The sequence below is a fragment of the Pagrus major genome, chromosome 11, assembly GCF_040436345.1.
Source record: "Pagrus major chromosome 11, Pma_NU_1.0".
Classification (NCBI taxonomy): domain Eukaryota; kingdom Metazoa; phylum Chordata; class Actinopteri; order Spariformes; family Sparidae; genus Pagrus; species Pagrus major.
The window spans coordinates 15746810-16032234 of record NC_133225.1 but is presented as its reverse complement, the minus strand read 5'-3'; the positions used below and the strand labels follow the sequence as shown (position 1 = coordinate 16032234).

The 285425-nt window shown below is 40.6% G+C and overlaps 12 protein-coding genes, 1 long non-coding RNA gene and 9 other non-coding genes across 30 annotated transcripts in view; all 22 read left to right on the top strand.

Annotated features, from left to right (window-relative positions):
* cacna1ea (calcium channel, voltage-dependent, R type, alpha 1E subunit a) overlaps positions 1-89205 on the top strand; it is a 98049-nt gene extending 8844 nt beyond the window's left edge. The window contains exons 2-48 of the mRNA XM_073475992.1: positions 17520-17786; positions 27730-27835; positions 28000-28139; positions 48416-48519; positions 49960-50118; positions 51910-52100; positions 55584-55687; positions 58216-58331; positions 58564-58617; positions 59863-59904; positions 61118-61213; positions 61420-61629; positions 62676-62788; positions 63008-63120; positions 64275-64406; positions 64518-64623; positions 64756-64873; positions 65594-65661; positions 65805-65896; positions 69983-70876; positions 71254-71489; positions 71997-72108; positions 72349-72478; positions 73239-73298; positions 74044-74150; positions 74354-74365; positions 74579-74675; positions 75742-75902; positions 76346-76483; positions 77098-77299; positions 78005-78169; positions 78890-79000; positions 79080-79160; positions 79270-79455; positions 79582-79673; positions 80620-80782; positions 80990-81117; positions 83678-83774; positions 85406-85511; positions 85705-85812; positions 85971-86071; positions 86309-86415; positions 86631-86799; positions 87070-87198; positions 87437-87584; positions 88216-88397; positions 88681-89205. Coding sequence (XP_073332093.1) covers positions 17520-17786; positions 27730-27835; positions 28000-28139; positions 48416-48519; positions 49960-50118; positions 51910-52100; positions 55584-55687; positions 58216-58331; positions 58564-58617; positions 59863-59904; positions 61118-61213; positions 61420-61629; positions 62676-62788; positions 63008-63120; positions 64275-64406; positions 64518-64623; positions 64756-64873; positions 65594-65661; positions 65805-65896; positions 69983-70876; positions 71254-71489; positions 71997-72108; positions 72349-72478; positions 73239-73298; positions 74044-74150; positions 74354-74365; positions 74579-74675; positions 75742-75902; positions 76346-76483; positions 77098-77299; positions 78005-78169; positions 78890-79000; positions 79080-79160; positions 79270-79455; positions 79582-79673; positions 80620-80782; positions 80990-81117; positions 83678-83774; positions 85406-85511; positions 85705-85812; positions 85971-86071; positions 86309-86415; positions 86631-86799; positions 87070-87198; positions 87437-87584; positions 88216-88397; positions 88681-89205 — 7078 coding nt within the window. The remainder of the gene's footprint in view (positions 1-17519; positions 17787-27729; positions 27836-27999; positions 28140-48415; positions 48520-49959; positions 50119-51909; positions 52101-55583; positions 55688-58215; positions 58332-58563; positions 58618-59862; positions 59905-61117; positions 61214-61419; positions 61630-62675; positions 62789-63007; positions 63121-64274; positions 64407-64517; positions 64624-64755; positions 64874-65593; positions 65662-65804; positions 65897-69982; positions 70877-71253; positions 71490-71996; positions 72109-72348; positions 72479-73238; positions 73299-74043; positions 74151-74353; positions 74366-74578; positions 74676-75741; positions 75903-76345; positions 76484-77097; positions 77300-78004; positions 78170-78889; positions 79001-79079; positions 79161-79269; positions 79456-79581; positions 79674-80619; positions 80783-80989; positions 81118-83677; positions 83775-85405; positions 85512-85704; positions 85813-85970; positions 86072-86308; positions 86416-86630; positions 86800-87069; positions 87199-87436; positions 87585-88215; positions 88398-88680) is intronic.
* Positions 89206-94307: 5102 nt separating this feature from the next.
* On the top strand, positions 94308-107627 carry LOC141005028 (uncharacterized). Of its 2 annotated transcripts, none has more exons than XM_073476760.1 (13): positions 94308-94370; positions 95835-95936; positions 97361-98566; positions 99244-99297; positions 101350-101469; positions 105214-105252; positions 105438-105491; positions 105619-105672; positions 106212-106319; positions 106933-106986; positions 107145-107198; positions 107290-107334; positions 107529-107627. In XM_073476760.1, the coding sequence occupies exons 1-13, from the start codon at positions 94332-94334 to the stop codon at positions 107622-107624; spliced, it is 2025 nt and encodes a 674-aa protein (XP_073332861.1). In that variant the 5' UTR covers positions 94308-94331; the 3' UTR covers positions 107625-107627. The 2 variants fall into 2 exon arrangements, with proteins under 2 accessions (XP_073332861.1, XP_073332862.1); XM_073476761.1 differs by having other exon boundaries at positions 106933-106978; positions 107529-107571.
* A 36-nt stretch (positions 107628-107663) lies between these two features.
* On the top strand, positions 107664-115721 carry LOC141004786 (uncharacterized). The gene is made up of 28 exons (XM_073476445.1): positions 107664-107752; positions 107832-107885; positions 107967-108011; positions 108114-108167; positions 108263-108307; positions 108418-108471; positions 108573-108617; positions 108899-108952; positions 109037-109144; positions 109228-109281; positions 109397-109450; positions 109786-109830; positions 109924-109977; positions 110933-110977; positions 111102-111155; positions 111307-111360; positions 111458-111511; positions 111632-111685; positions 111834-111887; positions 112057-112101; positions 112205-112249; positions 112384-112491; positions 113987-114040; positions 114210-114263; positions 114441-114494; positions 114653-114760; positions 114973-115026; positions 115578-115721. Exons 2-28 carry the CDS (start codon positions 107838-107840, stop codon positions 115719-115721), a joined length of 1641 nt encoding a protein of 546 aa, XP_073332546.1. The 5' UTR covers positions 107664-107752; positions 107832-107837.
* A 460-nt stretch (positions 115722-116181) lies between these two features.
* On the top strand, positions 116182-122129 carry LOC141005070 (uncharacterized). Its single transcript, XM_073476819.1, has 22 exons — positions 116182-116238; positions 116349-116402; positions 116526-116579; positions 116776-116883; positions 116968-117021; positions 117660-117713; positions 117914-117967; positions 118053-118106; positions 118232-118285; positions 118454-118507; positions 118603-118656; positions 119129-119182; positions 119278-119331; positions 119409-119462; positions 119546-119563; positions 119985-120047; positions 120221-120406; positions 120532-120667; positions 120775-120881; positions 120975-121055; positions 121157-121363; positions 121589-122129. Exons 2-22 carry the CDS (start codon positions 116400-116402, stop codon positions 121736-121738), a joined length of 1653 nt encoding a protein of 550 aa, XP_073332920.1. The 5' UTR covers positions 116182-116238; positions 116349-116399; the 3' UTR covers positions 121739-122129.
* A 2023-nt stretch (positions 122130-124152) lies between these two features.
* Positions 124153-131856, top strand: soat1 (sterol O-acyltransferase 1). Of its 2 annotated transcripts, XM_073476750.1 has the most exons (17): positions 124154-124237; positions 124341-124394; positions 124681-124820; positions 125958-126016; positions 126918-127066; positions 127149-127208; positions 127385-127492; positions 127646-127931; positions 128533-128611; positions 128750-128834; positions 128919-128964; positions 129057-129186; positions 129302-129399; positions 129483-129581; positions 129762-129897; positions 130090-130235; positions 130317-131856. In XM_073476750.1, the coding sequence occupies exons 3-17, from the start codon at positions 124682-124684 to the stop codon at positions 130392-130394; spliced, it is 1698 nt and encodes a 565-aa protein (XP_073332851.1). In that variant the 5' UTR covers positions 124154-124237; positions 124341-124394; position 124681; the 3' UTR covers positions 130395-131856. The 2 variants fall into 2 exon arrangements, with proteins under 2 accessions (XP_073332852.1, XP_073332851.1); XM_073476751.1 differs by lacking the exon at positions 124341-124394 and having other exon boundaries at positions 124153-124237.
* A 1295-nt stretch (positions 131857-133151) lies between these two features.
* On the top strand, positions 133152-161143 carry abl2 (c-abl oncogene 2, non-receptor tyrosine kinase). 2 transcript variants are annotated; one of them, XM_073476779.1, is made up of 11 exons: positions 133152-133764; positions 147304-147465; positions 150981-151276; positions 151369-151641; positions 151902-151986; positions 152122-152299; positions 152396-152580; positions 152678-152830; positions 153048-153137; positions 153391-153573; positions 155664-161143. In XM_073476779.1, exons 1-11 carry the CDS (start codon positions 133548-133550, stop codon positions 157484-157486), a joined length of 3645 nt encoding a protein of 1214 aa, XP_073332880.1. In that variant the 5' UTR covers positions 133152-133547; the 3' UTR covers positions 157487-161143. The 2 variants fall into 2 exon arrangements, with proteins under 2 accessions (XP_073332880.1, XP_073332879.1); XM_073476778.1 differs by having other exon boundaries at positions 147301-147465.
* A 2363-nt stretch (positions 161144-163506) lies between these two features.
* osbpl9 (oxysterol binding protein-like 9) lies at positions 163507-197113 on the top strand. 3 transcript variants are annotated; one of them, XM_073475908.1, is made up of 24 exons: positions 163507-163617; positions 165343-165393; positions 168808-168886; positions 176480-176556; positions 181667-181762; positions 182594-182641; positions 184336-184365; positions 184458-184508; positions 185080-185118; positions 188772-188865; positions 189718-189822; positions 190471-190630; positions 190880-190992; positions 191484-191602; positions 191778-191863; positions 191972-192152; positions 193550-193634; positions 193876-193986; positions 194090-194153; positions 194247-194387; positions 194486-194564; positions 194796-194887; positions 194997-195132; positions 195492-197113. In XM_073475908.1, the coding sequence occupies exons 1-24, from the start codon at positions 163507-163509 to the stop codon at positions 195564-195566; spliced, it is 2223 nt and encodes a 740-aa protein (XP_073332009.1). In that variant the 3' UTR covers positions 195567-197113. The 3 variants fall into 3 exon arrangements, with proteins under 3 accessions (XP_073332009.1, XP_073332011.1, XP_073332010.1); XM_073475910.1 differs by lacking the exons at positions 163507-163617; positions 165343-165393; positions 168808-168886; positions 176480-176556 and adding an exon at positions 178019-178130; XM_073475909.1 differs by lacking the exons at positions 163507-163617; positions 165343-165393; positions 168808-168886; positions 176480-176556 and adding an exon at positions 179532-179802.
* A 1709-nt stretch (positions 197114-198822) lies between these two features.
* Positions 198823-198904, top strand: LOC141005467 (small nucleolar RNA SNORD74). Its single transcript, XR_012179859.1, has one exon. It is a non-coding gene; the product is annotated as a small nucleolar RNA SNORD74 (small nucleolar RNA).
* A 144-nt stretch (positions 198905-199048) lies between these two features.
* LOC141005385 (uncharacterized) lies at positions 199049-202534 on the top strand. Of its 2 annotated transcripts, none has more exons than XR_012179855.1 (13): positions 199049-199115; positions 199320-199364; positions 199549-199595; positions 200110-200156; positions 200350-200400; positions 200601-200638; positions 200827-200861; positions 201048-201090; positions 201269-201317; positions 201646-201694; positions 201874-201902; positions 202153-202214; positions 202393-202534. It is a non-coding gene; the product is annotated as an uncharacterized lncRNA (long non-coding RNA). The 2 variants fall into 2 exon arrangements; XR_012179854.1 differs by having other exon boundaries at positions 200824-200861.
* Positions 199153-199220, top strand: LOC141005474 (small nucleolar RNA SNORD75). Its single transcript, XR_012179866.1, has one exon. It is a non-coding gene; the product is annotated as a small nucleolar RNA SNORD75 (small nucleolar RNA).
* Positions 199414-199479, top strand: LOC141005473 (small nucleolar RNA SNORD75). The gene has a single exon (XR_012179865.1). It is a non-coding gene; the product is annotated as a small nucleolar RNA SNORD75 (small nucleolar RNA).
* On the top strand, positions 200198-200280 carry LOC141005476 (small nucleolar RNA SNORD79). The gene has a single exon (XR_012179867.1). It is a non-coding gene; the product is annotated as a small nucleolar RNA SNORD79 (small nucleolar RNA).
* Positions 200450-200530, top strand: LOC141005470 (small nucleolar RNA snR60/Z15/Z230/Z193/J17). The gene has a single exon (XR_012179862.1). It is a non-coding gene; the product is annotated as a small nucleolar RNA snR60/Z15/Z230/Z193/J17 (small nucleolar RNA).
* LOC141005469 (small nucleolar RNA snR60/Z15/Z230/Z193/J17) lies at positions 200679-200759 on the top strand. The gene has a single exon (XR_012179861.1). It is a non-coding gene; the product is annotated as a small nucleolar RNA snR60/Z15/Z230/Z193/J17 (small nucleolar RNA).
* LOC141005468 (small nucleolar RNA snR60/Z15/Z230/Z193/J17) lies at positions 200899-200979 on the top strand. Its single transcript, XR_012179860.1, has one exon. It is a non-coding gene; the product is annotated as a small nucleolar RNA snR60/Z15/Z230/Z193/J17 (small nucleolar RNA).
* LOC141005472 (small nucleolar RNA SNORD78) lies at positions 201740-201806 on the top strand. The gene has a single exon (XR_012179864.1). It is a non-coding gene; the product is annotated as a small nucleolar RNA SNORD78 (small nucleolar RNA).
* LOC141005479 (small nucleolar RNA SNORD47) lies at positions 201999-202072 on the top strand. Its single transcript, XR_012179870.1, has one exon. It is a non-coding gene; the product is annotated as a small nucleolar RNA SNORD47 (small nucleolar RNA).
* Positions 202535-202904: 370 nt separating the features above from the next.
* On the top strand, positions 202905-208251 carry tor3a (torsin family 3, member A). The gene is made up of 6 exons (XM_073476890.1): positions 202905-203278; positions 203439-203561; positions 204777-205042; positions 205890-206065; positions 206792-206916; positions 207022-208251. The coding sequence occupies exons 1-6, from the start codon at positions 202930-202932 to the stop codon at positions 207267-207269; spliced, it is 1287 nt and encodes a 428-aa protein (XP_073332991.1). The 5' UTR covers positions 202905-202929; the 3' UTR covers positions 207270-208251.
* Positions 208252-209526: 1275 nt separating this feature from the next.
* Positions 209527-215501, top strand: calr (calreticulin). The gene is made up of 9 exons (XM_073477006.1): positions 209527-209805; positions 210371-210472; positions 211331-211534; positions 211861-211955; positions 212210-212419; positions 212532-212645; positions 213452-213595; positions 213885-213977; positions 214118-215501. The coding sequence occupies exons 1-9, from the start codon at positions 209712-209714 to the stop codon at positions 214355-214357; spliced, it is 1296 nt and encodes a 431-aa protein (XP_073333107.1). The 5' UTR covers positions 209527-209711; the 3' UTR covers positions 214358-215501.
* A 2112-nt stretch (positions 215502-217613) lies between these two features.
* On the top strand, positions 217614-244046 carry eps15 (epidermal growth factor receptor pathway substrate 15). 3 transcript variants are annotated; one of them, XM_073475961.1, is made up of 25 exons: positions 217614-217687; positions 220897-220938; positions 221668-221757; positions 221859-221906; positions 222002-222097; positions 222302-222364; positions 222759-222884; positions 223453-223512; positions 223872-224102; positions 224352-224497; positions 225506-225662; positions 227016-227098; positions 230507-230579; positions 232093-232254; positions 232389-232586; positions 232791-233213; positions 233444-233524; positions 233749-233914; positions 234162-234206; positions 234366-234763; positions 235187-235256; positions 235387-235457; positions 236496-236631; positions 236825-237018; positions 241611-244046. In XM_073475961.1, the coding sequence occupies exons 1-25, from the start codon at positions 217634-217636 to the stop codon at positions 241749-241751; spliced, it is 3354 nt and encodes a 1117-aa protein (XP_073332062.1). In that variant the 5' UTR covers positions 217614-217633; the 3' UTR covers positions 241752-244046. The 3 variants fall into 3 exon arrangements, with proteins under 3 accessions (XP_073332062.1, XP_073332061.1, XP_073332060.1); XM_073475960.1 differs by having other exon boundaries at positions 217628-217687; positions 241608-244046; XM_073475959.1 differs by having other exon boundaries at positions 217628-217687; positions 241605-244046.
* Positions 244047-255646: 11600 nt separating this feature from the next.
* On the top strand, positions 255647-270368 carry ttc39a (tetratricopeptide repeat domain 39A). Its single transcript, XM_073476747.1, has 17 exons — positions 255647-255726; positions 261917-262048; positions 262645-262685; positions 263069-263136; positions 263252-263316; positions 263421-263520; positions 264661-264726; positions 265932-266040; positions 266129-266196; positions 266282-266341; positions 267198-267359; positions 267747-267838; positions 268099-268219; positions 269232-269343; positions 269441-269555; positions 269772-269888; positions 270135-270368. Exons 1-17 carry the CDS (start codon positions 255662-255664, stop codon positions 270247-270249), a joined length of 1608 nt encoding a protein of 535 aa, XP_073332848.1. The 5' UTR covers positions 255647-255661; the 3' UTR covers positions 270250-270368.
* A 2422-nt stretch (positions 270369-272790) lies between these two features.
* rnf11b (ring finger protein 11b) overlaps positions 272791-285425 on the top strand; it is a 19361-nt gene continuing 6726 nt past the window's right edge. The window contains exon 1 of the mRNA XM_073476397.1: positions 272791-273348. Coding sequence (XP_073332498.1) covers positions 273226-273348 — 123 coding nt within the window. The 5' untranslated portion in view covers positions 272791-273225. The remainder of the gene's footprint in view (positions 273349-285425) is intronic.

Below are 285425 nucleotides of genomic sequence, written 5' to 3'. Positions count from 1 at the left end.
ATCCACGGTACTCAGAATGATCTGAACATTTGATTAAGAAATACATCATTTATGCACCCTGAAGCATCTTCTATCAGCCTCTGTCGAAATAGAAAATGAATTCATGTTGGATAATTACTTTAACTTGATTTACTTGCTCTCTGTCTTATTTCTTTGCTGGAGAGATACATTTTCTTTTTCTTAGCAGCTGGTTAGTCATTCAGTTTCAGCTAGAAAAAACAGCACTTCGTGTTGACCTCCCCCACTGCTCTGTGATATGAAACCATTAAGAAGAGGAAGCAATGTGACCTGTCAACCTGTTCCACCAGCGTGTGCGCATGCACACTGACAAATTAAGGGTTTTCATGTAATGATGTTTGAAAAGAGAAGTGACACCTTTAACCCTCTACCCCTTTTAAAACTAGGAACAGGCTATCAGCCAACATGAGGGAGGAAGTGATTCACGTTCCAAAAGTACCAGGTGGAAGAATTTGTTTGGGCTGAGGAATATATCAATATTATATCGTTATCGCAGTATGATCGTCTTAGATTTTGGATAGCGTTATATGTGATACAAAATACGCGTTGTCTTTTCCTGGTTTTAAAGGCTGCATTACAGTGAAGGGATGTTATTTTCCAGATTTTTCTGCTTGTTTTAATACTGCCCTTTAACCATAACTGATTCACAGTGGGGCATCCATGGATCTGTCTTGGCTCTGACCTGTTGAGGGATGTTTCAGGACCTCTGGAGGTGTCCTGTGGTGGTATTCAGCAGACAGTTTGAGTTCTGTGGGTTGCAAGGTGGGGCTTCCATGGATCTGACTTATTCTGGCACACCACACGGATGATCCATTGGATTGGGATCTGGGGAATTTGCAGGCCAGGTCGATGCCTTCAGCTCTTTGTCACATTCCTTAGGCAAATCCTGAGCAGTTTTTTTGCAGAGTGGCAGGGCCCGTTGTCACTGTCATCAGGGAGTGCCGTGAGGGGTTGTTCTTGGTCTGCAATGGTGTTTGGGTGGTGCATGTCAAGTGGTTTCCATATAAGTGCCAGGACCCAGGCTTTCCCACCAGCACATTGCATTGCAACAAGATGATCTCAACTGTCAGTGGTTTTAGTTTGGTTAAAGTGGATTTTAAATCTGAGTGAGATCTGGAGAAAATATATAGAAAATAATTACATTGTGTTAGTTAAATCAAGCATTTCTGAACTGCTTTAGAGGAGACTCTAAAATGTTTATGTATATTCGTGTATTGTGAAATAACCTACAAATATTGCAGTCATTTACAGGCCATATCACCCAGCCCTATGTCACCCGCCGGCCTGCGTTGTAGTTTTTGCGATGTGTCGTATACAGTTGGCACTAGATGGCCCTTGTCAGTGACCTTTTGGCCAACTGAGTAAGTAGAAGCGACGGTGGAACCAATAGCTGAGAAAAATCACTCTGATTGGCTGTTGAGCTAAGAAAATCAGTGCACAAGAAGAGACACAGAAAAAGAAATGGAAAGGGATTTCTCTCATTTAGTGTGGTTTCGCCTTATTTTTCGCCTCCGCCACTTTGCCAGCGCCATTTGCAACTTTATATTAGAAATATTATTGACTAGAAGTGGCGACACTAGCGAGAGTAGTGTGAAAATGTGAGGCAAACACTGCTTTATCATAACAACGCTTTGTATATCTGCAGTCCTGAGTCTTCCTTTTTCCCTTTTGAATGAGGAATACAGACTACTGCAGCCTGGTGGTGTAGCAAAAGCAGAAGATATAAGCTAGTTGGCCATCAGCTTGTCTTTGTGATGTGTTCAACCGCAACTTTTTGGCCGAGACACAGTCGTTGGAGGCTTCAGCCTTTGTCTCCACTAGTTCTTTGATGTCAGTCTGGTCTGTCAGGGCCCTTACAATAGAAATCCAATCAAATCATCTCTTCCAGAAATATTTCTTTCTATTCAAACAAACCCCAACAAATTATTAAAATACAGTTGTTTCTTTGAAAAAGTTCTAAAAAAACTTTATGGAAGGATTTAGTTTGCATATAAAAAACCTTCTTTCCCTTGGCCTATGAGCTGTTTTGTACAAAGCTTTAATAGTGTTCGATGGGAGGTAGTGTGTTAATGTGTTGTGTGCAGACTTGCTGAAACTAAACCAGCTGTCACATGCTTGTTTGGACATTAAAGTCCTGACACCCTGATGAAGATCAATGTGCGCCTTGTCATAGACCTTGAATTCACTCCCGTCTGTTTATTCAAAGCTTCAGATTTAAATATCAAAGATGATTGAGCTGTGCTTTGAGAGTTCAATGCTGTTAGCATATTGGAGCAAATAATACCTTTGTAGTGCAACAGGATTTCTTTCAGCTGCTGATGCTTTCAAGCCAAATGGGCTTAGCAGGGAGACTAAGCTATTGCTAAATTGCCTTCTTTGGCCCCTGTTTTAGGATTACACTTCAGTGATGGGTTGTGTAGTATGTGGTCAGCATCAGGATCGACACATTAGCTGCTGTTTGAGAGCAGGATGCAGACAGACAATCCAGAGACACGTCCCGGAGTGTGTGTGTGTGTGTGAGGTATCCATCACATCCATTTCTCCCCCAAATCCAGAGGGAGGCCAAATGTTGCAGCTGCGTGACTTATTTTGCTCTAGGAGGGAGAGTAGGTCTGACAAATGGGAAGAAGGATGCTGGGTAAGCAAACTGAGCCATCATCAATATCCAACATAGCGGCTGCAAACTGCGACTCCAGCAGCATGTCTGTGACCCCTAGTGGAGCTGCGGAGAACTTCCTGCTGCACAGACAGTCTCATGCATGCATTCATGAGACAAATGGATTGCGTTTAGCCTGTGAAGGAATCGTTTGTTTATGTCATGATGTCATTTCAAATTGAGATGTTGAAAAAGGAAGATTTCCAGGAGAAGAATTAAAAATGATTTCATTGAGAATTATTCATGCAGAGCAACAATGAGAACAAGAAAATGACACGTCACATATTTAAAGTTTTAAAGCTCTTTGTAGGCTGAAACACTGATAAAAAAAGAAGCGGTGGCTGAGGCTGCAGACACACAGAGAACTGATTAATCATTCCTCCATCTCATTCATCTGCAGCCAAAGTTTGATTTGATCCTGTGTGTGTTAAATTAACATTGTTTAGCCCGCCAGAGGGCATTCATAATCCACAGTCTTAGTGATTCACTGCAGCCCCAGTCGGGTTTGTCTGCACAGTATGTTTTCCAGATCAGAGAAGCTGCCACTTTAGAAGCCATTAGATGATGATGTGGGGAAACAGTGTCATGTGGAGTGAAAAATCAAGCAGAACAAACCTGCAGCTGCTCGAACAGTCTTAGTAATAACCTTGGATTGGGTCCTTGGAATTTAATTTAATTTTAGTTTAGAGTTCTGGGCTTTTTTTCAATGGCTCTATGCAAATATAACCTCTGTGTTACCTGATATTCATTCAGGTATTTGATTGGATCGGAGTTGTGGAGTATGGATGGGCGTTTAGGGGAAATTTGAAGGTCTCTCTGACTTTTTGACTCTCCTCTCCTCTCCTCTCCTCTCCTCTCCTCTCCTCTCCTCTCCTCTCCTCTCCTCTCCTCTCCTCTCCTTTTCCTGGTTCCCCACCATCTGTAGGGCTTTGCACACCTCTGAGGTAAATTTACAGCCGTCTGTTGACAGTATTGATCTGTTGGGGCTGCCAGTCTGATTATTAACTCTCTTTTCATTCACTCTAATTTTGAGCCCGATAGATATATGGACTAATGGATGGTGTAATTTAAAAACTGAATGGCTGCAGCAACCAAGCAGTCGGTGAGAAATCCTTATTCATGGCTTTTTTTGATTAGCCCTGCTGCTTCCATTCCACTGTATATTATGATGGATTTCCATCCTCAAGATTTAATGTTGTTTTTTTTTCTTTTTGTTTTGCACCTTGTTTTTGAAAAATTTGGTCTCTAAACCCCTGCCCATTAATACTGAGTAATAGAAACTTCTCCTGAATCAACTAAATGTGTTCTTTTCATTGAGCAAGAAAACATTTTACAAGCTACTTTTAAGCTCTTTTCATAAAATTTTTCAATATTGTGCCTTCAGCATGAATGCTTGTCTTGTCCAAGGTGGCTGAATAAAAGTAAATTGCTTTCACAAATTTCATATCCATGGAAAAGCTGCTTGCATAACCTTAATAATTTATGTACTAAACCACAAAGTCTTCTCTTATCTGTACCTTATATATACCTTTTATTCACATAGTGAGTCATTCACCTAGACACAGACACACTCTAACACTGTAAAATCTGATAAAGTGAATTTACTTTTAAAAATCGAGGAAACCAATTACCTCAAAATCACCAAGTAAAGTAGACTAATAATTTTAAGCTGTTAAACCTTTTTTTAAGCTCGTACAATTTAAATTTAATAATCTACTTAGTTGGTAATTCTGAGGTAATCAGAGTTAAGTGCAGTCAGCTTTACTGATTTACAGTGAAGGTCTATTTGACAAATCTGAGACAAAAATCTTTTTTTAAAGTTACTTTTACTTAAATGATCCAAACAGAACACTGGAATTGAGTTTTCTGCCCCAGTAAATAATGTAGTACCTCTATATGTCACTAGATGGAGATAATTGCTTAGTAATTCAGTTTACCACAACTCTTGACTTCATTAAAAGGAAGGGTTCTGAGGTGTTAGACAGATTTTAGAATAAATAATGTGAGAGCAATGTTAGTACACATGTAAATTCATTCTAGACTGAATCACAAAGCTGATATTCACCTCTTATTAAATATCAATGTCATCTACCGGTAATAGAGGCTCTTTGTTGACGCATTTAAACAACCTGACATCCAATTTAATCTTTTCACAACTGATTCCTCCATTAACTGTTCAATTATGTCTGTCATTAATTTATTAATCATTTTAAGACTCAATGCTTTCTGGGTTTTCTGTATCCCTGGTGTGATGGTATTACTTTACCCCAATAAACAGGTCATAAAAGATACAATCAAAAATGGATACAAGTTTTACCCCAATGATGTTTAAAATCTCTCTCAGATTACAGGTTTTTGTCTTTTTTTACTAGAAGGACATTAAACACCAACAAACTCAATTATTTATGTTTGCTTAAGCTTTAAAACGTTTATTTTCATCAGTAATATTTGTAAACACAGGAGTATATTTCCAAATATGATCAGTTGAGAAACACAAAATGTTTATTTTTCATCTCAAAGTCAAACTCTGCAGTTATACTTGTATATTATCACTGGTGGACAAAAGAAACGCTGTTAAAGTGCCCTCTTGAATACCCCTCCAATGGACTAAACATGGTGAAATGTCCTCTTTTCACTATAAGTATGTCACGACTTCCTGCGCGCTGGTGCCCCGCTGCACACAGCTGGTGCCCTTTTTATTTTTTGTGCCCCTGCCCCTCGAACATCTTGAGACTGTGCTTTTATGAACAGTAAATGCTGTTTCAGATGTTTTTCCACCCCACAGTTATTATTAGGCATGACTATGCTCATGTTAACATGGACAGCTCGTTGCCAAAGACTGCAATGCAGTGTTTTTATCTGCTGCTCAACTTCATTGGGCTTCAAAATCCTCATAAATCCTGTATGAATGAAATTCTCAAAATCATTTGGTCAGTGTGAGGCTAATCCTCTGCAAGTCAATACACAGCAGATTAAGTACATGAAGAAGAAACACACAGCTGTCTGCAAATAATGCCGCAAAGCCCTAAAACACCCCTCTTTTCTAAACGAAGTCACTTAACTTAATCGAGCCTCTCAGACAGCTATAGAAAGCTGTCAGCATTTGTTTCCAGAGCCCAACTGTTGCCTCGACCACTCTTAACTTGCAATATGTCAGAAAACCAGGTTAACATGCTTGTGGACGGGATCGTTTGTCTGGAGACAACGACCATAACTCAGGTCCCTGCGGGGAACAATGATTTATAGGTTATTCCGTCTGAAAATCGAGGGTTACGGCGACAGATTCACAGGGCTGAGAATAGGGGGCATGTCAGTTCAGTTGCTAGGAAACAAGTAGGAGGGAGACAACAGAGGAAATCTGGGTTGGGTAGAGAGAGGGAGGGTGAGACAGCTGGAGAGATAGAAGAGGGTGAGACGGAGAGACAGAGGGAGAGACAGGCAGAGAAATTGTGCCGCAGGGTAAATATGTTTCATCATGTTTCCTTCGGGCACTGATCAAGAAAAGACAGCAACAGTGCTATTTCCATGATGTGTTATTACAGAGAGATGACTATTGATTCTGCCACGTGTAATTATTCCTGCCTCTGTGATCAAAAACTCTTTCCCAGACGTTCAAATGCCGCTTCTCATACAGCTCGCCATTAGCACACACCCAGACACACGTACACAAACGTCCTCTCATGTTCCAACCATTACCATCTCAATGAAGCTAAATATAGTCCAATCCCCAAGGCCCCTTCATCTTGCCACATCAATAGGTCTGGCTTCGTCGTCTGTCTGTCCTTCCGTGTTTGCCTCCAGCTTTTCTGTGTCATGTTGAATCCCGAGGTCTGGCCGATGGCACACTGACCCAGCACAGCGGTTATTTTGGGGGAACTTTTGGAGATAAACAAGCTGATTAATGAGAGCGCGACACTTGAAACCATGTTAAGCAGGTGCTGTTGTAGGTGATAATATAAAAAAATAATACATTTTAAAGTAAAGGTGTGTTAAAATTCATTAATCAAATGCAGTTGTTGTTGCAAATTTTCAACTGTGCTTGAAGATCATTTCTATTGGAATCACGGAAAGTTGTCCCTGGTTTTCAAAAATATTCTGTTATTTTCCACCATGTTTCCACTCTTGTTAATTTGTTTGTCAGACAGCAGATGGCGGGAACAGATTGTTTCTGTGCGGATGCATTTCTATGTTTTCCACCAGACTATGATTAGTTTATGTATAGCCATATGATGTGCAAAATCAGACTTGATCACAGTCCAAGCAGGATGATATCTTCGCTACAATCTGTCTCTAAAGAGCAGGTTGTAAATTTACACAGGTATTAGGGAAGGATGTGGCAGGGAAGAAAAAAATTTAATCAACTGGTATTCTTCAGAGAGCTGCGATGAGAGAGAGAGCTCATAATAAATAAACACAGCAGCATCTGTAAGAACCAAACAAAGAGCAGGCAGGGAGTCACGGCTCTGTGGTCATTTATCCTCAACTTGAAGCTGCACCTGAGCTGCTGCCTCTCTATGGCGGCGATGAATGCATGCTGTTACGCCCCTGGTCTAGGGGATGAACATGTATTATGTATTTTTAAAAGCTCAAAATCTAGCGAATGTCAGCTTGAAATTTAACTTCTAAAACCACCGCCACCCAGGTTTGATGAAATGGTTCAAGTTTGCAATTTCTCGTCTTCGCTGCGACCTTCCTTGTCAATACACCTGTGGGATTTGCAGCTATCTCTTGCAAACTGTGTGAAGTGAAGCAGGTAAATCCTTTGTTTATTTTGCACAATTCTGCTCAAATGTATGACACATAAAGAAGAGAGATGCACATGACTGATTACACACAACTTCTGCCCAAGTTACCAGAGCCGCCAACTGTAGCTGCCACTGGGTGGTTAGCTCAGTTAGCCATGGAGCTAGTGGTCCGGACTGGGAGCTTGGCGCTGCGAGGGAATGTTGGTGTTTACAGCACAGGAGCTTTGGACCATGACGGTCCAGGGCTAGCTGGTTAGCATACTAACTTTAGTAAATATCTCTGCAACAATACATAGACATCATAATGTCAAAACTGTTATTTCCTCACTGTCTGCTGATAATTTTAGCTAATTTTTGAACGTTTTCAACTAAAATTCTTACATACTGCACCTTTAAAGATATAGCAATAATATCATTATCGTAACTTAGGTAAAATCTGATATTGTGAAAAGTAGTATAAATCCAAATGTAAGTGTGCTGGATGTTGGGTCACTCAGAAGCTGTGATAATAAATCCAGTACCTCCTTGTTTTGTGACAGTGTGCAACAGATGTGGAAAGGTTTGCACTTTGAAAAAACATTCAACTGACTGTTTTTAAGTTCCAGCTTCACAGAAAACACATGGATGCAATGTTTGCCCATTTGATGTTATTTATAGTGTTGTGTCCTCAGTGTGTGTATACGTGTGTGCTCGTGTAAAAAGGGCCTCTTGATATTTTTATGCTGTATAAGAGAGTTTTTACAGTGCTGGAAGGTTGTGATTACGTGGATGTCTTGTTGCTACAGAGACTAATCTGATAATGACAGGCAGAAAACAATTGTATGTTCATTAAGCTTGGAAGGAAACTTTCAAACTAAATTGCACTCCTCAAATGCAAAACCAATCAAAGCCTTCATGCTTCTGGAGAACCATACAGCGAACTACACTACCCACAATCCTTTGGTGCAAAGATTCTACTTTGGCATTTAATGTGTTCAAACCTCTGTAAGGTGCACTATGTAGTTTTGGGGAAGAAATTTTAATCAGAGGAGAAAGATCATCTTCATTGAATGGTTTTCCATGCTTAAACAAACTAAATAAACAAACTCTTTGTTTTCGTCACTGAATAAACAAACTGAGCTTAAAGGACAACACAATTTCATACTGTTTGACTTTTTCAAACTGCTCTGGGGACCTTATTTTCCTCTGAGAACAGCTGGTTTATGTTATGGAAAAAATAAATTTGTTTGTATTATTACCTCATTAATATTGTAAATATTGAAATTTTGAGTTTGAATTTCTTCTCCTACATAGTGCCTCTTTAATTAATCCAAATATAGACTTAAAGGTACATCTAATGGAAGAAAGCAGTTGGCGTGAACTCTTCAGCAGTGCTGACGTCATGATCGTACTGCCTGTTTGTGTGTTTTCTGCTCTTTTATACTCGTACATTTAAAGCCCCTCCCACGGCTGTCAACAAGTGCGTTGCGCACACTGATGAAAATGTGTTGACAGGTCTTACTCAGACAGACACACAGATTCCTTATCTGACGTCTCTCTGTCTGTCCGTGTGTAAATAATGTGTCTTCTCCCGTATGTGTTACTCCCTGCTCTATAGCTGCCAGCACTTACTCTCCTATAATTACACTTCATGTCATTTTTATTTTATGATTAATTTTTCCTTTTTCTTTTCACATTTCTGCTCATCTCCCCGACTTGGATTCAAACTAACGAGCTCCACAAATGGAACCAAAAGACAGAAACAGCCGAAAGCAAGTTTATCATTTTGAATTTGTTTCATTCATGACTGATAGACAGGATCCAGACTGCACAAGAGATTACACTGTGCCACCCAAGAACTGACAATAATATTTCTTAAAATGTGTTAAACATTTTTTTAAAATGTCTTTGTCCCTTTATCCTTCACTGAATGCCTTTTGTCTTGAGTGTTTTTTAATGCTCTAGTCCAAATATAAGTCCTGCACTGCTCATTTCAGGATTTGTACAACGTTTTCAAAGTTTGGGAAAATGTTCATTTTCGCATTTATGTTTTCAGTGTTAGGAATATGCTTGATTTACAGTATAACGCCTAAGAAATCCTTGATTTTCAACAATAATCTGGTGTTTCATCAACATCATCGCTCATGTAAACCAAAAATCTTTTAACATTTTAAATAAAAAGTTGATTTTTGAGTCTCATTCCCAACTCGTCAAAAACTGACTTTTTGGGGTGGCAGTCGACCAATCCTTCATCTCAAAGCGTCAGTTTTAACGATTTGGGAAACCCAGAGTGTCATTATTTGGCGAGTTGGGAATGAGACTCAAAAATCAACTTTTCTTACAAATAGCACCTTGAAAGTAGCAATTTAGATGTGATGATAAAGGCTTCAATAGTGGTCATTTCTGGATTAGGTATCTTGAAAGTTCTCGAAAAATTGCATGAATTTTACTCTTAGAAAGCTGAACAAACCCTGTATTTTACACAGTGTATTTGGTCCTGTTGTTCTTGTTGAGTTGGCACATGTCAGGAAGCTACAATTGTACTACTAATGTCTTAAAATCTGCTATTTTTAGCAGACCACATCACACTAAGCTGCACAATGCCTTATACATGTGTCAGCTTCTCACTCCTGCAAATCCACATTTGACTGGGTTGCAAAATCAAGATTGATAATACAAAGAAACAGTGGCAGACTCACCATGTTTGAGGGGCAGGGGTGAAAAAAATAAAAGGGGACCAGCTGTATGCAGTGGGGCACCAGCACACAGAAAATCCTGACATGTTTATTGTGAAGAGGGGGCACTTCACCACGTTTTGTCCACTGGAAGGGCACCCCCCAAAATCAGCAGCTGGTAAACATTGTTAATTATAGTCTTGTAAAGGAAACAGGCAATAAATTGGTCATCCTGGCAGGGTTATTATCAGAAACTAAAACTGAAACCAAAATGAAAAAAAAGCCGTGAAAGCATTAGTTTTAAACAGAAACTAAATAATAATATTTTTTGGGAAAAAACAAACAAACAAAAAACTACACTGATGCATTATTGCCCGATTACAAAACTAATTAAAATAAACATTTACATTCATTTCAGTTTTAATAACAATAATATAACAATAATTTAGCAATAAGGTATCAGGTTCATTTATTGTCATTTTGCAACACAAAGCACAATGCAGTGAAAGTTGTAGCTCCTGTATGCTACACATACATAAACATATACAAGTATCACTTTTGTAAATGTATTTTGTATTTATATGTATACAGACACAATATACCCGGCCATAATAAAAACAAACTAAACTAAACCTTTCTGAAAAACAGAAACTAATTCAACTAGCAAACACACTCTGTAAGCTAATTAAAAATAAACTATGAAGCCTAAAAGTAAAAACAGACAAACAGAACTGGTTGTGTCCGTTGTGGATGTAATATAACTTAGTTTCTTGGTTTGTGTGGACAGAAATGGGGTAAACTCTGCGCTGTAGCCTGAAAATAGTTCTCACAGAAAAAGTGGGATGAATTCAAAGCGTGGGAGCTTGGTGGAAAGATGTTGGCAGGAGAAAATGGAAACTGTTCAAATGGTCACATACGATGACCGAACAAGTAAACACATGTGTGCTGTGAATTCACATGTGGGTTTTTATATGTGACTTCTTCCCCCTCAGGGTGAGTAGCTATTTTAGTTACAGGACTATTAAGCGAAGAGTGTGATAATGACCAGGTTTCGGATACAAGCCTGCCAGGTATCTCTTCACACTTTCTATTTTTGAACTGAAATCTTTGTTCTCACCTCAGTCCTGTGGCACTGAGGCTCATTACCAGAGCAGGAACTGTCAACCTGCTGTCGTGACAGGTAACATTGTTAACCCTGCGTACCTCGGCAAGATTTGTGCATGCTAGACATCTTCTACAGCTGAGATGTCCACAACGTCAAATTAAAAGTCAGTTCGCCAACAACATTTACCTTATGTAACATTATGTTATCATGGCTGAGTGTTTTGTGTTTTTCACTATGTAGTCTTTTGTTTTAATAAAGTCAGCCCACAACCCAGTCAGAAAGTTTTATGGGACTTTTTTAGGGTCCTGATAAACATTCAAAAGTCCTATAAAACTTCCCGTTGCCTGTATGGCAAAGATGTTTTATCTTTCTGCATTTTTCCACAGTTCTTTTTGAATTAATTTATTTTGGAGGATCTGTATTTTGAAGAAGTTTTTTTTCAAATGGAAATCTAAATTTGAGCCATTCAGTCCAATAAAATTTGGGAAGTCTAGAAGAGCCACACGATTAAATTATTTTATCTCTATTCTATTAGACAGCTCAGTCGGCAGAAGTGTCAAAGTGCGCATGCTTTATGGGCCTCTCAACAGGGACGATACGGGTATTTTCATACCCTGTTACCCCTGTACCCCAAGTTTTTTTGGCTTCAAAGCGCCACTGAGCAGCTTTTATAGGAAAGAAAGGGGCTCCGCCTCCAATGCTGTGTCCAGATTTAATGTAACGTCCTCGGGTATGACAGGGTCAAGGGTCAGTAAGCACATCAGCAACAGCAGGGTCAACAATGGCAGAAAATTTCAAAGACAAGCTAAAGTGTGCCATCTAGTTGTATCCTTTTGTAACACACATAGTATATAGGCAAGTATGAACAACTAAGTTCACGGTGCAGCCGGTTGTCTATGTGAACGCTTGGTTAAAAAGCGAGTATATCTCTGGCCTTAGAGGCCCCATGTGCAGGATTTAGTGAGGAGCTATTGAGATGTAATATACCCATAATTATGAATCATTGTAGCCCAGAACAGACAGAGCAAACTCTTTTGCTCTAGCGAGGGATGTTTTTAACGTTTCACTAAATCCTACACACTGGACTTTTAATGTGAAGTGTTTCGATTAGAATAGACTCTTATACTGAATCGAATACTGACACACTTTTTACCTCCAGTTAGAATTATGTCATTTCAAATATAATCAGCAGATTTTCACATGAACTTTCTTATACATCACCCTTTATAAAGGGCTTTAAGCTGTAACTAATGACCTTATTAATGGTTAATAAATCACTTGCTAATGCTTTATTGATTGGTAATAAGCACCTGGTGAAAAAATTTTGGGGTGCAAGTTTGTGAGATATCCTCCGTCAGCATGACATCACTTTATCTTTCATAAAACTTCTTAGTTCGAACGTGCTTCTCATTGACTGTTTGACCGCTTTGTGCAAAAGATCTACAGAGAATCTGGACTTAATGATATTTATAACTGCAGACTTGAATTGAGAATTCAACGAGCATTTATTGAAGTACTAACTAATTTGTTACCAGATAGAAAGAGACAAACACTAGACAAAGGGATGTGTATCATATATTATTCTTTAAGTGGCCTTTAACTACTCTATAAAGCACTAATAAATAGCTTATTAACTATTGATACAGCCATTAGTTTCTAGGTCTTTATAGTGGGTACCATATTAGAAAGAGGAACCAACTAACCTTAGGGCCAGTGGGTTATTTTTGGTGTGACCACTCACACCATGATGAAACTGGAGTGATTGATTGATCCAAGCCGCCGAACAAATTAAGTCATGTTTCAGTCGGGTTCACTTTAATAAAATAACTAGTTTTACTTCAAAAGGTGCTCACAGCCTCATCTACAACAAAAAAGCTCTAATGGCTCGCTCTCTGCCTTTTTCCGGTAAAGAACCATCATCCCTCCACCCTAATCATCCCCGCTAACACCTAATTACCATAAATCACCCCTCACCTCCGAGCCAAGAAAGCTGTGGCTGCTGCGCACTCTCACCCCGGCAGAAAACAATGTAATGATATCACTTGCTTACCGCTGCTCAGAGGAAGTGGCAGAAGTAACCTTTCTGTCACACTCAGCTGAGACTGAAATAACAAAAGGCAAGTCAAACGTGATTCTTTTGTCTTGTAACCGGAGGAGACTGTTTCAGGAAAATTTGTACGTCCCTTCTCGGCATTTTTAATGAGGAGACGTCAGAAATCTGTCTGTTATGTGTTCTATTTTTAATGCTCATAATGTGTTGAAGCGCTAATGAGTTGGAGGCCACACACCATTGATCACTGCCTTCGTCATACCGCCTAAACTAAATACCCATCAGTGTCAGCGTCGTGCTTAACTCTCTCCTGTGGTTCATCTTGTCTCTGACTTATTCTTCCATTCTTCGATACATGCTTGATCTTTTGAAACAGTTTTTATTCTTGAGTGGAGCCTCTGTGTCTCAGTTAAAAGATAAAACTACATGTTTGTTAGTTAGTCCATCTGTCGAGACTTGCCAACTTGCCTGCTCCATCTGTGGCTCTTAGCTTCAAGCCCACTGGTTCTTACTGAAGATGCGAACCTTTACAAACAGCTCACAAAGCATGTAGTTTATTTTTTCTAAAAAAGGCGAGGCAATCTCTCAATTTCTTTTTCAGCAAACATTACTCAAATAAAGGTAAGAAGTGCATTTGATCGACTATTTTCAGACCTGGATTAATACACATTTAATGGTTTAATGTTTACAGCAGCAGGGCGATGAGCAGTATGTGTGATTGACTCAAAATAAAGACAGTGCCCAGGATAAAGGGACATGTTATCCACTGAAAGATGGTCCATCACTTTTGTTTAGACCAAGTGTAAACCCACCAAGACGTCACCCATTGGTTTTCGGACTACTGTTATGAAGCCTCAAGGGTTGGACAGAGGTGAGGAGAGTTTGACGTTACGGCCATCACCATCTTGGTTCTTTGGAGCCAGGGGTGACCATATTTGGTCAAGATGGTGAAGCTGGGGAGGACACTGACTAGATCTGACTAAGAACCCGAGGACACGCTGTGGTTTTGACTCATCAATCACAAGGTAGTCACGCCCTAAAGCATACCCTTCTTTATCGTCTATTCTACTCTAAATGGGACCATAATTTACTAAGTGAACATCATGCTGGTTTTGTAGTGGACGAAGAATAAATGGAACATAAAAGTGATATCTCTGGTTCAAAGGTGTTACAGGAGTGGAATTCTAGACCGGTGGACTGCTTTCCAAAACCTGGTGCCTAAATTACCCACAATGCAACTGAGCCACTGAGTGACATCGCTGGAGGCAATTTATCAGATTACATGCAGCTTCCTCTGGAACCACTAAAAACGTTATACTACTTTTTTTCACATATGCAGTGACACTCCTCAAGACCTTTGAACACTCTTTAATGTGTAAAATTAGTGGAGTAACCCTTTAAAGCTAGAGTTTCTGACCACCTGTAGCGCTAGATTAACAGTTATTGGCGGTAACGCGCAAAAGAACTAGTGATGCACAATAAATATCGGCCTGATAAATGATTGGGTGTAATATTGGGAAATGCATATTATCTGATAAATATCGGTATCAATTATAGCCAGTGTTGGGGAAACTTGTTACAAAATAATCCGTTAGACTACTCTGATTACTTTTTTGTTGTAACAAGTAACGTAACGTGTTAGTTCTGCAATGCAAGTAATCTGTTTTTTAGTTACTTTTTCATAAAAGTAATCCATTCTTGAAAATAATTGTTGTCTGTTCCTTTCCTTTCGTCGCTACAAGAATAAAAGAAGTATTTGCTTGTTTGTGTTTCCTGCTGCTCAGCAGGTGTCCAGCGGTAGGTAAACCTACAGTTGCGTCACCTGACAGCATTTACTTCGTGGAAATATTCCCATTGCAAGCTGTGCCTGGAGGATAAGTGCTTGCTGTATTGTTTTCATTGAAACAGCTGTGCCTCATACTGTATGCCTCTGCTCAGTTCACTGTCAGATTGTTAGCAAAATAAAGAGGTGTAACTGTTATATTGTGTCGGTCATTCCTATTATTAGGCTGCACAGTGACTGTAAAGAAGGCTACAAAATGACGGTAGAGTCAATACATTCAAAGGTACATGTACAGCAACAAGTCGCAAAGGGGTTTTACGGTAATTTTTGGTAACGTACAAGTACTCTAACAGGTCACTTTTCTCAGCGTTACTTTTTAATGACAGTAATCTTGAAACGTAACAAGTTACTTTTAAAACTAACGTTACCCAACACTGATTATAGTCGATAAATGGAGCCAGTCATATGAAGCCAAATTCCTTTCATTGGCTTAACAAACACAGCGTTCAACGCAGTACGGTGGCAACAAGCTCCTCCAAAGTTGGTTTGCAATCCATCAATAAACACGAAGAAGAAGAAGATGAAGAAGAACGCTGCTGTTGGGCTCATGACATTGAACACCTGCTGCGTAGGCTAGGAAGCTAGACAGGGCAACAACATGACTGTAATTTGCAACACATGAGCCACAAAGGTTTTGAGAGGAGGGGAAAAGTCTATGAGTTTTAACAAATCTCATCTGAGCTACATAATATTGAATCAGCCTCACTACATCTGAGCCTTTCCTACCCTCGTGTGTGCATTAACTACAGGTTCAGAACTTAAAAAATAAATAAATACAAAATGTGATATCGTTGGTCATCTTATCTGTATCAGCCATGAGAAGCAGGTAATTATCGGTCATCATTATCGGCTGAAAAAAAAAATCCATATCGTGCATCCCTAAAAGAACTGTGCTAACAAAGGCAGGGAGAGAAAGACAAACATGTAAACATTACGCAATTTAAAAAATGTAAGAAAAATAAACAACTGCTTTGCGAATATTTTATGAGGACAAGAGGCGGTCAACATGTTTGTTAAAGCTAAAAACTGAATATAACAGTTGTTTGTTTTCAAGGAAACTCCACAGGGCCCCTTTAATTATTGCTTCATCTATAATGTCTCATACCTGACAGCTGTAACATCTCACTGCTCTCCTCTTTCCCCTCCTTCACCGTGAAAACCCGCACATCCTCATGAGAGTAGCTGATCACTTCCAGCCAGCACGCAGCAGCTCGACTCCCCCTCACTATCAAAGCCTTCAATAGTGGGTTCTGAACCCTGCAATTAGCCGGAGACGCTCGCTGCTGTCCTCCACAGTGTCTTGGTGTTTTACAACAGGTGTTTACTTCCCTCCAGATCTGATGCGTGACCAGCATTCAGTCTGCCGGCCCCGAGGCGTGACCACGCAGGGTGAGCAGCACAAGTCAAAGCCAGTAACCCAGCGTGGCCCCATCTGCAAATGGTCGTTGATCAGTCACATGAAAAAACCTCAGTGTATTTGATGAAAAGCGTAAAATCAGGCTGGAACAACAGGTTTATATGCCGCCAAATGTTCAATATAATTAATTTAAATAATCTAACTGTGTGTTTTTATTGCACCGTGGATGTTTTCTTCATTTGCTGTTAACACGACCTGCGCGTAATAATCTCCAGGGTTGCACAGAGGTGATGAGAGGTGTGTCTGGTCTTCTCTCCTCCTGCTCTCTCAGGAAAGGGAGACACTTCCTCCACCATCATCACCATCATCACCACCACCACCATCATCCCACTGCAGACCAGACGGACTGAGGGTTTTCTTCCCCTCCCTAGCTGTAACAGGCAGTTGACAGCTTGTGTTTGTTCGCCTTGTTTCGGGGAAAATGTCGTGGAAAATAACCAAAGTTTTTTTTTTGTTTTTTTCCCCGCCGCTCGTCCTCTTACGCATGCAGCAGGATAGTGCTCACCAGAGAGGAGAAGAGAGGAGACACGCGTGATGTGCTCTGAATTACTCAGAGGACTAGTTTATTTTTAAAAAAATAAATAAATCCACGGATCAACCTGCTCCTCTGCCTCTCGCTCTGGGGACTGAGTGAGGATGGCTGGAGAAGACGTGACCTGTTGCAGCTTGTCTTGAAGCTCTTATAGTGTTCGGATGGATAAAACGCAGCAAAATGAATCAGTTGTTACAGCTTCGGATTGTTAAATGAGGCGGGATTGATTTACTTTTTGGATACGTGTCCTTTTTGATTACGCAGAGCGCACTCGAAAGAAGGGAATCGACGTGCTCTGCTTAATGTTTTGAACAGATTTCGCTCAGATTTTGAAGTTGACGGGGGTGTTTTCGCGACTAAAACAGATGATGGACTAAAACTGGTCCGGATCTCGCCACTCCGCTGCGGTCACACGGAGCGCAGCACCGCGCCCTGCTTTCCAGGAGACTATAACCTCCTTTCCTGCCTCCTGTCTCACACTGTCCTCCCCATTCAACAGGATGGCCCGCTTTGGAGACGACGTCCCGGGCTTGTTGGGCTCCGGGGATGGAGGGTCCGAGCGCAACAGGAACCGCGATGGAGCGGCCGTGTCCACAGGTGGCATCTCCCCAGCCTTCAAGCAGACCAAAGCGCAGCGTGCCCGCACCATGGCCTTGTACAACCCCATCCCAGTCAGGGAGAACTGCTTCACCGTCAACAGGTCCCTCTTCATCTTCGGCGAGGACAACGTGGTCAGGAAGTACGCCAAGAAAATCATTGAGTGGCCATATCCTTTTCTGCTTCATGGTGCGAGTGAAGCGGGTGGTGTGTGAAATGTGCAGGAGGTCATGCTGGGGTGAATTACAGAGGTGGGTAAACTGTGCTCACTGTGTTTAACTCTTGAAAATGGACCAAAAATCTCTTGCATAAGCCATTTGTGGTCCCCAATTTGAATATGAATGTCTCATATCTCCACAAGTGTACACAAATACACATGAAACCCTCAAACAAGCAAATTATCTCTAGTGTTTGTGCCTGTGCTACAGAGTCAGCACCATGGACAGCACACAGAGCAAAATGATTGATTCAACCAACAAACACACAGAGAGAGAGAGGGAGGGAGAGAGAGAGGGAGAGAGAGAGAGAGGGAGGGAGAGAGAGAAGGAGAGAGGGAGAGAGAGAGAATCTGAGTCTGAGAATTGCATGTTTAATAAATTACTTTTTGGTTCATTAATTGATCAACTAATTTAAATACAATACTGCACAACAGGAAATTATGAATCTATAAGTAGGACATGAAGAACACACCAACTCCGTCTTTTTAAAAAATGTACCAGATCCTTAGTCTCCTTATTTTATTGAGCAATAATCCAAAAGTGGATGAAATAAGCCGATACATCAGTGTGACTCAGGTTATGACAACAGCTATATCTAGACCAAAACTACTGCAGAGGGGGAGGAGGTGTCAGTGGAAAGTGGATTAGAGGAACACACAGGAGTTTCTCCTCTATGTGCTTATGGTTGTGAATCTTTTCTGTCAACGAGAACCTATGAAGCTGTCATTGTCATATGTCAAACTCAACTAAAGCTGCGTCAAATAATCGATTAGTTGATGACGGAAAATGATTTGCAGCTTTTTTGATAAAAGATTACTGGTTTTGGTCATTTTTTAAGCAGAACTGTCAAACATCCTCTGTGAGGATTTGCCTCATTTGACTGTAAACTGTTTATTTTGGGCTTCTGGGAGTGTTGATCTGACAAAACAAGACACCTGCAAAGCAAAACAAACTCTTATTAAGTATATATGCCAAATTTTTTGTCAAAAATAGCCTGTTACATATAATGTAGGTAACATTGTAGTGAGATAAATGGGTCTTGTTTCAGACAGTTTCCACTTATTCCATTTGCAGCCTTTTTTATCAGCAAGAAACACCTTGTGTTCATTGTTTTTTATTTATTTTTGAAGCAGCATTTTTTCCAGTTCGAAGATATTTCTTCTGTCCTATTTTTATGATTTAATGTTGTGTTCTTGGCTAACTCAACCACTTATCACAACCATTTAAAATGCATCTGCTCCTATCTGCCTGAACACTTCTATTAAATCAGGTGGAGGCATTATCCTAATGTGTATTACATAACACTTTTATTAACTCTCAGTAGTACGATTACATTAATGATTATTTGGCAGCTTTATCAAACCTAATGACTCACTCTTCTATTACTGAAAGGGGAGAGACTTTATTATTTCCTCCCCCTGTTGCTGCGGAGGACGACCACACGCAGATGTCCATCGGTGGCGTGTTTGTGCTGCTGCTGCTGTTGTGCGGCTCACCAGGTGTCCATGCCAGGTGTGGCCTCTTCTCTGCTATTGTTCTGCTCCATTCAGCAGCTTCCTGACTGACTGACTGGCCCACTGCTGATTTAAAAAAAAAACCCCAGCAAATAGAATGAGTCCGCTTCCATTGTTGATCGCTGTGTATTTGTTGTGTCCTCTGGGTTTGCCCCTCCATTGAGGTGATTAAAAATAGAAACGGGATGAATTTCAATCAACAGCTGAGGGAAAAGGGTTGAAGCGTGCGTATGTGTTGGTTGTCTTACGACAGATACGTCAGCCATCCAGTAGTTGGGTCATTACATTAACCATACTACAACTGCACTATATTCTGTGGCTTTACGTCACAATACTGTGTGTGCTGTAGTGACCATAAGGAAACGAGTCAGACTGAATAACCTGCAGGTTAATGTGCTGTTATGGAGGGAGTGTCTCATTACAGATAATGAGCTCTACTGTATCTGATTAACAGACATTAACAGGAATTATATGTAATGATGTCTGATCGCTGTGTCGTGTACTATTACAGCCAGTCGTCACTCACTCGGTTATTCTGTATTAGACTGTTTGCTAATATGGTTTTGAAGGGAGTGATGCTGAGCTGAGTGTTGCTGTGTTCTGGTCAATATCCACTGAGGCTGTGATGAGTGGCTCTCTCTAATATACAGTGTGTGAGGTATGATGGTAGTGTGAAGATTCATGCACAGTGAATACAGAAGTGATAAAACCTACTTTACATACAGTACAATGATGATACACACACACGTTTTTATTTTTTTACTTGAGAGGACCCTGATTAAGAGACTGCAATATCGAGCCCCTTTCCTCACATTAATCTCCAGTGTTTGAAGAAGTCTTCACAAATTTACTTGAGTAAATGTAGCAATAGTACCCTGCATACAAAATTATACTCAGACCTGCATTAACTGACTTTTTTGGCCACTTGGGGGTTGATGAAACAAGTTTTGGATTAAAAAAATTGACATATTTTAAGTTCATATGGTGAACCTGTTAGCAAACAGTTGCTTATTTACACATTCAGCAGTGACGGAGAACATTACTGTTCATTTGCAGTTGTGTTTCAGACCACATAGCAAATGTAAGTCCAATCACCCTGTTTTTGGTTTCTACCAGCTCCTGAAAGAAATGTCTGGCTCTTTAGCTGCTAAATGCTCTTCTGTGTTCACCAGCTAGTCTCTAACTGTGTCAGCGCCTCGTGTCAGGACCATCGGTTAGTGTCTGTGGCCCTTGTTGTTGCAATGTGCTGTGTGGCACTAGTTGTCGGCCTTGTTGGCAGCTTTTTGGCCAGATCAGCATGCAGAGCCAGTGCACAAGAGGAGAAACGTAAAAAGTAAAGGAAAGCCCTTTGATGGCTGTAGTTTTGATACAGTATATGATTTCACCCATTTAACGCTGGGGCGAGTGTAGCTCAGGAGGTACAGCGGGTCGTCCAGTAATCGGAACGCCGCTGGCTCGAATCCCAAATTGCTCCTGATGAGCAGCTGGCACATTACATTGCAGCCTCTGCCATCAGTGCATGAATGTGTGTGTGAATGTGAGTAGACTGGAAAAGCGCAGTTTCTCCTTATTTTTCACCTCCGCCTCTTCATCAGGGGCATATGCAACTCTTTATCAGGAATATTCTTGATTCGAAGTAGCTATTTTAGCAAGAGTGGTGGTATGGAGAGGTATCTCCTCTCACACATTCGTCTGTCTGCTGCAGTCTTCACTGTGTGTATAAGTGCAGCTTTGTCGCCAAGCCACAGGTGACGTGAGGCGACGCAACAATCTACCATCTATCATTGCCACTAGTTCTTTGATGTTGGTTTGGTGCGTCTGGACCCTTATTGTGTTGAGCAGGTAGTGTACAGGGAGTTTCTAGAGCTTCCAGCTTTGAGAGCGGTGAGAACCAAAACAGTGAAGTTGTGGGCTAAAACATGCTATAAAGCTCAGCAAAGCTGAGCTGCGAAACAACTGCCCTTATTTGGTCACAAAATGTCACTAATTAACATGTTTTTTTGGTGTTTTTTTAAAAAAACAATAAGTTATGATTTTACAAGGAGGTTATATGCTGCTCTAATTCTTGGCCAGTAGCAGCGACTCCCTCCAGGCTAGTTATTAATATGAGGTTTCCTGGCTAAGCTGTGCATTTTTTTCCCACCGTACAATGGAGAATTGACTTTAAGGACCAGTTTGAAAACTCATTCTTTGTACTTTTTTAACCTCAGCCCTTTCCTGCACTTCACATAAACTGAATCTATTGTCTAATTCTTTAAGTCCTAACCCTTAAACAGTTCTTTGAAGAAGTGAAAACCACCCTTAAACATCCTCACTCCACAAAACTCCTCGCTGTCTTTGTCTAAAACGCATATTGGTCCTCACAGAAATTGCTATACGGGACCACAGACACACAGACACACACACATACACACACACACACACACACACACACACACACACACACACAATCTCCGCAGGACATCTCGTAAAAGGTCAGCCTTGTGTTTGGAGCACAACTTGCCGCTGTCACCTCACCGTAAGAGGCTCTTTTTTTCTCTGAGTGCTCAATTAACAGCAGATGATCAATTCAGGAATCATTCAGAGGTCTGAGCAGCACAGAGGGCTTTGTGTTGGCTCATTTCTTTGAGTTCATATTCTCTCTTTTAGCTCACAGGAGTGAGAGTTAGTGTGTGTGTGAGTCTACAGTACCTGGCTGAGGTCTCAGTCGATGGAAGGCTGATGGAGGCCTGGCAGGGAAGAGGCAGGGCTAATTAAGCACGCGGACTAAGTGTAGTGCAGCAGGCCTGGTGAGGACCAGCAGCTGCTCCTCCTGTCTGATCCCCACTGGGACCCCCCGCAGTGGGAAGTTTCCCATTGAGAAGGTACACCTCTAAATAATAGATTGATTGGTTTAATAGAGTTTGTTTCATCAGGGCACACAGAGATAACCACATGCCTGCTACTTTTTAAGCATGCAACAGTAAGACAGGTACTTTAGATATTGGACGGGAAATGTCACAGATTGTGTTTTTTACCTCGTTCTCTCTCAGAGGTGTAACCAGGACATAAAATTCACAAATGGTAATTTCATTAAGGCACATTTTAGGCTGTAAATTCTTTGTGTATGGCTCTGGAGTCAGCTTATACATCATTCATTTCCCTCTAACTACATTGCATCCTTGTGTGAAAAATTGAAATTAGAGGGGAAATGACCCTGGTGTCCCCTTGTGCAGTTATGGTACTATCCTCATTTATTCTCCATTAAATGCTTGCTTTTTTTTACTTCTTAAATGAGAGCACATTTTCAGAGCGAAGCTGAAGAAAATTACACCAGTAATTGTGGATGTGACTTTTGATTATTATGCACCGATCTCAAATCTGCTTACAGAAAGTTGATACAACCAATCCTCACAAACATCACAATCACATGAGGTGTGTTCCAGCCTCCTCCTCTGGTTTCTTCAGGGCCTCTGGTATTATGACTGTATATCCACCGGCCCTCTATATCTCCTGACAGAGGTGTATATAAGAGCAGCCTGTGGCTCTCAGTTGACAGGATTTACTCACAAGGCTGACTGAACTATGGCCGCATTTATCCCCAGGATTGATCGGCTGGCTCAAGCAGGCCACTGAGGTGTGGAGGTGATGTGAAATTAAAGGAATATTGAACTGTGTTTGATGCAGCCGTCTGTTAAATCCATTCAGTTGACAACATCTTTTATCTTGTGCATATTTAATGACGTCTTGAAATCTCGATTCTTTAATGAATTGATGTTGTTGTGTATCAGTTTTTTGCTTTGACTCCACATGGAGATTAAACTCCTGGCTTTGCTCTGTGTTTGTGTATTTAACGCCACTCTTTGCCTTTGACACACGCTCACTCACTCACTCACTCACTCACACACACACACACACACACACACACACACACAAACACACACACACACACACACACACACACACACACACACACACACACACAGCTGATAATTCACAGATTTCCAATAAGCCAGCCTCAGATGCCTGTGATTCATTTTGATTTTCACCTCCGTGTAATGATAATCACAGGGGCTCGGATCCAATCTGGGCTTGAGCGTGTTCACAGATGCACAGGGCATCACACTCCGTCTCCATGTCTATTTTTACACGCATGTTTGAAGAATCGAGGCAGAGCGCCAGCGTCACTGTGACTCACAGGACTGCTGACGAGACGCCTCACTGCTAAAGCTGGTAGACAATCCGTGATCAGCGTCACACACCAGAACGACACAGAGGAGTTTTGTGGTTATGGACACTTGTTGAGTGTGTAACTTATGCTGAGCTCAGTGTTGGTTTTTAGTCTTTTACACAGAGAGAATTTATTGAAATGTCAGGGGAAGTCAGGAAGCAACAGTTATATCAGGCATAACCTGGAGGCTGACAATTCCGCGATTGCAGAGTACACAAGTGCATCGAAAAGGCTGCAGTGGCCAAAATCAGTCATATCAATAGATATAATTGCTGTGTATAAAAGAAGGGGGTTTCTCTACAGAGTTCTTTAGCATCTTTCAGCTCATTGTTTTGGTTTCTGACACTGCAATTTTGCTGTTCTGATTCACACTCACGGGTCTCATTGCGTCACTCTTGGCCGAACAACAGTACAACACCTACCCAGCACAAACGGCAGACAGACACAAGCCAGGGTTTCATCGAAATGTATTACAAATGTTAAACAAATTTTGAGAAACTCAGCAAAAGAACGAGCGAATTTATGCACGTCTTTATCCACTATTATATTAAAGGACGTATTGGTCAGAAAAGTAGATTTGAGTCTCAGTCCTAACTCGTCAAAAACTGACGCTTTGGGATGACAGCCGAATCGTCCTACAATTAGAAAGCGTCATTTTTCGACGAGTTGGGAATCCATCCATCCATCCATTATCTGAAACCGTTTATCCTTTTCAGGGTCATGGGAGGGCTGGAGCCGATCCCAGCTGACATTGGGTGATGGCAGGTACCCTGGATAGTCGCCAGTTCATCACAGGGCTGACATATAGGGACAAACAACCATTGACGCTCGCATTCACACCTACAGACAATTTAGAGTAGCCAACTAACCTAACTAACAAAGATAAGTCGGGAATGAGACTCAAAAATCTACTTTTCTTACAAATACAGCTGGAGGAGCTAATTCTTCAGTGAGGTGCCATTAAACCCTACAGAGAAGGGAGCGCAATCTGATGATGTAATTAAATGAGCGCCTGTCAAACCTCATGGTCAACAATTATACAGAAAGCACAAATGGTTTGTTTATTTCATGTATTATTTTGAGGAGTCTTTTCATCACTACATAGGAATCTGATGTTTTGGTCTGCCTTCAATTTTTGCATCTCTTCAGTGTTCAAGTCAGATGTTTCATTTACGTCATGAATTATTCAATAAGTCTGTTTCCATGGTACTTCTTTGAATTTTGTTTTTATGGATACACCAACTTTTCCATCTCTGCCAAGCTCAAAAACTTTATTATGGAAATTTCTGTTTTTCCATTCAAGTGCTTTTATGCTCAAACTAAAAAAACTAAAAACTAAAAACAAACTAAAAACTAAAGCGCCAAATTTTCTCAGAAGCTAACGAACACCAAAAACCAGCTAAAATGAGAGTGAATATTTGACTTACATTCGAGAGGTTGCCAGAAACACGACTGCAAATGAATGATAATGTTGCTCCTTATTTGCTGGATGTGTAATATGTAACTGGTTGCCAGATGTTCACCAAATCATCATAAAGAGCGATTAAGTAAACTGGAACTCTATATAGACAATATACAGGTCAACATTGTTCCAACGCCCAGTGAAAATACAAAATAACAACATTTTGTAATATATTTATATCATGAAAATGGTTTAAAAGAATAATAAAGAAGGAAATCTATAAAGTACATGAATGTTTCACTTTTACTTCTTTTAATATTACTTCAAGAAATGACACATTCATCACATCTAAATGTCCACTTTTCACAATAATGATAAGATCCGTCCTGTGGTCATTAAAACTAGTCTGACATACAGAGCAAAGCTGTAGTCTGTGTGTGTGTGTGGTGTGTGTGTGGTGTGTGACAGAGATAGTTGTGCCATCTTGTAGCATTGACTTTTGGCTGGAATAGAAGCCTGTTGCCGTGGATACCTCTGTCTTTCTGTCTTCATTTCTCTCTTTCCTCCGCTTTCTTACCTACCTCTCTCTCTTTCCCCCTCCCCTCGTCTCCCCCCTCGCCCTGTTTGTTGTGTGTGTTTGAGGGAGGCAGGGTGTGGCGACTGGCTGCTGCTGAGGACTCTCTGTGAGCCTAACGTGATGCGAGTTATTGGAGAGAAGTGAATCAAAACATACATTTCACTCCCTAAAAGAAATCAAGCTTGGAAACAACCCCTCAGCAATTAAACCACTTTTTGCTCTTTGTTGTCAGGCTCATTATCTTCTGTCTGCTGCTTGGATTTGTTTTTCTAAAACCTCTCAGCGATTTACTTGAAATCACTGAGTCAATCTGTAAACGCAGCCTTGGTTTAAGTAAGAATGGGCTAGTGGGAGTACGATTGCCTGTTTATTTAGCTTCCCATCACTCACTTGTCCCTGAGTAACCCCGCTGGGTGCAGCTGCCAGCGCAACATCGATGTCAGTCTTACATGGTCTCATTGCTTCCTCCTCACCTACCGGTTTCACAAGCTTCTGACTCCCTATATAACCGTCATCTTCTCCTCCGCTGATCATCCTCCTTATCACTTTCTCCTGTGTCATTCTTGCCTGTTATCTCTGCCTCCTTCCTCCTTCCGTTCTCCCTCCCTGTCTTCACTCTGCAGATTTAAGCTCCCTGCCTTCCTACCTCTTCTGCACATAACCAGGAGAAAGGGGGACTGCCCACGCAGAGTATTAGATAAAGAGCACATTGCTGGCTGAGCTCAACCCCAGAGCGGCTTGAACCGACAACCAGTGCAGGTCCCATGGAACAGGCAGCGAAGCTTGTAAAAGTGACCCTGTTTATAGGATCACATCTCAGACCCAACCACTCAATCCTCCTCGATAAACCTTCTGTTGCCTCGGTGTGTTTGTGTCGCTCTCTGCTGACCTCAGATAAGGTACAGCCTGTATCTGGTTACGTCTCTGGCCCTGGGGCCTCTAACATGCCTGGTTAATTCTGTTTCATGCAGAGGGGAATCAGTGTTAGCCTGTCTGTCTTCGCTTACATGACATTGTAATTGCAGCGCCGCTGGGATTGATTTATTCAATTAAATCAATAATTTTTCCTGAATTGTTTCTAGTCATAGTGTATAGACCTTTCCATGCTCTGTAAAGACATAAGAGAAAGGTTTTTAGTGTCATGTCTTACACTACACACATTTCCTGGACTACTATTGTGCTCTGATGAATAGATGACATGACACATTCAACTGTGACCTAGAAACCTGTTTTCAGAGGTTTGACTTTCTGTGGACAATCCATGTGTCACTTACATACATTAATTAAAAGATGAGCCAGCCACTATTTAGTGATTTTGTTAGTGTTGTTATACAGGGTGTCTGCAGGTCTATAAAAAGTAATTAAAAAAATGTCAAAAAATTGCCAAAGATAAGTGACAAAAATTACATTGCAGCCACTACAGATTTGATCTACTGGACCCATTCCAAAACTGTTGATGAAAATGAATCATTTACACACTAAAACATGTAAACAAAGGTTCTAGGGTTAAAAATACCAGAATTTCCCTTTAAAAGTCCCTAAATAGACCTAAATTTGAATTAGTGATTGCCACAAAACTTTTCATCTACTTTAATTTTTCCATCTTTTGATTTATTTTTGTCAGAATGAGTCCACATTTCTGATTTTCTTAATACTGTCTCTTTACTTCAAACTTGCACTCACCTGTTAGCAGAATGCAAATTAATTTACCTCACCCTAATAACCATATCTCTACCTGAAACCTACCTCTGGATGTATCCAGAGCTTGATGTAGCTTATTCCTCTGCGTAGAGACCTTCATTATTATCAAAAACTATTTCAACACATCATGCACAGGGTGACATTTACCTTCATTACCATGAGCATGAGCACAGTAGTTTATTTTGAGCTGATCCCACTTACATCCTGCTGCAGTTAATACTCAGTAAAGCGCACCAAATCGGCAGCTTAAATTAGTGTCTAAAAATGCAATTTTCTCCTTTTTGCATAATGTTTGTAAAAACCTGGATGTTGCCTGGATGTTTTGGAAAATAATGAAGTACTTAGAACATGCTCAGGGGCTTGGGCTGTGTGGTTTTGATCTTTTCAAGGTAGTAAGTCAAGTATATAACCAGTCTTATCTTTTGAATTAAGATACTTTACCAGTTAATCAACATTGTCAGTCGTAAGTTCCTTAACTTCAGCCCTCCACTCCGTTTGAGTACATGATCCTCACCACCATCATCGCCAACTGTATCGTCTTGGCTCTGGAGCAGCACCTTCCTGGAGAGGACAAAACTCCCATGTCTAAGAGGCTGGTGAGATATTTACACATCAGCACATGCAACAATACTTTGCACTTTTCTGTCACCTTGATGTAATTACACAATGAGTCTAAGCTGCCTCTGATGGAGCCTACAGCTCCTCAGAAAACCCAGACCTGACATGTAAGCTAATTATCGCTCTTGCTTTGCACTCGCAGGAGAAGACAGAGCCGTACTTCATCGGGATGTTCTGTTTCGAAGCTGGGATAAAGATCATCGCCCTCGGCTTTGTGTTTCATAAAGGCTCTTACCTGAGGAACGGATGGAACGTCATGGACTTCATTGTGGTCCTCAGTGGGTGAGTCGAAAAGTGTGTGTGTGTGTGTGTGTGTGTGTGTGTGTGTGTGTGCGTGTGGTTGTGTATGGATGGTTATGACTTAAAGGAGATTCTGTGAGATTTCAAACACCAGTGTTTTATGTGCTTCTACGGCTCCCAGTTGTTTCTAGCTGGTTTGGTGGCTCAAGTTTGATAGACGCGTTGTTTCTTTGTTGCCTGTTGGTCTTTATTGAATATTAATATGTCGTCACTTCAGACTTTCCAGACAAATTAAATGTTCTTGGTCCATTTTGTTATGATGAAGAAATGCTGTCTGTCGGATGGCATCTCCAGTCTCCTTATACACATAAACACTTGTCATTGGCCTTCTGTTCTTGTAGTTGATTGAGATTATTTTCATTTCAGAACACGGTTCATGCATGTCTCCAGATGTTGCACACTGCACCCATATCTACTGTCCTTGTTTAAACTCTTCGTGTGTTCACTATCTGTGCTTCATTTCCTGCTGAGGGGATTTGTGTATAAATAGCCCACAGCACAGGACTGTATGGCAATAGTGGTCGAAACTATCAGAAACTGTTACCCACTCCGCCCAGAAAGACTTTTAGTCTGGTAAATCATAAAGAAACTCTTACATGATACTTTTGCTTATCAGTCCTTTGTACTGGTTTCATCAGATATTTCACCCAGTGTCCGTCCATCCTTCTCAATTTTATTCTGCCTTTTATTAATTAAGTTACTGGAAAAGGTCAAACTAGTGAACCTGTGTCCAAAATCTCTCCATTTTAATTTCTCACTATGTAAACGCTCAATAGTTGAGAGTATAATGACTAGAAAATTACAATTTCAGACATTAATAACTTGCAATTATTGGCTAGAAACAACCTGTTTTTACCTGAGCAACATGTTGGATGAAGCTGAAGTCATATTACGAGCGGCTGTGGACTGCTGTGTTACAACTTGTAAACCGGCACCTCGCTCATCAATAAAATGGCAGTTAAAGTCCATCTGTCTCGTGTCACATTAAAGGGCATTTTACAGCAGACACCTTCTCAGCAGAGGCAGGTGCATCAGAGCGGAGAGAGGAAATGTTGTTGGTTTTAAAGGAGGAGCTTGATGAGACGGCAGATTAACCTCAACACCTCCCTCCTTCTCACACACACATGCCGTCACACACACACAAATGAAATATTAATCAATTCACAGAAGTACAAAGGGCGGCAGACAGGGTTCTTAGAGAATTCTACATGATTCTGGCTGTTCAATTATTGATGAGCCGAACTCAGGCTCCTTAACAATACTCCACGCAGTGCTGGAGAGAGGGAGGATGGACGAGAGAAGAGGAGAAGAGGGGGATTGTTGAGGAAGCAGTTCAGAAAGCTTCCTGCCCCTCGAGCCTGTTGATGAGTTGACGTATGGTTGAGGACGGTCACCCCCACGACGTGTTGCTATACGACCAAAATTAGAAGCTTAATTAAAACACAGCGAGACCGACACATGCTAATGGTTCTAATCTCACCTGCTTGAATGAGGACAGGAAATGAACAAGGCTTTCCAGCTCTGTAATAGGACTTTACCTTTGTGTGAGCTCTTTGATTACAGACATGCAGCAAGAACCGATGTTCTGGCTTCTCCTGGTACAGAGGTCCGCATCATTTCATGAAACTCAAACGTAAAAATTTGCTCTCTGATTTGCTGAACTATTATTTAGCGGTTAGACAACTTTCTAAGCGTTCGAAGGAAAACAAAACAACAGTGGCCCTCTGTCGTCCTTTATGTGCTGCACCCAGTTGTGATTTAGGGAGGAGACGTGCTCGATCTGGACGAAATAGCCTTCCAGGTCTCGTTTTATTAATATTCGGCATGATGAAGTGCGCTGCAGATAGATCCCTCTCTAAATTATCATTCTGGCCACAGCAAAGATAAATTAATGAAAATGTTCCTGCTCCCTCTCTCTCTGTCTCTGTCTCTGAAACACACTCACCTACAGGCCATCACTGGAGGTTTGCAACCTTATTAGAGACTGAATGAAGATTATGATATCTGCTGATACTATTAGCTGAGTCACCGGTGCTGTCTATCAGTGAGTAATTAGGAGGTTTCTGCAGACTGGAGGAGACTGTGTTACAAATATGCAACAGACACAGACCTCCCAACATGTTACTCACACACAGTATGCATGCAAACATTATCATAAGTGTAAGGTATATTATTAGCATTATTAACAAAAAAAGCAATAAATGTTTGTATAAAGGTAGGAGCACTTCCTGGACTCAAATTGAGTTTGTAAGATGCACTCTTTGGAGAAACCATCAAGGCACTCTCTTTTTAAACAACAAGAAGGCCTTTAGTGTCACGGTATGGTTATGTTAGACCTTAAAACCAACTGTGATGGCATCAAGCCTCCCTCTCCGGCAGTAAATATATTTGCTTTTCTATTTGAATTCTTATCCATCATCTTATCCGTCCATCTGTTTTCATTTTGTCTTGTGAAGCATTTTATAACCATGTAAGTGTAAGCTGTAAAAAAAAATCAATTTCATCCATGTAAGTTCAAGGAAACATTATGGGTGCATTTAAAATTGCCATGGGGGACATTCAGATGAAAGTGTGAGTGAGAAAAAAGACTAAATCCAAGGACCCGAACCAAAGTTGCAGCAAGAACATCCAAAAAATCCTGTTGGAAAGTCAAGTTAAGTCAATTCTATATATTTTGTATGCATTTATTATAGGTGAGAGGAGAGAGATGACAGCGATTGAGGAGAGAGAGATGGGGAATGATATGAAACAAAGGTGGTGGTAAAAGAGTCTGTAGTACAGAGTAGGGGTCGGTGGCTTTTTCAGGGCCGATACTGATACTGATTATTAGAAATCAAGGAGACTGAAAACCGATATTTGGGACCGACATTCAATTGCAGTAAAAATGAAACTCTTTGTGTCAAAAATGTTTAACAACCAGAGATTAAATAAACCCAAGTATAATTTACTCAAGTATTGTTTTTAAGTACAATTTTGAGGTTTCCTACAGAATGTCATCCTTAGATAGGGAGGACCTCCCCTCAAAAACAACCCTTTAGCGGGAGAAAGGCAAGAAACCTTAGAGGATGGATCCCTCTACCACAATGGACAGAAGCTGTATTCAAATTATATTGTACAGACAAAGGTGAGTGATAAAGTATCAATAGAACAGAAGTGACATATTTTCAACAGAGAAAAACTGTAGCTCAACTTTTCTTTCATCGCGCAGCTGATTTCTGTTATGTCGCACACAAGGTCTAACTTATTTTATTGTGCAGTGTGATTAGGGTAGTCACTTTAGTGGCTGGAGGGTAGCGTCTGGTTACCATGTAGACAACTGAAACCTTTTGCTGAAGCATAAATTGAAAGCATGAGACATTAAGTGCACAGAGGACCATGAAAACTTTAAATCCACATGATGAAAATGAAAATAAACTTTGTTTCAAATAAAATTGTTTCATGTTTGGAGATTATTTATGTGGTGGTGGGAGCAGGCACTGAGGGATTCTGGTTACGTATGCAGGTGCAACTTGTCCCTTCAGGCGTGGTATGCAGCACGTTGTCAAAATTAATGGAATGCTTAAAAAGTGCAACTACACTGAGTCACCAGCTTATTAGTTATACCTGTGTAATCCAATGCAATACAGCACAATCGCCTTGCAGTAAATCCTGTCATCTGTGAAGCTTATAATGTTCAGTTTTGTTGACATTTTGTCAGAAAAGTGTTGACTGCCCTGAGCTGACTCAGACATTACAGTGTGAGTCAGGCAGGAACTCTACTTTAACTGCATTGCATATTTAATAAATCACACTATATTTTCTAAAAATAGCACAGAATTTACATGCACAGAAATGAAAACAACAACGCAAACAACATAGACACAGGTACTATAAATATACAGCATAAATATGCTGCTTTACATGGTAATCACTCATATCTTAGTTATTGTAGCAGAGAGTTAAGGAGATATTTATCGTGTTTGCCTTTACATAATCAATCAAAGGGTTGTCAAGTTTTATGGAATTTGTAAATGGAGCCTCATAAAGTGAATTTGAGCTTCTCCAGTTTAAGGTGATACATGACATCCTTTATTAATGTTGTGTTAGTGGGAGGTTGTGACTCTTTTCAGTCCAGTCATGTAAGTCTGCCTGCCAGAGGGGTTATGAAGTTCACACACAAGTGAAGAACATCTTCAGTTGTTCAGGAAGCGCTGCAACTCTGTTTTGATTTGAAGCTCCAGAAATGTCAAAACATCACCCTACTTTCCATCAGCACGAGGAAGAGTAGATAGTAGAGGTGTGAAACTTCACCAGCCACATGTTTTGATTTGACTATGACACGTTTTTTACATGACTGCACATGGTTACTTTTTCATCATTTACAAGCAGTTACATAAAGTTCCCTCTTTACCGCTTTGAAGTCAGCCTACAACATGGCAGACAGGGCACTTACTGAACGTGGCAGCCATCACAAACATGACTCTGCTGCACACACTTCTCTTAGAGTTGGAAGGCAAAGTTGATAGCAACTCCTCAACTCTTGGTTGATTAGCTGGGCTCGTTGTATTCTTCATGGCTGCAGACGTTAGCTCCAGATGGAAATGGCTAACTTGGTTAGAAATTGGTGTGAGGCGGAGTTACACACCGTCTGTTTCTCGTCCAGTATGGGCTTTCTAGTGCCCCCGAACGTAAGCAATGTTAGCTTAACATCTGCCTAATATTCAAAGCATTAGAAGAAAAAGATGTCCCAGTACCCCAAATACTGCCAACACTAGATCAGGTTCTGCCATGTGTCCCAGAATATCAGACATAAATTTAAATACAGAGTTCCAAAAACTGGATAATTTTGGGCACGGCCAGAACGTTTCCCCCATCGAGGCAGGAAGTATTGCAGAAATGTTTTGCCCATGGACTCAAAACACACGACTGTTAGCTGAGTCCACAAAGCATGTGAACCCCTCCACAGTGGATACTCCTGACTCACTCAATATTAAGTGTGAACATGTATAATTATGGAACCATTTGCTAACAGTGTCGACGCTGGAGGCAATGATTAGCTCAGCGAGCTGCCTTGGTGTTTCAAGATGGCCTGTATTACACAGAGAGAGTGAGTGGGAGGTTGGTATGAAAAACCAGATGGCACTTGCTGTTTCCTTAAAGGCTGTTATCGTGTAGCTGAGGACTGATGTGACTGAAATTCAAATAGAGGGGCTTTCTCAGGCCGTCACACATGCTGCACCAACCAGCTACCAAGGCCAAAGTTGTGAAGGAAAGTCCAGAGGAGGCGAAAACATGACAGGAGAGAAGCAAAGTAGAGAATAGAGAAGAGATAAAGCTGGAGGAAATAAGAAGGATTGCCTCTAAGCGTAATCGTACGTACTAATTGGCACCTTGGCAGTCTCATTCGCTGGCAAGCCCTCCATTAGACTGGCAACAGTTGGCAGAGGGCGACGCCCACCAAGGGATTGTGTCACCACGATGTGCCAGACACTTCACGGGGGACATGGAGAGAGAGGGGGAGAGATGGGGTTAGCTCAGAGGGAGTTAATGCGAGTAGTGAAGAGGAGGCTGGGAAAAAAGAGCATTTCAACCTTTTCTTTCAGAGACCTTCAACAACACAGACATGTCTGAAAAATCTGTTGTTCCTCTAGATGTTGGAGGACTTACTTGACGTATCAAGTAAAGTAGGAAAAAGTGAGACTTTAATGTCTCCTTCAGAGAAGCTTGTGATTGGAAAAGGCAAAGAAAACAGAGAGGAGAGAGATGGATGCTGAGAGGATTAGATGACACAACAAGGCTTCAATCTCGCTGGTACATTACGGTACCGAATCTCCAGAGGACTTTGAGTAATTTGAGAGGTTTGTTTGTCATGAAGTCGTTAACGTAAAGCTAAAGACGAAGAGTCTTTTCTTCTGAGTGTGCAAGGTTTAAGAAAGGCCTCAAGTGTTCACTCCTCATTTTGCTGCAATTAAACTGTTTGTTGAACACGTTAAACTTGCAGACCATGAGAATATATTTTTATCTGATTACAATTTTCTATTTTTAAAGCATTTTATTACAAAGTAATTGGTAGAGTGAGGACAGGAAGAGGAGAGAGAGGGATGGGAGATAGTCTGGAACAAAGGCTCCCGTGGACGTTGAGGACACCCCAAGTGACTAGTTTTTAAAAATTAAATCAGATAATCCACTCAATGGAACAGCAAAAATCTATTCTCTCCCTATATTAATGCTTTTTCAACAAAACATCTTTTGCTGTGTTGGAATCAATTAAAAGCGACAGTTTCATTTTGTGAAGTCTGTTTTTTAACCTTTTGTTTATGCCTTGTCATGTGGCTAAGATGAGATAGAGTTGGTGGAGTTGTCTCCAACATTCTTATTAATGAACAGAGAGGCAGTGTCCTCTTGTGAACAGATAGATGCTGCAGCCATCCGTCTTTATTCCTCACTGGGTGTCAAAACTGGACCATTCCAACTCTCGCTAACATGAGAGCTTCACATCGATCAGACCACTCCTCATATCAGCCAGCAAGACAAATTCAAAAAGAATTTGATTTTCATAGCATTCATGAGTACCCTACATACTCAGTCTCCTCGTCTTCTCTTGTCCTGTACCCCTGGGCTTTACACACCTGGACTGCTTGTGTCCGTTTTTTCACACAGAAAACACATTTTATGCAGCATTTTTTTTATTTTTTATTCTTTTTCCTGAACATGGTTGATTTTTCTGAGCTTCTGCACCATAAATAAAGGCCTCAACCAATCATGTTGTGTGGAGTGGTCGTCACCTCTTAACTGTTTGTTCTCTTGATTATTGGAGGCCCGTCTCTGTGTTCACTTCTAAAACAACCTCAGAGCCACAAGAAAAAGTGACCGAAAAACAACCTCAACCACAGAGAGGGGTCACCGCCTGCTTTTAGTTTGTAAGCAAATTATCCTGCATATACTATAAAACTGATGTAATGTATTTTGACGTTTGGTCCTCTATTTTACCAACCTAAACGTCTGTAGGCTGTTTGTAGATTGTACACCTCCACTATGATAAAGGCTTTTTAATATTTATGTATTTTGGGATCCCTTGATCTCCTCTGGTTTGTGATTTTTACATAAAGGTTGCATTTTGTTTCAAAAAACCTCAGAAACACATACATCACTCAAATCCATCCTTCCTCAACGCTGACTGTTCCTCGGGTTCCACCTGACAAAATGTTTTCTGTTTATTCGTTGCAGCATTAATATTTGCCATTATGAACAGTTTGAATCCAAAATATTTACAGCCGAGTATTTTTGCAATCACATGTTGTTTATTCATCACATCCCCAGTGGGTAAAGGCCTTTTCTTTTCCCTTTGTTTCCTTGCCTTTTTTTCCTTGTCCTTTTCATTTCTTTTCCTCTCCTTATCTTTCCTCCGGCTACGTTGTGCCAGTGTCGCCAAACATGAGCTGCACTATTTGTACCATATTATTATCTCAGAGAAATTATCAGTGTGTGAACATAATGTCACTGTACCTGACTCACTGAAAGCTGAAGCCACAATCTGTCTGATGTGCGTGTGTGTCTGCGTGTGCATGCGCGTGTGTGTGCATGTGTGTGTGTGTGTGTGTGTGTGTGTGTGTGTGTGCATTCATGTGTATGAACCAAATGTGCCACTACTGCATGTCTTTTAGCCAACAGCACCTTCTGTCTGTTTGGCAGTCATACACCTGGTAGAACTGTCACACGCACACACACACACACACACACACACACACACACACACACACACACACACACACACACACACACACAGGCAGATACTTTAAAACACACATGCAGATACACAGACAGACCTGTCCTCTCCAATCTTATTTCCCATCTGTCGTCTGATCGATTGATGATTTCAGACACAGCCGGGGTGGATATGTCCCCCTGAGCTGTTACCGTGGTGACTGAGGATCCCGCCCCAGGTCAGGCTGTCACTGGCTCCAGTCCTGCTGCTTTTCCGGTCAATGTCACTACAATTAGACAAGAACACGATAGATTTTCTCATATTGCGGTGGGGGAATGTGCTCATACACTTCCTTTTTGTGTGTGTGTGCGTGTGCGTGTTTGTCAGAAAAAGCCATCACTTCCCTTTCACTTTTCAACAAGCCCTTTGTCTCACAAATCAAACCAAATGAAACATGAATATGTGCGTAAATCAGAAGAAGAAAGAGAGTGTGTAGCGAGTGACATCCTCGGAGTAAAAGTGGTGTTTTAGCTGTGATCCTCAATTAAGTCAGTGAATAATGATGATGGTGTCGAAGGAAATGACAGTCTAACAAGCTCACTCTCTGTCCCTGCATGCCCTCCCTCTCGTTCTCTGTCTACATCTTTCTGAAGAGGCTGAGTGGGCCGTGAAACATAGACGATGTCGAGGGCCTTTATGCAGTCTGGTCTGGTTTCTGATCAGAGAAGATGAGGTGCTACACTGAGATGAAAGAGCTCCTGATGTCAGCTTCAACTCACGTCACATTAAATTCAATTGAGTTACGAGTGAAAGTTACCAAAACCAATAGAGAGTAGAGCTGAAATTCTCTTGAACATTTCTCAATTATAAACTTTTTCTTTTAATGTAATTTTTATGTGCCTATAAACACTTTGAGTTGCCTTGTGTCTGAATTGTGCTATACAAATAAACTTGCCTAGCTTTGCTTTGCCTAAATTTCCATTATCATGATAATCCTGAATATCCTTATCACTAAAAAGGATGTTGAATAAAGACGCGTGTCCTGTCTGTGATGCAACAAAATCATTTGTTTCAGAACAAAATGTAAGGTAAAGTGATTCCAGTATGTTTTAGTGACATTTTAAATCAGTTGATAATTATCGGGATAACATTGTTAAATGCAATTATTTTTGGCTAGGGTAATTGACGTGAAATTTTCTTATCGTCCCATGCCTAGTTTGGACTTTTTTTTCATTTTAGAAGATGTGCAAACCGTAACGCAACCGTTTAAATCGAGCATGGTGCTGAAATGAAGTTTACTGTAACACTTGAAAAACACACTTGATGAAAAACATAACAGGCAAAAAACAGAATTAATTTCTTTTAAATTAAACAAGTTCCCTGTGAATTCAAACACTACAGAAACACTTGAATTCATCCTAAACTGAAGCAGGCCTCTATTTATCATGTAACAACTACTTAAGTCTCGTAGCCCAACACAGAACATGTTGCACATTTACAAATGCATAATGCAAAGGTTGAAACTTTTCATCTTGTTTTTGATTTAAGGTAATTGCTTTTTACTGGGATGCAATATTTACACGTCAGTCAGTTTTTGTTTTAACCAGCACCAGATTTCTTCTGAGAAGCGTCAGAATCAACCATCAGCGTTGTTGGAGAAAAGGAAGCTTGTGCCCTGTAGCAGCCACAGTTTCTCTGTAAACGGTCCATAAGGGAGTCTCAAGCAAAGCTAATTTAGAGAGATTGTTTTTGGACTTTTGTGTCGGCAGCTAACACTCATGTGCGTCTCCTCTCTGTACCTGGTTACAGGCCAAGGATGTTGAGAATTATTGGAGCGGCTCTGACAAGCAGCTAGATTGAATGGATGAGTGTCCAGAGGGGAGGGATGTTAAGTGCACCTGAGAGAGAAATTCAAGAGACAGCAGACCCAGTGTGCAGTGCTTCATGGTCCAGTCTGCTGTTATCAGTGGCAGAAAATAAAGGCAAATTAAAGGCAAAAAGTAATCTATTGTGGGTTTTTTATTTTGGACTAGTGCAGTCAGCGAGATCACTGCACAAAGTAGTCAAACAGCAAATCTCACCTATAGCTTCAGGCCTTGTCCACACATGCACGTAATGTTTCTTAAAATAAAGCTTTTCCTATGGGTTTTAACCTTTTGTACACATGTAAACAGTGTGTTAGGTCACTGAAAAGGTCGTTTTCAGTATTATCGTCTTAAAAAAGGAGATTTTTGGAACCAATGACACACGCACATTCACTTCTTTATCTAGTCTTATCAGTGTCATTGGCAAATGTGAACTCCGATCATATTGTGCATTGACGGGATGGATGTTATATTGTCTATATTTAGAAAGACACGAACTGACATTGAAAAAACAATGACAGACAAGAGGTACAAAAAAACGGATGTTTTAATAAAAATAGCATCATCCTGGAAGATTCTGTAAATAACAGTCACGTTTCCCTGCTTCATCATTTTTGTCCTCTAAAATGAAATGAAAGTAAAAGTAAAAATTGTTTATAGTACTTTCTGCAACTAAGCAACCAATAGAGTATACAACCTGCTTCCTGTTTACACTGGCACACACATGCCAAGCGTACATGAATGATAATGTAATATCCATTTTCAGTATGGACAGATATTGGTTTAGAAACATCAGGTCGTACTACTGTTTTTTACTATATACCTTTAAATGTTACAGTTACGCCTGAAGATGACAACACAAATACACAAGTTTACCGATTTCACATATCTTTGCAATGCAAATCAACAGCCAGTTTTCTACCTGGAAGTTACTGTTGTTGTTCCTGCAACATCACAGTGATTCAGTCTATAGGCCTCAATCTACTCCTACACTCCGAGGTAAAATGGCACTGATAATAAATTATGCAGAAACTATTATGCTGAACTACACAGATGGAGCATGTTTACCTTTAGAGACCCTGACCTATAGAAAACCCCCTTGGAGCTCTGGCTGGGGTGGAAATGACATCATTAGAGGATCTTCCTGCCAATCAGCCGTAGAGTGGTGCCAGCAAACTTACATTTGTGATCAGTGATTATCCCTCGTTTGCATCAGGTATTGTAGATAATAAAGATGATAATATAGTCAGAGGCAGACGTTGAATAAAGCACAGGGTTGTCAGAGAAGGTGTCAGTGTCACCACAGAGTCAGCGCTGAAGCAGCTTCTTGAGCAGTGCTGCTGTCAGAGTTGTATCGATGCCAACAAGCAGCGTGTTGCTTTTGTTTTCATTGTCTGCATGAGACAGAGGAGAGATCCAAACAAAATATGCATTTACATTAAATTCTATTCATTTAAAGATGATATTGTTGATACATGTGATAATGACACAGATTTTCTCTAGATGTTTAGAACAAAACCTCAATAACTATAAATGTACCTTCTGTTGATAATGATTATTACTAAAGTGTTACCAAGGATCAGGATACTTCCTCCATCGCTGCCTGCTGAGATTCAAAATCCTCTCAACACCAAAAACAGCTGAATCCAAATCCTTTATTTTCTGTTCACCTTGCTTGGCTATTTATTTCATTATATGTTTCATATTTTTCTCAACCTTTGGCTTTGTGAATCAGCGGTGTTCTTGCCTTGCCTGTGATAAGGTCTATTAAGATAAATGAACTGTGGGGGAAGTTTAGTTGTATTATTACTTAACACTCTGATGTTCAATTTTATCTGGTCTTCTGTATGCTGTTTGTGAACTTTTGTGACCTAAAGAGTTTGTGCGCCAACTACTCATCTCTGCACAGTATTAAATTAACATTTCACAGTCACTCACCCTCTATCTTTATCTTTCCCTCCCTCCCTCTCCCTTTCAACAGATGGCTAATAAATCATTTACTCAAATTAATTACTCATTCTGCCAAAGAGCAAACATTTAGCTAACTGACACAAACCAACATGCACGCTGATACACAACTGATTCACATAAAGCCAGGCCAGTGTCTCAGGCTGTTGATATAAGGAAAAGTAACATTTGATCTTGCATAACAACTTGAACGTCTAGGGTGTGAACGTAGGGGGTTCGGTGTGTGTGTGTGTGTGTGTGTGTGTGTGTGTGTGTGTGTGTGTGTGTGTGTGTGTGTGTGTGTGTGTGTGTGTGTGTGTGTGTTTCAGGGAGAGTAAAAAGGATGAGGGGGGAGTTAAAAATGAGAGAGAGCACACTGTAGGAGGCAGAGAGGCTTATATTAACTAAACCATCCAGAGCAGCACTGTAGGAGTTGCTCCACACAATTCCTTATGCTGTCAAGACAATCTGCTGTACACACACACCACCCACTGTACTGTGGGCCACCACAGCAGTTATACTAATTCATCGTCCTGCAGAATCAGGTGGGAATGTGTGAATTCTCACTGCATGTTGAGAGCAGCTGCTTGCTTCTTATAACTCAGCAAACTTTATCACGGCTCGAAAGTGACATTCTGTCTTCAAATCAATGGATTTTTCAGGAAAACAGTCACAATACTTAAAGGATCAGTTCACCCAAAAAAGAAAATTCAGTCATTATCCGCTCACCCTCATGCCGATGGAAAGTCGGCTGAAGCTTCGTAGTCCACAAAACATTTTTGTTTTTGCTTCACAGCAAAACAGTGTTGCAGCATTCTCCTAAACATCTGAAGTAGATGGGAACTTGATTTTAAACATAGAAAAACAACTGAAATGAAAAATAATTAAAGGGCTCCATACGCCTCATCTAACATAACCCAAATCTCCAGGAACCCCGAGATCCCAAATTGATTTGAATAGAGGTTATTTACACCTTTGATGCAAAGTCGGACACTTGCACACGCTTCAGACAGGGTGCATGCCAACTTTAAGCTTAGCATCTACAGTGTATTGGCTTTAAAGAGGGTTTATCGGCAAGGGGATCAGAAGGTAATAACTACATTTTCATTTTTGGGTGAACTTATCCTTTAATGTTCACTTAAGCAACTATTTCGAGCTACAAAAAGTTACTGATGGACACAAACCGAGTTCTCCAACTACTGCTGATATCATCAATCAGAAACGATTGTGGCCCTGAGGCTGAAATGCTCTATGTCATATGTAGGAGCCTTTGTGGCAGATTGTCCAGTCTCTTCTGTTTGAGGGAAGTGGAGCGATTTATTATAAAAAAAAATAACTGAATACAGCCTGAAGCATGAAAAGATATCAAGACGAACAGTAGAGAATGCTAATAAATCACTGTGTAACAGAAGGATATAATAAAAAATATAGATAAAAACAATATCTTAAAAACCCTCAACGGGGGGAAAGTTGACGCCTGAGGACAGAGAAGGAAAAATGGCATCATTCATTGCTGTTAAAGCCATCGCCAGTGTCCAGGAGTTTTACCAGAGTGCTTCATAAATGTATTCTTTCATAGTATTAAAATGCTAAAAACCCAGATAAGGGAGGCAAACATGCCCTCTGCGGTAATGTTTGCTTTCACCTTTAGTCTGTGATTATACTGAAGCAGTTTATATCCACGTGTTTCTTCATTCACTCACTGCTATAAAGACTTTTCTATGTTAATACAGTTCAGCTCTACCATCTCATGGCGTTTGTTGCTGGATCCTCTCTGCCTGATGCAATTTACTGCAAGTCGTGCCACTGGATTGCACACACTGAAACATGTTGTTTTTTGATCATTGGAAAACCTCCAAGAAGTCATTTTTCCGAGAGCTAAGAACAACGTCAGGATCACCTCTATTTGCAATCACCAAATAGCTTTTAAAGACGTCCTCCAGCTGACCTTAGCACATAAAAATCACCAGAATAGCCCATTTTCACAGCAGATAATTACTACAAGGTTATGTGGGTTGGTTGGTTGGTTTGTCAGCAAGATTAAACAAAAGCTGCTGAACTGATTTCCATGAAACTAGGATGGAGGATGGGTCTTGGCCCAGAATAGATCCCATTAACTTTTAGTGCGGATCGAGTCAGTATTTCTCATTTTCTTTAACATTGCAAAAAATTTTGTTGATTTCTCAGAGAATAACGCATAGATATCATGATATTCAGCAGGCTGGTACAGTATCTAAGAGTGAATACAATAGGGGCTGTTGGGCCTTGGCAGAGTTATCTAGTTTGACATGATATTTCAGGAAAGCACAGGTATAATCGGTTACTTTGATAATTGCTGCATTTCATTTACATAAGCCAGTACCAGGGCCCTAAATTGTGCATGCTGGCTCACTAGGACACTTAAAGACCCTGCACACCCACACAGATGTTTTTTTGGAGTGAAAACACCTGTGTGGATGCCATGTGAGGAGGAGTGAGGGGGCTTTAATGGAAGAAAACCATCATTAATGTTAGTACCATCTTTGATTTTCAAGCTGTGATCAACTAAAATGTATGCAGCTACAACAGTTTGTTGGGGGCTTTCACCAACATTGAATGTGCTGCTGTTTTGTTTGTTTGATATGTTACAGTCCATATCATGTCAGTGCTACATTTATTTACAAATCAGTGGTTCTCAGTTTATTTGCTTGTGAACACAGCCACCACTCTCACTCCACCACAACATGCATTTTCACAGTGTCACAGTCATTCAGGGAAACAGTTATTTTCTCTTTGTTTGATTTCATTCAATCCATTTCATTCAAGTGTGTCAGAGGCTAAAAATTATAAGTTGTTTCACAGGATAAAAGTTACGATTTGAGAACATTCATAATGTTTTTTTTTTATTTAACAACATCTTGTGATACACCCAAATTATCCCACAAACCTCTTGGGCTGAGAACCAGTAGAGTAATAATAACACCACTACAATAGCCAGGTGCGCTTATATCATATTGGTTAGCAGCTTGACAGTGACATGGAGCATAAGTCTCAACATTATCAGTATCACGGCATGACGGTTGTCACAACAGATTTGTCACGCAGCAGAGAGCTGTCAGTTCTGCAGGGTATGTCATTGTTACTCACTTATCATGGCTGACAACTCTGACCAGGGCATCAGCTCAGTTCACTACACTGTGTTTCTCACTGAATTCCTGCAGACACGAGCAGGCTGGACAAAAATGTTTCCTGTGTGACAGCCAGAGGTGACTAAAAGTGACTTTATTTACTTGTTGGGGCACCTGTCGGATAGGTGTTCAGATAAGGAAGTGACCACGAGGGTTCAATCAATCCAAGAGCCCCTCATCCCCAAAAGAATCTAACGCAGAGTTTTGTTGACTATTTAGTGTGGAAGAGAAAAAAGACACACTGTGAAAATTATTACAGTAAATTACTGGCTAATAATTGCAGTAAATTCACAGAAGTATACTGTTATTATTTTTAAATTTATTTTTAAATCACAGTAATATATTGTTTCCACAGTAACCCAGATACAATTTTACAGAATACAGCATTTTATTGTGAAATTACATAATGACACTGTGATAAGCATTTGTAGTTTTTTACGGTTTTACAGTAATATACCTCAATGTACTGTGTTTTCACGTTAACCCAACACTATTTTGCTTGTTAGCATGTTAGCCTGTCAGCTTGTTGTTGTATGTGTACCTTGTTGGACCACTTGTTAGCATGCTGTTAGCCTTTTAGCATGTTAGCATGTGTACCTCTTTTTTTACTCGACTAAATTACCGTATGATTCTGTAACCTAATCACAGAATTTACCATTTTTACCTTTTCTCAGGGTCGCTGCTTAAATTCAAATTCACAGCAGCTTACTGTAATATTGTAAATAATTGCCCATCATGCATTACAAAAGCAAAATTACAGTAGTTAACTGTGAGGATTTACTGTGAAAACCGGGTGTTTGTTAGCAGTGTGGATAAACTGGGAGAGATGTGGGGACTACAGAGGACTATATATCCAGTTTATGTTGAATTTTAGGGTTGTTTCTGAAATGTTTTTAAATTAAGACACATTAAAAATAATTGAAGCCACAGATAATAATGTTTTAAAAACCCAAACACCAGCAGAAGGAACAATCTTCATTTAATATTTAGTCTTCTATCATCATAACCTCAGTAAATAAATGGTGTTTATTACCACGGGCGACTCCATTAGATCATAAAATAGCCCGAACCTAACACGAACAATAAACAGATAAATGAATAGTTCTACATGAGGGAGGAGGGAAACTACAGGGAGGAAATAAACTGTCTGCCAAATCTTTCATTTGCCGCCAAATCAGCCATGTGTTGTTTCTTCCTTTGGCTGATTTACATCTGCCAGTTTCTGTGGCCAACCTTCACCTTCCTCATCTCTGTCGTATGTGCCGAGTCCAGACGGCAGTAGTGTGTAGAATAACTGTCATAATGATGACTGCAAAGCGATGTGATGGAGGGAGTGTAGGTTTTTGTATTTTTTGGCAGTATCTTCATATAAATTCATTCAATTGTCATTTTTATCTGTTTTTATCTTTCTTTGACAGAAAATGTTCCAGTTTCAGACAAAAGCCTTCAAGAGGCTTGTTTAACCAAGAGGTCAATAAGAAATCAGACAGGAGGAAGCAAGTAAACACTTTAATTATTGTTGCGTGTGAGGAGTACCAACTGAAAGAGGAGAGGGGAGTTGCTGGACTCTCATATTGTTGATTGGCAATCAGACCAGAGCGGGTACACCAGAAGGGACAGGACAGAAAAAATCATCAAGCTCTAAGCTGCACGTTAGGTTACATTTTCATAATAGACAGTTGATGGCGTGTAAAATGCTGTATGTTATGTCTTGTTTCATTTAAAGGCAGAATGACAACATTCAAAGTTGGCCCCTCATAGCTTCCTCTTGGATGCACTCATGATCTGGCTCCTGGTCGCTACATTATTATTCACCCACTGTCACGAGGTTGACACCCAGAAACGTCCTGAAGAAAGCAAAACATGAAAATCCTTCTTGTGGGGCATAAGCAAAGATTGAGAGTGAGAGTGACAAACACAAAAGAGCTGAAAGCAACATAACCACTTTTATTCAACACCTCTTATCCATGTTTTACCATCTACCATCTACCTAACCAACTTTTATTTTGCAAAGATCAAGTTTTCTCAGTGATGCTTGCCTTCCAATAGAAACCAGCATTAAGTACAGTATATATCAAACAATTCACTGATATCCCTGCGGTTGGGGTCTGGAATGGTATAAAATATAATGCTAGAGTCTTCTCTGTCTGAGACCGAAGCCTTCAAAAAGATGTCTTGAGACCAAGACCAATCTCTGGTACTAAGACACTATATGTTATGCTTTAATGGCTCAGACAGTTACAATATATATAAATTTGTTATCCTCTTCAGCACCTCTTCACATTTACCTATGCAGTGTCTTCTTGAGAGCAAAATAATCAATATGTAACACAAAAAGAAGGAAAATTTGATATTTTTCTCATGAATTGCAAAGCACTGTGATAGAAGCCCCATACACAGATGGAAACGTTTTATGTCTGATCTGTATGTGCAGGCTGCCTCTGCTTTATTAGTGTGACGGGCATATTGACCTCCAGACAGCCACACAAGAACGTCACAGACAGGGAACTGGCTGCAGACTTTATCTTCAGCTCTTGTCTGCGAGCGTGCACACATTGTGTCTTTGCATCTCGGCTTAAACTAGCAATGCTTAAAAATCAGCAAAAAGGAATTTCTGAGTTTTGTATATGATGCTTGACTTTATGAACATCCCTTTCTTCAAAAACACTCTACAAACATTCGTCATCGTGGAAACGGGGCCCAGGACATCCACTGAATAACAGAGGGCTAAATGAGGAAGCCATTTTTAGCCCCTCTATCCCCCGGTCTCCATAACAACTAAAGAGCAGCCAGGACTGACTAATGGCCTGTAGAAAGATTGAGAGATGGAGGAAGTGGGGGGTGAAATGACAGAGGTGGCAGAAAGGCAGCAGAGGGAGCGATTGGAGTAAAAGGAGGGAAGACAAAAAGGAAAAAGTGAGAAGAAATTAAGTGATTTGGGTGAAAAGGGGGGAAAATCCAAAGGGGACTAGGGAGAGGTGTGAAACTCGTGAAGATAATTCTATTTCTATATTTGTGTGGATGATGGGGAGCTATTTTAGTCTTTCTCTCCCTCTCTCTCTTTCTTTCTCCTCTTAATTAAATAAGATGACGCTGAGTCTCCGAACACTATAGACAGGACTAATTCTCACCGCTGTATCACAGGAATGTAATTGGGTCTGTTTCTCTAGCTGTGTGATGATCAAGTGTGCTATCATGTTAATGCAAATTACTGCGCATAAAGACGCTTCTTCATCCCTGTAGTGCACAGAGATCATGTGTTTACAGAGCTGCGGTCGTTTACATAATTCGCCTTTAATACCTTTGTCTTCTCTTCATGATCAAACTGAATTTAATGATTATGATTATTCAGCGGTCAGAAGGCCAGAAGAAGAGCAGTGTGCACTCACTGTGAATTCAGTTTAAAGTTTAAAGGGACAGTCAAATATACATCTTTTCCTCTTACCTTCAAGGCTCCTTATTCATCTGGACTGTTTTGGTGTGAGTTGTCAAGTTTTGGAGCGATCCGCTGTAGAGATGTTTGCCGTCTCTTTGATGTAATGGAACTAAATGGCAGTCGGCTTGCAAAAAAAATACATTTGAAAAACTCGACAGCAACGTCTCTTCTAGAAATCATGATCCATTCACTCAAGATGATTGAGACTGACTAAACACAGGCTTTGTTGTGTGCAGGTTTGCATTCCTTATGGCTGTGCAGCAGAAATTGAACAATTACTCAGGTTCAAGAGGCTAGCTAACTGAACTAGTTAACATTACAGCCAAATCAACCAGGAAGAGCATCAGGCTTTGAGGCCAACTTTTGTAGTGACCAAACTGCGTAATTACAATGTCAGGTGATGCACTGGGACGCATCCATCCATCCATTATCTGAAACCGCTTTTCAGGGTCACGGAGGGACTTGAGCCGATCCGAGCTGACATTGGGCAACGGCAGGGTTCATCACACATAGGGACAAACGACCACTTACACTCACATTCACACCTACGGACAATTTAGATGAACTTTTTTGCATGTCTTTGGATTGGACAGACACGGGGAGAACATGCAAACTCTGCACAGAAAGGAACCCAGGACCTTCTTGCTGTGAGGCAACAGCACTAACCACTGCGCCGCCATGCAAAAAGACTTTTTCCCATAAGCTTACATTGTGAAAGAAGCAACTATAAAACTGAAAATATTTTTTCGTCACAACCCCTGCGAAATGACTCATTTCACCATCATAATTTGAGCCATTCAGTCTAATAACATTTGGAAAAAGTCTAGAAGAGCCGCACAATTAAATTATTTTATTTCCATAGTTAGCGGGGCGGGAAGATCCGGTTAATTTTATACCCAGGAAGTCAAGCTTTTTTGGCTTCATGCACCACTGAGCAGCTTTCATAGGAATGAAGGGGGCTCCGCCTCTGAAAGCTGTATCCAGATTTTAATTGTTAGATCCATGGTTACAGCTGAGCTAAGGGAACGTCATTAAGGTTTACATCCCGCCCTGTCACAAGCCTCTCGTCCTTGACTAGATCCATGCTTCCTTCTGCACAGTGATACAGCTGGTGGGTGTAATTTGGTCGAAATAAGTTAAAATATAAATATAAAATATATTTCCAATATGAAACTGCTCACAACAAGGTCTGTAGGTGAACTGTTACTTTATGTTTTAGAGGTGAGAAAGGATACAATTCTGATTCCCTGACTTCAAAGACTTGCGGCTCCATCCTGTAGCCAACAACATTTCCTCAACTCTCCTGTCATTATTTTACTTTTGTTTTAACCCCACCTCTCCATCCATCTGTCTTTCACTCAGCAGGCATCCAAGTGAAAGGGGATTAAATGTGTGCTCAGGTCACTGAAACATGGAAAAGCAGAGAAGGAGGTGCAGGTATAATTGGGTGGGAGGCTGAAAAGAAAGAGAGGACAGTGGTGTGGGGATGAAAAGCAACAGTTGAGGGTGCAGAGAGGAGAAAGGAAAGGGAAGCAGGAGTGCAGACTAATGAGGAGGCTGAGGGGTGTAGATCACCAGACATTGCTTTTCTTTTTCTCATCAGTCTGAGGTCTGAAGGCCACAGAGGTGTGTTTAGCAGTCAGGGGGGAGTCGAGGAGACACAACAAGACAAAGTAAAAATGGAACTTTTGAAGGAGATAAGAGGTTGATGTGATTCGTGAGTGTGTGTGTGTGTCCACGTATGTGTTTGTCCATGAGCTTCATGTCTCTCCAGCCTAAGGGTGTCCTGCTTTCTCCTGATGGAGCCGCTTTCTTTGTTCGCCTCCTAAATAGCAGTTGTCACAGCCGTCCTCCCACACACGAGGAAACAGCCAGAAGCCCCCAAAAGCCTCCCTGTTGTTGCTTTCTCTGTGTTCTCTGCCTGCTGGAGACCCCTCATGTCCTCACGCTCCATATCTGAGCACTGCAGCTGTCCACCAATACCTTGTGTGGTGGCCTCAGTGTGTTTATATGTGTGCCAGTCCCCTTTTTGGCACACGGCTTATAAAGCATGAAAATTGTAGCATTCACGTACAGCTGTAAGACAGTGTCAATCCTGCTCTGTGTCTTCTGTTTGTGTGGGTTTACATATGCACATTTTTTTGCGTTTACCTCTGTAGGATCCTGGCTGCAGCGGGGGCACACATGAACATCTCAGTGGACCTGCGGACCCTGAGGGCGGTGCGAGTGCTCCGACCCCTCAAGCTGGTCTCAGGCATTCCCAGTGAGTACCTCATATGATTTCATCAGTATCTTTATTATCACAATGGTGACTGTGGGTTTCCCTTTTGTGTACACAGGGTTGTGCTAACAAGAGCTAAAGGTTCAAGTCAGCCAAACCACAAATCATCGTGTCTCACTTTCCTTGTGGTATCTAGCTGTGAAGATATTTGGCTTAGACATCACAAGTGAAATTTTAACTCCCGTTGTAATGAGTGTGTGCTTTCCTCACACAATATGTATTAGGGCTGCAACTAACGGTTATTTCATTATCAATTAATCTGTTGATTATCATAATCATTTAGTCTGTAAAATGTCAACAAATTGTAAAAAAAATGCTAGTCACAATTTTACCAGAGCCAGAAATGACATCTTCAAGTTGCGTCTTTTGTCGAAACAGTCCAAAACCCAAAAGCTGTTTATTTAATACCATTCATGACAAAGAAAAGCAGCAAATCCTCACATTTAAGAAGCAGGAACCAACAAAAATGTGACATTTTTGCTTGAAAAAAAAAAGATTTTTAAATTGGTTGGCAACTAATTTTCTTTCTTGCAGCTCTTCAGTAAATATCTTAAAATCTCTTTCCAGAAACAACACCTCTGTTTCTTTTACATAAACTTTTGTCTATTTCTTTTTTTGGAGAAAGCCATTTCAAAGAAGTAAAATCCCACACTGTCTGTATAGCTACATACAACTGAAAGGGAAAATATGTTGGGGTTTTTTTGGTAGTTTAGTCTACTTTCATTTGAAAAGTAGAAATGCAGGTTAATATAATTAAGTACTAAGTGATATGGTTATGTATGGGTCAAACCACAGACATATGGCTGCAACTTATTACTTTCAGTATTAATTCCTCTGCTTATTTTTGCAATAAATTGATTCGTCGTATTTATACTTTTACTTATACATAAAATTTGTGTATTAATTCAGTTATTAAAGTTAAGAGGAATTTCTACATAAACAATGTGTTTTTTTAAGTGTTTATTATTCAAGTATTATATATAAAAGTATGAGTCATTCTGTCTCCTGCAGTAAAACACACATTTAGTTTTTTAATTTGTACACACAGACTCAACATGATAGAAAAACTTTACATCAAATGTTACCTCTCTCATTGAGCTTATGTAAAATAATTAAATGGAAAACATGTAATGAAAATACTTAAAGTCAATGTTTTAGGCATATTTATTTGTCTGATTTTTTTTAATAAATCTGAAGATTTATGAATTAATATCAAAACAGCTGCTTATTATTTTCTGTTGATGAACAAATCAATGAATAGTTAATTGTGTCAGCTCCACCTAACAAGCTATTTTTTTTAAAAATGTTGTAAAATTAGGTTTAAACGCTGAATATTTTTTGACATTCATATTTCACACATTTATACTGTATGAAGTATGTTTTCACTTGAACTCTGCTGATCACTGTCTGCCCTTCTTCCAGGTCTGCAGATTGTCCTGAAGTCGATCATGAAGGCCATGGTTCCTCTGCTGCAGATCGGCCTGCTGCTCTTTTTTGCAATCCTCATGTTCGCCATAATCGGCCTGGAGTTTTACAGCGGCAAACTGCACCGCAGCTGCGAACCACAGCTTGGAATACTGGGTACACACACACTCACTGCATATCTCTCTATAGCACATGGGTACATGCTGCGTATTACATTGTAGTAGTAGTTTATAGTTCATTCTAGGAGTAAGATATTTCCGTCCAGTGTGTCACACAGACAGAATCGTGACCTCCGGTGATTACTGTTATTCAGATCCTTTATTCATCTTAAGCCAAGATCTAATTTGAATTGCGTCGCAAAACAGGAAATCGTCTCAGCACCTCCACCACACACTGATGGCACGGATGAAACAAAAGAGAGCAATTTGTAGAAACGGCCCAAAATGGTTTTGTGAATAATTCATAAATGTAAACAGATGAAAGAATTATTTTTGTGACTATTTTTGGCAGTAAACTGCATCACAATGCTCATCCTGCTGCTGTTTTTGTGTGCATATGTACCATATGTGTGTGGCTCTTTAGGTTGTATCTCTGTTGTCTTAATCACAAACGCATACACACAATAGCATGCTAGGCTGCACCTGGAGTCTTGATCAAATCAAACTGGCCGTGTTGTCCGGTATAATTAAAACCAACAATTTAGTGCGCCACAATGGTTCATTGTACATTCACAGCTGTCATTAACCTCCGAGCTGCTCCCGTCACACTGAAGCTGAATGGACTAACTGTGGAATAACACAGACAGGCTAAAGTGAGAATTATCTGTCACTGAGTGGTCACGTTACTGTTCAGGCAGGCACTCTGCAGCAGGCATTCAAAAAAATAAGCTCTAAAAGAATTGTTAATATTAATATAATAGGTGAAACATGAATGATTTATTAACTGTAATAAGGCATTGTTCTCGATTTAGATCCTGTAGCTGAGAAAAGCAAAGTTAACTTCTAATGAAAGTATAGAAAAGTATTTACCAATCTTAATAAAGCAACAAAAAACCTAATAAACCTAACCTAATAAATTGTAACAATAACATTATAGGATAATTAAACTCAATAGATTATAAACAATTATAAGAAACTCACAAGCAGTGTTAGGGGTAAATTTCTAATAGGATTTTGGTAACATTTTTACAGATACTATGTCCAACAACACATTATCATTAAAGATGAATTGTTTATTGATGGTTTCTTAAGAATCGTGTTGGCAAAATGCACATCTCTTCTCTGTACGTTCATGACATAAAGTACATTTCCCTTCCATTCAGCAAAGAAATGAGAGAGAATTACCATTATAGTACATTATGGTGGATTTCAGCACCTTCTGAGGATCAAGAGTGACGATAAATCAATTTTTTTGTTCCCTAAAGTTTAAAAATAAACTTTGACCTGACCTCGTCTCTGGGTGTTTATTACTCCAGAAGTTTTGGGCTCTGTCCATGGCTGTCTCCACCAGAGCTTGTGAGGTTTGACTACTAAATATAAAACAATATTACCTTCCTCCATTTTATAATGCCTAGTCGTCTTTCTAATGGAAGTAACTAGTACTTTCTAAGATATCATATTTTGGAAGTAACTGCTCATAAGGCTTTTAATAACATTCATAAGCAGTCGAAACACTGTAAACAGGTTTCTTATAAATGCTTAAAAATGTCTTAATATCTAAGCTTATTAGGACTAATATGACCTGTTCATTTTCCCCTTTTACAAGGACCTCTATGTAAAGCGTTACCGTTTGCACTTGATGTTCTGGAGCTTAAAGCCATCAAAATGAAAGATTTCTAGTTGTTGGATGCGTGATAGCTTTCAAATTTTAGTGATCACATACAGTACAACTTTTTGATGCCAGGTAGAGCCATGTAACATCTCTTGATCTTTGCATCTTTCTGTTCAGCAAATCAGAGAGTAGAGTCCTCTGAGTTGGATTTCCAGTGTGGCGTGCGTCAGTGTCCCGCCGGCTACAACTGCAGCGATGGGGGGATCGGCCCTAATGACGGCATCACTCAGTTTGACAACATCCTGTTCGCTGTTCTCACTGTCTTCCAGTGCATCACCATGGAGGGATGGACCACTGTACTCTACAATGTAAGACGGCTCTCTCTCACACACACACACACAGGTGCCACTCATAATATTTTTGTGGATAGCTGCAAATTATTGAGGTGCAGCAGTTTTTTGTCAGACTCCATTAAGCCTAATGAACGGAAGCGGCTCTGGCTTCAGCACGCTGATGGTTGTTGAGTGGAGTTCTGTAACCCCTGCGTCCTCCTCTCTCACACTGTGTGTGGAGCGAGAACATGAGGAGGGAGGTTACCGGGCTGTGATTCTAGTGTTGATACTGCAGATTGTTGGTTCCTGTTTTGCTCTCAGCTTGCCTTTTTTATTCCATCTATCCAGAGAATTGTATAACCTTCGACACCTTGCTACAAGACCTGAATAGAGATTAGACTGCCCACTCATACTCTCTAGTTAAGAAACACGGCACGCTTCAGAATCCCTAAGAAATGTAGTCTAAATCCTTTTCTCTGCACTGTATGAATACAAAGGACAACAGAACACTGTCTACTTGAACCATCTCTCTAACAGTGTTTTTATTCTTCCTCTTACATGTGATTTATTGGATCATTTGTATATAGTGTGACCAAGGGTGTGTACTGTTGTTATCCTGCTTGACAGACATCAAGGCCTCTTGGTTCACATCACAGACTGTTAAAAGATTGAAGGCTAGGATGAGTCAGAAATGCAGTTGCTCTGTAGGACTGACTGACAGGACAGATTGACACCAAGAGTTTTTATGCTCTTTGGCCCAATCACATTGTCCCCCCCCTAAGGCCTTAAACCCCGAACCCTCATGGACTTAGTTGACGTCACCTGGTAAGAGTTTGAGTGAGAAACACTTCAAGAAACTGAAATAGGAATGAACAGCACTGCGACATTTGCAACATTTCACTTTACCTTGTGGGTTTGGGACTTTTTTGTTGTTTTAGTAAACTGAGTGATTTACATAGAGAATCAGTTCTGGGGAAAAAATGTCAGATTTTTGGTAATGATTTGGAAAATGTATGTTTGTGATTAAAAAACATTTAATTTATCAGATATTCAAGAGCATCATCATCTGGATTATTATTTTTTCAGGCTTCTTTACGTTACGTACGCCATTGTAACCCTGTGTTTAAAAGGGCTCTATTTCCAATCAAATCCAAATTCATTTATAAAGCACATTTAAAACAACAACAGTTGGCGAAGTGCTGAACGGTCAGAAATAGCAAAAAACAACACATTAAAACACAAAGACCAGAAGAACAAGAAAAGCAACCCTCATACTGAATCAAGAGCCAAGGAATAAAAATGTGTTTTGAGACAGGATTTAAAACAGGCAGTGCCATATATATTTAACAATGTGTAGCAGTTTCCATGTATTCATCACTTTTTTATTGGCCATATGTGAGCGGATTGTAACATGAAGTGAAAAATGAGACCTTCCCCGTCTCACTTAGTTGCCTATTCAAGCCTGTGGACAATTTGATTTAAGTTGTTTAACGCTGCTGGACTGTGGATTTCTTTGGGAATTTGTAATTCAGGCTAAGTCTGCAGAAATGTGGACTTTGAAAAACTGAAAATTGTATCATAGAGAGGTAACACACACCAAGGGTATTGATGTGGCGCTGATCACTGACAGCAGACTAGAAAGTGAAAAACAAGGTGTTGCACACTCTGGCTCCATATGCAGTTTTCTTTAATTAGATGACATTTGAGGGCTAAAACATCACTTTCCTAAATAAATGGATCAGCCCTAAACCCATGCAAACTTACCAGGAATGAGCCTCAAAATCTGTAAGTCTGTGAGTGTTGACATTGGGATTGGGCCTTGAACTAAGACTCATGTAACACTGTGTCAAGCTGCATCTCATAGAGACCTGTGTTGGAATAAAGGGTTGGAGCAAGAAATTTTGTCATTCTCTGCTGTACAGTAACATTCAGACGGGGATGAGATGCTCAACTGTGCTGCATGAGCATCTATGTCAGAGTGAAAGGAGCAGGCAGGCAAACGCACATGAACAGAATGTAGACAGAGAGGGAAGCAGTGGCACCGTTTGCTAATTTGATAAATCTGTTGCCTGCATGACCATCCAACAAATCAAGTCCAATCATATTCTCACTCTGGTTGCAGCTGAATAACAAGATCCTGTTCAGATAGGAACACTGTACAAAACCCTGTCCGTCTGCTCATCTGGGCCTGGACACACATTTCAAATTTGCAAAGTCTCAGTATGCATAGATACATAATTTGATTTAAAAATACAGCTGCCTGTTATGTGCTTCCATCAGAGCAACTGTTCTCTCAGTTTGGTTTGGATTATTTTAGACGAACACACCATTTTGTAAACTTTATTGCATTTTATTGTAATCGATTTATTTTTGCAAAAGACAAAGACAGCACAGAATGATGAATGAAACAAGATTGAATACTGGTATTTTCTCAGATACGAAGGGAATGTTTTCCAAAATAATTTGCAGCCAGACATCTTTGAGTGTTTCAGGTTCATTTTTGTCAGTTTTCAAGCACACTATTACAGGTCCAAGGTGTTCTACAGACGTTTCGGCAAAGTTTAATCAAGAGAAGATTAAACAGCATGAAAAAAGTCTCTCCTCCGGGGCCAAAAACAGAAATGAAATGTATTAAAAACAGGGATGAATTTTTGTTATAGTGGCATTTACTAGATTAGAGACAGTAGAAAGCCTTGTTTTACAGGTACAGTACAGGAAGTCGTGGCGGTGGACCTTCACTAGTCTGATGACTGAAAGATGTCAGTTACTTGAGCCAGTTTTAAGCCAGACAGACAGACAGACAGACAGACAGACAGACAGACAGATAGATAGATAGATAGATAGATAGATAGATAGATAGATAGATAGATAGATAGATAGATAGATAGATAGATAGATAGATAGATACCACCCTCTCACTCACACAAACTGCTGTGACAGGGTGTAGTCTGCGGTCAGCTGCCTGCTCTTTCAGTTTTTATTGAGATGGATGAAGGCAGATGATTTGCCAGAGTGATTGTATTATGTCATCTGCATTGATGCTGAACGAGCTTTACTGATGAACAATGAGCGAGGCAGGAAAGAGACGACATGCTGCTGACCACACAGACTCACTGTAATGATGTTTACTGAAGTCAGTTTAATCAGCGCTGAACACACAGAAAATGCACAGTCACTGTACTGAAGAGTCATACTCTGCAGGAGTATGTTCACACATTGATACCCGTTAAACAACTTTCTCAGGTCCAGGTGATGTATAGTGTAGATGTAATACTCTGTTTCTATATTGGCTTCATACAGTATACAGAATACCTCCACTCTCCTCCACACTCTTTGTATGAGGCCAGAGCAGATCAATACACATGATGTCTCTGTTCGATGCCCCGCCTGGACTGGAACCTCCCGCAGCCACCCAAACTCCTACACTTGTGTATTTCTGTCTTCCATCCCAATGGCAGTATGAGTCTGCTCCAGCCTGATTTGATACTACTGAATTTAGAGTTTGTTTTGATGTTGCAGACCGACGATGCCTTGGGCCCCAACTGGAACTGGCTCTACTTCATCCCCCTCATCATCATCGGATCTTTCTTTGTCCTCAACCTGGTGCTGGGAGTCCTCTCTGGGTAGGTTCACATTTCAGACCGAGTTGGTTTTTAAAACTCGTTGGGATGGAGATGTATGGGCCTTTTCTATTGTCTAATGTTGCTCCATCATCGCAACTAACGTAGCTTGTTTATGTAATGTCATAGCTCTATGACTCAAGGAAACAGACTGGAAAAAGACACACATGGAAAAAGTTATTGTTTAACGTTGTGATGAAAAGGTGTATTTTAACCCAAACCATGTTTTCATTAACATAACCAAGTATTTAATGTCCCTAAACTGAATCAAACAGTGACACAAAACTAAAAAGAAATGGAAAATAAGAAGTAAACTTAGTGTGAAATTAAACAGTATAACAACATGTCTCCTAAGTGAGAGCTCTATCCTTCAACCATTGAGGACTTTGTCACTTTTTCCTAATTTCACACCGGAGGTGCAAAGCTATGACATCACAAAAATGTGATTCATCAGTTGCAATGATGGCCCTGGAACAACATTAATGATGATGTTCTAGGCAATATCAGATACACCATAGGCACAATTGAAGCCTTCTTCCTGCTGAATTTGCAGGGTACAACTGATGTTGGATATCTTTAGTGGCCCTAATGTTCCATAAACAAAACCTCACACAGTGGTCAGTTGTTTAATGTTGTATTTGGGTGGTCCCTGTCAACCTATAAATATGCTGTAAATGAAGGGAACCAGGGCATAAACTCCTGTTTGTTCTTATCAGCAGCCTTTCAAACATCCTGCAAAATGATGTCGCACAACCCTTCTCCAGTACACCATGCTTTATTTACTAACTTGACTGTATTTAAGGACCACCCCAATCCAATCCAACTTTATTTATACAGTACAGGGCATTTCGTGCAAAATTGCCATACAAGGAGCTAAACAATACAATGAAATATACAATATGCAGTGAAACAAAACAGTGTAAATAAACGGCAAATGAGAAAATGATAATAAAGGAAATAAGTGAGACCAGTGTAGCACAGTAGAAGAGGGTGGATTAAAAAAAGATGAATTACGAGAATGCTAAACTAAAAAGGAATGTCTTGAGATTTCTGTTAAAGGTGTTTATAGATTATGATGCCCCTCAGCTCCTGTGGCACGCTATTTCAGAGGTGAGGACCTTGACAATAAATTACATCCCACCGTAGGTTTTTTTCCCTCACCCAGTGCACGACTACAAAGAAAGCATCAGAGGACCCCAGTGACCTATAAGGAGCATACATTAAAAGCATGTCTGACTAGTCCATCGAGTGATTTAAACACCATTTAAAGGATCTTAAAATCTATTCTAAAACTGACAGGCAACCAATGAAGGGACATTAGGACAGATTAGATGGAAAGATAGCTGAAAAGGTTTGGTCAATAAATGGTGGTATAGTGAAAACGAGTTGTGCAACGTGGTCTGCATATTGCTGTTTGTGAAATTAGCAACCAGCACATGATGTATATATGACGACCTACAGTATTACAGATACCTGAAAGTAACAGTATATTGATGTATTACTTTGCTAGCCATTTTATTGAATCTTATTCGTGATACACACACATTGGTGTTTGACTCTGTGACTTTGATAGGATGGCTCATATTTGTGCTGTTAGCTTGTCATGGTGGAGGAGTCTTGAGTGCTATACTGGTGGGAGTTTTATCTCCCAGCAGGTACAACCAAGAAATATGGGTCTCAGATGAGGTGGCTTACAAAACACAGTACACCGACACGCAAGGTTAGGGGGATGCAAAAAAAAAAATCTGTAGCTTAAACTGCCTTCAATGGAGCCTAGAGGCTGTAGGGGACATACTTAAAGTAAACAGCCATTTTGAAGTGCAGCATGTAGGATTAAAGCCTCACATTTCACCTTTCCCTGCTGTGGCTGCTAAAATTGCTAAAATCTCGAAAGGCCCTCTTTAGAGCCGGTGTTTGGTTTGTCTGTTCTGGGCTACTGTAGACACATGGCGGAGCAACATGGCAGACTAAGAGGACCTGCTCCATCTGTAGATTTATTAGGCTCATTCTAAGGTAATGAAAAAACAAAGATTATACACTAATTAAAACATAATTATGGATATGTTATTCTATTTCTGCCAATAGATCCTTTTAAATCCTGCTCACTGAGCCTTACAGTCAGCTGGCTTTGTTGCCTTGTTGATTTAGGATCAGGTAGGCTCAGCTGAAAGACAGACAACACAGTGTAACTTGCCTTTTCACTGACTGGTAGAGCGGCTGGCAAACTACTGTCAAACTAAACCGTTCTGTGTCAGTGTGTGGTGTCAAAGTCTATACAAGTTAATTAGTTTTACAGAAAGGTTAATGGGGGATCCATTGTCATTATCTCCACAACGAGAGAGAAGAGACCCCTTTGCCTCGCTGTCTCTTCTCTTGTGGTTGAATGAACAATGAGATGAGCTTATTTCAACACAGCTACAGCCTTTTCCCCGGTGGTTGTCTCCAAGAGGAATGATATATCCTTGTGACTATAAATCTCTGTATCCTCACAGAGTAAATAAATAATTCTGTGGTTTGGTTTGGTTCTGCAGGGAATTTGCCAAGGAGAGAGAGAGGGTAGAAAACCGCAGGGCCTTCATGAAGCTGAGACGCCAACAGCAGATTGAGAGAGAGCTCAACGGCTACCGGGCCTGGATCGACAGAGCAGGTGGCTTTAGTCACAGCTCAGGATTTGGACCAAGGATTTGGTTCTTGATGAGAAAAGGAAAATCGATATTTCTTTTTAAGCTTTGACACTAATCCTGTTGATTGTGGAACATGTTTTCTGTCAGCTGTTTGTTCCACCACAATTGAGATATAAACATAGTCACAAAAGATGCCAGTATATCTTTTTCCATCTGAGCCATCACTCATTTCTGACTGTGGTTTTGGTTTTCCAGAGGAAGTGATGCTTGCCGAGGAGAATAAGAATGCAGGACCTTCTGCCCTCGATGGTAAGTCAGCAGAGATTTCTCTTTTTCCTGGTTTCATTGTTGCACATTTTCTTTCTGCTATCCTCACATTGCTTTACATTGTGCCTCTCTGCAACTGAAACAGTTTAATGCTGGCATGTAGACTAAAACAAATGTGCTTTATAAAGGATATTCAGGCATATGCTATTAAAGTCTGTTTTTGTGTTATTTTAGGTTTACATGTTCTTTTTTAAGATACAGATATAGGCATAAAAATTATATCAAGGGACGTTTCAGTCTGGAAGATCACTTTGTGCCGTGATAACTTGATGTCAGTCAGTCCACAGCTTTGGTCCAATCTGAAATATCTCAACAACTATTTGATGTATTGCCATGAAATTTTATTTTAACATTGCTGGTTCCCAAAGCATGAATCCTACAGACTTTGGTGATCCCCTGACTTTCCCTTTAGGGCCACAGCAGATCAAAGTTTTCAATTATGCAGTTCAATATCTCAACTTCTCCAAGACGGATTGGCACAAGATTTTGCACAGACATTCTTAGTACCCAGACAATAATTCCTAATAGGTGATCACCTGACTTTACATCAAACACCATCATCAGATCAAAAATGTAATTTGTGGTTTTAGTCTGTGAAACTAATGAGCCTCATCAAAATCTCTGAGTTCAGTTACATTACAGAAATACTACTTAAGTAAAAACAAATAATACTAAGGTAAAAGTACAAAGTATTCTTCTGAAACACTACTCAGAGTATTAGTTACTTTTTAACTACTGATGTTTAATGCAATATCAATAGCAGACATTCAGTCAAAGGGCCTCTGTTTCTCCAAATCTTCAGTCTGAATTACTCCAAACGTCTGCCCTGCTCTCTTCAGTGGTCATGATCACTTCTCCAAACCTGCACCTGCTGCAGACTTTTTGAAATTTCACTGCCGAGTTGTAAAAATTGGAAAGAACTGAAAGTTGACCTCAATTGCAACATAAATCAGTACAGTATGTCAGTTCAGGATATATTTTACTGCCCAGATTTTGTTGCTGCTGTGGTACATTTGCACAGATCACTTACACCATTGCATCTCTCTCTGCAACTGTCGATGTCACCTAGAGAGAATTAGCATCGATAGAGTTAAATCTGCAGCTTGACACGGCACCCCACACACAGTTTAGTGCCTGCTTTGACCCTCTCAGCTCTACTTTGACCTTTCCCCCCCCCCCCCCCCACTAAACCAGCAGGGCTTTTATTAAATGTTGATTGATTGGCAGCTCTCAGGAGGCTCCCAGAGTGGAGTACAGGTGGTGCCTATGGTGAGAACCGTCCTCTGTTCTGCTCTCTTCCTCACCAGCTTCACCACTCCATTCACCCCATTCAAATTCACACATATGAACACACAGAAAACAGAAAGCAAATTCTTGTTTAGTATGTTTCTGGTAGTTGAAGTACAAAGACACTTGAGCAAGATCAAAATAAATTGAATTATGCACATCTGTAGTAAAGACCAATTGTGGCTCCAGCTGTTGTGATGGAAATACATGCAGAAGCTCTGATTGCTTTGATTAAAAAGAAAGGTGGTGCACTGCGGTTGCCTCAGCAACCATTGGTCCGACAAGGCAGCAGCATGCGCACGTGTGTGTGTGTGTGTGTGTTTGTGTGTGTGTTGACAAGATCCTGCCTTAAGCAAACACTCCTGTGAGTGTGTGTGTGAAATGGCAGCAGTATTTTTGTGTATCTGTGTGTTTCTTTGTGTGTTTGATCAGCGGCTTATTAAAAAAAGTCCCCAAGCAAATATTGACTGCAAGTAGATTCAGAAATCACAAAGGTAGCAGGAAGGTGTGAGTGGGGGTCGGATTGGATGAAAGGTAATCATAGACATGTCAGTCAGAGAAAAGGTCAAAACACACTCATCACACTCACTTCAGCATGTGCACACTGCACGGCACCGCGCGTCTCCTGATACTTTATAGCAGCACTTGAACGCAGCTCAGATAAGAGAAGATGCATGGACCGTCAAGCCGCCTCAGAGCATGGTTTGCCATGATAGAGATCATAAAATATCAGCCGAAGGTTTGCATCCAGTTGTTTGGATCATTACACTAACATTAAATCATCATTTTTATCTCATTTGGCTGCAGCTTTAATGAGCTCCACTCTCCCTCTCAGCTAAAACTTCACAGACATTGGCGTGTTGTGAAGATGATCCTCACTGTGGTTTCTTCCTATTATTTGCGTCATCATTATCTTTTCATTGCATTATAAAGTTTTACACTTGCAAACATGCCTGGGTCTGCCTCGGAGTGTCTTAAAGATGTACAGGTTTTCATGCACATGGTGGTTTTTTGGGCTGTTTTTACGACAACAAATAAGTTAAAAATCTATTAATTGATGTGATCAATTCAAAAGGTAAACAGTGTTTTGTGGTCACATTGCCCAAAAGATGTCTTTGTGTCGCTATCCTCACAGTTATATTGGTTATACAGTTCGAAACAGCTTGTTCTTATGTTCAACCTGCCGTGTCCGCAGTGTTGAAGAGAGCCACCACCATCAAGAGGAGAGGGATGGACGTGGGTCATCGAGGGCAACCAGGGGAGGAACAATATGGTGACATCTCCTCTGTGGGTGAGTGGGAGTCTGGACAGGCTCATAAATATGTGCACATAAACTGTAAGACATACTCCAGCAGGGCACACTGTGCTCTGCTGCAGCCTTTAGAAATGCATATTTGGTACTGCTGTAAACATCACACTGTTGGGAGTCCAATACTCAGAGCAGGAACAATGTGTACAAGCTACCTTTCCCTCTTTATCTTTCACTAATCCCCCAAGGCATCCCCATGGCCAGAGCAAGTATCAGGAGTGCCAGGCGAGGTCCGACGGCGTATTTTCGCCGTAAGGAGCGTCTCCTGCGCATCTCCATCCGCCGTGTGGTGAAGACACAAACGTTCTACTGGACGGTGCTGGGTCTGGTGGCTCTCAACACGCTGTGTGTCGCCATTGTTCATCACAACCAGCCCCCGTGGCTGTCCGACTTCCTTTGTGAGTCATTTCAGTAACACCTTGAAATACGACCTCACAGGCTGCTGAAGTTGCTGCTTTATTATATAACTTCAGTGGTCTATGTAAGTTTCAAAATGTAAAGATATAATATGTAACATTTCTGCATTAAACAACAAGACCTTTGTTTTATATTTTATTGCATTTTGTACCTATATTATCCCAAATGATTTTACACAAAGCATTCAAATGAAAAACACCAAAACAGACAGATAGAAAAACAAAAAGGGAGCTTAAGGCGGACTATATACTTGCTCTTAACAACCCATTCCGGTATGCATGTGGGCTGGCTCACATATCCTGCGTCCGTTTGGAGTGTCAGTTGTTCACATCCTCAGTATGAAGATGTGACGGGGTCAGGAGTCAGTAAACACATTAACAGCAGCGATGACAACGAGACAACAAGCTACCGTGTGCCAGCTGGTGGTATCCTCCGGTAACACGTGTAGTATACAGGCAAGTATGTCAACAACTACTGTACGTTTACGACGCACACGTGGGGTTCAAATATATCTCCAGCTTTAATGATCAGAAGCTGTAGTCCCAAGCCCAAAAAACTAAAGTGACACACAAAACTAAACCAAGTAAAAACCAGGATGAAGACAAAGACAGGAAGTGTTAAGTAAAACGTGGTACACAAGAATATAACCTACAAAATAAAACAGGAAATGACTAAACTTAAAAGCCAAATCATGACACAACAATGTTCAAACCCAGAGAAATCCATAACTTTGTCCAAGATAACGGCGTGTTTCATTTGGTCGCCTGTTGCTATAACTCCCAGGAGTTAGTCAGAGAGTGAGGGAGGAAGTGACTAGATGTAGCATGAATCAAACATTACCTCATCCGTGAACATTTCCACCTCAGTCACATAGATAGATTTTCTTTGCCATGGTGGTTGTTTAACAATAAAGACAACAACTCCCATGATCCCACACTAATTACGCCTTCTGCTTTGTTTTGGTTGAGTGACCCTGAGTGGCAGAGACGACGTACTCTGCATTTTAAATTTGTTTTTGTTGTCTCAGACTATGCAGAGTTCCTGTTCCTCGCTCTGTTCCTGACTGAGATGTTTCTGAAGATGTACAGCTTGGGACCGCGTCTCTACTTCCACTCTTCCTTCAACTGCTTTGACTGCAGTGTCAGTAGTCCATCTCCCTCCTGACATTTTTGATTCTCCCAAAATCCAACTGCTTGTGCTCTTAAAACATGCAGCATCAGCGTTCTCTCCCTCTGTATCTGTCTGTGTCTTTGCCTCTGTCTTTCCTCTCTGTGTCACTTTGTCATAAATGTTATTCTACACTCATGTATTCCTGTGTTTCTTTATCAAAGATTCCTTTTGAATACTATGTCACTGCAGGTGATCGTTGGCAGCATCTTTGAAGTTCTGTGGGGTTTCTTCAGGCCTGGCACTTCCTTTGGCATCAGTGTCCTGCGTGCTCTCCGTCTGCTGAGGATCTTCAAGATCACCAAGTTAGTGCCGTGGCCTTCCTCACTCTTTGCCATCTGTTGAGATGTTTCATGATATTTGCATGGGGACATTTGACTGTTGACTGAAAGATGGCAGTAGTGTTAAGTCTGTCATTTTTGTGACATTAATATAAAATACTATGTTGTGAGGAGGATGCTTTTTTGGTATCTAAATATATTCTTATATATATATATATATTCTTATATATATATATATATATACATATATATATATATATATATATATATATATATATATATATATATATATATATATATATATATGTATTTGAAGCAAACAAGCAAGTGCATAACAAACAAAACCACAAATGAATATTTGAATATATGCCAATGCCATTCATATTCACAACAAAGGAAAGTTAGAAGCAGAAAAGTAGCATACTGACACAGTTACTGCCTGAGTTTAAAAGAGTACTCTCTTCATTTCCTTCACTTTTTGGAGACTTTTTTTTTTTTTTTAAAGGGATCAAAAGAGGTGCAGCAGAACCAAAACTATTGTCTTTTTTTTTTACAACATTACATTATGTAACTTTTATACCTTAAAATAACAGCTTCAAAATCATGCATTGTGTAACTTTAGTGAGAGGGTAGGATCACATCATTATATACATATATACTTCAAGATACAAGTGTTCAACACATAACATTCTCATGACGTAATGAGTTGTCTTTGTGACAAATTGTTATAGACCTGGGATTTGAATTTAAGACAGTGGCAAAGACAAATCACACAAAATGCCGAATTCTGCATGATGTGGCTTTAAACATGGACAGTTTGGCTGGATATTTGGGTCTGTTACAGTATGCTATTGGCGGCTAATGTCGCCTCAAGCCGCTATCCTCAAGTGGAGATAAGGCACAGGCTACATAGATCTGTTAAACTCACTTCTTTCGAACACCACATCTCCAGATATTTTTCTTTTTCAAACTTGTAGTTTCAGGTCGGCCCAACACTGACCTGAGTGACACCACTTGAAGCCATTTTTTTTTTATTTTCCACAGCTCCCTCTGGAGCTACAAAAGTTCACTAGAACTTTTTTTTCACAGTTCTTAATAAACAAAGTCAAGTAGGCTATTACATTTTTCATAATTTAAAACATATTTTCACACTAATATGATATTGTGTGACTGTCAAGGTACTGGGCGTCTCTGAGAAACCTGGTCGTCTCTCTGATGAACTCCATGAAGTCCATCATCTCCCTCATCTTCCTCCTCTTCCTCTTCATCGTTGTCTTTGCACTACTTGGCATGCAGCTCTTTGGTGGCAGGTAACATTAAATAGTCTCCTTTGACCCTCTGAGTAAAGAAAAGTAGTGCTAATAGTGCTGTGCATCACTCTGTGTGAGTTCATGAAGACATTTAGAATTTCTTTGTCACAGGTTCATCTTTGATGACCCAGATGACATCTTTGTCGACTACATCTCTGATGATTACACTCCCACGAACTTTGACACCTTCCCTGCAGCGATCATGACCGTCTTTCAGGTCTGGAAATAGACCTGGCAATTTATTGCTTTCTACTTCACACGTTTATCACAGCGAATAATAACATACAGGAAATGCTCAGGATAGTTTTGTCGATGACGTGTGTTTGTTATTCTGACTTTGTTCTCCCAGATCCTCACTGGAGAGGACTGGAACGAGGTAATGTACAACGGTATTCGGTCTCAGGGAGGAGTGAAGTCTGGCATGTGGTCCTCTATCTACTTTATAGTGCTTACACTGTTTGGAAACTGTATCCTTCATTACTCTTTTTAAATTGGAAATATCAAAGGTGTCATTCCAAAATGCCATATACAGTACTCTTTTTAGGAGGTAACCTAAACCAACTACCAGGTATCCTAATTTGTTATTATTTTGTAAAAGTGACAAAATATTTTTTATTCAAACTGTGGATATCTTAGCTTAGTATTGCTCTTTATTTTTAGGTTTTCCGCTTTTTCAAAAAAGAGTTAACGAGCTTAATTGGAGATGGAAACGATATGACATCAGAATAAGTTCTGATGTAATGAACCTTTTTCTCAGATGGTTCCCCTCTGACAAAAATACAGGAATAACGATCTAGTAGCCTCACCACACAGATTTGATGTTATCTTCCTAACGTTAATACATAAAACAAACATGTCATATTTCCATCGTGTCTTGTTCATTTTGTCATTTGACTTTCGTCTGGTGCTCCTTTGATCACCACATCGAATTCCCACCCCTTCTTCTGCAATGGTTAGTGGTTTTTCCGACTGGAGATTGGCACCACCTTCTATTTCTGTCGATGAACCACCTCCTAATAATTGCATAACAGTAGTGGATCAAAACAATTCACGTTCATTCACATTTTCTTCTGCAGATTTTCTGAAAATTTGGTCAAAATGTGTTTTTTGCACTAGTACTGTGTCAGTCGGTATTGTAGTTTTAGAGGTTGCCTTGTTGCACTTATCCTTGACTCAGCTGTGACCAGACACTCTGCTGAATGTCTTCTTGGCCATTGCTGTGGATAACCTTGCCAATGCACAAGAACTCACCAAGGTAATACAAAAAAATGAATAAAGATAAAGATATAATCTGCCATGTCCAGTTCTGCTTTTTTCTCCTCATCACTTTGATTCTGTTTAAATATTAAAACTCACAGATGTTACAGTTGTTCAGCCGTCTTTTCCTCTTTTGATCAGGATGAAGAGGAGGCAGAGGCGGCGTTCAACCAGAAGCACGCTCTGCAGAAGGCCAAGGAGGTCGGCCCGCTGTCCTCCTTCATGTCTTCAGAGTAAGTGCTGAACGCAACCGCTCTCCTCTCCTCCTTCTGTCCCTCTCTTCCTCTCCCTCCTTCCTTCCTCCAGGGATTGTCTATAGCACTAACCCACAGTGTTGTTACTTAACACAAGTTGCTGTAGCCTCCAGCAAATGGCGAGTCCATCATGAGGTGCAACAAATTAAACTACGCCATGCAGGACAGTTACAGATGGAGGCCAAGGGTCATCAATATAGAGCCTGTTGAGAGAATCACGTGCTGTCCCACTAGAGACTGATACTTCTTTACTGACAGATCTACTATCCAGCCTCCGCCTGCTCCCTACGCTGTAATTTGCTGCCAAATAGAAGTCAAATGTATGTCTCCATGGTAACTGGTTCCACTCTGGGATGGGAGGTGCTTATATTGTTGTCATGCAGACAGGGTTACCCAGTGTCCAAATTAACATGTTGTGTCCATTACAGTAATATACTTATGTACTCATGGTAGATATTGTTGCAAGGAAAGTGTAATTAGCAGATGAAATGAAGTGTGTGCAGGTTTTGATCTGTTTAAGTGTTCTGACTTGTGGAAAATTTGATTTATAAAGTAACCTTGTTTTCTCAATGCTCAGGTCTCCAGCAGAATAGATTGTCTTTTTCTCTCAGGGATTGATTGCACAGTGGTGAAAGTGCATGTGCATGCACAAGAGTGAGGACCTCTGGCTCTGTGTGCACGTTGGTGTATTGAGAAACAAGCAGTTTGTTGCATGGGCATGTGGAAGATTTTACCAGATAACATTTTATTAACATCACATTATGCACCTTTTTTCTTTCTTTCTTTCTTTCTTTCTTTCTTTCTTTCTTTCTTTCTTTCTTTCTTTCTTTCTTTCTTTTTTCTTTCTTTCTTTCTTTCTTTCTTTCTTTCTTTCTTTTCGAGGCCCTGCCATTTTCTTAAAACAACAGAAATGATATTATAACAGAGCAGAAAGAAAACTGGAGATGTGCATTAGTTTCAGTTTAGCCAGCTGAGGGTCAGGCTCTTGTCAGTGCCCATAGAGGAGACTGGAATACCACGGGGTCGTCTGGGCCGGCATCTGTATTCAAAGAGGACACTCTGAACTTTAAGGGTTTCTGGTCTCATCTCCGATGTCAGCTATGAAACCCCGGTGGTGCCTGCCCCCGTTGACCTTGAAGAAACTTGCATGACAGCATTTGCTCAACAAAAAAAAAAAAAGAGAGAGAAGCAGCATGTTGGAGGCTGATGGTGATTTCACCCTTTTAGCGCATGCATCTGGTCAGCATGATCAAAGGAAGAAAAATTACACACACCCTCGCTGAGAATGCTTTTCACATAAAGTATGACAAGTGATACTGAGACTGGAATATTTTGATAGTGCTTTCAGTGTGTGTACTACTTTTCTTCCATTGTGAAGTATTTAAACCCTCCCTGAACTGCTCTTAAGTGTTCTGGATATTTGTAGCTACATTTTTTGAAGCTCAGCACATGAATTTCCCCATTTAGCTCTACTAGCATGTCCTAAAAGAATGCTAATTAATGTGTGAGTGCTCTGAGGTGGCAGTGGTGTTCAGAGCTGCATCCCAGTGTGGTGGTTTTGTTCTAAGGTTATCTAGATATGTACTTTTTTCCTGTGTTTGCTGATGAAGCCCATCTCTGTGTTTTCTATCTGTACCCATACTGTAGCTCAGACTGTCTAACATCTCAATCTTACTGAAATGTCTTCTTATCAATGTTGCGCTTACTGTTGATGTTTATGAATGTTGTTTGACTGTTTCTAATACTGCTACCATCTTGTTTGTCAATGTGCCGCTTGGCTCCAACGGAGACACACACCAAAGCATCGAGAGTCGGTTTCTGACCTCCATTTTGAGTCATTGCTAACATTTAAAGATGTGATGTGCTGCAAACAGAATACACAATGTAGCAATTAGATATGAAATTAATAATTCATCTGTGCTTGTAGTCTTCTAAAAGAGCAGTTTTAGCCTTAAGCATTGTATAACAAATTCTGAACAGCTGTTAAATGGCATCAACAGTCTGTATGCAGATGTTTTGATGACTTTGGTCTTTGTGTGAAAGGCCAGTTTATCTTTGAGTTTGCTGTGTGTCTCCTGGCCTGTTCTGTCTCTGCTCACGAAAGCACTAATGTCTTGTTTTCAACCAATCGCTCATTGATAACACGGACCACACAAGAGTCCACGCTCCAGTAAGTAACACTGTCTGTTCAGCTCTCTGAATCTCTCACTAACACCTGTCTGATTTTCTTAAATGGGTAAACGTCACAGACTCCATCTTGTATAGCACTCTGTTCATGCTCTGTCCCGTTCCTCCAAACTCTCTCCAACCTAATTTGATTCCACATTTCTTTCTATTTATTCCACTGATTTCATTCTGCATCCTACTCTTTGTGTTATTTAGTCACACAAAAACTCCTGGCTTGGTTAATTTATCACCTAACATTTTCATTGATCCACTAAATCGCTTCATGTTGGAATGAAATTGCTCCATGTGTTTATAAACTGCCTGAACATCAGACCAAAGCACAGACTATATACTTTGATGTTCATTTTGTGGTATAAAGCAAAACAGAACCTATAAAGTAAAATCCATTGAAGCAGATTCTGAAACTCTAGCTTGAATCAAATTAGATTTTTGGTGAAAACAGCATGCAAACTAAAATGGTTCCAGACCTGGATCAATAAATAATAAAACAAGCTAAAATTAAATGCCAACAAATCAAATGCTTACGCTAAGACATTAACATTAAAGGTCCAGTGTGTAGGTTTTAGTGGCATCTTGCAGTCAGATTGTATATTGCAACCAATTGAATACACCTCCCCTCACCCTCTCCTACGGTGGCCACTAAGAATGCAAAGAAGGCCAAAGGCCCTCTCCAGGGCCACTGTCTATTTTGTCCATTCTGGGTTACTGTAGAAGTATGGTGGTGCAACATGGCGAACTCCATGAAGGACGACCAGTTCATTCTGTAGATATAAAATGCTCATTCAGTAGGCTGATTTATCGTAGCACGTAGGCTCTACACAGAGCCTACCCTGTAACCTACGCAAGTGGCCTACGCCGTTAGGATCATTTAAATATGTGTTCCGGTGTGTCTTCATTACTGGGGGTGGTGATGCATTATTATGGATCCCACCCATGTTCTTGCAAGACCCACTGTACTCGGCCACTGATTGGTTGGCTTTGTTGGTTGCGTTCTCTGGTAATGTCTGTTTTCAGCGGTCTATAAGCTTTAGTTTTGTGGGCAAATGCACCAGCCTTTTTCGGTCTCTCTCCCGGTCTTCTGCTACTGCTGTCTGAATCACTCATCCTCTTTAGAGTGTCTCTTGGATCGTAAGGTAGGGCGGACAGGCAGGCTGCCCTGCCGCTGCTCCACCACCTGGCCTGTCTCTACCTAACGAACCAGGAAACACTGCAGCTGCAACAGCCAGTCGTGGTGGTGTGTTTACCCGGGCAGCTTCTGCTCACAGCCCGCTACAGCACAGCCCAGACAGCCACTGATCACTGATCGAGCACTGGGCTGCTCATCAAGGGGCCCTTTGGACATCCAGCCAGTCTGCTCTCTCTAGCTCACGGACACTCCAGCCACGAAAATCTCTGGAGGAGGAGTATAACCCAAGAAGAGCAACAGCTGGCCAGTCAGGAGGGACTGCAACAGCAGAAGAAGTCGGTGTGTTTACTGGGGAAACCACAGGTCCCAGTCCCCGGTATTAGCAATGCGATGCTACCAAGCGGACCAATCACAGTTATTGTGGTCTGCGTCGCTGTAACGTGCAAGTATGTTTATGGGGAGGTGCACATCAGGCTATGACGTAGGGCATACATCTATACATAGGCTACGTGGATTAAATGATTAGTATAAATCATGCTTAAAGTCACGAAACACAGTGATTATTAGATTCAGGTGAATATATATATGTATATAATATAAATGGTATTAAATACCATTTCTGCCAGTACATCCCCAGAAATCCTACACACTGGACCTTTAACTGAAACCATCTGTATGTTAAATGTGGCCCTGCATATAATAAATTGTCTGCTTCTATATACTGACACGCTGTCTTCTCTTTCTCTGCTCAGGGGAAGCCGGAGGAGGCGGCCCTACCTGTACAGGAAAAGAGCCATCCACCGCAGTCGGCCCACCTACTCCTGCTCTCTGGAGGAGACCCAGGGCAGCATCAGGGAGGGCCGCCCACCCCCACCACTCAACACCTCTAACTCTTTCATGTCCAGGAGAGAGAGGAGAAAAAGGATGACCATGTCAGTCTGGGAGCAGAGGACCAGCCAGCTGCGGAGACACCGCCAGATGTCCAGCCGGGAGATCCTGTACAGCAGCCCGAGCGAGGAGAAGGACGGGCCACCTGTTTCAGCCCAGCATGGACACCCCCTGTCACTGCATCGCAAGGTCATGGAGAACACACCGTCTGGGAGTTTGAAGCGTGCAGTGGACCCCTTAGCCTCCCCAGTGAAGAACCAGGCTTCCATGTCTGTGGATGTGCCTCTGGATGCCGCCCTCTCTGGTGACATACCTGAACCGCCAGTGTCAGTGATGGTCCCAGAGCTGTTGGATCCTACGAGCGTACCACTTCCTGATGCTTCTGTGTCCACAGCAGAGCCCATCACTGAGAGCGGTAAATTGGGTGTTAATCAGAGCCACAACACCACCAGCGAGCGCCGGAGCCCCCGATTGAATGGTGAGCGACAACACAGGGCAGTCAAAAAGTTCCGACCACCAGATAACCTTGACACACTGACTCCTGAGATGGGAGGTCATGGTGGGATTAGGGGCAGGAGGGCGCTGCATCACTGTGACCATCAGAGCGGAGCCAGAAGTCAGGGGTCATCACCTGGGAATGGAAGCCACTTATTGAGTCGCTCGGTCAGCAGAGAGAGGACAAGAAATCCAGGGCAAGAAGAAGAGAAAAAAGCAGAGGCCAAACAGGAGGAAGAGGTGTCCAAACCTGATGAGAGCAGGTGAGACAGATCAACATGTTTGTTTTGTAGACGAGTTTGTTTGGCGGCATATTTCAGATTTGGTTAGCAGATGAAATCAAAGTCATAGAGGCAGGAATGATTTTAAGAGGAGAGGGGAATAAAACTTAGAGTCCCCAGTCAGATTCACATTTATATGTTTAATGCAAGTGATTTTGGGTGACCTGGAGATGTCATGTGACAAAATACAGACAGAAAATTACTTTTTTCTGGAGATAAGGAGCGCGAGCAAAGAAGCTGCTGTGTAGTCTGATGGTCAGAAACAATTCAATGAAAATTTTAAGGTCAAAGTAGACTAGCTCTAAGTCTATCACTGTCCTCCTGTTTGTCCAGTCAAGTCTTTGTGTCTGTACTTTCAGACAGGGTGACAGGAGTGAAGGAGGAGACACTGACCCACCAGATGACCAGAGCCACACTGGTGACCAGAAGCAGGAAGAAACTCCTCAGCAGTCAGACCTGTCTCCAACTGCCATCCCAGACAGCAGCAAAGAGGACAATGAGACAGAACACGACCAGGATAAATCTCAGCTCAGCTCCAGTGTGATCATCGAGGTGCCCAACGTTCAGTCATCTCTGGAGCTCTCCACGATCACAGGTACAACTGTTGGTGGTTTTTAGGTGCTGATACGGTGACTTTTTCACACTGTAGCTGGTAAGCACGGAAGTGCTTTGTTAATTTATTTGATTTCTCAAGACTTGTGACATTACTATCTTGATTCGAACCTCACAAGGCCAGCGCATCATTTTACTTCAGACAGGATTCATTTCAAGTAACTGGTATAGATGAGCCACACGTACTCATCAATATGAGCCCTTCTTACAGCTGATTTTCAAGGTGGAAATTTCACATTTCTTTGGATAAATTTGAGGTGAGAAATAGGTCATGCAATTGCAGAGTCGTGACTTCAGGGTAAATTGTTGCTCCCACAGTTCATTTTGTGAGGGATTCATTCATGTCATCTGCTAAAATAGTCCCCATAGTTCACTGATTCAGTTCACCACTGCAGGGCTGGCATTGGATATTTTCAGTCTTCCTCTTCTTCTCCTTCTCTCATCTGTCCTAACCTCGTCTTCTTTTTCTTCTCCTCCTGACCTTCTCCAGTCAACAGTAAGGACCCCGAAGCCTGTAAGTCAGAGAAAGAGGAGGCAGAAGAGACAAAGCCTGTCAACGCTGTGACTCCAGACAGCATGTTCATCTTCAAACCTGACAACCCGTACGTTGCTACCATGGACTCTCTGAAGGGGTGTATTTCTTTAGAACATTGTAGTGATGAGGAAATAATGGTTCTCCAAACATCACGTGTACTGGGAATACACTGCCCCGATTTGATGCACGACATCCATGTTGTTTAACCTAGCTGCCTTTAGACTTGGGCCTGCACAGTATTACCCTTAGCAGACGTGGTACCTGACCTCTGCATCACGTCTTCACTCTGCCATCTGCTCTCCCTCAGGGTGCGTCGAGCGTGTCACTACGTGGTGAACCTCCGATACTTCGAAATGTCCATCCTGCTGGTCATAGCTGCTAGTAGTATAGCACTGGCTGCTGAGGACCCTGTCGCCACCTCCTCTGACTGGAATAAGGTTTGTATGTTCACATTCAAGTGCAGTATATATCACCTGTCTGACGGGAAAAGCTGTAACATAAATGACTTAATAAAAGCCAGAGTATTTCTGCTGTTTCTGCCAGCTCTTTATCTGTGCTCTGGGTCTAATAGCTCCCTTCATCTACACTGAGCACCACCAGGAAGAAGAAAGAAAATATTTCTAAAAACCATTTACTGAAATTGTTTCACAAAAGGCGTCAATGTGACTTGATGGGGGGCAGTTAAACTGCTGATGACTGAGGAGATTGAAGTCTTAGACACACTGAGCTTCACAGGAGGATTCGAGCTATTTATCTTGTATAGTATTATTATCATTTGAGTGGACTGTTTCGTACTAAACCTCAAGATTAGTGTGTGAAGTAAAGTGTCATAAAATCAATGCAGCAAGTTGAAGAATTTTACCTTTTTCGTGACCACATCATTAAGCCTCCGTGCCGGCGATAGCTGTAGCTGGCGGCTTTATGTTTTTGGGTTGTCCATCCGTCACATTCTTTTGAACTCAATATCTCAAGAACACTTTGAGGGAACTCCTTCAAATCTGGCTCAAATGTCCACTTGGACTCAAGGATGAACTGATTAGAGTTGGGTGGTCAAAGGTCAACTTCACTGCGACATCACAATATTCAGCAAAAAATGTTCTGACCATTATTCAATAGCATAGCTCAGGAACAGTGACTTGACTTATACAACCACGATATATATTTGACCTCCCCTTTTATTGCTCTGTCTCATTGCAGGTTCTGCGGTATTTTGATTATGTGTTTACTGGAGTCTTCACATTTGAAATGATTATAAAGGTGAGTCACTGTCAGAAGATGATATAAAATTAATCATGTGTCACTTTGTGGTGACGGGTTGCAAGAAATGGTGCTAAAACATCTAAATGCACCTTTTTCAACCAAATAATTCCAGGATGGTTCCGCTCAACATCTAAACTAGCAACCAATTGTCCATTATGGACATCTTCTGTCTGCTTTCTGTCACTTCTGAAGAACAGTGAGGATAAGACAACTTTGTCTGATAACAAATGAAAATCAAACTTTGTTATGTGACAGTTGCACACAATCGAAAAACTTATTTCCAACAACTTTAGCTGGTGAACCCTTAAAAAAAAGCAATGTTTGCTTGCTGTCCCTTATCTCCTATTACATGTGGTTATTGGTTGACCAAAATAACCAAACAATTTGTTTTATTTGAACATAGTCCCAAAGAAGTAAAATGAATCAGCAATAAAGCAATTTACAGAAAAGGAGTAAAGATTCAATGAATATCTGGAAAACAAATGAGCCCAGTGTTGCGCAGGAGGAATGTGTTTGTCTGCTTTCCTCTGCTGTTAATTATCTTGTGACTGTTCAGATTGATGTTCTCTATTTAAAGTAACCAACAGCTTCAGGCTCATTTCTCATTAAATTCAACTCGTTCAGTAGCTCGATTCTCTTCCAACACTGATACTTGAAACACCAACAAAAGAAAAGAATTTAAAGTTGACTCCATCCCAGGAAGGACATTTCTTTCATCGCAGACCTTTGTCTTGTCTCTCAGATGATCGACCAGGGTCTGATCCTCCATGACGGCTCCTACTTCAGAGATCTGTGGAACATCCTAGACTTCATCGTCGTGGTGGGAGCACTGGTGGCCTTCGCCCTCTCGTCAGTCACATGACTTATATTAGCTAACAATATGCAGTGTCTTTAAATCAGCTGTAACATGGCTTTTTATGGCTGTAAATGTTGTTTCACTTCACGCAGCCACCTCTTCCATTTTGTTATAGCATTATAACTGTTAATATACATGTCCCTCTTTCCTGTTTGTCTCCGTCTGTGGATGATGTCCCTGTGGGATTGACCACCAGCAATGTGATGGGGTAAAAGTTCAAAATGTCTTCCTCTATTCAAACAAATACCATCTTTAAATGTGCCAAATTGTGCAACATAAGTAGAATATGTCAGATTGCACATCCTGTACGAGTGATGAATAAGGTGGGGGAAGTTGTTCTGAAAATCATGGTGTTTCTAAAAATGTGATATTTACTATAAAACAATGGTAAGATGCTAACGCTGTCTGTCTCTGTGCACAGAAATAACAAAGGACGGGACATTAAGACCATCAAATCTCTGAGAGTGTTGCGAGTCCTCAGACCACTGAAGACCATCAAGAGGCTTCCTAAACTCAAGGTCAGAGATGCTCTCTCTTTGTATGTTTCTGTCATGTCTGTTAATAGCTAATGTTAATAAGAAGATCCTGCATAAACCAGACTAATTGATGAAAAATGTTAAAAATGACCAAGAGATGACACCAGTTGTCCAACATGCTGTATGTCTAGCTTTGGTTAAAAGTTGAAAAGATGTATTGAGTAAGTTTTTGACCAAAGCAAACATTCCTCATGGCTACATCAGGACAAGAGCGACTGACGCAAACTTGGCCTTCAAGTATAGCACACATATCACTCTTTTACTAGCATATCGCAGTGTCCACTTGCACACACAGTGACAGAAACATGCCCTGTAGCTTAAAGATATCTCCTTTTTCATCTCTTGTAGTTGCATGTCGCAGACCTGAGAGTAGAAAAAGAGCAAGCAGACAGACGAGGTGATAAACCGTGAGGTGACTGTGAGCATTAGTGCATGAAGACATGTTGTCAGGGCTGGGATCCCCAAGCCTCACACGTAGTCTGTCTACAGGGAGAGAACAAGGAGATGAGGGGAGATGAGGACACATCAGAGCATGAATACACAGATTCCTCAATGGAAAAGGAAACTTAATGGAAACTGAGGAGGATCAAGAGGAAAAGACGGAGACTTGCAGAGAATAAATAAAAAAGAAGGGGAGGGTTTAAAGTAAATGCAGGGCCTGAGAAGCAGCTGGAGGATTGTCTGCTGACAGGTAGTCGTCCTGGGTTTGCTTCTAATACCATGATCTTCTCATTCTGGTCACTGTGAGAGGAAGTGAAGATCTGTGGGAAAAGACATTCACTTTAGAGGATCATTGATAGTGTGGTGTATATATATACATTTACAAAAATCAATAAAGTTGATGAAGTAAGACATTGAATATATTGTCCCTGTACTGTTTTCAATTGAGTATATGTCAAAAAGGATTGGAAAATTGTCACATTTTGTTTTTATTTATGTTTTACGTTTTCCACAGCGTCCCGACTTTTTTGGAATGGGGGGTTGTAAATCGATAAATAAATAGTTATATGCATCATCATCGTCTTTATGTCATGCGTGTCTCTTCCAGGCGGTGTTTGACTGTGTGGTGACGTCTCTGAAGAATGTCTTCAACATCTTGATCGTCTACAAGCTTTTCATGTTCATCTTTGCCGTCATCGCTGTGCAGCTCTTCAAGGGGAAGTTTTTCTACTGTACTGACAGCTCCAAGGACACAGAGAAGGAATGCCGGTAATACTCTTAACTTTACTTCATTCTCTTTCTCACTCTTTCTTTCTTTCTTTCTTTCTTTCTTTCTTTCTTTCTTTCTTTCTTTCTTTCTTTCGCCTCATCTCTTTCTCTTTTCTTTCTTTCTTTCTTTCTTTCTTTCTTTCCTTAGTTCCTTTCTTCTCTTCCCTCCACCTTTCTTACCTTCCTTCTTTTCTTCCATCTTTCCCTCTGTATTCCCTTCTTTCATTTCCCTCCATCTGTCTTTCTGTCCTTCCTTCTTTCAACCCTTCATTCAGTTTTAAGCAGCATGCCCTCCTAAAACACTAAAGATAGTAAAATTGTTGCAAATATTACAAAATCCTCTCAAAGTCAATATGATCCTCTCTATTTCTTAATGTATTTTGTTTGATGTGTCTTTATTAAGACTTTCTTTTGTTGTACCTGGTGTCCTCCGTCTCCTCCAGGGGTTACTACATCATTTTCGGGAGGGACAAGAGGGAGAGAAAGATAAGAGAGTGGAAGAGACACGAGTTTCACTACGACAACGTCATCTGGGCTCTGCTCACTCTCTTCACTGTTTCCACCGGAGAGGGGTGGCCTCAGTGAGTGTCTGATTGTCGTGCAGGATGAGGAAGTTCAGCAGGAGCTTTCCTGCGTATCATTTTACATTCTTCTCCATTCAGAGGGCTCGTTAGCTTTTATGAGCATTATAACCTTTTAACATCTGGCTTGTTCTTTGTTAATGGTCAAATCTGACCTTTGATGAAGGAAATATAATAGATGTGATTAATTTAACAAAGATTTTTTCATTCATTATCTCACAATAAGGGTATACCAATATTTCACTGACAGTGCCCATGGGTTTGTACTGTTCCAGCCCTTGTTAACTACAAATAAATTAAAAACGATTTCCTCTTCCAAATGGCAAATTGGCATATGATCCGCAAAACAAATACTTCCGCCAAACTAAAAACTGCTGTATCACATGATTCAATTTCAGAAGGGAACTTTTCCTGCACATAATGTTAGTTCAGATTTGATTTTGTGAATGTTTTTTAAGCAGTTTTAATATACAGTACATATTCAGTTGTTGATGTTATTGTGCTCTTTCTTTTGTGCCAAACTTGTGCCAAGTTGAAGTTTTATTTTTAAGTTGCTGGAGTTTATGTCAGTATTCGCGTTAGCATTAGTTAGCACCATGTCTCTGTTCTTTCAGGGTTCTGCAACACTCGGTGGATGTGACAGAGGAGGACAGAGGCCCGAGCCACGGCAACAGGATGGAGATGTCCATCTTTTATGTCATCTACTTTGTAGTCTTTCCCTTCTTCTTCGTCAACATCTTCGTGGCTCTCATCATCATCACCTTCCAGGAACAGGGGGATAAGATGATGGAGGAGTGCAGCCTGGAAAAGAATGAGGTAAAGGGAGCAAAGAACAACACTTTTTTCTGTGTCTGTTGTGTTTCTTTTATGTCGCTTCACACTTTGAGTTTGATCACACCTCTTTCTTCCCATTGTGTCTCCCTTTCTCTGTCTCTTCAACATAGATTTACAGTCTATTCTGTACGGAAGCCCAGAAGGGCAAGTGAGAATTTTTTTTTTTTTCTGGTGATTAAAAATGTTTTCTCTCCTGTGTTTATGACTTGGAGAACCAGTGAAAAGGTGTTTTTAACTGTGAAAACACTTCATGTCTGAAACCAACGGCAATGTGTTTGTTTGTTTTTCAGAAAACGAAATTCAGGGATTTAAAAAATCAGGAGAATACTTTTTTAAGAACCGAGTGAATTTTTTTTTTCTTGTGTTTTACCCAGATGGAAAAAAATATGTAAATTAGAAAGATTATCCTGGTAAAACCTTCTTTTCACCACTTCTAAAGTCTTAAACACAGAAGAGAAAACAATTTCAATCAGACTTAGAAAATGGCTCACCAGAAAAAAAAAGATAAAATATGCTCTGACTGTCTTGGTAAATCTATACATGTTCTTGTAAGAAACATCTATTTCTTCCTTAAAAGTTTAAAGTAAATAAAAAAGAGCATTTCATTAAGGTGGAAAGACTGTGTGCTTTGGTTTTTACTGTTTCATGCTTCTTTCGTTCCTCTTTCTATTATTCTTTGTATTTCAGAGGGCATGCATTGACTTCGCCATCAGTGCCAAGCCTCTGACCCGTTACATGCCCCAGAACCGGCACACGTTCCAGTACCGTCTGTGGCATTTTGTGGTGTCGCCCTCTTTTGAGTACACCGTCCTGGCCATGATTGCTCTCAACACCATTGTACTGATGATGAAGGTGAGCGAAATCAAACACAGTGAAAGTGGGGAGCAGAATCAGAGGACGACTCTGAGACTACTGGTTTTTCCATCATGTACTTCTGTCTTCTCTCTCCTGAAAATTGTCTTCTCTCTCCTGAAAATGACGTGTCGCTCTCCACGTATCCTCAGCAGCATATTCTGTCATGAACTTGCGACTGTTAACACTTTGGTTTTAAAATAAACCAAGACGTGTCACTCCTAACTGGAAACATGGCTCTGTCGAAACTGATGAGTCCCACCTCGTCACACTGTGATGTTTTAGTGTTTTTCCACCCCTCTCTAGCCACTATTTATTTCCTGAACTGGCCTTTTCTTGGGCTGTGCTGGTTATTCAGAGAGACAGGCAGTCAGACAGACAGACGCGGGGTGACTCATCCTGTATTAAATATTGATCTATAATGTCCAGGGGCTGCTATTTAGCATGACCTCATTAACTGTGGCTCCTGCCCCCAGAGGAGTGACTCCTTTTATAGTGCGACAGATGAGAGGTGCAGAGACTGAGGGACTATTTATGGGTCTGGAGGAATCTTCCATCAACCTGTAGATCTGCAGGGCGCAGCGCTGAAGTTCATACTGTTATCAGACTGGTATCATCAGGTTACAATGCAGTGAACTGGTTAGGGAATATTCCACTTTTTTATCCCACTCATACAGCACATTTCTTGCAGTTTAATCCCTGCCGACTTTCTTTTTTCAGTATTACTCTGCCCCGCCGGCATATGACTCCGTACTGAAGCACCTGAACACAGCGTTCACTGTTCTCTTCTCTGTTGAGTGTGTCCTCAAGATCTTGGCCTTCGGCTTTCTGGTGAGAGAAAAGAGCAACACGCAGCCTGAGTGTGGATCCTCTTTTGAAATGACTCAAAGCATCTTTCCTGTTTCTACAGAACTACTTTCGAGACACATGGAACATTTTTGACTTCATCACTGTTTTGGGCAGCATCACAGAGATCGTGGTAGACCTGCAGGTAATAAGAATAATTAAGTGTCAAGAAAGAGAGTATACCTCTGACTAGGAATACTGTATTCCTGTAATAAACGCCATCAGTGAACACCAGTTTCCCTCCCCTCTCCTAGTTTGTTGATACGTTCAACATGAGCTTCTTGAAGCTCTTCCGAGCAGCTCGTCTCATCAAACTTCTGAGACAAGGTTACACCATCCGAATTCTCCTGTGGACCTTCGTCCAGTCCTTCAAGGCTTTGCCCTACGTCTGCCTGCTCATCGCCATGCTCTTCTTCATCTATGCCATCATTGGGATGCAGGTTAGAGAGACACACACCTGATCGTTCTCTGTCTCTCTCTGGAGATGGTGTTTAAACATATAATCCTCCAGAGTGACTGTTTATGTGATGTCCTGCCTGTTTTGTGCCTGTTCCTCTGTGAATCAGGTGTTTGGAAACATTAAGCTGGATGACAAGACTCAAATTACCCAGCACAACAACTTCAAGACCTTCTCTGGCGCTCTAATGCTGCTCTTCAGGTAGGACACCTTGACATCTTCAGTCCTGTTCTCCGGGTAGCTTTGGACATAATGTTGTTTGTTTCAGATCCATGTAGACATAATTGGAGCTTTGGGTTACAAGGCTTGAATGTAACAGACATTCATTTATGTGTAACTGTCCCACACTGCACGTTTAACACTTTGTCACTCAACACACTAAATCCAATCACTTATCTTCAGCACTCCAGAGTAGTCACCATCTCGTGTCTCCGTTAAATCGAGTTGCAAAACCATCAATATTTTCCTACACTTGGTTCGTTGAACAACACATTTCCTTAATGTAGTCTGAATAATGATGCACGGCTGCAGTAGTAAGGTTTTGCTTTCTAATTACCCAAGAGGCTCCTCACTGTCAGGGGGTGATAGATGCTGCAGTGTACCACTTACCTCCTTAACAAATAGCTTGGCAGACGCTTCTAGAGGTTTACATCTGGTGAAGAAGAACACAGTGTCAAATAATGAAATGGCTATCTCGACCAAAGTGTTGAGCAATGATACTGTGCTTATTTTTACATTTAAACGTGATCCCTTTGGATTTGGTTATCTCAAATCCGTGAAATGACACATGGCACAACAAAAACAAAAAACAACTGTATAAAATGTCGACATCAACATTTAAAGTGATTAAAAGATCAGCTCTAATACTTGTAAATCTTACTGGAAATGTATTCATTAGACTACTCAACTCTATGTCACATTGGACTGTCTAAGCTGTCTCTGAAGCGAGTGGTGCTTTGATTGCACCTTCCAGATGGCAGACACAACTGTGAATAAACTGTGAGGTGGACCGCTCAGTCTTAACCAGCCTGCCCCTTCTCCTGGTGTTGTGTAATGTGTGTGTGTGTGTGTGTGTGTGTGTGTGTGTGTGTGTGTGTGTGTGTGTGTGTGTGTGTGTGTGTGTGTGTGTGTGTGTGTGTGTGTCCAGGAGTGCCACAGGGGAGTCATGGCAGGAGATCATGTTGTCCTGTCTCGGGGGACAGAAGTGTGAGACGGACCCAGCAGTACAGGCGTCCCATCCAGAGGGGGGCTGTGGCTCCGACTTCGCCTATTTCTACTTTGTTTCATTCATCTTCTTCAGCTCCTTCCTGGTAAGACAAGGAAACCAGAGCATGAAGGATCCCTCTAAAACACAATAACGAAACCTCTCGTCATGTTTCAACCTGGTGTGTCCGTTGTGTCTCATGTTATGTCTGTATATTTTGAGCGCTATCCTAATATTTCCCCTGTCAAGCGCCTTCGGCTCATACAAACAAAGTCATGGCTTCTCCTTCCTCTTCTGTTTGTCTTCTGTCCAGATGCTGAACCTTTTTGTGGCCGTGATCATGGACAACTTTGAATATCTGACCAGAGACTCGTCAATCTTGGGTCCACACCACCTGGATGAGTTTGTCCGGATCTGGGGGGAGTATGACCGCGCCGCCTGGTCAGTGTCTCTCTGTCTTTATGCTACACCTACATCTCATCAATAGTGTAGCTGTTTTCAGGGATGTTAAATGATGTGTTATACAGTTATGCTGTCAAATATAAAAAGACTGAATCAACTCTGTGATACACATTAGATGTAAAAATCTATTTTGATGTGTGTATCTGGCATTTGAATTAGCTGCAACGGGGTAAATGCTAACGGCTACAGATAACCATGGCCAAACAATTTCACCAGCCTTCAGAAAAGTGCTTTTTAAAGTTCCCATGAAGTCAAAATTGCTGTTCTCACCTATACACCAATACCATGCCCAACTGCGGCAAGAAAGCAGTTTTTAGGTATCTTTAATGGTATTTTAGAGTTTGTAACTTCCAGGAAACACATTCAAAATGTTGTTGACTCATCCTGCACTCGGGGGCATTTGTTAATTTTTTAGTGCAATTAACATTTTCTTTATTTATGACGCTGCAATTGATGTATAAAAAGAAGAACATCGCCAGAGGTTGTTAGGGGACCTCAACAATTACTGTACAAAAACCCACCTTCATAACTTTCAGTGATTTCAGTGAAATTGGCTCATCTTTTATGGAGACACTATTGGTTTGGCTGGTTTTCTCTCTGCTGCTCTCGGTCTACTCTGCCTGGAGCAGCAACTTGTTGCTAAACTAATTGCGAACAAACTGATAACCAGCAGCTCCTCAATGAACACCTCAGGACCGGGGCTGTACAAGGCCTCCGAGAACCACGACAGAGGCCATTAGGGGAACCGAGTTGATCTATGGAGTTTCCTTGTCGACTGATACCGGTAGCTTTGTTTCTTAAGTAAGCGCTAACTGCTGCTCAATGAAGTTAGCTGCTGTTAGCTCAGTAAGCGGTCTTTGCTGACTCAGCGACAGGTTGCCAGGTTCCAAACCAGTCAAGAAAACCACCTCGGTTCTGTATTCCCTCCGTCAAACTAGCCTCCGTCTTCTGGGGGTGTCGAGGGCGGTGTTTTCCCATCATGGTCCAACTGTGTTCACTGGGAGCTGCCAGTCCATGGAGAGCGTTGGCTGCTCAGCGGTTAGGCGGTGGGGCGCAACGTCCATTCTGCACTATTGGCTGCTAAATGTTTTTACAAGAAACACGTAACTATGCCGAAGCAACTAGCGTTTTATTAGCCGTTTTATGGGTACTTTAAGGTACACTATGCAGGATTTGTCAGTTGCTGTTGGTAAACAAACCCTTCAAAGTTAGCTAAACAAAGGGATGCATCGGAGAAATACAATGTTATTTTGTGATAGTTTGACAACGGTTACGTTTCAAAGCACAAGTAAATATGCCTACACCTCCACACAACCCTCCAGATTTGATGTAAATACAGCCAAAAGTGCTCAAACAGACACTAAGACCTGCAGCTCCCCTTCTCGGCCTGTGGCAGGAAGCCTGAAACGTCCCGAGCACAACACAATGAGAAGAAAATGAAAACAAGTAAAAGTAGTGAAATAAGAAAACACAGGCAGAGGGCAGCATCTCTGCAGATACACCACCTCTAGTGGGTCATTATTATGATTCTATACACTGTTTTGTTTTGTTTTTTATAGTATATATTTTAATCATCTTATACAGGTGTATTACAGACAACACAAAAAAATGTTTAGATGTCTTAAAACTGCTCTTTTGAGGAAAAGGCCTCATTCACCCTTCTTATGGACTACAAGGCTGTAATTACACTCAACTAAAGACATGTATGTTCTTTCCAGTGGTAGGATCCACTATAAGGAGATGTACAAAGTTGTACGCACAATCTCACCTCCCCTGGGCTTTGGAAAGAACTGCCCACACAGGGTGGCATGCAAGGTTTGGTTCCCCCACGTCAAAAACTCACTTTGCCTCTTTGGTGTGGGATGCTTCCTGACCTCCTCCTATCCCTCTATTCCCTCCCTTCACTAGCTGTCACTGCCCTGCTTGACCTTTAGGGGTGTGTTACTCAGGTCAAAGAATGGCGACACTCCGAACTCAGGGTACTAAGGCACAGGACATCCCCAACAAACATGATTTTATCGGATTTTAAAATTCTTAAATCCTGCTTTTGAAGCAGTGAAGAGAAATGTGGGGGAAGCCTGTCTCTTTCTACCTTTTGGATCTGGTGTAAAGATGATTTTAGTACTCTCTGGCACACACACACACCAACACCACGTAAGTATCTTGTATTTTGTACCAGATCCAGAGAGGCTGTCATTCCTTTGCTCATCCTGTCCAAGGTTTTTCTCCTTTTCCAGTTTTCTATGCCCTGATGGCAGCATAGAAAGAATACAGCCTATTTTATTTCTCCTACTTTCTCCTCCTCTGTGATTTCTTGGAATAACCCTTTCTCTTGTATCTCCTTCATCCTGTATTTTTTACCCTACACACCCCCTCCTATGATCTTTTCCTCCTCCCACATCCCCTCGGGAACGCACTCCCTGACTCCTCCATCGTTGTTCAATTTCTCCTCCACCTCCAACATCATCCCTCTTCCTCTCCCTCCCTCTCTTTTCCCCTCTTTCCCATCACCACCTTCATGGCTACTTGGCGCCCCCAGTGGTCGTATCCATTACACTGACATGTATGAGATGTTGACCAACATGTCGCCACCTCTAGGCCTGGGCAAGAAATGCCCCTCCAAGTTGGCATATAAGGTAGACTGAACACAAGAGATGAAACAGGCGCTGTCTCTGTATTTTAATCAGAGAGGACAAGCATTGTCAAAGCTTGTTTTGTGTGTCATACGTTGGGAAAGCAAGGCATTTTGTCTGTCGAGTATATGAGTATTGCTTGTTGAAACAGTTTAAGTTTGTCTCTGGCAGATGATTAATCACTGCAGTAATGATTGCCTGTTTTGCTTTGCATCTTGGCAGAAAAAATAAGACGTCATCATCTGTTTTTTTTGCTGTTATCTGATGAAAGCGTCTTGGTGGAGCTTATTTTTCGATATCAGTTAGAGAACATTAATCAGAAAGTTGTCAAACATCTACATGCTTAATCTGCAGTCAAATGTTCTCATGTCTTTCATACTTACTTCTCTCTGTCTGCATGTGCCTCCCACCACAGCCCGGAGTTACATCTGTGTGTGATTGTGTGATGTGCTGGATGTGTTGTTGTGATGTCTTTGAGCCTGAAAGCATGCTCCATCTGAGATAAAATTTTGCTTGAGTTTTATCTTTTTTTTTTTATAAACCTAGATAAATAGCACCTCCCTTTACAGAAGGACAGGAGCGAATACAATTTTTATTTCCAGATCTCAAAACACATTCTTTCTTTGTGTTTCTCCAGCTTGACATTCAGTAACAAGCTGTCTAGTCAGTTTTCTTGTGTTCATCAAATAATTACTGTTTCTTGTGTCTCAAAACAAGATGTAGTGGATAATTACATGGTTTTCCTCTCTGTCCTTCTGTATACGTCAGTGATGTTTTGTTAATTTTGTTTAAAAGCAAACTGTGCTATATGAAATGTGTGGAAACGTACTGTTTTTTTTGTCGTGACGCCCAGAAAAGCTGTGGTCGCTCATCATTTTAGGTAGAGCGGCAACAGTTAGTCAATTAATCACTTGAACAAACAAAAATTAATTGCCAACTATTTATGATTAATCGTTTCAGTGATTTTTCAAGCAGGAATGTTAAACATTTGCTGGTTCCAGCTCCTTAAATGTCAGGATTTGATGCATTCCTTTGCCATTTATGACAGTAAATGAAGAGCCTTTGAGTTTTGGACTGGTGATTGGACAAAAGAAGCAATTTGAGGACATCAGTTTGGGCTCTTGGGGGAGATTAATCATGAAAAATAATCACTAGATTAATCAAAAATTAAATCAAAACAATCTTTTTTAAGATAGAAGCCCCGAAATCATAATTTGACTATCTTATCTCCATAACAGATTTATGGGTGAGTAGGAAAACTCACTCATAATGTTCCAATTTCTTCTGAGCTGAAACTTGTTTAAATGTTGTTTGTAATGAAAGGAACAAGCAATATTTAAGTAATTAGCAACTTGGTGGCATTTCTGCCTATTTCCCAACTTGATAATGTCAAATCTTAACTGTTCATTGTCAAGTCTGTAGGCTAAATGAATTGTCATGTTGTGACAGCAGCCATTGAAAAATAAGTACCAGAACACTGTAATTTGTTATCTTGAGATATTAAGGATATTAAGTCATTATGATAAAGATAAAAGGACTTCATTATGATCCACCACAGCTGCTCTGGGTTTGCACTTCTGCTTTCTAATATGTTATATGTTTACTGATGATGACGCTCTCTCTGCTGCCATCAGAGACTCGTCCTGATGAACATGCCTGTGGACGAGGACATGTCCGTTCACTTCACCTCCACCCTCATGGCCCTCATCCGCACCGCCCTGGAGATCAAGATTGCCAGAGGTTGGACTGAATATCAAATCAAAAGCTTTCACACATCAACTGTGATGTAAAATACTTCATCTATGTGTGTGTGTGTGTGTGTGTGTGTGTGTGTGTGTGTGTGTGTGTGTGTGTGTGTGTGTGTGTGTGTGTGTGTGTGTGTGTGTGTGTGTGTGTGTGTGCGTGTGTGTGTGTGCGTGCGTGTTATCTCCAGGAGGGGAGGACAGAAATCAGATGGACCTGGACCTGCAGAAGGAGATCAGTGTCATCTGGCCTCATCTCTCTCAGAAGTCGTTGGAGCTGCTGGTTCCCATTAACAAAGGTGACATCAGCACAAACAACCAGGAGGATCAAAAAAAAAGAATGATATATATTTTTGTTATCACAGTAGTTGTAGCAGTAAATGTCATTTAATTGATAATGTATTCTTTTGAAGGGTCATATCTATGGCGTGATGGTTTCTGCTTTCTCCTTTTTCAGCCAGTGACATGACCATTGGGAAGATCTACGCCGCCATGATGATTATGGACTACTACAAGCAGAGCAAAGCCAAGAAGCTCCGACAGCAACTGGAGGAGCAGGTACTTTAATTTAATTATTCCTATGAGGCACCCAGAAGTCACTGATGTGCAGTAGTTTTATAGCATTAATGTGCTATTTTCATCATCTAACAATTCAAATGTTGCACGCTATATCTGTTAGTTTCTTGATTTATTCTAATGTTCAACGATATATCGGTTGTTGTGAATGTCCATGTTGTAATTGAAGCACCGTTTTTGTAGCCTGTTTTAATTCCCATCTCCCTCTTTGTGTTTTAGAAACATGCTCCTATGTTCCAGCGTATGGATGCCTCCTCTCTGCCTCAAGAAATCCTATGCAACGCCAAATCCCTTTCATTCCTCAGGCACAGTGCCGGATCTGCTCTGTAAATACTCAACTTTAATTTTCCCCTCACAGTTATTTACACTGGTTTATGATTATTTATGCAGGTAGAAATAGAGCCATCTGGATTTCTATAGTTCGAATCTGATCACTGACTTCACTGACCTTCTGTTCCTTTTTTGACATCAAAAATAATTGACAAATTCATGCGTGTATGTAATGCAGTTGTCCTGTCTGTGTGTGTGCGTGCTCCTTCAGCACCAGAGGAGGTTTCGTGGCACTCAGCCCGATCTCTCCTCAAGAGATGTTCCTGCAGCCGCTGTCTCGCTCCAGGGAGGAGAAGGAGGAGGACGACGACGACGAGTACCATTCACCCTACCACCCATACCACCGCCCACATCACCACCACCATCATTTACACACACTGGTAACCACCTACATGTAGTGTGAAAAGAAAAGAAAAGTTTGCTGAGGGTGAACTTTAGGTCAACGAAACCCATCAGCAGTCAATTATGCAGCAGCCTTGTGAAAAGTTGCAGTTGTTATTTTTTATAATAAGAGAATAATAAGATAATAATACTCAAGTGAACACAGAGACTCAGACTCAGTAAAATGTCCGAGGTTTGATTCTTGAGACTTTAGAGGAGAAAAAAAAGAGAAACAGCCAACCCTCTCTTCTTCTGTGGTATTTGCGTAGGTGCCAGATGTAGTGGAGTATAACCAAGTGATGCAGCAGGCGAGACAGGACCCAACAGTTATCAAATCACCTCAGCGGACAGCATCTATCAGAGCATCCTCCATGCCCAGACTGGCTGTTGATCCACAGGTAATAAAGATTAATAACCTTTATTCAACCCTATATGTAATTCTGAACAACTCTTGTATTAGAAAGTGCTTTAAAAGTCAACAAATAATCAAAATGTACATATTTTATTTGTCCACACATGTCAACACAGTCATTATAGTCATCTTATGCGAGTGAGAGGGAATGTTTGCTGATGAGGTGTCAATCATGGTTACTTACAGGAAGTGTTTCCTTCTCTGTTTGTTCGATGTGTGTGTAGCCTGGGATGTCAGCAGACAGTAAGCTGATGAAGCGCTCCTTCTCCACCATCGGAGACCAGTGTGTGAACGGCCTTTGGCAGGAACAGCACTCTCTGGAGAGAGTCAGTCCTGACGACACATACAGGCCTCGGCAGAGGAGCTACAGAGGTCATATCGTGTTACTGAAACACCTCCTCATACATATTCTTAGTTGTTAAGTTTGATTTTTGAAGTGAATAAATGTACAGTATCTTTTGCAATACGTAAAGGTGCACTACGTAGCTTTTTAGGTCACTGTTCTATTAACCTATGATCTTTTTGTTCTCACCCCACCCTAAATCAATATACAAACACAAATGTAAACATGTGGCTTTAAAGTAGATTTAAAACTCATGTTAGGTCTTGCAAACTACTATTCCTTGTATCAAGACCTCTGTCTCTGTATATCGGCATGAAAAAAGTTGCAAAGTGCACCTTTAGGCTATTGTGCTTGAATTCGGCTGCTCCTTAATCATAATTGACTTTAAAATCAAAATTAGCACCTTTTAGCTACAATAACCTGAAGGATTGAGTGAAAAGTCTGAAAACTGAAAATTAAGTTTATATTGAATAAACAACCAAGTTGAAACAGTATTATTAACTGAAATGTGAATTTTCATTGCTCCTGAGGTACCCATTTTGATTGGATGTGGACAGCTGCTTATGGAAATGGAAAGCATTCATTAAAACAGAAATGGCTTTGACTAATTAATAAATGAAAATTGATTTACTTACTGAAATCTGCACCTCTGCTTCTCAGGTCCTAGAATCAACCACAGAGAAACAAGCAGCCATGAGAGAGGGCGATCTAAGGAGCGGCGCCACCTCCTGTCTCCCGACGTGTCCCGCTGCAACTCTGAGGAGCGCAGCCGGGATCCATCGTGTGAAAGGAGACAGTCCCGTTCACCGAGCGAAGGACGCGCAAACACCTTACAGAAACAGGTAGAAGTGCACACTGTCCATACTGACACTGACGCATTCATTACTCATAAAAAATACCCAGATTTTCCATGTTGTGTTGCCCACAACTTCTGGTTTTGCTCTTGGCTAACTTGAATAGAGATTAGATGATTTAATCGTGTGGTTCTCAGAGGAAAATGGCCGCCATGTGAATATGGTCTATAAGAGACCAGAAAACCAGCAGTACTTTGTCTCTCCAGCTGAAACTGTAGGAGAAGGTCTATAACACTAGTTTTCTTCATTATTCTGCGTGTGTTATTTACAGGTGAACGCCTCAGGCAGCCCTGCCCATTCAGCCTCGGAGTCCAGTACTCCTCGTAATCGACGCCAGCTGCCACAGACACCATCTCGCCCGCGGCCGTACATCTCCTACTCCCCTCTGGTCTGCCGAGCCCACACCTCTCCCACACTGATGAGCTCCTCTGAGGGACAGACCCAGCCTCAGGACGGCCCTAGTGTCTCCACAGAGACCTCGTGGAGGGCTGACAAGGAAGGCCTGGGCTCATCCGGAGGTCAGGGCAACCCATCTCCTCACCGCTACATCTCAGAGCCCTACCTCCCATTCCACGAGGATGTCGGCGCTGGAGAGGCAGGCGACGGGCAAGACACCCTCACTTTTGAGACTGCCATGGCAACCAGCCTGGGCAGGGCCAACGCCATAAGCTCCGCCCCTCAGCTCAGACACTCCTGGCAGGTTCCTAACGGGCATTTTCGGAAGCATTTGGGCCAGGCGAGTGGGACCGGAGCCAGCGAGCTGCTAAGTGACACGGACGAGGATGACCGCTGCTAAAACCAGAGATGAAGAGGATGCACAGGGAGAGTCAAAGAAGCTCCACGTGGCGTCAAACAAGGCTTCCGCTCCTGAGAACTTATATTCTCAGTACCAGTAGCATAACAGGCAGGACTGAACACTATTTACCTGGATACCTGGGTGTCTGTCTGCAACGTGTTCTTGTGTGTGTGTTCGTTGGCGCTGGAGGGAGGCTACGTGCGTGCACATGGGTGTGTGTTTACGTGTGCGTGTGCTCTCAATAGAGAAAATTTGCCAAATCAAGACAGCAGCAGAGACTGACTGTTCTATAAGTAGATCACTGCAGGCAAGTGTGGCCAAGCCTTCCCACACACGTTAGTGTTTTGATTGTTTTTTTGAACAAAATGTGGTGGAGACATCGAACCGAGGTGAATCCAAGAAACTGATCTAAGTGCGTTTTGTGTAGGTGAACATAGAGGTAGCATGTAACAATGTAATACGATGAATGTATTATAGCTTTTGGTTCTTAAGTTTCGGTCATTTGAGAGGGTTGCTGTTAGTCTTTGCTGTGGATAGTCGTAAGAGTAGCAGTGAAACACGGGTTGATTCAGATTTACAGCCAGTCCACACACAGATCCTGTTTACAACAAGAGAATCCACAAGGTTCATGGGCATTAAAAGTCACCAATCAATAAACAGTCAATACAGGAAATCAAGTTCCATACCTTAAAGTGAGCAAAACCTCTTGTGACATTTATTTTTCTGTCCCCATCTGAAAACAACAACAGTGCAACTTCACCTTGGTGGTAGGTGGTGATGAGATGTTTTGTCTCAGGATACTGAAACAGCAAATTTGTAATATATTATCTTCTAAAATGTTGTTCATCTGCAACCCAAAATAAAGAAAATCAGAAGGACCAAGTCAGTCAGCATGATATCAACATGAGGAGACCATCACAAGGACTGAACAAGAGGAGAATTCACACAAACAGGCCCTGTGGTCTGCATCTGCTTTGTTGAAGGCAAGCGGATGTTCACGCTTCACATTTTTATCAATATTGTGTCATAGAGGTGACTAAAGCCATTTTCTTCCTGGTACACAAATCCGGGGATTTGTCTTCTTCAGGATGTTTTGCCTTCTTTCACGTGATGATGGAATGATGAGTCCTTTATACGTGTGATGCAACATGGATGCTTTTACAAAATAGGAATCGCAGGCACAGTATGTTTTGTTGATACGTTAACTGCCACATCAGTTCTGTCACATTGAAGCCTATGATTTGGTCAGTAGGAACAAGCATTACGGTATTTTCTGTGCTCCAGAGTTATAGTAATTTTTCCACATGCATGATCATGGTGACGAGAGATACAGTATGTGAGAGAAAAGTGTCTTAGAGCTGCCTGATTGTTCTAATTTTAATGTATCCATGATATTGAACAGGATTTAAAACCACTTCACCGACAGAGTTAATGCTTTTCCAGTCCCAGCATTCACTGTCTGTATTTTTGAACATTCCAACTTTCCACCATTTGTTGTTCCCCTCTTAAATAAGATAAATATTTATATCATGTGCTGTTGTGTTAATGTAATATGTTGAGTTTGACATGTTTCTGAAATGTGAACACAGGACATAATCTGGGCCGAGGATCCACAGGCCAGAAGAGGTCACACTCACCTGCTGGAGCCCCAAACAGAAAGTCCTGGACTGAAAAAAGATGTTTTTTAGCAGAGAAACCCTCTTTGAAGTGTGTCGACTGCAAGGTTGGATTTATACAGTACAAAGGTTAGGTTAAGGCTTCAGCCTGTAGTTTATAGGACTGTGCTTAAGGTGAACAGTGCAGCCTAGGACTTAACCTCGATGTACGTCTCTGTACAGAACAGCCTAATCTGTGCCTGGGGAAGCTCGCCTCAAAGAGTTCCCCATCAAGGCTGGATTTCATAGATAGAGAAGCTTTCTGGTAAATATGTAGTATAAACTGTACAAAATAAATCCATGTTTAATTTATTGCATCGTTTATATTTTATTTGAATCATGATGCCTGTCTATGACTAACAAAAGAAGTGTTTACATATCTGTTCAAAGGACCATTAAAGAGAGATCACTTGTCTTTTCTGTTACTGGCTGATATTACTGCTTTTAAATACTTATGAACATATTTTTTATGTCTCTTTTTAATAATTTGGAGATTTTTTTAATGTATTTTCTTTTTGCCATTTTTGCCTTGGGAGAATATGGGGAATGACATGCAACAAAATCTACTGGGTCTACATGGTCAGTGCATTAGACTTGAACTCATAGGCCACAAGAAATGTGTTATTACAGACATCTGCTAAATGACATCCAATTGTTCATCCATCCAATGACATATAGAAAATGGATGCCAACATATTCGTACTTGTTGGCAAACACACCCCCAACTTAAAAAGATCATACTATTGTTTACAGCCTACTCTAGCCAGCAACATTAAGTACCCCTTAACACATATTCATAATGACTGAATAGGTCGATTGCCAGTGACTCCCAAAATGACATATATCACTGTTGCCAAAACAACATGACTGTGTCAGCGTACCAGTGAAAGGCCTACAGGACCTTCAATATATAAAAATATACCACCAGATATTTTGAAATTTCTTCAAAAGCGCTTCATAAATGCTAGAGCTGGGACACAAAATCAAATATTACGATATTTTTGACCAAATACTGTGATATCAATACTGCAACAATGTTTTGGGAATGACCGATGATCAATAATCATCAGTAATGTGGATATAATGACTAAGTGGGCAAAGACAAGTATTAGAACAAGCAGAACAGTCTGGGAAGTTCAGACTTTGCTGCATGAGCTGGGTTCTGGCTTTTTTTGTTTATAGTGAAGCCAGACAGTCTGACTCAGGAAGTGAGCACACCACAGCAGTGTTATCTCCATCCATTAGCAAAGGGTCATGGGAGGGCCGGAGGAAATGTGATACCTGCAGGCGTGAAAGGTAAGCAACCTTAGGAAAAGGTACTTTTTTGATTGGCTGAGTGTGGGGGGAGAAATGTTGCTGAGAAAATGTTGCTTGATGTTTTTTGTGAATTCTGTGTTTCCACAGTGGTCTAAAAGCAGTGATACACAAAGGAACATTCAAAGAAACCTGATTATTATTATTTTCACCACATGGGAACAAGTAGTTGCCTGTTACTACAGCATTACTCATCCTCTCTAGTCAAAAACATTAATTTCCAGTATTTTGCAGGGTGATCCAGGAGTCAGAAAATTCATGTGGGCAGGCTGCTTACTTATTAACCACATAAGTGTGCAGAACCACCTCCAACTTTCTCCATTGCGACTCTGAGGAAAAGACTTTAAAACACTGGAGGGGAAAGTTGTCTGTTTCCACTTTAAAAACTACTGAACACAAATAAACACACACAATAAACTAAGTAGTGCTTGAAGGGCAATTACAGACATAAAAAGTCCATTCACAGCTGTTGCAATCCTCCTCTTCAGCTTCCTGAGTGCAGGTGATAAGTGAGAGGGTCAATGTGATGATTACTTTACACTGATGAGTCAGAGAGAGAACGTTCCGACCTTTTCTACAGTGACTGTTGTCAAACAGATTATTGCATCTTTTACACTAAAAGATAATTTTTCATTTTCAGAGACTTGACAAGGTCACACGTGACTGCAGAGAACTTGTTTACCTGGGATGGTTTTTCTTTCCACGATGTGAAGCTCAAGGCTTTGGTGTTGAACTTGACCTTGAATGTTTACACACAGAGTACTAATGCCGTCTGAATCTGTCAGCTTTGTGATACAGTTTACATTCACCTGTGAAGCTGCTCTCTAAGGGGAAAGTCTTCAGTCTGTCTGTGACACATCTGTGTGTTTAAAATCTATACTGTCATGTCTACTCATCTCATAGCTGTCCACGTCCAGTGACTGATTAAGCAAAAACGAGCGTGTGAGCACTTATGAATGTATGTGTGTATTTGATGGGGTGCGTGGGAGAGTTTTCTGTATGTGTACATTTATTTGTGAATGTGGTAACGTTTACATGACAGTTTTCCAGATGAGCTGAGTGTGCTGATGCGTCTGGGTCAACGGTGGTCAGAGGAGATGACGCTATTAGCTATTTTAGGGCGGAAAGGGGAGGAGCTTCTTCAGCTGGAGGTGAAGTCTGTTCACTTTAGTCAGTGCAAGGCTATGAGTGAGGAAACACACACCTACTGTATATGCTCTCTGTCCGGACTGGAGTTGTATCTGGACTGATGCCCCCTGGCGTTGGGGCCTGAGACCACAGATCACCACTTTAGGCCCGGTGCTCTTGGGAGGAGCTTCACGTCCTCACCACTCACCCTTTACGGTAAACCCAACCTCACCCGACACAACCCTCCTCAGGCAGCAGCCCCTCGCTCTTCTGATGTCCATGTCACATTCCTCACATGGGCCACAGTCCTCACCTCCTGACCCTGGACAAAAAAAAGATGGAGCGAGGGAGGGCCTACTGTGAAGTTCAATGCCAAATAAAGCACAACAAAGCCAACAATTGATTAATTTGAGGGCAAAGTCTAGTGCAGTTGGGATTTAATCTCAGGATCTCTATGACCAATATAATGATGTCCTCTCTGTGCAAATACAGCACATGTAAACCTTAACATGGTTCTTACTTGCCTTGAGGTATAATTTCATGTCTTTTGTGAGGACTGATGTAGTTGGTGTAGGACTAGACTATAATGGAAATAAAAAGGATGATGATGAGATGAGCTCATCCCTCATTGACATCAATGACAGTTCTGTTTTCTATAAAGTCTCTTTTTTCATCACTCTGCCCTGATCTAACAGTCTCAACCACCTGGGAAACAAAGGCCTTACACGTACTGTACTGCACTGTGGTCACTTGCTAACTTGCTGAGTAATGGGTGGTGGACACTAACCTGTCTGGCACTGTGTTGCCACAGGAAGCAGAGAGGATATGTATGTTTTTTTGTTCTAAGTGTCTGGGTGTCTGCTTGCTTGGTCTGCTGATTTCATCATCTCTCTGGGCTGAAAACGTGTGCTCAGTCAGTCAGGCCAGTCCTGGGCGAGGAGGGGTGTGTGTTTTTAAAGAGCAGCCCCTGGAAGAGTGTGTAAGGCAGCTACGGTCAGAGGAGTCCAGTGGTTATCTTTATCAGAAGCCATGCAGGGAGCTGTGGTGCTGCTACTGCTACTGAGCTGCGTAAGTCTGATTATCTACTGACTTTATCTCTGTTAAAATGTTGACAGTGGATTCAAGTTAAATTTAATTGAATGTGTGGTGAAGGCAGAAGGATTAGCTGTGTCTGCTTAGATTTTGAATGTCTGTATAAATTATGAATGCAAAGAGCTTTGGAAAACAAGACTTTAACTATCAAACAATGTTTCCTGCATATTTATACAAATAAGTACACCAAGCCTTGCTTCATTTCTACAAATGTAATTTATTCAGAGGATTTGATACCCTCAAGATGATGTGGATTATCTTTTGAGTCTTATTTTACTTGTGCCATGTGGAAATATGCTGTACAAGATATATTTTTATATTTAGATATAGCACATTATCTTCTGACCTTTAGAATCACAATTGACTCTCTCATCTTCAATTTGCTTGTCTCTATAATCAATCTAAGTTTTCTGTAAATGTAGGGTAGGCATTACTGTGAACCAGTTTGTTTCTGTTTTTTAACATGGTGTATCAAATATTTCTGCATCAGGCTCGTGTGTTTCTAACATGTGCATGTGAGAGGATTACATCAAAGAGTAAATCTCATAAAATACTCTGGAAAACCCTTTGCCATCTGCAGAAATAAGGCCTGAAAGGGTAACAAACACCACTGTACAAAACAGTGGGTAAATTTACACATATACAGTGCTGCATATAGACTGATGACAGTTTTTTGTTATGACTTAATATCTGGACTTGCCCATATTTCAATTCAGGCCTGGTCAGTAAATCTTCTTCTTTTTTTTAACAAATTAGTCAGTTAGCCAGATGAACAATCACTCTCACTTGAGTGATTGAGAGTGTCCCTCTCATATCACAATAGTGAGTCAATTTTAAAAGAAGAAATAAAAGGGGTCCTGCAAATTTGAGCCAGAATTCCATATATTCATCCTGTTCATTTCTCATTTTTTTCTTCACTGTCTCTGGATGAATTGAGCTAAAATTGTCAGTAGCATGATCCAGTCAGATACAGTCAGACTAAATAAACTGAATAAACAAACTGACCTCAAGACATCACACAACACAGTTTCGTACTGTTTAACTTTGTTAATATATGGCGGACCCTGCCACCTTTCTAGCTTCAAACAGTGTTCTGGGGACCTTTTTTTCCTCTGAGAACAGCTTGTTTGTTCAGATAGGGAGAAGATATATATATTACTGAGTTTGTATTATTACCCCATTAATATTGTAAATACTAAAATTCTGAGTTTAAATTGTTTTCTCCAAAACTACATAGTGCACCTTTAAAGCCATTTGTATAAGATTTGAATGTTTCTGACATTGGCGCCCCCTTGTGATCAAAAAAGACACTGTCGCAGACACCAATACACACTGCCATATCAATAAAATTAACTTCACTGATCCTATAAACCATGCTTTGGATTAACACTTTTTAAACTAGTCACCTTCTGTGTGTCTGTGTGTTTGTGGTGTGTTCAGGGCACGATCCAGCAGATGATCTATGTCTTAGGAGATCCTACAGCAGCAGAGCAGCACTGTCGAGATCACAGCAGCACCTGTTCAGCACTGACAGACACACAGGTACAAACAAGACACTATAGTCAGCTTCAAGACACTAAACTGTTGGTTCTTAAGGTTTATATCCTGATAGCACCTGTTTTGTTTCTCTTTTTTTCCTGATATTATAAACTTAACAGCCAGCAAAGTGATCCATCCAGCATAACATAAACTAAATAAAGACTATTTGATTATGAATGTTATTGCTGTTATGCCCATCCAAACATATACAGTATATGTATGATAGGACCTCTGAATGATGAGACTCTTACAGGTCATGATTCACAAAGATATTTTAAGATTGGTCCCCAGTCTCATTTTTGTTCTTAGATTAGACAGTTTCAAAAGCCACATTTATCTAAAGCCAAAAATGTTAGCCACCCAGTTTGCTAAGTCAGCTTGCAATGTGTAGATTTTTTATACGGTGGAAGAGTTTTTGCCAGTCTTCCTTAGATTTTCTCAGTAAAATGTAAATGTTGAATTCTTCCACAAGGCAAATATTTCCTGCTGGAAGGAACGGAGCTGAGCAGTTTGACACCACGATGGTCATGTTTACAGTATTGAAAAAGTCTTAATTTACTCAACTATCTGAAGTCTGACTGTAAGGTTGTTCAAAGCCAATGTCAATATTTATCTGTGGGAAAGTGGCCAGTGAACAGGTTAAAGATTGGAGCTGGCCTGGGAGCTCCAAACTTCATGCAACAAAGCTTAGTGACAGTTTTTACACACAATATAATTAAAACAGGTCTGATAGGAAAAAGAAAGTAAGTGTTGGTGAACTGAGGGTACGTAGGGTCTGCAGGGTCTGCTCTCAGTGAAATGGTCGCAGTGCTTTTAATTTATCAATGACATGTTAGTGGTCCTTTGTAATATTTATCCACAGTACGCTGCTGGTTAAAGCATCTGCGGAAATACCATTCCTGTCTGTCTGTCTGTCTGTCTGTCTGTCTGTCTGTCTGTCTGTCTGTCTGTGGAAGACACACAGGGAGTGTCTCAGAGAGGTTCAACATCATAAAAATTTGATTGGTTTTGGACACTAACTGAGTGTTATATTTGTGTGTGATCCCATCAGAAGAGTGTTTACATTTCCGAACAGACTCAGCAAAGAGAACACAGTGCTGAACTGTAACGTCTGCTTTTACGATTTGGAGCTGTGGTCTGTATTCTTGTATGCAGCTCCTTAGGGCATTATTTATTACTTACTGTAACTTAATTGATGTTGTTAATTTACTTTGTGCCCTAGAGTTGACTAATCCATTCTTGCTTTAGAGCTAATCCATACTGGGACTGAGGAGAATGGCAATTACACAACAGTACAGGATTTACTGAGAAACCTCGGTCGGTGTTATTCTCACTAAAGACTGTAAAATGGTGACTTTGAAAGGAGTTAAGCACTCATGCATGTTGCGGACAAGGTATAACATTTTCCTTATGTAAACCTTTCCCAGGAGGTTGGAGCTGTAGATGAGGTGACCATGCAACCTGGGATCAGAGTATCATCCACACCAGAAAACACCCCTCAAGACACAAGTCCACAGGTGGCTTCCACTGAGCTGACACCAGGAGTGGATCAAATGAATGACACCAACGCTGTTGAGACAACCAAGGCTCGCACAGACACTCCAACCAACAGAGAAAAGGACAAACCAACAACTATGAGTAAGGAAGTAACTCAAGGTGGAGGCACTGTACCACTGCCTCTGACTGGAAGTGAGCAGCTTTCTAATTTACAACCTGACATATTAGAGACAATGAAGGAGCCACGGAGCACAGAAGGAAGTATCATAACCGGGACTCCTTTGATCCACACACTTCAGACTTCTCAGTACTTGAGACAACTTCATCAACCATCAGTCCTGGAACGTGCTGTGACGGCCATTTCAACCCCTTCAGTTCAAGCTGAGAACCCCACAGCTCCAGGTGTCTCATCAGGAGAGGCTGTTGGAGATACAGAGAGGTCCTTTTATAATGAGCCACAGTTCGCTACTAGATCTACTCTTATCTTAGGCCCCATTACAGAATCAGGGTTTGTTGCTACCAGCGTGCACCCCTCATCTGATGGAGGAGTAAGAGAGGCGAGGCAGGAGGCAGTACCACTAGTCATTATACCTCCAGTTTCAAGCAACCTGCCAGTTAAACTCTTAAGACAGACAGAAGAAAATGTTTCCCTTGACAGAGCTTCAGCTGAGGACTTTGATGCACCTCAGACAGATCCAACCCCAAACCTGACTGTTTTAACTCCCACACTACAAAGTGGAGAAGCGTTTAGAGTCAGGAACATGGAGGGTGAGATGAGTAATGTTTCAGCCAGTGAGATAAAAGAAAAAGAGGAAATAGAAGACAGGTTGGAAACTGTTTCACCCAAAACAGAAACATCACCACAAAAGCAACTTCCAGGTGCAGAGCAGGGGAGTGCAGCAGAGACAGATGGAAATAAGATAGGTTTAGTTGTTGAGGAGGAGGAGCAGAGACAACAGTTGGATAAAGACAGTTATAATAATGACACCGACATCTCTGAGAACTTTAGACAGTCCTCACCTGACTGGAGCACTGAAGACTCGTTCATCCCATCAGAGACTGAACCAACACAGCAGACTAGTAAAACAACAAACCATCACAGGGCAGGATTAAGACCTGGGATCAGAGGTCAAAGGGTAAGACATTGTTTACATACAGCTGCAGTACCTGTGCATTTACAATAACCAAAGATGAATGTGACTATTGTAGTTATTTTTGTCATTTCACATCTCGGCATACTTCAAACATCAGATTTATTCACAGTGAAATTGAGTGCAGAGTGTTAATGTCATTACAAATGCATAAACAAACCACACAGGAAATTTTAATCACATCTGTGTGATATTCTCATCTCATTTTCCATCATGACCTGGGATGAAATTGAGTTTGCGTGCAGCTGATTTGATGACTGAGATGGCAACATATATCCGTGTCAAGTCTAGCACCTAGAAAGCCATGCATGTGTGTGTGTGTGTGTGTGTGTGTGTGTGTGTGTGTGTGTGTGTGTGTGTGTGTGTGTGTGTGTTGTAGAAGAGAGAGAGGTTAGTTTCCAAAGTGAAAGCCTTCGTCGCCCTCCTCTGGCTAAACTGGTGTACTCTAACCCTGAACTGTGAAATCCAGATTCTAGCGTCTCAGGCTGAAGACTGTATGCAGTGATATTTTACACCAAACTCTCCTTACCTGTAATATCTGCATTTCTGATAGCTTCACTACCTTCTGTCAAGAGAGTAATGTTTGCCCAGCTCTCAAAGGGTTGCAGTACGTTATTTTCTGGTAGAGATGATTTAACTGTTCCACCTCACTGCTTCATCAGGGGTTACAGGGTCCACCTGGGCTAACAGGACCACCAGGGCCTAAAGGAGACAAAGTATGTATTATACTCAACATGAATCAAGAAATCTTTTTTTGTCAAATGATGTAATTAAAGTGATGTAATTTGCAAAGACATAGAGAGAATGTACAATATACTACCAAGTTGGCTGATGCTTTAGGGCTACTTTTACCCCAGGGGGTATTTCTGTAGTAACATTACTTTTAGCTAACTTTATCTATTATCCATCTCTTTCAGCTTACCTTAAGCTAACTATTTGAACTGTTACTCATTTGACTCACAGTTCAAATGGTTAGTTTAAGGTAATTGAGGGTATACAGTACCTGTAAATGGTCAAACAGCTAAAAGTTATGGATAAATGGCTAAAACAGAGAGCTCAAAGGCTAGTAATTGAAATAGCTAGAAGAAGCTAATGGTGAAATAGCTGAAAGTGACACATGGTTGGCATGGTTAGGTTAGCCACGATAGCTCTAATTAATGGATAATCAATTGAAATAGTTTGCTAGATGTAAAAGATAAATAGTTGAAATAGCGCATAGAGTCAATAGGCTGTGAACCACTGGTGTAAAAAGTGTTGAGTGTCAGTGCCCTCACCCACCACTGTGGCCAGTCAGACTTTAAAATGGTAAAGGTAGAATGTAAAGCTGGTGCGGAAAGCTAGCATCTAGCATGCTAAACACCCAGACATTTTTCTCAGGAGTTGGTCAACAACCAGACATTACAAGAAGGTAAATACTAGCCTTGTATTTGTCAGGTGTTTAGAAAGAAATATGACTCAAGTAGGATGCTCATGTTACTTTGTTTTCAGCTAACATGACATTAGCTAGGTGTGCATTTAGCAAGTTAGTCATAAGGGGCTGTGGCATTATAACTAACAGCTGGCTATGCATTTGACTAGCTTAGCTTAAGTAGGTAAGCTAAGTTTAGCTTAGTTTAACTGGCAGGTGTTTGTTTCAGTCGGTGTGTCAAAACAAGTTAAACTAACATAAACTGCAGCTTAACCTGTTGTCTACAGAAGATTTCTGAGTAAGAATTTGTGTAGAGTTATTTTTGATTTAATATTTATTCATGTCTTATTAAAGGGGCACTATGTAGTTTTGGAAGAAATTCAAACTCAAAATTTCAATATTTTCAATATCAATGAGGTAATAATACAAACTCAGAAATATTTATTTTTTCCATAACTGAATAAACACGCTGTTCAAATAAGGTCCCCAGGACACTGTTTGAAGCTAGCAAGGTGGCAGGGTCCACCAAATATAAACAAAGTAAAACAGTAGGAAATTGTGTTGTTCTTTAAGGTCAGTTTGTTTATTCAGTTTATTCAGGAAAAGGAAGAGCTTGTTTATTTATTTATTTCCCCCAAACTACATAGTGCACCTTTAAATTATGTTATTGCCAATTGATTGATTGAATTCTGAATTTCATTAAAATATGACCCATGTAGTCTGGCTAGTTGTCTGCCTAGTCTTGCATTACATTATTTTCCTCATTATTTGATTTTTTATTCATAGGCAGCTTTCACTTTTTTTTTCAGTTCTCACAAAATCAATAATTGTTAATAGCTTGTACATTTAATACACATCAAGGTGGTTTCTTTAATTCCCCCAGCTATGATACCTATATCCAGTATCACTAATTAATGAAGTATGATATTATTAGTCATTAGCAAGTTTATGTATGGTGTAAATTACCCTCTTCACTTTGTCAGATAACCGACAAAAACCTACTCTCTGATTAAACGTCAGATAAAGCTTGCTCTGGTGCCATGTTGTGATTTCTGCTGTACGATCAGATTTAACATTTATTTTCTGATGCCACAGGTTTTAAATCAGCTCTAACTAGTAACTTAAGCTTTACTGAAGCCATATGACACAACAGTAGCCAACAGAGTTCAATAGGCTGTTTATGTCACTGTTTTGTCAGCTTTTTGTGGAGTTCTTCTACACCCCAGTGGTCAAACAGTTTATTGCAGCCATTAATTCTCAGTTCTGAATGAAAAAGCCAGATTATTATCTCTGGCAGTGCTGATCAAAATGTAGAAATGTAATTTAAATATCTGAGACCTATTGTTTTTCTTCTTCACAGGGCTATCAAGGCATTATGGGCAGGACCGGGCAGACGGGATATAGAGGCCCCATTGGTCCTCCGGGGATGCCTGCCATTGTTGTATATAAAACCTCTGAAGAAGAGTGGGAGGCTTTCAAGGTAAACTGTTATTGTAGCTCTGCACCAGTAACCACTTGGTGCTACACACTTATTTGAATTTATGTTCAAAGTGTGAATATGGATCTGGTAAAATAAGTAATGCTATGCCAATATACGAGCTATACAAAAAGACTGAAAGCCTATACGTACAGTATAAAGAAAATAAACTGAAACTGGCTCATGTCAATTTTGAGCGTAGAAATAGAAATGCACATCACACAGAAATACACTGTAGAAATACAAATCACACAGTTGAAATACACTGTAGAAATACACAGAACACAGTAGAAATACACAGTAGAAAAACACAGCACACAGTAGAAAAACATGGTAGAAATACAGAGCACACAATACAAATACAGAGTAGAAATACACATTAGAAATACACAGTACATTGTAGAAATACACTGTAGAAATACACATCACACAGTAGAAATACAGGGCACGAAGTAGAAATACACAGAACACAGTAGAAATACAGAGTAGGAATCCACATCACACAGTAGAAATAGACTGTAGACAGACAGTCGAAATACACAGTAGAAATACAGAGCAGACAATAGAAATACACAGTAGATAGTAAAAATACACTGTAGAAATACACAGCACAGAGTAGAAATACACATCACAAAGTAGAAATACACAGCACATAGTAGGAATACAGAGTAGAAATAAACATCACAGTCGAAATACACAGTAGAAATACACAGCACACAGTAGAAATACAGAGCAGACAATAGAAATACACAGCAGACAATAGAAATACACAGTAGAAATACACATCACAATAGAAATACACAGTAGAAATACATAGCACACAGTACAAATACACTAGAAATACATATCACAGTACAAATACACAGGAGAAATACAGAGCAGACAGTAGAAATACACAGTAGAAATACACATCACAATAGAAATACACAGTAGAAATACACATCACAGTAGAAATACACATCACAATAGAGATACACAGTAGAAATACACAGTGGAAATAAACATCACACAGTAGAAATACACATCACAGTAGAAATATACAGTAGAAATAAACATCACACAGTAGAAATATACAGTAGAAATAAACATCACACAGTCAAAATACACAGTAGAAATACACAGCACACAGTCGAAATACACAGTAGAAATACACAGCACACAGTCGAAATACACAGTAGAAATACAGAACAGACAATAGAAATACACAGTAGAAATATACAGTAGAAATAAACATCGCACAGTAGAAATACACAGTAGAAATACACAGCACACAGTAGAAATACAGAGCAGACAATAGAAATACACAGCAGACAATAGAAATACACAGTAGAAATACACATCACAATAGAAATACACAGTAGAAATACATAGCACACAGTACAAATACACTAGAAATACATATCACAGTACAAATACACAGGAGAAATACAGAGCAGACAGTAGAAATACACATCACAATAGAAATACACAGTAGAAATACACATCACAGTAGAAATACACATCACAATAGAGATACACAGTAGAAATACACAGTGGAAATAAACATCACACAGTAGAAATACACATCACAGTAGAAATATACAGTAGAAATAAACATCACACAGTAGAAATATACAGTAGAAATAAACATCACACAGTCAAAATACACAGTAGAAATACACAGCACACAGTCGAAATACACAGTAGAAATACACAGCACACAGTCGAAATACACAGTAGAAATACAGAACAGACAATAGAAATACACAGTAGAAATACACATCACAGTAGAAATACACATCACAATAGAAATACACAGTAGAAATACACAGCACACAGTCGAAATACACAGTAGAAATACAGAACAGACAATAGAAATACACAGTAGAAATACACATCACAGTAGAAATACACAATAGAAATACACAGCACACAGTACAAATACACTAGAAATACATAGCACACAGTCAAAATACACAGTAGAAATACTGAGCAGACAATAGAAATACACAGTAGAAATACACATCACAGTAGAAATACACATCACATTAGAAATACACAGTAGAAATACACAGCACACAGTACAAATACACTAGAAATACATAGCACACAGTAGAAATACACAGTGGAAATAAACATCACACAGTAGAAATACACATCACAATAGAGATACACAGTAGAAATATACAGTAGAAATAAACATCGCACAGTAGAAATACACATCACAATAGAGATACACAGTAGAAATACACAGTAGAAATAAACATCACACAGTAGAAATACACAGTAGAAATACACAGCACACAGTAGAAATACACAGTGGAAATAAACATCACACAGTAGAAATACACATCACAATAGAGATACACAGTAGAAATATACAGTAGAAATAAACATCACACAGTCGAAATACACAGTAGAAATACACAGCACACAGTCGAAATACACAGTAGAAATACACACGCACACAGTCGAAATACACAGTAGAAATACAGAACAGACAATAGAAATACACAGTAGAAATACACATCACAGTAGAAATACACATCACAATAGAAATACACAGTAGAAATACATAGCACACAGTACAAATACACTAGAAATACATATCACAGTCGAAATACACAGGAGAAATACTGAGCAGACAATAGAAATACACAGTAGAAATACACATCACATTAGAAATACACAGTAGAAATACACAGCACACAGTACAAATACACTAGAAATACATAGCACACAGTCGAAATACACAGTACAAATACAGAGCAGACAATAGAAATACACAGTACAAATACACATCACAATAGAGATACAAAGTAGAAATACACAGTAGAAAAAAACATTGCACAGTAGAAATACACATCACCGTAGAAATACACATCACAATAGAGATACACAGTAGAAATACACAGTAGAAATAAACATCACACAGTCGAAATACACAGTAGAAATACACAGCACACAGTCGAAATACACAGCAGAAATACAGAGAAGACAATAGAAATACACAGTAGAAATACACATCACAGTAGAAATACACATCACAATAGAATTACACAGTAGAAATACACAGCACACAGTACACATACACTAGAAATACATAGCACACAGTAGCAATACACATCACATTAGAAATACACAGTAGAAATACTGCACAGTGCCAAAAGAAGCTTCTATCCCTCTGAAACGCTCAAAATTGACATACTGTAAGCCAGTTTTCACCCTTAATGAATTAAAGGACAGGAAAAACCTTGTTTGCCATCAAATAGATCCAAATTCAACCAGTTCAGGCTTGGAGACCTCAGTGAAAAAGCTTTTTTCACTCAAATACAGCTTATGCTACTGAAAGCCTATACGTACAGTATAAAGAAAATAAAAAAAGCAACACCTAGTTGATACTGAAACAGTAGAGACTATTACAATGGTATATAAATATCAGGTACATTGTTGCTCATATGTGTTTCAGTGTTAATATTTAGCATGTTGGACTGTTGTCACTTCTATATATAATTCACTGTAAAGGATTAACATACCACAATCGAGATAAAGGTGATACAACAAGTACAATTCTTGAAATGTTTACATACATGCTTTAAAACAGAATCATCTTTTTTCTGCTGACAATTTCATTTCCAATGCTTGGGTTATTGTTTTTGAAGCGTGTTACATTCATCGGTAGTCTGTTTGAGGATACATTTGAAAAATCATTTGAGAGAAACAGGTTTACAATATATAAGTAATAGTCTGTCTGTTATTTCCTCGCAGAAAAAGAAGATCTTTAAAAAGCTGATTTCTAACTGGCCGGTAGGTGTTCGTTAAAATTAATGCACCTAAAATCCTTCTTTCCCCACTGATTTCAACAATTAGCTGAATCTCAGCCTCTGTAACTTCAACTTCATGCTGTACTATTACTTCATTTACAGTGTGTCTAGTGTAAAAAAACACACATGTAGTGAATGTTGTGAGTCAGTTCTTTTTTCCCTCGTCAGAAACTTAAGGGGCCTCCGGGGCCTTTTGGACCTCCAGGAGACGACGGACCAATTGTAAGTTGTCAACAGTGTTATAATTTACTTGAAAAGGCGACATTTAAACAGATTGTCATTCCGTAACATAACCAAACATAGAGAGATTTTAAAAGGACTCCTGTTCTGTTCTGATTTTGTTTTCCAGGGGCCACCTGGAATTACTGGGAAACAAGGACGAAAAGGAGTTCAAGGGAAAATCGTAGGTATCTTTCCTTTATTTGCATCTTATCAGAGTCTACAGTGAGGCTTTGTGTGCTAGTTTACGAGCTCATTATTCAGCAGACTAATAAGGATTGTTTCATTCACACCTCTTCACATGTCAGACATGTAGAAAGGCGGTGCTCAGCTTCATGGACAGTACTTTATTACAGCCTCTTCTCTTCTCACACAAACACCCCACTGAACTCAACACTACAGAATGACTGATAATGTACTGAGTTGACTGATTTATGTACAAAAACATGTAATCAACAATAAGGAGACGTGATAGTTTATTAAAAAACTACCAACTACAAACACTAAAATGTATGTATGGATGTTCTCCACCAAGTTCATTGCCCCAACACACACTATCAATCAGTATGTTTCTCAACAGTAAGCATACTCACAATAGATTCATATATCATTTGTGATATAAAGAAGAAAATTTATGACAAAATTATCTCATAACGTGGCTTTTCTACTATGAAAGTCCAGTCAAGACCAGACCAACTCCTTACATGTCATGTTGCACTTCAGGGCAGTCCCGGACCACAAGGCATGCCGGGTCCTCTGGGCCGACCTGGAAGTGAAGGCAGCCCAGGAGAGCACTCAGATCCAGGCCCTCCTGGCTTACCTGGAGAACAGGTAAATCTGCTGAGAGTCATGTAAAATACTGTACATGTGTGTTCTCATAGCGACGGCTTTCTTGTGCGGTGGCTGTGGCTCGGGTAGAGCCAGCGTCTTGTTATCGAAGGTAGCTGGTTCGATTCCCCTGCTCTGCATGTCGAAGTGTCCTTGGGCAAGACACTGAACCCCAAAACTGCTCCTGATGTGCTGGTCAGCACCTTGCATAGCAACCACCACCATCAGCCTATGTATGTATGTATGAATTACTGTAAGTCACTTTGGACAAAAGCGTCTGCTAAAATGCCCAAAATGTAAATAGCGTTGCATTGATATCAAACAGGTCTTTTCACGTAGGTCTTCAAATTGCTTATTTTGTCCAGTCAACAAACCAAAACCCAAACACTCTTCTTTACTATCAAAGACGAAGAAAAGCAGCAAATACTTTGAGAAGCTGGAACCAGCAAATGTTTGCCATTTTTGCTCGAAAATTGACCGAAACAATTAATCGATTATGAAAATAGTTGGCAGTTTTCTCTCGATCGACCTGTCGAAATGGCTACTCATTGCACCTCTACATGTAAGTGCAGTACTGTTACAGCTTGATAAATTTACTTTGTGCTCATCTCCACAGGGTCCCAAAGGCTACAGAGGAGAGAAGGGCAGCAAAGGGGAGCTGGGTGAGTGGGTAAGAGTGGCCTCAACTTCTAATGTTATGGGGATGGAAATTATGGAGGCCTAAGTATACCTTAGACTATTGTAGTTGCTCGTATGTGAAATTGTTAGGTATTGCAGAAGTGTCAGTTCCTCAATTCAATCCGTATTCTGTATGTCAAACCCCTTTAGGGTTATCAAGGGGAGCCTGGACCACAGGGACACAGAGGACCGAATGGCGACAAGGTCAGATCCAACACACACACACACACACACACACACACACACGTGAGGCCTGGTATATGTGATTCTAATTTTCCTGTTTTACTGTAATCAGGGAAATAAAGGAGTGAGAGGTGTTGTTGGTGTCCCTGGCTACATAGTAAGTACAGATGACTTTACTAATTAATGGCAGCCTCATTATTACAATGTTCTCATAGAATGAAGTGAGATTTTTTTTACTCTGATGAAAATGAATACTTTTTGTTAATTGGTGTTTGTTTGAGTGATTACTGAAATCTTCATGACTCATTAGTGATTTTTCACGACAACATCTGAACCATCCTATGTTAACAGGGACTTCCTGGAGCCAGAGGTCCTCCTGGTTTTCCAGGACCATCAGGAACTCAGGCCAGTGTCAACAATTATCCACAAATAACATTAATCATATAAATATTCCTCCATCTTGACCATCAGGCCACATCCCTCATTGCTTTTAATGAAACTGTGTTTGATAAACTGCTGATTATTTTCAGGGGGAGATTGGCGCTCCAGGCTTTAGTGGACCACCAGGCCCACCTGTAAGTTTTCTGACACAATATATTTCTTCAAAAAATGGATGAAGAATTGAGTATATTAATTCATTTGACTTTTGCTCAGAGCAAAATGGGTCCCAGAGGAGTAAAAGGTTTCTTAGGAGTTAAAGGACCGCCAGTAAGTAAACAACTTATCGATTAAGTCATAAACCAAAGTGACTATATAAAAATACTTGTGAAACATATTTTATGCTATCAGGGTCATCAAGGTGGACTGGGCATCAGAGGAGCAGCTGGACCACAGGTGACAAGATGCTTACAGATGCACTGTTTGTCACAAAGACTAAATAATGACAATTACTTAACGTATTAAATGTCTAACCTGTATAAACACATTTGGCTTCAGGGAGAGCCTGGTCCTGATGGAGTGATTGGGTTCCCCGGTGTCCGTGGCCCTCAGGTATAACAACATTTTTTGAAGCAGTCATACTTCTCAGTTTTATCACATGAAGACAAAGAAATATGACTTAATAATATAACTTTTTTTTCTTACAGGGAAAACCAGGACCAGCTGGACCTCCAGGCCCTAAAGGGGACCCTGTGAGTATGCTTTAAGGAAAAACAACCAGAAACAAGTTGTACATGCAGCAGAAGATCGCAGGTATTATTTAAGGGTCACTCTGTCATCTGACCTCAGTGTGTTTCATTAGGGTGATCCAGGAGATGAAGGAGATATCGGAGAACCTGGACCATCTGGACTTAACGTAAGACAACAAGGATGAACATATTAACTTAGATGTGCTGTAGTGAGTTCGTCATGTTAGAGCATGAAAATCTGTTTTTTCTGTCTCATTTCTCATTTCAGGGAGCCAATGGGAATCCAGGAAAGCCTGGACCCTCAGGTGATCCCGTAAGATTACTTAAAGCAATTTCAGTCTTGCAGTCTGTAGCTAAACTGTTTACATCATTTATAACACAAGTGTGGAAATGTTCAGTGATCTTTTCAAGATGTTATACTATAATTGTTGTTTTGGTTCCTAAGTACTGAGCTAAATGTGCAGGTGTTCTCTGTTTGCTTTGTGTGTGTGTGTGTGTGTGTGTGTGTGTGTGTGTGTGTGTGTGTGTGTGTGTGTGTGTGTGTGTGTGTGTGTGTGTGTGTGTGTGTGTGTGTGTGCAATTATTCTCCACTAGGGAGCTAAAGCCAAGCAGGGTGAAAGGGGTGATCCAGGGTTTAAGGGTGACCTGGTGAGTTTGATCCATCCTCTTAGTTGTTCATGAGTTTATTGATCAGATTTGTGAATCAGTTCAATGACTTGTATTTGTGTACAGGGACCTCCAGGGCCTCCAGGTAAACATGGATTAAAGGGGCGTCGAGGCCCTTTGGGACTTGAGGGACTTGGAGGCGCAACAGGGCCACCAGGACCTCCTGGATCCAGTGTGGGTGAAAAAAACGGATGATGAAGGCATGTTCAGCACGTATGCTGTAGCAACTTTAATTCTAACTGTCTTCATTGTTTTAGGGGTTTGATGGCATTATGGGGGAGGAAGGGAAGCAAGGCAAAGATGGACTGAAGGTGGGTTTTGAGAAGGTTAAAAAAACTTACTTGTATGTATATATGTTTTTGTTTTTGTTTTTTAAATAAATGTTAATGAACTCGTACATGTATGTACATGTGTGGTTTTCTGTAGGGAGATCGAGGGCCAGACGGTATCCAAGGAATTCCTGGGCCTCGAGGAGACAAGGTAGGACAAAGATTGGTGCTGCTGAATAATGTAATTCATGTGAAATAAGCAGTTAATTGATAAAAGGCCAATAATTTTCCTTATTTTTATATTTATGTTAAATGTTTCTGGCTTCATTGGTTATTTCTGTTTTTCAGAGAGAGAACATTGTTGTTAAAAATGTCAGCTAGTTACAACTTGGCACCAGAAATTAAATATACTGATACAAATTTACACCAATATTCAAAGTTGTGGCGCTACACTCAATTTGGGAATGTTTCCAATAAAAATAGCATTTGGAGCTACCAGAAAAAACATGATATCCTAATCAGTTTTTTATTTGTTTCCTGCTAAAGGGTCGGGAAGGTCGAACAGGATTTTCTGGGATGCCTGGCCCAATTGTGAGTATGAGTGAGTGGAAGTGAAGTTTATTCTATCTGTTGATCATTGGGCTAAATCCATACCACCGATGTTGTTGCGTTTTTTGCTTGCAGGGAGAGATGGGAAAATCTGGAGAGAGAGGACTTGAAGGAGAACCTGGTATTAAGGTTCCTATATGACTACTCTTCTTATTCTGTTCTTATGTGACTTCAGTGTTCAGTCCAAATATATATTCACACTACTCACTATTTTTACTTAGAATTTATTGGCTTTAATCAAAATAAATAATAAAATAATTTAAAGGTCCAGTGTGTAGGACTTAAAGGGGCACTATGTGGTTTTGGAGAAGAAATTAAAACTCAGAATTTTAATATTTACAGTACAGGTTCTATAAACTCAGAAATATTTATCTCTGTTCTCAGAGGAAAATAAGGTCCCCAGAACACTGTTTAAAGCTAGAAAGGTGGCGGGGTCCGCCAAATATAAACATATAAAACAGTATGAAATTGTGTTGTCTTTTAAGGTCAGTTTGTTTATTTAGTTTATTCAGTCATGAAAAAAGAGAGTTTGTTTATTTAGCTTGTTTAGGCATAAAAATATCAATCAGTCAATGGAGATCTTTCTCTTCTGATTAAAATTTCATCCCAAAACTACTTTGTGCACCTTTAAGAGGCTCTATTAGCAGAAATTATGTTTTCATTAGTGGATAGTCACCTGTGTTTTCGTTCCCTTAGAGAGGGGCAGAGGGCCTTTTGTGTTTTCTGTGTTTTTCGCAGCCAAGGTGAGACGAGGGGTATTCAGTTGGTTGCAATCTGCAACCCTACCACTGGATGCCACTAAATCCTACATGCTGGACATTTAACATACGTACATTTGAAGCTATTAAATGTATCTTTACAATTATATACTGTATGTCAATGGTAGAAAAAGTCTTCATGCCAATTCACAATGATCTGAAACTAATTTCAAATGTTCATTTCCCACATATAAATCTGAGTAAGTCTATTTGTTTTAGTCTATCTACTAAAATGTTAATGCAATTTAGGGTTATATGTCTTAAATTGCTGCTAATATAGATGTTAATGAGGACATGTATTTTATATGTGTACACCTTTTGTGTAGGGGATGCCTGGAGTCCCAGGAAAGACTGGACCTAAAGGTCTAAAGGTAGTCAGAATTATATGAATAATGTGAAATATTGTCAAGTAAAACTTTTGAGATTATGAGTCTCATTTAAAATGTAAATAATCAGCCTGCCAAAAGATCTCACATAATCTGTATTCCATCTTAGGGGTTTCAAGGTCATTTAGGAAACAAGGGACAAGATGGACCTCCTGGAGCTCTGGTAAGACCAACTAACAATATGTTAACATACATATTACTTTCTCCATTCACTTATCACCTCATAGAATTTATAAACTCCATATTTAAGTAAAAGTAGCCTTGGCCTTTACCAGAACAAGGAGAGTGATAGACGAATATCATCTTTCTCTTAGGGACCTCTTGGTGCAAATGGAATGAATGGGGACACTGGACCTCCAGGACTAACAGTGAGTTCAACCCTCTATATTTAAACACTGAACAAGTACATTTACCTCACAGTGTCACAAATGGATGGCTGATAGCTCAACTTAATATTTTATACAGGGATTGCCGGGGAAGACAGGCACTCCTGGCCTTCAAGGACCCGTAGGCAAGAGTGTAAGTGTTAATCACCTTTTTTTTTCAGATTTTACAAAATCTCTTATGAAACAAAATACAAAAATAGAGTATGTGGCGCTGATACATATTTAATATCTGTGGATTTGTGTCCATCGACAGGGAGAAGCTGGCAGCAGAGGGATGAAGGGGAAACCAGGAAAGCCAGGGGAGAGAGTATGTTACAAAAATATTGTATAATTCTCTGAGATTGCTGAAAACAAGAGGACATACAAGATGAGGATGAATTGCAAAGACTGAGATTTTGATATTTTGAAAGTAGGCATGATGATGTTGAAATTAAAGGACTGTTGGTTTTCTTTAGGGGGTTAAAGGTAAAGAAAGCCCAGGAGGACTTCCAGGAAGTGAAGGCTTAAAGGTATCTATTAATGCAAAGATTCATGTTTGTCAGTACTGACATTTTAATCAGAATAAGCATCAGTCAGCATTGTAAGCTGCATCATTCTGTCATGTTGGACAAATATTGGTTACATGGTCTATATTTTGCAATTTAATGTGCTGGTCACCTTGTCGTAATTGTTTTGAAGGGTAAGAGAGGTGAGGAGGGACCAAGGGGGAAACAAGGCCGCCCAGTAAGTAAATTATTTTCCATTTTAATTTGTCTATTTAATCAAGTTTTTAAGTTTCAAGTTTTTTTCAGCTCTCTTTACTAACTTCATGTCCTTCTGTGCTCAGGGGGAGATGGGCATGCCTGGACCACGGGGATACAGAGGATCTCATGTAAGATGATTTTATTGAATCCATCCATCCATCCATCCATCCATCCATCCATCCATCCATCCATCCATCCATCCATTTATCCATCCATCCACCCATCCAAATTAACTTGACTTGACTATATTCTTTTTTTGCAGGGTATCCAGGGTAACATAGGACCATGGGGCGAGGTTGGGCCCCGTGGCCTTCCAGGTGACCAGGGGCCAGGAGGTCCAGTTGGCCCCCTTGGAGTTACAGGTTACCCTGTAAGTTTATTTTTATGTTTTTGTTGTCAAGTATAAACTTCAGGGCCTGAACACTGGCGGTAAATCTTGTGTTTGACCAATTGCACATTGCTGTCAGTGTCCATCAGTAAACTTGAGCTGCATAACAATTAAAGGTATCAAACCCAAAGAGTGCATACCTCTTATCACTCAAGGCCCAACACTCCCCTTTAATTCAATCAAGCCTAATCCATTATCGAATAAAACATATTTAATTCCACTAAACCCAGATTTGTACTTGTATCCACATCAAATTGCCCTCACTCATAGATACCAATGACATAAATAGGCTGGATTTTTCATTAAGATTCATGTATTATTCCCTGAGAAATTCACGAAAATGTCGGCATCCATCCCTTTATCTGGATCCACACCAAAAGTTAAAGGTGTCTTATCTTGGTTGAGACCCACCCTCCATCCAAGTTTTGTGGAAATCCATTCAGTAGTTTTTGTGTAATCCTGCTGACAAAACAACCAACCAACAGACACGGGCAAAAACACAACCTCCTTAAATATTAATATATGTCCAAAATGAGGTCATCAATTACATCTGCTTACGTCAGTAAACCATGCCAGTGAGTCAGCATGCATTAGCACTGGTCCAGTTTGATATTCTTAGTAACACTTCAAAACTTTCACAAGTCAACATGTTGGTCATTGGCCAGTGCCAGGCCTCTTATGACAACTGCTTATGTGATCAATGAACAGAAAGTTTCTTTCTTCTAGTTTGGCATGGTTTTTAAGAGTTTAATAATTTCTTTTTTCAGGTTGGTCATCAGATCAGACCAGGTCTGGTGATGATCCAGGATGTCATAGATTACTCTGGTACTTTGATCTTTATAGTGCCATCCTGCTTGCAAAGTTAATTATGCATTACAAGATTTAGGATTGCTTTTCATGATCTGAGCTGTGCATTGCTGAGCTCACCAGGGGCCTCATCAGAACCACCCAGACATCATTAGGATGTGGCGGGATTTTTAACATCTGTTGTTGTATAGACAAAGTATTTGTTTTTTTGTTTTTTTATATATATATACATTTCAATAGCCATCCCAGTGGATACAATAGAATATTGCCCATTTTGTTTATATTGTCACTTTTTACAGAATTGCATGAACTTGAATTATTGCTAAATTGACCATGATAAGAAATTCTGCTGCTAATAAACTTAAAAACTGTGAAGTTTCGAACATACACACATATGATTTGATACACAGGAAATTACACAAACTTCTAACATCTAATTATACAGTATTTTTCATGTGATGAACACACAAATCACACATCCGTTATGTGTAATTTGTACCAGAAAACACACACAAAATGTACTTTTCTAAACACCAAGCTTGATGACTTTGTTGTGCATAAGCATCCTGTCTTCCTTCCAGGCTCTTTGAGAGCAGGCTATAGCGAAGGAATATGAAGTGCATCAGTACTTTTTGTGCAATTGTTTGTGCTTTATTCTCTCTACATTTAGGGTAAAGATGGACCTCAGGGATCAGCTGGATCACCTGGTGTCAAAGGATATAAGGTAAAGCTTTTATTTTACTCAGATTCTCTTCAGGTATCTGCACTTTCTTTTCTGTTTGATTGCACCAGGAAATGCTGTGTATAAGACTATCTTGATGCTGGTGTAGTCATTGGTTCAATGATTTATCACTCGGTTGTTTTATGTTTGTCTTAAAATGTCACCTTTTCAGGGATCCAGAGGAGCTTTGGGGCAGAAGGGAGTTGCTGGTCTCGATGGTGAGGAGGTAGATTGATTAGACTGTGTTTGTCACAGATTTGATTTCTATCTTTTTGCATTTAATTGGAATGGTGATGGATTTTCTAAAGCCACAGATTTAGACACCAATGCAGTTTGATTGTACGAAAATAGGTATTTTAAGCCTGATTATGTGTATTAAGTAATACAGTGCTTTTGTGTTTAGGGTCCAGTTGGACTGAGGGGACCTGAGGGTCCAGCTGGACAAAAAGGCACATCGGTGAGTAAATGTCAGTTTGTAAATTTGTCATTTTCATTTCCAAACAGTGGATACAAGTGTAGTTTTTCTATTACACATTCTTCATGGCCCTTCATGTAGATGGAACATACATTTATCAACCAAACTTTGAAAGCCATTTTGTGTTACTGACATTTCAGGGTGACCAGGGAGACACTGGGCCTCCTGGACAGAGAGGGCCAAAGGGAGCTGAAGGCAACAGAGGCAACCAAGGGCCACAGGGAGCAAAGGGGGCACCAGGGAGACAGGTGGGTAGTAGTTGTTTCTAAAGTAAAGTCTACTTCAAATTGTAACCCCTCTCACAGCCATACAGTGTGAGATTAATGACACAGGATATTGTCATTTCTTAAAATTTCCAGACATCTGAGAGTAACTGGAGTGTGCTTTTCATTTTTGATGTGTGGATTGAAGGACCATGTGTCCCAGCTGCCCTGTCCTCACCATCAACCCTCTTTTGCAGGGATACAGGGGTGCACCAGGGGACAGAGGAAGAGTCGGGGTTCCAGGCCTCAAGGTCAGTCATTTTCAATCAGAAGTAACACTGGACTTGAACTGAGGATTTATTTCAAAAGCCCTATTCAAATGGGACTAGTATTACTTCTGGACCTCTAGTAAATCGTAATGATTGCAGAGGTTGGCTGTGATCATTTGTGAATCTGCCATGTCCATAATTTGTAAAAGCAAACACAGATCTCCTGTGATAATATTAGTCCCATGGGAAGAGAGAGGTTAGGGGCAACAAATGGTTGTCAAGCATATTGTATTCAAGTACAGCCACAAACCATCAGTTCCTTGATCTAAATGAGCTGCAAATGTGTATTCATGCTTGTAACACAGGCAGAAAGTGAGCAAAACAACTGTTAACTATATTATTAATGTGGCTGCTGAAGAACAGAGGCTCTGAGGGTAATGTGAGTAAACTTAAGTAATGTGTAATGATGTAATTCATAAATCCTGTGAGATCCTACTACTAGTCCAGTGCCGATAGTGATAAAGTCGGCTAACTGAATGTCAAAAGTTTTGTTCAGAGTCGGGAACTCAACAATGACGATGATGCTTTCACAGGGTGAACCAGGTACCAGAGGTTCATCAGGCAAGCCTGGACAGTTTGGACCAGGGGGCAACACTGGGGCAGCAGGAGCCAAAGGCCAGAAGGGGTTCCGGGGACAAACTGTTAGTAACACAGTTGGATTCTTTGATCGTCAATAATTGATAATCAACAACTTAATGTAATAAAGACTGTAAATGTTATGCTTTCTTATTTCAGGGCCCCCCTGGCAGTTTAGGGCCCCCTGGACAGATTGGACCATCAATACCAGTATGTGATATTATATTATATTATAATTAAATGTGGGATTATCATATTTCACACATAATATTTAAAATAAATGTTTATGGCATTATAAAATGGTTGTGATGACTTTTATGAGTTATTCAACCACTAGATGACAGTTAAGGCAGTTTCTCTTGTGTTTAGTCATGTTTCACTGTCAAATACATGAAGGTCTACTTTTAGATTTCATATACAGTGCATAATACTGTGTTTCATTCATTGGTAAGGGTTCTTTATGGGTTGTGATAAAAAAAAAATGTGACTGAAGGTATACTTGCTTAATATTCTTTAAATTAATTTCACAAAATAGGACATAAAATACAACTTCATGTTTTTCAGGGTTTGCCAGGCAAGAGAGGTGTTGAGGGTAAAACAGGAATCCCTGGACAAAAGGTGTAATGTACCGTTTATTCATTATAATACGTTGGTGCTCTGAGAGTGATCTATCCATCCATAGAGATTTACTTAACAAATGTAATACTGTCTCTGCTCGTTCAACTCAGGGCAGTCATGGTGAGAACGGAAAACCCGGCCTTCCTGGCCTCAATGGAGACATGGTGGGTGCTTATTATATGTTGCACCCTGTGGGCATCATTAATCTGGTTAAGCATATCTAATGGTGTGTATAAAGATGTAACCGCAGTGACGCAGTGCTATGCGTAACGTTCTGTAATCCACAGGGTATTATAGGTCAAAGGGGTGCAAAAGGAGAGTCTGGAACAAGAGGCACAGCGGTAAGAGGGCATGTTTGAACTCTCAAAGATTGAGTTTGCAATTCTCAGCCTACAAAATTAGACCAATCAGTTTTACTGAATATTCTGGTATTTTGTCAGTTCCAAAAGTCTATATCTTATGTAAATAGAGGTCATATTATATCCTACACATTATGTGTGTGTGTGTGTTCGTGTGTGAGTGCATTTCATTTTTTAGGGGACTTTGGGGAAGCCGGGATTCATTGGCATTCCAGGTGCTAAAGGTCAACTTGGACCTGCTGGTCCTCCAGGTCATCCAGGAACTAAAGGAATTCAAGGGCCAAAGGTAAGAGGGAGTCTTTGCTCAGCTTAGATGAAACTTTGAAATGGAACAAAACTAAGTTGTAATGCATATAATGTCTTTGTAAAGGGAAAAAGAGCCCAGCCTGGAAGGAATGGAAACAAAGGAGCTCCTGGAAAAACTGTGAGTTTAATTTTAATCTAAACTAAAAAAAAAAGATTGTTCTGATTGTAGCTTGTACAGTACTTTATACCCACATTGTATGGATAGGTCTAAAATCCTCCATTCACACAATGTTTATGTTGTCTTTTTTAATTAGAAATCAGGTTTAGGTGCTTTATAAGTACTGTGACTTCTGAAAGGTTGTGATGTCACAACTATACAGTCAAAGCCCTCAGCAACACTCCCAGTACAGCCATGGTTAAGAAAACACCAGCAGAGCTGAAGCAGAAACACAGTGGGCATCACCTGCTCAGGCCTGTGAAAGCTGACCAATCAAAGCACAGTGGTCATGTCAGAAGGGGGGCCTTAAAGAGACAGAAGATGAATAGAGGTGCTGCAGCAATAGACAGTTTTAGAAAAATCATGTTTTTTTTTACATTAAAGCATGTAAATATTTTGTAGTGGACACCAAGAAGAAAAGTGTGAACCCAAAAGTGCACATAATATGGGGCCTTTATTACAAACCATCCCAAGCACTCTTTAAGTTCAGATGATATTTTGTTTAACTTAATGGGTGGAATTAAATCATAAAATCCAAATTTTACTCTCACAGTCTTACCCTGTGGTGTGAAGCTCATCTTATGAAGTGTGTTTTGTAGGGAGATGAAGGCTCGCAGGGCAGACCAGGACCTGCTGGACAACCTGGAAAACCCGCAAGTATCCCTTTTGACAGATTAAATACATACAAATATCATCAAATACAGTACTGCTACCACTGTTCATTTCAAGTACTAAAATAAGAATCACTTGAAAACCAAAAAGTTTAGTTTATGTTAAACTGTGCAGTTGTATTGTAGCAGAAAGTGAGGACTGTATTGACAATTGGTTTCCTGTCTTGTGATCTTGTTCTCAGGGCCTGAGCGGGTTGGATGGTTTACTAGGGGTTGAAGGAAATGAAGGAGATCCAGTAAGAAAAATGTGCCATTATGCAAATTACTCTGTTGTTCAACTTTTTTTTACTAAATTCAGCCCATCCTCTGCTCGTCTCAAAGGGTGATATTGGTTTCATTGGAGCTCCTGGAATGCCTGGCAGGCCTGGCAAAACGGTACGCTCCAAAACAGACAGCACCATAAAACCATGGGAATTTTACCTTATTCTTAAATATCTGATCTAGTTATGCCCAAACATAATTTTGTGATATTAAACACATTTTTAAACGTAATGTTCCAGGGGATACCTGGACCTCCTGGAATCAGTGGAAACACTGGAGCACCAGGCTTCAAGGTACAAAACCAAGCAATTCATTTACATTTAAGATAAATCTTATGATTATATGTACAGCATGTTCACCTTGAACACGAGTACACAATTTAACTTTACATTTATATATTCACTGTGCCACGATAACAGTATTTAACATGTGTCTTACTGATGTCCTACTGTGTGTCTCAGGGTAAAGCTGGACCAAAAGGAAAAAACGAGCCACCTGGACCAATGGGGCCAAAGGTATACATCTTTCTTCAATGGCATAATTGTAATATTGCTGATGTAGAACAAAATGCCTTTTCCAGTAAACATCGTCATTACTGGTCTGGATACAGGGTATTCCAGGATTGAGAGGCGAGAAGGGCGAATCTGGAAGTACTGGTCGAAAGGTAAAAGTCCAAAGACACACAGTGCAGTACACAGCCTCACCTCACCTGGATAAGCAGGTTTTGTCTGTTGAAATAGATTTATTTTTAAGATTAATAATATGTTTTTTGATATTTACTGATGCTCCTTTCTCCTATATTGAAAGTATGTACTTATTCTGTATAATACTTTTTTTAAGGAGTGCTTCTGCTGCCCTGCAGTTTTTCATGTTGCTTTAATCAATGCTTTGTCCTGTCACATGTCTGTACTGTATACATTCTACCCATCATCTGCTGATGTTAATACTGTCAGTTGAATGGACTATAAGAGATTTATTTTGAATAATATTTAGTCTTTAAATAGTAGTCTGCTTCAGGGTTTCACAATAGGCCCTGCCAAATGTGCAGAAATCAGAAAAAAACATACAATCAGATTGTCTAGGAATCATGCAACTGTTGTTTGATCCATTGTCACCCATGTTTTCTTCATCCACAGGGTCTCCCAGGTGACACAGGAATACTGGGACCAATTGGGCCACCGGGGCTTAAGGTAGATTGAAAATGTTTGAAATATGAGATCACTTCAAAATGCAATAAAATGCATAATTTTAGTTGATCCACCACATTTCTACCTTTTTATTTTAGGGTAATCCTGGTTTGCAGGGCCTGAAAGGTCAAAGAGGTCATAAAGGAAAGCAGGTAAGTTGTATTTTACTTTCTTTTCATAGCGTTTTTAACAGGTAGCAAGTTATTAATCAACTGACTGATTTTCACAGGGGGATACCGGTCCTCGTGGTCGACGTGGGCAGAAAGGCTTCCTTGGACTTCCTGTACGATGCTCTGATATTCTGCAATACACAGTATTTTACTGGAACACTTTACTGAAGTTATTTCTGTTCTGTCTTTATTACAGGGCCAGCTTGGAAAGAAGGTGAAAGACTGTTTATTACTTTTATTTTTGTTGATTTTTGCTTATTACTTTGGAAGTTTGTGGATCTTCCTGGACCTGATCTGGTCACAGATTGAGTCCTTTTTTTATCCGTTTTATTTTAAAAAAGTCAGCATTCTGAAATCACAGTTATAGTTTTCAAGTTGTATTTATTAAGAGATAACTGATGTACCCACCTTGAAATGATGTCAGTTTTTTCATCACTTTCACTTGGCTGTATCAATAGCTTGTTTGCCTTTGCTGCCTTTGATACTGTATATTTGCATATTGTAGACTGTGCATCTTCTGTATATTTTCTTATCTTATTATTTATATTGTTTGTTTTATTCTTGTATTTTTTGAAAATAAGGCAAAGGAAGAATTTCATTGTACAGGGAAACTAATAAACACTTTGACTTTATAGGGGATGAAAGGTGTTGAAGGCAGGAGAGGACCAAAGGGACTTAAGGGCAAGCGTGGACCTCCAGTAAGATATTTTGCTCACACAATACAAGTAAAAAAGGTTTGACCTGATTAACAAACTTAAGTGTAACATACTGTAAAGTTCTAGGATGCATTTTAAGCTTGATGTCAGTGTAAAGTGCTTGATACCCAGGAGGTGTGTTCCATGCTCTCTAAGCAAAGCCATTTGTTTCAAAGGGAAAACCTGGTGCACCAGGCAAGAGCAGGCCTACACAAAGACGGGGATCAAAACCTGAGCCCAAACCAGATCAAAGAAATGAGCTGAGACCTAAAGCAAGACCCGATACAAGACTAAGAATGAAAAATGTGCCAAGATCCAGACAAACACCCAGCCTCCTGAAGCAAAGATTAGGACAACAAAAAGTTGGTACAAGCTTTCTTCTCATGTGCACTTAACATTAACATCAACACAACATTCTCGTTGTGTTTTGTTTTCAGTTATGCTTTGGTTGTCTGATTGAATGACTAAATGATGGATTCCTCTGTAGCGGCCCAGGCCAGTGTCCAGGAGGTTGCCTCAAGCAGATGAGGCTGAGGAATCCTTCAGCTGGCCTCAGGGAACTGAAGACGACCCTGCCACCACCTGCTACGAGCTGGGACTCATACACCCGCATCTGAATGATGGTGAGGGTGTGACTAGGTTCATAACCATGACATGATAGTAATCTGTTTCTGACAATACGCTGTATAACAAACCAGTCTGAGTGATCGCTCACTTTCTTATCTTTCAGGTTACTTTTACATGGATCCCAACCAAGGCTGTCCCTATGATGCTGTGAAGGTGTTCTGTAACTTCACAGCAGGAGGAACGACTTGCATCGAACCTTTACAGTCACAGGTACACTCATTTTTACCTACAGTGTAAGGGTTAGGGGGTGGGTTAGGTAAGGGGATTGTCCCTTTAAAAATATCTGTAATATTTTATTTTTAGATTAAGTTATCTTGGGAACCAGACAAGAAGAAATCAAAAATGTCTGTCCAGTGGTTCAGTCAGCAACATGGTGGAAACAAGGTAAGACTTTAACACATTTGTGGATTGATTGAGGAAGATTTAGCACATCTAACATCAGTGAGCTATTTCCTGAGACTTAAAATAATTTCTGTCTCTGATAGTTTGAGTATGCTGGTGTGGATGTTGTCCAGCTGAGGTTTCTGCGGTTACACAGCCACACATCTTTCCAACACATGACTCTCAGCTGTACAGAAAACCACTCCATTACTGCTGACACAAATGATTTGAAGAGGATTATTCACTTCCTGGGAGACTCTGGCAAAGAAATTATGTCACACCTTACCACAGTGTCCAGGAAGGGCTGTGAGGTAAGACTAAGAGATTTTTGATGTTTTTAGCAGCTTTTATTAAGTGTAAAAAGTGTAATAAAAATAATCAAGTAGTATAACGTATGGGAACAAATGAGATGTAAACATTCAATAGGAGATTTTACATAGAAAAAAATTACATCAGTCACAGGATCATATAATAAATCCAGGAAAAACAGAGTAAACGTGCTTTCTTCATGCCTCTGATGTCTGATCATTCTGCAGGTGGAGGTGGTTGTGATGGTTCAGGGGAGCAAGGAGCTCGATCGAGGTGATATGTTACTTCCTGTCAGAGATTTTGGTGTAGAGATGACATCATTATCTCCCCCTGTCCCTGAGATCACTGCTGTTTTGGGACCCCTCTGCTTCTTGTGACCTATGAAGTGTGTGTGTGTGTGTGTGTGTGTGTGTGTGTGTGTGTGTGTGTGTGTGTGTGTGTGTGTGTGTGTGTGTGTGTGTGTGTGTGTACGTGATGAAATACTGTAAATATCTTTGATTAAAAAAAAGACATGAATATACTATATGGTGGTTAGACATTTTACATGAAGAATTTTGTTCGGATAAAGTTGCTCAGTACTGTATTTTGTGTATATTTATTTAACTGTCACAAACTGATTTTCTTTTAATCATATGAAGTATTTTATAAATTGTTATTAAATGTTATGTAGCATCCAGTGTTTAAATGAAATTGACTTGGAGCTTAAAGTGTATCCTCACAGGGGAATGATGTGCAGCACTATCAAAATAAAATGATGAGATTGAACATGTGGAATTAAACTGTGCCATGTGCATCTGTTGCAATTTAAAGTACCGGTAGTTATAATTTGGAATTTAAGATATTGTGTAGATTTTTGTTCTTTCCTCTGTGGACATTAAGCTGTAAATGATTGTTAATGTAACTGCTGAACTTGCAAGTTGAGATCCAGCATTATGCGGTATTTATAGTGATAATTAAGTTTTTTTTTGGTTTACTTCATTTCTTGTCCTTGTTTTTAGAGGATGAGTTTTGTTAAACACTGAAAATGAAAAGCATCTTTTCTACTCTGCCGCAGATAAAGGCCTGATGCCAGAACTCTAGATTCCCAGTTTTGGACAGAGTAACCTCTACCCAAGTGTCCAAGTTCAGGGGAGTCAAGAAGTCACAATAGTTAATAAGTCGTTGGCGGAGAGTTCCCATACAATATGGTGACCATTTCTGAACATTTCTTATCACAAAGTGGCTTTGTTGTGACAGAAGAGGTCTGCGGCCAGGCAGTGGAACTGGTCTGAATCATTTCTTATAGACTTTACAGAATCATCTGAGTATACTGTAGCTGTTACCGGATCTCAACCCTCCCTTACAAATTCACTCATGATCCTTCAATCTCGCACAGCAGCCTTGAGGCAAATCGTTGGTTAGTATGTCTTCATTTGGGAAGTTTGCGAATAGATGATGCAGTTGTTTATGAGTTGAATAAACATATCCCTCTGTCTTTGCCGTTAATTGTATTTGTCACACTCAACTCATGAGACCAGTTAATTTTTTTATGACCCATTATGGTTCGAGGGTACACCAGTTCACGTATATTTCAAGAGTTCATACGAGAACTTATTTCTTGTAATATTTATGACCTCGTATAATGAGCATGTGGTGTAAAGTTTGAGATACTCATGCAGGTGTTAACTATGTGTATTGTAAACAGTATACCTTAAAGCAAACTGTATTTCTGAGATTAGATGTGTTTTATTGATTGCTCATTTTATACACGTGGCCTTCAGTTTGAGGCGCATAACTTTTGCAATAGTTTTCTGTTTTCTGCTACTTGTGTGGTCTGCTTTTTAACATTGTTTTTTTTTACTGGAGAGGCTGATTACCTTCTGGAGGTTATGTTTTCACCCGTGTGCGTTGGTTTGTTTGTCAGCAGGATTACACAAAAACTGTTAAACAGATTTCCATAAAACTTGGATGGAGGATGGGTCTTGGCCCAGAATATACCCCATTAACTTATGGTGCAGATCTGGATAAAGGGAAGGATCTTGGAGTGTTGTTTCACTTTCACTTTGGCGGGGACCACCAATCCCCAAGTGGTGGTCATTTGGATCAATTGCAACTTTTGGGGGCAATTTGGAAATATGGTCTTGTAAGGTACTGTATCAGCTGACATGATAAGATGGGTCCTCCCTTGAACAGGGTCCCTGGATCAAAATCTAGTTTAAAGACATTTATTATTGTAGATCAAAGTGTGCCTGCATGGTGCTAATTCATAAACTCAGGTCCTTAAATGCATTTATTTGTTTGTGTTGATCAATAAGCATCTGTCACTGTAAAATAGACCAATAAAATAATAAAAGAAAATAAATCCTTTATCCTCTTCTTCCCAGTTGGGATGTAAAGCTGCACACACTGCACTGTCCTGTGTGGAGATTGTTCAGTCAGCTTTAATCCATATTCTGTGAAAGAAAAAATGGGAAATACTCTCTTTTTCTAGTCCACAGAAATCAGACAATCAAGATCCCAGTTTTACCAGGTGAATTCTCCTCAATATAAAAAAGACACTTCCTTTAGCTTTTTCTTTTCTTTTCTTTTTTTGACACAGTAGCCTATTTATCACAAATTCCCAATGCTTTCCCTCACGGTATGGCACTGAATAAGCAAGCCCGAACACATTTAGTAATAGTCTGATGACAGCTATGGTCAACATTGTGGGCGCTGGTGACGTCAAAAGGAGGAGAGACTTTCGACCAATCAGCGTCGGCTGCCCTGCTCCTCATCTCCTCAGTTAATAGAATGGGGAAGGTGAGCAGCAGCTCAGACTGCTGCGGTTACAGCACTCATATCTGAGATTTCACACGGAAACGTCTCTGGATAAGCGAGCACCCGGCTGTTTAAAGCGAGTGAGTATCCAGGAAGTCGGTAGGCAGTATTTTATATATTACCTCTAGTGTCTGTAAACATGTAGCTAACGATTGACGTCAACAAGTTGGCTAATTTGACTAGATGTTACCCGGGTGCTAGCAGCCGTGAGTGTCCCCGGGCAGGAGCTTTACTAGAGTAGGTAAGCCTGTTTATCTTAAAGTTGTGTAGTTAGCTCATGGATTAATCGATAACTCTTAATACCAGCTAACTGGAGTGTTAGCTGTCTGTGTGCTGCGTGTCATGTGAGACTAATTTGAATCTCAACTGCTTTATTAGTCAATAAAAATCCTTAGCATTCTTATCCATGATGCTAACTCACCGTGAGCTCGCTTCTTTATCCGTCCTCATGATACCTTCACTTTAGTAAAGCTGCCACTGACGTGTTTATTTTTTTTAAAACATAAGTTACCTGTTTGTTCAGGATGGAGAGTGGGGGCGACAGTCTCCTCCGGTCTCGCTGTCGAGCCATTCCCCAGAGCCCCACCTTCCCTGACTTAGACAGCTCTCTGGATGGGAACTGTAACCTGCATGGCAATGGAGACAACCACATTACCAGCAACGGTGAGAAGAGCATCTCCACTGCCTCATCAGCACAGCCAAAGGAGAGGACATTGACCTCTTATTACAGTCAGTGTGTAATGATGAATTTCCCTGGATGTGGTAGTCACTTCCTCTTAAGCAATGATGTGATGTGACCTGTGGTACAGATGTGTGGTCAAACATGCTCCCATGCTGTCATCTACGGCTGCAGCTATTTATAATTTTCATTGTTGATTCATCTGTCCATTATTTTCTCAATTGATTGATTATTTCTTGGTCTATAAAACGTCAGAAAATGATGGGAAGTGTTGATCGGTGTTTGCCAAAGCCCAAGGTGAAGTCCTCAAATGTCTGTCACAACCCAAAGATATTCAGTTTACCGTCATAGAGGAGGAAATAAACCAGAAAATGTTCACGTCTAAGAAGCTGGAATCAGAGAATGTTTTCCTCTGCTGTTATCCTCCCCATATAATGACACACATAAGACGTGATGGTCAGTGGAATGATTATGAGAAATGATGGCCATAAATGTGACAATCTGACCTGTCTTTGGACAACATGCACTTTATATTTAGATTAAAAATACTGTTGACATCTTCTTTCCAGATGGGTGGAGTGCTGCTGTGGCAATTGACCTCAATAACTGAACAAACTTATTCATCATCAGACAGCTGTCAAGACAAATGATCTATAGTAACCTTTGCCACAAGCTGTCACATTTGCTTGGCTTGGCAGACACTCGATTGTACTACATACTGTCATAGGTGTGTGTCTCCTTGTAGATTTTGCTACATAGGATCTAAAGACTGATGTAGGCGAAGTAGTATTATAATCATGTGAAAGAAAATGTTTTGTATTGGGCTTCTTGCGCTGTCTAAAACAAGTTTTAATTCTTGATCAACAATAAAAGCAGAGATAGCCATTAGCAGGTTATCTGTTGCTCATTTATTCAAATATTTGACATGGCACGAATTGATGTTTACATTGCCCAGGTCGAACTTCTATCACGAGAGGTAACCTGGCAACTTGCTTTGCTCTGTTGTTAATTTGGGTGTGCTCAGAGCATTTATCTTTAGAATGATATTGAATGATTTTACAGAATCATGTTGACATTTTGTATTTTATTATTTGCTTTGTGCTCTCTTTCTTCAATTTCAGGGAAAATTGAAGTGGAACATGTGATCAGCAAAAAGCTACAACTGAAAAGGAAAGCAGAGGTCAGTAAGTTTGAGTGGAGTAAAGGCTCAAGCTGCATGTTAGAACTTCGAACACACTCCAAAATGTGGGTTTCACCCCATTAATACATGTTTATTTTGTCATCCTGCTGACAATCAATTATTTAGCATAGATGAACTCACCACTACAGTTAAAAATATGCTACACTTTTGTTTTGTTTGTGGATTGATTTCAGTCTGCCACAATCCTCAATGAGCTGTATCGTTAAATCCAAATCTTGTATACGTTCTGACATCAGAAAATATGGATTATCTTTGAACCTAGAGGGGCACTATGTAGTTTTGGAGAGAAAAACTCAAAGAAATTCACTCAGAAGAGGTAATAATATAAAGTCAGAAATATAATGTCTATCACACCTAAGGCATGTTTTAAAATTAGAGTAACATGTAACTTACACATTTAAATGTCATCAGAATGTTTGCACAGAGAAACAACTCTGACTTGGTCTTGACTGTTCACAGATAAACAATTTCATTATATTCGAAGGGCTTATATGCATGGTGGCAAAATGTGTATTGGCAATCTTTCTAAATGGTTGATGTGCCAGAAAAAAATCCTCCTTGAGGAAATGTGCTCGACATTACTACATTCTTATGGAGAATGACTGCTGATGACTGAGTAGGTGCTTCAATGGGATGCTCAAAGACACTTGAAAAATGAAATGAAAAATATTCTTCTGCAGCAGTGTCATTAAATAAAAAGCAAAGTTGATGTTATTATAACTGTAAAATGTCTCAACCTTGTCAACAAATCTTTGCTCCTTACCTCCTATTCAAAAGAATCATGGTTATTGCCACATAAGTACAAAATATTCCCTATTTGTTCAAGTATTTGCAGACTATGAATGATAACTCTTCCTGTGTTGCTTTTGGTCTTGCTCAGTTCCTGAAGAGTGACCTGATGCGTCAGTTTGACAGTCAGGTTAATGACTTCATGGACAGTCTTATTGAGGAGTCTGCCAGCCTGGAGCCTGCACCTGTACCTGCCGTCTTCTCCCCTCCACTGTCAGACAAGGAGAGGAGCAAACTCAGGTGCTGCCTGTCAGCTTCTCCAGCCTATCAAAGCAATAACAGATCTGTTGCTGGTCACTGATGTCACTCTGTTTTCCTGCAGGCATTTTCGGCCTCCTCATGGCCAGGGCAAGCACTTTGTCAGTCGCAGGTCCCTCCTAGAGTAAGTCCACACATTGATCTCAATGAAATGTAAATACTTCTACCTGAACACTGAAGCGCATTGAAACAGTTGTTTATGACAGTGTACATCTTTTGAGATTTCTGCTGCTTGAAGGTTGTTTGTTGGTCTGTTGGTTGGTTTGTGAGTCTAATCGCCTGCTGTCTGTTTCTCTGCAGTGAGCTGTTTGAGGTGAACCACATCAGGACTATCTACCACATGTTTATTGCCCTGCTCATTCTCTTTATCCTCAGTACACTGGTGGTAGACTTCATTGATGAAGGCAGGTAATGTATAGGACTTGTCAATTAAGTCATTTAACTTGATAAATCACCATATTGCTTGTTTTGTCTAGACTTTTTAGAGTCATTAAACTATTTAAATTGCGTTGAACTTGTTAAGATCTTTCAAGTTTCTCATCTTTCTCTCCTTGGCCTCAGACTGGTGCTGGACTTTGACCTGCTGGTCTATGCATTTGGACAGCTCCCTCTGGTGGTGTGCACATGGATCTGCATGTTCCTGTCTGTGTTGCTGGTTCCCTACACCTTGTTCCACCAGTGGTCACAGACCCAGTCTGGGTCTTTTAGTCACCCAAGGTTGTGCAGTTTGCTGTTTGGCTCTGTGTTCCTGCTCTACCAAGCTCTGGGTCTGGGATTCCTGCCTGCATATGTGGTGGTGACCAACAACTTGCCACCTGCATCCCGTTTCATCATCATCCTGGAGCAGGTAGATGACCAAAACCCACTTACACCCACTAAATTTTGTCTTTTGTCTTTAGTGGAAAAGGGTACGTTTGGCATTTATTTTTGGATGAAATGACTTTGCAGTAATCATGGGTGTTTTATCAACTCTAGCTCCGAATGGTGATAGTAGTGATAGAAACATGATCCCAGAGTGGACACGCTAATTTTCGCTCCTTTTCTGTTCAAGCAGCACTCAGATATCGTTCAGTTGGCATTGAGTTTAAAAGACAGACTTAAGTAAAATATATTAACAGGTAACCACTATCACTGGCCTCCAATCTGCTCTCTACGTTTTTTTGTTTTCTGCTCGTGTGTGATGTCAAACATGACACATCAGAAAAAAAACCCAGAAAGGCTACTGCTGTACTGGCAATGGGAAAGGAGCCAACTGCCAATTTTAGTTGGTTTACCTGCATTCAAAAAACCATGTGTGTTATATCATGCCATATTGCTTGCCTTATGTAAAGCACTTTCAAATGCCCTTTAAAGTGTGATTCATAAACTCGTCTTCCCTTCTTGAATTGACTGTGTGTAAAAAGTTGTCATAGATGCTGTGAACATTTTCATTATTTCTCTAATTCCAGGTGCGTCTCATGATGAAAGTCCACTCCTTTGTCAGGGAGAATGTACCAAGAGTCCTGGCCTGGGCAAAAGAAAAGACCGGTATGTAACTTTTTTTTTCTTGCGTGTCCATGTTTAGTTCTTACTTGCCAATTCATATAATTCTTTCTTTCTCATCACTACTGTATTCCCCTTTTCTCATGTTCTTATGTTGATAAGAGTATCTCCTGTCATCTACAGGCCCCAGCCCAGTACTCCCTCAGGTCTCTCAGTATCTCTACTTTCTGTTTGCACCCACACTCATCTACAGAGACAAGTACCCCAGGTAAGCAGACCCTCTCATTGTTATTTTTTTTTTCTTCCATAGTCACTCTGTGTTTGATAAAACATTGTTTCTCACTTAATGCAGGAACCCAGTGATCAGATGGGGCTACGTGGCCTCAAAGTTACTTCAGGTGCCAACATATTTTACATTTTAATGAGGAACTTACTTAAGATTTCAAGTAAAAGCCGATATTCTTACAGTTGAACCATTCCCATCCCACAGGTACTAGGCAGTCTGTTTTATGCCTATTACGTCTTTGTGCGGCTGTGCATCCCTCAGTTCCATAGCACCAGTCTGCAGCTGTTTGACCCGAGGGCCATGGTCCTCTGTGTCTTTAACTCCATCTTGCCAGGTGAGATCAGCCACTGAACAAATACCCCTCGTACATCCCTTGGTCTTCATCAGTCTTAAGGTATATACTAGTAGTACATCAGTCACATTTTATTAAAACATTTTCTCATTTGCAGGAGTTTTGGTTCTCTTCCTGGCATTCTTTGCCTTCCTCCACTGTTGGCTTAATGCTTTTGCTGAGATGCTCCGCTTTGCTGACAGGATGTTTTACAAGGTACTTCTGCTTTAGACATTTAGATTAAGGTTCTATGTTTCTACTTCACACTTGACTTAATTATTTTTGATTACACATAACAGGATTGGTGGAATTCAACCTCTTTTGCCAACTACTATCGCACTTGGAACGTAGTGGTCCATGACTGGCTGTACTACTACGTGTACCGGGACTTCCTGTGGGTGAGTGGTTCTGCTATTTTAGAATTTTTATTACCTACTTTGTAATGATGGAAGAAATTGTAACATCGGTGTAACAAGCCATTAAACACATTTATCTTAAGTGAAAATACATAGATGAGATTAAACCTTTGCACCACTGTTGTTTTGACTTGTCTATTCTCTCTGCTGTTGTCACTCCAGATATCTGAGAAGCGTTTCCGACCAGCCGCCATGCTGTTTGTGTTTACAGTGTCTGCAGTGGTCCACGAGTACATCCTTGCAGTCTGTTTTGGATTCTTCTATCCTGTACTATTCTGCCTCTTTATGTGCTTTGGAAGTAAGAGAAAGAGCTCAGTGCTCCTCATACTACTTGCTTTTATTGTCTATTGAAATTCACCCGGATTTGCTTGAAAATTCAGCTACGCCGAAATATTACCATTCTGTCTGTTATTATGACACAAACAAATTTGAGTTTTGTCTCTCTGTATTAATGCCTCTACCCTTGTCTTCATTTCTCACCCTCTGGCAGTGATGTTCAACTTCATTCTGCATGACCAAAGGAAAGGTCCCATCTGGAACATAATCATGTGGACGTCCCTTTTCCTGGGTCAGGGGGTCATTATCTGTCTGTACTCCCAGGAGTGGTATGCCCAGCGCTACTGCCCTTTGGATGAGGTAACACCTGCAGCATTTCTTTATGCATTTTGGTGAAGTTGCCCCCTTTTCATGTGATGTTTTTATTTCTTTTCATTTCAGCCTTCGTTCCTTGAATTACTGAAGCCTCGCTCCTGGAGCTGTCAAAAAGGCCTGACGTCAGATCCAGACAGACTGTGATCCATGTTCGAACTACTGCTGAGGACTATCACTGATCAGTTAAACTTTGACCAGCCCTCTGTTACTGTCATAACTTCTGGTCTTTCGTGTTTGTTTTATTTTATTGCACTAAGGTCGTGACTGCATCTGCCAAAATGTTCTTTATTCTAACAGCAAAGTGATGCCTTACTTTTCCTTTTTATGATTTCAAGAAACAAACCCAGCAACATTTACAAAAGTTCACATAAAACCACATGTGAACTCTTTTATTTTTATTTATTATTTATTTTTCAGATGCATTCCCATTTAATTTGCCTTGATCAACTGTGAAACCACTCCATGTGCCAGTAGGATTGTGGCAGTCATGATATGGCAGCTGAATACAAACATTCACATATGCAGTAAAAGTTAATATTTAACAAAGTTTGCAGTTACTTCTCTATGATAAATAAGATTCAGTGTGTTCTTTTGAATGACATTAACTGCCAATAAGATTCATTTATAAAAATTGCCACTGTTTGGTGTTTTGTATAAATCTATGAGGAACTGTGGCCTCTGTATTATAACTTCAAGACTGCAGTTAACTTCTCTAAAGAGGAGAATGAAGGTGGCATTCGACATGCTGATATAGCCGGGAAATTACTTTACAGCATATCTGATTGTGGTACACTTTATATCTAATGTTTCTCAAAGTCTCTCCAGCTGTCAAGCCACAAGCATGATAGGCACTCGTCACAAACCATGGCAATGAATTCCATGAAACATGAACGTTGTCTGTATGGAATGAATATATTCTGTGTCTGCTGAATGTATTCCTGGTGATTCAAATAGAACTGTTTTGAACATACATTGTTATACAGAATATTCCCTGTGAACCTAAATGATGTTTTATTTCGTTCATGGCCAATGTTGAGAGTCATGTGATGGTGAAATCACTTCAGAATAACTTCTGTAACTGCTGCAGCTGGCTGCGAGAATGTTATAACACTGAAATAATGATGATACTTGATTAGCACTAAGGGCTACAGTTTGCTTCGTCTGATACTGAGTACATTAAAAGAGACACTGTTTTGTTGTTAAAATTGTACAAGTGTAAATTTTCAGAAAAGTAACTTTGATGTCAATCTAATGGATGAAGGAATTTATATGCTCATTGTGATTTTAGTTCCTGTGGTCTTAAAATAATATGTTTACACATTTGTATTGTTTAGAGGAAATCAGAAAGGTTATTGCACAGCTATTGTTGCCAATTCTGACATATTCCAATGCAGGGAGGCTGTAAATAATGAAATGCACAGTACAAAGTCGAAAACCAGCAATGGAAAACTCCACGATTCCAAAAACTGTATGACCACAAGGTGGCACTGTATTAAAAGCTTTTACTTGTGATCCTCTGCTCAGTTTGGCCATGAATTGTGGTCAGCAGTGAGACAGGCTTCCCCAGAATCCCATACAAAATTTTATATTATTAATAAACACAAGTACCAGCATCTTATTTTTGTAATATGTACAGATAATAGCGGAAATATTGGAATGCCTGTGGTACTTACTACTAACTCTTGTAAACTCCACATTTGGCTGAAGCTTTAACTGCTTTATGCCATGGAGGTTTTGTTAAGGATAATATTTGTGATTGTGAAAAAAAGAGCAGAGCTGCAGAGATGTTGTCTGTTTAGATATTTATTTTTGGGGAGCAGAGCGTTTCCTACTTAATTACTGTAGTATTTGTGATGATTGTCATTTTTTTCCCCCCTGGCCTTGAATAGTTCATCATCACAAGTGACAGTTTTATGAATCAGTATGTGGTTCTATTTTTGGATGTAGACAAATGTCTGATGCATTAACTATCAACACATCAAAGTAACAGAGCTATTAAAAATAAAAAAAGTGAAGTATGTCCCTTTTATCTCTTTCATTCAACTTAATATGTTGTGTTGTAATGTTCAAATGTATATTGAAATCCACTACTCAGAATTAGTTAGGGATATTGGGATATGTTGGTGTTTCACTTGATTGTTTATTTTTTACATATCTGAATGTTAATTTTGTGTTTTGTCAATATTTTTGGTCCACAAAAATAATGCGACACATTTCATTTGACTTTCATTGCATATCCAGGCACATGCATTTATGTACCCATATCCTAACCCTAACTAATTTTGAGTAGTGTAGTCTATCAGAGTTGATTTGCAGATAATCAGATATAATACATGAATGAAGTACTGAGGAAGGACTTCAGAAGATTTATACAAGTTTACATTAAAACCAGTGGAGTCTGTATAAAACTTACAAATCACTAGAAATGTAGTATTTATTAGGTAAAATGTTGTACTAAAGACTTCAGTTATGTTACCATACATATGGATTTCACAGTGCCTTATATATATATATATATATATATATATATATATATATATATATATATATATATATATATATATATATATATATATATATATATATATATATATATATATAAAGTAATTAGATATCATCTTAATCAGAGTTTAACATAGGATTTCAAACCCATTGAACCACTCACTATTTTATATCACCACTCTGCATTCGCTTGACAAAACAATAGCTGATAGTGGTCTTTAAAGCTTTTCTGCATTTTTCTCTAGGACTCTGGGATCAGACAGCCCACATCAGCCCCCCGCCCGCTGGGACCGGTGCTCGGGGCTTGTTGGGACCCGGTTGTGCTGGAGAGGTGGAGGATCACGGTGACAGGGGATCGCGGCGAACCCCCCGCCTTGTGCAACACATCTTCTATTCTGCGGTAAAGATGGCGGCGTCAGAGGGGGCGCGTAGCGGCCGGACAACGGCAAAACGATTCTGAAAAGCTCCGGATTTGACCGAATCTCGCTCGTCGGTTACCGTCAATATCTGCTCGGATACCGTCTGGATCACCGGAATAGGGATAATCGCTGTCACACGCCGGGGTTGCGATTTTATTGTTAAAGGCAGGGTGGGTGGGTTTCACTGATAGCTGCTAACGTTAGCTAACAGGCTAGCCAAGCGAGCTAGTTAACGTTAGCTCTGTGAAGAAGAGCGGGGAGGGGATTGAGGAAGACTATTCGGGCCAGGCCGCTCCAGCTTGGGGGAATGTGAACCAGAGGTGCGCTGGGGGGTTTGCTCGCTTCGTCCCAAACGTCCTTACGCCAAACTACCGGGATGGGGCAGCAGGTAGGCCGCGTCGGTGAGGGCACATCGACCGGACTCCAGCCACCACAGCCCCACGCGTCCCAACCGCACCAAGGGAAGGGGAACCGGGGGAGCGGCGCCGGGAGGAGACCCCGAGAACCCGGCAGTAGCACCGGGACACCGCCAGGCAGGACTGCTGCAGTCAACGTGCCCGACCCAGGGATCAATATATTCACGCAGCATTCAGGTAACGAGAGAACCACGTTAATTAAAGAGGTGTGGGTGACGATGGAGAAGTCCGTTTTTACTTTGATATTTGTTTGCTGCTGATTAGCGTTTGCTAGCCGAGTCCATGCTAGTTTGACAACGACGCGTTAGCGGAAATAGCCATGCCAACCAACATTAGCTTTCCATGTCCCATCCATTTTATTGTGTGTGTGCGTGCGTGTGTGTGTGTGCGTGTGTGTGTTAATTTGTCCATTGTCTGTGTATGCAGGGGCCGTGTATTCAGAAGGTCGATTAATGGTTTGCTCAGATTTGAGACCGACACAGCAGTATGTTGGAGCAAATGAATGTGCTGCATGTGACCTAATGATCCCCACAGGAAGAGTCAGTGCTTTTTGAAAAGAGGAAGAGTCTACTTCTCTTTCTTTCTTTCTTTCTTATTCCCCGAATAAGGGTCATGACTGGAGGTTAGCTAGTTATGTTTCCCTTTAATGCTCCTCTGTGTGATCCCTGGTTTGGTAAACACTGATTCTTGCCTGCGGAGGTTGAGCAGCAATTCCACCCCATTAACTCACTATAGCAGCCACCACAGGCTCACATTACAATACCTAGTGGTTTTCACATGCTCACTTACATCCTCTGTCTGATAATGTCTACTGTTACAACACCTTCAGCAAGATGACTGCACAGTTTGATCCTGTGGGAAAATCTCTGTGAATTATTTAAGTCACCTTCAGTCATGCGAACATCAAAGTTGAAAGCTATTCTTATGTGATTATATTTTAATACTCTTACGTCTATCCACTTACATGTTCAGGGAGTCTATTGGGTAACTTATGTATTACAGGAATAATCCTGGTTAACTGTCATATAAAGACAGATGTCCACAAAACAGAGGTGTGGCAGTGCCTCCCATCACCCATGTTCCTGCCCCAGAGCTTTGATATTGTTATCTGCTCTGTGAGTCATGGAGCAATAGTCCAGCAGTAACCCCTCCATGCCCTAGATGGCCTGCCTCCTTCCTCCCAGCCTTCTCGCCTCAGGCAGAATCTCTCAATGGCTGATCTGAGCTTATAAGAAATGGGGATGACGGGATGTCTATGAGATGGTGTGCTTATTATCAGCATTATCCATATCACTTTAATGCATTTTATTGATAAAGGGCTTCCACAGTTGTCCAGTGTGTTTAACATGGCAATCAAGAAGGCGCCCATTCATGATATACCCTGTCTTTCTTACTCTGTGCATTTGTGACATCCTGTGCTCTGCTTGATCGTGCACTCTGGTGGGATGCTTGATGTCTGTCTACCTGCAGTCGGCTTTGTTTCTGACTCGTGGATAATCACTTCGTGTATGCTGCATAGATGTAAAACTGCTGGCAAGACTTTTCTAGTTTTCACTAATGTCCCAGACCCAACCTCCTCACACCGCTGCAGTGAGCAAGGACACGTAGAAGGTGCAAAGCTTTTGAAAATGGAAGACATTTTCGATTCCTGGCCAGCACTTCTTAAAAGTGACCCTCCCGAGCTCGAAGCACATACACAGATCTACTAAGTGCAGCACCACTGAGCGTCTGCGCTACTCTGTTCTCTCCGATGTCGGTGCAGGAGTGGCCTTTTTATAGCAGCCAGGATGCAGTCACATAGCCACTCTGCAGAGAGAATGCTACTCTTCAAAGCACACAATAATAGAACAAAGACTCTTAAGTGAGGAAGCTTGGGACTGTGCGCTCAGTCTTCCATTGGCTATCAAAGTGCCTTTTTTTCTGCTCCTGTATTTGTGTGATAATGATGCAGCATTAATTATACACGTCTTTTGTGGGTGAAGTTCCGACTTGTTCATTAGGGCTCAAAAATATTGTTTAAATAATTTGTTATGCAGTTATTTCTCCATGAACTACTTCGCCATTTAGTTTGTATGTCAATAAAACTTCAATGAATCACAAATTGTCATACAAACGTCACACACATTAAACACATCGTTTTTAACGGCCTGATGGAAAAAACAAATGTTTCTAAGAAAAAGTGTTTATTTAATGTTTACTACACTCAGTTCTCTGCTACTAGCCAAGAAAATAGGTCATACCTAGCTGTCATACTATGGCCTTTATATATAATCTTTTTAATAAAAATCTAAATTTCTGATGCCCTCAATGTTGTGTCAATTTCTCCTTGTGGTATCAAAGAACATCAATATTTTTCAAGGCATTGTATCTCCAGTGTCGTGACAACACTTCACTAGAACAATGTTGTCATGATACCAGAATTAGTAGCAACACTTTTTTAATGATGATTTTGTGGCTTTTTTGCCTTTATTTCAATGGCAACAAAAGAGAGAGAGAGACAGGAAAGCGGGAAGAGAGAGAGGGGATGACATTCAGCAAAGGGCCGGGCTGGAATCAAGTTCAGGCCGCTGCAGTAAGGACTCAGCTTTTTTTATATGGTGTGCACACTCAAGCATGTGAGCTACCAGGATGCCTAAGTATCTTATACTTTTGACAATCATAATGTAGCATGATGCATAATAATAAAATATAAAATATATAAGCAAGCAGCTCCTTGAATGTATAATCATGTATCTGCAGTCATTTATGTCCTGAAATAGTGTTAGGGGTGTTAGGGAGGTGGCTAGATTTGATTTGCTGCTTTGACAATGACTTTATGTGGCCAGGAGGAAGTTAAGATAAGATAAGCTTTATTGATCCCATGCATGCAGGGAAACTGAAGTGCCACAGCAGCAAAAGGAAGTACACCAACAGATGCATAGTAAAGTCAACCAGTGTGACAAGGTGTTGGTGTGATGGCAAATCTAATGTAATGTGTGTTTAGGTATCTAATTGTGTTTTCATAGGCAGATTGTCTTCAGAATCTTTCCTGCTGAAAGCTCTCAGAGATCAACATGTTGAAGTGGTTTTATTAATCCAGCTTCTTAAGCACTTTATAGCTGACGCGCATACTTGTACGACTAAGTGATGCCTTCTTGGTATGTAATTGAAAGGTGCCAGTCTATGAAGAATGCGATTTTGTCTGTTGAAGTCATGCCTGTGTGTTGCTGCATGTCTTTCAGTGGGTATCATATGTGCACAGGCTTCCACTAGGGTTTCTGTCAGTATGCCTGAAACCACTGAGTCATTTCAGAAGGGACAAACAAGAGTCTGGAGGCCTTTGGCGTAAATTGGCTGTTAATTTGCCTGGCCCAGTGGCCTGTACCTCCCCTTTCCCGTCACATCTCTCTCCTCAGTAGTAGTGAATTTTTCAACATGTGGTTCTAGCTCAGGGCTGTCTTTGTCTTTCCCCACTTTAGACAAGGTGAGTCAGCTCCTGTCCCCTGCTCAGGTGTGCAGCAGTTCCCCTAAGCTCATCACTAATTTAGCATCCCTGTCTCTCTGCACGCCAGTGTTTACGCCACAAGACAGACAGGAAACACTGAGCTAACAAGGACAGACAGGGACCAGATTGCCTATGTGCTGATTCAAAGGGAGACAGGCAGCCATCTCTTTGAGTATTGGTTGAAATGCAGTACTGGTGGCTGCAACATATTGATGGTTCCACCCTTTAGCCTTGTCAGGAGTTCAGAGATCTCCATCTCTGCAGTGGGTTCATCTGATACACGTTGCAGTGGGGAGAGGCCTTTTGAACTGCCACAGTGGGGTGAATTTTCTGAAAAATTGGCCTTGTTAATGAAGCAATTTCAAGGTTGCACTTCAATTGATTGCTTTTCATAGTTTGTCACTTTCACATGTTTTCTATTTTGCCTTCCTGAAATGAAACCTTTATCTGGCCTGTGAAAAATTAGGGTGGGTCGGCCTGATTGGTGGATGGACTGTGTAAAGAACCGGCAGCTGCCTTTGAAGGCTCCTTCTATAAAATCAACAAAGCAATCGGCTCATCTATTTTTACTCTAAACAGATCATAGAAATTGGGGCAGATGAGTGGATTTGAATATTTCTTGGCAGCTTACTGATAGTGAATGTAGAGCCAGCCGTACCTAAAGTGCAGAGCTGTTAAAGCTGCCCAGAGGAGAAGGGAGAAGCCTGGATCCAGGATCCAAGGACCTAAGCTGATTTGCATCACGGGTGAAATTAGATTAGAGACAAATCCACTTTTCTCTGGACTCTATGTGCTAAAACCCCCAACAACCAGGATAAGTCACACAGCAGCCACTGCAATGTCAGGGAAAATCAAGCTTCAGATTGTTCAGCAGCTATGGGTGAGAATTTAATAGGCTTGAAAAGATAATATCCTCGAGTAAAGATGATTTGTTGATTTAAAAATAAAACTAGCTAGTTAGTCCTAGTGACTGCCATTAACCACTAGGAGGAGCCATGGCCACACCTCCTCTGGGTACAAGTGGATAGAAATTAGGGCAAAACTGATGAGTCTGATTGTCTCAAAGTTAGGAGTGAGTGTAAATGTGTTTGTAGAGGCATAGAGTTTTTCTGTGCAGATCATTTTAACACAATTAAACATGTTTTATGTCTGAAGACGGCATGTACCATGGTTCTCTCTAATGGATGTGTGTTCAATAATTTATGTCTCTCTGTGCCTTCGTCCTCATCCCAAGCCTTCCCTGTACTACAACGGACTGCTAGGCCTCTCTGTCCTCCAGCCTGATCCTCTATACTGGTCCCTGCACTGACCAGCTCTGCCTGTCCTGTCTCTGTTGAACCCTGGCTGTTGTAATGACCTGGTCACAAATCTGTCAAAGAAGAGTTAAGCCATTTAAAATCAATAAAATGCCCATAATTCAGAGATTTATCTTATTTGCATGTAATGTTTTAAGAAACCGATCAGATGATTACTGAAGATTTTAACATCTTAGAGCTGAGTTTTTAAAGTTTTTTTTCTCCCAAAGTTTTTGTGTCACGGTGACTGTGTGTCTCTGCATCCAAACTCCCATTTAGCAGCCTCGAGCCTTTGCATCTGCTACCAGTCAACCTTCCGTAGTTCCCAAAACCACAGTCCTAGTTTTTATTCCTTGGCCTCGGCTCTGTGCAGCTTATATCATTAAAGAGTGTGGATTAATCAGAACAGTAAGCGATTGGCTGTGCAGATGGTAAAACCATCCCTGGCAGCTGTCAGCTTAGAAACACCAAATGTTTTCAACTTTGTGGAGAGAGTCTCGCAAAATTGTTTTCGGTAGCTCCTGGTTAAATCATGCTTTCGCTCTTAAGCTGCAATGGTGAAGAAGCGGGGGGGGGGAACTAGATATGGTTTAGGAAAGGGGGGCAGTCCCTGTGCCAAGCCTGTTAAGCATTGATTCGCTTCCAGGATCGGTCCTCTGTTGTTGGCATTATCTCTGCTGCTTATCTTCTGGGTTGCAGGCTGGAGACTTGGATGGAAACACACACTTGCGCACGTTACTGTAAACACCCACACATGCAAGCTCATGCATACACATTCTTCCTCACACTGTCTCCCTTTCTGTCTGTCCTCGTCAGTGAAGTTGTAATGTGCTGCAGTTCTCTCTGAGGATTATCCAGCACGTCCTACTCCTGCAGTGTAATCGCCCACCAGCTGACCAGTCAGTCAGAAAACATTAATCAGGACACCCTGAGGCACTGCTGTCCTCAAGTATCCCCTATGATGATGTGATTATTCTGAGAGGAGACAGCTGAGAGTAGTTGATTTTTACAGGACTTTTAGTGATTTGCTCGATGACAGATTACAGGTTACTTTTCAGGTTCCTATGGGTACTGGAAATCCTTGAAAATGCTTCAGTTTTATTGTGATGTTTTTAAGGTTTGAAAGTGCTCTGATTTTGGTGCTTGAAACTGCTTGAAATTGTAACCGCATTATTTACATAATAAATTGCTGCATATTGAGCTCAGCCAAGTTATGTAGGATGCCAAGTCTACTTATAGACAGGGGACACATTTTTCAACTAGGGTTGCAACAGTATTTTAACAGAGATTTCACAAAAATATCTGATGTCATGTGATGAAGTGAAATAACCATTTTGAGTGTATACTAAAAAATGTGCTTGAATTTGACTATGGGAAAGGCGTAGGAACCCTGTTAATAATTCTTCCATCCTGCTGCTCCACCACGTTATTATTACATTATGTAAATAATACAGTAAAGATGTTCTGAATTTGTGATAGTATGTGTAAGATAAGTAGAGAAACCATATAAGTGAGGTATGGCACCATGGCACATACATTGAATGCAGATGCTCCTCTGGGCTGGTTTGGCATCCAGAGGCGTCTCAGCTATCAGACAGAGAGCACAGTGGAAGTAAAATCTGTCAGGCTCCAGTCAGCTCTTTAAACTAAGTCATTTAATGTAAAGCAGCTTAAACATACATCCTAACACAGCTTAACCACACCACGCACAGATTAACTGTTCAGACGTCAAGATTAGGCCTCGGTTTCTCCTGTAAACCCTCGCTGCAAAGAGAGAAGAAAAGCGAGCAGGAGGCAACAAGGAGAGTGGTTTTTTTTAAATGTTTTGGAAAAATCTGCTGCGCCAAACACACCTTGGTTGGTAACATAACCACACACCTCAGTCAGAAATTTTACATCATCCACTGTTAAATTGCATGATGGAAGTAGACAAGAGCGGGCAGATCTGCTGTGAAGACAGTGCTCTGACATCTACGAGTCATGTCGGCTTAAAATTTCCACTGTGATTTCATGACTTCTGCTGGAAAAAAGTAAAACATGGTTTCTTTTTGACTTGGGAATTTAAAGTAGAAATGCTTGTTAACAATCCGAAGACATGTTTTTGCTTTTTTTTTTCACTTTACATCACTTGGACTAAATGAGATATTTAAGCACAGGCGCCCTTCAGCAAATAGACAAGAAAGCCAGGGTGACTTCAGGTTAACTCTATATTGTGTGCGTATCGGAATTAGTCTATCAAAATATATAATAGGCCATTTGCCATATTTGCACGATGTGTGAAGCAGACTAGTGTGGATGAGGCATTTGTTTGAAGTCGCCATATGCCACACTCATCCTCTCTGCTGTCACATAAAGGAGCACTTAGCTTTGTTTCCTGCACACCTAAAGGGAAGCACTTAGATCCCATTATTAACCCATAACAAGCCCTGAGAGGGGCAGGGCAGGGCCGGGTGAGCTGCGGGTTAGGACACCATTCTTCTCTAGTCCAGGATGATCCGCTGGCCCTTAGGCTCAGACTGGTGTTTGTCCACTCCCTAATTGGCATGTTTCCATGTACACAGCAGACATGATGGCCATATAGACAGAGCTGAATAGAGAACATTCAAAGGCGTTCCCGGCAACGGCCTTCATGTGAGTGTGTAACTACTTAGTCAGGGAGGTTTGCAACACCAGGATGTGTTAAAGGCGGGGGTCTGATTGAGGGAGACAAATGAATGTTCTGTTGGAGGCACAGGACAAGAGTAAACATGTTCGTTGTAATAATACTATATACACTAGTTCCACTGCTCATGAAATCTTCAGATGTTTCAGACTGAGATATCTGCAAGCACAAGAGTTTTGTTTTCACACGGTAAATTTCTAGTCCTCATAAACAAGGGATTATCTTACTGAGCCAGTCCACACACACACACACACACACACACTTGCGATGTGGCATTAATGAGGCTATTGTCCTTTGTCCAATCCTCATGAACAACAACTGACTCTTCTCTCTCCTCTCCACTCATACATTCTCTATGGACTACCTCTCAAACTGTGGATGGATTTCTCATAAATCCTGATCATGACATATCACACAAACATGTTAACTTCAATAGTTACAACTAATAATTTTTCTTCAACTGTTAGTATTAATCTTGTGTGAGATAGGGCCTGATGTATGGTTTGTACACAAATTAGGACAACAAAGAGATCATTCTGCAAAAAGCTCAACATTTTCAACATACATTGTATTTTCCAATAATTGATGGTGGATTTGAACATTTTTAATACAGAAATACTAAATACTCTATTTAAGCTTTGTGTGTTTGTTTGCTAGGCATCACAGTCCACACTCTGCCTTTGTGGCAGCGCTACATCGTATATTGTCACTCTGTTTCAAGCTCTATTACTTGACCATTCTTGGTTATATTCTACTTGGTAGCGTTGATACTTTATATTCCCTCTTTGAAAACTATATAGGGCTGCGACTGATGATTATCTTAATAACTGATTAATCTGTCCCAAAAAAATATCTGGGTTAATCATGTGGTGTTTGGCTCTTTTGTTTACTTTACAAAACATTCAAAAACAAGGAAAGATGCCCTTCACAATAGCCTCAGACACTAGGTGACATCTTAAAACGTTTTTATGTCTCAAAGTTAAGGCTGCAACTATTATTGTTTTCATTATGAATTAATCTGCCAGTTATTTTCATAATTAATCTATTAGTCCATAAAATGTCAAAAAATATAAAAAGTGCTCATCACAATTTCACAGAGCCTGACTTAATGTCTTCAGATCGCTTCTCTTGTCCAACACGTCTCTTGTCCAACATAAACTTTAATCGATTATCAAAATAAATATTAATTTTCAACTAATAGATAAATAGACTAATCATTGGATCTCTAGGGAAGGGTTAAAGAATGTCTAACGCTGAACAGATTACAAATCCATCAGATATAGTGTGATAGATTGATTTGGAGCTGTACCAATAAACATGACTTTACTTGAGTCCAAAATTTTCCCTAATTTTGAAGTTACTGGCAGCAGCTGATCATCTTTTACATGTTCCCTCAATCTACATCCGGTTTTTGTGTTTATGTAACAACATGATTCATCAGTGAAGCATCATGTGGTCCTTAGTGAATATCAGAAATGCTGATACTAGATTATCGGATCACTGTAAACCAGTCTCTCGGGCTCCAGTCCTCCTGTTATGATGACTCTCCTGTATTCTTCATCTTTCTGTCTCGAAGTCTGCCACAGGATCTGATCTGACCCGTGCTATAGGATTATGTAATGTCTTGTGTGCGTGGGTGTCATCCGCGGCATTGTCTCAGGTTTTTGTTCGGGCTTCCTGCAGGCAGCCGGCCATCTATCTCTGCACCACCACAATCACTATGCGCTTTGCAGAGTTATTTCTGGAAGTCATGCTGCTATGTTTTGTTCTCCTGCAGCTAAAAATACACCCTTACCTCGCTGGTCATGGGCTTCAGACACGATCTGTATTGTTTTTGATCAGGGTGTGGAAGTGATGTTATTGTGTTGTTTAATACTTTGGCACAAGGTGGTGGGCTGGCAAAGTGAAAGCTTTATAGGCACATGGAGACCCTCATACAAACAGCTGCAGGAGAAGCAGCAAGGAGATAGTCTCACCATTGATGTGTGTCTCATGTTATGTGTGTGTGTGCGCCGTAGGGCCAGGGTCACCTCTGTCCCAGCTGTCTTAGGGCCGCAGGCTTGGCGTGCCCCTCAGACTTGCAAATACCCTCTCTGCTCTGCTCAACACAAAGAGCCGTAGTTTTCTTCAAAATGCACATGTGCTACACTTCACAGCACACACACTGAGGCACCCGGACGGGCACACGACATACCCCACGCAGACCAACTGCTCCCTCAATCAAACAGTTCAGCACAGGAGGTTTAAGCTTGGCCAAGTGGAACAGCATCTTGCTTTTTGTCTGGCATAAGAAGGATTTGGAAGCAATTTAAGAAATATGATCGACTTAATGAAACTGGATCTGGTGCTATGAAAACAATTTGATCTAATTAGGTTATTTTATTTGGGGCTTGGAATATTTGACGAAGTGACTGCGCGTCTTACTCTTTGTCTGGGATGACTGGAATTGAGATCCCTCAAATCGAGACCTCTGACAAATGGCTTAATATCTCTATTTCATTAAAAACATTCCTGAGAAGAGTGATGTGATACGTAGCTGTGTAAGAGGAGCAGCTCTGACAGTTGGCTCAGCCTGGCTACAGCAGTTGCAGTCATGCACATTTACACACATTTACTCACACACACACACACACACACACACACAGAAGAAAAGTGTGGGTCAATAGGACTCCCCCCTCCTATCCAAGGAGAACAAGACCAGCCATCTGCTGTTGGCCACAGTGCTGGTCCAGGCCTCACACACTCCCACACCGCACATATACACACATGCACACACGTCACATTCAGCTCCACTTTCTTCCATACCATACACCCTGCCCTACCACCACCCCCAACCTCTGTATATACATGCCCCCTCCCCTTTACCACACACCTTCCTCGCTCTCTCTCTCTGCCACGTTTTGCCATCCCTTACAGTGCATTAAACCACAGAGAACATCAGTCATGGATGTCTGTGCTCTCCAGATGGACCTTGGAAATCTTTACTCCCTCAGGCCACATCAAAGCTAGTTGGGAGTTCCCAGCAGGAGGCTGCTAGTCACTACTGTAACTTCAGAAGTTTAGGTGGTCAGATTCAAGGACGGCGTGGGTAAATACTTTGTCTGGGGGGTCTCCGTCTCTCTCGGATTGCTTTGCATTCAGCGTTTGTACTCCCACAGTGAAGGAGATGGTTTAGAGAAGTGGCTCGTGCTCTATAGCTTTTTTCTTTGCTAGGAGAATGAACACTTGTGCTTTTCAGTCTCCATCGTCTGAGTGTACATAGACACAGCCGAGCTTTAAAACAACTGTCCGGAGTCGAGATCAAGAAAACCACAGTGTTTCTTCGGATAGCTGACCAGACCTGGGCTGAAGATGTACTGGGAACTGTGGCTGAGCCAGGTCACGGCCAGTGCTGCGCTACAGTGCATGCTGGTCCAGAACAAAGGTGGGCAAGCCTCGTGTGTAGATGTGGACAGACTAGACAATAAAGAGCTAACTTGTTTGGCGGAGGAGACAGATACTGAGTGTTGATTTGAACAAATCTCTGTGGTCAATCTCTCTGCTTTCGTAAGCGTGCATGGCATGTGTCTGCCGCATGGTGCAGACTAACAATGGGAAATGCTTTATTATTTGATGAATTTCTGCCAACTTTGCAAGATTAGAACAAAGACCAACTGTTTTCACTCAATACTTTGAGGTTGCATGGATCAATTGAAGCATTTAACATGGTTTAATCAGCAGTGTCTCAGAATCTTAGGGTGAAAAGCCTGCACCATTCTCACTGACTTTCTCATTATGGTCTGATGATAAAAAGTTCTCTGCCGTCAAGTTTCTGATCTAAGCTGTCAAACTGGGAAAAAAATTTACCTTCTAAGCTGCTGTGCAGTTGTCACAGTCAGCTGTGGAGTTTGTGTCAATCACAGTCATGGTTTTAAACCAGTTACTTTTAGCTTGGTAGCACAACAGAGTAATTCTTTCCCTTCATCTAACCAGTGAGCACAATAAAGAAACAACGGGTAGAAATCTCACAAGAGTTTTGAATTTCTACGACTACCATGTAGCATTGACATTATTCTTCAGTTTTTTCCATTCAGTTGGCTGTTCTGTCTTCATCTGACCTTGTTATGAATAATGAAACCTGTGCTAAGAGTATAATCCTACATTCACTGTTTCACTGCCAACTGTAATTACAAACACAGAAGCAGTCCATGGTGGTTCAAGGTGAAAAGACGGTACGACAGGAATGCTAATTAGCGCTTGTTATTAAAAGCACATTATATATTAATTAGAAGAAGGAATCAGTACAACTACTACAGGAGGAAGAACTGTTAACAATTATCTAGTTTCCATGTTAAACTTTAGCCTGAATGTGTAGGTGGTAGCTTTTAATGATGGCAGATGTTGAAACCCAGAAGTAAACCTTTAGCTCTCCTTGCAAGTGCCATGTGGTGTCCTTTTCTGTTAAAATACTAAATCCTATCCATGATTTTTTTTTCTTAATTTAAGACATCAGCGTGAACTATTATGTTTGATTTTGACAAAAAATAATAATGCAGGATTCAAGACCACACCATGGTCAACAAAATAATGACTCGTCTGTGCAAATGTAGTTGAATGCCAAACCACTTTTTATTTTGTACTGTATTTATACAAGATGCATATTTAAAAATAATACAGCCAGATCGCCTCTGTTTATGGTGTTGCCCTCATCTGGGGGTTTGTGTGGTGCTTTCCCAGTTGTTTCTCGATATTTTTATTGCGACATACCACTCAGTATAATGCAATCCTGTACAATCATACCATAAACGCAAGCTCCCAAAACAACTATGGAGTTTAATGCACATTTCAGGGCTGTTTTGATAACATTATTTCAATTGTGTGTTTTAATTTAAGGGTCCAGTTTGTTGGATACAGGGGGAACTATTTCCAGAAATTGAATATAACATTCATAAGCATGCTTTTATTAGTATACAATCACTAGAAACTAATGGTAATTGTGTTTTGTTACCTTAGAACAGGTATTTTATATCTATAGGAGAGGGTCGTCTCCCACAGAGCCCGCCATGTTGCACCGCCATGTCTTTCTGGTAGACCAGAGCAGACAAACCAAACACTGGCTTTAGAGAGGGACAACATAGGTTCTCCTACACACTTGGCGGGTGAGGAGAGGGGGATTCAGTTGGTTGTAATCTGTAACCTCACTGCTAGATGCCACTTAAGCCTACACATTGGACCTGTAAAGCAAGTGAAAATAAATTTAAACTCTGTTAAAAGTCTGTCATTTCTTTCAGTGATAGAGTTATAAGATTACAGCTGGTGCTTCCTATAGGAGGAGTTTATAGATTAGGACATCTGACGTTGTTTATGTTTAAAGTCATTCTATAAATAAATAAAGGATCACTAGGTTAATGCTGAGCAACCGCTTCCACCATATCTTAAAGCAAGAAAAACCTGCTATGTGTTGTTTTAAACTTGCTTGTATTACACTACTTGTTCTGCGTCCCTCGATTTCACCACCCTCCTCTCCCACTCGCTCAGCAGCTGTCCAGACATGCAGTGAGTTTGGCAGCAGCTGTCGAGTGTACTGCGTGTTAGCTACGCATGTACTCGTTCATCATTGTGTGTCTGTGGGTGTGTGCAATGTAGCTATGGTAATCACTGCATCCTATCCCAGTGCTTTGGCTCCTCCCTCTTGCTCTCCGTATATACACACGTACAAAAACACTCCCACCTCAGATCTTACCTGGTTTGGGCTAGACACAGCAGGCCTCTGTGTGTAGCTTGTGATAACAGTGCTCTTCAGAGAGTGGTTTGGTTAAAGTAATGCTTTTGAGGTGCCTGCAGGCGAGCAGCAGTTTTGAGGAAGAGTGGGCTGCTCTGAGTGGCCGTCAGCTCCACACAGGGCACAGGCAGGGGAAACCGCCTGGACAGACAGGTAGACCATCTGTGAAATGGGCTCTTGGGATTATGCTGGATTCAATCTGTAGCATTTGGTTAGAGGACATCAGTCTTACCACTCAGCTACCCTGCTACTGGAGCACTTTTTGCCTAAAGACAGGAGAGGAATAGAACATTTTTGTGATTTGTATCTGCTGAGTGACTTTGAGGCATAAAGCAACTTATTGTAACTTGTTTTTTTATGTGTTGGACTGTGGACAACACAGTGTTTCTGTCTCTTTTTTTGCCACTGTTCGCATGTGTAAGTGATGTTGTATTCTCAGTCACAATTTTGTTTTCTAGTCTAACAGTGTTTCTTCTCTTTCCCTGCCCTTTGCCCTATCGTCTTCCTCCAGAAGCTCTCCACAGGCCATTCGGCCTGGACTCGGCGGCGCTGACAGAGGCGGTGCGCTGGAGCTCCAAGGAAAACCTGCTGGGGGCGGCCGAGAGCGACCCTAACCTCTTCGTTGCACTTTATGACTTTGTCGCCAGCGGAGACAACACGCTCAGCATCACTAAAGGTAAACAATGACGTTGATCACTGTAAATTAATTGCCCAGCTGATTATGTTTATGTTTGCTTACTAAATCCCTCACAACTCACAAAAACGGTTTCGTCATGTTGTGTGCTGAAACTTGAAAGACTCGTCCTACAGTTCACTCTTTCCATGTATCATCACTGAAGCTTGTTTCTTAGCTACGTGATGTTACTCTGTTCTCAACCACGCCTTCCTAAGCAGCATTGTTGCTGTTTGTTGCAACAGGACCGAGTGATTCCCTTACAGTCATCGGTAAAATCCTTGAGGCAGGGATGGTGATTGGCAGCTCAGCAACTCCTGGAAAAGAATGTTTTATGAGTAAAAGTGTAGTTATGTCAGAGGAATGTGGTGTGTCACTGGAGCAGAAACCACTGCTATTATTATGTCACCCTGTTGTGACATCAGCAGGTATCTGACCCAGCATACAGCTTTCTTTGTCACCTGCCCACCCACACCCAACACGCTCTTTCACACTTTACTTTGATTCATTTACAACATCTGTGAGCCTGTTGTTTTTATTCTTTATTATCAACAAATCCAGAGGTTGAAAAATACTATTATAGCTGGTAACAATGAAATGTTACTCTAAACCTTTGCAAACAGCATGACTAAAATACAGCTGATGTCTTTTCAATATTTTCTCACTTCTCACTCCTCTCTCTGTTGCAAACAGTGTAGACCTCCTCTCTCTCAACCAGCAGCAGTTAACCGGTCACCCAGCTCTCCCCTGAGTAATGAGCTAAAAATATCTTCATAATATTATCCAGAGACAGCCAGGCTCTTATCCCCAACCCGATCTAAAGCATTAAACGTGGCAGAGTGTGTTAATTATCCATCGTTTTAGGACTTCCACGGCAGCTGCCTGGGATGGAAATGATGTTTAGACCCTGACTCATGGAGTGAATCTGAGATCCCTGCCCACATGCATGCAAGCACATGTGCACTCCCAGGCTCCACTGCACTTTTCCTCTCCGTCCTGCTCTTTGCTCCGTCACATGGAACCAGCCCAGCATGCCTCTAATGCTGCGTTAATATGGAATATGTTCAACTGTAATAATAACAGGTGGATGAGCGCAGCGGGCAGAGGCTGATCACAGAGAGAGGCTTAGCAGGCCCCTGTCTGGGGCTAAGCGTCGTCTCTTCTCCGTGCCAGGCCAAACCAGGCTAGAACAGACCAGAGGCCCGCTTCAGGCACACGTTGCTCCCAGTGTGAGGCAGAGAGGCAGTCAGTGTTTCCACTCCCACAAAACTTACAGACACAGAAGAATACAGACACAGAGGAGACTGATGGATTGGTGGGCTGGATGTGGATAACCATCACTGTTTAATGTAGTTCTCTGGATAGCTAGCAAAGAGTGTTTCATTTTAAGAGAAGGTCTGGTTTGCAGGCCATGGTTGTTTTTACTGACTAGACTTACTGTTAAATTTCTACTATTTCTCACAGTTTAAGGCATTGTGAACCAGTCGTGATACCCTAAATCTGCATTCAGATCAACTCTCGCTGTGTGCGAAAAAAACACCTCGTTCGTTTGAATGAGGCTGTTCCTGCACCGCAATTTGCCAGAAAACACAGGGTAGTCTGGCAAAAAATAAAACTGAACCTGGCTCAACTTTTGCTGCAGCATGATGTCATTCAGCAGGGTGCTGCTGTGACCAGCCAAATACATGCAACTGCACATGCCTAATCGATAGCTTTGTGATGAACATAGAGAAGAAGAAGAAGGAAAGGGAGATGAGGAAGAAGACCACCACACAGTGTAGACTAGAGAGCCAAAAATGGTGTTGCCGATGTGGACATTTTTTACAGTTTCAGAGGAAGACAACACAATTGTTAGGGTTCAGAGAGGAGGGATATAGTCTGTTTAACACCACAAATCGGGGGCCAATTTGGGATCGCAAAAAACCTTTGCGTTTAGGATTTTTCACCCTTGGTTCCATTGTTATAACAGCCAACGAGCAGCATGTGGAAGAAACTTGTTTGTTATGTAGCCAATCAAAAGCAACGTGTACCGTACAACATTGCAACAATCAGCTGCACTTAAAAGTTTGTACAAGTCAACGGTATAAGTAGGCCTACATTAAATAGGAGGGGTTACATCACAATCAGTGTTCATTGTCACAACCAGTTTACAGGATGGACGTAACCAGAGAGCATCTCGCCGTCTGCAGAGCATTTGATTGACAGTAGTTGGGAGATCAAGGGTAGATTGTCTGCTAGTTAATTGATCGCGGACTGTGTCATTCTCTCAGACGGATAGAAAATAATAAAATGCTAAAATGGATCACCAAATATACATGGGTAGCTGTTAATATACCTAGGCGAATCCTATATGTGTGGGAAACACTGAACTTTTAGATATTATCGGTTATCATATTGGTATCGGTCACAAGAAGCTGGTAATAATCGGTTATTGCATCAGCTAGGAAAAAATCCATGTCGTGTATCCCAGTAACTGTGTCATTTGAACGGTGAATTTGCTCGTAACGAAAGATCAAATTGTTGCTACTGTGATAACGTTTCAAGTTGTGAAATCTTGTCTGGGTATTATAAACCACTACACAGTGTTTTGGCATCTGATAAGCCTTTAAAAGCATTAAGCATTAATTAATCGGTTGCTTCACCTGGATCAATGTAAGTGTCTCATCGGAATCTGAAGCAACACCGCACCAACGCAGCACCTTGCTTTTTTTTTCTTCTCTGGTCTGAACGCCCACTAAAGGGTAACATGCCGTGTAGTCATCAGGGCTATTGAAAGAATTCAAGGGGTGAAGGGATACTTTGTGTGTGAGTCTGAGTTGAGGGAGAGATAAAGACAAGTGCAGACAGGAAGAAAACTTCGTGTCGAAATGTGTGGTGGAAGTGCAGAGCTAGATAGACTCATACTTCTGCCTCCCTCTCTTCCTCTTCTTCCCCTTTTTTCTTTCTCCAATCCCCCCCATCAGTCTGACCACGGCTTCATTCAGTGTTGTTTGTTGCACTGATTGCTCCCTCCCTCCTCCAGTCTCAGCACATCAGCTCCTCTGCTCCCTCATGTCTTCTGCACTTGCGTCACAGACAGGCGAAGACAACAGACCAAGTCACTACATGCCTGGCTTTGCCTAGCCCTCTATGACAGATATGCAGCTCACCCAACCCTATCATTGTTCCATAGTGTTTGATGTAGTTTCAAAGAGAGGCATGTCGTATCCATGACTCCTCTCTTCTGTTTATGACCTGTTATTAACGACAAACCCTGTTACCTGATAAGAAATTTTGTTCTGTGTTGTGTCTCCCTAAGGAATTTGAAGGAAAACTTAATTAATTGAATCCTGTGATCCGTGCCAGATGCTTTCTCTTTAAACTCTTGATTCACTTTTTAATTTAAGACATTTGTTAGTATTGATTAGCTATCATGTCTTTTTTTATAAAGGGCACTTTAACAGGACACATATTAATCTTTCCAACCACCAGTCCAAGCTGCCACCGTTAGTCTTACAAGTTTGCCCTCCTCTGTCCAGGTGAGAAGCTGCGTGTGCTGGGCTACAACCAGAATGGGGAGTGGAGCGAAGTGCGCTCAAAGAACGGCCAGGGTTGGGTGCCCTCCAACTACATCACGCCAGTCAACAGTCTGGAGAAGCACAGCTGGTACCACGGGCCCGTGTCACGCAGCGCCGCAGAGTACCTGCTCTCATCCCTCATCAACGGCAGTTTCTTGGTCCGGGAAAGCGAGAGCAGCCCAGGACAGCTGTCAATTTCTCTCCGCTATGAGGGGAGAGTGTACCACTACCGAATCAACACAGCCTCTGATGGAAAGGTAGAGTTTAATAGAGTGATCAGAGTTAGCTGTAGTTGGTGTTAAGATGGTGATAACATTTCAAAACCGTGTCCCTCTGCTACCCTCCTCAGGTGTATGTGACATCCGAGAGCCGTTTTGCCACCCTGGCCGAGCTGGTCCACCACCACTCCACTGTAGCAGATGGCCTGGTCACCACCCTGCACTACCCAGCACCCAAATGCAACAAACCCACAGTGTACGGTGTGTCGCCCATCCATGACAAGTGGGAGATGGAGCGCACAGACATCACCATGAAGCACAAGCTGGGTGGAGGCCAGTATGGTGAGGTGTATGTGGGAGTGTGGAAAAAGTACAACCTCACAGTGGCTGTCAAAACACTTAAGGTAAGAAAAGGCCCTCGTGTCAAGTTAATTATAGAAAGCTAAATTGTAAGAATAGCCTGTTCTTGATAGTTATTATCTCAGTACTTTCATCTGTACGTGGTGTGGCATAGGTAAAACAGTGGTGGTAGAGCATCACCTGCAGGTGGACTTTGGTATTACATGTGCTGATCACTTAGGACCAACTCTTACATCTGTCTAACTCACTGGTGAAACTTATCCGTCTTTTCTTTTTCAATTTTTTCAATGTTCTATAATGACAGGAGGACACCATGGAAGTTGAAGAATTCCTGAAAGAAGCCGCCGTCATGAAGGAGGTTAAACACCCAAACCTCGTTCAGCTACTAGGTCAGTATTTATGAACATTATTGACTGTATTTGGCTAATAACCCTTTTTATATGTACATAAACAATATTTATTCCAATACATTCTGACCTTAGCGTTTGTTGGTAACTGTATTCTGACTGCTACCTCTCCCACAGGTGTGTGCACGCTGGAGCCTCCGTTCTACATCGTGACAGAGTACATGCCACACGGCAACCTGTTGGACTACTTGAGAGATTGTGACAAAGAGGAGGTGAACGCTGTGGTGCTGCTGTACATGGCCACACAGATCTCCTCTGCCATGGAGTACCTGGAGAAGAAGAACTTCATACACAGGTAAAGGGAATGGTCTAGTTTTCTTCTCCATGAGTTTGTCCACCTCATATGTCACAGTAGTCTAATTTCTCTTTCTTCCCCACCTCTCTCTCTCAGGGATCTAGCAGCGAGGAACTGCCTGGTCGGGGAGAATCATGTCGTGAAGGTTGCAGACTTTGGCTTGAGCCGGTTGATGACTGGTGACACCTACACTGCCCATGCTGGGGCCAAGTTCCCCATCAAGTGGACTGCACCAGAGAGCCTTGCATATAACACCTTCTCGATCAAGTCTGATGTCTGGGGTGAGCAATCCATGTGCATACATTCATACTAAGTGTTTTTCCCTCTTGTATTTCCAATATGCTAATGTTTGATCTTCTAAAACTATCTTCCTAACAGCATTTGGGGTGCTGCTATGGGAAATTGCCACCTATGGCATGTCTCCATACCCTGGCATCGATCTGTCTCAGGTCTATGACCTCCTGGAGAAAGGTTACCGGATGGAGCAGCCTGAGGGATGTCCACCCAAAGTCTATGAACTCATGAGAGCATGTGAGTAGTAGCTATCTTACCTACCCCTTCACATGAACATAAACAGAGTTTGACAGCATGTGTTGGAAAGAGTTTAGTCTGTCTATATTTCTGTCAGATCTGTGTCATGTCACAATTTACTGCGTCTTTCACTTAAAAGTCACTATCCACTCATATATAGTCTTAAAATACAGTACCTTCTTTTAATGACACGCCTTTTTGTCTGTCTCACTACCAGGCTGGCAGTGGAGCCCACTGGACCGGCCTTCATTTGCAGAGATCCACCAAGCCTTTGAAACGATGTTCCATGACTCCAGCATCTCTGAAGGTACAGTTTGGGAAGCTCAAAACCTGCTTTTATAAAGCTTTTAAAATTGCTGCGGTGATTAGGCTGAACAGGCAAACTGGATCTCATTCAGAAGGCTGTTCAGTTAAGCTTCTTTAAGAGACAGCCAGAAAGCAAAAAAAGTATATAAATATGGGTAGTAAGATAAGTAAATAAGAGAAGAATAAATAGAAGTGTAAAATTTGAAAGAGGACTTCCTTTTAATATATTTTTTATCTGTTTTTGGACATTGCAGAGGTAGCAGAGGAGCTCTGTAAGACAGCCTCCTCTGGTCACTGCGGACCACTGCACTCTTTCAGTCACGACATGCCCCTGTTGCCTTCCAAATCTCGCACACTCCACAAGCACACAGAAAACAAGGAGAACATTGAGGGCGGACTCGACGGGCGATCCGACCACAGCTCGCATGGTCACTCAGGTACAGCCAGGCATGCCTACCTTACTACCAACCAGTCCGCTGCACCACATTATGATTCTGCAGGTATACCAGAGGATTCACAAAGTACACTGCAGCGCCGGCGAGCCCGGCGTCTGAAGAGAAGAGCCGTCATCTTCCTTCCCAACTGAACACTGCTGCTGGCGTCTGACTGGCACCCGGTCGATCATTCGGTGCTGTCTCGAGGCAGTTCTGCAAGCACAGCCTGACGTAGTCCCTATAAACTGGCCTAGAATTACAACTGTGTCAGCAATTGATACATTTAGGAACAAGTATTTGATTTCTAGTTTGGTTCAAGGTTCTATTTATGCAGCAATGAAACTTCAGTCAACCAACACCAATTAAAAGACGTAAAGATGAAAGTAAAACTATAATAGAACTGTAATGTATAAATACACTCTCAACCTAAAGATGTTCTCCACAAAAACTAAAATAATCCCTCCACAACAACAAGAATAGAACTGTAGAAATTCGACAGTGTCATCTTTCATCTTTACCAAGATCTCGTAGTACTGAGAGTGACCGTTTCTACATCTAACAGTCCCCTACTGTCCCAACGAACATATGATAATAGTAAACTGAGTTTACATTTATTAAATTGATTGAATATTTAAATACATTGAATCTTTATCCTGGCTTTGCTAGTTTCCTATGCAGGTTACATAAAACAACAACATTTCAGGATTGACATGAAAGATTTTAGTTTCCTCCAGCATTGTAAATATGTTTTCAGCTCATCTATCATCTGATTAATGGGGTCGCTTGATGTCAAAGACTCCCAAATATAGATATATGTATATAAATATAATAATAGTAATAAATAGTAATAAACTTTCCACTTTCAAAACCAACTAAGTTACAAGGTGCTTCACAGAATATAATACCATACAGTATAAGAATGACAAATTAAGCAAATAAAATGCAATAATTATATCGTAGTGAACTACATGCTTAACTAAATCATCAGTCCTTGTTTCTGACATATCTGTTGAATGTATTTGTTATCTGTGATGGAAGATGTTCATATTCTGTCTTGTCCTATTTGTTGCATTGCCATTATTCCCACATCCCATTTATTATTTGATAACAAGCCATGTATTCATATTTGCTAACCCAAATATTAAATTTTCCATACTATTGTCTGTTGTTTGTCTTGTCTCGTTTAACTTATTGCTTATTTATTTGTTTTATATTAAAAATAAAATTCTGTTTTATTTGTGTGATTACCTGATGTGTAAATAAGATTGTCTGTCTTTGTCTTGGTCTAACTTCGTTTCCCCTCTTCTGCCACTGTGGCCATTTCATTTACTTCTTGGTCCATGAACATAAGTTACCTCCAATAAAGTGAAGAATAGCTTTTATTAAGTTATGCATCCAATAGATGTTGTGAAAAGTTATGTGAACTTAAAGCAGTCATAAAGCACAAAACCAACATACATTTGGTATGCTTGTGGTAATGTTTAAAATAATGGTTGTTGTAGACATTTATTTTTATATCCAGATGTTATTGATTAAGAGGGAACCATGCCATGTAAGGAATACTGTGTGTGAGTGAACTATAAGTGCCCTTATTCGTTGCCGGGTTAGAGAAAATTATGCATCACTCTTTATTGATTTAACGGCAAGCCCAAGTGTGAAAAATGATAATTACATAACAGTCCTCCTAGTAACAGGGGTTGGGCAGTTTCTGTTTGGCATGTTTTATCGTTAAGTGTATTCATCATCAGGTTTTTTACAAGAGTAACTCATAAATCATTGAATTGGTATGTGCACACTCATGACTGGCATAGCCTCAAAGCGTTCCATCCCTTTTTCTGAAAAGCCTTTTCCTTACTCATGAGTCCCCAAGGAGGAAAAAACAGCTTTTAGATGGAGTCGATCTTATCACAACAGCAAACCTGTCTGTTACAATGAGTGATGTTAATGTATAGGCATATTGAGATACTAAAAGACTTTAAGGCAGAATTTTTTATTAGATATTAAGCAACCTTAAACAAAGATAGATGTTTTCCTTCTGACTCCAGCCCAGTTCTGTTGTTTGGTTTTAATCCAGCCTTCTCTTCTCTTTCTAGGCTGGGCTTCTACACTGTTCGGGGGTGACGGTCGCTCAGGCTCCCCGGCTCTACCCAGAAAACAGCAGCCACGAGATAAATCTCCTGCCAGCCTTCTGGAGGATGCACAGGATATGGGCACATTTACACGAGACCGCAAGACTGGCTTCTTTAGCTCCTTCATAAAGAAGAAGTCTTCCTCTTCATCCTCCTCACCATCCTCCCAGCTCCAACAGAACCTCCCGACGCCACCCAAGAGGAGCAGTTCTTTCCGGGAGATGGAAACACAGCCTCACAAGAAATACGAGCCCACAGCTGATTTTAGCGCTCCTCCTCCCCTACCCCAGTCGGACAGTCTCGGTGGCTTCTCTGCCTCTCCCTCTCACACCCATGGGGAACCCACCCAGGGTCAGTCACGCTGCTGTGGGGCTGCTTTTGGACAGAAACCCTCTGGCGGGGGCCTTGGCTCACAGTTGACGAGTGGCAGCAGTTGGAGTGGGTTGGCTGGTTTTTTCACGCCCAGACTCATCAAAAAGACCCTGGGGCTACGGACAGGAAAGACAGCCTCTTCAGACGATGGTGGAAGTATAGCTGGAGGGCCTAAGCCCTTTCCTAGGTCCAATTCTACCTCCTCCATGTCTGCTGGGCTGCCAGACCTGGAGCGCATGGCTCTGACTTTACCCAGGAACCGCAGTGCAAAGCCCCCTCTAGAGAGGACTGCTTCCACAACCTCCCAACCAGAGAACGGGGCTGCACGGCCCTCAGAAACTCTGCTGCGGAGGATGGATGAGGGGACTGCACAGATCAGGGAAAGGCCCAAAGCCAAGCTACTACCCCGGGGCACTGCTGTAGGAGTGAGGGCACCAGGGGTTGGGGGGGAGGTGGGGGAATCAGACAGTCTGTCTCGGGTCAGGGAGGGTAGAGAGGAGAATGCAGGAGGACTGGACAGGCAGCAGAGTTGGCCATCTCCCTCTAAGACCTCTAGTTCGAGTGCTTCATCGGCTGCAGCAGGTGCACCAACTCACAACCACAAAGTTCCGGTCCTGATCTCCCCCACGCTGAAGCACAGCCCAGCTGACGTCCATCTGGTCGGGTTAGACTCTCAGGGGAACCGCTTCAAACTGCTGTCTGAGCACCAAGCAGACCGGGACCGGCCACGGCTTGTCAAACCCAAGTGTGCTCCTCCTCCTCCTCCCACTCTGCGCAGCCTGCAACACTCCTACAGCGGCGACGGTGAGGAGCAGGTAGGAGGAACACCTGTGGAGGTAAACGGAGACACGTTGAAAGGTCACAGGTCAGGGCGAACGTCAGGAGGAGTGACGACGGGCAGACCGTCAGTGCCACCACCACAAGTGCCTCCTGCATCTTCCTCCTCCTTTTCCTCGTCATGCTCTGCCACCACCAATACGACTCCTACCAAAATGGCCAACGGAGCCACCACCACTGCCTCCTCCTCACACACAGCCGGCTCCAAAGTGGCACTTCGGCGGACCAGGCAGCAAGCGGAGAGAGTGCCCCTGGAGCGGGTAAGCCGCGAGGCCCTGCTGGAGTGTGCAGAGTGCCTGAGCAGCGCCCTCCATGCCAGCTCCGAAAGCCCTGCCAGCAGCCAGGTGCTGGACGCTGGCCATCAGCTGCTAGACTACTGCTCAGGTTATGTGGACTGCATCCCTCAGATGAGGAACAAATTTGCCTTCCGAGAGGCGGTGGGGAAGCTGGAGCTCAGCCTGCAGGAACTGAGGGCCTCGTCCTCAGGAGGAGGAGGGCTGAGCAGCGTGGGGCCCAACACTGTACTGGACAACCTGCACAGCTGTATTAAAGAGATTAGTGATGTAGTACAGAGGTAGCCACTGTGACACCAACTGTCACCTCTTACTACCCGACAGATTGCTTATATTTCCTTTATGTTTCCGGATCTATTGACAGCTTTTTGGGGGCCGAAATGAGAAGAATCTCTTTAAGTACCTCAGAGAAATCACTACAAAATGTAATCCTTTTATTGTTTACAAACAACCGTTTCATAAAATGCCAGTGTGGACACTAATTTTGCTCTGACCTGTACATATTGAGAAATGTTTATACCAAGCTAAATGTGGTTTAAGTCACACCATGAAATGTTTAGCCCACATCTCCACCAGGCCTCGATAAAGGCCTCGTTGTTAAATGAATGTCGAGTGTATCAGCTGTGTGTAGCCAGCCCAGAGAGTAGGTCTACTCTCACTCTGCTTATCTGTCAGTCTGCCACATACTGAGCGAGCATGGTGGTGGTGGTTGTGCCCAGCCTTACTGAGAAGACTAGACAACTGTTTTCACTGACTAAGCTCATACAGTGTTTCATGAATGCGTGAATCATCGTCAGTTGGGTGCTTCACAGGAGAGTATTTTGCTCAGTTTCTGGAGGACTGAGTGACCATAAGCCATTTTAAAAAAGCCATTGTATTCTGAAGCATTGAAAACAACATGAATTCAACATGATTCAAGGTTTTGGGGTCTCAATTTCAAACTTTTATTTTGTGTGCAGGTGTTTTTTTTTCTTCTTTTAATTTCATTTCATAGATTGCAACTGACATTATTTTTAAAGGTCCCATATTATGCTCATTTTCAGGTTCAAACTTTTATTTTCAGTATCTACTCAATGTTTACATGCTGCTTCTGCTGCAGCACCTCTATTCACCCTCTGTCTGAACATTTTAGTCTCTTTAAGGCCTGCCAAGAAGCCCAGTCTGCTCTGATTGGTCAGCTCTCACAGCCCTGAGCAGTCACCACTCACTGTGTTTCTTCATCAGCTCTGCCAGTGTTTTTGCAACAACAGCTGAACTTGGGGCATGGCTGAGGGCGGTGACTGTATAGTTGTGACATCACAACCTTACAGAAGTCCTGACAGCTCGTTTGAAGGCACAGTTTCTAATATAATGCATTTCTCTGTGGATTGAGTATTTTGATACTTTAGCACATAGACCTGCTTTATTATAAAAAAAACCAACCCATTGAAATCTCGCTGTCTATAATATGGGACCTTTAAGTAGATGGACAAATGTGCTAAAACCTCCCTAAAACTGCAGGTATCAGATTAAAGCCTTGTGTTTGAGAGTAATCTTTACAGATTAATCACCAGTTCTGACGCTGACATTCCCACTTGTCCGCACAAGGTGCGACAGTTGAGATCGACTAAAGGGATCACTTACATCATAGAAAGTTGTGTGCTCTTGACAAGCGTGTAAATAAGCTCAAATGAAACATCAATTTCACGTTTCATCAATACCAAATACAGGCTTATCAAATCTTTTAAAAAAAGAAAGAAAGATTTATTTGAATCTGTTTTGTTAAATCCCTGTGGGGTGTCTTATCAAATTCACAGCATTTGTCTTCGCTTCAGTGACGTGACTGACACAGACAACACAGTGCCACACAAATGGGGAAAATCCCCGGTCTCCTAAAGCATTTCAATATTTGTGTCCAGTTATCCTCGCACACATTTCTTCCCTGTATGACGCAGCATAGAGAGCAGAGTGAGGAGAGGGAGAGCACAGGGTAGCGCATGAGGAGGTGAATTGGGACAGTATTTCTATAAGTGTCCTTCTGAGTATGGACAGTGCTGGATTCCCTGTAGCCTTGTCGCGGCCTCAGTGCCTCAAAATTTCTTCAATGTATGAACACTGCGAAACGCAGAGACCTACTTTACACTAATCACACAGTACTGATCTCTCAGCAAACAAACTGCAGTATGTCTTCAGCACATGAGCGATTTGTACATTATTTGGTTCAAAGAAAAAATGCTTTTTAGAATGTCTATGTATGAACTTGAATTTTAAATTATTCCTGTTTTTTTTTTATTAAAAGCACAGACCTATTTTGAGAGAAAAGTTATGTAAATATTTGATTTATTTCATATCCAGGAAACAAAAGATTTATGTGTGGTTACAGCATAAAGAGTAATGTTTTTGACTGAAGAGATGTATTGCAAGACTGAGGCTCATCCACCCAGATCTGAATATCTGCTTTATGAATGTATTATTCTTCCGTTCTGAATCCGGTCGAATGTTCATCTGCATGACTCTTTAATTTCTTTAGGTGCCATTCTTTTTTTATTTATTATTACGATTGTTTTATTGGCCCATACACACTAAAAAAATGTCCAAGAAACAGCTGCTCTATTTTTTTGAGCACAAACAAAACTGTGTACAGCGCACACTCAACTCACAGATATCTTTATTTTCTTTGCTTTGGCTCACGTTTTAATGTACACTGGATAAGGCCTCAGACACATTGGTTCATTGACACATGTTGCATAAAATCAAATCTGTAAACACTGCAGTTCCATAACACTTTCAAAATGCCTGTTAATAACACTTGATGGATTGCCAAGTAAAAGTTTTTGTCAACTTGTTTTGTGGTGCGTTTCATATCATCATTTCATGTTTATTATGTGTCAGTATACGTGCCCAATTTCTTGCCAAACAGGATCCTTTGAGACAAAATAATGATTAATTTAATCACTGTGAGTTTCAAACAACATGGATGAAAAATGCCATATTTTTTCATGATTCTTGGTGCCTTTTTGTGAACAAATAATATACACTATCGTTGCAAGAATTCACTCATATGGCTAGAGCATATCATTAAAACATTTATGTCTTTCTTTCCTTTACCATGGGATTGCGATATCACTACAGCATGCGTTTCTATCATCTGGAGGTTAATGGTCGGATGCAAACTTGAAACCAAAAGGTGCACTTTTTATTAAGTTACCAAGGCCACGTATCAGTGGCCATTAACACTGTTCATATGTTACTTCTTTAACAAATGACACATATGAGTCTGCTGCTGCTCTGTTGTCTCATCTAACCACATCAAAACATTTGTCTAAAAAACTTTAGAATTGCCAAGCACCTGTCCGGCCTCTTTACACGTTAAGTTTTTGTTGATTTGTAGTGCATCTATCTGGAGCAGGTTTCACTAAAAGCCTTATCCCTGGACTTTTTGAAAGAAATAAAATATGTAGGAATTTAGTCAAAGATTACAGTGTCAATAAACTTTTTGGTCCCACTGTTGTTTTTCTTCAAATCTCATATCTGAACTGATGCTGACCACAAATTTCTGCTCATTCTCATTATCAGTCTTCTGCATTTTCTTTTTTTATGTTGCCTGCATGTATCCTGTATATCTGTTGTTTTTCTGTTTTTTGTTTTTTGTTTTTTTACCTTCCTGTCTCCCTGTTTTGGAGAACAGCTCTGGAGAACGTGTGTACACATCATTATACCAAAGGCCACTTCTTCAGTTGTACGAGTGCAATGTAAAAACAACACACACAATAATGGAATATGTGAATCTAAACAGGGATGAAAAATGGCAGAGATGTTAACATTAACTTTTTTATTGTACAAAATATATATTTTGTGTTTTTGTTTTGTTTTTTATTTAAAGCTCACGTTATATTACTGTGAAGTTTTGCTTATCAGTGTTAAGCCTATTGTAAATAATAAAGATATTGATGAATACTGTTACACTCTTGGTTTTTTCATCTTCCTCTTAACACTTAAATCAATTTTAAACAATAGCAAACAAACAAGCATAGTGTGTCTGTTTTTTCAATATTAGAAAAATGGATGAAAAATAATGTCAAAGCACAGCAGGAAACATGGTTACTAGATGTAATATGAGAAGCAAATGCATAATTAATGGATAAACAAAAAGTAGAAGAAGCCTTTTCAAAATGACCCGCATGTTCAAACGTGAAGTTATTGTAAATTATAGTCAACATCTCAAGCACATCTAATACCACACAATGAATTACAGGCTATTCGTGATGTAAAAGACATTCAGATTGATTTCATCAGACACATCTTGATCCTTAATATTTCACCCTACATGTTCAGGAGCTTCAGTGGAATTGATCTACAGATTATTTTCCTGGGTAATTGAGCAATTGTTTAAGTCAAGAATAATAGAAAATTGTGACAAATGCCCATCAAAATTTCCCAAAGCTCAAGTTGACATTAAAAATAGTTTAGTCTTGCCAAGAACCAAAATGTACCTTAGAGGAATAAAAAAAACAGTAAATATTCCAAAATGTCATGCTACAAATACTAAATAGTTAATAACCACAGAATGAGTATAGTCAGAGGGAATGCTGACTGTAGCATGTGGTAGAAAGTGCATTTACTCAATTACTGTACTTGAGAATTTAAAGGATCTTTTACGTGAGTATTTACATTTGATGCTATACTTCTACTCCACTACATGTTAGTGGGAAATATTGTACTATTACTATTAAGTACTAACTCCACAACATTGGCTCCTTGGCTGTAGTCACAAGTTACTTTTCAGGTAATTGACTTTCAAAACATATGATCAGTTAAAGCAACATTATGTAGAAACTGGGGGCGGCACAGCAGCACAGTGATTAGCGCTCCCCGTGCCTGCGTGGGTTCTCTCCAGGTACTCTGGCTTCCTCCCACAATCCAAAGACATGCAAATGTTAGGTTAATCGGTTACTCTGCATTGTCCGTAGGTGTGATTGTGAGCATGAATGGTTGTTTGTCCCTACATGTCAGCCCTGTGATGAACTGGCGTCGCTCAGTGTCAGCTGGGATCGGCCCCAGCCCCCCGTGACCCTGAAAAGGATAAGTGGTTTCAGATAATGGATGGATGGATGTAGAAACTGGCATTTTGTGAATTTTTCTGAGTGGTACACTACTGTCATAGATACAAATCCCAGGTCTGTAACAATTTCTCAGATCTAATGTAGGTGCTAATTACAAAGAAAACTCATTACATAATAACAATGTTATGTGCTGAAAACTTGTATCTTGAAGTAAACATGTGTACGCTGTGATCCTACCCTCTCACTGAAGCTATGATAGGGGGGCGGAGTGGCTGTGACAGAGACACAATTAACCCTATTCACTGTACCATCAAAATGATTTTGAAGCTGTTATTTTAAGGTAAAAAAGTGACATAATGTTGCTTTCATCAAATTCGATGCATCATAAATAAAAGGGACAAACAGTAGAAGTATGAAGTAGTTAAATTGCTCCACCCTGCCTGGCCCATTACAATATTAAAGTCCTGTTTATGTGTTCATGCATTAAAAATGATGATCCAATAATGTAATAATATAACAGACAGGTGACATTCTTCACAGTTTGTTTTGATACTACTTTGATACTTCATGCACATGCTTTGACAATCAAGTAGAAGCAGGGAACTCAGTAAGATAATATTACAGAATAAACACTCAACAGTCAAGCCAAACACAAGAAAGTCTAAGGTGACTTAAAACAAGAACTCAGAACAGAAAATGTAAAAACACGATAAGTCAGTATGAGTCATTACAAGTAAAAGGAGTAAAAGTAATAAAACAGGCAAAATCACAGAAAAAGAGGATGGGGGGGGGGGGGAGGGGAGTAATGCAAAAATAGAAATAAATAAAAGAATAAAATCAATAAAGGACAATAAGAAGACAACGTCACATCAAAGAAATTAAGAACAGACAAAAAGGAATAAAGGACAATAAATAGATTTTAAAAAACAAATAATATAAAAGTCTATAAAAGTATCAAAGTGGGTTTTAAGAAGTAATTTAAAAGATGTTTTTTTGCTAAACATCTGGACTAAGTAAGATTTCGCATGCAGGAGTTTTACTATGGAGTATTGTAGTGGGATATGGCTGCTTTTACTCGAATAAAGAATCTGAATACTTCTTCCACTATTTGCATTCTTGGTATGGGGCGTATCATCACCATCCCCATCACCACCATCTTCATCATCATCATCATCATCAGCAGCAGCAGCAGCAGCATCATCCTCCCCGCGACGCCGGCCCACACCTTATCCGACTCCTCCCCAACCATACACTATTGTAAAGATGGCGTCCATCATGGAGGGGCCGCTTAGCAAGTGGACTAACGTTATGAAGGGCTGGCAGTATCGCTGGTTCGTTTTGGACTACAATGCCGGCTTGCTGTCATACTACACGGTACGTTCATTTACACGGTTTGGTAGACGCTGAACTGATTTCGCACAACAGGGTAGATCGTAGAAGTTGTCGCTGGTTGTCAAGCCCAAGTGGGATAAAGGCCTTGTGTTTGTCAGGAGTTGGGAGTCTCAGCTGGCACAAAGAGGCGAGTCTCTTCGTGACAGATCCTCACGTCGGCCAATAGCAACAGTCCTCCAAGACCAACTGACCAATCGAATGGCAGTATTTGTTCCACACTTCCGCTAATGTCGCCAGCTTACTAGCTAGCAAGGTTAAAAGCTGAAATACACAGGCTTGTCGGGACATTTTTGTGAATATTTTACAGAATTAGATGAGAGAGACACATCATTGTGCATTTAGGAGAGACGACATTTGTCCCCGGTTGTTAAATAACAGTACGACACTCGCTGGTTTGCTAGCCAAAAGGCTAACGTTGACAAGACACCGCGGGAGGAGACAGTGGTTGCTAGGTTAGTTAGATTTTTCCTAAATCCGACGACAATGAATTCACTTTAAGCTGTTTAGCAGCGTCGAGAGTAAACCAGACAACAGACTGTCAGTCTTACTGTAAGTGAAACAAGTTGTAAGGGAAGTAGCAACTAAGAGCTGCTCACTTCTCTTAGAAAGTTGAGTCGTCAAAGCAATAATCTTGTACAGCCAGTTTTACAGTAACGTTAGGCAATACAGTAGTTGTTTTTCAATGACTTCCTTGTCTTAGAGATGTGTAACGCTAGGTTAAACTATTATATATATGTGGCAGACACTAGCCTGAGCCCTGACTGACAGATGGTTTTGTTCAGATAGCTGCGTGAAGTAATCACTGTGATGGTCGTTATGGTGCATACCGAGGTGTGAGAATAAACCTACAGTTATTAACCTTTTATACATTTTAGGCGTTCAAACTGGTAAATTCACATGTAAAATATCAAAACAGCGTCTCAAATGAGAGGATTTGCTACTTTCCCTCTGTCTTTAAAGATAATAAACTCAATATCTTTGAACTTTGGACTGTCAGTCAGACAAAATAACTAACTTCTGAGATATTGTGACATGCAACAGTAACTATTTTCTGGAAATTTGTAGACTTTGATTAATCAGGAGCAAAACTGGCAAATTATTAATAGTCAAAGTTTGCATCATAAGGAAAGTATCAACAGTAAATTAAGTTGTGTTTTGAGTCAGACTTAAAGTGACATGACTTCAGTCCCATCCTCGGCTTTCTCTTCCTCTTAAACCTAAATTAGAGCAGAGACTTTGAGACTACACTTGGATCAAATTGCTCATAGTTATTAATAGTCTTATTACATATAGAAGGACAACCAGACTATGTAGTTTAAATGCAGTTAGCCTGCTACGTAATATGGAGCTGGCCTATTAGAATCTCTACACAGTGATTTGTGTTAAATGTTACTAACATAACCAAAACAACTTCATGCTACAGATGGGCATGGCATCATCGCTTGTCATAGCAGAAAAAGCAGAGGTGTTACTAAAAACAGTAACCATAGCTCTATCCTATTTAAGTGTCCCAGAAAGGGACAAGCAGCCAAGACAGACATCTTCACTGGATAGGGCCTTAGGAGATCACCATCTTGCATTTTATTCTAGTTGACTGACTGGACTTTTTACAGAACTTTTTTTGTTTCAAGCCTGAATTATAAACCTTTACCCTGGCCTGCATACTGACTGTATTAACCCCTGTTTTGTTCTGTTGTTGATTTACAGTCAAAGGACAAGATGATGCGAGGATCCAGAAGAGGCTGCGTGCGACTCAGGGTAAGCTCTCAAGAATCGAGGCCGTCCTGCTCCTGACTGCTGTCTTTGATAAATTCAATGCATATTCTGTGTATTGCTGGCCTGCTTTTGACAAGTATTTGGAAGCGCCTCCACATGTTCAGGGCATTGTTGTCTAGTCATCCCAGGTTTGCAAGGTTTGCTACGTCCATGCAGCTACAAACAGCATTGTGCAGTTTTCATGTCATATATATCAATCTTGAGCCTTGATTTGTTGGCCTAGTTTAAAATGTGTCGGGAGTTTACTACAGACATATCCACAGCTCTGTTGCTCCACTTTTTTTTTAGTTTTTCAGTATTGAGTTACATCCACTAGATGGCAGCTGTCGTCCTATTACAGTATGTGTATCACAAGTTGTTAGTGGGAGAGGCAGGAAAGATTCCTATTGCAGAAGGGTTTTGAAAGGAAAAAAATATAGGGTGTTATATTTTTCTTGAGAAGAAGCTAAGTGAGTGCCAGACTTAAAAGGTGTGATTACATATATTGGCTTAAATTGAATAATTATAAAACACATGGGATAACATTTGTTCCGCTTTCTTTACTGAGGCAGTTGAGGGCTGATCGGTTGAGTGAAATCTCATTATGGTGCCTCCTTTGAACCTTTACTGTTTACTTGACATTTTCAGCCTGTCCTCAAGTTTTTGTAAAAGGCAAAGTAGGCCCAGGCTTTTAATCCTCATCCAAATTCCCAACTTTATACATTGTTAACTTGAGGACCCATGGCAGCACTCGCACACCAGAACCTGTTCCTGGTCAGCCGAAACACTGTCAGCCACGTAGCATCTCTCGTGGGTGATTATAAAAGCAAGGAGGTAAAATTTCTCATGAGATTTTACAGAAGTAGCCGTGAAAAGTCATATGTTATCCCACCACATCTATTTTAGGGAGACAAAGGCATTGGCGAGCACCCTGAAAAAGCCTAGATCTCAGTGAAGAGAGGAAGTGTTTCCTGAAACTACCTGAAAAGAGGATCCAGTGTTGTTTACAGACACATAGTGAAAGGTCAGAGGTTTCAGTTCAGGTTGAAGAAGTGTGTTACTGAAATTATTGTGATACTAGATCAAACATCTTTTAAGTTATGATGGCTTTTTGTTAAATATTCACTACCCTTGGAAAAAAGGGAAAAATACTTGTTAATGTGAAAACTTTACAAACTCAAAAAAAAAATGTGATAATTGTTTTTGGTAATTGTACAGCTTAGATTAGTAAATAACCTTGTCTGTGTCACATTTTTTTAAATGTGCTTTTATCGCACCAAAACTGGAGCTGACTGACTCGGTTTCAATTTTCACAAAGTACTTTCCCATATGGCTCCCAAGCATGCCTGGTCCTGTATGAAATAACAGTGTAGCCATAACCTGTATAGTAGTGTTATACTGGTTGTTTTTTTGATTATTTTCAAGTGCTATAAGGCAAAAGCTTTTTATAGAGTCAAATTATTCACCATTTTTGGAGTAAGAGTTTCCCCATGTCCAAAATTGAAAAAAATAACGTCTGTAGAAAACAGTGCAGTCCACTATAATAACCTTTAATAAATCATTACCTTTGTTTGTCAGTTAGTGGTGAAGCTGACACACTTATCGGTAATTTATGAGGCTATACTTTGTGGTCAACAAAAAGAAATGTTCTTCCAGGACTCTAAGGCAGAGAAGAAAAACAGTTAGGCATTTTAGCAGTTGAAAATACAGACTGGTTTTTGCCAGACAGGGTAACATTATTGCATCACATAATGAAATGACAACAGATGCACATTACCACAATGATTATTAGGAATAATGACTTTACAAATCAGTTCATCTAGTATAATGCATCCTGATCATGAGGTTCAGCCTTGCCCAGTGTTCATATAGCAGGGGTTTGTTATCTATTTCTACATGCAGACACAGATTTATCATTGAATTTGAAAATCCTGTAGTTTCCTTTTCCCTCTGCAGCGGTCACTGACCAACTGTGAAGGACTATTCAGTGTATTCTACTCCTCCATCATTATTCTTAATTTACTCAGTCCTTGAGACTGAGTCTCTTTGTAGGCCCAATGTAGAAACATTAACTCGAGAGTACATCAGTGGTACATTAGTCCTCATCGTAGATATTCAATTCCCCTCGGCTAACCATGACCAACTTGTATAGTAGGGGCTTTCCTATAAGATATCTTGGGAGGTTCAGAGAAGAAAACAAAGCACGAGACCACTTCTTAGAATATTCCATTCGATCTTGTGTTAATAATTTGTTGAGCCTCGTTAATATAAGGCATATCAAGATACTGTACATACCAGAGAGCTTGTTTGAGTTTTTTTTATGTAACTGGCTCTTCTCTCTGGACTTTCTTAAGAGTGGGAAAGACCATACATGCTCGTTATCATTTCGGTGCAACTGTCAATCAAAATCTACCTTAAAAAAGAAAGGAATTGTTCTAAAACAATCAAATCGACTTTATATGTCTTTAGTATACTAAATTTAAAGGATGAAATAATCATAAGAATCAGAATCTACTTTAATGTCTAAATATGTGCACACAAAGAATTTGTCTCCAATTTTTACATTGCTCACAGTGTACTTCACTGAAATAGACATACAGCTAGGAACGAGGACAACAAAAACTACACAAATGAGGTAAAGAATGATTGATTAAAAAAAAAAAAAAGACTATTGAATTGCCACATAGTATTAAATGTCGTAAATGTTGTCCAGTCAGTCAACTTTATTTTGTGGTGTAAGTTGTTTGAACATAGTTCAGTTTACACCTCACTGAGAGTCTGACATTAGATAATAATACAAAATTACTAGTTTCCTAAATATGGGATTTATGGATAGCTATTGTACCAGTCTCCTAAATATTTTCAGCTGTTAATAGAGATAATCCATCTGCTTTAGTTGTTATATGTATTATTTGCAGTGTTGCAGGTTTGCTGTATGAGTCACACACCCTGTTACTGTTGCTAGGAGCTAATGTCCCAACTAGCCAGCAGGCCGTTTTCTCTGCAGTTCTTTTTCTAGCTGCTGGTCCCCGGTGTCTGCTTCTCTCCACCCTTCACTGCCTTTCTCCTCCTTCCTTCGCTCTCCCAAATCCCACCTCCTCATCCCCTCCCTTCTTCTTCTCTCCCATGTTCCAAAAGGCTTCACTCAGATGTGTGTGTGTATGTGTGAGTTAGAGAGAAGGAGATGATGAGGCAAGAGGCGCTATTGAAAGGGAGAGACTGAGGTGCTGATGAGACGGACCAAGGGTAATTTAGTAAAGAGAGCCGGTCGGGCTACTGGAACATGTGGAGGGCATGAGGGTGGAAATGGGAAGTGGAGTATGACGTGTCTCGCTGTCTGACTGCCTGTTTGTTCCCCTCTCTCTCTCTCTCTCTCTCTCTCTCTTTCTCTCTCTCTCTCTCTTTCTGTTTGCCCAGGGAGCTGTGATCGGCATCGATGACGAGGACGACAGCACATTCACCATCACTGTGGACCAGAAGACTTTCCATTTCCAAGGTGAGGTGTCCCTCTTTTCATTTTGTTCTCTCTTTACTCCCTCTTCACTGTGCTGCCATCACTGGCATCCTTCTCCTGTGCGTTCTCTCTTTTGCATCCATCCCTGCTTGCTCTCTCTTTCTCTTCCCGACTCTCTCTCTCTCTCTCTCTCACCCCCCTGCCTTTTAAAGACTTGGATTGGTCTGCACTAATGCCAGGAAACACATGCACACAGGCATCTACACAATGTCAAAGCGTGCTGCGTGCATCAGAGTCTTTTCTCCCTTCCAGTGGAACCTCTCCAAGCTCTGTGAAGTTGGACTGACACGTATTTCTGTAGATAAACACGATTTGTTCCTCTGCAAGCTAGACAGATTCCTCTGGAACAGAACGAGCAAGTAAGGCCTTTTTTTTTTTCCTCGGTCCTCCTGACTGTGGCTGAGGAGGAAGATTGCTGCTTGTGTGTCTCTGCAGTTGGTCCTCTGGGAATAATAAAGGAATACTGCTGAGCTGGAAGCTGAGCTCAGGTCTCTTCTGGTTGCTACTGCTGTACACCTTTCGCTCCACTGCTGCTGCCGCCGCTCGCTATCTACCAACCAGTCACTTCATAGGGACAGGATTGGCTCCCAGCTACAGCATCGCCCCCCTCCCGTCCTGCCAACCCTTCTCTCTTTTTTGACAGGGAGCCGTCCACTCCAGTGCACCGCAGACACCTTTTTTTTTTATTCTATCACTCCACCAGGTCTTTAACTAACCTCCTCCACCTTTCCTTCATCTCTGTTCTTCCATCTATCCATTTGTATCCATTTTTTCCCGCCCCCTGCCAACACCAAACCCCCCACACACCAGCACCCCCTCTTTCACCCCCTTCTCGAGGGTCACCAGCCACAGTCCATGGGCCCCCCGCCCCTCTCACCTCCTCCATGCCCTCTCCCATGTCTGTGTTCCGAAGCTGTATGCTGTGGTTCTACAAACGCAAGGGTAAGGAGAAAACCGTGCACGTCTCATGGTCCGCATGCATGCCAGTCCCGGGCAAAAAGGATCGAGAGGAGGCGTTATTTGTTTGTCTTCTGGGATGTGCAATTAGGGTGGAGCAGCGGTATGTTTCGTGGCGCTAGGGTGTATTGGTTTGCTACTGAGGTTCATGGACAGTTCAGAGCAGTGCGATCGTTTAGTTGCTGTCAGCTGAGGGGGATTATTAAAGAGAGAAGAGTGTGTGCATCATCCTGAGTCAGTCAAATGTTTGCACAGACTAGGTGTGTTATTTAGAGAAGGATGTTTGTTGTTACTGGTGTTCATCCTGTTCCTCACTGGTTTGGCTAAACAATGAGCTTTTTTTTTTCCATCACATGGTAATAATTGTATGCACATTTTCATAGAGAGATAGCTCAAATGTCATGGTTGTAATTTATTCTGAGACTTTCTGTGCCACACTTAATCTGAGTCTTTTGACCTCAGCTGTAATGCCCCAGTTAGTGAGAAAGTGCAGTCATTCAGGGTTTTTTCGTTTGTTTGTTTTCAATTTTTTATGTTCTGTTTTTGGTAGATTTAAAAAAAAAACTTTATTGCCATTGGTAAATATTAGCGGGCAATTGACATCAAAAAAGAAAATCACCTTGAGATTGAGAATTACACCGTAAACATAAATACATTTTATTTAATAAATTAAAATAAAAATGGATTTAAGGTACTAGAATCCTAACCAAGATAGTCAACAACTAGTCTAAAATATTGAATTGTTGGTAGATTTTTATGTAGATTATCCGAGTATGAGAGACTTCTGATATATCTGCATTGGAGAGCAGCCAAATTTAGGAGCATTATTCAAAAACCTTTGTTAATGCAGTCAAAGAGTCAAAGAGGGAAATTAATTTCTGGCAGGGTGCATAGCTTGCATGCAAAGGCAACAAGGACAATAGAATGTGCGTAGTTAATGTGAAAGTGCAGTACTACAAGATATTAGCATTTGTAAAAATATTAAATTTAAAAAATGAATGATAATTAAAGCTCTGTTTTTTCAATTCATCTACATCAGTGCTGAAAAAAAAAATAGATAAATAATCTTTGAAAGCAGCATGTCCTTTCACATGAATATTTTCGGCACATTGTTACCCCCCACTGATCATCAATGACACGTCACTGAAAGACACATCTGCTCTCCAGATACCATCTCATGTGTCACCCCTTCAGGAACAGGGAGGAAAATTAGCACTGACTATTGCGCTGAACACAAGATTCTGGATATATCAGCTGTTAGCTTGGATATCAAGAGATGCACAGGATGTTGGGCAGGATGTTGAAGAGATTTCTCTGATGCTGTAAAACGATCCTGGTCTGAGCATGTTATGCAGTCAGTCTCCCAGGATTCACAGCGGATGTGTCTGAATACTTAGTCAGTCTATATATACAGTATGTCTGTGTGCCGTTTTGTGCAGGCTGGTGCTTGTGTAAGGTATAAACTGTCTAATGGGTAGAAAATCACTACCAAGATTAAGAGGTGTAAAAATGTGAACTATAGACTGACACCAAATCTACAATGACCGGTACACCTGCTGATACACAGCTTGTTATCAAAGTGTTTTTCATGTTATGGAGTAAAGAAAAAAAGATAATTTTCCAGGATTGAGCCACGGTATGTTCTCTTATGGGACAGTCCAGCTCACAGGTTAAAGTGTAGTTCTTTGCTGGCCTCTAGTGCAGCTCTGTACTGTCTTTCTATTTAGAGAAGCATCCATTATTCATCAACCCCTCTCCCCCGGCGGTGCATCAGAGTTGCCTGAGAGCCCTTTAGCTTCCCGTTTTCCTCTTTCTCCCCTCTCTCTTCTCTCAATTGCCTCCTCCTATCCACAGTAGCTATCAATCTCTCGCCCTCTTTCTCATCCTCGCTCCCTCTTTGTCAGGCCACCCCGACTGCCCAGATCATCATCAGTCCAGGATGAGAGCCCCTCCTCGTGCTCTCGCCGTTCTCTCCTCCCTCACTTTGATATCACCTGCACTGTTTCTTTGTTTGTTTTTCTGTCCCACCTTGGTCATCTTTTTTTTTAACATTGCATTCTCTCAATACATCTGCCCTTGTGTATTTAGTTAGAAAGATGTACCCAAGTACATACTCTTTCTAACTAAATCAGTCACACATGCCTCAGTCACTCCAAAGCAATATGATCATGTGTTCATTAAGCAGAGCACTGGACAGATATTTAGTAGACAACTTTACTTCATTGGCCTTCATTGGTTATACTCATCATGAAATTGTGCTTTTTCCTCGCACCACATTTGGGTAGCTACTGCTTTATTTACGGGTTGCAGTCCATCCTCCCCACTGGAGCATGTACAGAGACATTTCATCAGCTTGTCTGAAAATGGCAGGAGGAGAAAGAAGAGGGGAGGGATGAATAATTCACAGAGACCCTTTGGAGAATGGAGGAGCAGCGTTATTGGGAGAGGCTGAGCGTTGTAAAAGGAAATCTACCCCGACCATTGAGAATGGAGGAGAATCCTTGTGTTAAAGATATACCACTGGTGCTGTTAGCTTAGCATGTCAATTGTCTGCTTGTCTGGACATGGTATCTGTCTGTCTGTATGTGTGGTAATTGTTCATGCTGGTTATAGATATTAGCACCATCTGTCTATGATTGCATTTACCACAGTCCAGGTGACTGTAATTACCAGTAGCTTAAATTTTTGTACATTTATTTCCCAAACTTGCTGATTTTTAAAGTCGGTATTCATTATCTAAATTAGAGACGGTAGTGTCTTGAGGCAAATAAAATCAGGTACAGTGGAGCAGAAGATGCTTGTCTGGTTAATAACTTGCTAAAGAAATTGGAAACAGGCAAAGCTTTTTCAAGCATGTCCATTTTTATAGTTTAAATAATAGTATGAAGTGACATTTACTTAAAAAAAATGATTACAGAGTTGCTTGCTTTACCGTTTTGGCCAGGTATGATACTGGACCAATAATAATATTCCTTTTCTTGTGGATAAATGCTGATGCCAGCAGTTTGCCAGTTTATCGGTGTATATTCTGTATAATAACACTGTTTCATTGTTTTTCCAGAATGCCGTTACAGAACAGATGAAAACAAAATATAAGAGGCATTCTACTAGCCAGGGGGTTAGTTAAAAAAAAAAATACTTGAAATGAGTAAGACAATCAAGTTAACAGACTGGAGCGCACTCGCATAACATCATTTTAGTTACATGGAAGTAAGTTACTTCCCCCTGAAGCAAACACACAAATACATTGAGCCATTGACTTAATAAAAAGTTTGAGAAAGAGTTCAGATGTTAAGTTTTTACTGACTTCTGACAAGAATATGAGCAAAATGGATCCCTGCAATTCAGTGTGACAATCCTGGTTCCAAAATGTGGTTATGTAATTGTGGTTTTGTGTAGGATATGTCATTTTTGAGTAAAGTAATACCTTAGATTCCTTTTGGAAGACTAAGTGACTCTTGATTACCTTTCAAATGTTTACTCTATAAGGGTTTAGTTTACTTTGACACTCCGGTTCATCGAACAGATAATGTTAGATATTTGAGTTGCAGCTCTAGCCATAGCAGGTCTGTTTTGACATTCAGTGGTGGTGAAAGTAGGTGTATAATGTAAAAATTTGGTATCAGTAAGTATTATATCAGAAATGTCTGGTATCAGTTCCCCATGCTGGATATGAGGTGACCTGCCAATGGTCAGCGTACTGAACTGCAGTATTCAGGCATTTCAGTTTGCATCTCTGGGCTTATTTGTGCTCTGTGTCTGTATCTATCATGGGTCTTGATCCAATATCTGCCAGGGTCCGTCTGTAATTATTAGAACGGTGTGTGTGGGTGGATAGGTTGGAGTGTATTGGTGTGAGGTACAACACGTCCTGTGTGTGCTTGTTCTTCCAACAGCCTTGCTGCGCCTCTCCACTTTCCTTTAGCTGAGAAGCATCAGAGCCTGCAGTAATAGGGTTTAGTCAGCACACCTTCAGTAGCAGCAACTCTAAGAGGGTTGAAACAGCAGCATAATACTCAAGTTGTGTTAATGTCAGGCGTGTGCAGTTATAGGAGAACAAAATAACTTGGTGACGTTTAGACTTTTGTTTCCCCTTATGTACTTTGAAATTCTCCTCATTTCTCATCCCAAGATGGAGAAAAAGGAATGAAAGATGCATATTCGAGAAATCTTTAACCCTTGGAAAAACACATCTCCCTGGGTCCATTTCATAGCTTGTTCCAAGTAACACTCACCAGGTAGCAGTACACCTGCTGTACCACACTGAGGTCAGATAGTTGTGGAGCTGCAGCAACTATTCGATTAGTTGTCAACTATTAAATTTACATCTAATTACTAATTATTCTCTGGTTTCTTTACTCCTCTATGACAATAACAAAACATTTGAGTAGGTCTTCCTGGGCTTCGTTGAGAAAATAATTAACAGGTTAAATGACATTGAAAATAACCAGTCACTGCACCCCTAGATAATTGAACAGCAAATAACTTGCTGGTTGTTTAAATATTTAACTTCCTGGTTGTTTAAATATTTAACTTCCTGGTTAATGATGAGCCACTGCCATGACTGTCATGGCTGCAAGTTGCATCATGTGACTGGCTGAAGATTTGTTGTGTTGACAAACTGCTCATACCTACATGGGAATGTCGACGATGGTTTGAGCACATGAGCCGCAGACAAGGACAAAAATTTGACTTGGGATACAGTTCATACAGTATTTGTTTTGGTTCAGTGGCCCTTCTAAAACCTCTCCTGTGTCATGAATAGAGCTAAACAACATTAGCCGCAGTAATCTTTTCCTCTAGAGAGTCTATTTGGATGAGGGGAAAGTGAGAGGGCAGTGAGGCGCTGTCTGAGTGGATTGGCCCGAGCCTCGGCTACCTTTTAATGTCTTTAAAAGCTTTTGTGCTGTAGTGCTGCTCAGCCTCTGTGCTAGCACAGCCATTTATCTGCTCTGCTGTCTTGTTTCCAGCTCAATGAAAAACGACTCTTACACAGGAACATAGTTTGCCAGGGAATTCAGTGGCATTATATGAACGCACACAACACTCGAAGACATGCGATAACCTGACCTGGATGGATTCAGTCCTGGTCGTGTGTTGGCAGAGGAGAGAACGTGACATCTCTGTATGCTATTGCCATTTTGCAGTCTCTGTGTGGTGCACATGTGGGGGCCTGTGTTGGGTCACTGTTTAATGTCACCGGCAGTCTGTTTGTTCTCCGTCTTTGCTGTGAGGGTGCAGCCTCGCCCAGCTACATTTCACACATGGACCCCAAAGCTTCCATGTGAAAAGACAGGGTGAGAACAGTGCCTCACCACTCTGAAGGAGCTCTAATTCCTCATCCTAATGATGTGTGTGTGTGTGTGTGTGTGTGTGTGTGTGTGTGTGTGTGTGTGTGTGTGTGTGTGTGTGTGTGTGTGTGTGTGTGTGTGTGTGTGTGTGTGTGTGTGTGTGGGGCTTGGTATCAAAGCTTCTTTCACCTCTCTGTGTTTGATCAGACGTTGCCAGACTTAAATCACCTTAAGACACTTCTTACTATATTCAGTAAATGCCCTATCTAGCTTCACTTCTTTGATTGAAATGTACACTTTAATCTATTATATGAAAGCTAACTTTCTTTAGATTTGTTTAGTTCAGTAGCACAGCTAAACAGCTGCTAAATTTGAGGCTGCTATTTAGCTAGCTAGACTTGCTCAATAATAATAATTAATAATAATTTAACGACATCTTGGCAACACACTTTGCTTTCTTGCTGGTAGTTACAGGAGAAGATTAAAAACACCTCTTTCATGAAGCTATAGTCAGGAGACGTTAGCTTAGTTAAATATGATTACTGAAAGAAGGGGGAAACGGCTAGCCAGGCTCTGGTCAGAGTTATGTGCTTGACTATTTCTAGCCCAGGCGTAGTTTCTTGTGACTGCACAGGAAGTGACTGCACCTGGCCAAGAAATAGTCTGACACATAACCTGCGTACAAAGACAATGTTGTGACATTTGTTTTTTTTTCCTATGAATAACAGGTAAACTTTCCCCGTCTCCTTGTGCTTCCAGTCTTATGATAAGCTAAGCTAACTGGGTGGTGACTGTAGCTTCATATTTAACTGACAGATATGAGCGTGGTATCAGTCCACTCAAAAAAAAAACAAAAAAAATGCTGAAATGTCCCTTTCAGGAAATCTATGACTATCTCCAGACATCTTTCTGTTTTTGATTTTCCGCCAGGCAGTTATTATGTACTGTTTCTTCTTATCGTTTGATTTGATTTCATTATCTTTTTTGATCTATGTTGTTTACTTCAGTTTCAAAGCACATAATGTGCCTCTGTAATATATAAAATGGGCTCTACAATTGAAGCTTATAGTTATTATCTTACTTGTGAAACTGCATACAATTATAGATTCTTCAGCTCTGAACATGAGGATAAACCAAATTAGAGTATTTAAGATAAAAAGCAAACTATAATTTCTACATGAATACACAGCGTCATCACTCGGTCACCAGTACTCATGTCATCTCAGTGTTGTGTCCTGGTGCCTTGAGTGCGTAACTCAAGTGTAATGGCTACTATCTGTATGGAAAACGTGGCTCACTGGGTGTGTCTGTGTCCTTCTGCCCTCAGCCCGAGATGCAGACGAGCGGGAGAAGTGGATCCACGCCCTAGAGGGTACTATCCTCCGTCACACCCTCCAACTCCGGGTATGTTAATATGCACGTGTTTGTTCATGTGTGTATAAGTGTGTGTGTGTGTGTGTGTGTGTGTGTGTGTGTGTTTCTATATGTCCGTGTGTCTAATCCATCTTCTATAGTTCCAAGAAAAAGTTGCTTTGCTGTGGGGCTCTTTGATGTTTGTTTGACAGTTTATACTTATTCCACTGATGGTATCTCTATAGTTTACTGACATGGTAGTAAGCATGCTATTCTCTGTAATACCTAAAGAGTATACTGGTATAGAAATGGTCTGGCGAACATATCTGAAACTGTAAAGTGTAGATAAGTATGTTACCTAGATATCAAACCTTTCATTGCGGGATTTTTATTGAACCTCAGATTGGATGTGTTTGCATACTCTGTAAATCATGTACCATGCCACATGGCAACACCCTTATGGCTTTGAAAGGGACTTTGCATCTCTCGTCTTGTTTTTAGCACTTTTAAGCTTCATGCGTCTTGCTCCTACCTATTTTGCTTAGCAGAGCAGTTGAGAATCCGTGATGAGTCTTGCCAGTGTACATGGAAACAATGGTGACAGTCATGTCCTCATGAATGGAGGATGATATGGCATGTTATGCAGCTGATTTGGACTGGTATCAGGAGGACCACGCTTAGTTTTATGTGAAATCTCCCTGTTCAATTTACTGCTGACCTGCTGGCAGCTAGCTGGTTCTGTTCCTTTATTTTGTGTCTCTGTTTTTTATGATTGTTGAGACTGAGTGTGTCTCAACCAGTTCTTTTTCCTGTGTGTCATGCCCTCCAGTTGTTTCTCTAGCCAACCGTTTTTCCTCCTCTCTTTCCCTAAACCAACTCTTCCTCCTCCTTCCCCCCTCATCATCATCTACGTACAGCTCTTCCCACCCATCTCCTCCTCCTTTTTCACCTCATGACCAACCTTTTCATTTGCTCTCCCTCCCTCCTCCTTTTTTTTTCTGTGACAAGTCCTTCTGATGTGCTACGTGTGCCTGCTTGCTCGGTGCGCACACACACATACACACACTTATGCAGTGTTAGTGCGCTGCTGTCGTAGCACCATGTGACCGAGCAGTAACCAACCCGAGAGCCGCTTGCTTGATCAACCAAACATCTGCCTCTGCTGCCTCAGCCAATCAGAGTGGCTGTTAATGCTTGTCCCTGTCAGCACTTGCTGCTGCTTTGTGTGTTTTCTCTTCTGCCTGCGTGAGAGGAAGTCTGCCTTTCCTGCCAGGGGAGGGTCCTGGATTAACTCAGCTCCGTCTGCCCTCATAGCAAAGGCTCAGCTGATAACTGCTGCCCAAGGATATGCCGTAGCCGGACTGGTTGCACAGCTAACTCACAATCTGTAGGCTGCTTTGGATTATATTGGCAAACTGCAGTGGAGAGCAAGCGGAGAAGATTGTTTTCTGTTTCTGTGTGGAGGAGGAGAAGGAGGGAGAAAGAGCGCTAACTTCAGAAAGAGAGAGAGAAAAACAGAATAACGGATGTAGAGAAAGAGAAAAGGATCTTGTGTCAGGCTAAATGGCCTGATGGGAGAGATGTAGAAGGTTTAACGCAGTATGTCCATTGGAGCAAGGCACCCAGTAAGTAAACACACACACACACACACACACACACACACACACACACACACACACATACACACATACACAAACGCCACTGCACCACAGCAAGGAGAACTTTAACGGCTGCAGTGCGCTGCTGGGGCAGCAGCATTTTAAAGTGGGTCACTCTGAGTGAAAAGACAAATAGATATGGGAGGGCGGGGGGAGGGTGCCAGGGCAGTGTTATTTGTAGAGTCTGGGTGGTTGGGTGTGTTTCTGACTGTTTATGTGTGAGACTTTGCAGGCTGCTCTGAAAAATTCCCACGTCACAGTCACACACACACACTCACAGGATAGGATGCACGGCCTGCGTGGTGGGAACGAGGGGGAGCTGAGGTGCAGACGTCTGGGAATATTTCAGGAACAGTGACTAAACGAGCACCATGACGTGGTGTTACAGTGGCTGTTTATAAAAGCAACCACCTGCCTCTGACTTTCCGCTCCCAAACTTATCTTCTCTGTATGTAAAAAAAACAAAAAACACTTCCCCTCCATTATGTGTGTTGACAAAACATGAGTAATGGTTCACTATGTAATAATAGGGGCTCAATCTTATTTTTCTGTCCTGTTTTGTCACCTTATCAGCTTCATTTTCCTGCTCAAATTTTGTTTTGGTTTCTTTTCACTTGTATTTATAGCTTTAATACAAATAGTGCGAGTTGTGATGTATGGTATAACACCTGTGCAATGAACTAGTTGAATAGACAAGCCCTGTGGGAAACACTGCCTTTAAGAGGCATTTAAGTGTTTAGTTTTTTTTTAACACATCTTTTTGGTCTTTAATTCAGTTGCATCATGTTGTCAAGTGTTGGTGTGTCTTCATTTTAGTGGGAATAGTAATTTTCACTGAAAAAAAATATAAAAATTGTGTTTTTCTTCTGAGGTCTGTACCACACAAGCATTCCTGTAACGTCTACAGAATATGATTTGTAGGCTGTGGCATCTCTGTAGCACCACAATGCTTCATTTATAATGCCATGTTGTGACACATTTGACCTTTTTATCAAAAAAAATGTGCAGCTCTGTATTCTGTATTACAGAAGTGGTGCATGATGGAGTTAATCCCTGCTATATCTTGAGGTATAATGCCAAAATAAAAGGCAACACTTCACTATGAAATTTGAAGAGTATAACATTCAAAAAGGTAGTCCACACAAGTTTACACAAGCACCTGCAGATGTGCTTGTGCTGGTGTGTTGTTGGCAGCTTCAAGTAAGACAGTTCTTATCTTGATAAGCTGAGGTGATCCTTCCAGTGAAGTGTGAGTAATCGGACAAGGCAAGTTGCTCACACTGAAATGGCAGTTGATTTTTGTTCAGGCCCTCATGTGGCCAGCTATATTCTGCAGTCACATTAACAGTGAAGCACCTTTGATCCTTTTGAGGAAGTTGGACAGCTAACTGCAGTCAGGCTTCATGGCTGCTGAGTTGACTCAGACTTTGTTCTCTATAAAGCGAGTTTTTACAGTTAAACTTTAGCAGGTCTCATGCCAGGGTGACTGCCAACAGTGTTTAGTGTTTGGCTGTTAATGGCTTTCCTTCACGTTCCTGTGAGATCGTCTTTAGCAGGAAGGAAAAACTCCACAGACTCAGGACACACCAGGACTATGCGACGCAGCAAATCCAAAGCAGCGGCAGCACCACCGAACATGGTTTGATAAGGGCTTGATTGACTAACAGGGTCTCAGTGTGTTATCAGTTTTGTTGTTCTGTGTGCACAGTAGCAGTGACACGCTGTGTTAGTCATCTTGCTGATTCGTCTGGCTTAACGTAGAGGGGTTATTGTGTTGTCATAGGTGCTGAGTTTCCTCGCTATTGACGGATGATTTTTTGATTTTTTTGATTTTTTTTTTAAGGAAGTCTTGTCTGCACGTACCTTATCTGCTCATTTTCCTGTTTTTGGTTTTGTGGCATAGTCAGCTGGATTGTTCGTGCTCTGTTGAGCTCAGACAGATAGAGACAGATGTCCGGTCACTTCCGTCCTGCCAGTATTCTAGTAATTACCTTTTAATGCATATTATGTAATGACATTGACTGTGCCCGAGTTTCTGTGTGTGTCAGAGTGTGTGTGTTGTTATGATACTAGAATTTCTATCTACGATACAAGACCTTGAAAAAAATCGATCAAGTGCCAGGTTCACACAACATTGAGTGCGTAAGATTTGAGGTCTTTATTAAAAGATAAATATAACAAGGCTTGTGTACTGTGTGTTGAGCAGAACAACATCTAAGTTAATTTACCTCTGACCATGTAGGCACTGCAGCAGTGTGTGCGTTTGTGTCAACTCACTGCTGGAGAGTAGAGATGGCAACAAAGCGCAGCTGGTACGGGTGTCTCGATACTGCAGAAAATGAGTATTGAAACCAGGCTTGGGAATCAAAGTAACTCACTATATATTTAGTGTACACAATAATGATAGTATCATGAAACAGTGGTTCTGTGATAAACAATACATCATGTATATCATCTAACGATACATCATATTACCTGTCTAACTGAAGAAGAAAAAGACCCCTAGAAAGGCAAAGTGCAGGAATTGTGCATTTATTGACTGCATTGTGGTGTCAGTTCTCAAAATTTGGCAGGAACTGAGATGAAACAATGTTTAGTGCCTCTTTATCACACAGACTGTGACTGCAAGTTGTCCTTGTCCATGTGTGCCATCATTACGATGTAAAATAACCATAAACTGGCAAAAGGTTGAACTGCCAGGAAGTAGAACACTTCTGGAGTTGACATTATTAAAAGAAGGAAGCAACTATGGTTCACTAAAATATGTTCAATTCAATCTGTGTAAATTAAGTTTACACAGATTGAATTACTCTGGTGAGTCAAATTGTCAGAGGAATCTGTTCAGAGCACCTACATGTTTTAATAAAAAATAGCAATATTTGACACCAGTCTATCGATCATGGTATTGCAAGAGGAAGCGATATGATGTATTGCTTTATAGACATTTTGTCCCACACCTAATTCAAACCATTTCAGTGGTATTGATATAACTAGTCACTCACTAGTGTGAAGTCTGCATTTCTGATTCTGATGTGGGCTATTAAGTCAAGCTATTTAAAAAAACATCAGCCCATTTACACACATGCTTCTCTGTCAGTAGCTTAATTGTCTCCAGCCTCGAGTTCCTTGATTCAGTTTTGTTGAAGCCTGAAATCCGCTGGCCTCCAGTCAGGCAGGCCGGCAGACAGACCTGCTGGCCTTTTATGTAGGCTAGCCTTTAAACAATAGTGTTCATATCTCCCCCAGTACAGTACGCTGCTGGAAGATTCCCCTGAACTGTTGATGTTTCTGTCCACCATTTTGTGTAACAGTTTACAAAGCTCACCTGGCCAGGAGGCGACAGAGACGAGCTCTTCTTTTCTATGAATGGATAATATGTGAATACATGTCTGATATTATTGGTAGTGGCTGTGTATTTTACTTTGACTATGCGAATACTTGCATGGTGTTTGATTTGGTAAGGTTGCACTAATGCTCAGCTTTGTTTGTTTCTCCACCATCAGGAGGCTGAGACAGGATTTGTTCCGAGTGTTCAAGACTTTGATAAGAAACTTGCTGAAGCTGACGCCTACCTACAGATTCTGATTGACCAGTTAAAGGTAGGAGCAACACCGAACCGACAACATGATTTCATCTGGAATTCTTTGCACCAGAGCAATGTGGCCCTTTAACAGCCTCACTCCAGCCCTTTGATCGTTTAATTGGTAGGCTGATTAACCCATTAGTTATGTCTTTTGGTAAGCAGAAAAATACTCTTGCCTCCATTAAAAAGTTTTTAACCCATGTTGTTTAAGCAGAGGGAATTTTATTTTTATTTTACCTGTACTTTTGAATACTGACTAATGTCTGGCCCCTTGGCACGTCACCTTTTTCAAATCTGGGCCTTCTCAAAAAGTATTGAATAATCCTGCTTTACACTAATGTAGATTTGAGAAATTTAGGATATCTGCCACTCACTTTAACATATTTTGGTTCAACATCCAGAGCTACTATGATCAATTTGAAAGACTTTCCATACAGATCAAATAATTTATTCCAAATTACAACCTGAAATTAAATCTGTAAATGTGTCACATACATGGCATGACTTGCATTTTAATCCATGTCATGATGACCTTCCTTTATTTTGTCTCACCTTTTGTGAGTATTTCCTTTCTGATGTCAAAGCAGAAGTTATTAAAAATAAGATTTGTTGTAGCATGATGATAAGGCAGTAAAATTAAAAGAAGCAGTAGCATAATGAAAACACTGCGAGTGTCCTTCCTTGGTGAAAAGACTTTGCTTCTTGCCACCACATTATCTCAGGTCGCATCATCGCTGCATATCTGATCATTTCAATACTCATTTGACTGTGTACCCTTCCTAGCTCATATTTCCTCTTTCTCTCTTTTTTGCCTTTTCATCTCTTGTTCCCGATCACTCTCACACAGCTGTTTGATGAGAAGATCAAGGACTGCAAAGAGGATGAATCACGCAGAGTGAGTACCAGCAGTGCCGCTCTGTCCTTGTGTGTCAGCTCTCTGGTCGGCTGTTCTTGCTGTCATTAGAGGCCTGGCTAACAGCAGGGGTAGCAGGCTGACACACAGCGCTCGGGAATGAAAAATGATAGCTGTTAGTGTGGTGCAGGCGTTTGATAGCTGTCACTGGTCAGTTTGAAATTGTCAGAGTATTTTTAAAGGTGATTGAATTGGACTGTACAATCTGTTTCTTAGCATTTGTATTGAGAAAGTAAATGAAGAATTTGTCTTTATGTTTGAAAAGCTAGCAAAACAGTTATCATGGTACATATCATAGTTCATTACATATATCCATTACTTAAAGGTGCACAATGTAGTTTTGAGGGAGGAAATTTAATCAGAAGAGAAAATTCTTCATTATTTAATTTTTCATGATTGAATAAACAAACTATTTTCAAAGGACAACACAATTTCAGACAGTTTTACTTTGTTTATATTTGCAGGAACCGTCTAAGTAGCCACCTTTTTTGCTTCAGACAGTCTTCTGGGGATCTTATTCCCCTCTTAGGACGGCTTATTTATTCAGTCATGGAAGAAATGAATATTTCTGTGTCTTATTATTACCTTATTAATATTGTAAATATTACCTTTCTGAGTTTGAATCTTCAGGCATACCCAGCCACACCAAAACTGTCCTCAGCTGACTGAGAGGCCAGACTTCAGATCAGTGACTGTGCAGACTTCATGGCCACAACAAATTATTATTTTCATCATCAATTAATTGTTTTGTGTGCACAGTGTTGCAACATGGTGGAAAACACCCATCGTAATTTCCCAGATCACAAAAATTATGTCTTCAGGTGACTTGTTTTGTCCAATCAGCTGTTTAAAACAGTTTGCAATGATTTAAAAGAGACAACAGCAGCAAATCCTCACATTGGAGAACAAGAAAAGGTAAAGCATATTTGCTTATTAAATGACTGAATAGATAACTAGAATGTCACTCAGTAGAGCGCTTACTGCCATCGTGGATCTCTCCCTTTATCGACAGCAGCACCAAAAGTTAGCAAACAAACAAACAAACGACCACAGGTGATGACATAACCTCTTTGGCTTGGTAATGATAGATTATTAAAATAGCAGCTGATTATGATAATGGTCGCAGCTCTTAACAGACTGGCACAGTTAGCTCTTCAGCTAAATTTGGCACATTGAGTGTTTTGTGAGTGTGCCAGCTGATGAACAAGAGGCCATGCTTGTGTATTAATGAAGTAAAGACACGTGTACTTGAGGGACTGTTGTCAGAAACCAGATACAATTATTATAGATAATAATTAGCTTCAGTTAACACTACAATTGCTTTTGTTTTTTCTTGTTTTTTAAGACCATTCAGTCAACACAAGCACATTTTGTCTTGTTATGTAAAATTTTAGTTCTAGGTAAGTCATGTTATTGTTGGGGGAAGCAGTTCAGTTTCAGAGTGTCACAGTAGTTTACCAGCAGCTGTGTGATTCACTTCCTCTGTGGGATTCATGCTGGCTGTTGGTCACTGACTTCACTAGAATAGGAAATATTCTTGTAGATTCTTGCAGTAAGTAGGACGTCATTACATTGACGTTATTCGACCAGTTGTGCAGCGCTTCTGCTTTTGACCTCTCTATTTGTTTTTAAAATGCTCTTCAATCTTACGGTCTGTTTCATTTTCCTTTTTACAGAAAGTTGAAAATTTGAAAGAGACTACTTGTGTAAGTGACACATTAACACATTTTTCTTCCTGTCTTTCAGTTTTAAAGTCAGCTCTGAGTTGCTAAATTCCTTTTCTGTCTTCTTCTTTCAGAGCATGGTAGAGTCCATCAAGCACTGTATTGTACTGCTGCAAATCGCCAAGGTAAACACAATATCAGCACAGTTTGGTTCCTATCTCTGTAGTTTGCTCTGCCACTTCACCATAATCATTGTTCTTGTGAGACCACATCACAACAAGTTGAGTGTGTGCACTATGTTACCTGCTGTGTGTCTCTGGGGTAGTTCCCTGCTTACAGTTGCTATCTGGGTCGGTGGTTGATGAGGGTGTAGCCCAGTAGTCGTTTCATCACATGTTCCATTCAGCCCTTTGAAAAGGAAGTGGAGCAATCATTTCTGCTTCACATAGTCGTAAGGTGAGAGTTGTAGCTTTTAAAACTCATGAAAAAGATTTTCTACGATCTTATTTATGAGTGGAGTAATCATGGAGATTGTTTCACCAATTGAGTAATCCTGGTATTAACTGATACTGAAAGAAATCTGTGTTTTACCATGTGATGAAAGGATTACTACATGTGGCAAGTTGGTGAATTTTCAGCTCCATGTTATGAGAGGGATGGATCTCATTGCTGTCTACACCGCATTTGCTCAGGATGCTTTATGAAATGACTCTTCCTACACTAAGTAGTCTAACATTGTCTTCTCAAAATTTTAAGGACCAAAGTAACGAACAGCAACACGCAAACGGACTTATAGTAAGTTTGACATTCTCCGTCCATGACAGAAAATTGAAATCAAACAAACTGCTAACTTTCTCTTCTTGCTATATTTATTCTCCACTGTAGAAAATCAGATAAATCAGATCTTTGTAGTGCATGCAGTCTAATTTGGAGATAAGCTCTTTCTGAAGCTCTTTCCCTCATTTCTGCCACCACTTTCCTGTTTAGAGTTAGAAAAATTTCCTGATTTCATCTTAGATTTGGATTCTTTCAGCAGTGGTTGGGAACTATTCTTTTCTACATCAAGATACAAAATGTGTATGTGTGTGCAAACTTTTAATATAGAAAATGCACATTTTTGCTGAATATGTATGTGTGTTTGCATGCCTGTATATGAGAGTATTGCACTTCCCTTCACTCATTAATTAGTCAACTAATTCACCATTGATTTATGTGTACACACTGCCTGCTTATTGAACCATCGAGCACTAAAGCCATCCACACAGCACTTTTGCTGACTCTGCAGGTGTCCTGTCTTCATGTCAAGGGTCCTACCAGCAGTTTTACTTGTTTTATCTACAAATCACATGTACTTTAAATCACTGACTTATTTTCTGAAGAATTGACTATCAGTTCTCAAATTGATTTCTTATCCTACAGGGACCCATTTGTTTAAATCCCTTTGAGAATGGTGAATATCATCTTAATAATAATAATAACAATAATGATACATTTATTCAAGGTACTCAAAGACACTTTACAGGTTAAAAAGCAGAATAATAAAAACAACACTGAAAACATAAAAAAGAGACAGAAGTTATACATTAAAAGCAGTTTTAAAAAGGTGAGTTTTGGTGAGTGTTTTGAAGGTTGTGAGGTCTGTACAGTCTCTGATGTGTTTGGGGAGGGATCTTGGAGAATTAAATCTTGCATTATATTCATATTCCATCACAGTTAACCATAATTAGTGATACACAATATATATCAGACCATTGATTTATAGGAAGATCAATATTTTCAGCTCTTTATCAGTATGGGTGAGGTTAAAGCTGATAAATAGAGACAATAATACAAGGCTAGATTGCTTGCATTGACTTAAAGAGGATATTGTGCGGATTTTCAGGTTCATACTTTTATTTGGGGGTCCTAGTAGAATAGGTTTACATACTTTAATTTTCAAAAAACATATTTCTTTTCTCAAAACAGATTATCAAATTGTCACATCCTGTTTTATTAAGGTTTTACACTGTGTCCCCACTTTTTTGGCATTTGGGTTGTGCGTTTTCCTTTCCACACACGTCCATGCATGTGTGTTGTTTGACTCTCAGAAGGCACAGCTTGAGTCTGCTGTCAGCCATCAATTCTCACCAGTTTTTCCAAACAGTTCACAACGGCAATGTCATGCAATCTAGTGCTACGAAAAAAATGAGACTTCAACTCGAATGGGTTACATATTGCGATATAGATTTTGCTGAAGTAGATTTTTCTCTAGAGGGAGGGAGGTGGACTGGAAAATAAATGTCCCAGAAATGTGAGGACTGAAGGGCAAATGAAAAGTGTACTTAGAGCTTTGACCACCCTACTCTGACCAAAAACCCAATGAGTACCTTGTAGGTGAAAAATCCATCTGAAAACTTTCAGTATGCTTTGGAAAAATGTGGGTAAGGTAATGTGAACGGTTTGTAGGTAATGGACTAAGGCATAAAAAACCTCCAGTGTGGTCTGCGAATCAAGAATCCCACAGGGGCCGTACAGCTCATAGGCCTGCATTTACTCTTACAGCTGACTTAATCTCACAGTCATTAAGTACAGTATTACGTAGTATAAATAGCACAGCATAAGCTCTGTCTACACATTTATCTGCGCACACTTTACATGCGTTAAGCTTTGTGCTAAAGATATCTCATTTTGAGCTGTAGAAGGTCTAAATGTCACGTTGCATGTGTGCCTTTTAATGTAGAGCAAATGATAAATGCACTGCAGAGCTAAAAAAACACAAACACAGGCAGCATGTTTGATTGACCTTGCCAAGCACACTGCACCGATGGGGGAATTGCCGTAAAGTGTAAGAATCACCTTCAGCCTGTTCAGTGTTTATCTGTCAAAGTAGTTTATGTGCTGTGATTAAAAGAAATATATCGATCATGACACAGCATTTACACCCGTTTTATCTGCAATTGTCTTCCCTTCACCTGCTTCTGCTTCCGCTCCCACTTGCAGGGTCCCACCATGACAGACCAATATTTCTGTAATTGTCTATAATTAGTAGCCCTCGCCTTACTTTCATGGAGGCACGTGGACAGGGCGAGAATTGGGCAGAGGAGAGCTAGAAAGGGAGAAATGAAGGCAAGAAGCTTGAAAGTAGTGTGAACAGGAGGGCAAATAAAGTTGAAACATCAGAGCAAGCTTCTCTGCATGATATTTTCTACCTCTGATCATAACTTTCATTTTGTTGGCACATCTCTCAACACAAAACAGACAGAAAAAATAAGACCGGAGGGTAATATTCAGATCTGAGGAGGAATGTTTCAGCCATTATTTTACTTCACAGCTCTTCTTCCTCTGTAGTCATTATGTTTTATGTAACATGCACAGTGTTGCGTCCTGGGATTGTGCAGGCATGTTGTTTACTTTCTGGTATTCTTGTCCAGCTACTGTATTTTCGCTTTTACAGCCTTTAGTCGGGTCATGTTCTGACTCACTGTGCCTGTTCATTTTGACTGCAGGTCAAGTTTAAGTAATAGGATATTACACATCGCATTGACTGGATCTCATTTCAGTGCCACCAAGAGCCCTGAGGGGAAGTCGCTGGGGAATAAAGGGTCGATATGGTTTTGTTTTAGCTCACATTGTTGTCGGTGTTCCTGTCAGTTGGGTCATCGGGTGCCTCTGACCCCATTAGGCCGTGCCAACAGGCTGATTTCTATGTGCATGCACACTTATGTGTGTTTGCCTGTATTCAAACCATGGACATATGATGTTGATTGAGGTGGCACCGGTGAGGGCAGGCTGCTGCAGAAAGGAACGTCCCCGCAGGTTTTCACCATAGGGAAATCACAAGCTGGGGAGTTAAAACGTGTTACAGATTTAGTCTGCAGCCCTGTGGAGTTAATTAACCCTTTTTAGACCGAGTTCAAGAGGCGCTGTTACTTATTGTGTAAAGCTGCTGCTGGTGTTTGGGTTTTCAAGCCTTGCCGTTGGTTTTCGTATTGATCAAAATAATGAAACCTGGAAACGCCACGCTTTCCAGGAAATGATGTGAAAGGAAATTGATCTTCCCAGGCTGGATGGTGCATATTTTATTTCAGTGTATACCATTAAAAGGATCTATACAGAGGCTGTGATTGGTGCCCAGTCGAGGGTGAGAGGTTACATTGACTTCTGTGTTTCAAGTCAGCACATTTGATTATAGATTTTATTTGATTTCACCATTTTTTCTTGCTTTCCAAGACATAAACCGGGTATAGCAAAAATAAACTCAACACTAAAATAGGCTCTTTGATATTTTCCAAAATGACTGTAGACAGTTTAAAGTCCAAAACTGGGGCTAAATTCTCTTTTGGTTTATTATCTGTTGAACAGCATCATAGATTAGTAAGCAGGCAGTGGCGTGGGTGTGCTATTGTTGGAGCAAGTGTCTGTTTGTTTTTGTTGTTGATGGCAATGTTGTTTTTGTTTGTTTGCTCCAGAGCACCATCAACCCAGTGGATGGGATCTACCAGCCCCCTCTGGCTACCCCTGTAGACAACACCACGATGCCAACACAGACCACACTACCCACAGGTTCTTGTCACCTCCTCACTGTTTCTTATGCACACTCAAACTGGTGCCTCACAGAGGGTGGCAGCAGCTCCCCCTGTTGTTCACACAATCTTCATCTCCTTCAGCTGATGGATCCGCTCTGCGCAGCACAGTTAATTCTGTCTCGAGTGTTTGCTGGCAAAAGCTTTTTCATTTCTCATTTTTGACAAATTTGTCAACAAATTAACAACAAGAGTTCATGTTCTCCCTCAATAACAGTTGAAGTGTAATGTTTCACTGTGGTATTGAACACAATGGGATGAAACCTGATGCAAGTTCTACTATGACAATATTGATGTCATTCAGGGTTTCAATATATGAACTAAATGTTTTATCCGTGTTTGAAGGAAAGTGATTCAAGTCAGCTTCCTCACTGTTGGGGATCTACAGCAGGCTTCAGTGGCATTAAATCTGTTATGGTTATTACACATATTAATGGGCTTATATTTCATTTTTCAGACTTAATTCTCTTTGAAAATTGATTTATTAATGTTGTTCTGTGTTGAAGCAGATCCCTCCAGCCCCCCCCTCAGTGGAATAATAATTGACTAAATGTAATCGCATGACTAAGATTTGACCAAAGAAAAAAAATCAAAGTCTATTTTGGTCAGCTGACTATGACAAGACTGTTTAAAAGTGCTGCTGAAATGAGCCATGCAAAGTAGGCCGTTCTCATTTTGGTCTGTTAATAGACTGTGTAATCCCCCTCACAGCTGAAGTCTCTGTCTGCAGCGTCTTAGATCTTTTTTTTCTCTGAGACGCTGTTTTTAATGCGATTTGGTTTCATTTTGAGGCTTCGGTGCTAATTCATCTACTTTCTCATTTCCTCTAAAGACGCTTCTCAGGTGTGTAAATCAGACCAACGACCCTCCACGTTACCCGTTGGTCCTGTCGTCACAGTGATGGGCAGTCTGCAGACCCCAACTCCCAACAGCACAGGTAAAGTTCACTTCACTCCTGCAGCCAATGATCAGCGTCGATTACACATTCCACAAATTACATATTAGGAACATTGCACAGATATGGTTTTAATTTGTCTTGACATTTTGTAGGTTTTTGACAGTTTGCTGACTTATATTACAGGTTGCATAAAGCCTGTCAGAGCCTTTAATTTACAATCAACATGAGGCTAATGTAATAAGAACGCAACCATGAGTGCAAAATCAATAATAATATTAATTATTACTGTTCTTTTCCAACCTGGAGTGCCTTGTCCATGAACATAAAGTACAAAAGCAAAGGAAAGCAGAGGTGCATGCCTGTTTGTCTTCTGTGCTGAGGCAGCAGTATTAAAATGCTGCGCTGTGCATTAAGAAGGAAAGCTGCAAGCTCCAGAGTACTGTCAATACGCTCTGCGGAGGAAGCCATCACTATGTTAAAGACAGCTTAATGTTACTTTACACAGCCTGCTGGACCAGGCTCAGAAATGAACGCTCCAGCTGAACAACATTATGTAGATTTGACTGTGAACTGTATGCTGTGTGAATAAAGAAATCTCATAAATTAAATCCATAAAATGAAAAGAAAAACACAAGAGGGCACTGACATGACACACAATGTTTGATTAAATTTTTTTCCTTCTGTCAGGGAGTGGCCCTTCAGGCCCCAGCAGCGGCGTCGCCTCCCCGGCTCACATCCCCATCCCCTCACACTCTGTCCCAGACTTCTCCTATTCCTCCAGCGAGGATGAGTTCTACGATGCTGATGAGTTTTACCAGAGCAGCACTTCCCCCAAACACTGCATAGAGTGAGTATAGTATCACCTCACCTCGCTGCAGTCGACACTGCATACAGCAAAGCTACAGCTTCACAGCTTGAAAGCAACACTGTAATTATAGCATTTGCCAGCACAGGTGGGAAAATGCTGCTTAGAGAGAATAAAGTCGGAGAAGTTTGTTACAGAATTGCCTGTGAATTCCTACTCATTCTTTATCTCTTCATCTCTCCTGCTTCCTGCCTCCTTTCCGCTCACTCTGTCTCCTCCTCTTGCCCTCAGTCCCTCAGGGCCTCCAGCTGCCTCGCCCCTTACTAATGAAGGAACAGCTATGAAACGACCAGACACCACCGAGTCCCTCAACTCGTCCATGTCCAACGGCACCACAGATGCAGGTAAAATAGGACTGCACACACAAACATATTATAACTACTTCCCGCAACTGTTTCTGTGCTTTATTAAACTCTAAGCTGGTGCTCTTCTTGCTGAAATTGAAGGTAACAGTAAAGACTTGGCTTCGTCTAGGGCTGCAAGTAACGATTATTTTCATTGTTGATTTATTCGTCTGTTATTTTCTTTATTAATCGATAGTTGTTTGGCCAATAGAATGTCAGAAAATGGTGAGAACTACAGATTTTACAAAGCCCAAGATGACATCCTCAAATGCCTTGTTTTGTCCACAACACAAAGAATTTCAGTTAACTGTCACAGAGGAGTAGAGACACCAGAAAATATTCACATTTAAGAATCTGATTCTATCAATTCAAAAAAGTCTGGTTCTAGTTTCGTCAGATGGTAAAAGATAAGTGATGTTTTAATCATGAAGTGGCAGGGAAGTCAGTAATTTTTCAACCATGCGAGACATGTCCTCTGCTGTTGTCTTCAGACCCGTTTGATAGCCACGATGACCGTGATGATGACCCTGAGGGCGAGTCTGTGGAGGAGCACAAGAGCGTCATCATGCACCTTCTCTCTCAAGTTCGTTTGGGCATGGACCTCACAAAGGTAAAGACTCCCTCCATACTGGACTCCATTCTCTCTTATTTCTGTCTAAATTCCCCTCACTGCAGTGGTCCTTAATCTTTTTACTCACTATAATATTGTCTGTGCACACTGTTTTCTTTTGAACAACCCACGCAGCTCCAGTTTTACAGTTTTTCTCCTTCATTATATTTCACAGGTGGTCCTGCCTACCTTCATCTTAGAAAGGAGATCTTTGTTAGAAATGTACGCAGACTTCTTTGCACATCCAGACTTATTTGTAAGGTAATGCTCATCTCTCTCATTGGTGCAAGCAAGTGTGTCACACACATATTTAAATGTATCCAAAAGTCAGAACACATTAGTTTAACTCATTCACGTGTCTTCCACTAGTATTGCTGAGCAGCCAGAGCCCCGGGAGCGCATGGTAAATGTGGTAAAGTGGTACCTGTCAGCTTTCCATGCAGGGAGGAAAGGTTCAGTGGCCAAGAAACCTTACAACCCCATCCTGGGAGAAGTTTTCTACTGCCACTGGGATCTGCCTTGTGAAACAGAGGAGCCTCCCCCACACACGGTGAGACCACATGCCTCTGCAACTATTACTGGTTCTTCACTACTTAGGATTATGTAATTAAGCGTCTGTTGATAGAATAGGACCAGCTATGGCAGCGCATCTGATTTTTTTTCACTCACATTAATGTTACACATAAAACAAGTTGTGCACATGCCCACTAAACAGAATCAAATTTAGAAAATGCTAAATTTTAAATGTTATCAAGATTAGGGGTCAACACAATCACTTATGTAAAAAAAAATCTGTAAATATGAAATCAAACAATCCCGTCGTCATATTTGTATGCTGTCCCCTGGCATTTTCACTTGTCTTATGTTGGTCCCTTACTCTGGAATTTAGCAATAGTAAGCATTAAATATCATGATCAAAACATACAATCAAAGTTGTTAAGAACAGCTGGTAAAATAAACAAAGTGACAGTACACATCGATTACTGTGGGGGTATAAAGAATTCTGTAAACTTTATTTTTTGCTGTTACTTTTACAGTAATAATTAAGATGTGATGATAAAAGCTTCGATAGTTTAAAAATTTGATTTAGGTACCTTAGAAGTGCTTCAATTTTACTCTTAAAAACTGTACGAACCCTGACTAAAGGTCATATTAAATTCATGCCTGATTTACTGCAGAACAATATGTGAATATGCCTTTCACCACATGATTTTTGTGGCCTAAAGAATTCCTTAGAACAATAATATCTCAATCACTATAGAAAACTCAGGTAAAAGAAAAATCTCAGTCAAATTCATCTTTATCTTTATGGTTTATTCTGTGTTTTGTCTCTTTCTTTGTCAAATGAGTTACACTCAAAATACAAGTGTAGGGAGGTGGAGAGAGAGTCTTTTAACATAACTGTACAAAAGCGAACAAAAAGAACAACATTTAATGCATTTTTCGGGATGGCAGTGAGTGTTGTGGTGCATAACCGCCACCTGTTATGACAAATCAAGAGCATAAAGAAACAAAGAGGCAATGTTATTTACACTATGGTATCATATGTGTATTATTAACATGATATCAATATTTCATTTTAAATATTGCAGTTATTGAATATCATTATATCGCAATACCCCTGTTGTCACTTCAGCTATAATATTGTTGTCTGCCTGTTAAGCCCATTGAGACACTGTATGTGACATTTGGTTATACAAATAAACTTGACTGGAATTGCAAGTATAGTCATTTTTACAGACAAACACTAAATTGAAAAACTTTGCGTTGCCTTTCATGTACATTTATGTTTTGTTTTCCCGTGTTAACACATAACACAACACACAATTCCTTTTAATATTCTTGAATCATCAAAATGTTGTGGTGTTTCATATGTAACTGTGCATAAAATGGAGAAACTCCAGCACTCGTTTGTTCTGACCGCCCTCATCTCCTCCACCCCTCCAGGAGACGGTATCAGACGGTCCAGTTCCCTGGTCCTCAGCCAACAGTGTGCGTTTTGTGGCAGAGCAGGTCTCTCACCACCCACCCAGTGAGTGTCGAACTTTCTTCTTTTAATTGATTACAGAGCACTGTGACAAACTTTTGACATGTAGGATCAAAACACTGATCATTTTTGACAAGTAACCACCAGTCGCTCAGATCATTTGTCCTTATAAAGCCAAGTACAGGCTGTTGATTGCATGTTAAGGATTATTTGACTGATTTTCAGAACTGTAACTTGTTTGCCACTTTCTATTAACTCTCGATTATTTCCTCTCTTCTTTCTGTAGTTTCTGCATTCTACGCAGAGTGTTTAAGTAAGAAGATCCAGTTCAACGCTCATATCTGGACTAAGTCTAAGTTCTTGGGCATGTCCATAGGTGTCCACAATATTGGCCAAGGTACTGAGATTGCTACTTTATACACTCCAAAATCAGAATTTTTACACATTTTGCAGTCACATCTTCAAGTTGATGTTATAATTTTGTGCTGGTCTCGTTTCAGGTTGTGTGTCGTGTTTGGAGCACGATGAACATTACATCCTCACCTTCCCCAATGGATATGGCAGGTGTGTATGTGTGTTAGGGTATTCTTTTGTGTGATCCTGTCATTACTGAATTATCAATAATGTGCCATGCTGACCCTGAGTTCGTCTGTCCAGGTCAATTCTGACTGTGCCGTGGGTGGAGCTGGGCGGAGAGTGCAACATCTCCTGCTCCAAGTCAGGCTACAGCGCTAACATTGTGTTCCACACCAAACCCTTCTACGGAGGGAAAAAGCACAGGATCACAGCTGAGATTTTGTAAGAGAAAAATGTCCACACAGTACATTTTAAATCACAGTTCAACAACTAATTTTTTTATTGAAATGTTTAACGACTCTTTTCTTTTTCTCTTTCAGTCCACCTAATGACAAGAAGTCTTTCTGCTCCATTGAAGGAGAGTGGAACGGAGTGATGTATGCCAAGTGGGCAACTGGAGTGAGTCTTTTCTTAGATAATATTAGATGTTATTTTTTAATAATTTTATTGGTGAGGGATACATATCAAATTAAATAATAATTACCTAAGACAAATAAGCAGTAATTTATAAGTTGAACCAAAACAAAACGTATGCATTCAATGCACTGGAGAACAATGACAAAAGGAAAGCGATTTGAAACAAGGAAATACACTCGTGCATGAATGAATGTGTTCTGTGTGTTTTTCCAGGAGAACACAGTGTTCATTGACACTAAGAGGATGGGCATCATTAAGAAGAAAGTGAGAAAGCTGGAAGACCAGCTGGACTACGAGTCCCGGAGGTGAGAAATGAAACTGACCTCTACGCAGTCTTTCACATCATGAGACCTCAACTTAGAAACGAACTCTTTTGTCTTTGAAACTTTAACCCTCACTTCTTCAATTCTCCAGATTGTGGAGAGACGTGACGTTGAACCTGAAGCTGAAAGACATCGATTCAGCAACAGAAGCCAAACACCGGCTGGAGGAGAAACAGAGGGCCGAAGCCAGAGAGAGGAAGGAGAACGAGCAGCAGTGGGAGACCAGGGTGAGGCTGTCAGCCCATATTCTTCATCTGAACACTGTGATAATAGACTACACAGTCACAAACATGAATCTTTTTACCTACAAAGCAATATATATTCATGTTTTTTTAATGTAAAATGACTGAATCTAAATGCAACATACTGAGGTTGTATGAGCAAAAGCAAATGATCAAATTAGCAAGTAAACAGATCTTGTTGTCAATTACATTCATAGTGACAGGAAAAGGCAAAAAGCTTGACAGAGATCACTGTAAGAAGTGTCAGATAATGTTCAACTGAATTTTAGGATGAGCTCTAATAAAGTCTTCTCAGATACTTGAGTGTAATAATCACTCACTCACTTGTTTGTGTGTTTCTGCAGCTATTCCACGAGGACGGGGAGTGCTGGGTCTACGATGAGCCTCTATTAAAGAGATTATCCTCTCAGAGGCACTGAGAAGACTGCGTGCACTCTGATACACACACATACATATGCATAAATAAATGCACACACAACAGAGTCTTCATAAGAACTCTTTTGCAAAACCACTTCTTTTCCAGGCCTTGGAATGACTGATGATTGAATATGTACACAGCTTTGCATTTGACTGTAAAATAACAATATGGAAATGAATGAAATCGAATGGAAAAGCAAGATGTAACATGAAAATTAGTAAAGCTCCTCTCCCTACTTGGGCAATCTCACTTCCACCTCCACTGACACCCGCCAACATGAGACTCGGCAGCGCAGAGTGGAGACGGGAGGGTTCGACGTCCTCCAACTCTGTCCGTTTGCTTCACGACCACACCCTACATCAGCTCCACAGGACGAGCCAGAGCAGTTTCCCTACACTAATGGTTTTTTGGAGGAGGAGGGCGAGGGATGTGTGGTTGATGGTGTTCAAATCAAATAAATCTTAACAAATAAAAACGGCGCTCTACATCTCAGGGAATCTGGTGACTGAGGAAAGAAAGCTGCTGCCCCCTCTACGAGTCTTGACAGCCTTATAATGGTGGAATGGACGAATCTTAAAGGGCCAGGGGAGAAATTCTCCACTTGCCTGCAACCAGTTGTAACTGTTGTTTATATATAGATATACATATGATGGATATATAAATATATATTCTTTTTTATTTTCAATGCTCTTTTTGTTTATTTTCCTTTCCTGCAATAGTGTAAAAATATTTGAGGATATGAACTTGATGGCTTTACATCTTTAGGAATCATTCCATTTCCCCTTTTGATGTTTTGTTCCCATTTCAAGTTGATTTTGCCACCTATTTGGGTCCTTCACACTGTTCTGTGTCTCAAGTGTTATCCAGAAGCAAAGCCCTACATAAGCCATAGCATCTGAACACACTGATTTGATAGATTTGTGAAATATATGCAATATAGCGATCATTGACATTACCTGTCAAAGGACAATTTTTGGTGTCCATTATGCCAAAAAGGTTTAGATAAAAGGCTGAAGGGACTTTGATCTGGGCAGAGAACAAACGATCCTCTGAAGAGGTTTCCATGTTACCTGAAGGCATTTATGAACAAATGATTGTTTACATATTTTTGTCTTTCTGAATCGTTGGTCCATGATGAGGACCAAAGGCTCCCCTTTTGTTCCGCACAATACCTTTCCTTTCCAAACCCACAGGTGACAGGGTGGATCACCTTCATGGTTCACTCTTGTGCTGTCAGAGGGTGAGGAAAGTGAAAACGAGGAACCAGAGTAGACCTGTGAAACACGCTGCTGTTTCAGAGTGCTGCTACAGTCCAGACTGTTCTACCGGTTCAATTTTATTGTAAACTTAATTTTGTTTTTTGTCCAATGTTTTTCAAGATAACACACATAGAGGGCAATATTTATCCTACTGTACACCTCTGCTTTTTTTGAACCATCATTCGTCATTCTTATTTACAGCTATAGGTTGGATCTAAATGCAATGATATTTGGATGAAATGTAGAAATAAACAATTTTCACCCGAAAATGCCCAAGAATATCTCTCAATCTGGGTCCCTTGTTATCTTTGTGTTTGACATTTAAGACGTGATTATCATCTATTCTACATATTTGGTCTGAATGATAAGTAAGCTGGTTGATTTTAAATGAATATTCAATGAATGTGGTGAAGAGAAACATATTAGTGGTGCTGTATGCATATCAAGTGAAACCTGGTAAAGATCTCAATGCCTGTAGTTGCAGATGTTAAGTTTGATCCTTCTCTAAAGCCTCCATAACAAAAGGCCTTTAGAAACAAGCCAAATAAAAATCAGTCAAAGCTAAATTTGAAGCTCTTATATTGTTTTTTTTCCTCCATGTTATGTCTTTGTAAATTGAATTGAGGCCTTGCCATACATTTCAGTATCACTCAGTATCGCCTGATAGAGGGCAATCAAAATGTATTTTTTATTTCATTTGGATCATAAACATTGATTGTATCAGATTTTCCTGTTTATCAATGCATAATATTAAATCTCCATGAGTTTAATCCTGCGAGATATTGTCATGGTTATTTCAGATGAGCATGGGTGATATTAGGCCCATATTGCCAACCCCAACCAACATGTGTATGTACCATGCGTCCTTCAAGTTACTTTATTTTTGTAGACAGGCACCATATAAACAATACAAACTCAAAGGGTGACTCCAGCAATTTTACACATTAAAGCGTGTTTACAGGTCTTGGGCAGTACTTCTGCAAATGTGAAAAATACAGTATAACGCCTTCTGTGGCTCCAGAGGAAGCTGCATGTAATCTGATAAATTGCCTCCAGATGTCAGTGTGAGTTGCATTGTGGGTGATGTAGGCGCCAGGTTTCTCGGCAGTGGACTGCTTTTCAAAACCTAGTGACTCCCCAAAACTTGTAAACACACTTAAATGTGTAAAATTGGTGGAGTAACCCTTTAAGTAATCGCCACCTTACTTGATATTTTGCATTTATTGCCCAAAAATAACCAATTGACGCACAGTTAACCCACATGGCACTGTGGGGGGCCCTGGGAAGTTGCCCCTTTTGCCCGTCTGGAAATCCAGCATGTGTGAGTAAGCATCATGCATAGATAACATATCTGTAATCTGTGTTTATTAGGATAATTTGTCCTGAGAAAATCTGAAACGCAACAACATTAGAGTCAATGAATGAAATGCAGGTACAGACAGGAATCACGATTTTTATAGGTTTTGTTCCCCCTCATAGATAACGTTTAATTTTGTAGTTTAATTAAAGTTTGCTTATTTTTTTAATAAACTTTGGTTTCATTTATGTGATTTATATAGTTCAATATTTTATTCCTCTTATTTTTCATCGATAACCGGACAGTCCGGCAGAGGCGCTAGACGTTGGACTATTTTTCCCATCGGCCTGTGCGCCATCCTCTATAAAAGCGAGCTGCACCCTTCGCCTGTCCTCATTCTTCCTCCGCAGCAGCAGGTAAATGCCACGTCTCCGTCTTCAAGTGTTTGTCTTTCTGAAGTCTTGCCACATTTGTAGTATTTAACTGTAAAAACTAGGAGATTAACATGCGCTATCTATGTTTACTCTTCTAAATCTTAGCTGTTTTAAGCAAAACGTTTAGTTGAATAACATTGTGAACTTGTGCTAGGTTAGCTGCAGGCCTCCACCACGTGCCTCAGTGCGCATGTTGAGATGCTAATTAGCCAACCAGCTAATCTCGCACTTTTATTCACTTGATTCAGTCGCGTGCTACATCGTTGTCCCATGACTATGTGATGATATATATGTTGGTAGGGACATCTGAATAATCGTGAAGAAACGCCAACTATTCTGACAGTATGGGACAACTGCTTGAATTTAGTTTAATGTTAGCTTTAAGCTAGCTGCACAGCTCCTGTGCTGGGTGTGCTGTATATCACAGGATTTTATGTTTTAAATCCTGATTAATCTACAAGTTGCATAGTTTAAAAATTGTGTGGAGTTTAAAATGTACGTTTTCTGATTTGTTTGCAGGCCTATCGACAGGAGCTCAGTAAAATGGAGGCTATCACATGGTAAGTAAACTTCAAACGCAATAGTTTATGAATACACAACTAATGATGTTTCATTATATAAGAGTAGTGGACAGAAGTGATTTCTGATACTGCATTACTGAAGTTGAATTAATGGCATTAGTTTAGTTGACTTATGCAATTTAACCAATCATAAAAGTGATCACTGGTATAAGCTGTGTAACTAAAATGCCTTTTTTTCTTCAGGTCCAAAATGATTACACATCTTGAACATCGTCGAATACAATGCTGGTGAGTTGGATGTCTTGTGAATAAAGTAATCCTAATTATCGTAACTGGAAGTCAGTGATGATTTAAATAAGAGTAGTGGACAGAAGTGATTTCTGAGCAATTTTACACTGAGACTTCTCTAGTTAAGCTTTTCTTGTGCTTGACATGACTGGTACAAGACTAAAGTTGAAACATTTATCCACAGGAAGCAGGGAAGTCAACAGACATGACGCTAAAAGTGGAGCAAAAAGGGTAAGGTTCAGATTTACTTGAAAGGGCAGTTGGTATGGATTTATGCTTCTCCGAGGTGTACTGATGTTTGACATAGATAAAAACCCTATCTAACATCATTGCAAAACTAGATAAATGTAACATGTGCTCATTAAACTTGAGTATTAAATGTTTACAATGGAAAGGGCCAACAGCTTCCAGGGTCACCAGGAAATGACTAGATCATTATCTAAAACAATTGTAGTGCTGGTGATTGTCAGCCACATTAAGTTCCTGCCATCTGTGTGGCATAAACTTAACATTTGAGGTCTAAAACTGTAGCTGTATGGTCCCACATGACACCTAGAGAAGCATCAGTCTGACTTTAGCCTACATGCACTCACTGTGCTGCTGTGATGACATTTATTTGCTACTCTCGACAAGATGGATGACGATAACTTCAACCCACCAGTTGAATTATCTGAGGCACAGAACTTGATACCTGTAAACCTGAGAGATTCTCTCTTGATTGCTCATTTTATATCATTTCCTGCAGGTTCTCGTGGGACGATTGAACTTACTATTCAACAACATCCAGAGCAGGTAATGGACCAATTTACTTTCCTTGGTGTTCCTCTGAAGCAAACTGTCAATGATGATCATGTTTAAAAAACATTGGGAATCTCTCTGATTAAGAGTGAAAGAGATCTTTTGAACTGATGCAGTGCATATAAAGAAATGTCTGCATGTAGTTTTGAATATGGGCTTTTATTAATGTCTGGAAACTGACTTACAGATGGTGCTCACATTCCTGCATCCAGTCTTCACATTCTGGTCTCAACTACAGGTGAGTTTTACTTGTGCTTAAGCATAAACATCGTATGACTTAAACTGGTCTGATACAATGATGAGAGCATAGTTCAGCAGATTAACCCATGAAGATTATGCTTGTCTTTCGCTCCTAGCTGATGTGTCAGCCTCCATGACCAGTGAGGCCTCTTCATTTGTGAAGTTATATTAATTTTTTTTTTTCTTCCCACGTTTCAGAATGAAGACTATCTGGTGCTACAAAGGGCTGAGTGAAGGTGAGCTGAATAGCTGATGCACAACTATCTAAAATGGCATTTGATACAATGATGAGAGCATAGTTCAGCAGATTAAACCATGAAGATTATGCTTGTCTTTCGCTCCTAGCTGATGTGTCAGCCTGCATGAAAAGTGAGGCTTTATTTCTGAAGTGATGTTTAAATTCTCTATAATTCATTTTCAGTAGCAAGAGTATCTGGCACTACAAAAGGCCAATTGAAGGTGAGTTAAAATGATTTTGTATAACATCTTTAATTACATGATACAATGATGATCGCATAGTTCAGCAGATTAAACCGTGAAGATTATGCTTGTCTTTCGCTCCTAGCTGATGTGTCAACTGTAATTGTGATCAAGTCCTCAATTATCAAACACCAGAATAACAAACCTATTCTCTCATCCTATCAGACATGTGAAACCTTGCTGTCGGACTCTTCACAGCCTTGTGTTGGTAAGTATCATGTCATAGATGGGGCATGTGCAGCTAATGGCATTCAGATGTGATGAATTTGAATCAGGTCGCTGATCCAGTTGAGGAAATTAGTCATTTATTCTGATCTGGATTGTATTAAGAAAAGAAATATCATTTTTTAAAATCTTAATTCACATCAAGTATTCTCAATTTACAGCTGAACCAGAATTGTGACTGTCCTGAGCGCAAGATGTCGCACAAACATGGTGAGTATATAAATGTTGACATTTAAAGCACATCTTAAGACCCAGATGACCAGTAGAGTTAGTCTTAAATTTACTTGTCACTACTTTCCAATTTATGCCATTGTCCAAGAACTGTCTCCTCTGGGTCTCAAGAGCTGCACATGTATTGGATGGATCGTGGTTTATAGTAAACCCTTTGATCCCTGTAGACTGGCCTGTGTGATGACAAAGTACAGACTGACTTTCAACCATGGAGTCATGTGTATATTAGCTCTAGCTGACCTGGTCAGCGTGTAGATCTTCATCCTAATGTTTTGTTCGTTTTAAACTTATGCCCCTCTCTCTTCAGGTGACGCCTGTTCACTTCAGAGTTTGGTGTGAATGGAAGGGATACTGAGGTGAGAATGCAAATACTCCCACAAGCTGCAAAATGGCTGCCATGGGTTCAGTGATGTCTTAACAAATGTCTGACCTGAACTTAAAATGTGGACAATATCTGTTACTGAGAAACCCAGTGAAATTAATCTTAATCAACCAGTCACCAGCTTGTAATAAGGTTTTTTCTTTTCATTTCCAGGAAAGGGCTGGATCTCAAAACTGATCTTGGTAAGCATTTTTTAAAGTACTTTTGCCTTTAGTGCCCCATGTTCAGTAAACAATTTCTGATCTGTGGGTGCCAAACTCCGATAAAATTGTCCACACTGCCTGTGATGAAAAGATTCTGCCAAATGATTTCTACTGATTATAACCCATACCGTTCCATTATTTCTGAGGTCATGTGGTCAGTGAACATTTGTTTTCTGTCCTGTGTTGCTGGTTTTCCTCTTGATCTTTATGAATCCTTTTCCCTCCTCAGGAATTTCACTGTGAAGCAGTTTGGTCCTGAGGAAGCAAGCCTGTGTAAAACTTTACTTTCAAGTGAGTATGAGCCTGCTGGTTTACATGTTTTAAAAATGTGGTCTGAGATGATATGAAATGTATGGTAGTAAACTTGAGGTAGAACTGAATAGTAACTAGGGCTGCAAAATTAAGATGCAGTACCATTTAGGAAAATAAAAGTGTATATTAACAGGTAAATGTTTCTGATCTTTCTCAGATGCTGTGCTTTTTGGATGATGAACTGAGCCTGTGGACACAAGAACATCAAGAACTACTCGACTGTTTTGTCAATAAATGTTAAAATAAACAGTACCTGATTGTGTTTGTTTGAGGAAAATAAAAGCTGTACTAAAAACTTGCATCATGTTTATCGTTTTAATCTTGGCCAAATCTATGGCATTGAGAAATCAAGTGAATGAACTTGCCACTGTAATGGTACAAACTGGTCAATAAGTGGGTAAACTGTAGCGTGTATGTAGACTAGCAAAACCTCACCGGAAATGACGTAATTGTCTTCTGCCTACCTACTTCCTGTGTAATCAACGGCTGCCAATGGCAGTGTCCCTCCACTAGCCAAAGGTGGCTTTGTTTTTATGTTCTTGGGTACCTCTCGCGGGCGGCTATAAGGTTGAACATGTATTTGAGCGTTATAAGCCAGTGTTTCGGTTAACCTTTTCTACGAACTAGCGGTAGATGGTTGAATAGCTCATTGAATTCAGCTAATGGCGAGCCTTTTAGAGACGGGCGGGGCTAAATGACCGCCAAGCGCTGTCATGTGGACAAAACGAGCGCCCCTGTTCGCCACCATGAGCAGAGGGGTGAGTACCCCACACAGAGCAGGCCTCCAGCCGACGGCCAGCCTCAGATAAATGGGAGCGAGAGCTCGGGACGCTGTGTCCAGTCTCCTTTCGACCGCCTCGGACCATCCTCTTCTCCGATGTCTGTGCGGTGGTTGCTGCCTGTGCTCTGGGCTCTGTCCGCAGAGGCCGACTTCTTCCAGTTCGACAGCATTTCTAATGTCTCCTCTTACTATTTTAATTACATTTATTGCAACATATGGGAGGGGGACTGTCAGCCGAACCAGGACGATGCTACACAGCAAGGTATAGAGACTGAGCCGAGTGAAATAATGGGTAGTTTTGAATGAATGATTTTGTGCAGGCTAACGAAAGATATTATGTAATTGTTAAATTTACCACAATTTCTAGCCTGTGCAGTGTAAATGTCACTGTATTGTTTGTGTTCTGGTTGTTGATGTGACAGTTCCTACCAGGGACCTGTGGGCAGGTTTTCCTCAGGACTACATCAGCCTGCTGCATCAGTGGTACTGTAGTCTGGGCCAGTGCTGTGAGTCCGGAGACTGCAGGATAACCAACAACATCACAGGTAGAGGCTGTCTGCTTACATGACCCACTGCATGCGCGAACTCACAGATCATGTTTCTCACAGGGATTTTTCTTTTTAACTCAGTGTGTGTGTTTCCTGTTGGCTTTTTTTTTTATTGTAGTTATACATTTACAGCTCATGTGCAAGAGTAATAAACGTTGCTTTATAAGCCTTACTTTAGACTCTGAAATGGCCCTGTATACAATGGACAGGGCAGCAGATGAACTGCTTTCAATGAAAATACAAATTTTCATAAAGTACATTTATTAAAGTCTGAACTTAAGTACAATTTTAATGTACTTAACATATTAATTCCATTGTCTGCTCCTTTATACTTCCACTCCGCTGCATTTTGGAGGCAAATATTGTAGTTTTTATGCACTACATTTATTTAAAGGTGCACTATGTAGTTTTTGGGAAGAAATGTATAATCAGAAGACAAAGATCTACATTGACTGATTTGTTTTTATGCCGAAAACAAACTAAATAAACAAGCTCTTAATTTTCCTGACTGAAGAAACAAACTGACCTTAAGGGACAAGACAATTTCATAAATCAAATCAAATCAAAAAATTCATTTATATAGCCTTAAATGAACCACATTAGACTCTGAATTTGGACCAGAGCAGAGCTGCTGGTTGGCTTCAATGAGCTGTTGTTGAGAAACTTTGGAAATTGAGGTGTTAAGATGTTCGTAAATGCCAATCAAAGATGAAGAAGGCTTTCACAGTGCTTTGTTCTGTTGGGGGCCTGTTGCACGAGCAGTTGCACGGTCCATAAGAGGAAAGCAAGGTTATTTCCATTTGTCAGCTGTTCATACTTTTAGTTATTGATTGCTATTTCACATAATGTAAAAATATCAGACATTGAATATTTTCACGAATTACTGAATATCTCTGCTTGACTGTAGTAACAGTCCAAGGGATGTTTAGACTGAGTCTGAGCCTTCGAGAGCTTCTCAACTTTAATATAGTTTCAGTTGCTCTAGCTACAAACAGTATAAAGAATACTGTTTATTATAAGGCTTGCAAGATTATGCAAATGACACCAGCTATATAGGAAAGGTAGATTCGCTACATATGTCCAACCTGAGACTTAAAAGAGCCCTGCATTTTTAGTCTTCAAATGTATTTGCTGGTGCATCACATACTTTGAAGAGACACATTAATATATACTGTAAAACTAAGTATGTGCTGAAACCTATTTTCTGTGCAGGTCTGGCGAAGGACCTCCAGACGAAGCTCCACGGGCAGCACCTGGCTCAGTCTGTGGTTCTGAAAGCCATCCAGGGTTTTATCAACAACCCCGAGTCCAATAAGCCACTGACTCTCTCCTTCCACGGCTGGTCTGGCACCGGCAAGAACTTTGTGGCCCGGATCATCGCAGATAACCTGTATCGTGACGGGGTGAAGAGTGAGTGTGTCCGACTGTTCATCGCCCCGTTCCACTTCCCACACGCCAGACTGGTGGACACGTACAAGGTGAGCCGTGAAGAGCCCTCTTGGCACAGAGTTTGACGCTCTGTGCCAGGGTCATGCAGGACATGTTCTCGGAGGCCCACTTGCTTTAGTCAGATGTTTAATCTGTGTTTTGTAATTCAGCGTATGATAACGTTTAGTTTGTTCAAATCAAACATACAAGTACTGACATACTTGGCTTTTTGGAACCCTGTGTTTGTCCAGCCAGGACCAGCTTACCTGGTCCCCTCCAAACACAGTTTAACAGAGTCACTGCATCAGATTACAAACTAATATTGACACAGTATTATTACACATATTGACTCCTGATTTAACAGGGTATAGTACACATGATAACCTTTAAACTCTTACTATCAAAATGTTCAGAATCTGTTAATATTGACATTAATTCTACCTGTCTTTGTAAGGTCTCCCTTCTAAATGAGATTTACAAGGTTAAAGGGTGGTAATAAAAATAGATTTCCTTTCCCTCATGACTAAAGGGCAATGGAAATGTGTCTTGTAAATGGCTTAAATGATTACACACAGTATAGGAAAAGGAAAAACACAGAATTTTGACACAGAGTAAAAAGGTATTAGTAATAAAAAAAATATATGCATATACAATATGTGCAGGAATACAAATCCTTCTCTACTTCATGATGGAATGATCTATTATTTTTAAGGTGCTTTTGCTATAGACACTTTAGTGATTTGCAGCTGTAGTTTGGATCCAAGGGCATTCCATGAAACCATAAAACAGATTTTAGACTTGTCCTGTGCTTCAATCAGGAAGGCTTCAATAAATGGGTTTAGCACCTATGGGTTTCAAACCTAATTTAAGATTCTGATCCCCCCTCTCTGTATCCAGGGCCAGCTGAGAGAGGCGATCCGGGACATGGTGTTGCGCTGCCCTCAGACTCTGTTCATCTTTGACGAGGCTGAGAAGCTTCACCCAGGCCTCATAGATGCCATCAAACCCTACATGGACCACTATGACAACGTAGATGGCGTCAGCTACCGCAGAGCCATCTTCCTCTTCCTGAGGTTGGTTTACACATCAGGCACTGATGTCTCCGTTAGCTCTTTTCATGGATTTTTTATGTTTTCAATAACTCATGTCCGACTTCTACTGACAGATAATCTGCTCAGTCAAATATAGAAACACATTCTCCACTTCAGTGGTATGTGATATGATGAAGGAGAGGCTTGTGGTCACTATGGATGCATTTAAATAATTATTAATAATCATTAATAATCAAAAAATCAGCAATAATTGTCGCAATAATTACAATAATCTATCTCTTGTTGAGTATGATGTTCTTTTGGTTTTAAGGGTAACTCCAGCAATTTTACACATTTAAAGTGTAAAAAGTGCAAATGTGAAAAAGTAGCATAAAGCCTTTTGTGGCTCCAGAGGAAGCTGCATGTAATCTGATAAATTGCCTCCAGTGATGTCACTCAGTAGCTAAATTGCATTGTGGGTAATGTAGGTGCCAGGTTTTGAAAAGGAAGAAAAATGGGTGGAATATAAAAGGTAATATCTCTGGTTCTGCTGTATCGATTTTGATCATTTGTTTTTCAACTGTGGAAAAGGTGGAAAACCTGGTGCCTACATCATCCACACTGACTGACATCACTATAGGCAGTTTTTTAGATTACGGATAGATTCTTCATCTCACAGATGCATCCAACCGAACAAAAAGTAATCAAATCCCCCACAAATGCAGAGATTTGACATCATATTCTTTGACGTGCTTGTTGTGTCTGCAGTAATATAGGTGGAGCAACTATCAATGATGTAGCGCTGGACTTCTGGCACTCTGGTCAAAATCGAGAGGACATCGGTATGGAAGACCTGGAGCACCGGCTACGCGCTGAAACTATGGAGTCTCAAGGTAAGCTGCTCCCACGTCCTATGCATTGTAATATAAGACATCTAGTGGTGAAACTTTAATTGTGTAAATTTCTAAGCATTTTTTCCGTATGGCTCTTCTTCCCAGGTGGATTTGCTCAGAGTGAACTGATGTCCGGCCACTTGATCGATTTCTTCGTGCCGTTCCTGCCTCTGGAGTACCGCCATGTTAAGCTCTGTGCACGGGACGCCTATGCAGCACGAGGTTTGGAGACGGATGAAGCTACGCTGGATGAGGTGGCCAAGGCGATGCTATATGTCCCCAAAGAGGAGAGACTATTCTCTGCCCAGGGATGCAAGTCCATACCCCAGCGGATCAACTTCTTTCTCCCCTAGAAGGAGACACAGACAGAGACCTGGAGGAGGTGTAAGATTGCTTTACCAGCCCATCTGCATACAGAGCCACAGAGGAGATGTGTCTACTCTGCTCTGCTCTGCTCTATGTACTCCCCCACCCGGTCCCCAAAGATACAAACATGTGTCTGTCCAGGTCCCTCAGAGAAGGTCAGGCAGCAGGGCAGATCCAGAGGGGGAAGCAGCACGACCCACCCTGCAGATATGAGAAGTGTTAGACGGTCATCATGTGCAGTGTGGCTGCTCTACCTCACCTGCCCGGTTTGAATCAAGACTGAGAGTTGAAGAAGACAGTGTTAGTGGTTGTGCAGTGTATGTCACAGAGGAATACATTTTTATCACACTGTTTATGTCTGTTCACCTTTGCCAAACTCTGAGTTGCACTTTTTTACGTTTAGATAATGTCATTCTTCATGTGTTAGTATTTGCATGTCAGACATTGTGCTTGTATCAGCATTATTTATTTATTTGGAGAGAGCAGTGGAGTTGTTTGAATGCACATCGGTGCTACTGTAAGCCATTAGAAAATATTAAACCGCACTGTGGTGTGAAGAGTATGGAGTGTGTGGTGCTGTGATGCAAATGTTACTTGAAATCTTTCCTGGGAATGTGTCAAAAGCAATGAATCATATTTGAAAGTTAGATTTTGTGTGTAAAATATGTTTGATGACTTTTAATAATGTATTTTTTATCGTCTGTAATTTGATTCATAGAAACATATTAAATGTCTGGATATCATCATCTTTACTTAATATATTGCTGTTAATTTGGGGGCATAGTTCACAAATCTATGTTTATTCATTGCTTTATCTCCACAATTCATGCATTCCCTTTCACATACTCTCACACTGGTCTGAGTCGGTCTGCTTTAGTGACTATAGCTCAGAGTCACATCACAAGAAGAACATACGAAGAAATGTCATAAATGGTTTTGAGAAAATAAACACCCACAGTAAACCAACAAGAGTTGTTTTTATTTAATGTAATAATTTGAGGGGATTCAGTCTCAGCTTTGCATGATGCCTACCATTTTTCTCTTTCTTTACAGGGACTATGTGGAACAATTCGTAGCAATTTACACGTATTAACTTTTTATTGCGGATGATTTAAGTTGTTTAGTGCTGTTAGAGTGGATTTCTTTGTAAAGGACTCGGGTCGGATTTTTCGCGACAGCCCCATGGATGTCCTTCATGCACGCTCTCGAGTGCCTTGGCTCTCTGCTTCGCTAACACAGAGAGACAGCAGGTAATGTTAGTTTAGAAATGGAGTTTGTTAACATAAACTAATGACTGGCTTTCTGCACAACACAGAAGTTCCACAGAGACCCTTTAAATGGTGGAAGCACATCATGCCAGGGGTGGTAAAAATAACAAAAAAATCACTGGTTTCAACTTCTCAAATGTGAATAATTGATGTTTTGGGTGTGCCTCCATGTGCATAAATGGACTACCTTTAGATTTTACATTAAAATTGTTGTAGGCATTTTACTGTCAGAGTTGCTGTTAATGAAAATAATTGGTAGTTGCTGACCCACACAAGTCTTAAAAGTCTCTCTCCACTCAAAAATGAGTTTTGCTATTTGTTACTTCACTTGGATGTTTGAGAGGAATGATGCAGAGTCGGACACTAGAGGGCTGTTTTCATAATGTCTCTGTTCTCACTTTAAATCTGAGTATTTAAAATGCATGAGCTTTATTTTGTGACATCACAACTAGTTTTTAAGATAATATGTAACCTAAAGAAGTGGGATTTGAGATTTGATATTTCCAAATCACATTCACGGATTTTTCAGTGACATTGGAGGCATCTTGTAGCAGTTACACTTTTGGTTTGCACACTCATAGAAAGAAGTAATACACGTGTTTTCAACCCTTTTCATTTTCATTTTCTTTGTTTTTTCGTTTTATTCAAAACGGAGTATTTTTATATTTCAAACCATTTCACGAGACAATCCTCAAAAATGAACAAATGTGTTTCTCATACGTCGAATTATTACATTTAGTTTGCTTTCACATACATTAAAAACAACAGATATTAGTGATTTGACGCTGATTTATCCATGTTACAGCGATTTCCTCCCTTTATGATTCACCCACGGCGCATCAGCCTTCCTTGGGCGTGTATCAAGCAAACGCGTGGTCTGCTCCCATTGGCTGCAGCGATTATTCGTTCGGATTTCCTCTCCTCCGATTGGCCGAGAGCGGTAACGCTTCCTCATTGAGGATCTCAGCCGCCGTCCAATCAGATTCAGACATCTGTTCCGAGGCGAGAGGAGAGCGGCGGCAGCGTTTTTCCACTGTAACCTGTATGAGAGGACTGGACTGACAAACAGCAGCTCCTGCACGGTGTAGAGAGACTATTCACAGTTATTAATTATCACAGTTTGTTCGTCTTGTGTTCGGCAGCGTGTTCCAGCTCGTCACCATGACAGCTCTGTCGCTGCTCCTGCTGGCCGTGTCGGCCGCATCTGTCCTGGCCGAGTCCTCTGTGTATTTTCGAGAGCAATTTGAAGACGCGGGTGAGGTCCTTCACACAGAAATGCTCCTTCATTATGTAACCGTGTGGTCGTGATTTGTTGAAACTGTACATCTGTCGCATAGTGCAGCACTGAATCGATGCCTGTATGGTTAAACCGGTAGCTATTCAGCATGTTGGTTGGTTGGTTGGAGTGATTTTTCTGACATGACATCTTATAATTTTGCCTCCGTTTATGTGATGCATTGTCTGCCTAATTCTTCATTTGAGATGCATTTATTCTACATGGGCACTATTCATCTTTTGACCCCTCTCCCCTCCCTTCCTCTCCGTCCTCTCCATTTCACCCCCAGCTATCATCTAACCATGTCTGCCTTCCCACCCCCCACCCCCCCCTGCTGCACATCTCCCCCCACTGGTCATTCACTGCTACCCCTCTTTTCCATCATCTGTCCTGTTCTTACATCTCCATCTTCATATTAAACACTATGCAGACTGCCCCTGCGGCGTAACACACTCCCAGTGCACCTGCACTGATGCATCATCAGTGGTGGATTAGGGGCCTGTGAGTGACTGCTGTGCAGCTGAACCTTTTCTTGTTTGTGCAGATGCCTGGAAGAGTCGCTGGGTGGAATCCAAGCACAAGACCGACTACGGCAAGTTTGTCCTGACTGCAGGGAAGTTCTATGGAGATGCCGAGAAAGACAAAGGTGAGTGGAAAGGTATCCACCCGATGTGGATCTGTGGTCAACACCCACATTGTTCTCTCATTGTGTTGGGTGTTAAGCTGTGCTTTTTACAATATGGGTGTGTATCCTCTGTCATCTGCGGGGTGTGACGAGGAAGTTTAGAGAGAGACATTTCCCTATTTATCAAACAATCATGTGTAAGGCGTCTGTGTAGCTCACACCCGGATGAAGGTCGTTGCTAATAAAAAGTTCAGATGACACGGAACTACTGAGTCTATAAACTCGTATGTCAATATTGTTTGTGAGATTTCACACAAATGAGATTACTCTGAAGGTAGGGCCTCCTGCAGGGATCGACCGATATGCAAGTTTGTTTGTTTTTTTTTTTGTTCAGGGCCGATGCCATTTATTAGTAATCAAGAAGACCGATAACCAATTTGGAATCGATATACATTAGTAGATAGAATACCCATTGTAATATAACTAAGTCATTTCTCATTTCCTCAAGTATTGTACTGAAGTAAATTCTGAGGTACTTGAACTTTCCCCTTTTCTGCTCCTTTATACTTCCACTACGCTACATTTTGGGGGTAAATAAGTACTTTTTACTTAGAATAAACTGTCTATCAGCTGCTGACAACACTCACAGTGAAATCACTGTGGGTGTTGTCAGCGCCTCACAGTTGTTCCATTATTTACTGTCTGTTTAGCAGCCTCTGCATGACATCATCACATCAGGCCGTCTCTCAGCTGTACAACTTGAGAAAAGACTTCCCACATTTAAGCTAACCCGTACAATTTTACAGAAACATTGATGAATTATAAAGCTGGAACTTCCCTTCATACATTGCAATGACATTTTGTTTCTTTTCACTACAGGTCTGCAGACCAGCCAGGACGCCCGCTTCTACGCCATGTCGGCCCGTTTTGATGACTTCAACAACCAAGGCCAGTCTCTAGTCATCCAGTTCACAGTGAAACACGAGCAGAGCATCGACTGTGGTGGTGGATACATCAAACTGTTCCCCTCTGGCCTCAACCAGGAGGAGATGCACGGAGACTCAGTCTACAACATCATGTTTGGTGAGTGTGTGGATAGTTTAAGACTCTGTTTCTTATGTTTATTCTTCAGTGATAATAGTACATCTTCTTCTCATTATGTTTCCACACAGTTTGACAGTTCTTAATTATGGTGTATACTCTGACAAATAGGCATACATGAAACACCAGTGACTCACTTTTCTAGAAACAATGTACAAATTTTGTCTGGCAAAGTGTATTTAATGGCTCTTTTTCATTTTAGATGGATTTTAGACATTGCTTAACCCCTTGTGTTTGCAGTGTCCACTCTTGACTCGCAGATTAGATTCCACATTTTTACTTATTTATGTATTTGTTTGCCTGCTCAGGTCCTGATATCTGTGGCCCTGGCACAAAGAAGGTTCATGTCATCTTTAACTACCAAGGCAAGAACCATCTGATTAACAAGGACATCAGATGCAAGGTGAGACATGTTTACTTTGGAAACGGTAGACGTTTTTCTAATTCTGAGCTATTAATAATTCCTGGTGCAACAAAAAAGTTTGTTACGATTCACTAACATTTTGTAATAACACTGCTATTGTCCATCTGAGCATAAAACCAAACCGACAAGGAGATGCTGAAAGTGTTTTGCATTATAAAACCATTATATGTAAATCAGCCATGAATAAAACAAAGTCAGAGGACAGCTGCGAACATGTCTTTTACACCTTGCAGGATGATGAGTACACCCACTTGTACACGCTGATCGTCAACCCCGACAACACCTACGAGGTCAAGATTGACAATAAGAAGGTCGAGTCCGGCAATCTGGAGGATGACTGGGACTTCCTGCCTCCCAAAAAGATTAAGGACCCTGAAGCCAAAAAGCCAGAGGACTGGGATGACAGGGAGAAGATTCCCGACCCCGATGATAAGAAACCAGAGGTCAGTCGGGCAGCTGGAGCCACACTAGAGTTCTGTATTTTCCACAATCCATTTGGGCCCATTGTTCTAAGTTCTACTCATTTATTCATCTTTGGCTGTATCTTTTTTGTAGGAGTGGGACAAGCCTGAGAACATCCCAGATCCTGATGCCAAGAAGCCTGATGACTGGGACGAGGAGATGGACGGAGAGTGGGAGCCGCCTATGGTCACTAACCCTGATTACAAGGTAAACAGCGAATGATAATGGTAATTAATATACGATAATCAGTCAATAGGTAGTCTGACTCTCTGGATGCAGACTGTTGGTATAAGCCTGCCATTGGCCGTGTAGGTCGAATGCTTGAAAATGCTACACACCGCAAGGGTAAATTACCCTCACTCTAACCTAATTTCTAACGGTACGAACATAAATAAGAAAGTGGGGTTTTAGCCATTTTAATATAAGGACTTGCCCTCGTGCAAATATTCCACCAAAACAAGTTCCCTCCAACATTATTTAGCAGGGGCACCGACGCTGTAATTTGGCTTTTCACTACCCAAGTCGATTGTCATTGGTTTGAATAAATACAAACAAACCAGAGTGTTTTTTTTTTTCTCCTATTGCAATATGACAATGGGGTCAGCCAGATGTTTCTCCAGCACTGACACAGTGTGGATCTGGAAATACGAGATTATTCTCTACTCCCTATTTGCAATTTAATACTATTACTACTATTCTATTAATGGCATTTTATTTGACTGCAGTATTTGGGTATAAAACGTTTGCCCTTGAAGAATTTCCACATGGGAAGAAAAAATATATTTTCCATTCGATAGATATGATAATTACAATTGTACAACAATACAAAAATAGCTGTCAATGAGGAATAAGGAATTGATCTGGGCCTATTTCAATACAAGTAAAGCTTGAATTTTAATTTCGTTTTAAAGAAGATGGAGCATATTTGTTGTTAATATTCACATTCCTATTTCTGAAGAACTTCTAACACTAACCACACTTTCTGTCTCTCTCTGTCTGTTTGCTGTCAACAGGGTGAGTGGAAGCCCAGAGAGATCAACAATCCTGCCTACAAAGGCAAGTGGATCCACCCAGAGATTGACAACCCGGAGTACACAGCCGACTCTGAGATCTATAAATACGACAGCATCGGCGTGATTGGACTCGACTTGTGGCAGGTAAGAAGATCCTGAAGCTGACTGACTGATTAATGCAGGCTGAAAAACTAGTATTTGACTCTCATTTCAACTATATCCATCCAGGAATAGGAACATTTTTACATGCACAGTGTGTTGGTGCTTATTTTCGGTTAGAGCCACTGCAAAGTTTTATGTTTGAGAGTCAGTGGGTGAAAAATAGTTTGTTGTCAATTTCCAGTGAAGATAAATCAGGATTAAAAAATGTGGCTTTTCTTTTATTGTATCTGTTTGCATTAAGTACCTGATAACTTTTTTTTTGTTGATGCAGGTCAAGTCTGGTACCATCTTCGATAACTTCCTGATCACTAATGACCCAAACCTGGCGGAGGAAGTAGGCAATGACACGTGGGGAAAAACTAAGGTCAGCCCAAAATTTATTTCTTTTCAAAACTCATGTAAACATGCATCCTGAGCATTAATTTAAGTATTTTGTGGTGTATTTATAAGGAATTATATTTGTATATCTTTTTAATTTGCTTTCTTTATGTGCATCCTCTCCAGGACGCAGAGAAGAAGATGAAGGAAAGCCAAGAGGAGGACGAAAGAAAGAAGCGTGAGGACGAGGACAGCAAGAGGAGAGAAGAGGCAAAGGAGGAAGACGAGGAGGAAGAGGAGAAGGATGAGGAAGAGGAGGAGGAGGAAGACGAAGACGAAGAGGAAGAGGGGGAAGAGCCGCAGGAGGAGGAGGAGGAAGAAGAGGACGATGAAGGCTCAGACTCTAAACTCAAGGATGAGTTATAAACTCCATGCAGGAACTGCTGAGAAAGCAAGCAGACTGTCTGTGTCAATGAGCCATTGGAACGAGGCTGGAGATGATCGACCCTCATGACTGACACCCAGGGGTTGGGGTGGGGTGGGATGGGGTTTTTCATTTCTTTGTTTGTTTACAACGCAGGGAAGTAGGTGGAAAAAAAGGGCAATTATTGTTCTGTTTCCTGTTTTCATGTGCATTATTGTTATTGTTATTATTATTATTATTATTATTATAAAAAATGAAGATGTCATAATGAATGTCTAGACAGGAAATAACTAAATTGTTTTCCACTTTATACCCAAGAGAAATAGAGAAATCATCATTTGTGTTCAGCTAAAATTCTGGGTTTTTATGAAGTATAATGTTGTGGTGACATGAAAAGAAGCTATATTTGGTTTGTGGATGATACCATGAAAATATTTTTTGTTTACCTCATGTGTTTGTCTTATCAGTCAGTCATGTTTGTTTTTTGTTTGTTTTTTTTAAAGTCAGTTTTGTCACTCACGCTCCCCTTTTTAAAAGCTACGTCGATCTTAAAAAGGATTCCACAGGGTTGGACATCGTTACGCAGGTTAGCTTGCCTGCTCTTATTTAAACCTCTCTGATTCAAACAAAAAGGATAATAGCTTGGGGATAGGAGTGCATCAGGACTGACATCATATATTTGACAACCTGTTCTAAAAAAAAAAGCTGTCGTCTGTAGGATGGTAATACGGGGTGCTTTAAGAGGAAATCCTTTGCATAGTTTTGTACTGTATAGTTAACACTTTTTCACTTCAATGCACATACTGTAGTCTTGTGTGTCTAAATAAACTGTGCTCAATCTCAGATGTACATTAGGAGCACTCCAGTAGCAGGAAAGCTTCCATTCATTTAGTTCGCGTTCACTTTAGGTTTACTTGTAGTCGGTGTGTACACAACCAGTCTCCTCATTACTGATGCTAATATATCTGCACTGCTGTAACCCAACACACTGTCCCGCAACAGTCTGAAAGATGATCCTTTTGTAAAAGACACATTTTGTACTAATGGTAGTAATTGAAGTGGGAAGATTTTCATGTTGCTGTGTAAAAAACAAAACAAATCAAAGACAGGTGTTCTTGTCCAATAAAAACAACCAGGAGAAAAAGAGCGGAAGTCTTCCTCAGTTTTTGTTTTGTCCTACTTGAAGTGACTTTCCATTTTGAATGCCTGCATTTACATGGATAGTAGTGCATATGTATTTGTTTTTTACTCCCATTATTTGTTTTCTCCACAGCAGAAGTGGAATTTAACATTTACAACCATTGTTGATGAAGGTTCTCAGTCATCCAGGTCATGGTAAATCTAAGTGCTGGACTTGTTTCAGTTTCTTGAAGACGTTTCACCTCTCATCCAAGAGGCTTCTTCAGTTCTAACTAACGACTCTGAAACATGTCCTTAACGACTCTGTAAGGAAACACCCACACACAGTTTAAAAGCCTGCAGCTCCTCTCCAGTTAGTTAGAATTTATAACCATTGTGTGTAATTTCATTTCATGCTACTTTAAACCCTTATTATACCTTTTATTCTACTGCATTTATCTGAAAGTTAGTTAGTAGTTATTTTTGCACTATCTGAGAAAACTGTGTCCGCCTTACGGTAATAATAATACTTTCACTTACGCAAGATTTCGAATGCAGTATTGAGTAATGAGTATTTTGACATTGTCGTCAGGCACCACTGGTCTCATTGACGACACTGAGGTCATATCCTCAGTTTTTTTTCTTGGACTTCAAGGATTTTAGTAACCTGGGGCATTAACTTCCTACAGTTGAAAACTTACACATGGTAAGTCTTTTATTTTATAGACTCAGTCCACCATGTTTATACCCACTGACAAGTTTCAGGCCAATAGAAAGATATAAACAGTGTTGAAGTCATCTATGAAAAGTCAAAGAGATGTTACAGTATCACTTTAGTAAAACCCATACGAAGTACTTGAGTAAAAGTCTTAAAGTATCTGATATTAAATGAATTTGATCTATTTTATTAATCAAGTATCAAAAGTACAAGTAAAAGCAAAGTATGCATATATTAACATGAACACTGTGTAGGGTCGACCGATTTCCCACCACCATTTTGGCCTGATATTCACCATATTTCTGATTATCAGTGTCAGTGTTTTCTTTTATCTGATCTCTAATTAAATACATTCATTTAAAAATGTGCCAGTCTGGCTCTGATGCAGCAAGTAATCAGCAAAGTCACTAGAAACTAAATTTATCAAATGAATGTAGTGAAAAAACTAATGAATAATGTAACTAAGTACATTTACTTATGTACTCTACTTAAGTACAATTTTGAGGTACTTTTACTTTACTTGAATATTGCTATGTTCTGTTACTTTATACTTCCACTCCACTACATTTTGGAGGTAAATATTGTACTTTTTACTCACTACATTTATGTGATGGATAGATACAGATACATAAGTACAATATTGCAACTAAAATGTAGCGTAGCAGAAGTGGAGGAAGCAGAAAATGGACATATTTGAGTAAGCACACGTAGGCTACCTCAAAGGATTCATGATTATTTTATTTCTGGTGGTGTGAATAGGTCTTGCATATAAACACATTAAGACCTTCATACTGTAGAATAAAATGTATATAAATAGAATTAAACAGTGAAACAAATTGCTACATAAGACACAAAAACATGCTTACTACTTAAAGGGGCACTATGTAGTTTTGGAGAAGAAATTCAAATTCAGAATTTAAGTATTAATGAGGTAATAATACAAACTCAGATATATTTATCTTCTCCCTATCTGAATAAACAAGCTGTTCTCAGAGGAAAATAAGGTGGCAGGGTCCGCCACATATAAACAAAGTAAAACAGTATGAAATTGTGTTGTCCTTTAAGTCAGTTTGTTTAATCAGTTTATTCAGTCGTGAAAACAAATGGAGTTTGTGTATTTAGTTTGTTTAGCTCTTTCTCTTATGATCAAAATGTCTTCCCCAAAACTGCATATTGCACCTTTAATCCTTAGTGGGGAGGGGGATACAATGGTGGCACTCATGACCTCAGTATTTTTAAAATCCTTTCTCAGGCCCTGTTATGTGACATTATGATACTGTGACCAAAGGAAATGAAAAATACCTCTTCCATGTGTACTTCATAAAGCTGTATTGCTGCATGACAGATGATGGTGTGTGTCATGGCTTGAGGTGATTCCTGTGGTCGGGCTCCAGTGCCAGGTTTTACAGCGGCCTCTGTCTGTGTCTGGCAGCAGTGCAGCATGAAAGCAGTGGGAAACAGAAACACTATGGCTGCCACTCTGTCTCTTACTCAGGTAACACTGTCTTACAACTCAAATATAACGACTGCAAACGTTTCGTGGCCTCTCCTTGCTCTGCTCGGAGACATTTCAACTGTGTTAGTGAAACCGGGTGGGCAGAAAGGCGAGCTTACCTCGACCCTCGGCTCTCTTTTTGGAAGTTTAGTCCTGCTGTGACTGGGAAAAGTTTCTGCCTAATCTCTTTGGGGACTGCGTAAGGGCGTAGCTAGCTAGCTAGCCTGCTAGCTAACAGCTAGTTAGTGTGCAGTGTTGGGCTGTTTTAGAGCCGCTTTATCAAACTTGAGATAAGCCATGTAACGTTACTTTGCTTCGTTTCGGCGGGAGGTGTTTATTGAAGCGTTTTGTACTGCCTCGTTTTGCTGCAGGCTAGTTGGTCCTGGCCAAAGAGATGTTAATGCGAGATACTCATGTGTGGCTCTGTTGTGGCTTTACTGTCATTTTTAAGCTAACTTGTAAAGCCACTGCTAACATTGCTTTCCGCTAAAAATCAAGCAAGTTACGGACATTATTCGTTATAGCCTCACATTACGCAGGGTGCTCATGTAGCTTGCTATAGACTGAATAACCAACCTGCTATTATTAGAAGTAAACATGCTTCACTGACTGGGTTAGTGTTTTTCTCTGTGACCTTCCTGAAGTGGACAACGTCAGTTTACTATTAGCCTGTTAGCTACTCTGTGTCCTATACAGAAAAACTCAAAATAGTCTTGTCAGTTGTTTTGCAATCTGTAAGGGGAAGTGAGCTTGAGTAGCCCATTAGCCAGCGCTGCTGTCACAAAATGTCAGTCTGCTGCTAGCTATGCTAGATCCTGAAGTTTGTGTGGACATGTGTTTGTTTGCATGCACAGCAAATAAGTTATTTAGCAGGTAGCAGCCAGGTGTAATAAGTAGGTTACAGTCCCAGACGTGTTACCTGAGCCTCTGTTGCCTCTAACAACAAACAGGAGCTTTCTGAAGTCAAACACATGAGTTGACATCTCTCTGTGTTGTCAGACCTCATTGCTGCGTTACTACTAAATAATCCTCCCACTGACCTACTGTTCAGTGTTGCTGCTGCCATTAATGTGTTTTACTGCCATGTCTGGATTAGGGAGTTGAAATCACCAGAACAAACCAGACTGGCCCGTCAACTCCCGCACTGTAATGTATCGTGCTATCTGCTGCAGTTTTGTATGGGCTAGTGGCTGGGGAATGATTGAGGGGTGTTGTTTTTTCAGTGCTCAATTAAAGAGTCACCAGTACAATGACCGCAGTGTTACAGCCGCCAACAGTTCCAGGCACACTATTGTGTGTGCCACAGAAATAAGTTGCATTGGCCAGAGAAAGATAAGTGTGTGTGGACAGTTATCTCGCTGTAAATTGGCAGTTGACAAAGCTTACAGATGACTATACTGGTCACAGAGTGTTTTACTTGAGACTCGTCTTCTGTGTCCGAGCGATTTGTGCAAGTCTGTAACAAGACTGATATTTTAACAGATCTCTACTATATACCCTTACATGCCATGTTTGTTTCTCTGTGGAGGAGCGTTACGACAGCTTTAACCACTGGTTGGATTAGCTACTCCCCAGTTGATTCACATTTCAGACAATTACTGTCCACTCCTTTCCTCCTTCACTGCACCTGTCGATTGAAAAGCACAACAACCAATTGTCAGTTTCAGCTATATGGAGAAGGAAATGCTGATTCTTTTCCTGTTCGGCCCAGCAGTGGACGGTCGTATAAACATAGGGGGTGCTTAGGGAGGATGTGACAGAGCGCCATGTTGGCCGTTGTCTGTGAAGTGACGTCCTGTTGTAACCGTCTAAAGCTGACCATCAGTAGCCTTGGGAAGTGTAGCCTATATCCTGAAGTCAGACAGCTCACTAGTCATTACTCTTATCTGCGTGCAACTCGGCAGAAACCTCCTGTATCATCGCTACTCACAGAAGTTCATTGTATGGTGTAAGACACGTTTTGTATGTCCCCAGAAAATTTCCACATCTTTGCCAGGAAGCCTCCCAAGTAATTATTGCCAGGATTAGCCAGTGATGACATGATGACTTCACTGAGAAAGCTAATGCAGACAACTTTGATGATCACTCATTTAAGTCATTTATCAAGCAAGAGTGCCAAACATTTACTGTTAGCACCTCAGTGAATGGGAATATTTGCTCCTTTTCCCGGCATGGAAACTTGTCATTGACGTTTTCTCAATTTTCAATTTCAAATTCAAATGATAGAAAATAATATTGAGTATAGAAAATAATTATGAATTGTAACCATCTGAAATCTGTAGCATACTGTCATGTGTGGAGTCATCATGTTGCCTCATGCTACTTGTAGGCCAGTCTTCCTTAACTGTCTGTGATGCAGAAAAAAAATACACTACTGTGGATCTGCCACTAACGACTTTTTCATTGTCGATTAAACTGTCAGAAAATGGTGAAAGATGTCGATCAGTGTTTCCCAAAGCCTAAGATGACGTCCTCAAATTACTAGTTTTGTCTGCATCTGAAGATAAATCACTTCACTGTCTGAGAGGAGTAAAGAAACCAGAAAATATTCACATCTAACAAGCTGGAATGACCTTTTTTTTAATTGTTCAAACATATAATTGATTTTCAAAATAGTTGATGATTAATGTAATGGTTGACAACCAATCAATTAATCGCTGCAGCTCTAGACTTCTTCTTTTGTGGTAAAACAGGTATTATGAGAGCTATTCTGTAGCACAGTGAACTAAATGACATCTGTTCCTTTTGTCTGAGCGGTGATCAAAGTGTTAATTTTCCCATCGGCAGATGTTTTTTGGCCATTGACAAACAATTCAGCTGTTTTACACATTGGTGTGTCTACATCCTCCATCTGTCTTTTTTTAACAGTGCCTTAGCTCAGTGAATGACACGCTTTCTGTAGCCAGCAAACACCTGCTGACCATTTGAGTTTGTAAACTGAATCTGGAGAGTTTATAGAGCATTTTAGTAATAGTAGTAGTTCATTCTCTGTCAGATTGTTTTAAAGTTAAGTTGTAGGGATTTGATGAATTTCATGCAAAAACCTAAAAGAGGCAACCTGAGCAGACACAAGGTTTATTTTATTTTATTTTATTTTATTTTATTTTTTTACAGTTCACTACAAGTGCTTTTAAATGTGGTAAAAGCTAGCGTGGTTGGATTAAGTCAGTAAACTTTAATTTGTATATTGTATTTTTCTTCTCTGACAGCTCTCCAGTGGAAATCCCATCTATGACAAGTACTATCGACAGGTATGTAAATACATCTTCCCAAAAACAGCAAAGTATAGTTTATTGATATTAGGCTATGGTGTGTTTTATACACACTACGTCTTTTACATTGCTTGAAATGTGTGTTCATGTATTACTAAATAGTGAGCCCATTACTGCTGTGTGATATAGCCATTTAAACATGATTTGACTGCTGCTATATTGTGCTATAACTTGCTCTGGATATAAAGTACAAAGAAAACACATGGTGAGAGAAACACCGATATTAAACAAACATTTTTTTTGTAATTTAGATCCACTGACCCTTAAACTGTAAACTAGCTTTAGGTAAACTGTAGTGTTGCAACGAGCAGTGATCTCTCTTCTCAGTTTTCTGTGTCCACAAAAGGAAGTACCTCTATGAATTAATAATGTTTCCCTTTGCCCGACATGTCAGGGGAGCTTGCTGTGAGCCTCATGAAAGACTACTAACAGATCCAATATCAAGCTAATAGACTGCTGAGAAAATAGCTTTGGTTTATTATCAGTATTGATTTAAGTGACTCCTCTATCCCACAGTGAGATTGTTACAGTTTTCAGTTGCTCTCTGTTTGCTTCCCTGTCACTGCTGAGAATACACTCGCAGCTTTCCTCCAGTGTTATGGTCTAAAGCTAATGGCTAAAACGAAATATTTCATAGCATTACAGCCGTGTTATTGATGTCAATCAGATGGTAAAAGCTCTAATAACTGTGTATGTGTTTGTGTGCAGGTTGATCCGACTGGCAGTGGGCGGGTGGCAGCGGCTGATGCAGCTCTCTTCCTGAAGAGGTCGGGCCTGGCTGACTTGGTCCTCGGGAAGGTGAGCAAAGAGTCCAATCAGGGCAGCAACATCACTTATTTGTTTCCTGTTTTATGTGTCTATGTTTATGTTGACTGTCATTAATGCGTGTGTCTCCGTAGATCTGGGATTTGGCAGACTCTGAGCGTAAAGGTTCCCTTAACAAGCAGGTACAAATGCAAATCATAATGGACTGCTTTTTCTTTGCATCAAGTGCGTAACATCAACTAGATTTATGTCACATACTGTGCCTCTGTTCTCTCAGCAATTCTTCATAGCATTGCGGTTGGTGGCCTGTGCTCAAAATGGCCTGGAGGTGGCGCTCAAGAACCTTCATGTGGCAGTTCCTCCCCCCAAATTTGTAAGTTTGCCTCTGTGTCCTTCATCAGGCTCTGTTAATGCTCTTAAAGTCACCTCCAGTGTTTATATCATGACAGACAGCTAAAATTCTCTTATATTGCCTTTTAGCCTGTACTGCAACAGCAATTAAACATACTGTTTTATTTCATGCATTACATATTTTTAATTCAGAGTCAAAGACTAACTGAGTTTTGTTTATCACCAGCATGACACGAGCAGCCCGCTGTTGGCAGGAGGAGGGGCTGTTGACATTCCCTGGGTTGTCAAGGTGAGGCACTCGCAAGTTTGTTATCTTTCTATCTGTTTTTTATAATCTGCTTTAATATCTTTGTCTTCCTCTTAAATATGTCCATCACAGAGTCTGCTTTTTTGTTAATGTAAAATGTCAAATAATCAAGTCTACTCAAATATGACACAGACCATTTGTTCATAAATATTGACTATAATACTTTAAAGTCAAGAGCGCTGCTTGACACCCACAGCAGTAACTTTTATGATTTATTTTCACAGCTGTTATTTTGGAATTTCTCGTTGCTTGTTTAACTTTCTGGAAGCATATTACTGTATAGTTCTTCAACAGACATAGCATTTTTACTTGAGTCATTTATTTGACTACTTGGCCTTTAATAATTGTATTACTGTTTTCTTTTGTTATTCTCCAGCCTGAGGAGAAGTTGAAGTTTGACGCCATCTTCGACAGTCTGGGTCCAGTAGGGGGGATTCTAACAGGAGATAAGGTCAAGCCTGTCCTGCTCAACTCCAAACTGCCAGTGGACATCCTTGGCAGGGTATGAGCCAAAAACAAAAGTTTAATCTGTTGACAAAATGATGCAAAGTGACAAAACTTAGGGGAGAGATCATATGCTTTTGTGTAGCATAGCAGAAAAAGTTAATAAAATTTTAGCAGGTGGCTTAACATAAAGCAAGTAAAAGTAAAAAGTGACATATTGTAGAATTTAATATGAGAAAGGAAAAGTAAGGAGTGCTCAGACGTTTAAAAAAACATGTGATGAAGGTGCGCTTTAGTAGGGAATACAGAAGTTCAGAGAAAAAAAAGATCCAAGGCACTTATCTGTCAAAGTTTTAAAAAAATAAAACAAATCTTCACCTTGATGGCTATTTAATTCTGAGTTGAGTAGCCACCCGTGCTAGTGTCACAAACAACTAAAGGATGACAAATAAAACCACACACTGCAGAGAGATTGAAAAAAGGATGTGAAATTAAGAGCTGGTTGGGTAGAAAATTAAATCAGAGAGGAAGTGAGAATAGGTTTTGAGTCAGGGCTTTCAGGGTCATGTATCATATACTTTTGTAATGATGCATGCTTAACAATTATATGTGTGTCTGTGTCGAAGGTGTGGGAGCTCAGTGACATCGACAGAGACGGCATGTTGGACAGAGATGAATTTTCTGTGGTAAGAAATGATCTAATATCACACAAAGAAACCACATAGGTCACAGCTACAGCCTTGGGTTGGTTTTAGCGCAGGCTGTTTTGCATTGATCCACCAGACGTATTAAAATTTACAAAAAGGTGTTTTCGCTATTAGATTTGAAAGTTTCAACACCAAATCTTTTGTTTGTGTGCTTGTATTTTACATGTAGTCTTGGAATTAAAAAAAATATATTATTAACAGGCTGTGATAATAATTTCTGTCGCCCTGAATCGAACAAATTCCAGACTCGTGGAAGAGGTGTGAAGACTGAATAACTAAAGGATGGTTCATTCATTGGTAATTGCCTTCAATCATTGATTTTTGTTGCCCTCTCCCAGGCCATGTATCTGGTGTACAGAGCTCTGGAGGGCGAGCCTGTTCCCATGTCCCTACCACCTCCCCTGGTTCCACCCTCCAAGAGGAAAAAACCCTCCGTGCCTCCCGTGATGCCCCTGTTACCCTCGCCCCCCTCGGTCAAAGACAGTCGCTCCTCCCACGCTGGCTCTAAGACCATGCCCCATCCCCCTAAACCCGCCCCAGCTCCTGTCCCAACACCAGCAGCTGCCCCTGTGAGTACTGGACCTGTCTCTCCTGTGCATGTGGTACCTTTATTATAGTAGCTGCAATCACAAACATTTAAAATGCATTCAAACTGGATAGTTCAGTGTGTTTTTCAAAAGAACAAGACAAAAAGGAGTCTGAAGAAGGTAAGTAAGTGTTCAGTTGGAGTTAGTGTTGTGTCATCTGTGTAAGTTCTGTTAAATTCAATTATGAAGCCACTCTGGTGCTAGTTAAAGTCTGTCTTGTTGCCTGTGCAGTGGGTGGTGTCGCCAGCAGACAAAGCAAAGTACGATGAGCTATTCAGCAAGACAGACGGGGACATGGACGGCCTTGTGTCTGGACCTGAAGTCAGAGATATCTTCCTCAAGACGGGGCTTCCCTCCGCCACACTCGCACGTATATGGTAAGTATTTTGTTAATTGATGTGAAACCTTTCCACTTGGTCTTTATTAAAAATATTGTTTTTTTTTAAATTGCTTCAAATCTTTTGTCAACTCTATTTATATTTGGCAAGAATTTCATTTTTTGTCTCTAGGGGCTTTACAATCTGTATAGCTTCAACACCTTCTATCTTAAGATCATTGACTTAGATAAGGAAACATTCTCCCCAAACAAAACCCTTAAATGGAGAGAAAAGGAGGAAACCTCAGAAAAAGCAACAGAGGAGAGATAACCTCTTCTATGTAGAACTTCAACATTTGGTTGATGAATTGATTAGTAATTTTTTAGACTATTTTGATAATCTATTAATTGTTTCAGTCATTGTTCAAGCAAAAACGTCAAAATATTTGCTGGTTCCAGCTTCTAAGATGTAAAAATGTTCTGCTTTTCTTTGTCATTTATGTTCGTAAAAGAATAGGAATTGGGTTTTGAACTGTTGGTTGGACAAAAGAAGCAATTTGAAGACATCACTTTGGGCTCTGGGAAATCGTGATAAGGATTTATCACAGTTTTTTTTGACATTTTATATATAACATTAATCTGTTAGCTTTAAAAAGTAATCGACAGATTAATCGATAATGAAAATTATCGTTAATTGCAGCCCTACGTCTAGGACGGACCAACATGTAAGAAACTTTGCAAAGTTTGTTAAAAAAAGTGGAAACATTTTTGAAGAAACCCAGTTGTCCGAGAACATTTTGTTTGTCATTTAAGCTGTAATATGTCAGTCCTGGGTGATATTGTTGCAGGATAATAACAGCACTGCAGTGCGTGCTGTGACCAGGACAATATCACACATATGGATTTTTACCTTCACATGGCTAATTAGCTTCAGTCCTGTTCTCACTGTGCTGTGTTTTGGTTTCCATGACCCCTGAACGAGATGATCAGTCAGGCAATCAAAAATAGCCGCTGCCCGAGGTGTAAATCGTTACACTCTTATGTAACCTGCCTCTGTTTGTGTTCTCAGGGAGCTTTGTGACATTGGAGACATTGGGAAACTGACTAGAGAGCAGTTTGCCCTGGCGCTTCATCTGATCAATCTGAAGCTGACCAAAGGCCTGGACCCTCCGCAGAGTCTGTCCCCAGAGATGATCCCTCCAGCTGACAGACAAAACATCAAACAGGTGAGTCACTCCAAGCACTCATCGCTATGATTGATAATTATAGATGTCTATATTTTTTTGGTCTCCATTCAATATAATGATGCAGAAAAAGAGCATACATTTGGCATTAAACAGAAACTTGGCTCAGAAGTGATGCATCACTAATAATGAGGCTGATGATTAATTTATTAGAACAACAGACCAGCGGTACAAGGGTAGTGATAACATTGAGATACAATAAGCAAGTGATAGTAGTTTGAATTACTGTTGGTCTTGAACAATGCTGCCTGGTATCCATTGTTCATATTCTGTAGCTACAGTAACAGGAGGACATCTGGTGTTTTTCTTTTTCATAGCAAAAAACAGAATCTTTAATCATATACTTCTTGGTTTTTGCCTGTCTCTGGATGTTTATTATGTTTTATATATTATTATTTTAGTATACTATAATAATAAAACTGATTTTATTTGTATATTTTGATAAGACATGGTCCCTTGTTTCTCCTGCATAATGGCTTTTTTAAGCTTGGATCTGCATGCCTTTCCTCCTTATGAACACTTTTATGTTGTTTCCTCTGTGTCTGCTCTTTAAATTTTTTACGTTTCGTCCACTTCACGTGTGCAGCGGGATGATCTGAGTGAGTGTGTGGTAGTTTACTGACTCTAAGGCATCTCATTACTTTGAACAGGCTGCCTCTCTTTGTCATCTTTCTGCCTTGTCTGACTGAATTTTCTCCAAATTTGTATTTCTAAATCACAAGTTACATCACTATTTGTCCCCGAGTGTCTCGTCATTAGCCGTCTAAATATTTATGCATGGCAGCTAAGCTGACAAGAGAAGAGGTCACTGTTTAAAGTATTTGGAGATGCACCGACGGCACAGAGTCCGATCTATAGATGTAAACCATTGCCTCGAAGATTAGATATTTTATGTTATAGAATGTACACGCGAAGAGTGGTTGTTGGTGTCTCTACCTTCATAACATCAGAGAATAAAATCAAATCCAGCACAGTAGATATATTTGAGCAAAACCCTTGGACCCAGAGTTTCTCTCCATCACTAGTATCCTCCCAGCGTCATTACTCATTACTCATCTTTACCCCTGAGTCAGTCTTCCATCCCTGCCATTGTGCAGAATTTTAGTAAAGTGCTGTGCTGTGATAGTTTTTTTTCTCTTCAACTGTAATTTGTCATTTCATCCACATATAAGTAATTTTGCAGTTCTCTCTACTGTTACAAAATGAGTCTGTACCTTCCATATGTGATTAGAGGTCATTCTTAGCTCAGAATATAGGAAGTTTCATGATGTTTGAAGTGTTTTCCCTTTAGTCGATAGTTTTATCCCCTTTCTCTCTGCCTCGCATCCTCTCCAGAACAATGTGGCTAACCTGGCAGCTGACTTCTCTGCCATCAAGGAGCTGGACTCTCTGAGTAACGAGATTGTCGAACTACAAAAGTAAGCTTTTGTTCCTATATTTCTCTATTTTGTTCTTCCTTTTGCAATTATTATGACAGATATTAAGGTTGCGATATGATTGGTGGGAATGATGTTTTAGCATCACAATCTTCATGATGATGATGAGACATTTGACGGGGTCTGTACCATCCTGTACTGACCAGCAGGATGCAGTGTTTTCCACAAACTGAGTGGGACATGGTGGGCTGCCCAATTAAATTTTATATGTTGGGAAACACTGGTTCTGGTATACACGATTATATCACTCTCACTCTCTCAGACTTCCTTTTAGCACTCACGCCCACAGCCTCAAATGAAAATATATAAATAGTGTTTTGCTGCAGCCTACGAAACACAGCAGATGGCTGTAAAGCCGAGTTATGTAGCTGCTGTTGACAGTGAGGTGGAAGAATGACGGGCAGAATATGCAATATTTGCCCGACTTCATGTATTCACCTCTACTTGATACCTTTTATACACTGTTTTTCACTATTTCTGTCAGAAACATCTAGCCAAAATAATTTTTAAAGAATTAAATATTTTGACCAGATACCGGTATAGTTTTTTTAATGTTTAACTTGTGTATTTTTATAAGCGAGAGAGAGACAGAAAGAACATCATCTTTAATAATAAAATACAGATTTCAATATCAGTTCTTCTTTTTGACAGTTCCTCATATTTCAGTCATGCTTTATTTCTCGCTTTAAAGATAGATGCAAAAATCTTGTTGCGCTGCTTTTTACATGTAGTGTTGGTTTTGCAGAGGGTTGGTATCAGTATCACTTGTAATGGATTTAAATGTCATAAGGAACAGAATTTAGCTTCCCTGTTCTGGAAAGCTGAGAGTAAGAAGTGAGAAAGTTCCCTTCCACCCCATCCCCCATAACTTTGAATACATATGCACACACAGATGTGTACACACACACACATGGACAGCTGTTCGAGGTGAGAAAGATGGAGCGAAATAGAAACTGAGAAAGTGACTGAGATCAGAGCTTCAGACAGGCAGCAGATCGAGAAGAGCTAGAAAAGATGATGCATGTTTGCAACTGCTTCAAAGTGTGGCAGCGACCTTCAGTTAAAGTGGAAGAGGCTGGTGAGGATGCTGATGATGATGGGTAAGAGGAGAACACGAGTGATACTCAGCTTGAGTTGACTGCTGGTTTGCTTGTAGAAGATGTTTTGTTATCAAGGGAATTGTGCATTTTGATGTAAGAGGAGAGAGAGAATATAAAAATAGCTGCTGTTATTTTCAGTCTGTGTTGAAATGGATGACAAAGGATAAGTGCTTATAAGGTTCATACCAGTTTTTTTGTGTTGTTGTGTTATTTATTGCTTTTAAACAACAAATAGACATCATTCATACTGAAATGTTTCCTTTTGTTTAGGATGTTGTAACATTGCTTTCAGAGCTGAAACAATACTACAAAATTAATAATTTGTTAATCCTATCATTAGTCTTAACATTATATCACACTCTCATAGCCTGTAGTGCATTTTATATTTAGTCTGCCTCAACAGACAAAAATAATTAACAGTGTGAGAAAACAATGGAGCAGCCTGGTGAAAATGACATATAGTCACAAGGTTTTATTAAAATAAAATAAGATTCTCCCTTTGAAAATGTGATCAATTGAAACAACAGTTCTTTCCAGATGCGTTCAGTATTCGTGAAAAGCACGTTTAGCTTAAACAAAAGAGTCGGTCAGGATATAAAGAAATTCTTCAATGTTTTGCTTTTCCTCTGTTTGTGTTGTTCTCGATGTTATATGCATTTGTTACAAATATATAATGCACCTTTACAAATAGCTTTAATATGTTCAAGAAGTCTGAATCGAAAAATATTAGATAGGTATGTGACACAATTTGAGTGTCAGATATCCTCATGTGGTCCAAATAAACCCTACTGCCATACTAAGGACTCATTCATAGCTAGTGCTGCATTCTCATACTCCTCGAATGGTCCCAGTTAACGAGTTGGGAAGTCATTCTTCCAACTTCCAACTTGTGCGTGAAGTCCAAATGTTGGGGCAACATGGACGCCACAAAGAAGTTGTTTTGCATTTTATTGCTCAGGGCGTTTAAACAACCCATTCACTGCTGTTTCCAGTATTTCTGTGACAAGGAAGGGCAGAGGAAAGGGATTATGTAAGCCATGGAATACATTTCACAAATATGCAAGTTACCATCAACCAAATGTTAACTTTTGTCCGTCATGTTTCAGTATCATATGACGGCAACTCATGTACCAACATTTTCTCCAACTTGTGGGGGCGTTCAAGTGAATTTTCCCAGTCGGAAAAATGTTTCTCAGATTATTCTGACAACACACGATGGCACAATTAAACTGCCATTATCTTACCGCATGTTATAGTTGTTTATGTCAGTCAGAAATAAGACTGTGATGACTTGAGAGTAGGGCTGCAAGTAATGATTAATCATTTAATCTATTAAATGTCAAACAATTATTTTAAAAACTGCTCATCACAATTTGCGAGAGCCTAAAGTGATGTCTTCTTCAAATTGCTACTTTTGTCCAATCAACAGTCCGAAACGCTTAATTTCTTTATGTACTATCATAAATGACAAAGAAAAGCAGCAAATTCTTACATTTAAAAAGCTGGAACCAGCAAATGTTTTGCTTGAGAAAAGGCTTTCACGCTTAAAAGATGATCAAAAGAGTTGGAAATTATTTTCCTTTCGTTCCACTAATCTTTGCAGCTCTACTTGAAAGGCAAATGGCACTGAAATCCTGTCCAGTATGAAAACCTTTACTGTAACACACATTTGAAGTAAACTGAAACATCTGTGCCTTTTTAATATGATTTAATAATAGCTGAAAACAAAGTACACATTTATTAATTGTCAGTTTGGAAACAATAATTATGCATCCTTCCTCCTGTCTCCGCCCTGTTTCATTTCCTGTCTGGCTGGGTGGATGAAAGAGTGAAGTAGAGAGGATGAACATACAGGCAGCACAAATGATGGATGTTGTAGGTTGGCTCATCATCACTCGTCCCTCCTCCCTCTCTTCCTCCCTTCATCCTCCAGGCAGCCATCTGCTTCTCACTCCTCATCTCCCACACATTTGACTGAGCAAGCACATGCTCACTATCCACAACACACTCACCCTCACCGCATTTACAGCGCCGTGCATCCGCAAGCCCTCAAGTCTCACACGCATTCCACCTTTCTTCATATCAGGTCACACACCTGCTTTTCAGGCGGCTCCCTCTGTACTGTGGAGTTTTGATTTCAGGACATTATGGTGGTTCAGGGAAAAGAGGTGGTGGTGGTTCAGGGGAAAGAAACAGAGAGCTGGTTGGGGCTGGGTGCGCTTGGAGTACCGGGTCTACCCTCTCTGTCCTTGGTGGCTAAATACTCCTGTTTCTTGTGCTGGGCCCCCAGGGAGAAGAGCACTGTGGAAGAGGAGATCAAGGAGAAGGAGGAGGCCATCAGACAGCGCAGCAGCGAAGTGCAGGTAAGGTCTCGCTGTCTCTGTTTGTCTGTGAGTACAGTGGATACAGAGAGAAGAGAGATTTATTGGCAGGAAGGATCGATGACATGGTCGCGTAGATATTTTCTTAAATTTTACTGGTGCACATGTATGAGCATGTTTGTATTTCCTTTGCTTGCCCCTTTTAAAAAAATAAAAATCCAGATCAGACAGAGCAGATGATAAGAGCCATAGGTGCTAAAGCAGCTTGTCCTCTTCTGTTGTAATTATATACTGGAGGAGAAGATCAATAATACATTTGGCTGGCAGTCTCTGACGCTGTGTTCAGAACACATAGTTAATGTCTCTCCGAGAGGGAGAGGTTGCTGTCCTTGTGTAGGCGTGTCAGCCTGCTCTGAGCCTGAGAGATGGGGCTCTATTTTTGGGAGCTGATGACTTAAAGGGCTAGTCTGCTCCGCTTCGGGGAGTTCAGTCTGATGCTGAAGTGTGAGGGTGGATCTCAAGGGAGTCTCACGCTGATGTAGCTGAATTTCTGAGCTGCGCTGCAGGGTAGCCTCAAGTGCTTTTGGCTATTTATACCGTAATGTGTTTTCTAAATATATTCCTTGACATCACATATTGTTGTTGTCGTGATCTGTGCTGTTACCACGGCCCTGACTCCATAATAAGATTTCCCCTGCAGTATTTTTCTCAAATGTTTGGAATTTATTTGTGGCAGCAAGCTCTGACATCTGTCACGTAAAAGTCGGCTGCAAAACGGCACTGGTTTCACAGGCTAAGTTCTGACTAGGGGAATAATTTTCCAGTGTACACATGTTGGATGATTTCTCAGCTTCAGCATAACTGTTTGAAAAGGAGAATGATGCATGCAAAATCACAACAGATCTTTGTAGGTGGGTGTGGAAGAAGATCTATTTGAGTAGGCTGTCCATTTAAGATGTATATATGGGGGGCTGTCGGGATGATATAGAGGTTAAGAGGCAATTCTGTAAATCATGATTGTAACATCCCTGGATTGAGTCCAGCCAGAGACCTTCACTGCATCTCATCCTCACTCTTTTCCCTTTGATTTCTTTTGGACTGTCACTCCTGGCATAAAAACCTTCAGATTAAAAAATAAACAAAAACAGAGGATGTTAACCCTTGGTGTCATCTGGTATACTGACAGACAAGTTGCAATACTGCAAGCATACAAACTGCTTTTGTTCACATATCAGACTGATAATTGACCACCACTCCACTAATTTCTTCCTCCCGTCACCATGTTTTGCATGCGCTTCTATATTCTTCTCAGTGTTGGCAGCAATGTAAAAAAAAGATATAGTTGAAAATTTGGATGTTCTTTTATCCCTTTTTAAAGAGCCTCTTGTTGTCCTTTCCGTATCATTCATATTTAAAATCATCTCTATATTCTGTTATTGAGCTCTCTCTTCATCTCTCAGCTTTTCTGTTTCTTTTTAGCAAGGTTTACCTGTAAAAGAACAAACAAACATATATAACTTATTTCCCCGTCTCATCTTTGGCTCGATGTCTGCAGGACTTGCAAGATGAAGTGGCGAAGGAGAACGAGGTGCTGCAGCAGCTCCAGGCCCAGCGTCAGAAGGTCCAGGATGCCTTGGAAGAGCTGGACCAACAGAAAGGCTCTCTGGAGGAACAGCTGACTCATATTCGTCAGCAGACCAGCCAAGAGACGCAACTGGTAGGTCTGCTAGGATTTTCTTTATTTCAGTCCTGGAAAGCTGCAGAAATGACTCACCACTAGCAAAGTACAACAGTACTATAAAAAATTGACACACATGACTCCATTCTCCTGAATGTTTACATCTGTCACAGATTACATCGCTGACATCGGAGCATGAGGAGCAGGAACAAAGGATATGTCAGTACGAGGAGGAGCTGGTCCAGGCCCGAGAGGAGCTTCTTGCTCTGCAGGAAGAGAGCAGGAAGCTGCAGGAGAAGGTCGAGGCCGCTCAGGAGCAGCTCACACCTCTGCAAGAGTCTGTCCGTGACTCGTTTACACAAGTTGCACAGGTCGGTTTGTTTGAATCAGTCTCTCATGCTTATGAACTGTTGTAATCCTGGTTCAACCATAAAAGTACTTTTGAAAAGTTCTGAAAAGTGCCATATTAATAATAATAATTGTATTATTATATAAAGATTCTTTCCTCTACAGAAAATACAAGCCATGTTTTATTTTTCTCAATGTTGTTCTTCTCCATCTCTCTGCCCTCTTAGGTTCAGCAGAAACTGAATGATCTAAAGGTGGAGGAGAGGTCAGTAACTGCCCAGCTCAGCTGGAAGAGAGCCCTGGAGGATAGCTCTCCTGTCATGGTCAATGGATCAGCAGGCCCTGCTGCAGAGCTGCACCAGGGGGACCCCTTCCAGCAGGACCTCTTCCAAGAGGACCAGCCCTTAGAGCTGAAGGTGGAAGAACCAGCTGCTTTCTTCATTGAGCAGAAAGAACATTCAGATCAAAAAGAGAAGGAAGTAGAGAACGAGAGAGAGGAGGAAGAAGAGAAGGAGGAAGAGATTCCAAAGACTCAAGAGGAGGAAAAGATGAAACCCGATCCCTTGGATGATCTGTATACTAGTCTGGCCTCCTCTGATATGTTCAATAATGTATCAGCTTTCACCAAGCCACAGGAGAACACCGTTATGGTAATACATAAACTTCATTTTCAGTCATTTTATAGATGGAAATAATTTAAACTTCTTACTACAGCTACACTGCTTTTTTTTCCCTTTTTAACACCCAACAATCATGCAAGATCAGCAGTCTTAATTTATATTCCATGTGATAACTAAACAAGAATTGTACCGAATGTAAAATGTTAAATTCTCTGTAAGAAATGCTAGTCGTCACTGTTTTGTCCTGTCATGTTTTCCAGGAACACAGTAGCCCTACACCCGATGTCTCCTCGGAGGTCACAGATGATGCTGAGGAATCGCCTAAAGAGAGCCCACCAAAAGTAAAGACCCTGAGTTTGTGCACAGTGTTGTTTAGCCAAACAGTTATTCTAGTAAAATGTGTCTTATGTAAACAGATCATACATTTGACAAATATAACTGCAGGTGCAAATGCCTCAAAAAGTACTTTCAGGATGCATTGAGATCTGTGTTTTTTAAACACAATGTTGACGTTATTGACTGTAGTTTTCAAGCTTGTCAGTAGATCTCTGTCGCTGTTCAACAGGTTGCATCACCAGAGCCAGAGAGCAAACAGGAGCCAGCAGAGTCCCTAGAAAACACCAGCACCTCCTCGTTACCACCTCAGGTCAGCCCTCGCTCCATGCCGCCTCAGAGCAGCCCTCCCTCGCTGCCTGAGATGGACTTCTTCAATGCAGACCCCTTTACTGACCGTGAGTGCCCACAAACATCTGAAGTTTAGTTAACAGCTAACAAATTAAATTGCTTTGTGCAGATATTTGTAAAAAGCTAACCTGCTGCTTCATATTGATTTGATTCAAAGATAAAATTGTATTTATTCTGGTGTTCTGTGTGTTTCAGTACCTACAGAATGATGTGATTAACAATTTGTAGACCCAAAGGCTTGTAAATGGCATGTTTATGTAGTCACATTGATTATTTTCTTTTTTCACCTTATAGACGATCCATTCAAAGATGATCCGTTTGGGAAAGCAGATGTTGCAGGTAAATCCTTATTTGAAAGTGATGAACAGGCAAACTCTGTCTTTGATATATATCTCGATCTCTTTTAATATAAAACAAATATTAAAACGTACATAAATATATATTGATATATTGATCAATTATGCAATATCTGTATCTGTTGCTTTTTGTTAAATTTAGATCCATTCGGAGGGGATCCCTTCAAAGGCTCCGACCCCTTTGCTGCAGACTCTTTCTTCGCACAGTCCTCCAGCGTCCCCTTCTCCTCAGACGACCCTTTCTCTGCCTCAGCCGACCCATTTGGTACCACTACTGGCGCGCCAGAACCAGACCTATTTGCGGCGAAGATGAATGACGCAGCAGCTGCACCAGCAGCAGGTCCAGATCCCTTCACCTCCAAACCAAACAATCCTACTTTAGCAGCCAAGGATCCATTCAGCACCACAGGGAACAACATGGCTGATTCTGACCTGTTTGGAGGCAAAGTGAATGCCACTGGTGAAGCGGATCCGTTTGGTTCTCAGGACGGGGGGACAGATCCCTTTAGTTCCTCTCAACCCAGCTCTGACCTGACTGTGGTGAGTAGGACGGCTGTAAAACCTGGTCACAATGTACTCACTCACAAGTTTAGTTTAGGAAAAAGCTTATTTTTCATCATCTAGCCAAACTTTTTAAAGCCTTAAATCACTGATTTTTAAGTCATTATGGTTAGGAAGTCTAAGAAGCTTTGTTCTTTATACTAATTTTAATAATAGGTATTTGTAGTGTTTCAGTAATATAGCGTATTGTTGTATCTGTATATTTGCATTTGTATTGTTATGCTGCTGTCTTGGGCATGTTTCCCTTGCAAAATAGTAATCAAAAGAGTTGGGTAGAATTTGAAAGCAATAACAAATTAGTTCCAATTTATCACATGAAGTTTGAGTATATTCATGACAGCAGCTTTAGTTTATTGTACAGTGTGTACAAACATATGTTTGATTTGTATGTTCTGTTTTTAGAAGGACACTGCAGCAACCAATGACCCGTTCGCTCCAGGTGGTACTTCAGTGAACGCCAGCTCAGATCCAGGTATGACTTGTGCCTTAGTGCCACCCTCTGGGGACAGAGCCCATTGCAGCTGTTGAAACTGTACAAAATGCACCGTTTACAGTTTACAGTCTTATATGCTCAGTGACTTTTATATGCTCATGTGTTTCAGATCCGTTTGCTGCTGTGTTTGGTAATGAATCGTTTGGAGGGGGCTTTGCAGATTTCAGTGCCTTGACAAAGGTAATCAAGTGTTGCTGTTCATCCTCTGTGCTTCACCCACACAGAGCTGAAGTAACATTTATAATGGAGTGAAACACACTGAATATCAAGTCAGTAACAATGATTGTCAGTTAAGTTGGTGGGAGTGCAAATTGTTGCGGCACAATGAATTCACTTCTGCTGTCATACCAGAACATCCAGGAAGACTGTGAGTGAGTTGTTGAGTGTGTTGTGGTTTTTGTGAGGAAGTATCTGGAACACTTGAACTTAATTGTCCTCTGTGGGGGAACTGAGCACTTTGCACACCAAACAAAGGGGCCTGTTGTATGTACTAATGATAAGTAATGTCATATGTTATTGGAAATTTGACATTTGTTTTCTGAAAATATTTTTGACCAAATGCCTTGACATCATAATAATACTTATAGTGACCATCTGTACTTTCACAAAATATTAACACAAAGAGATTTTGATCAGTAATCATCAGTAATGTGGATATAAGTGGTTAAAGGCAAGTATTAGAACAAGTAGAACAGTCTGTTCAGTTTAGATAATTTCATCACTTTACTGTAATGCAGCCTTAAAATCAGGAAAACACAAACTTATGACATGGGACGATAAACATTTGATCCTCTGATTATTTTCTAGATAAATCGCTTAATTGATGGTCTATGAAATGTCAGAAATAGTGAAAAATGTGTCTCAAATTCCAAAGTTCTTTCTTTAAATGTCTTATTTTGTCAGTCCAAAACACAAAGATATTCAGATTAATATGATATAAAACAGAAAAAAAAGAACATTTCCATAATTGAGAGGCTGAAAACAGGCTGCTCTATATATTGATTAATGATGCACTTATGTCAAAGTATTTTTCGGTATTTTTTAAACAGCAAGTGTTCACTTAATGTACTGTACGGCATCCAGAATGAAGTCTTCACAATCATTGCTGTGATTCTAGAGTAGCCAATCTATGGTTGGTTTTCTGTTGTTTTTTTGTTGTTGTTTTTAAATACTGTATTTGTGTGATGTATTTGGTTTGGTGTGAACCTTCTGTTTCAGTCAAACGGCTCTGACCAGTTTGGCATCAACAATAAGAACCTGTTCCAGGAAGACAGCCAGTCTGCCGGCTCTGATGTGCCCCCAGCACTGCCCCCAAAAACTGGTACGCCTACAAGACCACCTCCTCCACCTCCAGGTCAGTACTCACACTCTTTAGTCAAACTTTTGTCAGATTGTAGTGCTCTTATCAGTTAATTCAGGGTGTTTTAAAAGTATGTGTTTACAAATTCTGGTCCATGCTTGATCTGTCTTTCTACAGTATAACTTGTTTGTTGTGTATCTTTATTGACACTTGTATCTTGTCTGTCTGGCCTTTTTTTTTCTTTCAGGTAAGAGATTGTCCATCTCCAGAACAGAGTCCTCCGACTCCTTCCAGCGACGAGGGCACTTCCTTCCACAGCATTCAGGAGACTTCCCCTCCTCTTCCCTGCCTGCCAAGGATCCTTTAGCCGACCCCTTCGCCCCCTCCTCCCCTCCTCGTCACAACATACGGGAAGCTGACCGATTTGCCAGCTTTGACAAAGTGAGCACCTCCCTCTCGCCCTCTCCCTCACCTTCATCTGACTCTCAGTAGTCGTGCCCTCTTCTCCTTTTTTTTCTCCTGCTAATAAATCACATTTAGTTGTTTGATTAAATCAGACCCATCAATCAAATCAGGCCAGCTTTATAAATCACTCCATCCACTGCCGTTAAAAAGTCCCTAAGAGGTGATCAGCTTATGTCAGTGTCACATGGGAGCACATTTGATGATTTGATGACCTCGTTTTCATGAGCTCAGCTAGCATAAGCATTTAAATCTTCTATATTTGATTTTGTTTTTCTTGCACCCTGTCTGCTGCTGCTGCTGCTGGTGTATATTTTAGTTCTTTATTATTTCCTTGCCATGTAAAGATTCTTTATACTTGTAATTATTTTTTGTTACTGATTTATTTTGGGATTGCACTTAATTTAAGCGCTTTGATTGAAGTTGCACTGTCTTACTTTTAAAGGAAATGTACAGAAATGTCATTATAGCAGTTATAGATACGTTCATATATTAACTCTGCAACATATTTTGTCATAACAGACACAGGGTCCTCTGTTCACAAATGAATGAATAATAGACATCTATATCTATGGGTTGGCAGTGGATGGAGAGATGAGAGGCTGCTTGTATTTGGCTTTTGTTAGCCATCCCAACTCAGCACACTGACATCACATCATCTGGCATACTTCATTTTGAGACAAGATACATATTTATGCAAAATGTTTTATTTTATGCACCTTTTTTACACAAAATTGCTTCTCAGGATAGTTTAAAAATTGCCTTTGGTGCAAAATGGTCCTTCTGGTTTTGACTAGTGACTTGGCTTGGCATCAATATGTAGCTGGGTCAGCACAATTATGGCCCAAAGGCATGAGATCAGTTGCCCTTGAGATGCAGAGGCTGCTGCTTCTTGAGTGAGTCTATATACTTGAAGCTATCAGTATGTTACAAACTCATGAGAAAAATGTGTAGCAGCTTGGCTACACTAGAAGATGAGAAATATCATATTTAAAGGGTAACTCCACCATTTTCACCCAGTTGTTGAGTTGCATCATGGTAATTGTAGGTGCCAGTGTGCCATCTGTCCACTGGTCTAGCATTGCCCTCCAATAACACTGTTGGATGTATTATGGACAGTTTAAAAACTAATCACTGAATGAACTGTTATTCCATGCATTCTTCCTTTTTAAAGCCTGGTTGCCTACATTACCCACAATGCAACTTAGCCATTGGATCATCAGAAAACATGCAGCTTCTTCTGCAACCACAGAAGGCTTTATACTACTTTTTTGCAGTAGTACTCCACGAGACCTCTAAACACACATTAAAGGTGCTATTTGTATGAAAAGTTGATTTTTCAGTCTCGGAATGAGATGCAAAAATCACCTTTTCTTAAAAATAGCAACTTAAATGTGTCAAATTGGTGGGGTTACACTTTAATATTTTTCTTATAACAAGTAACAGCTAAGTTGCTGTAAAAAAAATTGCATTATCTTAGAAGAACAAGGGAACTAAAGTCCCCTGGCTGTTTTCTTCTTACTCATTAAAATATGTGTAAATAGTCATATATCTAAGATTCAAATAATCAAAGAAGCTGTATGAAAACGAGTCAATGCACATGGGTTGAACGCTTGTTGATATATCAGGAATAAATTTGTAAAAGTATTAAAATCCTCTCAGCTCTTCCTTTCATGATACTGCACAGAAATGTGCTGTCACGCTGTGAATTTGGGATGGATGACTACTATCAAAAGTCTTTTGATGCCTCTCCGGTCACATGACTGCACCCGCATGTCCCCTTTGAACCCTGACCTGCACGCACTAACTTGTGTGTTTGATTAGCTGGCTCTCATTCACTCATACCACTGCCTCCGCCATTCTTCAAACCAGCTATTTATTTATCCATGCATCCATCTGTTCATCCATCCATCCTTTCATTTATCAGTTCATTCAACCCTTGTCTGGTCGAGAAACAGATCGCCTGTATTCTCTCTGTCTGTGTGTGTGTGTGTGTGTGTGTGTGTGTGTGTGTGCGCCTTCACACCTCTGTCATAAAAGTTGAATAAAGAGTTGAATCAAGGGCACCATCTCTGGCTTCTATGTGCATCCATGACACCACTTTCTGCAAACGCCTGAGCTTTTAAAGGACCATAGCTACGTTTTTGCATTTGCAGTTCATTTACCACATGATGTGCCTGTACTTCACTCCATCCATGACATTTTCCAAGGCATGCTTTAAATTTAAAATTATTTCCTTCCTTTCTAGCAGCCTGCCTACGTCTCTTCATCAGTTCTTTAATTCCTGTAGTGACCACACAGAAAGCAGGAGAAATACTAACAATTATCTACACTGTGGTAGGCTTTGAAAAATGTTTAGCAAAGATTTGGCAAGGATTTTGAAATGAACTAAAACATGCAAAAAACCAGCAGTGTGGTCCTTACAAGTATTTTGACAGAATCTCATCAGATCTCTTCAGTAAGTGAAAATAAAGAAGACACAAGTACCAGAGACTGTTTGTGAAGCGTTTCTTTGGCAGTAACACGCATCATTCCTCTTGCTACGTTCTTTATTGATGTCTGATTTCATTCACGTTTAAAAGCAGCAGTGGGATGTATCACCTTCAAGTAATAAATGCATGTTCTCTACTAAATCCGCTATATGTTTCTTCAATGTTTTCATCATGCACGTTCTGCCCTTCTCTACACCGAAATCATCAGCTCATCAGCTCTAAAATACTTCCTATCGAACGTCGTCATCGCTTCCTACTTTTCTTTGCATGTTTGGATCTGCACTGGATAACCCGTGATGCTTCTGTCTGTCATTCACTGAGAATAACGAACCTGTCCACACACTGCATGTCCGTTTTTGTATAGATTAACTGATTTAAGTGTTTTAAAGTTCCCGTCCTCTGCCGTTTGTTGTCGTGAATCTTCAAATGTGATTTTCTTCACACCACTCACATTCGTCCCACAACAAGATCCCCTCTTTCATGTTTATATTCCATTCCTGCTTTTGTCCTGATCAAATGCCTCCACAAGATGTGTGATGACACACCTGAGGGGCAAAGATCGTCACTCTCTTCATGGTCATCTGCAGGGAAACTGATTTAACTGGCTGTTTTTTTCTTGTAGTTTAGTTGTGGTGTGGCTAGAGCTGCAAATAACGATTATTTTCATTGCCAAATAATGGTCTATAATGTCAGAAAATTTGTAAAAAGGTGTGTCACTTTGATGGATGCTGGCTCATTTTCATGGCTCACTGACGCAGATAAATGTTGAATGACTACAGATTAACAAGTCAAAATGTCCTCTGTGTCACTGCGTTCTGAAAATATTCGTCCGATAAGGGATTAGGAGATCTGACAAAGTGATGGCTCTGTAACTTGATTCTGTTTTACCCTCTTTAGAAATATTTTCAGCCATCACACAGGAAGTGCTGAGTACAAGCCACAATACAGTAAAGGATGCCTTTGTCTGTGACCTGCTGCATCACCACAGTAGAGCCAGACAGATGCAGTGACAGTAAAATATCAGAATCAGCATGTGTGGCTGCCAATAAGCAACAAGAAATTACACAGGGTGTGAGAGTGCATACAACATAAACTGAAACATCCCTGCTTCGATTCTTCTTCGATTGTTGCATGTCATTCATGGTGCTTTCGTTCCCCTTTTTTTATTTCCTGGCTAAAATGCCTCGGAAATAATCTTTCAAAAAAGAGAAAACAAATTGCAGTAGGTATATGCCAAAAATATGTTTAAAAGGTAACGCCACAAATCTCACATTAAAGTGTGTTTACTGGTCTTGGAAAGCACGACTGCATGTGTGGGGGAAAAAAAGGAGTATAAAGCCTTTTGTGGCTCCAGAGGAAGCTGCATGTAATCTGATAAATTCCCTCCAGTGATGTCACTCGGTGGCTAAATTGCATTGTGGGTAATGCAGTCCAGATTTTGAAGCAGTCCAGTGGTCCAGCGTTGCCCACTCCTATAACACTGTTAGACAGTTTAAAATCAAATGATCAAAATCGATACTGCACAAACAGATTATCACCTTTTTTATTCCACACATTTCTTCCTTTTCAAAACCAGGCACCCACATTACCCACAATGCAACTTTGCTGATGAGTGGCAATTTATCAGATTACATGCAGCTTCCTCTTGAGCCAGAAATGTTTATATAAAAATAAACTTGGCTGATATATTTTTATCCAATATATCTATTAAAAAACTGTATCAATAATCTCAAACTGACAGGAAAACAAAACATTCCCTCTGAGATATTATTCCTGTAAACGTGACTACATGGGATGTTACAAGGCCAGACAAAAAACTACAGCACTAGAGCAGCAATGCAGTTATCAGTTCCTATATGGAGCTTATCATGCTAAATGATAAACATCATGCATTCCATCATCCAGGTATTGTTGTTGTTGGTTATCTGTTACCAGCAGCCTCTGAGAACAAGTTTTTATCTTTGAGAATCTGTTAATTGTACGTGTGTTGTCTGTCTTTGTGTCGTTTGCACGTGTTTTTCTTTCCTTCCCCGTCGTGTGTGACGTGTGTGTGTGTTCTCTGTGTTCATGAAGCAGCAGTATCCGACAGAGGAAGACATGATCGAGTGGGCAAAGCGCGAGAGCGAGCGAGAGGAAAAGGAGCGACTTGCCAGGCTCACCCAGCAGGAACAAGAGGACCTGGAGCTGGCCATCGCACTCAGCAAGTCTGAACTCTCCTGAGGATCTCCTTTCCCATTCTCCTCCCCTCCCCCTCCCCCTCCCCCTCCCCCTCCTCCTCCTCTTCCTCCACTGGCCCCGGCTCGGCACGGCACGGCACAGCCTGGCCCAGCCCAGAACGCACCAAAGCAAAGTGGGGACTGCATAGGACTGATTCAGCAGCACCTGCTGACCCCATGAAGAGACTTTCTTCAAATAAACCCACCTCTGAATCTCTTGACGCCCTCTTCTCCTCAGACTGTTCACTGGCGCTGCAGTATCCTGTATTTCTTCCATCCTGTTGGTCTCTGTGGTTTTGTTTTGGAGGAGAGGACCAAGATGGAGTGTACGCTCTAAAGAATGGATTGTTGAATGAAATGCAGTGAATATGGGTTGATTTTAAGATGTTCTCTGTTTATTTCCACACCAGGCTACAAATGCCACTTTAACGTCTCCATAATGTAATTTATTTAAACATACAATTCAATAGTAGATTGAAAAGTCCTGTCATTATCCACTAACAGTACTCACTACACTTTATTAAGACTCTCTTTAGCCTCTGACGTTATATTGAGAATTTCATAAGATTGAAATGATTAAAAGTAGATCTGTTATTTCTGGAGAGTCCCACTTTGCTTCCAGCTGTTTATAGACCTTCTGAAACTAACACATGAACTGTGCATAGTTTCAAAACTGGAAGCAGGAGGCACTGTAACCAAATTTAAGAGTGCAAGTCAGTCCTTTTGAACGGACTGACTGTGTACTCTTCGGCAGAGCGCCTGTAAGATTTTTAAAGATATTTTGTTCAGAACAAGTTGACAGAATTCAACCATTTTCTACATGTTTAACTGGAAGTTACCAGTCCTCTGATATGTGAAATGCATGAGCAGATTTATACTTAAATCGAACAAATCCACCACAGCTACCATATTCAGCTCCTAGATACTTTAATGTCTTTTTTAAATATCAGCGGTGCAATGCCTGCCTAGCATCTATCTTTGTTAGAGTGTTTATGTTTTGGGGAAATTCTGAAAGGATTTAAACTACATCTGTTTCATGTATTGATTAGATTTGAATTAGCATTAAAAGTTCAGGGCACACTACATGGGATTGCACTAAACAAGAACACAACATTCAATATCTGAGATTTAGATAACGCAGCTCTAAAAATGTTATTTTGTCACCCAAATACTTATCTTATAATTTAGGACGATTAGAGACATTTTATTAATGTGACCTAAAAATAGAAACTGGGTGAATGTATAAGTGTGGAAAACCCGATTTATAGCCACTTTATCTGCTCTGTTAACTCTAACATGAATGATGTTGATGATATTGTTAATCCCGACAGCAGTGTATTAAAAAAAGGGTAAATGACCTCAAGTATTCAGCATCCATGTCACAAATCTCACACCAGGTCCTGTTTCAAAGCGTACTGTCGGTGCTTCTTTTGTTGCATTTGTTTATTTTTCCTGAATGTTTTTTTTCCTCCTCTCTGAGAGGCTAACTGGATTTCAGAGTCTTACACAAAGTCAGTAAAAGTTGATTAGTGTCTCTGCGTTTTGGTGGAGCAGTTTGTTTGTCTTCTGTCTGTCCACTTCAGGCTCTGTGAGGATTTAACTTGCAAAAAAAAACCAGCTGGTGTGGTGAGATAAACGCTCCTGTTGCACTGCGTCCTCCTTCCTGTTAACGCCCACACAGCAGCGGCTGGTTGGCCAGTGATTCTTGTGTGTTTCTTCTCCCAGAAAATGAGCTAAGCTACTTAACACTGAGTGCTAAACTGTGATAGAGGGTTTTCGAACAAGGGAAGGCTTGGTCGAACAGCAGGAGGTTTTTCGTTTTCTTTACTACTTTCTGACCAAACAATGCACAACATTTTGGACACCACTTCCTGTTTTTTTTAACTTTCTCTTTGTCTTGTTCAGAAGGAGCAACGTCATAGTTTTCCTCTACTCATGTTTGACCAGTTTAATGTCTGTGGTTGATGCTGCACTTTCTACTCGTGTTGCAGTTTATTGTAAATACTAGAGAACCTGTTCTTCACCTTCATCGCTAAGTCATACTACAATTTCTGGTTTCATTCTCTCTCATCTAAAGGCCACCAGACATGTTACTGTCACCTGTACAGACTCCTTGAATTTAAAAATCAAAAACCACTTATGTTTCTATAGTCGTACCCATAAAGGCTTTTTAAAACTCAAGCTAATTGTATTTTATTTTGTATTTTCTAACATGTAAGAAAAAAAAATCCTTATTGGAAGGTTTGGCCAGAATATGTAATGCATTTAATTGAAACAGAATAAATATTAAACATGTGTAGTTTTGCAGTTTGTGTGTTCTTACTGGGATCATGTCATGTTATTGTGTCCAGCTGGCAGCGGTGGAGTTTACAGTTGCAATACTGCATTATAAAATACTCCAGTACAAGGAAAAGGCCTGCATTCATCAATAGTTGTGAAAAAGCAGTGGTGGAAAGTACCTACGAACATATTCTCAGGTACTTTAGTTAACCCAACCCCATTTTTGAGGAACTTACTTTATACTTCTGCTCCACTACATTTCAGAGGGGTACACCCAAAAATCTAAAACACATAATTAGCTGATGACATATGATGCAATGCTGTAGATTTAACTACCCAGCAGTATACTAAGTAACATGTACATTAAGTATAAACTTAATAATGCATCTGTGTTAACAAAGTAAGTTGTGCTGGTGATACCGATACTTCCATTCTTTGACTTTCATAAGAGTTTTAATGTAGGACTTTTACTTATAATGGAGTAATTTTACATTGTTTTCCTCCTCGCTCATGAGCCAAAGTACATTACAATGCCAGACATAGTGGAGTAGAAACAGAAAGTAGGAGAAAAGTACCTCAAAATTGTAGATTTTATTAAATGTGCATATGTGCACATATATTTTTCTCTTACAGAGCAATTAGAAACACCAGCATTCAGTCAAAGAATGATTTAAAAATGCAAAAATGTGGACAGAATAGTGTGTTTTCATGAATAAATAATAAATTATAGTAAAGCATATATTATGATTGATAGATAGATAGATAGATAGATAGATAGATAGATAGATAGATTGATTGATTGATTGATTGATTGATTGATTGATTGATTGATTGATTGATTGATTGATTGCACTTCAGACGGGGTGCGTGCTGAGGCTTTCAGCTGCCCAGCTGAATAATAACTTCTTTTAGGGATCTTCAAGCTGCATGGAACCATCTATTTGTTTTTTAAATGTTTTATTTGACATTTTACAACCAGTCCCCATCTACTTCAGTTACTTAGCAGAATGCTGCAACACTGTCCTGCTGTGAAGCTGCAGAAATGTCTTGTGGACTACAAAACTTCACCCACATTTCCATCCGCATGAGGGTGAGTAGGTAATGACGGAACTTTCATTTGTGGGTGAACTTATCCTTTAATTAATCATATCCATGCTAGCTTAAAGATGTGCAATTAAAGTCAAACTGAAGAAATGTGCTTTGGATTCAAAAATATTCACAAAACACAACATAAAACTTCAGACACTGAACTAATTCTGAGTAGTGTACTTACAGTGTGGCTGAGCGTGTTGACATTGTGTTAAAGCGGAGGACTTTAGGACCCTGGAGCCGGGAGCCGCAGCAGCTACATTGCAGTGTATTTAAATGGGAAAGTCATGATGATGGTGATGTGAGCAGCACACCTTTCCACGTCAGGAACGAGGAAGACGCAGCTGTCCGTACCTGTCACAGTGAACTCCGTGTGTGTGTGTGTGTGTGTGTATGTGTATGTGTGTGTGTCTGAGCAGCTCCTGTCCCACTCCATGTCCGCCCTGTAAGACCTGCTCTGTTCGGGACAAGTGTGCTGAATCACCGGACCCCAGTGGGATGAATGAGGAATGAGTTTTATTGCTAACTGGAGACGAAGCGTGAAGAGAGATGACGGCAAAAAGTGAGTAGAAGAAGAAGAAGAGAAAGCCTCCGAAATCTGTGCGAGTCTCGGCTCTGTCCGTACTTGTCTGCGTCCATAATGTGATTGTGCTGTCATCACACTGAGATTGCTGTCTAGAGCACAACATGTTCAGATTCTGTGTAGATGACACGGAGCAGGTTTAAACCGCAGAGATTCATATCATCAGTACAGAAACAAGCTGCTCAGACACCATGCAGACTGGAGAAACTTTCATTTTACAGCCAATAATACATCTATAAACACACACAGTCTGACCACCGTGAGCAAACAGAAAACACTGTATGGAGTTTGGTGTCAGGATTCATCCAGCTGCTCTCTTAAAGTCTTTGTAGCCTGTGTGACAACATTCATTATGATGTGGTCAAGCAGGCTCTCAGAGTTCAAATACACTTTAAGATACACACACACATATATATGAGTTCCAGCTTTTTATTAAAGTAAGGCAATCCGTGTTCAAAAAGGAGTAAGAAGAAAATAAAAACTTTTCTAGTCCCACCTCCTTTGTCTGTTTATCTATAGGCTTTATTATTAAAAACAAAAACTGCACAAAACCTTACATAAAGAACAGTTACGCTTCATGAATTCTTCTCTTTTATGGTGGGTGGTAATCGGCATTACGGTGCAGAACTGCTACCTGCTATGACAAAGCGAAAATGGAAAAAACCCTAAATGATTTATTCTCAAAACAATCTGAGTCAGAATGTTTCAGAAGCTTCATAGCTGCTAGAAGACAGCTCTGTTTGAAGCACTCCAGCATATTTTAAAGTTTTTGTTTATAAAAATGGTCATGTAATAACAATGCAAAATACAGCACATAATATGAGGAATAAACATTTTTGATACATTGTGCTTCTTTGTCGCACATATAACAGTTTTCCCATAACAATTTTACTTTAAAGTCTCTGTACTCAACCCATTAGTTCTCCTCAGACTTTCAGATCAGACCTCCAGGGTCCGTGCACACATCCTCCTCTCACCATCATGAGATCCATTCTTATGCTCTCTCTAAGTTGACCTTTGGCTTCTTCACAGGGATGCCGTACAGGCACAAGATGTACATGACAGCCCGGACTCCCCAAGCCGGTAGGTTCACATTGTGTTCACAGTCATTTATTCTCACAGTCAGGAACAATTAGCAGAGTCACAAAGGAAAGAAAAAACAAACCCTGTGCTGCTCAGAGTAACAATAACAAATGGAATAGCAGTGTGGTGATAGTTGCTCTTGCATTTTTTCCCCCAGGTTGTCAGTCATAAACAGTCCAGAATTGGATCCTATCATCACAGACTTCAGGTGAGTGTCTGTAAACTGACACATATTTAAGTCAGTGAAACACTAATTCGGATAGAAGCATATTCTGGTTCAAAATGTTACCCTCCTGTGAGTTAATCACTTAAACTTTCCCAAGATCTGCCCTGATATCAGACCAATTTCCCAGACATTTCCCCAAAACTCTTACATTCATTTCAAGAGACGTCCTCATAGACATAAGTAGCCTGGGAGTGTCTGCGTGTATCGGTGTCTGCACTTCTATGGCTTTCACGATCAAGTTCCCCAAACAAAAGCTTGCCTTTCAGCTGGTTTCAGTCCCTTGAGATTTCTTTCTTTTCTCTGAACAGCCTCAATTTTGTTCCTCTGTTTCAGGTTACAGCTACCTGGAGACAAAGATGGTCTGGAATCAACAAATCCGTCGAACGGGTAAGACCGTGCAGTGAACTCATCACAAAGAAAAACTCTGAGGAACCCACTGATGTCCCTTAATATGCAAGAATGATTCTTGTTTTTCACTATCCTATATGACAGTGAGTCGCTGTGAATAGATTACGTAAAGGACATGACATATTAGCGACATATTCAGATAAAGGTCATCAGAAAGTCACTGGCATTAAGGCAGCTCCTCCCTGCTGTTCAACATATCAATAATTCAGACGGAGTGAACCCGAGCGTCATTTCTCTTCTCTGTCTGTCAAGTTATGACCTGATGAGTGTGAACATGAACCAGCTGCTCATTGAAGAGTTTTAATCCTGCCATCTCTGTCTTGGCATGTGAAGGATTTAGCAGGAGCCTGAGGAGGAGGAGGAGGAGGAGGAGGAGGATAGCTGAGGGAGGGAACTAAAGGGAAAGAGCATGAAGGATCAGAAAAGTTAATTATACATTGAACAAAAGTTAAAGGTGCTAAAACTAGCACATTTTCATTAAGCCCTTTTACACTGGATGAAAAACCCAAACATCTTTTGTCTTCAGTGGAAAAAGGAACAATAGAGCATGTTCACATGGCGGCCATTTTCCTTTGACAAGTGGGTGAAGCTCAGATGTTGTACTGCTGTGTTCTGGGCTACATGTCCTATAAACGTAGGCAATCTGACAAATTGCTATCATTTCACTGTTTCCGGATTGATGAGCAACTGAAAAGACCACGGAGAGTTTAATCTGGAGGGACATCAGGCCATATTTCCCGATAAAACCACAGGTTTGATGCCTAAAGGCAGCTAATCAGGTGTTTGATACAGTACGATTAGGAAAGGTGTCAATTAATTCAGAAACATCAACACACATCTTGTAGACATTTGTCTAAACCTGGAAGTGATGTAATCAAACGGTAATGTTAGCTAGGAAGTTGCTGAATGCTAACATCAGCTAACGTGTTATCAAATGTGTCGTTTTACCTTGAAATATGCACAGATGTGCCCTCAGATGTTCACTTTCCATCATCTTTTCAGTTGCTGATCAATCAGGAAGCTGTAAGATGATTTGTCAGATCACCTACGTTTATACGACTTGCAACCTGTAAAACAGCAGCATTTCATTAGCCCAGCATTCAAGTTTCCCCACCCTGTTATTTGCTGTTGTGCTGAGAGTTAGATGAGAAGAGCGATACCACTTTCATATCTGTATGCTGAATATGAAGCTATAGCTAGACAGTTAGCTTAGCTTAGCTTAGCTTTAAGACTGGAAACAAGGGGAATCAGCGAGCCTGAGGGTGGTCCTTGTTTTTGTGCCATTAAACAAAAACATCAAATCCTTTTCAACTGAGGGTTGTTTAAGTAAACATCCACCCTCAGTGTTTATATGAATGTTAAGGTTGATTTACTATTGTGTGATGCATAAAGTAAAGCAGTAGATTTGCGAATGATTATATGAAGCTAAAAGCCTACAGAGTTTGAAATGACAGCAATCCTTGTTTTTCTTCTCGCCACAAATCCAATTGTCCACCATGAGGACAGCTTCGGATCAAATCAAATTATCTCCACCTTAAACCCATGACTCTGTGCTCCTCACTGCACACGTGAGAGATGGATCTTTTTTTTATCATAGTCTATGAAGATAAATGGATTTTCCTCTCATGTTTTTGTGTTGACCAAAGTGCTTTGCGCTTGTGTTTGTGTTGTTCTGGGGAAGAAAAATATGTCAAATATGATGAGCACTTAGTCACAGTCACATGAGTGAGATCTTTATGCTTTCCTCTTGATGTTAGCAGTGTTACTAATAGACTGTGTATGATTGTGGCCGTGTATATATGTGTGCTATAGAGTCATGCTACTGTACAGTTAATATTTTCCTCTGTCGTGGTGGAGTGAAATATTTTCTATAAAGGATTTCTAGAAGCTAGGAGCTAACTAAAGCAACAACAGTTACCAGCAGTTAGCGGTTACCCTGATGATATGCTGTCCCCTACTTGTTTGGAGTATGAACTCAACAGGTGGTTAATTCTTACATATTGCACCTTTAATATTGACACATGCTATGGCATTAAAAGTATTAATGATGTTAGCACTTTTCTGACAGAAGGTATTTGACCTTTTTCCACAACAGACATTTTGATAATTTAAAGCAGGAATGTGTCAGTAATATCTTCAACAATGGCTCCGTTCCATTTCCTTTGTCAGTGAACTAGCATGCAAAGTGGCAAAGCCCTGATACTAGTTAAGCTAAATGGAGTGTAACCCCTACTGATATTATTAATCAACACCTCTGTGGTTTACACCTTATTTCTGTGTTAAAATGGGGCCTATTTGTGAAATATAGCACATCTTTAATTACTGATCTGGATCTGATAGACTCTCCTCTGCTTTCAAGTGCACACACATGCACACACAGACTTATATGCACTTAATGGTAGAGTGGCAGCTGCAGGTTATAGTGATCAGACACCATTACTCCTGGCTCTGTGCCTGTTTTCATTCACGATTTCATATCGAGTCTCTGCTCTACTGCGATCTATGTCTTCTATTTCTGGACCCTGATCGCTGCAGTGGCAGAGACTGAACACTGCAGCAGACTGGACCGGCTGAGAGTCTCACTACGCATTAGCACTTTCTCGCTCCTTTTTTTTTTTTCTTCTTTTTTCACTCTTTCAAGCCTCATTTTCTCTCTTTCACATACAGCAGCAGAAAGTTTTGTCGGGTATGAATGAAGGAGTTGTAACTTATTTCTTCTCAGCTGTCACTCTGTCCTTCCTCTTTGTAGACAATTTTTTTTGTTTCTTATCATTTATTAAAATCTTCCGTGACCATGAGTCTTGGGTATTTTAAGCCCGCCCCTGACTTTGCATTAACCAATCGGAGCAGAGACTGCAGTTTGTAGCATGAGGTTGATGGTCTGAAGAGGCGGGACAAGCGTTTTGCATGTCAGTGTGTGTGTTTGTGTGTTCGCGGCAGCACAGTGAGGCTGTGTTTTCTCCCCTCATGTGTAATAGTCATCCCAATCTTATTAAGGTCTGCTGTTGCTGCTGTGTCCTTCCTCCTTCTCCTCCTCCTCTTTTCCTCCCTCCCTCCCTCCCTCCCTCCCTCATTCATTCTTCCCTCTCTCTCTCTCTCTCTTTCTCTTTCACCCGCCTGCCCTTCTGCTGCTGCTTCTGCTCTTGTTGCTGCTGCTGCCGCTGCTGAGACACACACCATTACACTGCACCGCTGGAAAAGGCCCCAGGCTCACATTCACTTCTGCAATTTTTTCTTGAGCTCTGTCCTCTTTCTCTTTTCTTCATCTCTTTCACACACTGAGCCAGATGAAAATGTCAGCAGAGGAAGAGACTCTGTCAAACGGGTAAGGTACTCGCTGAATGTTTGGATGGTGTTTGTCATTCAGCCGGCCTCTGTAAGATGCTCTGTGAGTGTGTGTGTTTCCTCGCCGTGAGACTCAGGCATGTGGACAAACTCGCTGGGTTTATTATAAGGAGCAGCTCGGTTCTTTTGTGTCAAGGCTGTGAGGCCTCCAAAGATTTTATACCAGCTTGAACGAATGTGGCGAAAGCTCTGGCGATAAAGTAATGCTTTGTCACTCTTGGAGGGGTGTGCATGTGTTTGTGTGTGTATGTAGGGGTGTGTATATGATGAATAGTGATTGTGTGCTAAGTGGTTTTATCTGTATCTGTGTGTGTGTGTGTGTGTGTGTGTGTGTGTGTGCCTCACAGATAATGATCATTGTGCAAGTTGCTCCCTGGAGAAATCAACCTAGAATCTCAGCTGACTTGAAGTCAAATTAGATTATTGGGACAATGTGTGGTATGCACATCCTCAACCTCACAGCCTCTCTTCATTGTCCTGGTCATCATGCCCTTTCTTTCTTTCATACAATTGTCAACTATTCCCTCATTTTAAAGGACAGTGTCCTGTACTGTGTGATAATCTTTGCTCAGAGCTGCTTTCTTTCCCCACTCAGTTAGGACCAGTTGAGTTAGTTTCCAGCTATGAGGGAATGATGAAGCCACTGATTGTTTGCTATCAATGTAACTCCTAGTTAGCTGATTAGATTTTTTGCCCCTGCATAGTACTACACAATTTGAACAGTGGGAAGTTGATTTGTCAGATAAAGAAGTAAACAAGCTCTCCAAAGCAGCGTAGTCCCTTGACAATTTTTGTATCTTTGAATCTAACAGGTGATTAAACTCCAGCCAAGTAATGAACTTTTTAAGATGAATTAGCATGTATTTTTCATAGTAAAAGGTTAAAGGATACATTCACCATTTTATTGTCTTTTATTTGTCTTTTTTTTCTACGTTTTAAAACAAGTCCCCATCTACTTCAGTTGTTTAGGAGAATGCTGTTTTACTGTCAAGCTCCAGAAACCTTTTATGGACTACAAAACTTCACCTGACTTTCCACTGGCATGAGGGTGAGAAGACGATGAGGGAATTATCAGTTTTGGGTGAAATTGTCCATATAGGTGAAGCTCCAGGGGATGGATGCTTAGTCAGCACAAGAGCAGTGAGACTCAGTTTGGTTTTGGTGTCCAAAACAAAAGTGGTGCTCTAAATGGCAGTGTCAGACAGGGACAGACATTCATCTGACTGCTTCTAGTTTCTCTGTACACGTGCTGTTTCAGTAAAAGTGACTGTAGGTAGTCACTGCACCTCTTCATACAGAGAGAAAACTGTTTCAACACAGTAGAGAAAGCTCCGATTGTTTTCAGTCAGTGGTAACTATGAGTAGACATGGGACTCTGCAGCATTACCCTTGAAATCAATGACATAAACACACATGCAGTACACTACCTTGCTTGAATATCCTCCTGGCGTTATTAATGTCTGTATTATTGACCGTCCTATGTTTCATGGTTTTATTGTTGGTAGGCAATAACACTAGACATTTTCAGCTGTATTATCTGATAAAGGAATCCCCACACAAACTAAACTTCTCTAGATAAATGCATACTAAAGGATGTATTAACCTTTGGATCTAGTAGCTGTAAAAAGCAAAGTTAACTGTTATTAAATGCATACAAAGTATGTATTAATCTTAATAAAACGACAGAAAAGCTTGGTAAAAGTTTAACAATGACATAACACTGTGGGTAAGGTTGTTAACCTTATAATAAGTGTGTTTGTAATGTTATTATAAACAATTATAAGACACTGATCAGGGTTTTACCCATGTTCTTAAAGGGTAACTCCACCAGTTTACAGGGTACTGCATCATTTGTCAAAAAAGGCCTTTTGTGGCTCCAGAGGAAGCTGCATGTAATCTAGTAAATTACCTCCAGCGATGTCAGTCAGTGGTGAAGTTGCATTGTGGGTAATGTAGGCCCCAGGTTTTAAAAAGGAAGAAGAATGTAGAGTTTATAAACACCGTTCATTGTTTAGGATGCTGTTATTAACACTTACTTAGTCTTATTAACACATAATAATGTTTAAAAAAGGCTGTTTTCCCTATTAACAAGCATTTGAAAAACATAAAAACTATCATATCATCATCAAAAACAATCGTACACTGAACATACGTGCTTCTCGGCAAGACAGCAGTCGTCATTGTGTGTCTCCCTCTGTTATCAGGAGGCTCAGCTTGCTGCTGGTCATATGGTGCACACAGCAGTCACCCGCATGTCATTAGCCAGAGCTGCACCAGCGTGTGTGCTCCTTTATGGTGGTGTGTGATGAGTTCCTCTGTGTTTCTAATGGCCAGGAATGTAAAGTGAATGCTGTCGATTAGTCACTGCTGTTATACATATTGGTCGTAATTGTTATGGCTCAGTTTCTGCTCTCCTATTCTTCTACATTTGTCTAATGTTTGCTGCCGACATCTGAACTCTGAGGTAAAAAGGCGACTGACTGACTGACTGACTGACTCACTAACCCTGACTACAGCTGTTTCATGTGAATGGGGAACGATGTCACACTCGTGATCAATACAGCCTGGAAGTTTAGAGAACTATCATACGCTTTCAAGATAAAACAAAATAGAAATCAAGTTCCTCTTTCACAAAAAAACACATCAATAACCCAACAAACAAAAGAGAAACTCCAACATTTCATGATGCAAATGATCATTAATAGCAAATAACTGCATCTAGAAAGTCGCAAAAAGTATCATTCTCAAAACAAACAGGTCATAATCTAAATGACAGAAATGAATCATCTAAATGTGACATTAGTGTTTCATGTTTACTATCAGCTTAATAGACACGGCTCATTGTTCTCAGTGTTACTGTGTCTCTCACATGCTGTGAGCTGTTGGGGAAGAAATGAAACACACATTAAACAGATCCATTATCAGCACAGTGAGTGAAATGAAAGAGGAGGGAGCCTTGTGAGTGCTGTGTGATTCATGACTTGTGCCCAGTTTGGCCACACTGTGCACTCGTCATGCGAGGGTCATGTGCACCGTGTAATGAAAACATGATCGGCCATCAAAAAGAGTCGTTCATCACTTTCACAAACACAGCTCGCAAACAGTGAGTTGTATTTACAAGTGGAAACATGAATAATCGTATTCAAACTGGTCGCTGAGCTTGTTTCGATGATTGTACGAGTTCTCTGATTGAAGCTCATGTGCAGTGTAATGCAAACGGCAAAGCTCTCTCTCTCTCTTTCGAGCCAGTTCGCTTGTCCGGCTCACTCTTCCTGTGTGTCTGTTTCTCTTGTGAAGTGTTAGAGGAATACAATGTGTTGAATAAAGGAGGAATATGTAACTGAGACAATCTCAAGATCCCAATCTCTATTATAAGTCAGTGTTTGGAGACTGCCTTTGTTGCTGTGATGAGAACAGGGTCACTGCAGTAGTGAGAGAGACGGAGATAATGGTGGAGCAGTGTCGTAGATCTAATTCGGGTCTTTAAATATGAATCAGCTTAGAGCTTCTTTTAAAGGAACATTATATAACTGTGTTAACTTAAAATAACCTTCAAAATCAGCCTGATAGTACAGTGACTTGTAAAAGGGAGAATGGTCCCTGAAATGCCTGTTCTTGCTCTATATCACACTCCGCCATCTATAGGTCTCGAGCTAACTTTCAGAAGAAGCCAGCTCGGTGTAACGTGAGGGTTCAGTGTGTGGTCATTGGATCGCTCTTGATGAAAAGAGACAGCAGCATGGAGATGGATAACTTTCTTATGCAGCACTTATTTTACTTCTCTCCACAGTAAATCAGGCTCACAACAACAACACTTCCTTGTTCCGACTCACATGTGACCGAACTAACCAATCAGAAAACTAGTGGGACTTAGACTGAGGTAAAGGTCAGTTCACTTCTGAACCTTACATTAGTATGGACATCATGGCGGAGGCGAAGGGACAGAATAGAACAGCGATGCATAAATGATACCTTCTAATTGAGCAAACTAATGCAGGGTTACAAACTGTTTATACTGCCACGACATTATCTGTGAGGTGTCTCATGGCTCAAGGGAAAACGAGAACCCAACAGCAGAGTAAAAATCCCAGCCAATGTATTCATGAATGACCTTATCGTGACGTTCTTGTCACATGGAGTTTTGTAGCGTTTCCAGAAAGTCCAAAAGTCATCTAACCTCAGGCTGGTATGCAAATAAATGAGTTCCTCTCATGCCAAAATGTTTGGTCGGTCAACTTGGCTCAGCTAGTTTGTAATAAATTACACTGTATTACATATTAGGTGCAACTTAGCCTATATCATGCCACCAACAACATTTTATTGAATTATACACAAACTCCACATTCAAACACTCAGCAAACAATGTATATGGGAAGAAATGCTAGCAGTATTTCAGCAAATCTAAAACTTTTTGTCTTTCTTTTTTATGTGTGGTTTTCTTATGTTAGTGTTTATCTCCAATGTCACAGTAAATCTAAGTATGCAGAGTCATATTTATGTAGAATCCCTTAATATTAATGTACCCAGTCAGTTGACACGGTTCTGTGGCTTTGGGTCAGTAGGTGGTGAAACAGTGGTGTGAAAGTAAATTGCTTTTCCAAAACGTTCACAAAAAATGCCAATTCATTAATGTTTGTATTCCCAGACCTTGACTACAGAAACATGTAACTACAGTATAATATCATTTCAATGAAACTGATATTTCAAATGTAAAACACTGTTCTACTTGAATTCTGCTCAGTATTGATATTTTAAGAGACCAGAACTGCTCAAACCCCACTGCTTATTTATTAGACGATTATGTATTGTCAGCTCTTTTTTTCTTTTCTAATGCAGATTCTGTTTATTTTTGTTCTGCAGGTGCTCGCGGTCAGACCTGTCGTTGGCTCTGGAGGACTGCATGGCTGCCCTGGACCTGTTCCTGAAGAACCACTTTGAGGAGGCGCAGACCCGGCTCAGATGCAGGTAGGAAAACAACTTGAACTACATGCTAATACGAACTATTGGTCTCTAGTCGCTGTAAGTTTAGAGTATTGCAATGACTTAAAGAACTTTTCCCCCAAAAATCAATATACAAGTGATCAATTTGAAGGGGCAATATGTAAGAATTTTAGTTGAAAACATTGTAAAATCCACTAAAATTATCAATAGAATGTGAATAAATAGCAGTATTGACATTATGATGTCTTTGTACTGTGTTGCAGAGGTATCTACTAAAGTTAGCATGCACTACCCACTACCCTAATCCCTGAGCTCCATGTCTGAACTGCTATCTGCAAGGCTAACTGAGCTAACTAGCCTCGAGCAGGTACAGTTAGCAGCAGTGAGCGGTGACTTGATGTGATATAGCTGCCTTCTATTTTTGATTTTGACAGGTGGCCAATTCCGACATATTGCACCATTCACATTTCCTGATGAGTCTGCCTCCATAAAAGATCAATTTCTTTGCTCTACAAAAATGCCTGTTCTTGTTCTGCGATGGTGGTTTGATGATCTGACGCAGCTTTGTGTCACAATCACAATCACAAACTCCCTCTCTGGCCTCACACCCTGCCTCTCGTTTTTGTATTCCAACTCCGTCATCAAGTTACTCCCTTCTTCCCTGCTCATCCTCTCCTCTATTATCACAGCCTTCATCACACTGCTGTTATTATCTACCATCCTTTATTTCCTCTCCGGGGCTGTGGGCCACTCCTTAGCCCCAATTTCTTCTTTTCAGTGCTGACACCGAGACCGAGGAACAGCTTTTTTTCAGCCTGTGCTTTCTCTAAAGTAATGTTGTGCTACCATTGTCAGTTTGGTGTATTTGGTGGTATTGTTAAGAGCCATTTTGGTGTGTTTAACAACATTAGTGTCAAAAGAGTGATGTCATTTGTTTGATTTCTTAGACCAGACCATATTATGAAGACAACATTACATTAATACGTGTAATACACCAAGTGACTGCCCTGTAGCCGTAATCATAATATGCTTCGGTGTTTAAATCTGGATTTTCTGCCGCCTGAGGTTTCGCTATCTCAGCTCAGCGGGCGCCATCTTTTCTGTCTCAGCATTCTTCACACAGCTCTGTCTGTGCTGTCTCTGCCTCTTCCAGTCACTAGAGTGCCCCTGAACAAACAGGAGTTTCAAATATGCATGTGATTGTAGCAGTTTTGAGCCAAGATGGGTGGATTTGACATATCCGCTAGAACAGTGAGTGCAGACTGAAACTTAGGAAATAAGACAGGTCTATCCTTTAATAATGGTGATCTGGACAGGTGTTAGTGCGGTGGCTTTTCCTTCCCTCGCACCTCGGCGTAGTTTTAACAGGATAGCTCAGCTGACAGTGAGGGTGCAGTCAGATTAAAGTGTTGTTTTACATTTGAATGCAGCACATAAATCCAATTGAAATAGGGCTTTATTTTGTTTGTTTTGTACAAAACCTAATCACACCCACAAACTTTTTCCTATTTGCTGCTCTGAAAAGGATTTTCTTGAGGAAGCCTATAGCTTGAGGCATGAGACTTATGTAATATTGTGTAAGGTGCGATGACATTTGCTGCATTGTGAGAATGAGATGCTGAAAGACTTCGGGAACAAGCAGCCCTGAGGACATGAAAAACCAGAAGTTTTCCTCGTCCTCAGTGTCGGTCTTCTCTTTTATCCCATGTGTGTTTCCAGTTCTTTACTTCTCTCGATCTGTGTCTCCTCTCCCCGTCCTGCAGCTGTGTTCTGACGCAGTCAGGTGGGACACGGGTGTATCTCTGCAGCACACACACACACACACGCAGTGAAACTAAAATACCATATGTCCTCTACTTTTACCCCGTACATTACTGTTTATGGTCAATGGCAGCTGAAGCTGAAGGTCATCCCAGCATGCTTTGGGAGGAAGTCAGGGTCAGCCTTTAGTGTATTAATCCACTCATACTCATACCTATGTGCAGTTTAGAGTCTCAAATCCACCTGTCACAGTCGTGAAGATGACTGTGGATGTAAACTGGGACATGCACCATGTGTATTTCTCATTACCCAATAGAGAACTAGGAATCAAACGTTGTTATATAGACGTATATAATGCAATGTGTGGTTTAGATATTTCAGAATTATGAGGGATGTCGAATCTTTTTGATTGTCTTAGTCTTAAAGATATTAAAATATGTAATATTCCTGCATTAAGTTGTGTACTTAAAATATCCCAAATTTTTCCTTGTTCAAACCCCGAGAAATCCCTGATTTTATTCAGGATAACGATGTGTTTCCGTTTTTACTTCCGGGAGAGAGTCCGAGAGTGAGCAAGGAAGTCGGCAAACGTGACAAAGCGTAACATGAATACATTTTTAGAGCATTATCTAAACATTTCTGCCTCAGTCATGTAGATTTTAATAGGCAGCTGCTTTGTGTCATCCATTTAAGGCACAGTTGGTAGTTAGATGCATGCAGAAGTGTTGTTGAGCAAGAGACTGGTGTATGTACTGTATATGTGGAGATGTCAGTACCTTTTGGACTTGATGACATTGATGGATTGACAGAAGCTGAGGTCTTATGAACTGTTCCATTCAACTATTGAACAAACAAAACAGTCGAACAGAAGTTCGCTGGGGTGACTAAACTGTGGGGTTACTGTGGTTATCTTCAGCCGTACAGGAAGTCCACTTGCTTTTATATGTCTGAGGTTGTGAAGTCTGAGCTGTATCAGTATCCCCACCAGTGAGGATACTCATACTGCATTTAATAAGCCTGGTGCTGCTATCACTTTAAATTGCTACTCTCTTACAGGGTTCGGATATTTGAGGCCTGTTAAGCATAGTCAACCGCAGGCTCATCTACAACACTGTAGAAACATGCCTGCGAAGGGTTTTCTTTTTCTTAATCAGCCTTCAAATCTCAGAGGTATCCAACAGCAGGCTCAGTTGTATTTGCCAGCTCTCTGTTAAAACATGCCAGCAGACCAAACACACAACATCTTCCTGTCCTGCCCCATTCCTCAGGGCTGTAGCAGGGAGTGGGTGCAGGAGGCTGTGAGGTAGAAGTTGTGACGTTCTTGATATGTTTTGCTTGTGTCACAGTTTTTTTATTATTTAAACTGCTTCTTATCTAATTGTGAACTGTGCAGCTCAATTCTGTAACTTGCACACTGATAAGAGTCACGCATTTTGACACAAATAAAAGGTTTTGCATGCAGGGACGCTCTAGCCACTTCCTGATTGTTACCAACACGTGCAGAACTGAATACAAGGCCTGCTTGCACACGTGCCATTATCGAGAAAGTACAACACAACTCTTCCCTCGCATCGCGGAACATTGTGGTGAAAATATGTGGGAGACCCGGCTTCATCTCTGTCAGGAGGGTGTAGATGTTGGTATCCCTGATTGGAAAATATCCGAGTGCTCCTGTGAAATACTCGGCATTCCCAGCCCCTTCCAGCGGCGCTACAAGTTATTCAATTTACCTCACAGCTCCGTCTTTAAAGGCTTTGTTAGCTTGAGTTTGGGCTGTCGTCTTACATAAGCCTGACGCAATGGAAATGTCAGGCAGGTAATTCTCTCTGCTTCTCTTCGCCTTCTCTGAATCTCTGCTGTTGCTTCCTGGTTGTGACTACTGTAAGTTGAGTCACTTCACCGATTAGAGTGATAATAATCTTTTAGATTCCTTTGAGAGTTTAAGATCAGAATACTCAATTTTATGTCCCCGGCTGGCTTAAATTCACATGAATGTTACCGCTTTCATCCCTGTCTGCTTCTCCTTCTCTGTAATGTATCTATTAGTCTTTTCTTTATAGAATATATCCAGGTAAACAGCACTAGTCTTTGTGCTCCGTGGGTTGACAAATGCAAATTCAGCCTCCAGTATCCATAAAAGATCTCAGGCGGGTCACGTGAGTCAGTCAGAGCAGGTGAAATGTCAGTAATGCAGGCTGACAGCATTCTTCTTTACACACCTCTGTCTTTTATATTAACATACAATACACAGGCCCCGATTATTTAAAGCCTTTTAAATGATCTCTTTCTACTGGAACAACAAGTAAATCTTCTGGAAAAATGTGTTTGTGTGACGTGAGACTTAAACTCCTCCTTCATCACATCAAAACCTGCAGGGACTCTTGTTAAACACAGCGTGTGATATGACACACCAACAACCGCAGGTATAAATAGACGCTGTTTTTTTTACTTTTCTTTGTATTGTTTGTGTTTGAGTCTTCCAAGTATTCAGTCACTTCCGCCTGTAGTCAGCAGAAATGGATTATCTGACTACAGCTCCTCAAGTCATGTTCTCATGCTGAGTGCATCTCTTACTTGTTGTGACTGATTAAGTGACTTCTGTATGAATCTTTCCTTTTCAAACAAAAGATTTGGTAACAATTCATATCAGAGAACTCATATTAATCATTAACTAGATGCTTTTTAGCATGTATATTACAGTATAGTATATGTAGTATAGCATCATAGTAGAACATTTATAAGTCATTTTAAAGCTCTTATCAACCCTCAAAGACCTAGAACAATTTTTTGGGCGCCTGACTTTCTTGTATTTATTTATTTTTCTTACCCTATTCTTGCATCAAGTGCCAAACATAATTTGATTCAAGAGAAAGTTTCAGTTTGGCTCATTTATAGTCCCAATTTCACATGTAGCTTGTCTGAGAACAGATTAACTTATCAGGATTTTAAAAAGTGCCAGTGAAAATTGTTTTTTGTTTTTTTACTATGAACTTAAACAGAACCTCACAAAGTGTATTTGTTTTATTTAAAAAGATGTACTCTAATGTTTTAGACTTGCATATGAATTTTTGTCCACATTGGACCTTTACTAAACAAGCTCCAGCCATTTATTATAATATTACCCTTGACATATTTCCAGTGAAAAAAACAGGTATAATCCTATATTTCATTTACTGACCATGTAGATGTGTCCAAAAAAGACAGTACAATTGTAATTTTATTAAATCATATCGGATGACATTCAAACAAAAGTGACACTTAAAAAATATTTTATCCATTCAACACGAACTACAAAAGTAGCTTGGCTCCAACCATTTCCTGTTGGCCCAGTGGAAGAAACTACACAGGTTTCCTTGATGAATCAATGCCACTGAGTGTGATGGCGTTCACTACAGAGCCCCTGATGGGCCCAAACAAGACAGGGGATACTGCTTATTGACATTTCAGAACAATAGCTATTTGTTAGCCACCACCGGCTGTCTAGGTCTGCATGACCAGTTTCTACAACTACTCAGCCATTAACTATATGTTTTACCTGACCGACCTCCTAATGAGTACCTTAATTAATTATATAATAATAATTAATAGTGAGTAAGGAAGTTATTGTTTATAATTTACTATCTTAATATGCTTTGTTCATTATGGCCGCTAGTACCACAAGAGAAGTCATTCTCCATTAATTACACCTCATAAATTTGGTTACAAAATGCAAAATTACAAGTGTGAATAGTTTAATAATAACTCTCAATGAAGTCTTTCTAACTCACACACAAACACAAAACTAATTCACTAGTAGAACCTGTGAGTGTCAATAAGTGTCAAACTACCAGTGAATTAGTTATGAGCAACACCTCACTTTAGAGCGGGAACATATTCTGAGTTAGACTAAATTTAGAGTCAATAAAAAACTATTAACACTTGTAGTTTGATATTTTAAAGGTGCAATATGTTAGAATTTTAGTTGGAAACATTCAAAAAGTGATTTTGATGATATGAAATCAATGTATTGTGTTGCAGAGATAGCTCCTGAAGTTAGCATGCTAAGCTAGCCCTGGCCCATGTAAACACCCACAGTCCTCTGGTCCCCAAGCTCCAGGTCCACACCTCTAATTGCATGGCTAACTGAGTTAACTAGCTAATGGCAGCTACAGTTAGCAGCATTTAGCGGTTACTCCAGTAAAATGCTGCCCCCAGTTGGAGTATAAATTCAACAGGTGGCCAATTCTTACCTTATTTATCAAGTGTTATTGAGGGAGACTAATTTATGCCATGTCTTAATATAAAGTGTGACAAAAGGTTTTTCTCACCTCATCATCATCATCTCTGTCAGCACAACAGAAAGAGCCTGTGATCTATCACAATCAATATGTTGTTTGATATCTGTAACTCCCTCCCCTCCAAGGCTAGAGCAATATACTGGAAAACAACAGCTTTGTGTTGTCTTTTATTACAGAACCAAAGACAGCATGTATCATGCTCTGACCTACGCCACCATCCTGGAGATGCAGGCCATGATGACCTTTGATCCCCATCACATCCTGGCTGCAGGGAACACCATGAAAGAGGCCCAGGCCATCTGTCAGCGGTGAGACAACACAACACCTGGGTGAAAAAGCACCCCGATGACCAGCTGATAAACTGTGACGGGATTTTTTTTTTTGTAGTTCCCCTCTTGTCAGCTGCAGAAGTGAATTCTTGTTGTTGCTGGGTTGTTGTTTTTTTTAACTCTAGTTTTTGGACACTGGTTCCCATTAGCAACATCATACCAGAACCACAGAACATCATGAGATCATCCAGACGCACTGGCTGGAAGGAATGTCTCAACTGTCTGTCAAAATGAGTCCTGGAGCCACTGTGAGAATCTATCATGACTGGACTAACAGCAGATCTCATTAGTCCACCCAGATATAAACAAACACTCTCCAGAATTGAGGTCAGAGCTGCGGTTTTCTTTTTCAGTGTCTGTCTGCGAGGTGGACCGTAAAATGCTCGGTCAGCACCTTGTGGTAACTTCAGCTCAGCATCCTGTCTTCACTGGAAAGAGGCTGAGTCACTGATTTGCGTAGAAACAAGATAAGCAGAGAAATGCGGGACAGTGCAGCGCTGATGAAAAACAATCCGGTAGATTTTCAGACTGGTGGTGATTGATGATGGTTTTGTGTTTTGTGCTCTCTCGATCAGGCACCGCAAGAAGTCAAGCTTCTCCAAAAGCTCCACAGAAGGTCAGTGAAGGTCACTGTGTTGACAGGTTGAGTAAAACATGTCAGCATGGTAACATGTGTGTGAGCCTGAGTCTGCCCTAACACATCAGATTTGTCCCCTCTGCCGAGTCGTTCAAAGCTCAGCTCAAGACCCACTTTTCTTTTTGCTACTACTAAATGGGCTTCCATAATGTTTTTTTCACTAGTTTTTACATTGCTCAGGGGTTTTTATCTTGAACTCTGTGTAATTACATGATCTTTATTTTCTTTCGCCTTCAATTGTTAGGCACTTTGGTCAACTCATGTTGTTTTATGTGCTTTAGAAATAAATTTGACTTGATTCGAGCGAGTTAAAAGTAGCACTAGTTTGAATTGTTGCTTCGCTTGTGTGTTTGCATTTTCAGAGGAGCTCCACGCCGAGGTCTGCTACGCCGAGTGTCTCCTGCAGAGGGCAGCGCTCACCTTCCTTCAGGTCAGGGCCTGATACCCAGATAATCAGTGAATCTGCTACGAGTGTCCTTAAAACTCATCCTCTGTTTCTTTTCCTTCCCTTACCTCTGCTGCTCGCTCGCTCGCTCTCTGAGTAGGATGAAAACATGATCAGTTTTATCAAAGGGGGAATCAAAGTGAGGAACAGCTACCAGACGTACAAGTGAGCATCCTAAAGCCCAGAATATCCTTGTTCTCATCTCAAAATGCTCGTGTTGTTTCAAGTTTTCTCAAACGCGACCTGCTTCTTTTAACTTTACCTCACAGAGAGCTTCACACAGTCCTCCAGTCCCCTGGATACACTCATGGAGACAACCACGGCCATTTTGAGGGTGGTGTTAAACTGGGAATTGGAGCCTTTAATCTAGTAAGTAGAAGGCTGGATGTAATCAAACATGGTTAAAAAAATAGTTGTTCACATCATGACTTTTGGGGAACAGGACTTCCAGAAAATATAAAACCTGAACCAGTATAAGTATAAAAGACTGATACCTGCTTTACATTAATTGTGATGCTTAAAGGGGCAGTTCTCTGCAAAATCAAAAATACATATTTACCACATATACCTTAAAAATGCATTTGAAAAACTAAACAGCAATGTCTTTCTATAAATCCTGACCCGGTTACTCAAGATAATCCACAGACCTTTTTATGAGCAGTTTCATGTCGGAACTATTTAAGCTCAGGCTCATGACAGCTTGGGACATAAACATAAGCTAGCTTAGTTAGCTTAGTTAGCTAGCCTCTCATCCATAAATTGATACATGCCTCCTTCTTCGCTGTGATACCGAAAGAAAATAGTTCCCACGTGAAACTGCTCACAACAAGGTCTGTGGATTATCTTCAGTAAACGGGTCACGTTGTCTGGAAAAAGACATTGCTGCTGAGTTCAAATTCCTTTTTTTTTGGCGCCTCGAGCACCGTAAGCTGATTGCCATACCTCACACCAAAACAATCTAGATGGACAAAGAGCTCTACAGGTAAGAGGAAAGATATGTTTTATGGATTTTGGGGTGAACTGTCCCTTTAAGATGAGGCACATTAGAGAGGCTACACATGCAGACAAGCCGTGTGTTTTGATCTTAGTGCTCGTCATGCAGCAATTATTGATCACTGTCAGATTATAGCCAATCATGTGTTGGTTGCATGTTTTCTTTTTACTCATGAGCATCTTAAACATTGCAGTCCAATCTTATTCACTTTCAAAATAATTGTTGCAAAAGAATAAAAATATTGCAAACTAATTTTCGTACTTCAAAGTTCAAAGTTTACAATAAGATAAGAAGATATATTATATTAAAAAAGTACTTTGGGCTACTAGACATTTGTACATGTTCCTGTTATTGCTCACCTGTTTCATTCACTCGCAGTGTAAACTTTACACTTGTACAGTATTTTCATGAGTCAAGATAATCTCCTTGGAAACCCCTGGTATTGTATTCATAATGAAAGGTTGCTGTGATTCTGCTGCTAGCGTTTCATTCCACCGCTTGTCTACTTCCTGCAGATGATTTCCATGTTGCCCACGCGGACGCTCAAGCTGCTGGAGTTTGTCGGATTCTCTGGTAATAAGGTGAGCTCTGCTGGCAAGTGAGAGCCAGTCATGGCTGTCAGGACTGAGGGCGTAATGTTAGAGATGTTATGGATGTTCTGCGCTATGTGTGAAGTACTGTGTCTCTGCTGTTAACAATGAGAAATACATATGGATAAATTGTGAACTGTATCTGTGACCACAGTTTCACTGGTTCGTTGATTCACAGTGAATCGTGCCTGTGATTTGTGGTGAAACTGATGACTACTTCTGAGTTGACACGTTTTAGCCAAAGCAGGAGACGAGACTCATACAACTCTACAACTTGATGGATGAATGACTCAGAAATTGCTTTGATCATGAAAACTAATGACTGTACTTCTTCGTATTTGTTGTGATTAGAAAATTATTTTAAGCCTTCGATTCTTTCTTTTTTCATTCATTCAAATTTTAAACTTCTCAACTTCTCATAAAGTAAACAACGATGCGTTCTAAAGCCATCACCTGTCATAAACCTAAGGGTGTATTGATGGACTGCATGGTGCACTTAGAGGTTTGAAGCAGGATATTGCACATAAATTAAATCAGCAGCAAGGGTTGACTGAACAGTCTTCTTTCTACAGTTTTGACTCATGCATGCCTTATTTCTATAAAAACAAAATTGCCGGTTTTGCCATGAATGTGTTTCTGAAGCACAGCTTGTCATCTAACCAGAAACCAAGGTATTTATATGAGGATACTCTTTCAATTTGTGTCCCATAAGGAGTAGTAATATTCACTTCAGTGGAATCGGTTGTTTTCTAGAACAGCATGTATTTTGTTTTATCTGAGTTTTACATAAATTTAAGATTAATTTAGTTTGCTGTATGAATGTATGTAGCCACTATACAAACATAATGTGAAAAGTGTTTTTACATCATCATCAAACGACCTCTTATCTAGACATCTGGAGTCCCAAGAGTAATGCAGACATGATCTCAACTCAGTGAACATGCATATCCTGTGTATCTTGCACTATGTGCTTGCATATTTTGCACACAAACCTATCTGTGACCTATCTCTGTTCTGATTGGATGCCTTAAAGTACTCTGGTAGACAAACAGACGCCGCTCCATCAGCACAAACTGAATTTAAAAAGTATATTATGTATTTCCGGCCTCTGTGGTTTCCCTGTACACGATATTTCTCCAAAATACATTAATGTGTTCTGAGCTCATGTGTGTGTCTGTGTGTGTGTGTTCATGCAGGAGTTTGGCCTTCAGCAGCTTCAGGAGGGCTCTGCAGAAAGCACTTTTAGGTCTTTCCTATGTAACATGTTGCTGCTCTGTTATCACACCTTCATGAGTTTCATACTAGGTAAGCAAAGAAACACACACACATGCAGCTCCAACCAACCTCAAAGACAGACAAAGTCAGCTGGTTTTGTTGCGTTTTGTTTTTGCAGGCACCGGAGAGGGAGACGTCGCAGATGCAGAGAAACTGCTACAGCCATATCTCAAAAAATATCCTAAGGTTTGCCAGAATTTAGCACAGTGTCAGAAATCGTCTGCATAATTAGAAGTGTTCTTAAACATACTTTGTGTTGTGTTTCTCCCAGGGATCCATCTTCTTGTTCTTCGCTGGTCGAATAGAGGAGATCAAAGGCAACTTGGATGCTGTGAGTGCCCATCGTTTCTTTACACCTGACAACAAAATAAGACAAAAACACATTCACCTCTGCACTTTGCATGAGAAAAAATTTGACTTTTATGCATCTGCCATTACAAATTTCTTATGTTTCTGTCAGCCTCTACTTCAAGTTGAGAGGGCAAGTCTGTTCAAAGATATGGTCATCTTACCCTAACCCTAACCAAGTTGTGTCGATGCCTAAACATATTTAAGATAGGATCAAATGTTTTTCTTCTGCTAAACAAACAACAAGTGAAATGGATATGAAAATTCATCTGTGTTGTCAAGATCTAGACACATAATAAACAACAATACATTTTAATTCTTCAAGTGGTTAGAGAGGAATAATGTAACAACCAAACTGAAAAGAAACACCTCCCACATACTGTTACTGTATTGCTTACATTATTTCTAAAATATGGCAGTACACTGTAAATTACAAAAATAAATTTAACTTTAAAAAATTCAGGAAACTGATTATGTCAGAATTAAGTAGACTGTGAGACTTAAAATTATTAGTCTACTTTACTTGGATATGTCATGACAGGTCAGGTCTCTTCTTCCAATTTGAATGCCCATAGATCAAGTTTATCCTCACTTATTGATTAAGTATAAAAAAGGTTTTGAATTGAGCCTTCCTCTACACATAATGCTTAACTCTAATTAATCATAATTAAAGTATACAAACCACAAAAAGAAAACTCTGCCTTCATCTTTACAGTCTCCATGAATCGTTGACCCGTTCAAACATCCTTTGTGTTGCACTGCTCGCTGTGTACTGTATTAACATTCACACCGAGTATGTTTAAGAAGGTGAGATCCTCTGTGGTTTGTGTGTTCTCCAGGCTATCACCCGTTTCGAGGAGTGCTGTGAGGCTCAGCAGCAGTGGAAGCAGTTCCACCACATGTGTTACTGGGAGCTGATGTGGTGCTTCACATACAAGAGGCACTGGAAGATGGCCTACTTCTACGCTGACCTGCTCAGCAAGGAGAACTCCTGGTCCAAGGTGGGCCACCATAGTGCAGGATTTATTAATGTTTGGGCTAGGAAAATAATAAGGATGACAAAAAGACAGGGAAAAGAAATGGGTTGAAGTACTTTACCCCCTCATTTTAAACAAGCAGAAATTCCTTTGAAAGCAAAGATGATAAAGACCAAAGCAACTTCTGTTGTGCGGTAGTAAAAAAGAAAATGACATTTTATGCTATTTAGGGAGACAGAAAGCTTACCCGGCAGCTTGTCTCGAAACCAAGCTGAAGACTAAAAATGGATGCGAGGTCTGCAGCCCTTCTCTGACTCTCTCCACTCCACACAGTTGTAGTTTTTTCTCTCCTCATCTCATTTAAAAAGGAAAGATGGGATTTCAGCAGTAACCACTTTTTCCTTCCCTCAGGCTACCTATGCGTATATGAAAGGAGCCTACCTCAGCATGCTGACTGCAGATGATTGCCTAACCTTCGGGGAAACTGCGTTCACTCTGTTCAGGTATGAACTGTGAGCTCAGGCTCCATTGAATCTACTCGCAGCACCCACAGTGAAACAGAGATGAGTCACTGTGACAGTTATACATGATGTCATAATCTCTTCTGAGAATAGATTGTCTTTGGGAGGGAATATGAATGAAAATGAAGCTATTACTATCAGAGAGCTAATATAGCTAGCATTGGCTCTGCATTACTCAAATCTACTGCATGTGTTATATTTTTTCTCCATACTACCGATGTGTATGCTTTATCATATTTCAGGCAGGTCCCAGGGCTGAAGCAGAAGATAGCAGGAAAATCCTTACCAACGGAGAAGTTTGCTATCAGGAAAGCCCGCCGCTACCTTTCAGAAAGCCCCATTCCTCTTCCTGCTCCTCCACTGGTCAGTACTATTAGCCATGTCGCACTGCTTTACTTGCAGTGTGACAGGATTTTTACAGTTGCAGTGTTGCATTGTTACTTTGAAATTACCAGACCAAAAATACTCTATTTTTTTTTAAAAACTAGTATTTTTGTTTCACACTGGCGTTGGCTTTTAACAAGCTCTGTAGGCCTCCCCATTAAGCACACAGATATTTGCATGTACTGGGTCGACCAGTCAGGATGGACCTGCCAAATCCTCCTGGTTCAGGCTGTTATAAATAGCTCCTGTATTCTGTCCTGCTATAGATAAAAGCAGCAGAGTGATGAGTTAAAGAGGTAACTCACGGCTGCTCACTGAAGTATATGATTTCCTCTTTTTCAAGGAGATTTTAGAGTTAAAGGTGAAAGGTTGACAGAAAACTATGCTGAAATGAAAAGTGTTCTGGGGACCTCATTTTCCTCTGAGAACAGCTTGTTTATTCAGTTACAGAAAAAAGATTTGTATTATTACCTGAATATTACAGTAAATATTAAAATTCTGACTTTGAATTTCTTCTCCAAAATGACATAAACTACATTCCCCTTTATGACATTATTACAAACCTTCTCATACACACAGGGCTTGGTTGGTCTCTCTTGATTGGCTGAACCAGTCAGGCTTAATAGCAGCACTATTTGTGCTTTTAGAAATAGTGTTACAAGAATAACCATTTTTTTAAAGGTGTCCTGTGGAGGTATTTGTACACACACAAAAGTTGTGTGTATCCTCAAGGTCATACAAACATGTTGAACACATTTCTTGTATTATAAAACAGTTGAAAAATCAGTTTAAAAAGATTTTTAATAAGCTATTGTTTGTTTGCTGGGAGTCTTCTTCTTCACTTCCTTTGTTGGCTCCTTGCTTAATTTGTATGAATTTTACTGCCACTGATTGTTGATCAGTGGAATAGCATCAGATCAATGTATGATGACCTGTAAGAATTAAATGTTGTTGTTCTTTTTTTACAATCTGTGTATTTTTTGGTGTCTAGGAGATGATGTACATCTGGAACGGCTACACGGTCATTGGCAAACACAAAGACCTGACTGAAGGCATGCTGAAAACACTGGATGAGGCTCAGGCTAAACTCGATAGCAGCCCAAGTATGCACAATTATTTACAAGAGCCAAGAGGATCATTTTAATGGATTTAATTTTATATTAAGATAACTCCTAACTGTCCTGTTGTGTGTTTTTTCAGGGACTGAGTTCTCCATAGATGATCAGTGTCTGCTGAGCCTCATGAAGGGACTGTGTCTCAAACACCTGGGGCATCAAGAGGAGGCCGAACACTACTTTACCCTCGTCCTCTGCAAGTAAGCCTCGCTCCGTAATGCGCAAAGACATGTACTACCCAGAAAACCAGATATGCTCTAGTTTCTTGCAGTGTGTCATCAATAATTAGCCTGATCATAACCATTGTGCAGTTCTGTTTTGAAACACAAACAGCACAACAGTTGAAAGAAATCTTTGTTCATACTGACTTCATCTCCACACATACTGTAACCGCTGTGTTTTGACACTATCTGCAGTGAGACGCAGATCAAGTATGACCACTACCTGGTTCCTAATGCCCTGCTGGAGCACGGCCTGTTGTGTTTGGAACAAGGCAGACATGATGAAGCTATCAAACTCCTAGAAACAGCAAAGTAAGTCTTTGAACCAGATTATTAAAATCCATATTAAAAGCAAAAAATCATTTGTTCTTATAGCGATTTTTTTTAACCAAAGATGCTGTACATGCTTGCAGCAGTTTAATTAACAAACAACAATGTTTGCTTTGACTTGATTGTGAATCATCATAATTTACAGATTCATTACAATGGGTGAAAAAGCATTTAGGTTCGAGATTTACCCTGATGTGATTGTAAATGAGAGTTTTTATTCTGTTTCAGGCAAAATTACAAGAACTACTCGATGGAATCACGGACACACTTCCGTATTCAGGCTGCTCTGCACAAGGCCAAGGGCATAGGGGAGAATGGCACCCATGTTCCCTCCAGCCCATAACAGACAGAGGAGGGCACAGTAGAGCTGAGACAGCTATGTCTCTCTGCAATCCCACAATCCAACACTCAGCCCCGCCCAGCCCCACCTATTCGGGTGGATGATGTGTTTTTTTTTTTCAACAGGAGGGTAGAGGAAGATGGATGCCTATTTTTCTCATTTGTGCCTCCCTGCCGGGCAACTGCAGCTCTATGTGGCCCTCACTGTCTTAGACAGGTTTTCTGCTCCCTCTTCAAGAGTTATATTATAACGAACTTTACCTCCTTGTGTGATTTGAAATAGAGACAAGTTGAGAAATGTGCCTATATTTATGAAACATTGCTTCTAGCAGGCTTGTTTGTCTAGCACTGTGGCCACCCATAAGGGGCGCACTAGGGTAGAAAACAAGGTCACATTTATGTAGTATGTACATATGCAGCTTACCTCCACTACGACCCCAGAATGAAAATGTGCCCAGTTCAGGGTAGTAGGGCTGGATCTGATGGAGCCAGAGTGCCAAACAGCCCCCATTAATTACTGACACTCACCCCACCCGGCCAGCAGCACCATGTGACCTGGTTACTACAAAGCTCCCCCACTTGTTTTAATAAAATGTAAATGAAACATTATTGATAAAAAATGTCTTGAGTAGATGGGGGATGACACATATTTATGTGTTGACATAGTTTGACATCAGGTATATATCACACAATTCAACACTTGGTCCATGAGCACTATGAGACTGTTTTGTTCTGTGTCATTTGATATACTGTATATCAGGTTCAACCTTTGTTTAGCTTTCTGTTCAAAACCAATATGACCTAATCAGAGATCAATTCTTTATGATTGGATTCAATTTTACACTACATAATATTTGGTTAATTGTGTTTTCAGAGTGAGTGAACGTTTTATTGTTTATTTTAATTTTTGTTCCTTTTCTTGAAACTTACTGAAACATTTAAAGACACGAATTTATACATGTGGATTTCTTTTTTCTGTCACATTCTGAAGAAATAATCATTGATGTTTATAGTTACATGTAATGGGTTTTGCACAGAGCTACTGTATTTAAATCAGCCAGCCATGCAGACTCTCGAGAGTCAAGAAAATGAGAGTTGCTGTGAGAGTTGTTCTTTAGATTATATAATGTAAATGGCACCTTTTTACACATATTGTCCCGTTTTAAGGGGACAGATGAATGTGTCTTTTAGAAAGGCAGACTCCCTTCTTTTCTCCTCCTGGTGTGTGGGACAGGCTCCAACAGTACTTGAGCTTGAACAAACAGGCCATTCACCCCGGGCAGCGAAGGACTGCGTGCTTGTCCGCCTGTTGCATCTTTAGTGAGTGAGGAAGCTCTGAACGGGAACCACCGCAGTCTACTTGCTCCTTGCATATCAGCCATGCTTGACTAGAACCACCTATAGAAGAACTTGAACATCATAACCACGATCCTGTGTCAAAAAAGAATCTGTATATGAACAAATGCTTGCAATGACTTGAAATGATAAGGCAGGACAGGGCCACCTCTTACTATATTTGTGGTGAGGTTATTTGAAGGGCTGTGTCACAGCGACAGAGTGTCTAAAACCTAGAAACTCAGATGGTGTCTCAAGTGTTGGAATTGAGCACTGCTGATTTATTCATGATTAGAGTAAGGTTTGGGATTCAAGATGATGACTAGGGGTCAGTTTCAATGTTTTTTAATGGTGGAGGAAATGTACTTTCAATATTAGTTTAACAGAAGTCGCTCCCTGGAATATTCCAGTAACAAATCATATTTTATTTTCTAATAATTAATTAAGCTTATTTTGCTTTTTTCCCCTTTGTTTTTCTCTCTCCAATATATCTGACAGAAACTCTAACCAAATATAGTGGCATTGTGATGTTTACAATCAGCATATTTTACCGGGCACGGCTACCACTCAGAAGAATGACATTCCTGTACGTACTGAATGTTTCTATTGTAATTTAAGTTGAAATGATACGAAACTAAAAAGCACATCCAATTTTGTGTTGTCTTTTTTTTTTTTTTTGTTTGTTATTTGTACATCACTAAAGGATTCACAAAATGTAGTGTTGACAGTACAAAGTGGCAGTATTTACAGAACAAGGAGACAATGCATGCATGCAGATGTTTGCACCTGTAGTCATACGTGTAATCTAATCCACTAGACAGAGTAAAGTCATCTCATCTTGTTGACATGCAAAGCAATGGCAGCCACGGGTAGGAAGACAAGAGGTGTTGGAATAGTATTCATCATATTCAGTTGAAAATATACGGAGCGGGCTTAAATTGAACAGTAATGAACCATGAACGAGTGGGTGATCATTATATATTTTTAAGACAATACTGGTCTTAGCAAAGCTGGCCTAAAATTGCAAAAACAAATACTAATTTCTCGATTTCAACTCTGTGTTTACGTTTTTAGCGGAGGGTAACGTGATCACGAATTTGATTGGCTGTGGGTAAGCGCTTCCTGGATGTGGGTGGCAGCTCATTGGTCCAATTTTATGACGGGGCGGTGCTTCGTGTTGCTACATTACCAGCTTTTGTCGCTATTCGGCAGCTGCACACTGGAAAGTCCCTGACAGCCAGGGAGGTTTCAGTCAGGAAAACTGCGGTTAGCTTTGTCATTTTAAAGGAGGGATATTAATATTTTCTTCGCTCGATTGTGCCTGCGAATATAAAACTCTGCAAGGTTGTTTCATTCGTGAATTTCCAGCCAACCGAGTAGATGCTCCCCTGCGAGTGCTAGCTGGTGTTAGCAAGGCTTGCTCTTTGTGTGGCTAGCTGCTAGCTGAGATGTTTTGTTGTTGTTGAGCTGAGCAGCCCTCCCGTCGTCTGGGAGAGGAGATTCATCAGCTGTGTATGGAAAAACGCCCTCTCGCCACCTTCTCATCCACTGACATTTTTGTGTGAAAGTGGCCCGTGAACTCTCACAGTTTAACGTTTGTAAAGCGACGCCGCGACAGGGGAGAGTTTGACCGAAGAGGAAGGAGATGGGAAACTGTCTGAAATCTCCGACCTCGGATGATATCTCTCTGCTACATGAGTCTCAGTCGGACCGGGCCAGCTACGGCGACGGCGCTGACCCCGACCAGGAGCCACCGCCCCCCTATCAGGTAACTTTGACCAGGTTGTATGGACCAAACCATGACTACGTGCCATTGTGTTTTTGTCATATAAGATTAACCAAATTCATTAAACACCTGAAGTTTAAATGTCATGGCGATGTGTGGCAGGTCTGGCCCAGTTTGCTATTTTTTCTGACAGGAGAAGACATTAAGAAACTGGTGTTAGATTAAAAATATGTGAGGCTAGATCAGCTGTTTACAGTTCCTCAACATCACCCTTGGCCAGCAGCACACCCCACTGACCCCGTCCCTTCGTGGCTTTGGCACTAATCCGCTTTGTTATCCGAAGGTCTCCTGTGTCTGTCTCTGTCTACCATTTCCCTGAAGTCACTTTATGATTCATCCTTCAGTGGAATGATATCTCTTGCGATCTTCTTCATCAAACACACCCAACCATGTAATATTGGCTCATATGAAGTGGGGATAAAGTAAGACACACAGATGTCTATTATGGCCTGTAGCTCACTTTAACAGTATAAACTGTAATTTAATGGACTTGAAGCCAACCCCAGTTCTCCATTAAAGGGCAACTCTCATAACTTTCTCAGCTTCGTCTTTCACTGACCTCCTCCAGGGCAGCAACTTTGTTTGTCTGCTGTCCTTATTTCCTGAATTAGATCATCTACAAACAGACCAGGTCATGCTGTAGCTGTAAATATGATTCATGGTGTAACCCTTCTCTTGTGTGTTTCTCTATGTTGAGAGGCAGCTGGTATGCGTTATGTAAGGCATTGGCAGAGAGTTTGCCTGTTACTGGGTTAAGCTCAGCCTTATCTGTAGATTTAAGATAAGTGTTTTTTTTAAAGCATGGGAAACTGAAGGCGATCTCAGGTCAGAATGGCATGAGAGCTCTTATTGTCGAAGGTTACTTAATTCTATATTTTAGATTCAACGTTCTGTAACCAAGTGCACAATCCTCTTGTTAACCATTTGCAGCAGAGTTACAGTCTTTGTCTATTGTTGTCTGTCATTCGAAAAGCAATATTTGACATTGATTATCTTTAAACTTAATGCTAGATTTTATTAAATATATGAAAATATATGTAAAAAATGAATGTTGAACAACACAAAAATAATAATTGGTTTCCCCTTTCAAGATCTAAGGCACTTTCACGCCATATAAAAGAAATGACCCAGAAATCGAACATACTTTTACTAACCGTTGGGCACGTTGTTGACAAGTTATTTGTTGGCACCATGGTATTTTTTGGTTCTTTATAGGCCACTCATCACCATTATTAGGTGAAGTCAGTGTGGTGCGTATTTTTTGTGTAATCATCAACACCTCAAACTATTAAGATATCAAACATGTTGGATAGTATCAGGGTGGCCCAGATGAGCCTGTGAGCAGTTCAGGAGGCTTCAGACTGAATCTGCAAACCCCTCACATTATCAGATGATCTGTAACGAACAGCATATTTGTATACGGAAACTGCACTAGTTTCTTTAAAAGACCAAAAACCAACAATGAATATTTGCTACTAACAATTTTAAAACCCATTAAAAATGCACATATAACAGAGTTATGTTGTTGCCATTGGGTGACATATTCCCTCACAACAAGTGTGGGTAGCCTAATAATATTGAAAGCATTGTTGATCTTTGGAAAGTACAGTAATTATGTGTTGGGTCAGTTTCACTGCACATGCTCCGAGAGACTGGTAAGAGATGCACGGTAATATTGGCACATGACCGGTATCAGCCCATAGAGGCTATAGACATTTCTGTTGATAAGAAAGGCCAATAAGATAATGCTTGATGGGAATGATGCAAAAATACAATAGTGTGAAAAAAATGATGGCCTTGTCCAATTACTAGTCTGTCAGTATGTTAAATCTTTCAATTTGTATTATTTGTGGCGCACCTGGGCATCATATACTAGTTTGCTATGTCCTGCTGCTTGAACACTCACAGTTTGGACCATCAGAGAAGGGTCAGTTCTCTCCCCAATTTGTCCCTCTCATGTATTAGCAGACATCAGGCTCACAGGGGTTTCTCTAAAAAATAATTAACCAGCGATGTTTGAACAAAACAGAGGGTTGTTTTAAAACACGTCCTCAAAGACTCCTCTAACCATCTGGATGAAAAAATATTCCAATCATCTGCTCCATTAAAAAATATTTTTCAACCCAAATGTATTCTTATACTCGAGAGGCACAAACCGGGGCTAGGTCAGTTCATGCAAACATGAAACTTCCTGGTCGCACCAAAGAGACGAGACGGTTACAAATTTTGATTCATAATCTCTGTCATTTCTTATCAGCGGAATGTCAGTCACACGCGGCCTGCATCGGAGTCAGTCACAGATAATATCTGAATAGGGCTGGGTGTCCTTGTTATGCATCCTTGTCCAGGTTGCTACAAGTATGTCATGTCTGGCATACAACAGTGTGTAATTAGGCCAAAGCAGCCGGCTCTGGTATGATAGAGGAGCTTTAGTGTAAAAAATGACACACACACATTGCGCAGTTTCCATGTAAGTGCTCTGACTAATCTTTCAGTTGTGTTGAGAAAGTCTCCACGTAGTTTGTTTGTACCGACAGAGTTTCACAAGAGGGTTAACTAACTAGTTAAAACCTACTTATAAAGGGCTCTTTCAGACCTGCCAGCTCTTTTCTCCCTGGTGACCACAGTAATCGGCACCTTCACCATCTGAACACAGCACACATTTTTGTGCGCTTTCAGTTCAGCTTAACACACTTTGGAAGTGCTGTGTGTGTTAGAAGAGGGACTAAAGGCTCTGCTATACTCAATTTGAAATTGAATTTGGCATTTTCTTAAAGTCTGCAAAGTACGGGCCTGAGTGCAAATGCAAGTTTACTCACTGCACTGGAGGTCTGAGAGTGAGGTTTGTTAGTCATGGTGAAAAGCATGATGCCGGAAATCCCAACATTGAAATCCAAAACAAAGATAACATTAGCTTCGGCTGGGCTTAAATTGCAGAAAATGAATTCAGAAGAAAGACAAAGATGGATGAAAGCCAGTATTGTTTATACAGCCCAAAAAACAAGACAGAAAGGGAGTTGGGATGGGTACATCATTTTTGTCTCGTGACAAACGAAAGGGGATTTTTCTTTTGAAATCCCCCTTTCATTTAATTTGAAATAACTTGATGTAATTTATTTCATTGAACATGGTAAGGATTTTTCGTGAAAATTAAAACTTTTGTGTATTTTATATGTAGACTATGATTCAGGCCTGAACATATTATAATGGCTGGTTTCTGTTGTAATCTGAACTTAAGCTGTCAACTGAAAGAGACAACACTAAGGTAGCTCCCAGGGCATTTAGGGAATGGGTATAGAGGATTTGCCTCGACTCACTTTGCCATAACAATCATTCCTGGGTGGAAATTATATCAACATCAGGTGTAAAGCATTGAACTAATTACATTGTTGAACAATTGTTGGAGACAGTGCATTACATAATGTTGAATGTCACTGAACATTTCTGTTGACTGGAGGCTTGCACACATTGATGCCATGTTCTTCTTGCACATGGAAAGTTTAGCTGCATGCCAATCTTCAGATGCTCGCCCTGAGGTTTGTCGACGTCTGCCAAACTTAAGTTCTCTGTCACATTGACACCAATCAGACTGTGTTTCCTGGGAATCCACAGTCAGCGATGAATCAGAGTAGGGTGAATTCCAGCATCTGGAGTCTGTCCACCACCCGGCCAGAGGCTGCTTCGGTGCTATTTGAGTAATTTCCTGGCCGAAAAGAGGCAATGCCGAGAATGGCATCTGCCAGGCTGAAGGCCAACTTAAGTCATGGGTCGAAATAAATCAAGGGCTACTATTCACAGAAATGTTAATAGACATTTTACATAGACTGCCACAATCTGGATGTTGACCTTACTCTTAGTTAGACAATTTTTATGATTTACACACCTTTTTTTTAGTGCTATTCTTTTTGTCACTTCCATGATGTTTGAATCATACATGAGAGTCAGTAGGGGAAGGAAAATACTTTTTATGCCTTCACAATAACTGTCTATTGCATTTAGTGGCTATAGGCGCAAAGGAAGGCACCTTTTACTGTTTGCACTCTTTCTACATAGCATAGCTCCTCCATTAAAGCAGGCGTAAAAATAAATGTTATACTGTCACACTGTGTCATTGGCCAAGATTTAATATGTAATGTGGTGTGTTGCAGCTACGTAAAATGTATCTAACTGATTGTAAGGCTGTCTTTTTTTTCTTCATTAATGTGTTAGTCACTGTCTGAAACGTGGACTGTATAAAATACGAACAGAGCTACCAGATCTGAAAAGGGAAGCCAATGCAGAAGGGCTTTAAACCTGCATTCTTTCTAACGGCGAGCGGGGGGCTGCTCCAGTGGTTACAAAAAGAAGTCAGATTGTATGTAAGCTTATGAGAAAATTACCCGATTTCTCTCATGATCTATCGCCTCAGTGAACAATTTCTTAATGAGTTTATGGTCTCAATCGCTAGTTTCAAGTCTTCTTCAATACAGCACCATCATTTTGTGTTAAGTGGTCCTATGTAGAGTTAAATAGACTGCCTTGTGATTGACAAGTCGCTACCACGGTATGTCCTTGGATTCTCAGTCAGCCGTGACCTAGCTTGAGTTAATTTGAGCAGAAATAATATTGATATGGACTTCTGACACTGTTGATTCAGCAGTCTTAATTAGATTATTATCAGAATATTGCAGTCCATATTAATAAGGTCCGCGTAGACATAGGATAAATGGACGGGTGGATGTTGAAAGCTAAGTGGATGAGATCAGCCCTCTGAGCCAACCACTTAGGCTAGCGGGCCATTAAATGTCTTGTCATAATGTTTTCAAAGTGACTGAGTGTGTGTGTGAGTTATGCTCATGTTTGTTTCGTATCAATTGTGGAGGCTAAAAGGCAGAGGGAGGTGCAGTAATGTTTTAGGCTCTGTCTGTCTGTGTGTGTGTGTGTGTGTGTGCGTGTGTGTGTGTGTGTGTTGCATCTAACACGCTGTGTGTTGAGTGTGGTGATTTGGAAAGCAGCTGGTGAGACGAGTGCTGACTCATTGCTGTGGGACTGGGCAACCAGAGATAAGGCACCCCTGTGTGTTTGCATTTGAGAGAGAGAGAGTGTGTGTGCAGGCATTTCAACTCCTGGTATGGCTTGTAATGCCCCTGTTTCCCTTGAAAGCCTCAGAGATGGGAGCAGTTGTACAGGAGTTTTTCATGATCATGTTCAGCTTTAACAAAGGCCTTTATGCTGCTGTCAGCTAGCTTTATAGTCAGACCTTCTTGGCTGGGACACCTAGCCCACTTAAAAGAAATGGTTCACTGTTTTTTGTGTGTTTGCATGAAGCTGAACTTAATAATACGCTTCAGTTTTCAGCCTGTTTCTTTCACTTTTGTGTGAACATGAGGCCCAGAGGGTGAAAAAGGATCTAAAACATGTCAAACAAGCGCCTGCAGCTCTGCTCAAGGGCCAAGTCTCCTTTCAGATGGTTCAGTAGAGTAGGGGGTAAACACCCTTGACTGTAGTAGATAAACTTACAATTGAAGAGCACAGTGTCTGTCAAGCCACTGTAATGCTGTCAGGATGAGAGGGCTTGCAGTCAGCAGTTTGCTTTTGGCTCAGCTAGCTTGGTCAGAGGAAGAAACGGGGAGAAAAAGTTTACTTTAGAGTTTGTAATTAGCTGTCAAATCTATAGTGGAGAGGAGGGAGAGCGGAGGAGATTTGAGGGAACCGCCTGAAAATGAGGCTCTGAGTCTGCGTCTGAGCATGAACTCAAAAGTTCATCTACTATTAAATCTGTCTTATGGCTGTGACAGAAGCGATAAGCATTCGGTATAAGCTAAACATACTGTATATTTTAATTATTTGGTAACCATGGTAACACCTATGGACATCAGCATGTAGCATATAACATAGTGACCACAGGGTATATAAGTTACTCTAAACATTACGGTAAAATATGCCTCTTTTTCTTGTTTTTAACTGTTAGTTTCCTTATAGTGAGGATGACATGAAGTTACCTTGCCAGGCAGCCAGACTTGTGAGATCATGCAAGAATCTTATCTTGTCTAATCTTTCAGATTATCGGTTGTGTCCGAACCACAGCGGTACAATTTATAAGCTTCCTATGAGGAACTTCTGGCAGCTACAGTGGTAGTTAAGGTGTTGAAGAGAGCAAGAACTGACTGTTCATTTGACAATCACAGTGGCAGGTCTTAAAGAGGTCTGTGTCGATGCTGCTATAGCGTCTGTTGGAGAGCTGGAGAGTATTTCCTTATTGAAAGAACAGCAAAGAACATCAATGAAGGCTTTTCTCTATGGAAAAGATGTTTTCGCTCCTCTCACAAGTGGCTTCAGCAAGAGTTTGATTTACCATGTGACAGAGCTGGTGACATCGCACTCCTACTGTTGATGCTTGAAGTTAGTTCATGATAGATGTTGATAGACAGGTGGTCCAGTCACTTCTCTGTGTAACAAACCATCTGATGTGTTAGATTACGTGTGCAGTATCAGTTGATATATTGCTGAGTTATTTTGTCATAAGGATGAATAATACTTAATAATTCAATTAAATTTTTGACCGTCACCGGCATTTGATTTTCCTATGTTGTTCCATGAGGTGCCAGAGCTGAACCAGAACTTAAAGTGAATTACAAGTGTGAAGTGCTTTCACTAGGTTATTAAGAGCATGTCTGTGAGGGACAAGAAATGTTACTTCTCAATAAAATTCATGAAAGAAATGCGTGGTGGACAAGTTTTTCAATTCAGTCTGAGAAGGCAGGAAAAGAGTGGGACTTCCTCAAGTGTTCAGATCAGTAACATGTCGGGGGGATAAGTTCAACCCAAGTGAATCTGACTTCACCACAGGTGTGACTACGTCACTTAAAGCAGACGTGGTGTTGATTTTTAGCCTTTTAAGGCAGCCCCTTGTGACAGATTACCATGCGTCTAGTCCTAATATGGTAGCAGAAGCATTATGGAGGCGGTGCTGACAAACAAGCCATTGTGCTGCAGGTCAGTGACACAGTCTGTGGGCTTTGCCAGACACACAGTCGCATAGAGGTTGCTGTTCCTTAGTACTCTGCACAAGGACCAGGACTCGATTAACTCTTTTGTCTCTCCATGACCCCTCACAGAGACAGTTGGCAGCACTAGCTCATACAATCAGTGGGGTCCCAGTGGTTTTGGTCATTATGTTATTATTTACTCATGCCTAAGTGTTGCAGGCTGTCATAACTTATGGCTGTTGTTTAGATTGTAAATAAATCAAATATTTTAACTATACTAAACTTTTATTTAACTACAGTTAATACTTCAACGCCCCAACTTCCTGCTTTACCAGGCTGATGAAGTAATGCGATAAACACATACTATTATCAACACACGATCAGCCTGCCCTGTTATCGCATCAACAAACGCATCCTGTGATGCTTATGTCCATCCTTCTCCCATTGTTGCATGTGCATGTTGGAGTGATCAGCTGAGTGCATGCTGGCCTGTATTGTTTGCAGGTGTCCGCAGGTCTTGTTCAAAGATATTGTTACTTTGCCATCCCCAGGCAAAGGGCTAAGATTTCAGAGCCTGCTAACGCTTCATGTTTCTGGTGTCTCTTCCTCTAAAGTGCACTTGACGCTGCTTAGGTTTCACAAAAGATAACATGACGTTTGGCAAGTAGAAATTTCCTGTTCTTGATAAAATTGAGATTTGGAAGATTTGCAGACAAAACGGACCATATAAAGGGAACCATGACAATACAAATGCATTTTTTGTATTGCTGTATATGAAGCATGTGTTCAAAACAGGAATTTTGCCCAGTCATCATGCTGCCTGTCTGAAGCCCCTTTCCCACATTCACAAAAGCTCTGGCTGCTCTGGTATGTCGGCATTATGTGGGCACAGCCGGCAGCGATGGTTTGAAATTGTTTTCTGACAGTGGCAGTCTGCCAGCTCAGGACCAATTTTGTAAATGTTACATCATGACTTGAGTGGGAATAAAGCAGTAATATTCCCAGAATACAAAAACATGCAAGAGGTTACATCTTGCAGTTTTTATTACAGTTCAAAGTGACCCTATCTCTGAAAAGGACATAAGGAAAGCTGTTGGTTCAAAGCACTGTATTTACCCTGTGAAAGCATACTTGTGAAGCATTTCGTGATATTCTACCCAAAATATGTTCCTTTTAGCCTCACATGCTTACAATCTGCAGGCTTTAAAAGTGGCTGTTAACTGTTTACTCATTCACAGAGAACAGAGGCTGTGGTCAGCTTGAATTTTGACAGCATCAAGTTCCTAAACCATCAAGATGACGAAAGGAATTACAAAATTACAAACAGTGAGGCAGACACAGACCGTTGTTTAACTGTCAAGAAAGATTCAGTTAGGCAGCCATGCGTATATTTGGCACTGTGCAGCTGTTGTTATTTTCCAACATGTTATTGCTCTCCAGCGAGTAGAAAAAGTTGCCAAATCTGACTGGATCAATCATTTAATGTGGTGACATTGTTAATTATATCAATACAGGAAATCAGTCTGTGAATTCCAAAAACCAGAGCCTTGCCTGGATAATTTAACTGGTGATATTGCAAGTGAAAGGGGCGTGCGTGGTTCTACTATCAAACTATCTGTATCGTGTGTGTTACCTCCTCTTCCCTCTATACCTTCTTTTGCTTTAAGTCTGTGCGTCTGCCATACCTGCCAACTATCCCGATTTTCGTGAGAGTCTTCCCTTCTCCCACTTTTTTCCTGATTGGTAAATTCTCCCATTAATCTTACAATTTTATAGTGATAAAAGTGTGTGTGTGTCGTTGCACCTGGCGACCCAACCCAGAAGCAGAAGTGAACGTGCGTGCAGAATCCCATCCCTGCGGTCGCTCAAGCCCTCAGCCTCACTCAGTTTGCTGCTGTTAATGGACGAAACATGTCCGAAACTTCACTCAACTCGGTGTGAGACTTTCCTCCTCATTGACATTCACCTCCTGCCCCACTTGTTTGTTCTCTTTCTTCCAATCTGCAGACTGGAGTCATTTTATCCTTCCTCTTCTTATAGAAGGTCTACCTGGCAATGATGGCTCCTCAACACGCACACTCCCTCACAGTGTTTGCAATTAAAGATCATTTTCATGATGTAAAATGTAGATGCTGACTTTTAAATGCTTGAAAAACATATGAATTTAATATATCTATATATTAATATCAATTTATAAAATTATGGTATAGGGTTATATGGCGGACTATTCACAGCCTAAAGTTGGCAGGTATGGCGTCTGCTCTCATTTGTCCTACATTCTTCACCTTCCTTCCCGCACACCATTAGCAGTCTGGACCTGGCAGGCGGACAGTTTCGGCAGCCTGCAGCGTGCTTGGCAGAGAAAACCAGGCTCTGCACTTTGCCACCTCCCCCCCAGTCCCTCTTTCACCTCGCCTACTCCCTCTGTCTCCCTCTCCATCTCTATGACCGTTGTCCTTCTGGTCAACCTGAGGTCACACAATGAACAGTTGTCACAGCCCAGCTGACACGCTATGTATGAAGGAAGGGCAAGGCATATGACAACAATTACACTGCTGACCACTGCACAGTTAAACACTCACACAGAGCACAGCTGCTGCCCCCCTGTGAGGCCCGCCCCTGTCCATAGCTTTTATTCCTGCTGCTGTCTGTTTTTGAGATGAGCGAAAGGAGAGGCTGTCAGAGGAGCAGCAGACAGCCTCATCTACTGAAGTTATGCTGACTCATAGCTTAAAATGCTGTGTTGCTGAGAGGCTGACTGCTATGTAGCACAGACATCTCTTTCTGTTTTTCTTTTCAAGAATTAAAATGAGAATATGTTTTAAGTTTTTAAAAGTGTTTTGTGCCCATCATGCTTGCTAAAGTTACAATAATGTGTTGTTATGTAGAGCTGTGTGATATGGCCCTAAAATAATATTGCAATATTTTGCAATATTTTGAAATCTCCTTAAAAGCACTTCTTAATCTTAATCACATATTCCAGTATTTTGTTACTGCCTATTTTAGGGATGAAATATTACAAAATATTAACACAATAAGATTTTTGATAAATAATCATCCGTAATGTGGATATGATGACTACATGGTTAAAGGCAAGGATTAGAACAAGTAGAGCAGTAGTAGGTTCAGATAATGACATCACTGTACTGTAATGCAGCCTTTAAAACCAGGAACCAAACTTGTGCCATATCATAATAGAACAATATCCAAACTCTAAGATGATATATAGCCTCATATCACGATAATGATATAATTATTATATCTTTGAGGCTCTCACTATTTACAGCATATTTAACTTGAACACTGCTCTTCATACTCATACATATGCTTGTGTTGTCTCCTCTAATTTCATCAATGAGGGGAGATGATGTAGTCATATTTATATCACATATATTTGGACTGTAAAACCACAACAAAGTGAAACAACTGCAGAAAGGAGACATAAGATGATCCAAGAGGGCTAAGCAATTAAGCTTTGATTAAAAGCCTACTAGAGTCGGGCCATATCTACTGAATTGGCATATGATGAAATCCATGAGGAAACATCGTGACAGGTAATGATGATTGATGTGTGTGGGGCCCTGTCGGACAAGTGTCCAGAACATCCCTGTGCCGGGTTTAAAAGCGTCGACGCTACATGTCCGTACCAGTGAGCTACCACTACCACTACCACTATTGCCCTTGGCCATGTTGCAATTTTGTTAATATTTGAATTAATTGTGCAGCCCTAATTGCAAGCTAATCAATAGAAATAGTCTGTGCTCATTACACAAAGTAATTCACCAGGAGTGTGCACTGTATTTGACTGGCCAGGTTGTGGGATAAGTTGCAGGAAAGTTGTTCCAGGGTAAACTTAATTACCAGATGACCCTGACCCAGACTCTTTGTTCAAAACAATGGCAGGGATCTGCCTTTGGTCGGCAATTCAGTCGCATATTCCCTGAATAGCTGGTCCAAATTGAAGCAGCAGATGCAGAGATATCTTGACTCTTCGACCCTAGAATGGGACAAGCTCCAAATACACTGGATCATCCATTTCCTGCAATGCAACCTGCATCTCAATAGCGTCTTTTATTAGACATATCATGTCTGGTTATTGACATCATCAGGGTTCTTTTTTCAGGCTTTGGAAAGCTTACAACACATACAACTACAACAGAGGTGCTTCTCATGATAAGTAATTGAGCGCTCACGGCTGAAATTGAACTTTTAAATAAAATTAAATTTCCTCTACGGAGGCTGCTAAAAACACACAACATGGAGAGGTCCTCAATAGAGCCAGTGTTTGGTTTGTGGCAACATGGCAGACCCTCTCCCTCTGTAGAACAGCAGTTTTGTTCAGGTGATGACTCACTTATGAAAAAGATAATTATGAAAATTATATAGCCTTAATCCTACACACTGGACCTTTTTTTAAATTAAATTTTAAACCCTGCCTACCACTGTTCAGCTATAAAGAAAGACGGAAAATGGAGGGTGACTTGAGAATTGTGCCTACCTCACGACGACACAAAGCTTTAGTCATTATTTTAGCTGCATTTTTGTGCAGGTACATCAATAATGGCGGTTAGTAAACATAGTGTTTATTAGAGGGTACAGATGTGTTGCTATACTGCTATGGCCTGTCTGATCTCCAGCTGCAGTCATTCAAGTGCTTGGTGCTTTGTGTCAAAAGGTTATCTCTGGAGTGTGGATATACAGGTGGTTAATGAAGGAGCTCACTTAATGGCATTAGAGTGGACTTAGCCTAATCCATGACCTGGCTGTTGGATCCTTACAGTTGCCTGACATGAAGGACAGGCTTGTGTAGGAGGAAGTGGGCTGAAAGTATGTGCTCAGTGAGGGAGAGGAGGAACTGGTAGTCACACCACAAGAGATCGTAATTGGTGCGAGAATGCACCAGGACAGAGGGAGGAAGTCATAGACCGCAAAGTGAGAGAGTACAGTGAATAGAAAGTTAAAGATACTTAGAGACGGTGGTATTACACAAGACAGAGGAGAGAAATGGATGCATACTCAGTGTCCTCCAAATGTATGTAATCTTCTTGCTATTGTATGTGAACAGATGATCAGAACAGACAACAGTAAGTC

What these genes read in the sequence shown, in the direction of transcription:
- abl2 (XM_073476778.1), top strand. Translation starts at nt 133,548, where the DNA reads ATGGGGCAGCAGGTAGGCCGCGTCGGTGAGGGCACATCGACCGGACTC. An exon ending in CACGCTCAGCATCACTAAAG is followed by an intron (nt 147,466 to 150,980) that starts GTAAACAATGAC and finishes TCCTCTGTCCAG; the next exon opens with GTGAGAAGCTGCGTGTGCTG. An exon ending in AAGAAGAACTTCATACACAG is followed by an intron (nt 152,300 to 152,395) that starts GTAAAGGGAATG and finishes TCTCTCTCTCAG; the next exon opens with GGATCTAGCAGCGAGGAACT.
- soat1 (XM_073476751.1), top strand. Translation starts at nt 124,682, where the DNA reads ATGGAGAGTGGGGGCGACAGTCTCCTCCGGTCTCGCTGTCGAGCCATT. An exon ending in TGGCCTCAAAGTTACTTCAG is followed by an intron (nt 128,965 to 129,056) that starts GTGCCAACATAT and finishes CCCATCCCACAG; the next exon opens with GTACTAGGCAGTCTGTTTTA. An exon ending in CTGACAGGATGTTTTACAAG is followed by an intron (nt 129,400 to 129,482) that starts GTACTTCTGCTT and finishes TACACATAACAG; the next exon opens with GATTGGTGGAATTCAACCTC.
- LOC141005028 (XM_073476760.1), top strand. Translation starts at nt 94,332, where the DNA reads ATGCAGGGAGCTGTGGTGCTGCTACTGCTACTGAGCTGC. An exon ending in TGCTACTGCTACTGAGCTGC is followed by an intron (nt 94,371 to 95,834) that starts GTAAGTCTGATT and finishes TGGTGTGTTCAG; the next exon opens with GGCACGATCCAGCAGATGAT. An exon ending in CTGGGATCAGAGGTCAAAGG is followed by an intron (nt 98,567 to 99,243) that starts GTAAGACATTGT and finishes CTGCTTCATCAG; the next exon opens with GGGTTACAGGGTCCACCTGG.
- calr (XM_073477006.1), top strand. Translation starts at nt 209,712, where the DNA reads ATGACAGCTCTGTCGCTGCTCCTGCTGGCCGTGTCGGCCGCATCTGTC. An exon ending in ACAAGGACATCAGATGCAAG is followed by an intron (nt 211,956 to 212,209) that starts GTGAGACATGTT and finishes TACACCTTGCAG; the next exon opens with GATGATGAGTACACCCACTT. An exon ending in ACACGTGGGGAAAAACTAAG is followed by an intron (nt 213,978 to 214,117) that starts GTCAGCCCAAAA and finishes CATCCTCTCCAG; the next exon opens with GACGCAGAGAAGAAGATGAA.
- LOC141005070 (XM_073476819.1), top strand. An exon ending in CTGGCAGGCCTGGCAAAACG is followed by an intron (nt 118,107 to 118,231) that starts GTACGCTCCAAA and finishes GTAATGTTCCAG; the next exon opens with GGGATACCTGGACCTCCTGG. An exon ending in AAAGATTAGGACAACAAAAA is followed by an intron (nt 120,407 to 120,531) that starts GTTGGTACAAGC and finishes ATTCCTCTGTAG; the next exon opens with CGGCCCAGGCCAGTGTCCAG.
- ttc39a (XM_073476747.1), top strand. Translation starts at nt 255,662, where the DNA reads ATGGCTGCCCTGGACCTGTTCCTGAAGAACCACTTTGAGGAGGCGCAG. An exon ending in GAATTGGAGCCTTTAATCTA is followed by an intron (nt 263,521 to 264,660) that starts GTAAGTAGAAGG and finishes TACTTCCTGCAG; the next exon opens with ATGATTTCCATGTTGCCCAC. An exon ending in CTCTTCCTGCTCCTCCACTG is followed by an intron (nt 268,220 to 269,231) that starts GTCAGTACTATT and finishes TTTGGTGTCTAG; the next exon opens with GAGATGATGTACATCTGGAA.
- eps15 (XM_073475959.1), top strand. Translation starts at nt 217,634, where the DNA reads ATGAAAGCAGTGGGAAACAGAAACACTATGGCTGCCACTCTGTCTCTT. An exon ending in ATGACAAGTACTATCGACAG is followed by an intron (nt 220,939 to 221,667) that starts GTATGTAAATAC and finishes GTTTGTGTGCAG; the next exon opens with GTTGATCCGACTGGCAGTGG. An exon ending in ACATTCCCTGGGTTGTCAAG is followed by an intron (nt 222,365 to 222,758) that starts GTGAGGCACTCG and finishes GTTATTCTCCAG; the next exon opens with CCTGAGGAGAAGTTGAAGTT.
- osbpl9 (XM_073475908.1), top strand. Translation starts at nt 163,507, where the DNA reads ATGGCGTCCATCATGGAGGGGCCGCTTAGCAAGTGGACTAACGTTATG. An exon ending in GAGGCTGCGTGCGACTCAGG is followed by an intron (nt 165,394 to 168,807) that starts GTAAGCTCTCAA and finishes CTGTTTGCCCAG; the next exon opens with GGAGCTGTGATCGGCATCGA. An exon ending in TCCCCCAAACACTGCATAGA is followed by an intron (nt 190,631 to 190,879) that starts GTGAGTATAGTA and finishes TCTTGCCCTCAG; the next exon opens with TCCCTCAGGGCCTCCAGCTG.
- tor3a (XM_073476890.1), top strand. Translation starts at nt 202,930, where the DNA reads ATGACCGCCAAGCGCTGTCATGTGGACAAAACGAGCGCCCCTGTTCGC. An exon ending in GATAACCAACAACATCACAG is followed by an intron (nt 203,562 to 204,776) that starts GTAGAGGCTGTC and finishes TTTTCTGTGCAG; the next exon opens with GTCTGGCGAAGGACCTCCAG. An exon ending in GCCATCTTCCTCTTCCTGAG is followed by an intron (nt 206,066 to 206,791) that starts GTTGGTTTACAC and finishes TTGTGTCTGCAG; the next exon opens with TAATATAGGTGGAGCAACTA.
- LOC141004786 (XM_073476445.1), top strand. Translation starts at nt 107,838, where the DNA reads ATGGGTCCCAGAGGAGTAAAAGGTTTCTTAGGAGTTAAAGGACCGCCA. An exon ending in CTGGGATGCCTGGCCCAATT is followed by an intron (nt 109,831 to 109,923) that starts GTGAGTATGAGT and finishes TTTTGCTTGCAG; the next exon opens with GGAGAGATGGGAAAATCTGG. An exon ending in TTGGAGTTACAGGTTACCCT is followed by an intron (nt 112,492 to 113,986) that starts GTAAGTTTATTT and finishes CTCTACATTTAG; the next exon opens with GGTAAAGATGGACCTCAGGG.